Below are 211407 nucleotides of genomic sequence, written 5' to 3'. Positions count from 1 at the left end.
CCTTGCGTTCCTGCCCTCTTCCTCCCTCTATCCGCCCCTCATTTCCCCCTCTTCCCCCTCGTCCCCCACATCCCCCCCTCTTCCCCCCTCTTCCCCCCTCTTCCCTCCTCTTCCTCCTCTTCCTCCCTCTTCTCCCTCTTCCTCCCTCTTCCTCCCTCTTCCTCCCTCTTCCTCCCCTTCCTCCCCTTCCTCCCTCTTCCTCCCCTTCCTCCCTCTTCCTCCCCTTCCTCCCTCTTCCTCCCTTCCTCCCTCTTCCTCCCCTTCCCCCTCTTCCTCCCCTTCCCCCTCTTCCTCCCCTTCCCCCTCTTCCTCCCCTTCCCCCTCTTCCTCCCCTTCCCCCTCTTCCTCCCCTTCCCCCTCTTCCTCCCCCTTCCCCCTCTTCCTCCCTCTTCCTCCCTCTTCCTCCCTCTTCCTCCCTCTTCCTCCCTCTTCCTCTCTCTTCCTCTCTCTTCCTCCCTCTTCCTCCTCTTCCTCCCCTTCCTCCCCTTCCTCCCCTTCCTCCCTCTTCCTCCCCTTCCTCCCTCTTCCTCCCTCTTCCTCCCTCTTCCTCCCTCTTCCTCCCTCTTCCTCCCTCTTCCTCCCTCTTCCTCCCTCTTCCTCCCTTCCTCCCTCTTCCTCCCCCTTCCCCCTCTTCCTCCCCTTCCCCACTTCCCCCTCTTCCTCCACTTCCCCCTCTTCCTCCCCTTCCCCTCTTCCTCCCCTTCCCCCTCTTCCTCCCCTTCCCCCTCTTCCTCCCCTTCCCCCTCTTCCTCCCCTTCCCCCTCTTCCTCCCCTTCCCCCCCTTCCTCCCCTTCCCCCTCTTCCTCCCCTTCCCCCCTTCCTCCCCTTCCCCCTTCCTCCCTTCCCCTCTCCCCCTCTTCCCCCTCTTCCCCCCCCCCTCTTCCCCCCTCTTCCCCCCTCTTTCCCCCTCTTCCTCCCTCTTCCCTCCCTCTTCCCCCTCTTCCCCCCTCTTCCTCCCTCTTCCTCCCTCTTCCTCCCTCTTCCTCCCTCTTCCCTCCCTCTTCCTCCCTCTTCCTCCCTCTTCCTCCCTCTTCCTCCCTCTTCCCTCCCCCTCCCCTCCCTCCTTCCTCCCCTTCCCCCTCTTCCTCCCCTTCCTCCACTTCCCCCTCTTCCTCCACTTCCCCTCTTCCTCCCCTTCCCCTCTTCCTCCCCTTCCCCCTCTTCCTCCCTTCCCCCTCTTCCTCCCCTTCCCCCTCTTCCTCCCTTCCCCCTCTTCCTCCCCTTCCCCCCTTCCTCCCCTTCCCCCTCTTCCTCCCCTTCCCCCCCTTCCTCCCCTTCCCCCCTTCCTCCCTCCCCCTCTTCCCCCGCTTCCCCCCTCTTCCCCCCTCTTCCCCCCTCTTCCCCCCCTCTTCCCCCCTCTTCCCCCCCTCTTCCTCCCTCTTCCCCCCTCTTCCCCCCTCTTCCTCCCTCTTCCTCCCTCTTCTCCCTCTTCCTCCCTCTTCCTCCCTCTTCCTCCCTCTTCCTCCCTCTTCCTCCCTCTTCCTCCCTCTTCCTCCCTCTTCCTCCCTCTTCCTCCCTCTTCCTCCCTCTTCCTCCCTCTTCCTCCCCTTCCTCCCTCTTCCTCCCTTCCTCCCTCTTCCTCCCCTTCCTCCCTCTTCCTCCCCTTCCTCCCTCTTCCTCCCCTTCCCCCTCTTCCTCCCCTTCCCCCTCTTCCTCCCCTTCCCCCTCTTCCTCCCCTTCCCCCTCTTCCTCCCCTTCCCCCTCTTCCTCCTCCCCCTTCCCCCCCTTCCCCCCTTCCCCCCCTTCCCCCCCTTCCCCCCTTCCCCCTCTTCCCCCCTCTTCCCCCCTCTTCCCCCCTCTTCCCCCTCTTCCCCCCTCTCCCCCTCTTCCCCCCTCTTCCCCCCTCTTCCTCCCTCTTCCTCCCTCTTCCTCCCTCTTCCTCCCTCTTCCTCCCTCTTCCTCCCCTTCCCCCCCTTCCCCCCTTCCTCCCCTTCCCCCCCTTCCTCCCCTTCCCCCCTTCCTCCCCTTCCCCCCCTTCCTCCCCTTCCCCCCCTTCCTCCCCTTCCCCCCCTTCCTCCCCTTCCCCTTCCTCCCCTTCCCCCTTCCTCCTTCCTCCCCTTCCCCCCTCCTCCCCTTCCCCCCCTTCCCCCTTCTCCCCTTCCTCCCCTTCCCCCTTCCTCCCCTTCCTTCTCTTCCCCCTTCCTCCCCTTCCTTCTCTTCCCCCTTCCTCCCCTTCCTTCTCTTCCCTCTTCCTCCCCTTCTCTTCCCCTCTTCCCTCCTCGTCCCCTTCCTCCTCCTCCTCGTCCCCTTCCTCCTCCTCCTCGTCCCCTTCCTCCTCCTCCTCGTCCCCTTCCTCCTCCTCGTCCCCTTCCTCCTCCTCGTCCCCTTCCTCGTCCTCGTCCCCTTCCTCGTCCTCGTCCCCTTCCTCCTCCTCGTCCCCTTCCTCCTCCTCGTCCTCGTCCCCTTCCTCCTCCTCGTCCTCGTCCCCTTCCTCCTCCTCGTCCTCGTCCCCTTCCTCCTCCTCGTCCTCGTCCCCTTCCTCCTCCTCCTCTTCCTCCTCCGGTGTTTGCGGTCACTGCTGTGCTATTACATCGGTCAGGATCGCACATTCTGGTGAATTTCCACTTTTGTGGCTTTGGCTTTGCCGCGTCCTTGTGATGGGGGTCCTGTTGACCCCTGGTCCTCCTTCTTGGCGCCTCCTTCACTAACAGCTTCGTCTCCCCTTGTTTCTCCAGGGTCGTGGCTCTGTCCATGTCTCCCGTAGATGACGCCTTTATTTCTGGATCTTTGGATAAAACCATCCGGTTATGGGATCTCCGCTCTCCCAACTGTCAGGTCGGTGTGGTCTCCCCGGCTCTGACGTTCCATGACATCTCCCAGAACCTTCCTGCTGACGGGCTCCTTCTCTTTCCCTTACACAGGGTCTGATGCACCTGCTGGGGAAGCCGGTGTGCTCCTTCGACCCTGAGGGTCTTATTTTTGCGGCGGGGGTGAATTCTGAGATGGTGAAGCTTTATGACCTGCGCTCCTTTGACAAGGTACATGAGGCTGTGATTGGGAACTCTTGTCCTGTGGATTTAGGGCGGCGCTGAGGAGCATCTGGATATTTGGGCAGTTGCTCATCCAGGGCTCATGATGTGCTATTTTCCATTTCTTTTTTTTTTCTCAGGGTCCATTCGCCACCTTTAAGATGAATCCTGACCGAACCTGTGAGTGGACATCACTCAAATTCAGCAACGATGGCAAATTAATACTTCTGGCGACCAATGGCGGCTTCCTGCGGTTGGTGGATGCGTTTAAAGGGGCGGTGCTGCACACGTTCGGGGTAAGCGGTTGGAGCGAATTGAGAGTGAGGATGTGCCCGATGGGAGCGATGGTCAGAATATCGATTGTGTCTTCCCTGCAGGGGTATAACAACAGTAAAGGCGTCACCCTGGAGGCCTCCTTCACTCCGGATTCTCAGTTCATCATGATCGGTAAGATGATGGCCGACCCCCTTCCTCCTCCCGTCTCTTCTCCGCAGGACGCTGACGTCTTCGTGTCTGTACAGGGTCAGAAGATGGGAAGATCACGTGTGGAATGGAGAGAGCGGCATGAAGGTGGCCGTGCTGGACGGGAAGCACACCGGACCCATCACCTGCCTGCAGTTCAACCCCAAATTCATGACCTTCGCCAGCGCCTGCTCCAACATGGTGAGGACCCGGGTAGTTATACAGCCCACCATGGACCCGGCGCGTTATAGTGAAGGTCCAAGACGATCAACTGGAACATTTCCCAAAACTTTGAAGAACTATTTACATGTTTATTGTTATGAAAAGCAGATCTGTGCCCCCCCCCCGGACTAGAGCCCTATCGTGCTAAAAGTGCATGTGAGACCCCCGGAACTAGGTGCTTACAGCGAACGTTAGACCCCCTAGGCTGGGTGACTAACGTCTGGGGGAGACACCAGCCTAAAGCGAATGTGAGACCCCCAGGCATAAGTGTATGCAAGACCCCTTTGGGTGCCTCTTATTTGCTCCCTGCCCCGCGGCACGGAGATGCACGCCATTTTCACATTAATCAGTGCTACTACCTGTTGCCCCAGGCCCTGGCACTGCTCTTGCAATGGGGGGGGGTCCGGGCCGTTGTGGGGTCCGGACTGTGGTTCGCCAGTTGAGAGCCCTTCTCTGTGGTACGTCCAGAGGATGGGGGCAGGGAATCTTCCATGACTGTCCTGTATGGTAATTTTTCTTTCCTTCTGCTCCAGGCTTTCTGGCTGCCGACCATTGATGACTAAAGATCGCCCATCCTCCTCCCCGGCCGCCCTCCATGGTGACATTTCCAATCCTTCATCCCTGCGCTTTCCATCGTTACCGCTGCCCCTGGTGGGATGTGTTGCAGCGTTCACTTCCAGCATCTGAACCTCGTCCTTTACAGATGGAGGATTTTCCCTTTTTTTTTTTTTTTTTAATTCCTGCTCTGACCTTCTCTTTGAGCCCCGTTATTTCCCGTTGTTGGGGGGTCTCCGTGTTGCTGCGGCCGGCGCTCTGCAGTTTTTTTATATATATGTATATTTTTGGTGGGCACATTGAGTGATCCTGGCCCTCACAGGGGGGGGGGGGTGAAGACTTAAATTTACAATCCCTTCCCAGCCGCCTTTGGTGCCGGGGTGCGAGGACTCTTTGGGGGGTGATTGATTATAGACTTTTACCTTGTGACTGATGGACAGGTAAAGCTGATGAGGGGCACCTGTGCCCTCCGTCCTAGTATTTCCTCTCCAGTGGAGGGGCTCTGCTTCTGTTTTTGGAGGGGCTGGTTCACGTTTCTCGCTCTGTAAATCTTCTGCTTTGTCTCGGGCCCCCGCAGCCGCTCATACTGGTCCTGGATATGGGGTTCTGTATTTCAGAGGGTAGACGTATCAGGCCAAGAGCCCCCCCTGGAAAGACTTGTGGTACCTGATACAGAAGACGTCTGCCTCGCTTGTGCTGCGCCCCTTTAAGGGTATGGTAGCTGCAGACCCCCGATGCAGTTGTCCATAGAAGCAGATCCATTGGATATTGGATGTGACTGGAGCAGAAGATAAAGCACAGGATTTGCAGATTACTTCCCGATGAAATGTTGTTTCCCGTTATCGGATCTTTCTGATTTTTGCAGACATCAAATTTTACCGCGAGACATTTTGTTATTTTTTATTTTCCAGAAATTAATCTGATTTATAACGGCGAGTATTGGAGGCATTACATGTGTATTCTCTCTTTAAAGGGGTCGTCCGGTGATAAGATGCTCGTTACCTGGAGTAAAAATAGAATAAACCCTACTCTGCCCCTGGATCCAACACTGGCCATTATCGTCACCAAGGGACCGCTGCGGCTTGTGATAGACTGCAGCGGTCAAGTGACTTGAACCTCACACCAATGATGTTTTTTTTTTTCCTAGTTACACCTGGAGCAGATCACCGGACCGCTGCTGTCTATCACAAGCCGCAGCGTTCGGATGAATGGTGACGTTGTTTCCGATGTCGGTGCAGACCCCGGATGCTGCTCCTTATGTAGCGAGCGCCTCTTACCCGGACCACCTTTTCAATAAGCCCAGGACCCTTATCGATTGGGGTTTATGAAAGGAGGCGATGGCCGTTACTGTTTCTAGAGGTTCTTGGAGCAGCAGCCGATATCGGCACTGGGGATGGGGGGATAAGTGGGGGGCACGTCCCATCAACTCATCCCATAGAGGAATACCACTCTCATCCTGAGACGGCTGATAGGAGAAAGCAGTAGCATACATGGAGCTGCGCTGTCAGTGCGGAGCCGACAGATGAGGGGCCCTTTTACTTGCTGGGCATGCGGGCTCTCCGCGACCTCGCAGGACCCCAGTCCTGATGTATTGTATCTTCCAGTATTAGATCGGCTCAGAGGGGGGCCGTGCCTTGCCGTGTTCTCAGTGACTGGTCCCGCATGTATTCAGTCTGGTGTGGACAGTGATGTGGATGTTCCCGCAGTAACCGTCCCCTCATATTCCTTGTATATATGTTTTTACACAAATAAAACAATGGTTACATGTAGTCATGTGTCTGGGGTGTGATCACTGGAGGGGGGGTATGATGGAGGCTGGTGGGTTTCCTGGGGTCCGGACTCTTCTTACCCAGGTGTTTCCAATCTTATGAATGGATTTTCAGTTTGGTGTAAAAAGCAGTGGAGAACCTGTAAGATGCCGACAGTGCAGACTTGAGTGTGGGAACCTGGGGGGGAGGAGTTATGGAGACAAGCCCCGCCCCCCGATGAGCCTCCACTATGCTTCACGTATGCTGCTGGCGCTCTGCTCCTCATCATCCATCTGTAACAGCGGGTGCTTACAACTACTCTTGTGTCTGTGAAGTGACCGTAAGCAGAGGAGGACGTGCGGGCTGGATCTCATGTATACCTAAGGCCTACATTAGCATTGTGAGAAAAAAAGCTAAAGGCCATGGGAAAGCCATACAGCGAACAAATACTATTGAGAGCTCTGCTACTAGATGTGTAACCGAAGAACAAAGACAAAAAAATCAGAATAATAAAAAAATATCGGAGAAAGAAACCGATCACAAACTAAGATGTTTCTATACAAATGCACAGAGCCTGGGCAACAAACCAGGAGAATTGGAAAAGAAATGTCATTGGCATCACTGAAACTTGGTGGGACGATATACATGATTTGTTTCTTGCAAATAAGTTGTATCCTTCTTGCCTTGTATTCCAGATTGAATAAACGGGGAGGAGGTGTCGCAGAAAAGCTTATATCTGACAACTTTATCTTCCAAAAGGTAGAAGAGAGAACAAGGGGATCTGCTGCTTTGGATCTAATTCTTACCAACATTGGGGAAATGGTTGAGGAAGCAATGGTGGCTGGGACCCCAGGAGGTAGCGATCATGCCATCATTAGAGTTTTGGATAACTAGAGGAGGAAGACCTGTGAAGAGTCAGACTTCAAGGTTGGGTTTCAGAAAGGCAGATTTTATGGGACTCTGAAAAAGGATAGGAGGGATCCAATGGCTGGATGTCCTTAAGGACAGAAATGCTCAGGAAGGATGGGTAACTTTGAAAAATGAAATTCTGAAAGCACAATAGTTTACAATCCCTAAAAAAGGGAAGAATAGGAAGCATTTAAGGAAACCAGGATGGATGAACACAGAACTTTAAACACATGCTAAAAAGGAAGAAAGAAATGTTTATCAAATGGAAAGAGGGAGGCCTATCTGAAGAAGAATATACTGCTGTCTGCAGAACCTGTAGGGCACGCATCCGATTAGCTAAAGCTGAGAATGAATTAAGGCTTGCCAGAGATGTCAAAGATGCCATAGGATTTTTACAGGATGAAAATGGTGAACTGGTAAAAAAAAAAAATTAATGCTGAGAAGACCGAACTTTTAAATTCCTATATTGCTTCTGTGTTCGCTAAGAAGGTAAATGTAACATCAACTGATCGTCACTGTACTATTGAAGGAATAGAAGAATCTATAAACAGAGAGTGTGGGAACACTTAGCTAACATAAATGAATTCAAGTCTCCAGGTCCAGATGAATTACATCCTAGGGTTCTGAAAGAGATAGTAGAGGAAATTACTGAACCATTCTTTATAATCTTTGAACATTTCTTGGAGAACAGGAGAGGTCCCAGAAGACTGGAGAAGAGCGAATATTGTCCCTATCTTCAAAAAGGGGAAGAAGGTGGACCCAGGGAACTATAGGCCGGTGAGCCTTACTTCTATACCAGGAAAGAACTTTGAACAAATGATTAACATGTATGCAAGTACCTTTATGAGAATGAAGAGAGTAACCCGAGCCAGAATGGGTTTGTAACTAATAAGTCATGTCAGACTAACTTAATCTCCTATGACCGAATCACTGCCTGGGTGGATCAGGGAAACGCAGTAGCTATAGTATATCTTGACTTCAGCAAAGCATTTGACAAAGTATCTCATATCCTCCTTATTGAAAAAATAACCAAATATATAATGGAGAAGGCAACTGTTAGGTGGATTCATAACTGGCTTAGTGATCGGACCTAAAGAGTGGTCATAAATGGCTTCACATCCAGCTGGATGAATGTCTCAAGTGGGGTACCACAGGGCTCTGTCCTGGGCCCTGTGTTGTTCAACATCTTTATCAATGATTTAGATGATGGAATTGAGGGTAAAGTGATAACATTTGCTGATGGCACAAAGCTAGGAGGGATAGCTAATACTAGAGAAGAGAGAGGACTCAAAAGCATCTAAGCAAACTGGAGACTTGGGCTGTAACCAACAGAATGGTTTACAACAGGGAGAAATGCAAAGTCCTACATCTGGACAAGAGAAATGAAAAAAAGCATACAGAGAATAGGAAGAATAGGGCTAAGCAACAGCACGTGTGAAAAAGACTTGTGTATACTTATAGATCACAGGCTGCACATGAGTCAACAGTGTGATGCAGCAGCAAAAAAAGGCAAATACAATTCTGGGATGTATTAACAGCAGCATACAGTCTAGATCACGTGAAGTCATTATCCCCCTCTCCTCCTCTTTGGTCAGACCTCATCTGGAATATTGTGTTCAGTTCTGGGCGCCACAGTTTAAAAAAAAAGACATTGAAAAACTGAAGCAAGTTCAGAGAAGAGCGACCAGGATGGTGAGCAGACTGCAAAGTATGTCTTATGAGGAACTGTTAGAGGATCTGGGAATGTTTAACTGCAAAAAAAGACTGAGAGGAGACTTAATAGCTGTCTACAAATATCTGAAGGGCTGTCAAATTGTAGAGGGACCAGCTTTATTCTCATTTGCACAAAGACGAGAAGCAATGGATTGAAACTGAAAGGGAGGAGATAGATATTAGATATTAGAAAAAACTTTGCCAGGGTGATCAATAAGTGGAACAGGCGGCCACGGGAGGTGGTGAGTTCTCCTTCAATGGACGTCTTCAAACCGAGGCTGGACAGACATCTGTCTGAGATGGTTTAGTGACTCCTGCAGGGAGTTGGACGCTGACCCTGGGGTTCCCTTCCAACTATAGCATTCTATGGTTTCTGTCCTGCATCTGGTGGGGGCATGTGTGTCTTTGTTCCTCTCTGCAGGGGCATCCCTAGTGCACAGCCCTACGGACAAGCTGGAGACTCGGCTTCTGGAACATTCTTCATTCTTTAAGCTAAAAGCAAATGTTTAAGGGGAGGGTGTGAACACTTCTGTTCATCCAGGGGCTGAGCCAAGGAGAGGGAGAACAATAAGCCACACATTTATTGAGGCAGTTGGTGCAGTGACGTCGAGGGAAGAAGATATTTTGCTGGTGTCCAGGTATGGATGGCCCATGGAGAGTGGAGATCGGTTGCTGGCTGGAGCTGGTTTCACGTGCTACGGTCGTGGGATCTGTCGTCTGGATTTGAGGAACTATCCTAAGGACTGTTATTGCTGGCTGGAGTGGGATACATGTGCTACGGTCGTGATATCTGTCGTCTGGAGGAACATAGGCTGTGACTGCAGACTATACCGGCCGGAGATGCCAATAGCTGTGCGCCAACCAAAAGTTGGGAGACTGTATCACCTGGTACTTGTCTTCACCGAATACAGATTTTGCACAGGAATTGAGAATTTTGCGAATGATCGATCGGTCCTGCAGGAGAAATAAGCAGAGTTCCCTGATAAGATATAATACAAAGTTTCTTATTTTTTATTACTATTGATTTATGAAATAAGAATTAAATTGATGCTTATGTTTCCAATTGAATAATGGGGGACTAATGATTAACATTAGCAAATAATAGAATAATGTAGATGCACGGCAGGATAAGAAAGTAACAAGGAGCGGCCATGGAAAGGGACCAATATTAATGAAAGAAACGAGGCAAAGCAACACAAACAGGAGCACGCCTAGAAAGACAAAATCCACATTCTTAATGGACACAGCGAGAATATCAATATAGACCAGTATGCACATGTGGAATACACATATATACAATAATAAGCACTAAAGGTATCAGTATCAAAAAAACATCTTCAGTGGCATGTAAAAGTTTGTGCACCCCTGGTCAAAAATTCCTGTTATTGTGAATAGTTAAGTAAGTTGAAGATGAAATGATCTAAAAGGACTGAAAGTTACAGATGACACATTTCATTTTTATTTTAGGCAAAAATACATTTTTTTTTTCATTTTTTACATTTTAAAAATTTCACAAAGGAAAATGGGCTGATGTAAAAGTTTAGGCACCCTTGGAGATTTGTGTGCCCAGATAATTTTGACCTAGGTGTCAGACCTTAATTAGCCTGTTAGGGTTATCGCTTGTTCACTATCATCGTTAGGAAAGGCCGGTGATGCAAATTTCCAGCTTTATAAAAACCTCCTCTAACCTTCTGCCAAAACCAGCAGCCGAGGGGTCTTCTAAGCAGCTGCCGAGCTCTGACAATGGTGGAGGCCACAAAGCAGGAGAAGCTAGAAGGAGAGAGCAAAGGGTTTCCAAGTTGCCCTTTCCTCAGTTCCAAATGTAATTAAGAAATGTCAGTTACCAGGAACAGTGGAGGTCAAGATAAGGTCTGGAAGACCAAGCAAAATTTCAGTGAGAGCTGCTCGTAGGATTGCTAGAGAGGCAAATCAGAACCCCCGCTTGACTGCAAAAGACCTTCAGAAAGATGTAGCAGACTCTGGAGTTGTGGTACGTTGTTCTACTGTTCAGAGACACCTTCACAAATATGGCCTTCATATAAGAGTCATCAAAAGAAAACCTCTCCTGCTTCCTGCCATAATACAAATTCTAACAGTCTATTCAGTAGGACTATCAGCTGTGTATCCACCAGACTTCTGCACAACACAACGGATGGTCCTGACCCCATTTATAAGGCAAGAAATCCCACTTATTAAACCTGACAGGGCACACCTGTGAAGTGAAGACCATTTCCGGTGACTACCTCTTGAAGTTCATCAAGAGAATGCCAAGAGTGTGCAAAGCCGTCATCAAAGCAAAAGGTGGCTACTGTGAAGACCCTAGAATATAAGACATATTTTCCGTTGTTTCACACTTTTTTGTTAAGTATATAATTCCACATGTGGTAATTCATAGTTTTGATGCCTTCAGTGTGAATGTACAATTTTCATAGTCATGAAAATACAGAAAAATCTATAAATGAGAAGGTGTGTCCAAACTTTTGTTCTGTACTGTACATCATTGGGGACCGTAATAATACCAATATTATCATATCGCTCTATACCTTATTGTACAGTGGCATGTAAAAGTCTGGGCACCCCTGGTCAAAATTCCTGTTATTGTGAACAGTGAAGCAAGTTGAAGATGAAATGATCTAAAAGGCCTAAAGTTACAGATGACGCATCTCCTTTGTACTTACAAGAAGGAAAATGGGCCGATGCAAAAGTTTGGGCACCCTGCATGGTTAGTACCTACGGTAGTAGAACCCCATTTTGCAGGTATCACAGCTTGTAAACGCTTTTTGTAGCCGGACAAGAGTCTTTAAGTCCTTATTTGAGGGACACACACTAAAAAGGGGAGAACCCCCACTAAATAACCCTCAGTAACAGGACCTAAAACTTCACTTTTATTAAATATATATAAAGAAGGGTGTAGAAATAAACCAATTAAAATTGCTTTGCCCCCACTTTGCTAATTTGACACTTTATATTGAGCAAAATGTGCTGCTATTCCTACATCAATGGCATCCCGGGTGTCATAGTTTATGGGCAAACAGGGCATGAATAAATTCTTTAAATTTGGTCCCCTTTTAAAAGTAATTGTAGGATAAGGGGAGATAACCCCTTTTAAATCCTTGTCCGCTTGTAACATATGCCAGTGGTTTGACATGATATTCTTATAATCATCATCCCTTTGGTATATTCTTTTACAGAGTAGAAGCCGATTCCTCTGCATATGTGATGCCCGATGGGGGGCTTTTTGAGGGGTTTAGAGGGATAGCCTCGTTCCATAAAACGATTGTATAGTTCTGAGCACTTAGCTAAAATCTGCATCTCTGAAGCCGTTGTGCCAGGCGCTCAGACATGGGCCACTTTTTAATGGGATGGGATGTGACGGTCCCGGTGGAGAAGATTATTCGTCGAGGTTTCCTTTCGGAATGTCTTCCTTTGAATATCTCCGCAGTCATCTATCCATATGGTCAAATCCAGAAAATTAATTTGTCTCATATTAATTTCATGAGTAAATTTTAGACCAATTGTGTTGTCATTAAGAATATGGACAAAATCAGAAAAAGTGTTGCAGACCCATAGGCGATATATAGAAGGCATTCGTGGCCTGCCGTCATTAGTGTTTGTGTCCCTTCCCCTGATGACGCCGTGTAAACAGTGAAACATGGAGGGGGCACTTATTTTAACAGTTTGCCCTGTTTTGCTTATAAACTATCACACCCGGGATGCCATTGATGTAGGAATAGCAGCACATTTTGCTCAATATAAAGTGTTAAATTAGTAAAGTGGGGGCAAAGCAATTTTAATTGGTTTATTTCTACACCCTTCTTTATATATATTTAATAAAAGTGAAGTTTTAGGTCCTGTTACTGAGGGTTATTTAGTGGGGGTTCTCCCCTTTTGGTATGTATTGTAGAATCCCTCCCAGGACTGTATGTACCCCACTGGTTTTTCTTATTTGAGGGATTTTCCTCCATTCTTCCTTGGAGAATTCCTCCAGTTCTGTGAGATCCCTGGGGCGTCTTGCATCCTCTGCTATTTTGAGGTCTAGCCACAGATTTTCAATGATGATCAGATCAGGGGACTGTGAGGGCCATTGTAAAACCTTCTGCTTGCACCTTTTCAGGTTGTCTATTGTGGATTTTGATGTGTGTTTAGGATCATTATCCGTTTTGTAGGATCATCCTCTTTTCAGCTTCAGCTTTTTTACAGATGGTGTTATGTTTCCATCAAGAATTTGTTGAAATTTTATTGAATCCATTCTTCCCTCTACTAGTGAAATGTTCCCCGTGCCATTGGCTGCAACACAACCCCAAAACACGATTGATCCACCCCCATGCTTAATGGTTGGCGAGCTGTTCTGTTCCTGAAATCTTGTGCCCTTTGTTCTCCACACATAACTTTGATCATTGTGGCCACAGACTTCTATTTTACCTCATCGGTCCACAGGACTTGTTTCCACAATACATCACGCTTGTTTAGATGCTCTTTTACATTTCTGATGCTGAATTTTATGGTGATGACGCAGGAGACGTTTTCTTCTGATGACTCTTCCATGAAGGCCATATTTGTGCAGGTGTCTCTGAACAGTAGAACAATGTACCACAACTCCAGAGTCTGCTAAATCTTTCTGAAGGTCTTTTGCAGTCAAGCGGGGGTCCTGATTTGCCTCTCTAGCAATCCTACGAGCAGCTCTCACTGAAATTGAGACAAGCTCCACAGGCAAAAGGATCCCTGGGGGATACGGACGGAGCGGCACACGTCACCTGTATTTCTTACTCTGGCCTAGTCAGAGGGATTCCTGCTGCAAGAGGGGTGACCGGCCCCCGATATCTGACTCTGTTACTTCACGTCTCAGTCAGAAAAGCCCAGAGGCTTAGTGGATCCCAGGAGGGGTACAGACGGAGCGGAGTCGCCACCTGTACCTCTCTACCTGCGTTTATCCAGTGGGACCCGGCCTTACACCTAGTTCTAACCACACATACAGTCAGGCGAAGACTTAGTGGGAGAACTCACCAAGGAGAGGAACACACACCAGAGGGGTCTCGACAGGAGCTCCTGATCTACCTGGAAAGTGCTGGACCCCCCTTCCTGGTGGCCGCAGTACGCCGCGAGGAGCAGAGGGAAGCTTTGCGGCTAAAGTTCATCTTAATGTGAGTAAAAACCCTGGATGACTTCACACCCCGCTTCAGCCTGTTATTTCCTGCGCGGCACTGCACCCACCATCTTCGCTCACACTGCCCTGAGGCCTGCTCCGCCTACGGGGAGCCGTCCCATCTTAGCTGCCTGTACTACCGGCCTCAGTGGACTGAAGCAGCGCTGGTGTCCATCACCGGAAACCGTAGGTGGCGTAGTCGGAAAATTACCACTCAACCCTGAAAGCCCATTAAATCTTTTATGTGACCGCCCTGGGCACGGACCGGGTCCGGGCCACGACTTCAACCCCGAGACATCTACACTGACCCGGCTCCGAGTAACCCCATTTCTCAAGGTGGGCCTCAAAACTTGGCGTAGTCGGCAGGATTGCTTGCCCGCAGCAACGGAAAAGAAGATCTCCATTGCCGCCAGGTACTGTGCGCCTTTACAATAAAAAAGACTGTCGTTTTACATTTAGCGTGGCGCCGCCCATGAAGAGCAGACGCCATTATGTGCCAAAACGACAGCTACCAAAGTCCTCCCATCAAGGGCCTGGCTCCCTGATGGCGCCAAAAGTGCAGACCGCCCCCTCCAGCAGAGACAGTCCGCGCAGTGGTGTCCGTCAAAACGGATGGGACGTCCCTGGGAGTGCCCGTCAGCCAGCCACCATCGGGCCGCCCAAAAAGCGGAGGAGACAAAAAAACGCACCTTGCAGCCAAGATGGACGCAGCAGAAGAGAAGTCCTCCGATGCTGTTCCACAAGCTGCCACCCTCCTCGGCATGAAGGGTATACGCCTGACCCCGGAGGAGGCCGAGTTCCTCCGAGGAGAAACCCAGGACCTGACCCGGAGGGTCGAAGAGGCCCTGAGATTGGTCGCCGCGGAGTGGAGAGAGGCGGTGCTGCAGAGGATCCGGGCCCGCCGCCAGAGCTCGTCATGTCGGTCCATGGAGGCCGCAGCCCAGAGAGAGGAAGCCCAGGAGGCCGTGCACAACCCAGGAGCGGGTAAGGCGGAAACCCTTATCCCGAGCGCGGGACGCACTGTACCGCTCCTAAGCATCCTGCCGGCACCCCTGTCCCCAGGCACCATCATATGGGAGCAGCTATCAGCTCTGGAGGCTGAGGCCCAAGCCACCGCCATCACCGGAGACCTGTTATGCCTCCCGGCTCCTGGCCCAATGAGTCCTGCGTTTTATGGGGAATCCACCTGCCCCAACCCGGACTGGTCCACATTAGTAGAGGGTCCGCAGCAGCTTCCGCTCTTGCCGCTCCCTGCACCTCCAGTCACCTGCCCGCTGGCAGACGACTATGTCTGGGACAACCAGGGGGGCGACCTGATGGGCTTTCCCCGGGAGACTCGGGCTGAAGCGCGGAGGAGGGAGGAGACGTGTCGTGAGCAACTCCTCCAATTTGACAAGGAGCGACATCAGAAGGAGGTCCGCTGCGAGCGCCTTGAGGTGCGAACCAAGGCCGCAAAGTCCCGGGCCTGCCAGGCAGAGGCCGCCCGTCCAAGCCCCCGGGAGGAAGGCCTGATTGTCCGATTCCACCAGGAGGCCGGATGGGGCTTCATTCGCAGCCCCCAGTTCCACCAAGATGTCTTTGTGAATCGGCGGGACGTCGAGCCGTGGCTGGAGCAAGGCCACCTTTACCGGAACCTCTACCCGGGCGACTTGGTATCCTACACCCGCCACCACGGGGAGCATGGGTGGTACGCCCTGGACGTCCACAGGGTGTTCAAAGGGGATGCCCCCACTCACCTGCCCACAGAGGACCGGTCAGGCTCAGTCGGCAAAAATGATCCTTTTCCCCAGTGGGGATACCGCTTCTAAGCAGCCCCGGGAGATGCATCTCCCTGTTGTGTGAACAGTTGAGTGAACTGTTTTTGGTTTTCTTTTTTTTATACACCCGGATTTAAGTTGGAAGAGACATTTGTCCCTGCGGACACTGGCAGTAGACAGACTCCTTATTGTATATAGTGTAATGCAGCGGCTTGTGGCATTACGGTAATGGTCCAGGATGTGTTTTGGCTGACCATGTACCTCCCCCTCAGGTGACTGGTCACATGACTGTGACATAGCACAGGTCCTGTGCACACAGAATGTCTGATCACATGACTGTGACATCAGCACAGGTCCTGTGTGCATTGGAAGATATATAAACCCTGTTGGTTTTGAGACAGGTGTGTAAGGCGTGAGGCCTGTTCCCGTGTGGGACACCGCTAGAGTGTGAGGCCTAGTGAGGCCTACTGAAGCCTGGTGAAGCCTGAAAGGCGGAGGCTGGATCCTTAGGTGTAAGTGATCCCAGTAGCCTTGGAGGGCCAGAGACTTGGAAGGCAAGAGTCCTGGAAGGCAAAGGATGGATGTGAGGTGAGACTACATACCAGTAGCCTTTGAAGGAACGAGGGCTGGAGACCCCAATCTGGGAAGCTGTAAAGCCACAGTGGTGGCAGAATAAGTCTGAAGCAGCTAAAACCCGGCGATGGTAAAAACACTGATTGATGTGGACATTTCTATAAGTGACTTTGCCCGGGGCTGCAACTGGAGCCAAATGGGCCTGTCTGCCACTTGAAAGGCTCCTGCACATTATATGTAATATGTCGGTGAGCCACTGAGTTGGACTCGGTTATAGCAGTTATGATGTATAATAAACTGCTGGAGTGTGAAAACTGGAAAACATGGCTGGTGTGCTTTAATTGACCCGGTGCAGCGAGTATCCCCCAATATGATGTCTAGCGCTGCCTTACATGTGGTTGGAGAATGCGGGCAACTGCAGCCCCGTTGCTAGGGGCAACTGCAGCCCGGTTGCTAGGGGCAACGGCACAGGACGACGGGTGTGGATACAAGCATCTTGCTGTGACTCGGCGGGGTCACGAAAATTAAAGCATCTTGCTGTAACTCGGCGGGGTTACGAAAATTGTCTTCGCACTCAAACCTGGTTTGCTGTGGCTCGGTGGGGGTCACAAAAATTAAAGCATCTTGCTGTAACTCGGCGGGGTTACGAAAATTGTCCTCGTACTCAAACCTGGTTTGCTGTGGCTCGGCGGGGCCACGAAAATTTTTCCGGGGAAAGCGATCAAAGTGTCTAGTGTGAATAGTGTACTGCGATGGCTGTGAACGGAGCAGCAAAAGAAAATGAAGCTATTGAGCGATTAAAGTGCCGGTTAAAACCGCAGCAGGTATTTGAGAAACTTCTACTGGACATGGTGCTGGAACCGCAGGAGCTGTGGGCACCGTATAGAGTGGCGGCAGTGGACCATTCTGTGAACTCTCTGGGGGCGCCAGTATTGTCCCAGAGTGCCCGGGGAGGTGGTAAGAGATGTTGTGAACTGAGTCTTAAGACTATTGCTGATTTTTTTTTGTAAAAATCCCCCTACAGGTGTGGGTGTCCAAAAGGGGGCGGAGTATCAAAAGGGGGCGGATTTTCACAAGAGCATGGAGTATAGAAAACCAAAATTTGTTACTGGTCTGGTTGTGGGTTGGTACCGCCTAAAAATTACGATTTGACCGTTGATAACGGGGTAGCTCCAGTAGAAGGGGTTGACGTCAAAGTGGGAGGTGACCTGTTACTCCACAAAACTATGGGGAGTAGACAGACCCCGTAGCTGACGGTGACACTATGAAAGTAGAAAGAGAGGTCAGTCAGGAGGGGCTAGACGAGGGGAGAGGGTCCCCCTCTCGTCGTCGACGGCGCAAGGGTCACAAAAAGGTTGCTCCTGGAGTCTGTGCTGAAAGTGAAAATAAAGAAAATGTAGTGTTGTGCGCCTTTGTTCCAAGTGTGGATTCTCCTTTAGAGGCAGAAGAGGAGGTGACGTTGCCTGTAGCAACCTCCGGTACAGTACTGAGACAGAAGGATCAGGATCTGACAGCCCTGAAAGGGGAGGCGGCCAGTCGTGACCATGAGCTGGAGCCTATCAGGCAGCAGTGTCAGAGTGATGTACAGCAACGAAGGGAAAACCTGGAGAATGTGTCCTCAGACCAGCGGAGCCTGGAGTCTGAACGGCAGAAAATATACCAGGTTGTGAGGAACTTACAGCGAGAACTGGAGGGAAGCAGCGAGGAAGTTAACCAATGGAAGGAAATGTTCCAGGAAATTAAGGAGGACCGCCGCAAAACCAAGGAGGAGGTTTTGCAGTTGAAGCTTGAGAAGGAGGCGCTGCAGGATGAAGTTTCTGGGTGTGAACAAAACCTAGAACGACTGCGCGAACAGTTCAGCCGGGAGCTGTGTGAATCCAAGAAGGAATATGGTGAACACAGTGGGGAACTGCAACAAATTAAGAGAGACAATGAGGATCTCCTCAGGGTTAAAGAAAAACTAGAGGAGGATAAGGCGGATGCAGAGCACATGCGCCAAGTGGTTGAGACCACTCAGCAGGGCACCCGTGATGAAAATGGTGATCTCCGCAGAAAGACCCTAGATCTGGAAGCTCAGGTGAAGGAGCTACAGACGTTCTGTGATAATCTCCAGAGGGCAGAGTCGTGCCTTAAGGAAAGAATCAGCAAGATGGAAGCTGAGCGGAAAAAGATGGAGGAGTCTATCGGAGAAGCCACAGACCAGGGCCAGGAGTTGGCCACTGGAGATGGGAGGTATAAAAAAATACCTACTCGAATAATGCGAGCTCGGATGATTCGGTGGAAGTAGGAGCCGAGATCAAGGAGCTCAAGGAGACGCTACAAGCCTATTTGAAGCAAGAGAAGCTTGAGAGACTGGCTGTTGAGAGCCGAGTGGGCGCATTGGAGACAGAGAGGTCTGAGAGAACTCTACTGTTAAAGGAACAGTTGAAGCAGGAAGAGCTTCAGAGACGGGCCGCTGAGAGGCGAGTAGCTGAGCTAGAGGAAGAAGTTTTCAAGCTCAAAAGTCGCCTGGCAAAGTATCACTCAGTGAACGAGGCCTCCTTGGAGAAGAAAAAGGGCAAACAAGTTGCACTCACTCCCTTATACCATGAGAAGGTGAACCTGAGGAGAGCTAAGAGAGTGTTAACAGAAGACAAATATGAATTGGAAGTGGTCAAGACGGAAATTCTTGAATTTATAGCTGTGAGTCAACTCAGGGGAAGCATACAGGATGAAGAAGCTGAAAATCAGTTGTCCCTGAAACCTGAGCTGGTTGATCGTCTGGAAACCACTGGTGAGACAGAAACCTCTCGGTACTAGTGCCTCATAGATGTACCCGAGGATTTGAGAGAAGAATGCACCAGTGAGTCCGTGCATGAAGAGTTTAAGAAGGCCGTGGGAGCCTGTAAGGTGTACTCGACCTCAGAAGCTAAACAGCTGGTGGTCTTGTCCACTACCGAAGTCACAGTGAAGAGGGCGGCTATCCTAAGTGACATGCACTGGCGATGTATTCGCACGAAGCGGTTTCTCCGGTTGAAGACGGAACAAGCCGTTAGACAACTGGAGCTTATGAGAAAAGCTCACAGTCTGCGGGAAGAGGTCATCCGGGTGCCTCGTGTTCTGGTAAGAAAGCTCATTGGGAGAAATGGTCGAAACATGCAGGTGATGGTAAAGAAGTCTGGTGTGATGAAAGTAAGCAGTCCACGTGATCATCAGGACTGGATACCAGATGAAGACGGCATGGTGTCATTCTCCGCTGTAGGAACGGAAGAAAGTCTTGCATACAGTGGTGGCCAAAAGTATTGGCACCCCTGCAATTCTGTCAGATAATACTCAGTTTCTTCCTTAAAATGATTGCAATCACAAATTCTTTGGTCTTATTATCTTCATTTAATTTGCTTGCAAGGAAAAAACACAAAAGAGAATGAAGCAAAAATCAAATCATTGATCATTTCACACAAAACTCCAAAAAAAGGGCCGGACAAAAGTATTGGCACCCTCAGCCTAATACTTGGTTGCACAACCTTTAGCCAAAATAACTGCGAACAACCGCTTTTGGTAACCATCAATGAGTTTCTTACAATGCTCTGCTGGAATTGTAGACCATTCTTCTTTGGCAAACTGCTCCAGGTCCCTGATATTTGAAGGGTGCCTTCTCCAAACTGACATTTTGAGATCTCTCCACGGGTGTTCTATGGGATTCAGGTCTGGACTCATTGCTGGCCACCTTAGAAGTCTCCAGTGCTTTCTCTCAAACCATTTTATAGTGCTTTTGGAAGTGTGTTTTGGGTCATTGACCTGCTGGAAGACCCACTACCTCTGATGGAGACCTAGCTTTCTCACACTGGGCCCTACATTATGCTGCAAAATTTGTTGGTAGTCTTCAGACTTCATAATGCCATGCACACGGTCAAGCAGTCCAGTGCCAGAGGCAGCAAAGCAACCCCAAAACATCAGGGAACCTCCACCATGTTTGACTGTAGGGACCGTGTTCTTTTCTTTGAATGCCTCTTTTTTTTCCCTGTACACTCTATGTTGATGCTTTTTCCCAAAAAGCTCTACTTTTGTCTCATCTGACCAGAGAACATTCTTCCAAAACGTTTTAGGCTTTCTCAGGTAAGTTTTGGCAAACTCCAGCCTGGCTTTTTTATGTCTCGGGGTAAGAAGTGGGGTCTTCCTGGGTATCCTACCATACATTTCATTCAGACGCCGACGGATAGTACGGGTTGACACTGTTGTACCCTCGGACTGCAGGGCAGCTTGAACTTGTTTGGATGTTAGTCGAGGTTCTTTATCCACCATCCGCACAATCTTGCGTTGAAATCTCTCGTCAGTTTTTCTTTTCCGTCCACATCTAGGGAGGTTAGTCACAGTGCCATGGGCTTTACACTTCTTGCTGACACTGCGCACGGAAGACACAGGAACATTCAGGTCTTTGGAGATGGACTTGTAGCCTTGAGATTGCTCATGCTTCCTCACAATTTGGTTTCTGAAGTCCTCAGACAGTTCTTTGGTCTTCTTTCTTTTCTCCATGCTCAATGTGGTACACACAAGGACACAGGACAGAGGTTGAGGCAACTTTAATCCATGTTAACTGTCTGCAAGTGTGATTTAGTTATTGCCAACACCTGTTAGGTGCCACAGGTAAGTTACAGGTGCTGTTAATTACACCAATTACAGAAGCATCACATGATTTTTCAAAGGGTGCCAATACTTTTGTCCACCCCCTTTTTTAGGTTTGGTGTGGAATTATATCCAATTTGGCTTTAGGACAATTCTTTTTGTGTTTTTTCATTGAAGACAAATTAAATGAAGATAATAAGACCAAAGAATTTGTGATTGCAATCATTTTCAGGAAGAAACTGAGTATTATCTGACAGAATTGCAGGGGTGCCAATACTTTTGGCCACCACTGTATATACGCATGCTGATGGAGTACCGAGTGACCTACCTGCGAGAGGTAGGACAGTTGAATCTCGCTAGACTGCGAGTGGAAAGACAGAATCGCCTGAGCGGCAGAAGGTGGCAGCCGTCTAGAAATTGTGAGACCAGACAGAGAAAGGGCCCTTCAGATAATAGAATGGCTACAGTAGAAGTTAGGGACCTTTTCAAGATGTCCTGAGGGTAGTGGGCGTGGGTTTAGAGGTAGTGAGAACACCAGAAACTCAGATTTGAGTGGCCCATACAAACGACCGAATAGAGGACGGGACAATACGGAGTCGAACCGGACCTTAGATACCGGGGTATGTGAGTCACACTGCTGTATTGACCGCTGGGAGCGGGGGGGGTCTGACAAGGTTACAACCCGGAAATGTGACTTGACGAAGTCAGTGACAATGACTGATGGTAGGTTCCTAAGGAATGGGTTAATGTCGATGACTAAGGGGCTGAGCAGCACAATTGTCAAGTATATGGTCTCTGTGTGAACTGGGGGTTATAATGTGATTGTGTATATTATGTGTTCAACCGCACAAGTTTGAACAGAGGGGGGGATATGTAATGCAGCGGCTTGTGGCATTACGGTAATGGTCCAGGATGTGTTTTGGCTGACCATGTACCTCCCCCTCAGGTGACTGGTCACATGACTGTGACATAGCACAGGTCCTGTGCACACAGAATGTCTGATCACATGACTGTGACATCAGCACAGGTCCTGTGTGCATTGGAAGATATATAAACCCTGTAAGTTTTGAGACAGGTGTGTAAGGCATGAGGCCTGTTCCCGTGTGGGACACAGCGGTATAGTGTGAGGCCTAGTGAGGCCTAGTGAGGCCTATTGAAGCCTGGTGAAGCCTGAAAGGTGGAGGCTGGATCCTTAGGTATAAGTGATCCCAGTAGCCTTGGAGGGCCAGAGGCTTGGAAGGCAAGAGTTCTGGAAGGCAAAGGATGGATGTGAGGTGAGACCACATACCAGTAGCCTTTGAAGGAACGAGGGCTGGGGACCCCCATCTGGGAAGCCGTAAAGCCACAGTGGTGGCAGAATAAGTCTGAAGCAGCTAAAACCCGGCGAAGGTAAAAACACTGATTGATGTGGACATTTCTATAAGTGACTTTGCCCGGGGCTGCAACTGGAGCCAAGTGGGCCTGTCTGCCACTTGAAAGGCTCCTGGACATTATATGTAATATGTCGGCGAGCCACTGAGTTGGACTCGGTTATAGCAGTTATGATGTATAATAAACTGCTGGAGTGTGAAAACTGGAAAACGTGGCTGGTGTGCTTTAATTGACCCGGTGCAGCGAGTATCCCCCAATATGATGTCTAGCGCTGCCTTACAATAGTTTTGCATCTATTTAGGTGCTCCCTATTGGTTTTATGCAAAACCGCTTCTACTTCTACCTCAGACCTCAGAAGCAAAACCTGTCTGGAGTGGCTCTCCTGGAGGTCCAACTCGGGATCTTCATGCCCTGCAACCACCCCAGGGCCTACGTTGAGGGTTTGGGACAGGTCCCTCATGCTGCTGAACTGATACTTTTCTACACTATTTTCTATTGATCTGTCTACATGCATAATGTCTCTTTACTGTTTTTCTACATTTATACTATATTATATTTATATATATATATCATGCAACGTTAAAGTGTCCTTACCTCCCATAAAGGGAAGATTGCTATTGTTATACAAAAATTTGAAATGTCTGTACCACTTTTTACTGTTTTGCAGCCCGCGAACGTGCTGTGTTTCACCAGGGGGGAATGTGGCGCCCCTGAGGGTTCAGTCGCCACAGGGGTACTGCACCTCAGCCCGAGGTGTGGTATCTCCTCTTCCAGGTAAGGATGGAGCACTTCTCAGGACCCTACTTCACCATTCAACACTATACCACTCCTGTCCTGAAGGGGGCCTAAATGCACCAGGGTGCTGCCCCGGGATATAGGAGATGGGGGGGAACCAAAGTTAGGGGGAACCATGTAGTGGGTGAGGGTGGAGAACACACTTTTAGGTTACACTTATTCATTCATATTTAATCTACAACCATCTTAGGTTCAAGGTCTTTGATTGTGATCTTCATCGCTGATTGTGGCCTTCTGCTAGAACCTGCAGCCTATTGAAGATACACGGTCCTCGTTCTCTGGCCTTGAGACGAGGAGCGGGTCAGAGTTAACCACTGCCTCTACCCGGTCAAGGTCCTGACCTAAGAAGGCCTGGAGGGGAGTGGAGGAGACAAGCTCCACAGGCAAAAGGATCCCTGGGGGATACGGACGGAGCGGCATACGCCACCTGTATTTCTTACTCTGGCCTAGTCAGAGGGACTCCTGCTGCAAGAGGGGTGACCGGCCCCCGATATCTGACTCTGTTACTTCATGTCTCAGTCAGAAAAGCCCGGAGGCTTAGTGGATCCCAGGAGGGGTACAGACGGAACGGAGTCGCCACCTGTACCTCTCTACCTGCGTTTATCCAGTGGGACCCGGCCTTACACCACGTTCATTCCACACACAGTCAGGAGAAGACTTAGTGGGAGAACTCACCAAGGAGAGGAACACACGCCAGAGGGGTCTCGACAGGTGCTCCTGATCTACCTGGAAAGTGCTGGACCCCCTTCCCGGTGGCCGCTGTTATGTTCTGCTACCAAAGCTAAGGAAAGAGAGGAGATCTGTCCCTACTATAAGACTCAGCTGAATCCCTACGATGTAACAGGGAACCTGATCCTGCGATCAGACCTGCTAAAGTCCTAATCTAGTCTGTACGAAGACCTATAGATGTGGGGAGGAAATCCCTACAGGTACTAAGGACTGGGAGGAATATGGGACACCTCCTAACAGAAATAGTAGCAGACAGACGAACAAACAAAATAGATAGAACATAGAGGTCCGTAGACCAAGCAAACTAACAGAGTTAGATACAGAGCACAGGCTAGCCAGAAAGTAGATATACAATAAAGTCCAGCAAAGCCAGAAGGGCGGAGCAGGATTAAATAGGCCAACAAGGTCATGTGACCAGCAAAGGAAAAAAAACCTAACAGCAAGGTTCTAACAGTACCCCCCCTTCTAAGAGGATCCTCCGGATCCCCTAGGACCAGGCTTATCAGGAAATCTCCTGTGAAACGCTCTGATAAGTCTGGACGCGGAAACATCATCTGACCTCACCCAAGAGTTATCCTCGGGTCCGAAACCTTTCCAGGCCACAAGATACTGCAAACTACCTCTATACCGTCTAGAGTCAAGGATGCGAGAAATTTCATATTCCCCGTCCTCCACCACCGGAGGAACAGAGGCAGAGGCGTCACCATCCGACACGACAGCTTTTTTTAACAGAGAGACATGAAAGACCGGATTAATTCTCCAGGAGGTAGGAACCTCCAACCTAACAGCAGATTGGTTGACAACCTGAAGCACCTTAAAGGGCCCTACAAACTTGGGACCCAATTTCTTAGAAGGAATCCTCAACCGCAGATTCCTAGAGGACAACCAAACCATGTCACCAACAGCGAACAAAACCTCCTGTCGTTTCCTATCAAAGTAGTCTTTAGATTTTCTGTTGGCCTCCTGAAGATTACCACGCACATCCGTCCAAACTCTTTCCAAATCACCGGAAAAATTCTCCTCCTCAGGCACGGCAGATCCCAACTTGGAGAACGACCCAAACGACGGATGTCTCCCAGAACAACAAAAAAAAGGCGAACAACCAGCAGAAGAAGATGTATGATTGTTCAGAGCAAATTCGGCAAGTGGCAGAAACTCAGACCACCCCTCTTGATTGTCTGCCACAAAACAACGCAAGAACTGCTCAACATCCTGGTTTTTCCTTTCTGTTTGGCCATTAGATTCAGGATGGTATCCGGACGAAAACGACAAATGAATTCCCAACCTGTCACAAAAGGCACGCCAAAAACGAGCCACGAACTGAGGACCCCTATCAGAAACAATGTCAGTAGGAACACCATGAAGTCTGACAATTTCCTTGACAAAGGCCTTAGCGAGAGTTTTAGCGCAGGGCAGTTTGACGAAGGGAACCAAGTGACACATCTTGCTAAAACGGTCCACGACCACCCAGATGACAGTAAAACCCTCAGAGGGGGGAAGGTCAGTTATAAAGTCCATAGCCAAATGTGTCCAAGGAGCACTGGGGACCTCCAAAGGACAAAGCAACCCCGCAGCAGGAGTATGTGAGGACTTGGATCTAGCACATATAGTACATTGGCGCACCCACTTAATGACTTCCTTCTGCCATCCAGGCCACCAAAAACTGCGACCCACCAGTCTCTTGGTCTCAGAGATTCCGGGATGACCTGCCAACCGAGATTCGTGACACTCAACAAACAAATCTCTCCTAAAGGTCCCAGGCACAAACAACCTCCCATGAGGAGTGTTAGATGGGGCATTCTCCTGTGCTTTAAGAATCTCATCTTCCAAAACGGAGTCTAAAGCAGCTATCACAACACCTTCTTGTAAAATGTTTTCCTCTTTCTCAGCACCGACTATGGGAGAAAAACTGCGAGACAAGGCATCCGCCTTAACATTCTTAGTACCAGGGATGTAAGTAACGGAGAAATTAAACCGCGAGAAAAACAGTGCCCACCTAGCCTGACGGGCATTCAGGCGCTTGGCAGCATCAAGATATATCAGATTTTTATGATCCGTAAGAACCTGAACGGGAAATTCCGCACCTTCCAAGAAGTGGCGCCAGTGTTCAAATGCGAGTTTAATAGCCAATAATTCCCGATTACCAATATCGTAATTCAATTCAGTCTCCGAAAATTTTTTGGAAAAAAAGGCACAAGGATGTAATCCATCCCCGTTATCCTGAGACAATACTGCGCCAACCCCCACAGAGGAAGCATCAACCTCAACCAAAAACGGCCTAGTAACATCAGGCTGCATAAGGATGGGAGCAGAGGTGAACCTCTCCTTGAGATACACAAAAGCTTCAATGGCCTCAGAAGACCACTGAACAGCATCAGCACCTTTCCTGGTGAGATCAGTCAGAGGTTTGACAATACTAGAAAAATTTTTTATGAATTTTCTATAGTAATTGGCGAAACCCAAAAACCTCTGTATCGATTTCAAACCAATAGGCCTAGGCCATTCCTGCACAGCCTGAACCTTAACCGGATCCATCTCAAAACCTTTGCTGGAGATAATGTAGCCCAAAAAACTAATTCTCTGTACAGCGAACTCACATTTCTCCAGCTTAGCAAAAAGCGAATTGTCCATTAATAACTGTAATACCTCACGCACGCTCCGCCAATGAGACTCCAGATCTGGCGAATAAATCAAAATGTCATCCAAATACACAACCACATTTTTACCAATCAAAGGTCTAAGGATGTCATTAATCAGATTCTGAAAAAATGCAGGAGCATTAGTAAGACCAAAAGGCATAACCAGATTCTCAAAATGACCCACAGGAGTGTTAAAAGCAGTCTTCCATTCATCACCCTCCTTCATGCGCAACAGATTGTATGCCCCCTTAAGGTCAATTTTAGAGAACCACTTGGCCCCCAATAACTGGTTAAACAGATCAGGAATCAATGGCAGTGGGTAAGGATTGCGTACCGTAATTTTGTTAATCTCACGGAAATCCAGACAAGGACGTAAACCACCGTCCTTTTTTTTTACAAAAAAAAATCCAACCGCCACAGGAGACTTAGAGGGCCTAATGTGACCGGCGGCCAAACTTGTCTGTATGTATTCCTCCAAAGCCTTCCTCTCAGGAATAGTAAGGTTAAATAAACGACTTTTAGGAAGAGTCGCTCCAGGGACAAATTCAATAGAACAATCATAGTCTCTATGGGGAGGCAAAACCTGCGATTCCTTCTCAGAAAAAACTCTCCAAAAATCCTGAATAGGAACAGGCAATTCTCCCCTATCCAAAGCTGCAATACGCCCGTTACAACACTTGTCATAACATTTATGGCTCCAGGATTTAATTTCACTGGTAGACCAATCCAGTACAGGATTGTGAAATTTTAACCAGGGCAAACCCAATATTACTGGAGAAGGCAAGTTATTCAACACTACCAAATCCAATTTCTCATGGTGAACACCATTAATAGTGAGAGGAAATTCACTGACCTTGAGAGTAATATTCTTCAAAGGGGAGCCATCCACAGAAACCACAGCAATGGGGGATGATAAAGGTTCAGGTTTTAAATTGAGTTTTTCCACGAATCCCCCATCAATTACATTCAATGTAGACCCGCAATCAACAAACACCCGAAATTCCATTAATTTTTCCTGAGCAATCGTGGAAGCAGCTAAAAATATACCCTTGGAATTTAAACAGGCAATACGGGCGTGACTGACCATTTTTTTTTCTTTCTTCATACGAAGCTCACAGCCTTTAATCAAATGACCAGATTTTCCGCAATAGTAACACAAGCCTTCTGAAAAACGACGATCTTTTTCTTGAGAGCGAGGTGCCACCGATCCAATCTCCATCGGTTCACCACTGTTAGTACACACATTATCATAACCAGAAACTGACATAGCAGAGGATTTGCTCTCATTAACCCTAGCACGCAGTCTCCTATCCACCCGTATAGCTAATTGCATAGCCTGTTGTAAATCCTCAGGTGTAGGATAAGCAATTAGCAGGTCTTTAACCCTTTCACTGAGCCCAGCAAGAAATAGACTTTTCAGAGCAGAATCGTTCCACCCTGTTTGAGTAGACCAACGACGAAAATGTGTACAATATTTTTCTACAGTACCAGATCCTTGTTTTAGACGTCTCAACTCAGTCTCAGCTGATGCGACACGGTCAGGATCATCATATAATAGTCCTAAAGCAGAAAAAAAACTATCCACTGATCTGAAGCATGTATCACTAGGTTGCAAAGAAAAGGCCCACTCCTGAGGCTCTTTGCGCAAAAGTGACATTATGAACCCTACGCGCTGGGATTCATCCCCAGAGGACTTGGGTCTCAAACGAAAATACAATAAGCAAGCATTTTTAAATGAAAAAAATTCTCGATGTTCACCAAAAAATAAATCCGGCAAACATACCTTAGGCTCCAAGAAATATGCTCCAGGACAGTTACTCACGTGCTGACGGAGCTCGGCCACTTCCAGAGAGAGTCCCTGCAGGTGTTTAGCCAAATCCTGAACCGACACCATGATGGAACAAAAAAAAAAAAAATCTTTCCTTAGAGAATTTGCAGGCTGGACTTACTGTTATGTTCTGCTACCAAAGCTAAGGAAAGAGAGGAGATCTGTCCCTACTATAAGACTCAGCTGAATCCCTACGATGTAACAGGGAACCTGATCCTGCGATCAGACCTGCTAAAGTCCTAATCTAGTCTGTACGAAGACCTATAGATGTGGGGAGGAAATCCCTACAGGTACTAAGGACTGGGAGGAATATGGGACACCTCCTAACAGAAATAGTAGCAGACAGACGAACAAACAAAATAGATAGAACATAGAGGTCCGTAGACCAAGCAAACTAACAGAGTTAGATACAGAGCACAGGCTAGCCAGAAAGTAGATATACAATAAAGTCCAGCAAAGCCAGAAGGGCGGAGCAGGATTAAATAGGCCAACAAGGTCATGTGACCAGCAAAGGAAAAAAAACCTAACAGCAAGGTTCTAACAGCCGCAGTACGCCGCGAGGAGCAGAGGGAAGCTTTGCGGCTAAAGTTCATCTTAATGTGAGTAAAAACCCTGGATGACTTCACACCCCGCTTCAGCCTGTTATTTCCTGCGCGGCACTGCACCCACCATTCCTTCTCACACTGCCCTGAGGCCTGCTCCACCTGCGGGGAGCCGTCCCATCTTAGCTGCCTGTACTACCGGCCTCAGTGGACTGAAGCAGCGCTGGTGTCCATCACCGGAAACCGTAGGTGGCGTAGTCGGAAAATACCACTCAACCCTGAAAGCCCATTAAATCTTTTATGTGACCGCCCTGGGCACGGACCGGGTCCGGGCCACGAATGCAACCCCGAGACGCCTACACTGACCCGGCTCCGAGTAACCCCATTTCTCAGGGAGGGCCTCACAGTTGGAAGACCATTTCCGGTGACTACCTCTTGAAGCTCGTCAAGAGAATGCCAAGAGTGTGCAAAGCAGTCATCAAAGCAAAAGGTGGCTACTTTGAAGAACCTAGAATATAAGACATATTTTCAGTTGTTTCACACTTTTTTGTTAAGTATATAATTCCACATGTGGTAATTCATAGTTTTGATGCCTTCAGTGTGAATGTACAATTTTCATAGTCAAGAAAATACAGAAAAATCTTTAAATGAGAAGGTGTGTCCAAACTTTTGGTCTGTACTGTATAAGTGAGTAATTATGACCAGATCTGAATGTGTGTAACAATAACCTCATATTATAAACCAAAGCCAGTTGGACATCCAAACTATAAGCCGTAAGTGTTATGATCTGCTCCAGAGACTAAGGAAAGACAGGAGAACTGTCCCTACAATAGAACTAAACTGGATCCTTACGATGTAACGGGGAACCTGATCCTGCGATCAGACCCGCTAAAGTCCTCGGCTAGTCTTTACGAAGACCTATAGATGTGAGGGAGGGATCCCTACAAGAACTAGGGACTGGGATAAGTTGGACACCTCCTAGCAGAAATAGTAGCAGTCAAAGACAAACACACAACAAAAAGCATAGAGGTCAGAAGACCTAGCAAAACTAACAGAGAACGGCAACAGAGCACCAAGCTAGCTCAAGAGTAGTAAATACAATGAAGTCCAGCAAGACCAGGAGGGCGGAGCCGGATTAAATAGGCAAAAATGGTCATGTGACCAGCAAACTAAAAAAAAACTAACAGGAGAGTTCTAACAGTACCCCCTCTTCTAAGAGGATCCTCCGGATCCCCTAGGCCCAGGCTTACCAGGAAACCTCCTGTGAAATGCTCTGACAAGTCTGGAAGCAGAAACATCATCCACCCTCACCCATGAGTTATCCTCAGGTCCGAAACCCTTCCAAGCGACGAGATACTGCAAACTCCCTCTATACCGTCTAGAATTTAGGATGCGGGAAATTTCATATTCCCCGTCCTCCACCACCGGAGGAACAGTGGCAGAGGCGTCACCATCCGACACATCAGCTTTTTTCAACAGAGAAACATGAAACACCGGGTTAATCTTCCAGGACATAGGAACCTCCAACCTAACAGCAGATTGGTTAACTATCTGAAGCACCTTAAAGGGCCCTACGAACTTGAGACCCAATTTTTTAGAAGGAATCCTCAATCGCAGATTCTTAGAGGACAGCCAAACCATGTCACCAACAGCAAACAAAACCTCTTGCCGTTTCCTATCAAAGTACCTCTTAGATTTTTTGTTAGCCTCCTGAAGATTACCACGCACATCCGTCCAAACTCTCTCCAAATCACCGGAAAAACTCTCCTCCTCAGGCACAGCCGAAACCAATTTGGAGAATGACCCAAAAGACGGATGTCTCCCAGAACAACAAAAAAAAGGCGAACACCCAGCAGAAGAGGATGTATGGTTGTTAAGAGCAAATTCAGCAAGTGGCAGAAACTCAGACCACCCCTCTTGATTGTCTGCCACAAAACAACGCAAGAACTGCTCAACATCCTGGTTCTTCCTTTCTGTCTGGCCATTAGACTCAGGATGAAATCCAGATGAAAACGACAAATGAACTCCCAACCTGTCACAAAAGGCACGCCAAAAACGAGCCACGAACTGAGGTCCCCTATCAGAAACAATGTCAGTAGGAACGCCATGAAGTCTGACAATTTCCTTGAGAAAGGCCTTAGCGAGTGTCTTAGCGCAAGGCAGTTTGATGAAGGGAACCAAGTGACACATCTTGCTAAAACGGTCCACGACCACCCAGATGACCGTGAAACCTTCAGAGGGGGGAAGGTCAGTAATAAAGTCCATAGCCAGATGTGTGCAAGGTGCACTAGGAACCTCCAGAGGGCAAAGCAACCCCGCAGCAGGAGCATGCGAAGACTTGGATCTAGCACAAATAGTACATTGACGTACCCACTTAATGACTTCCTTCTGCCATCCAGGCCACCAAAAACTGCGACCCACAAGTCTCTTGGTCTCAGAAATTCCTGGATGACCTGCCAACCGAGACTCATGACACTCAACAAACAAATCTCTCCTAAAAGTCCTAGGCACAAACAACCTCCCATGGGGAGTGTTAGATGGGGCATTCTCCTGAGCTTTAAGAATCTCATCTTCCAAAACGGAGTCCAAAGCAGCAATCACAACACCTTCTTGTAAAATGGTCTCCTCTTCCTCCACAACACCGACCATGGGAGAAAAGCTGCGAGACAAAGCATCCGCTTTAACATTCTTGGTACCCGGGATGTAAGTAACGGAAAAATTAAACCGCGAGAAAAAAAGTGCCCACCTAGCCTGACGGGCATTCAAGCGCTTGGCAGCATCAAGATAGATCAGATTTTTATGATCAGTGAAAACCTGAACGGGAAATTCCGCACCTTCCAAGAGGTGACGCCAGTGTTCAAATGCGAGTTTAATAGCCAATAATTCCCGATTACCAATATCGTAATTAAGTTCAGTCTCAGAAAATTTTTTTGAAAAAAAGGCACAGGGATGTAATCCATCCCCGTTATCCTGAGACAATACTGCGCCAACCCCCACAGAGGAAGCATCAACCTCAACCAAAAACGGCCTAGTAACATCAGGCTGCATAAGGATGGGAGCAGAGGTGAACCTCTCCTTGAGATACACAAAAGCTTCAATGGCCTCAGAAGACCACTGAACCGCATCAGCACCTTTCCTGGTGAGATCAGTCAGAGGTTTGACAAAAATAGAAACATTTTTTATGAATTTTCTATAGTAATTGGCGAAACCCAAAAACCTCTGTATCGATTTCAAACCAATAGGCCTAGGCCATTCCTGTACAGCCTGAACCTTAACCGGATCCATCTCAAAACCTTCACTGGAGATAATGTAACCCAAAAAACTAATTCTCTGTACAGCGAACTCACATTTCTCCAGCTTAGCAAAAAGCGAATTGTCCATTAATAACTGTAATACCTCACGTACGCTCCGCCAATGAGACTCCAGATCCGGCGAATAAATCAAAATGTCATCCAAATACACAACCACATTTTTACCGATTAAAGGTCTAAGGATGTCATTAATCAGATTCTGAAAAAATGCAGGAGCATTAGTAAGACCAAAAGGCATAACCAGATTCTCAAAATGACCCACAGGAGTGTTAAAAGCAGTCTTCCATTCATCACCCTCCTTCATGCGCAACAGATTGTATGCCCCCTTAAGGTCAATTTTACAGAACCACTTGGCCCCCACTAACTGGTTAAATAAATCAGGAATCAATGGCAGTGGGTAAGGATTGCGTACAGTAATTTTATTAATCTCACGAAAGTCCAGACAAGGACGTAAACCGCCATCTTTTTTTTTACAAAAAAAAATCCAACCGCCACAGGAGACTTAGAGGGCCTAATGTGACCGGCGGCCAAGCTTGTCTGTATGTATTCCTCCAAAGCCTTTCTCTCAGGAATAGTAAGATTAAATAAACGACTTTTAGGAAGAGTCGCTCCAGGGACAAATTCAATGGTACAATCATAGTCTCTATGGCGAGGCAAAACCTGCGACTCCTCCTCAGAAAAAACTCTCCAAAAATCCTGAATAGGAACAGGCAATTCCCCTCTATCCACAGCAGCAATGCGCCCGTTACAACACTTGTCATAACACTTAGGACTCCAGGACTTAATTTCATTGGTAGACCAATCCAGTACAGGATTGTGCAATTTTAACCAGGGTAACCCCAATATTACTGGAGAAGGCAAATTATCCAATACCACCAAATCCAAATTTTCTTGGTGAATACCATTAATAGTGAGGGGAAATTCACAGACCTTATGAGTAACACTCTTCAAGGGAGAGCCATCAACAGAAACCACAGCAATAGGGGATGACAAAGTTTTAGGTTCTAATCTAAGTTTTTCCAAGAATCCCCCATCAATCACATTCAGAGTAGAACCACAATCCACAAATACCCGAAATTCAATTAATTCATCCTGAGCAGCAGTAGTGGCAGATAGGAATACTCCCTTAGAATTTAAACAGGCAATACGGGCATAACTGACCATTTTTTTTTTCTTTCTTCATACGAAGCACATAGTTCTTAATAAAATGACCAGAATTTCCGCAATAGAAGCACAAGCCTTCAGAAAGTCGGCGGTCTTTTTCCTGAGAGCGGGGTGTCATCGCCCCAATCTCCATCAGCTCTCCATTGTCAGCACAGACCCTCTCAGGACTCGGAGCTGACATAGCAGAGGATTTTCTCTCATTAACCCTTGCACGCAGTCTCCTGTCCACCCGTATAGCTAATTGTATTGCCTCCTGCAAGTTTCCAGGTGTGGGATAAGCAATCAGTAAATCCTTAATCCTTTCACCTAGCCCAGCAAGAAACAAGCTTTTCAAAGCTGAATCGTTCCACCCCACCTGGGCAGACCACCGACGGAAGTGAGAACAATATTTTTCCACATTACCTGATCCCTGCCTCAAACGTCTCAATTCAGACTCAGCAGATGAGACACGATCAAGATCATCATACAACAAACCCAAAGCAGAAAAAAAAAATCTAAAGCACGGATCACTAGGTTGGAGAGAGAAGGCCCATCCCTGAGGATCTTTGCGCAAAAGTGACATTATGAACCCTATGCGCTGTGATTCATCACCAGAGGATCCGGGTCTCAAACGAAAATACAATAAACAAGCATTTTTAAAAGAAAAAAAATCTTGTTGTTCGCCAAAAAATAGATCAGGCAGATGTACCTTTGGTTCCACAAAATGCGCTCCAGAACAGCTACTCACGTGTTGTTGGAGCTCGGCCACCTCCAGAGAGAGTCCCTGCAAGCGTTGAGCCAAATCTTGAACCGAGACCATGATGGAAAACTGGAGGTCTTTCCTTAGAGAAAATTTTTTTTTTTCTTTTAGGGCTGGACTTACTGTTATGATCTGCTACAGGGACTAAGGAAAGACAGGAGAACTGTCCCTACAATAGAACTAAACTGGATCCCTACGATGTAACGGGAAACCTGATCCTGCGATCAGACCCGCTAAATTCCTCGGCTAGTCTGAACGAAGACCTATAGATGTGAGGGAGGGATCCCTACAAGAACTAGGGACTGGGATAAGTTGGACACCTCCTAGCAGAAATAGTAGCAGTCAAAGACAAACACACAACAAGAAGCATAGAGGTCAGAAGACCTAGCAAAACTAACAGAGAACGGCAACAGAGCACCAAGCTAGCTCAAGAGTAGTAAATACAATGAAGTCCAGAAAGACCAGGAGGGCGGAGCCGGATTAAATAGGCAAAAATGGTCATGTGACCAGCAAACTAAAAAAAACCTAACAGGAGAGTTCTAACAGTAAGTCCAAACAACAATATTGTGCAAAGCCGATAGACCTGGATATGGGGACGAGATAATCCTAAGAAAAGAAAGTCAAATAGAGACAAAAATAAGAAGCACCAGAAAGCGCAAATAACTTGTCAGAGCCAAGAAATCAAAAAAAAAAAAAATGTGTGACAATCAGAAAACGTAAAATCCAAAAGGACGAAGGCAGGTACAGGAACCTTATACAAGGAAGGTCTCTCCCCACTGATCTCTCCAGGGTGCACTACAAGTCTTGGCCTCCATAATATGGATCCCTTCTTCATTACCCTTGTATAAGGTCAATGCCCCCCCAGTGTATAATCTCCTCCTGAATCTCCCCCCATCACCTGTGAGTGATATTACTGAGAAGTGGAAGGAACCGCAGCAACTCAGCCACGAAGTGGAGACCCCGTAACATTACAGAGCGGGGGGGGGGGGGGGGAGTGCTGAGGAGCAGAAAAGTCACCACCACTCTGCTGACCCCATAACCACAACAGGGTCCAGACCTCCTCTGGTATCAGCACAAACACTGCGACCCTGCCGAGACCTTCAAGGCCGAGCAGCTGCCTGCAGCCGTACATCACCAAGCACAATGCTGAGCGTTGGATGGAGTGGTGTAAAGCCACCACCACTGGACTCTGGAGGAGACGTGTCCTGTGCAGTGACGGATCGCACTTCTCTATCTGATGGAGGGGTCTGGTGATTCCAGGAGGACGTTACCCCCCGACTGCATTGTGCCGCTGTACAGATGGTGGAGGATAATGCTCTGTGCTGTTATCAGGGGGCGGCCGCAGACCCTCAGCTCCAGTGATGGGGAATCTTAATCTTCAGCACAAGACAGCCCCATCCTATAATGAAGACTGTAATCCAATATCAGGGTCTGACCCCACTAATGATTGACTTCGTAATAATGTCTATGGAGGACAGAGAAGCCCCCAGAGGTGGATGTGGGGGGCACATACTTTCCTCCATATTAATGTCTATAAATATAGATGAGGACAGAGAAGCCCCTAGAGGTGGATGTGGGGGGCACATACTTTTCTCCATATTAATGTCTATGGATGTAGATGAGGACAGAGAAGTCCCTGGAGGTGGATGTGGGGGGCACATACTTTCTCCATATTAATGTCTATGGATGTAGATGAGGACAGAGAAGCCCCTGGAGGTGGATGTGGGGGGCACATACTTTTCTCCATATTAATGTCTATGGATGTAGATGAGGACAGAGAAGTCCCTGGAGGTGGATGTGGGGGGCACATACTTTCCTACATATATACTGTATATACCCATGTATTCTGTTTCGGCGCCGTCTTCAGCTTACAGAGACCCCATAACCCCGGGGGCGGCTGCCTCTACATTGCTGCGTGTCGGGACGTCACTTTGTGTCAGTAACTTTGTAGCTTTGGGCTTTTACCCCCGGTCCTGACCCTGCAAACAAATGGCCGCAGGACAAGTATTGATCGGGGTCCGTGGTGGGAGGAGATGAGATTTGGACGCCACGTGACCCACAAGCTGCAGAATCTTCTTTTAGGACACAAATGTTTGACTTTCCTGTTTGTTTCTACCCAAACTTCCACTACTGAGAGAGTTACCCATTAATCCAGAAAGTGAGTGCGATCCGACCGAGCCATGGGAACCCTCCGCCGCTGGCGCCTGCTGGTACCGGCCCTTGTCGCCCTGTGTCTTCTGCCCCCGTGTCCTGGAGGAACGGTCAGTGGTCATCATAGTCACCCTGAGGCTAATAATGGGGGATGTGCCGTATTATCAGATACCTGGGGGATATTATCTGCTGATTTCTCAACATCTCTGCTTGCTGTCAGGGAATAGGAACATTCTAGAGCTGAAGGTTTGCTACAATCGTGTCCAGTCTAGAAAATTGCCAGTAAGGAAATCAGGGTAGACCCTGGACTGATACATTGTAACAAACTGCTCTGCAAGGAGAAGGAGACTGCTTCCGCTTATGCTGGGGGCGATGGAAGCAGCGGTCGTGGTAATGATTTCATGGCACCGATCTCAATCTATAACTTAATTAGTTGTGGAACTACAACTCCCATCGTGCTCTGACATGTTTCTCTCTCCGTCCAGAAGATGGAGATCCGCAGCATGCACGTTCACAGTCGCGTCTCGTCCCGCTTCGCTCGAACCTTCGTCACCAGCGTCATCCAAAACGTATTAAATTCCTCCCAAGAGGCCGTTTTTGAAATGGAGTTGCCGAAGACGGCGTTCATCACCAACTTCAGCATGTGAGTGACGGCTGGAGCCGGCGGCGGATGTCGTGTATATGGGTCCATCGGGGGAGGCGGTGTTACATCGGGGGGTCATTGCGTTCCCAGCACGGTTAGCGGATGTCGTGTATATGGGTCCATCGGGGGAGGCGGTGTTACATCAGGGGGTCATTGCATTCCCAGCACGGTCAGAGGATGTCGTGTATACGGGTCCATCGTGGGAGGCGGTGTCACATCGGGGGGTCATTGCGTTCCCAGCACAGTCGGCTGATGTCATGTATATGGGTCCATCGGGGAGGCGGTGTTACATCAGGGGATCATTGGGTTCCCAGCACAGTCAGAGGATGTCGTGTATATGGATCTATTGGGGGAGGCGGTGTTACATCAGGGGGTCATTGTGTTCCCAGCACGGTCAGAGGATGTCGTGTATATGGATCTATTGGGGGAGGCGGTGTTACATCAGGGGGTCATTGCGTTCCCAGCACGGTCAGAGGATGTCGTGTATATGGGTCCATCGGGGGAGGCGGTGTTACATCGGGGGGTCATTGTGTTCCCAGCACGGTCGGCTGATGTCGTGTATATGGGTCCATTGGGGGAGGCGGTGTTACATCGAGGGGTCATTGTGTTCCCAGCACGGTCAGCGGATGTCATGTATACGGGTCCATCGGGGGAGGCGGTGTTACATCGGGGGTCATTGTGTTCCCAGCACGGTCGGCTGATGTCGTGTATATGGGTCCATCGGGGGAGGCGGTGTTACATCGGGGGTCATTGTGTTCCCAGCACGGTCGGCTGATGCCGTGTATATGGGTCCATCGGGGGAGGCGGTGTTACATCGGGGGGTCATTGTGTTCCCAGCACAGTTGGCGTATGTCGTGTATATGGGTCCATCGGGGGAGGCGGTGTTACATCGGGGGGTCATTGTGTTCCCAGCACAGTTGGCGTATGTCGTGTATATGGGTCCATCGGGGGAGGCGGTGTTACATCGGGGGTCATTGTGTTCCCAGCACGGTCGGCTGATGTCGTGTATATGGGTCCATCGGGGGAGGCGGTGTTACATCGGGGGTCATTGTGTTCCCAGCATAGTTGGCGGATGTCGTGTATATGGGTCCATCGGGGGAGGCGGTGTTACATCGGTGGTCATTGTGTTCCCAGCACAGTCGGTGGATGTCGTGTATACGGGTCTATCGGGGAAGGCGGTTGTACATGGGGGGGTCATTGTGCTCCTAGCACGGTCGGCTGATGTCGTGTATATGGGTCCATCGGGGGAGGCGGTGTTACATCGGGGGTCATTGTGTTCCCAGCATAGTTGACTGATGTCGTGTATATGGGTCCATCGGGGGAGGCGGTGTTACATCGGGGGTCATTGTGTTCCCAGCATAGTTGGCGGATGTCGTGTATATGGGTCCATCGGGGGAGGCGGTGTTACATCGGGGGTCATTGTGTTCCCAGCATAGTTGACTGATGTCGTGTATATGGGTCCATCGGGGGAGGCGGTGTTACATCGGGGGTCATTGTGTTCCCAGCATAGTTGGCGGATGTCGTGTATATGGGTCCATCGGGGGAGGCGGTGTTACATCGGGGGTCATTGTGTTCCCAGCACGGTCGGCTGATGTCGTGTATATGGGTCCATCGGGGGAGGCGGTGTTACATCGGGGGTCATTGTGTTCCCAGCATAGTTGACTGATGTCGTGTATATGGGTCCATCGGGGGAGGCGGTGTTACATCGGGGGTCATTGTGTTCCCAGCATAGTTGGCGGATGTCGTGTATATGGGTCCATCGGGGGAGGCGGTGTTACATCGGTGGTCATTGTGTTCCCAGCACAGTCGGCGGATGTCGTGTATATGGGTCCATCGGGGGAGGCGGTGTTACATCGGTGGTCATTGTGTTCCCAGCACAGTCGGCGGATGTCGTGTATATGGGTCTATCGGGGAAGGCGGTGTTACATGGGGGGGTCATTGTGCTCCCAGCATAGTTGGCGGATGTCGTGTATATGGGTCCATCGGGGGAGGCGGTGTTACATCGGGGGTCATTGTGTTCCCAGCACAGTCGGTGGATGCCGTGTATACGGGTCTATCGGGGGAGGCGGTGTTACATCGGGGGTCATTGTGTTTCCAGCATAGTTGGCGGATGTCGTGTATATGGGTCCATCGGGGGAGGCGGTGTTACATCGGGGGGTCATTGTGTTCCCAGCATAGTTGACTGATGTCGTGTATATGGGTCCATCGGGGGAGGCGGTGTTACATCGGGGGGTCATTGTGTTCCCAGCATAGTTGGCGGATGTCGTGTATATGGGTCCATCGGGGGAGGCGGTGTTACATCGGGGGTCATTGTGTTCCCAGCACAGTCGGCGGATGTCGTGTATACGGGTCTATCGGGGAAGGCGGTTGTACATGGGGGGGTCATTGTGCTCCTAGCACGGTCGGCTGATGTCGTGTATATGGGTCCATCGGGGGAGGCGGTGTTACATCGGGGGTCATTGTGTTCCCAGCATAGTTGACTGATGTCGTGTATATGGGTCCATCGGGGGAGGCGGTGTTACATCGGGGGTCATTGTGTTCCCAGCATAGTTGGCGGATGTCGTGTATATGGGTCCATCGGGGGAGGCGGTGTTACATCGGGGGTCATTGTGTTCCCAGCACGGTCGGCTGATGTCGTGTATATGGGTCCATCGGGGGAGGCGGTGTTACATCGGGGGTCATTGTGTTCCCAGCATAGTTGACTGATGTCGTGTATATGGGTCCATCGGGGGAGGCGGTGTTACATCGGGGGTCATTGTGTTCCCAGCATAGTTGGCGGATGTCGTGTATATGGGTCCATCGGGGGAGGCGGTGTTACATCGGTGGTCATTGTGTTCCCAGCACAGTCGGCGGATGTCGTGTATATGGGTCCATCGGGGGAGGCGGTGTTACATCGGTGGTCATTGTGTTCCCAGCACAGTCGGCGGATGTCGTGTATATGGGTCTATCGGGGAAGGCGGTGTTACATGGGTGGGTCATTGTGCTCCCAGCATAGTTGGCGGATGTCGTGTATATGGGTCCATCGGGGGAGGCGGTGTTACATCGGGGGTCATTGTGTTCCCAGCACAGTCGGTGGATGCCGTGTATACGGGTCTATCGGGGGAGGCGGTGTTACATCGGGGGTCATTGTGTTTCCAGCATAGTTGGCGGATGTCGTGTATATGGGTCCATCGGGGGAGGCGGTGTTACATCGGGGGGTCATTGTGTTCCCAGCATAGTTGACTGATGTCGTGTATATGGGTCCATCGGGGGAGGCGGTGTTACATCGGGGGGTCATTGTGTTCCCAGCATAGTTGGCGGATGTCGTGTATATGGGTCCATCGGGGGAGGCGGTGTTACATCGGGGGTCATTGTGTTCCCAGCACAGTCGGCGGATGTCGTGTATACGGGTCTATCGGGGAAGGCGGTGTTACATGGGGGGGTCATTGTGCTCCTAGCACGGTCGGCTGATGTCGCTCGTGATACTTTGTTTCTAATGATGTGTTCTGTGTCTACAAGGATCATCGACAATATTACAAACGTCGGGATCGTTAAGGAGAAAGCCGAGGCGAAGAAACAGTATCAAACGGCCGTATCCAAGGGTCAGAGCGCCGGGCTGGTCCAGTACGTATCACCTGCCATGTCCTGTGTATGGAGGAAGGGCCCGCGCTTCGTCTCTATAGGATCCACGCCCTTACGGCGGCATCACACCAGCGTATGGCATCCGATGCGATATTCTAATTCCTTCTCTGCTACTGTTCCGCGATTCTCTTGAATGAGAAGATCACAGCTGAGCTGTGGAGGAGACTGAGAAAGTAATTTCTCCATATCCTCCATGGCGTGACTCGGCGTATGTCGGACTGCACTGGGATGGCATCCGTGTGCAGCCCGATGCTTCACTCGCACCCATAGACTTGTATGGGTGCAAGTGAATCGAGTCTCTCTGCAAATCGCAGCCTGCTGCCGAATCGGCATGAGAAAATAATGGCAGCCCCATAGAATAACATTGGGCCGAGTGCTATGTGATGTTTTATTGCATAGCACTCGGCCGTGTTATAGGGTAATGTGACTCCGGCCTTAGTGGGATTCTAAGATATAAGAATCAGTGTCATCCTTGTGCACCCACGGCCGGTCTGCGCCACGGCGCTCGCACCCCACACACATGACATATCTCCCATCCTTTCCTGCGTCTGACATATAATAACCTACGTCTCTTGGGATTTCTTTTTGCAGATCTACTGGACGTAAATTAGAGAATTTTAAAATCTCGGTGAATGTGGGTCCTCTGTCTACAGCAACGTTCAGACTGGTCTATGAGGAGTTACTAAAGCGGCAGCTCGGAAGCTACGAGTTGTACTTGAAGATTAGACCCAAAGAACTTGTGGAAAACTTTCAGGTGAGAAAACTCTCCCTACTGTGATAAACCTCAAGCTCTGTTCATCCTGAGCCTCCTGGTTCATGTATAGGGTACAAGGACCGTTGGAGCAACGAGCATTTATGTAGTAATAGTTTATATGGATGTTTTGCAGATTAACGTCGACATCATTGAACCACAAGGAATCAGCTTCCTGAAAGCCGTTGGGACGTTTATGATAAATGAACTCTCTGATGTGGTCAAAATAAATCGCACAGAAAGTAAGGTAAAGTGATCTATTGCCGGGATCGTGTTGGGAAAAGATGAGTAATCACGAGGCTCTGGTACTTAAAAACCACCCAGACGTTGCATAACAATGCAGGAGGAGTGGTGCTGGAAGAACTGTGCAGGAGGAGTGGTGCTGGAAGAACTGTGCAGGAGGAGTGGTGCTGGAAGAACTGTGCAGGAGGAGTGGTGCTGGAAGAACTGTGCAGGAGGAGTGGTGCAGGAAGAACTGTGCCGGAGGAGTGGTGCAGGAAGGTCTGTGCAGGAGGAGTGGTGCAGGAAGTACTGTGCAGGAGGAGTGGTGCTGGAAGAACTGTGCAGGAGGAGTGGTGCAGGAAGTTCTGTGCAGGAGGAGTGGTGCAGGAAGTTCTGTGCAGGAGGAGTGGTGCAGGAAGTACTGTGCAGGAGGAGTGGTGCAGGAAGAACTGTGCAGGAGGAGTGGTGCAGGAAGTTCTGTGCAGGAGGGGAGGTGCAGGGAGGACTGTGCAGGAGGTGTGGTGCAGGAAGGACTGTGCAGGAGGTGTGGTGCAGGAAGGACTGTGCAGGAGGTGTGGTGCAGGAAGGACTGTGCAGGATTGGTGGTGCAGGAAGGACTGTGCATTAGGGGTGGGGCAGGAAGGACTATGGAGGATGGGTGGTGCAGGAAGGACTGTGCAGGAGGGACGGGTTCAGGAAGGAGTGTGCAGGAGGGGTGGTGCAGGAAGGACAGTGCAGGAGGAGTGGTGCTGGAAGAACTGTGCAGGAGGAGTGGTGCTGGAAGAACTGTGCAGGAGGAGTGGTGCTGGAAGAACTGTGCAGGAGGAGTGGTGCTGGAAGAACTGTGCAGGAGGAGTGGTGCTGGAAGAACTGTGCAGGAGGAGTGGTGCAGGAAGAACTGTGCCGGAGGAGTGGTGCAGGAAGGTCTGTGCAGGAGGAGTGGTGCAGGAAGTACTGTGCAGGAGGAGTGGTGCTGGAAGAACTGTGCAGGAGGAGTGGTGCAGGAAGTTCTGTGCAGGAGGAGTGGTGCAGGAAGTTCTGTGCAGGAGGAGTGGTGCAGGAAGTACTGTGCAGGAGGAGTGGTGCAGGAAGAACTGTGCAGGAGGAGTGGTGCAGGAAGTTCTGTGCAGGAGGGGAGGTGCAGGGAGGACTGTGCAGGAGGAGTGGTGCAGGAAGTTCTGTGCAGGAGGGGAGGTGCAGGGAGGACTATGGAGGATGGGTGGTGCAGGAAGGACTGTGCAGGAGGTGTGGTGCAGGAAGGACTGTGCAGGATTGGTGGTGCAGGAAGGACTGTGCATTAGGGGTGGGGCAGGAAGGACTATGGAGGATGGGTGGTGCAGGAAGGACTGTGCAGGAGGGACGGGTTCAGGAAGGAGTGTGCAGGAGGGGTGGTGCAGGAAGGACAGTGCAGGAGGTGCGGGGCAGGAAGGACTATGGAGGATGGGTGGTGCAGGAAGGACGGTGTAGGAGGGGCGGGGCAGGAAGGACTATGCAGGAGGGACGGGGCAGGAAGGACTATTGAGGATGGGTGGTGCAGGAAGGACGGTGCAGGAGGGGCGGGGCAGTAAGGACTGTGCAGGAGGGACGGGGCAGGAAGGACTATGGAGGATGGGTGGTACAGGAAGGACTGTGCAGGAGGGGCGGGGCAGGAAGGACGGTGCAGGAGGGGTGGGGCAGGAAGGACTATGGAGGAGGGTTGGTGCAGGAAGGACGGTGCAGGAGGGGTGGGGCAGGAAGGACTATGGAGGAGGGGTGGTGCAGGAAGGACGGTGCAGGAGGGGCGGGGCAGGAAGGACTATGGAGGATGGGTGGTACAGGAAGGATGGCACAGGAGGGGCGGGGCAGGAAGGACTGTGCAGGAGGGGCGGGGCAGGAGGAGAGGTATAGGAAGGACTGTGCATTTTAGGAGCTCACATTGTAAAATAGAGAGCTATTTCCTTATTGGCTGCACTTTTCCTCCTATTTTCAGGCCCATATAGAATTTAAGCCGACCCTCCAGCAGCAGCGCTGCTGTTCAGACTGCGGGGCGACTCTTCTGGACGGGGATCTCAGGATAACGTATGATGTGAAGAGGGAATCTGCTGCTGGGAAAGTGCAGGTGACTGCTGACTGCTTTCCGTTACATCGGATCGTTACGTTGTTACATTTCCCTTTCTTTCTTGCAGATCATCAATGGATACTTTGTTCATTACTTTGCACCAGCTAACCTGAAACGTTTACCGAAAAATGTGCTGTTTGTCATTGATCACAGCGGGTCAATGTACGGACACAAGATCAAACAGGTAAGGACTTGGCCCCCCCCCCCCCGCTCTGTATTCGGGGATCGCCAGACATGTCCCCCGCCCCAATGAAACTACAGGACATGACCGCCCTTCTGCCATTGCTGCCTGTAGACCTACGAAGCCTTCACCAGGATCCTGGAGGAGATGCCGCAGGAGGATTATATAGGAATTCTCATATTTGATGATAAAATCGAAAAATGGAAGGAAAGTCTCGTCAGAGCCACCGCGGAAAACATCAAACTGGCAAAGGAGTTTGTGGAGAAGATGACGGCAAGAGGAGGTGAGCCGGGGGTCCGAGGCATGGGCAGCGTTACTAGGAGCGGCAGATCTCATTGATGGGGGTCCGGTAGATGTGACCCCCACTACCCTCATAGTGAATAATAATTCTGGAGCTGCTTTTCTGATAATTCCTCAAGTATTTGAAGAAAACATATGGGTCAGGAAACCCGGCGGATCCTTTGTACATGAAGGGCCCAGGCAACAGGGACTCTCATATTTTAGGGGGTCACAGTTTACCATTAACCCTTTATGTTGCTCTGCAGGGACGGACATCAATAAGGCACTGCTGACTGCAGCAAAGATGCTGACTAACGCCACCATTAACAACGCGCTGCCCCCAATGAGCGCCTCCATGATATTATTCCTCTCTGATGGAGAACCCACATCCGGTGAGTGAGTCCTGCCTGGAAGGATCCCCGTCAGGTCCACTTTGGTCTATCATGAATTGTCCCTGTCATGTCCTCTGCACCCCTCCGTCCTGCCTGGAATGACCCCCGTCATATCCTCTGCAGCCCTCGGTCCTGCCTGGAATGACCCCCGTCATATCCTCTGCACCCCTCGGTCCTGCCTGGAATGACCCCCGTCATATCCTCTGCACCCCTCGGTCCTGCCTGGAATGACCCCCATTATATCCTCTGCACCACTTGGTCCTGCCTGGAATGATCCCCATCGTGTCCTCTGCACCCCTCAATCCTGCCTGGAATGACCCCCATTATATCCTCTGCACCACTTGGTCCTGCCTGGAATGACCCCCGTCATATCCTCTGCACCCCTCGGTCCTGCCTGGAATGACCGCCGTCATACCCTCTGCAGCCCTCGGTCCTGCCTGGAATGACCCCCGTCATATCCTCTGCACCCCTCGGTCCTGCCTGGAATGACCCCCGTCATATCCTCTGCACCCCTCGGTCCTGCCTGGAATGATCCCCATCATGTCCTCTGCATCCCTCGATCCTGCCTGCAATGACCCCCATTATATCCTCTGCACCACTTGGTCCTGCCTGGAATGACCCCTGTCATGTCCTCTGCACCCCTCGGTCCTGCCTGCAATGACCCCCATTATATCCTCTGCACCCCTCGGTCCTGCCTGGAATGACCCCCGTCATATCCTCTGCACCCCTCGGTCCTGCCTGGAATGACCCCCGTCATATCCTCTGCACCCCTCGGTCCTGCCTGGAATGATCCCCATCATGTCCTCTGCACCCCTCGATCCTGCCTGGAATGACCCCCATTATATCCTCTGCACCCCTCGGTCCTGCCTGGAATGACCCCCATTATATCCTCTGCACCCCTCGGTCCTGCCTGGAATGATCCCCATCATGTCCTCCGCACCCCTCGATCCTGCCTGGAATGACCCCCATTATATCCTCTGCACCCCTCGGTCCTGCCTGGAATGACCCCCGTCATATCCTCTGCACCCCTCGGTCCTGCCTGGAATGATCCCCATCATGTCCTCTGCACCCCTCGATCCTGCCTGGAATGACCCCCATTATATCCTCTGCACCCCTCGGTCCTGCCTGGAATGACCCCCATTATATCCTCTGCACCCCTCGATCCTGCCTGGAATGACCCCCATTATATCCTCTGCACCCCTCGATCCTGCCTGGAATGACCCCCATGATTTAATTTGCACCTCTGGGTCCTTCCTAGAATAACCCCCATCATGTCCTCTGCACCCTTCGGTCCATCTGTCGTTCTGGTGTTTGTCGGATATAAGGTGGTGGCCATGTTGTTCGGGGGTCCGGTTGTCGCCCTGATTGTCATCCTTGTTACTTTACAGGAACCACCGACCACAAGAAGATCATAGACAACGTGCGGCGCTCTCTGGACGGCCGCGCCTCGCTCTACTGCTTGGGATTTGGCAGCAGCGTTGACTTCAACTTTTTGGAGAAATTGGCTTTAGAAAACGGAGGTTTGTCACGTCGCATCTACGAGGATTCAGACTCCGCTCTGCAGCTCCAGGTGACCGGCCCGATCCTAGGGTCCTCGCTTCTTAAAGGGGACGTTCATTCTAACAGTCCCTGAGGTGTTAACATTTCTCCATTTGTGAACTTGGCCCCGAAAGCGGATGTCAGTGGCAGGGCCCCATAACACCCAGCATAATCCCAGCACGTCACCAGGACTACAACCCCCACTCTCCCTCTTCTTCCAGGGCTTCTACAATGAAGTGGCGAACCCCATGCTGCTGGACATCGAGCTGCAGTATCTGGATAATTCCGCGGATCATGTGACCAGGAGCAGCTTCAGACATTATTATCAGGGGTCGGAAATCATCGTAGCCGGACGGATATCCAACAGCAGCGCCGAGACCCTGACAGCCGAAGTGAAAGCCCAGGGTGTGAGTCCGACATCTGCCGCTGCCAGGAGTCTCTGGGACGGCACTGATGTCCATTAATGTATTGTAAATCTGAAGAAATCGCCTGTTGTGACGCCATATTGTGCTGCCTCTATATACAGTGCAGGGTCTGCGACAGAAACATGTCTGTAGGCAAATACTGGTACTCTGCTGACCCTGCCCCTGAGAATAATGAGACGACACTGACCCTGCCCCTGAGGATGAGATGACACTGACCCCGCCCCTGAGGATAATGAGATAACACTGACCCCACCCCTGAGGATAATGAGATAACACTGACCCCGCCCCTGAGGATAATGAGATAACACTGACCCCACCCCTGAGGATAATGAGATAACACTGACCACGCCCCTGAGGATAATGAGATATCACTGACCCCACCCCTGAGGATAATGAGATAACACTGAACACGCCCCTGAGGATAATGAGATAACACTGACCCCACCCCTGAGGATAATGAGATAACACCGACCCCGCCCCTGAGGATAATGAGATAACACTGACCCCGCCCCTGAGGATAATGAGATAACACTGACCACGCCCCTGAGGATAATGAGATAACACTGACCCCGCCCCTGAGGATAATGAGGCGACACTGACCCGCCCCTGAGGATAATGATATAACACTGACCCCGCCCCTGAGGATAATGAGGCGACACTGACCCCGCCCCTGAGGATACTGAGATAACACTGACCCCGCCCCTGAGGATAATGAGATAACACTGACCCCGCCCCTGATGATAATGAGATGACACTGACCCCGCCCCTGAGGATAATGAGATAACACTGATCCCGCCCCTGAGGATAATGAGATAACACTGACCCCGCCCCTGAGGACAATGAGATGACACTGACCCCGCCCCTGAGAATAATGAGACGACACTGACCCTGCCCCTGAGGATGACACAACGCTGACCCCGCCCCTGAGGATAATGAGATAACACTGACCCCACCCCTGAGGATAATGAAGCGACACTGACCCCACCCCTGAGGATAATGAGATAACACTGACCCCGCCCCTGAGGATAATGGGATAGCACTGCCCCCGTCCCTGAGGATAATGAGATAACACTGACCCCGCCCATGAGGATAATGAGATAACACTGACCCCGCCCCTGAGGATAATGAGATAACACTGACCCCACCCCTGAGGATAATGAGATAACACTGACCTCGATCCTGAGAATAATGAGATAACACTGACCCCACCCCTGAGGATAATGAGAGGACACTGACCCGCCCCTGAGGATAATGAGATAACACTGACCCCGCCCCTGAGGATAATGAGATAACACTGACCCCGCCCCTGAGGATAATGAGATAACACTGCCCCTGAGGATAATGAGATAACACTGACCCCGCCCCTGAGGATAATGAGATAACACTGGCCTCGCCCCTGAGGATAATGAGATAACACTGACCCCGCCCCTGAGGATAATGAGATAACACTGACCCCGCCCCTGAGGATAATGAGATAACACTGACCCCGCCCCTGAGGATAATGAGATAACACTGACCCCGCCCCTGAGGATAATGAGATAACACTGACCCCTGCCCCTGAGGATAGAGATAACACTGACCCCGCCCCTGAGGATAATGAGATAACACTGACCCCTGCCCCTGAGGATAGAGATAACACTGGCCTCGCCTCTGAGGATAATGAGATAACACTGGCCTCGCCCCTGAGGTTAATGAGATAACACTGACCCCACCCCTGAGGATAGAGATAACACTGGCCTCGCCCCTGAGGATAGAGATAACACTGGCCTCGCCCCTGAGGATAATGAGATAACACTGGCCTCGCCCCTGAGGTTAATGAGATAACACTGACCCCACCCCTGAGGATAGAGATAACACTGGCCTCGCCCCTGAGGATAGAGATAACACTGGCCTCGCCCCTGAGGATAATGAGATAACACTGACCCTGCCTCTGAGGATAGAGATAACACTGACCCCTGCCCCTGAGGATAGAGATAACACTGACCCCACCCCTGAGGATAATGAGATAACACTGAGTTTGAGCACCCCTGGTAAAAATGATTGTTATTGTGAACAGTTAAGCAAGTTGAATATGAAATGATCTATAAAAGGCCTAAAGTTACATATAACACATTCCCTTTGTATTTTAGGCAAAAAAATTGTTGTCATCTTTTACACTTTTAAAATATCAAAAAGGAAAACCGTGCATGGTTAGTACCTAGTAGCGCCCCCTTTTGCAAGTATCACAGCTTGTAAACGCTTTTTGTAGCCGGACAAGAGTCTTTCAGTTCTTGTTTGAGGGATTTTCCTCCATTCTTCCTTGGAGAATTCCTCCAGAGCTGTGAGATTCCTGGGGCATCTTGCATCCTCTGCTATTTTGAGGTCTAGCCACAGATTTTCAATGATGATCAGATCAGAGGACTGTGAGGGCCATTGTAAAACCTTCAGCTTGTGCCTTTAGAGGTCGTCTATTGTGGATTGTGACCTGTGTTTAGGATCATTATCCATTTGTAGAATCTTCCTCTTTTCACCTTCAGCTTTTTTACAGATGGTGTTATGTTTGCATCAAGAATTTGTTGTAATTTAATTGAATCCATTCTTCCCTCTACCCGTGAAATGTTCCCCTTGCCATTGGCTGCAAGACAACCCCAAAACATTATTGATCCTCCCCCATGCTTAATGGTTGGGGAGATGTTCTTTTCCAGACATTCTGTGCCCTTTTTTCTCCACACATACCTCTGATCATTGTGGCCAAAGACTTCTATTTTACCTCATCGTTCCACAGGACTTGTTTCCACAATACATCACGCTTGTTTAGATGTTCTTTTGCACTTCTGACGCTGAATTTTATGGTGAGGACGCAGGAGAGATTTTCTTCTGATGACTCTTCCATGAAGGCCATATTTGTGCAGGTGTCTCTGAACAGTAGAACAATGTACCACAACTCCAGCATCTCCTAAATCTTTCTGAAGGTCATTTTCAGTCAAGCATGGGTTCTGATTTGCCTCTCCAGCAATCCTACAGCAGCTCTCACTGACATTTTGATTGATCTTCCAGACCTTATCTTGACCTCCACTGTTCCTGGTAACTGCCATTTCTTAATTACATTTTGAACTGAGGAAAGGGCGACTTGAAAACGCTTTGCTATCTTCTTGTAGCTTCTCCTGCTTTGTGGCCTCCACCATTGTCAGAGTTCGGCAGCTGCTTAGAAGACCCCACTGCTGCTCGTTTTTGGCACAAGGTTAGAGGAGGCTGGGTTTTATGAAGCTGGGAAATTTGCATCACCGACCTTATCTAACGATCACAATCAACAAGCGATAACCCTAACAGGCTAATTAAGATCTTGGTCAAAGTTATCTGAGCACACAAATCTCCAAGGGTGCACAAACTTTTGCATTGACCCATTTCCCTTTTTGTAATTTTTAAAATGTAAAAAATGACTAAATATATATATATTTTTTTGCCTAAAATAAAAATGAAATGTGTCATCTGTTAACTTTAGGCCTTTTAGATCATTTCATCTTCAACTTTCTTAACTGTTCACAATAACAGGAATTTTGACCAGGGGTGCACAAACTTTTATATGCCACTGTACTTGACAACGCACTGGACGTTGTAACAGTCGCATCAATAAATATCTAACCAGATGATTTCTCCTTCTCATGAAGCTTTCCGAGCCGTTCTCTGTGACTGTGGAGGCGTCGATACAGGAGGAGGACGAGGAGTCCGGAGAGCTGCGATATATCTACGGAGACTTCACCGAGAGACTCTGGGCTTATCTGACCATAGAGCAGCTGCTGAGCGCACAGTACGAGCCGTCCGCACCTCTGTATACACTCTCATTGTCTAAGTATATTGTCTACACCCCCAGACTGAGTGCCCTCCGAGGGACCCGGCTCCTTTGGACACTGACAGACCATTGATTTCAATGAGAACGGTGTAATTCATGTCATAGCCTGTGGTGGCGCTGCAGGAGAACAGAAGACCTGCAGCTGATCATTGGGCATCTCCTCATCATGGAGCCTTATAATGAAACAAACATCATGATTCTTCTTTGCAGAATTGCCGCTGAAGGTGAAGATAAAAGGAAGATAACGGAGAAGGCACTGGACTTATCACTCAAGTATAATTTTGTGACACCATTAACATCGATGGTGGTGACCCCAGCAGAGGAGGAGAAGTCAGATCAGCTGGTTGCAAATAAACCAAAAGAACAAGGTGGGTGCAATTATGGATCCGGCCTCGTTTCCATGTTTCCCCAACATTCAGGAGTAATGGCACCACTGCCAACCTACCGCCCCTCCTTCACCTTCTCTTTCATTCTCGTTATTTCCACTTTATCCACTCCCTTCTTTGGGCCTTCACACAGACAAATAAACATGCTGAGAGCCACCACTAGGGGGAGCTCCCTGTATACCGAGATACATGATAAGATCCTGTCTGCAGCCACCACTAGGGGCAGCTCCCTGTATACAGAGATACATGATTAGATTCTGTCTGCAGCCACCACTAGGGGGAGCTCCCTGTATACAGAGATACATGATAACATTCTGTCTGCAGCCACCACTAGGGGGAGCTCCCTGTATACAAAGATACATGATAAGATTCTGTTTGCAGCCACCACTAGGGGGAGCTCCCTGTATACAGAGATACATGATAAGATCCTGTCTGCAGCCACCACTAGGGGGAGCTCCCTGTATACAGAGATACATGATAAGATCCTGTCTGCAGCCACCACTAGGGGGAGCTCCCTGTATACAGAGATACATGATAAGATCCTGTCTGCAGCCACCACTAGGGGGAGCTCCCTGTATACAGAGATACATGATAAGATCCTGTCTGCAGCCACCACTAGGGGGATCTCCCTGTATACAGAGATACATGGTAAGATCCTGTCTGCAGTCACCACTAGGGGGAGCTCCCTGTATACAGAGATACATGATAAGATCCTGTCTGCAACCACCACTAGGGGGATCTCCCTGTATACAGAGATACATGGTAAGATCCTGTCTGCAGTCACCACTAGGGGGAGCTCCCTGTATACAGAGATACATGATAAGATCATGTCTGCAACCACCACTAAGGGGAGCTTTATACATGGTGGATCCTGTTGCCCTTTATTGCCATTACCTTTATATAATGTGTATAATGTTCACTAGCACCTGCTTCCTATTCATGATTTGTGTTTTGCATTTCAGGACTGGATGCGTCTGAATGTACGTCTGGTGCTTCTACATCACTAAACTCATACAGTAGATGTGTGACCTCCGCATGTGATTGGCAGTGTCTCTGGCTTGTGCGGCAGCTCACAGCAGTTCAGCCACATTGAAGCGAAGGGGATTCAGTTGCAGGACTAAACATACGACTCTCTGTCTCGACTGCAGTGCTGGGCTTTAGCTGATCAGCCTGTTTTTTTATGTAATTCAGCTGGTTCCTTCATTCAGTGCCTGAGTGTCAGTTCTGTGTCTCCAGCCAGTTTTATTCCTGTTTGATGACCTGTATGTTTCTGAACTCTCTTCCGAACTCTGTCTCTTCTGGACTCTGTCTCTTCTGGACTCTGTCTCTTCTGAACTCTGTCTCTTCTGGACTTTGTCTCTTTCACAGCCATTTGGATCTCATTTCTGGTCTCCTGCATTATTTCTCCTTCTGGTCTTATCTGCAGCAAGGGCTCACACTGCAAATGATGCATTACATGATATACAAGATTTAAAAAATGTTCATGGGTGCAAAGATTTAGCAAATTCCCTTTTTTTTCCTCAGATGCATTTTATGACTATGATACACCTCATTATGGTAAGTAATAATATTTATATTGGGTGTGTGACTGGTTTATAGCACAATAATGGGAAAGGGGTTCAATGCAGTAACACAGTGGGCATCACAAGGAGCGGTTGAGTCAAGGTAAAGAGGGCAGAATCAGTGGGCATGAATGGAACAAGATGCATGAGCATGAATAGAGCAGGATCAGTGGGCATGAATAGAGCAGGATCAGTGGGTATGAATATCTCCACAGCAAAGGAACAGACTAGCAAGCAATGGGTCACAGGTTCAAATCCTAACAATACTCCCCTCTTAATGGCGGCGTCTGGACGCAATTTGCCCAGGCTTTGCAGGATACCACTGATGAAATTGTCTAATCAAACAGGGAGCATTGACGTTGCTTACTGGTTCCCATGAATTTTCTTCCGTGTCGTAGCCCTGTCATTTGATTAAGTATTGTAATAGTGATTATTAATTAATTATTAATATTAGTGTATTAGTGATAGTTAATTAATCCAGGGATTTAATCTGACTGCCAGATTGGTGTCGGGAAGTGAATTTTTCCTCAATGATGTAAATTGGCCTATACCGCATGGTTTTTTTTTTGCCTTCCCCTGGATCAACGCTGCGGAATAGCTGCAGTGCACAAGAAATAGGCTGAACTGGATGGACGCTTGTCTATTTTCGGCCTTTTAAACTATGTAACTATGTAAACAATTTCTGTGTATTCGGGAATCCAAGATCTTTTCCACCACAAACTGCTCCTGTCCGTCCACTTCAATTGCATCGGGAGGCGGAGGGGATCGTTCTGGAAATGGATTGGCAGCGGCGGCTTTCAACAAAGACACGTGAAACACGGGATGAATCCTCATTGATGTTGGTAGCTGTAGACGTACGGCCAATGGACTCACTGTAACATACCTGGCGGCGTTCTTGCATGGTGGTCCATCTCCCACTGTGCAAGAGCGCGCACTTGATCTCCAGTCCAGAATGTCTCTCTGGCTTCCCTCCTTGCTGTCTGTTTGTCTGTTTCTGCTGCTTAAGGGCGGCGCCCGATCACTTCCTGCTTTTTGTACCTGCTGTGGGTCACACCCCTTGTGCGTCCTCAGCCTATTGCTGTCTGTCACCTGGTATATAGCTCAGCTGCTCCCATCTATCCCTGCCTGAGCATAGTGTTTCATTCAGTGTGTGCTTGCACTCTGAAGGTGCCAGGTCCCGTTCTTTGTCTCCTGCCTTGCGGTATCAGTTCCCGTGTCTGAACTGAGTCCTGTCTGTGTACTCTTGCCTGCTGCCTCTCCTGGAGGCTGTATTTCCAGGCCTGTCTGAACACGCTCCTTGCCTGTTCCTCCCGCCTTCTAGGGGCCGATTACCTAGACCCGCTCCTGTATCTTGTCTGTCCTGTCTGAACACGCTCCTTGCCTGTTCGTCCCGCCTCTCTGGGGGCCGTATTCCCAGACCCGCTCCTGTATCCCGCTGCAGTGTCGGTCTCCTCCGTACACTCAGTTCCAGTCTGAACTCTCTCCTATCCTTTACCTGTTTTGCCTCTATGTCCGTTCCCTTCCTTTCTCTGCAGAGTCTGAACTCGTGCCTAACTCCTGCTTGTTGTCTCTGTACTCCTGTTTGTGAGTTTGTGGTCCACTCGCTACTTCACTGCTAGTACCCTGTGGGTATCTGGCTCTGCCTTTCTCTTCCTGTCTGTTCCGTGTGAACAGAGCCCTGTCCCCCCTGCTCCTGCCTTCCTTGCCGCTCCGGCGGTTTCCGCTCTGCTCCTGCCTTGTTTGCCGCTCTGCGGTTTCCGCTCGGCTCCTGCCTTGTTTGCCGCTCTGCGGTTTCCGCTCTGCTCCTGCCTTCTTAGCCGCTCTGCGGTTTCCGCTCTGCTCCTGCCTTGTTTACCGCTCTGCGGTTTCCGCTCTGCTCCTGCTTAGCTTGCCGCTCTCGCGGTTTCTGCTCTGCTCCTGCCTTGCTTGCCGCTCCTGCGGGTTTCTGCTCTGCTCCTGCCTTGCTTGACGCTCCTGCGGTTTCTGCTCTGCTCCTGCATTGTTTGCCGCTCTGCGGTTTCCGCTCTGCTCCTGCCTTGTTTGCCGCTCTGCGGTTTCCGCTCTGCTCCTGCCTTCTTAGCCGCTCTGCGGTTTCCGCTCTGCTCCTGCCTTGTTTACCGCTCTGCGGTTTCCGCTCTGCTCCTGTCTTGTTTACCGCTCTGCGGTTTCCGCTCTGCTCCTGCCTTGTTTACCGCTCTGCGGTTTCCGCTCTGCTCCTGCCTTGTTTACCGCTCTGCAGTTTCCGCTCTGCTCCTGCTTAGCTTGCCGCTCTTGCGGTTTCCACTCTGCTCTTGCCTTGCTTGCCGCTCCTGCGGTTTCAGCTCTGCATCTGCTCGCTGCTCCGGCAGTCCTGTCCTGCTCTGCTTCTGCTCACTGCTCCGGCAGCCCCGTCCTGCTCTGCATCTGCTCGCTGCTCCGGCAGTCCTGTCCTGCTCTGCTTGTGCTCGCTGCTCCGGCAGTCCCGTCCTGTTCTGCTCTTGCCCACCGCTTCGGGCGTTCCCTCTCTGCTGTGTTTGGCTACCGCATCTGCGGTTCTGTTTCTGTGACCCTGTCTGTACTGGGTCTTGTCCTCTCTGTGCTCCAGCCCGTCCTTTCGGCCAGTACCTCCCTGCCTGCATACTCGCCTGTATCCACCCGTCTGCATACCTGCCGTGTTCGCTTATATCCACCAGTCTGTGCCAGCCTAACCTGCCTGTTCCAGTAATCCCTGTGTGGGTCAACCCCCGTGTCCGGAGTTTGACCTGGAGTAGCACCTGGTCCCTCTGCCCGGTTTCTCCCTGGTGCACTGGCGTCGTATGCCGTCGTGCCACCTTGGTCGGATCGGCCAGATACTTAGTCACGCCCCTCCAGGCACTCTCCGGTTCATGGTCTAGTGGAACCACTACTCCCGCACACGCCAGTCAGTCCGGGCGTGTGCATAACACTCACAATCTTACTGATTTTGTATGGTCCCACAAACTTTTGTCCTAATTTAGGAGAAGGAATCTTCAATTTCAAATTTTTAGTGGATAACCACACTCGATCTCCAATCCTAAACGTGGGAGTGGGTCTACGATACTTGTCGGCAGCTTTTTTATATTTCTCCTGAGCTTCCTTTAATGTGTCCTTCAGAACATTCAGATTTTGCTGTAGAAGAGAGATTCTTTCTGCGACTGCTGGCATTAATGGTGCCACAGGATTCTTGGGAAGGATGTTTGGGTGATATCCAAGATTTGCAAAAAATGGCGTCTGTTTCGTAGAGGCATTCTGTGAATTGTTATACGAAAATTCCGCAAATGGCAGCAGATCTACCCAGTCGTTTTGCAGATGGCAAATATAATGTCGTCACTGCTTTCTGGTTCTTCTATCCTCTAGTATACAGGCCCGGAGAGAATAAGACACAAGACAGGTAGTATGCGTCAACAGACTCCAACTTTATTACAAAGCATAGGGTTTATATACACCCAGGAGGCAGAAACGGATTTACCATATATGGTCTGATCATACAATTTAGCTGTGCAAACAAAAACTGGTTTCTGTTCTCGTGATGCCTATGCTTGTGTTGAAACATTTAATCAGACACATTCTGATGACTAGCAAGGACACGTTAGTTTCTATTGATACAAGGAAGGAACATTTAATTGTTGTTTTTGACCTAAGGTAACCGTCAGACTTATACAGCATAGATGGGGTCTTTGAACGTGAGGGACCTCATCTTCTGCTATAACATTAGCAACGAAGATACTGCTCCAGCGTCTGATTCGTACGTTCTGTCTGACCGTTAGATTGCGGATGGTAAGCGGTTGACAATCGTACCTTGATGTCTAGCGCTGAGCATAGACTGCGCCAACATTTAGATGTAAATTGCACACCTCGATCTGAGACGACTTCATCCGGCACTCCGTGGAGGCGAAAAACATTGCAAATTATCAGATCAGCTGTATCTTTTGCTGAAGGCAGACCTGAACACGGGATAAAATGCGCTGCTTTCGTAAGTCGATCCACTACTACCAGAATGGATGTTTTTCCCTTGGAATCTGGTAGGTCTACTATAAAGTCCATTGAAATCGATCCCCATGGTCGTGTTGGGATGGCGAGAGGCTGCAATAGTCCCATAGGGGATGCACGTGGAGTCTTATATCTGGCACAGATGTCACAGGAATTAACGTACTTCTTCACGTCTTCTTGAAAGTTCGGCCACCAAAAGAAACGTGACAAAAACTCCCGCGTTTTCTGTACCCCTTTGTGCCCTGCAACTTTAGAATCGTGCACTAGTTGTAGAACTTTTAACCGAGCTGCTTCTGGCACATATAGTCGTCGACCATCGGTCCATACTTGATTTTTCAAAAAAAACAGATGCACGTCCCCTGATGGACGTGATAGAAACGAGTCTGTTTCGTATGCTGCTTTCAAATCTTCCAGCAAATCTCCATCATGTATTACTCCCAAGATCTTAGTATCTGCCACAATGGGTTTGGGTGTTGTCACGAGGTTAGCCTCACTTGAAAACATTCGGGATAATGCGTCTGCTTTCTTGTTACGGAAGCCTGGTCGGTATGAAATTACAAAATTGAATTGATTCAAAAACATACTCCAACGGGGTCTGCCGAGGAGAGAGGCATTTTGCAGACCTGATAAACTCTAGATTGCGATGATCGGTCAACACCAGAATTTGTTGTGCCGCCCCTTGGAGATGATGTCTCCACTCTTTGAATGCTGATATGATGGCGAGCAATTCTTTATTTCCCACGTCATAGTTCTTTTCGGCTAAAGACATACGTTGTGAGAAAAATGCGCAGGGATGCAGCAACTTCTTTTCCCCTGTCCTCTGAGAGAGGATAGCACCGACCGCACAGTCTGAAGCATCCACCTCGACGTTAAAAGCCAATTCAGGGTCAGGATGGCGTAATATGGGAGCCGTCGTGAATTTCATTTTTAAACGAGAGAATATTTCTTGCGCTTGGGGGGTCCATATGAATTTTGCTCCTTTTTTTGTTAGTTGCGTGATGGGTGCCACGATTTCTGAAAAATTCTTGATAAAAGTTGGCGAACCCCACAAAACGCTGAACTTCTTTCACATTTTTAGGGATAGGCCACTCGGCGATAGCTTGCGTTTTCTTAGCATCCATCCGTAATCCTTGAGGTGAAATGACGTATCCCAAGAACTGGATCTCTTCTTGATGGAATTCACATTTTTCTAATTTAATATATAACGAATTCTCCCTTAACCGTTGTAGCACTCGTCTTACGTGCGTCTGATGTTCCTCCACAGAGTTTGAAAAGATCAGGATGTCATCTAGATAAACGACCATGAACTGGTCCAACAGGTCTCGGAAAATATAATTTGCCAGGTGCTGGAAAGTAGCTGGAGCATTGCAAAGTCCGAAGGGCATCACTAGACTCTCAAAGTGTCCGTATCGGGTACGAAAAGCTGTCTTCCATTCATCCCCAGGTTTTATACGTACTAAATTATATGCCCCACGTAAATCTAACTTAGTGAAGATCTTCGCACTTTGTACTTTTTTTAGGAGTTCCGGGATAACGATTTTTGACCGTGACTTTATTAAGCTCCCTGTAGTCCACTACTGGCCGTAGTACTCCATCCTTCTTTTTAAAGAAGAATATAGGGGCTCCAGCGGGCGAGGACGATGGACGGGTGAATTTTTTGCTTAGATTTTCATCAATAAATTCTTTGAGAGCCTTCAGTTCAGGACCCGCTAGAGGGTAGATAGTTCCAAACGGTATAGCCGCCCCCGGGAGTAGCTCTATTGGGCAGTCGTACGGTCGATGCGGGGGAAGTGTATCCGCTCCCCTCTTGTCACAGACATCTAGGAAATCTTCATACACCACTGGCAGCTGACGCAATTCTGGATTCTGAGCTGCTTCTAATGAGGACTCACTTGGAACCTCCGCCTGAACTTCCTTTTCGGGGAAACTGATCTTTTTCATCTCCCAATCGATGATAGGGTTTTGCTTCTGCAACCAGGGCAGACCTAAAATGATGGTAAAATGTGGAGAAGAAATAATTAGGAATGTCAACATCTCGCGATGCTGCGGCTCAATATAGATCTCCAAAAGTCCTGTCTCATGATCCACTGGCCCCGAATTCAGTGGAGATCCATCTACCGTCTCCATCACAATAGGTGAACGTCTTTTCTGCACATCTATGCCATGTTTTTGAGCAAATGCAGAATCCATGAAAGTCCCACTGGCCCCAGAGTCGATCATGGCTGATGCGGTGATCCACTGGGAGTTAATCTTCAGTTTGATAGTTACAAAATAATGGGATTCTCGGCTCTCCTTCCTGGTATGCGGAGCTATGGATGATATGGACTGGATCTCATCTTTAGCGTAATCAGTCTCTGAGATGAAAGACTCCTCGTCGGAAGAATCAGGATCCATTATGGCCGCCACCATTTTCCTTGGACGGTTTGTGGGACGACTTGGACAGTTAATGAGAAAATGTCCTGCTTCCCCGCAGTACAAACATAGATTCTCTTTAAATCTCTGTTCTCTTCGTTCTGCACTCGCTCGTCTCTGGATCGCATCCACTTGCATTTTGGATCTCGGAAATTCCGGCTAGGCACTTCTTTAGTGACCGATGGCAGTGAGGAGTTATAAGAGTTAGTTGAACGATTCATGGAGGTCCACTTCTCTTGTCGTCGTTCAGACAGACGGGTGTCAACCCGGATGCAATGCTTGATGAAATCATCCAGATCCGAAGGGGTCTCTCCACGGGCAAGTTCGTCCTTTACTGGACTAGAAAGTCCTCTTTTAAAGAAAGTTACCTTTCCTGCATTATTCCATTCGGTGTCGACGGCCCTTGTCGTAATGCCAGCAACGTTGATTCAGCTGTAGCTGCACGATTTGGGTCATCAAACATCTGCTGCATCGCTCGAATAAACTCGTTCAAATTGTCTAAACGTGCGTCCCGAGTCTCAATCAGAGGGTTAGCCCAAGCGATCGCTTTGTGGGTTAACAGCATAATGATGCATAACACCTTTGACCTATCGGTCGGGAACTGATTAGCATGTGTATCGAAGAACGGGTAGCATTGATTCAAAAATCCACGAAATTTATCTCGATCACCGCCAAAACGAAAAGGTGGTAGCTTGGGGGGCCATGGCAAACGCCGAGACGGAAGCTTGTCCTTCTAGCTGTGTAATTCGAGCAGTCAACACTTGTACCGCATTCTGCAGATCTTGGATAGCTTGTTGGTGATTCTGGACATTATGATCGTTTTGTACAATAAATGCGTCCACCCGTGACTGTCCATTCATCTGTTCGGCGTGCAGACTGGATATTGCACCCTGCAGTTTTCTGACACGTGTCTCCATAGTTTCTGCCCCAGCGGCCTCCATTTTTGGGAGGCTGAGTATTCTGTTACGTTACTGGCGATACTGGACTGGAGGTCAGTGGCCGGAGCAGATGTGTACAGGTGACCTGACCGTGGGAAGACTTCTGGAGATGCAGTATATGGCGGTGGTAGTTCACTATGTTGGCAGATGCAGGGGCCCGCCCGAGCAAGGGCCGGCCGGGATCACACACGAGCACCAGGTTCGTTTAGGCAATCAAAGTTCGAGGTAGGAACGGCAGAGTTTTCACAAGAAGCCGGAAGGCGCCAGCAGAACACCTTCCAAATCAGGAGCTCAGATAATGCTTCACTCAGACGGAGCACCACAATACTCAGCAACAGGAAGCTGCACAGGGCCAGGTATATATAGCAGGTCCAATCAATCTCCATCAGCAGGGCAGGTGATGATCTCTATCCCAGACGAAGTTCCTATGGCAGTGGTCCCCAACCTTTTTTGCACCAGGGACCGGCTTGAAGCAAGATCATTTTTCCATGGCCCAGCAAGGAGGGGGTGGGGTGGGCGGGGCTTTGGTCATATGGGGGCGGGGTAATGGAGGGATTTGGAGTTTAGTGCATACTTATCATATAGTGTAGACCAGGTCCCCGCCAGGAGCTATGCCAGGAGCCCCACATAATGTGCTGTGCCAGGAGCCGCATCACTGAGGCCCCATCACGCCCTGCAGCAGGACAGGGCAGCTGCATTTACTTCATCCCAGGGGCGGACACAGACTGTAGTGGGCCCCTGTGCAAGAAATTTTTGGGGGCCCCCCCCGCCCATCATAAGGCAACAAAGTTATGTAAACATAACCCCCCCATGTGCATCTCTCACCCCCCCATGTGCAGCTCACCCCCGTGCATCTCTCATCCCCCTCCGTGCATCTCTCATCCCCCTCCGTGCATCTCTCATCCACCCCCCGTGCATCTCTCATCCCCTCCGTGCATCTCTCATCCCCTCCGTGCATCTCTCATCCACCCTCCGTGCTTCTCTCATCCCCCCCGTGCATCTCTCATCCCCCTCCGTGCATCTCTCATCCACCCCCCGTGCATCTCTCATCCCCCCCGTGCATCTCTCATCCCCTCCGTGCATCTCTCATCCACCCCCCGTGCATCTCTCATCCTCCCCGTGCATCTCTCATCCCCCTCCGTGCATCTCTCATCCACCCCCCGTGCATCTCTCATCCTCCCCGTGCATCTCTCATCCCCCTCCGTGCATCTCTCATCCCCTCCGTGCATCTCTCATCCCCTCCGTGCATCTCTCATCCCCTCCGTGCATCTCTCATCCCCCCCGTGCATCTCTCATCCCCCCCGTGCATCTCTCACCCCCCCGTGCATCTCTCATCCCCTCCGTGCATCTCTCATCCCCCCCGTGCATCTCTCATCCCCCCCGTGCATCTCTCACCCCCCCGTGCATCTCTCATCCACCCCCGTGCATCTCTCACCCCCCCGTGCATCTCTCATCCCCTCCGTGCATCTCTCATCCACCCCCCGTGCATCTCTCATCCTCCCCGTGCATCTCTCATCCCCCTCCGTGCATCTCTCATCCCCCCCGTGCATCTCTCATCCCCTCCGTGCATCTCTCATCCCCTCCGTGCATCTCTCATCCCCTCCGTGCATCTCTCATCCCCTCCGTGCATCTCTCATCCCCCCCGTGCATCTCTCATCCCCCCCGTGCATCTCTCACCCCCCCGTGCATCTCTCATCCCCTCCGTGCATCTCTCATCCCCCCCGTGCATCTCTCATCCCCCCCGTGCATCTCTCACCCCCCCGTGCATCTCTCATCCACCCCCGTGCATCTCTCACCCCCCCGTGCATCTCTCATCCCCTCCGTGCATCTCTCATCCACCCCCCGTGCATCTCTCATCCTCCCCGTGCATCTCTCATCCCCCTCCGTGCATCTCTCATCCCCCCCGTGCATCTCTCATCCCCTCCGTGCATCTCTCATCCCCTCCGTGCATCTCTCATCCCCTCCGTGCATCTCTCATCCCCTCCGTGCATCTCTCATCCCCCCCGTGCATCTCTCATCCCCCCCGTGCATCTCTCACCCCCCCGTGCATCTCTCATCCCCTCCGTGCATCTCTCATCCCCCCCGTGCATCTCTCATCCCCCCCGTGCATCTCTCACCCCCCCGTGCATCTCTCATCTCTCCCCTCCCTCCCATGTGCATCTCTCACCCCCCCATGTGCATCTCTCACCCCCCCGTGCATCTCTCATCCCCCCCGTGCATCTCTCACCCCCCCCGTGCATCTCTCATCCCCCCCGTGCATCTCTCACCCCCCCGTGCATCTCTCATCTCTCCCCTCCCTCCCATGTGCATCTCTCATCTCTCCCCTCCCCCCATGTGCATCTCTCATCTCTCCCCTCCCTCCCATGTGCATCTCTCATCTCTCCCCTCCCTCCCATGTGCATCTCTCATCTCTCCCCTCCCCCCATGTGCATCTCTCATCTCTCCCCTCCCCCCCATGTGGATCTCTCATCTCTCCCCTCCCCCATGTGCATCTCTCATCTCTCCCCTCCCCCCCATGTGGATCTCTCATCTCTCCCCTCCCCCATGTGCATCTCTCATCTCTCCCCTCCCCCCCATGTGGATCTCTCATCTCTCCCCTCCCCCATGTGCATCTCTCATCTCTCCCCTCCCCCCATGTGCATCTCCCATTCCCCCCACTCCTAGTTAATTGTATTTAAAAAAAAATAAAACTTGTTATACTTACCCCCATGCGATCCCTGCAGAATCCTGGCGCTCGTCCAAATCGCTGACACCAGGTTCTCCTGACTTCCGGCCATGTGACGGCGCCGTCACATGACCGGAAGTCAGGGGAATCATGAAGGTGCTGCCGCAGCAGCGCAGCGCTAAGATGTCCTGGACCCGGCGCTTAGCATGGGGCCGGGGGCCCCATGAGGAGAGAGACGCACAAGAGGGGGGCTCCGAGGGGGCTCCTACCGGCCGGGCCCCATACTGGAGTCAGGGCAGTCATGCCCTGATGGCGGCCCTGCTGGAGGCTGGAGGGGCCCCCTCTCCCCGCGGACCGGCTGAAAAACCCCAACGGCCCGGTCCTGGTCCGCGGACCGGCGGTTGGGGACCTCTGTCCTATGGTTTCAGGCAGGAGTTACACAAGTTCCGAATAGCTCCACAGCAAAGGAACAGACTAGCAAGCAATGGGTCACAGGTTCAAATCCTAACAGCAGGATCCATGGGCATGAATAAAGCAGGATCCGTGGGCATGAATAGAGCAGGATCAGTGGGCATGAATAGGGCAGGATCAGGATCCGTGGGCATGAATAGAGCAGGATCCGTGGGCATGAATAGAGCAGAATCCGTGGGCATGAATAGAGCAGGATCCGTGGGCATGAATAGAGCAGGATCCATGGGCATGAATAGAGCAGGATCCGTGGGCATGAATAGAGCAGGATCAGTGGGCATGAATTGAGCAGGATCCGTGGGCATGAATAGAGCAGGATCCATGGGCATGAATAGAGCAGGATCCGTGGGCATGAATAGAGCATGATCCGTGGGCATGAATAGAGCAGGATCCGTGGGCATGAATAGGGCAGGATCCATGGGCATGAATAGAGCAGGATCAGTGGGCATGAATAGAGCAGGATCAGTGGGCATGAATAGAGCAGGATCAGTGGGTATGAATAGGGCAGGATCCATGGGCATGAATAGGGCAGGATCTGTGGGCATGCATAGAGCAGGATCCATGGGCATGAATAGAGCAGGATCCATGGGCATGAATAGAGCAGGATTCATGGGCATGAATAGAGCAGGATCAGTGGGCATGAATAGAGCAGGATCAGTGGGCATGAATAGAGCAGGATCCGTGGGCATAAATAGAGCAGGATCCGTGGGCACGAATAGGGCAGGATCCATGGTCAGGTCACAAACTTACAGATGTTTTACCAATGTATTGTATACTGTATATTTCTGTATATAGTTATTAGTATGACACCGTCCTGCTCCTCTCCTACCTGCAGGCTGTAGTTGCTCCTCTCTTCCTATGGGGGTCTGTGCTCACAACCCTCCTCAGTCACCACAGACAGAAGACAGGAGGAGGGGAGAGGAGGGAGATGCAGCTGCAGCTTTATATGTGTGAAACTTCGTACAGTTAGAGGGAAAGCAGCAGATGGAGGAAATGTGTAAGGAGATCGAGCACAACAATGGGGTCACACCAGGAAGAGCCCACCCTCTACGTCAGGCAGCGCTTTTCCACTGTGTGGAGCAGAGTTACATTGCAGAGCAGTCATTTCCCATCTTACATTTCCCGTGTTCGGAGTCAGTCAGCGCGGCCACTAGTAGCCAATCGCATAAAGACACAAAGGCAGACGGACACATTCCCCCAGACTCCCGCTACTGCTAACATGGGGGGGGGGGGGCAGTGGGTGTGGCAGGGGAGGAGCACAGGTGATAGTAATGTATTATGCTATATGATACTTTGTGACAGACACACATTTTATTCTCTCTAATTTACATTTCATTGTATTTTTACTAATTTGACCATCTTTGTTGCAGCAGCTCATAGCGACCATGTGTGTGCATACAGATAGTGGCTGGAGCCGGCAATGTTTCATCAGATCTCTGTGCATACAGATAGTGTCTGGAGCCGGCGATGTTTCATCAGATCTCTGTGCATACAGATAGTGTCTGGAGCCGGCGATGTTTCATCAGATCTCTGTGCATACAGATAGTAGCTGGAGCCGGCGATGTTTCATCAGATCTCTGTGCATACAGATAGTGGCTGGAGCCGGCGATGTTTCATCAGATCTCTGTGCATACAGATGGTGGCTGGAGCCGGCGATGTTTCATCAGATCTCTGTGCATACAGATAGTGGCTGGAGCCGGTGATGTTTCATCAGATCTCTGTGCATACAGATAATGGCTGGAGCCGGCGATGTTTCATCAGATCTCTGTGCATACAGATAGTGGCTGGAGCTGGCGATGTTTCATCAGATCTGTGTGCATACAGATAGTGGCTGGAGCCGGCGATGTTTCATCAGATCTCTGTGCATACAGATAGTGGCTGGAGCCGGTGATGTTTCATCAGATCTCTGTGCATACAGATAGTGGCTGGAGCCGGCGATGTTTCATCAGATCTCTGTGCATACAGATGGTGGCTGGAGCCGGCGATGTTTCATCAGATCTCTGTGCATACAGATAGTGGCTGGAGCCGGCGATGTTTCATCAGATCTCTGTGCATACAGATGGTGGCTGGAGCCGGCGATGTTTCATCAGATCTCTGTGCATACAGATAGTGGCTGGAGCCGGCGATGTTTCATCAGATCTCTGTGCATACAGATAGTGGCTGGAGCCGGCGATGTTTCATCAGATCTCTGTGCATACAGATAGTGGCTGGAGCCGGTGATGTTTCATCAGATCTCTGTGCATACAGATAGTGGCTGGAGCCGGCGATGTTTCATCAGATCTCTGTGCATACAGATAGTGGCTGGAGCCGGTGATGTTTCATCAGATCTCTGTGCATACAGATAGTGGCTGGAGCTGGCGATGTTTCATCAGATCTGTGTGCATACAGATAGTGGCTGGAGCCGGTGATGTTTCATCAGATCTCTGTGCATACAGATAGTGGCTGGAGCCGGCGATGTTTCATCAGATCTCTGTGCATACAGATAGTGGCTGGAGCCGGCGATGTTTCATCAGATCTCTGTGCATACAGATGGTGGCTGGAGCCGGCGATGTTTCATCAGATCTCTGTGCATACAGATAGTGGCTGGAGCCGGCGATGTTTCATCAGATCTCTGTGCATACAGATGGTGGCTGGAGCCGGCGATGTTTCATCAGATCTCTGTGCATACAGATAGTGGCTGGATCAGTGGGCATGAATAGAGCAAGATCAGTGGGCATGAATAGAGCAGGATCAGTGGGCATGAATAGAGCAGGATCAGTGGGCATGAATAGGGCAGGATCCATGGGCATGAATAGGGCAGGATCTGTGGGCATGAATAGAGCAGGATCTGTGGGCATGAATAGAGCAGGATCCATGGGCATGAATAGAGCAGGATCAGTGGGCATGAATAGAGCAGGATCAGTGGGCATGAATAGAGCAGGATCCGTGGGCATAAATAGAGCAGGATCCGTGGGCACGAATAGGGCAGGATCCATGGTCAGGTCACAAACTTACAGATGTTTTACCAATGTATTGTATACTGTATATTTCTGTATATAGTTATTAGTATGACACCGTCCTGCTCCTCTCCTACCTGCAGGCTGTTGTTGCTCCTCTCTTCCTATGGGGGGTCTGTGCTCACAACCCTCCTCAGTCACCACAGACAGAAGACAGGGAGGAGGGGAGAGGAGGGAGATGCAGCTGCAGCTTTATATGTGTGAAACTTCGTACTGTTAGAGGGAAAGCAGCAGATGGAAGAAATGTGTAAGGAGATATAGCACAACAATGGGGTCACACCAGGAAGAGCCCACCCTCTACGTCAGGCAGCGCTTTTCCGCTGTGTGGAGCAGAGTTACTTTGCAGAGCAGTCATTTCCCATCTTACATTTCCCATGTTCGGAGTCAGTCAGTGCGGCCACTAGTAGCCAATCGCATAAAGACACAAAGGCAGACGGACACATTCCCCCAGACTCCCGCTACTGCTAACATGGGGGGGGGGGCAGTGGGTGTGGCAGGGGAGGAGCACAGGTGATAGTAATGTATTATGCTATATGATACTTTGTGACAGACACACATTTTATTCTCTCTAATTTACATTTCATTGTATTTTTACTAATTTGACCATCTTTGTGGCAGCAGCTCATAGCGACCATGTGTGTGCATACAGATAGTGTCTGGAGCCGGCGATGTTTCATCAGATCTCTGTGCATACAGATAGTGGCTGGAGCCGGTGATGTTTCATCAGATCTCTGTGCATACAGATAGTGGCTGGAGCCGGCGATGTTTCATCAGATCTCTGTGCATACAGATAGTGGCTGGAGCCGGTGATGTTTCATCAGATCTCTGTGCATACAGATAGTGTCTGGAGCCGGCGATGTTTCATCAGATCTCTGTGCATACAGATAGTGTCTGGAGCCGGCGATGTTTCATCAGATCTCTGTGCATACAGATAGTGGCTGGAGCCGGCGATGTTTCATCAGATCTCTGTGCATACAGATGGTGGCTGGAGCCGGCGATGTTTCATCAGATCTCTGTGCATACAGATAGTGTCTGGAGCCGGCGATGTTTCATCAGATCTCTGTGCATACAGATAGTGGCTGGAGCCGGCGATGTTTCATCAGATCTCTGTGCATACAGATAGTGGCTGGAGCCGGCGATGTTTCATCAGATCTCTGTGCATACAGATAGTGGCTGGAGCCGGCGATGTTTCATCAGATCTCTGTGCATACAGATAGTGGCTGGAGCCGGCGATGTTTCATCAGATCTCTGTGCATACAGATAGTGGCTGGAGCCGGCGATGTTTCATCAGATCTCTGTGCATACAGATGGTGGCTGGAGCCGGCGATGTTTCATCAGATCTCTGTGCATACAGATAGTGGCTGGAGCCGGCGATGTTTCATCAGATCTCTGTGCATACAGATAGTGGCTGGAGCCGGCGATGTTTCATCAGATCTCTGTGCATACAGATAGTGGCTGGAGCCGGCGATGTTTCATCAGATCTCTGTGCATACAGATAGTGGCTGGAGCCGGCGATGTTTCATCAGATCTCTGTGCATACAGATAGTGGCTGGAGCCGGCGATGTTTCATCAGATCTCTGTGCATACAGATGGTGGCTGGAGCCGGCGATGTTTCATCAGATCTCTGTGCATACAGATAGTGGCTGGAGCCGGCGATGTTTCATCAGATCTCTGTGCATACAGATAGTGGCTGGAGCTGGCGATGTTTCATCAGATCTGTGTGCATACAGATAGTGGCTGGAGCCGGCGATGTTTCATCAGATCTCTGTGCATACAGATAGTGGCTGGAGCCGGTGATGTTTCATCAGATCTCTGTGCATACAGATGGTGGCTGGAGCCGGTGATGTTTCATCAGATCTCTGTGCATACAGATGGTGGCTGGAGCCGGCGATGTTTCATCAGATCTCTGTGCATACAGATAGTGGCTGGAGCCGGCGATGTTTCATCAGATCTCTGTGCATACAGATAGTGGCTGGAGCCGGCGATGTTTCATCAGATCTCTGTGCATACAGATAGTGGCTGGAGCCGGCGATGTTTCATCAGATCTCTGTGCATACAGATAGTGGCTGGAGCTGGCGATGTTTCATCAGATCTCTGTGCATACAGATAGTGGCTGGAGCTGGCGATGTTTCATCAGATCTCTGTGCATACAGATAGTGGCTGGAGCTGGCGATGTTTCATCAGATCTCTGTGCATACAGATAGTGGCTGGAGCTGGCGATGTTTCATCAGATCTCTATCTAACACTGTATATTTATTTATAGAACAGGAGTCCCACTATTACGGTAAGATCTGGAGCTTTTTATTCTCCTTTTTTTATAGAATGTAAATAATGCCGCCATACTGTGCCACATAATAGTGTTCTGTAAAGCCCATATACTGCCACATACAGAGTGACCAATAAGCTCAGTATGCAGAGCCTAAATAACACCGCCACCCACAGCCAGATTTCACAGCCACGCGGTCATGATTCATTATTGCGTTTGCATCTTTTTTTGTCCGTTTTTTCGGTGTTTTTCATCCGTTTTCCATTTATGTCTATATTGTTCTTTTACTCTGCTCCTTTTTTAAGTCTATTTTCTATGTGTTCACTTGTTTTTTTTTCCTTTATTTTTGCCATTTTGAGGGCAGAGTTAAGATTTTCTAGATGTTTTCACAAAATTCATCAATTGCAAATTTTTAAAAAAAAATCACAAAGTGTGCTACAAATGTTCTCCAGCCCCTCCATGTTATGTAAGCCAGATATGTTGGCATAATTTTTGTATCATTTTAAAAAACATGTGACTTTATGTGATAAAAAGACGCAAAAATGGATAAAAACAAAGAGCATCTTCTTTACATTTGCACAAATTTCATGAATCAGAGCCCATGTTATACCGCCATATAGTGTCCGAACCCATGTAATACTGCCATATAAAGTCAGAGCCCATGTTATACTGCCATATAGTGTCCAAGCCCTTGTTGTACCGCCATATAGTGTCCAAGCCCATGTTATACTGTCGTATAAAGTCAGAGCCCATGTTATACCGCCATATAGTGTCCGAACCCATGTAATACTGCCATATAAAGTCAGAGCCCATGTTATGCTGCCATATGTCCTGATTCTTCCAGATGAAATGTCATCTGATTTTCCAAACGTTTATGTGATTCTGTGTCTTCCTTTCTTTCCCTATAGGACACCATGACATGGCGGAGGGTAGGTACTGCACGCTCCCCCCTCCCCATCACTGTAATATTCTCCTGTGCAATTTATTTTTTCAATGTTTTGCACAAATTTGTATCTAATTTACATTTTATGTCTATTTCAGATTTAGACCAGGACCACAGTGCGTACCCTTTACGGTCCCTTTATATAATTATTACAATGTAATCGTGTCTGATATTGGGTGGTAATTTAGTCCCAGAATTAGGGGTGGGTGGTCCCGGTACTGAGAGGAAGGGTCTGTAGTTTTGCGCGGAGTGTGGCTGAAGTCATTCCTGTCTTCTCTCTTCTTGATATTTAGGTGTCTCCAGGATAACAATGCGGACAGATGTAGCGCGGACGCGTAAGTTGTTTCTGTTGGGGAAGTAGGATGTTGATTATGGGGCCCATGTCATCCGTTGACCCCAAACACAAACTCTAGGAACTAGCCATCACCATATAATGTACGAGCCCATGTTATACCGGCATATAGTGTCTGGGCCCATGTTATACTGCCATATAGTGTCCGAGCCTATGTTATTCTGCCATATAGTGTCTAAGCCCATGTTATACCACTATATAGTGTCTGAACCCATGTTACACTGCCATATAGTGTCAGAGCCCATGTTATTCAGCCATATAGTGTCCAAGCCCATGTTATTCAGCCATATAGTGTCGGAGCCCATGTTATACCGCCTTGTCAAGAATTATCACAGGCCGGAAAGGTCAGGCAGAACCACCCGCTGTGATATTTTGGTCGAACAGCTCTCTGCTGCCCCCTATCGTCCGGACAATTACACGATTGGCCGACGATCAACAGAGGAGGCCGCAGGCTGTTCCCGCTAATAGGCCGGTTATTAGGAAACTAACAGTGAGTGTATGGTATATACACCTCCAGATTCCAATGCATGGAATATATGTATATACTGCTGTACGATCTCTGCTAATTCCACGATAACCCCAGATAGATTATTAGCTGCTACCACCAGTCGTTTTTAATCAGACTTACTGGAGGCCTGGTTCTGGTTCTGGTAGCGTTTGGCTTCGGGTTGTGGTTTACAAAACAAAAGGAACAGAATATTACATTTTATATTTAATCCAAAACGAGGCAGTGTTTATAAAAATATACAAAACATTTTACAAAGGGAACAAAACACTACAGCATATGCAATTACAGAAAATAAAAGGGATTAACAAGAGACCTCACTACACCGATCGTAGAGACGATTCAGTTTAGCCGAAGGAGAGCGCTTCGCATGGGGCCGTTCAGCAAATGGGATTCTTGGATACATGATGTGTATCTCTCTACACGGATACAGATCATAATTCGGCTTGATCTTTTATCAGTCCTGAGTTCCACCCACACACCGCAGTGATGACCTCACGTGGGCTGGGTTGTGAGATGTCCTCAGCCCTTTAGAATTTTATAAAATCCCCAACTTATTCGATAACTCCTCTCTGGATGATCGCAGAAGTTCGAGATCACCGCCATATTTTTCATCAGAATTTTATCTTTACTTAGAGATCAAACATGGCATAGCTGTTGTCAGTTATCTGGTCACGATGGATTTGTGGCTCATAGGCAGGGGTTACAGTTATGAGAAAACATATGGATTGTTCCCTGGTTCGCCCTGAAATTGAAGATGTATATCCCATTCCTATCGGATTTATACAAACTCCAATATTCCATATTTTCTTTCAGAGACATCCTGTCTGTTTGACTTATTGTAACATTTCCCCTGAAGGAATTCACAGTGTTACTTGAATCCAACATGAGTCTCCTGTGGACAAAAGGGCTTCCACTGCTCTGTTTATGTATAAACACATGTACCCTTTTGTTGCCCAACTCTTTGAAAAGACTTCTCCTGTCTCCATTACCTGTCTATTGTAAATCTCAGTCTTTCTTACAAAAGACATCTTTTTTTTCAGTCCTCTGAGGTTCAAAAGGACCTCCTGCATTTTAATTAGGATTGTCGTTTCTCTTTGTCTCTAATTTATACATTGCATAATCCTACATGTAAGAGACTAGACTGTCAGCTCTTGCATGTTAATTAAGCTGGTTCACTATTGTCTAAGTCTAGGAGTTTGCTTACTGGAAATTGGTTTGAGAGGAAAAAGGAGGGGAGGAGGGAGAGGGATGAGAGGGGTTTCAGAGATATTAATATTTTCTATGACACTGCCATATAGTGTTCGAGCCCATGTTATATCACCATATAGTGTCCAAGCTCATGTTATACCGCCATATAGTGTCTGAGCCCATATTATACAGCCATATAGTGTCCACGCCCATGTTATACTGCCATATAGTGTCCGAGCCCATGTTATCTACCGTATAGTGTCTGAGCTCATGTTATACTGCTATTAAGTGTCCGGGCCCATGTTATACCATTATATAGTTTCCAAGTCCATGTTATACCGCTATATAGTGTACAAGCTCATGTTATACCGCCATATTGTGTCTGAGCCCATATTATACAGCCATATAGTGTCCACGCCCATGTTATACTGCCATATAGTGTCCGAGCCCATGTTATCTACCGTATAGTGTCTGAGCTCATGTTATACTGCTATTAAGTGTCCGGGCCCATGTTATACCATTATATAGTTTCCAAGTCCATGTTATACCGCTATATAGTGTACAAGCTCATGTTATACCGCCATATTGTGTCTGAGCCCATATTATACAGCCATATAGTGTCCACGCCCATGTTATACTGCCATATAGTGTCCGAGCCCATGTTATCTACCGTATAGTGTCTGAGCTCATGTTATACTGCTATTAAGTGTCCGGGCCCATGTTATACCATTATATAGTTTCCAAGTCCATGTTATACCGCTATATAGTGTACAAGCTCATGTTATACCGCCATATTGTGTCTAAACCAATGTAATACTGACATATAGTGTCTGAGCCCATGTTTTACCGCCATATAGTGCCCGAGCCCATGTTATGCCGCCATATGTCCAGATTCTTCCAGATGAAATGTCATCTGATTTTCTTTTACAAACGTTTATGTGATTCTGTGTCTTCCTTTCTTTCCCTATAGGACACAACGACATTGTGGCAGGTAGTGCAGGTACTGCACGCTCCCCCCCTTCCCATCACTGTAATATTCTCCCGTGCATTTTATTTTTTTCAATGTTTTGCACAAATTTGTATGTAGCTCACGTTTTATGTCTATTTCAGATTTAGACCAGGCCCATGGTGCGTACCCTTTACGGTCCCTTTATATAATTGTTACAATGTAACCGTGTCCAATATCAGGTGCTAATTTAGCCCCAGAATTAGGGTTGGGTGGTCCCGGTACAGAGAGGAAGGGTCTGTAGTTTTGTGCGGAGTGTGGCTGAAGTCGCTGCCGTCTTCTCTCTTCTCGATATTTAGGTGTCTCCAGGATAACAATGCGGACAGAAGTAGCGCGGACGCGTAAGTTGTTTCGGTTGGGGAAGTTGTCCTATGATGTCCTAACCATCACATTTTTTCACCCTATTTTACCACTTTTTGTTTTTTTTCAGCATCGTGTGAGACGTTTCATGTCGTATTAGAAAATCCAGGCGGATCGGAAAGAGTCTGCGTCAGAATCACGGAGGCGGATGATGCTGCTGTCAGCTTATTTCATGATGGTAGGGCAGGTAGGTGACATCTACGTGTTTAAAGGGCACAATCGTCCCTGTCGCCGCTTATCTCCGGTGCCTGAATCCAGCGCGACATTCTCTCTCTCCAGGTGTCACAGTGAACGGTAAACTGAGCGGTGACGGCGGCGGCTTTGTAAGATTTGGTCTGCAGAATAAGAACTTGCATCTGAAGATTGATGTGAATGCAAATAATATCACCATAATCCGGGAGGAACACGTCGCTGTCTATGACTGGACAGCGGCCATCGAAAGTCCGGGGTCAGTGAGGCTTCTATATAATACAATGCGGTGCATGTGGGGGAGGGGTGACCTCATGGATCAGTGCTGGGTCCACAAGCTTCAGAGCACACCTCACATCAGGATTTGGGATCTGATGAGGGCTCATTCGTTCATTTTCATTCATTCACAATCAGGCGCTGAAGGATCAGTTCATCACTGTTTACTTTCAACATTCATTCATTCATTCATTCATACTTTTCTATTGTTAGCTCATTCCTTTACATTTGTGCACTTGGGTCTATTTGCTATTTCCTTTATTTATTTGCTCTCTCGTGTATTTTTCACAGTCGATCCTCCTTGCACTCGTTTGTTTTCTCATTCATTTATTTCAGCGCTCATTCCTCATTCATTTTGTATTCGTCTTCATTCATATTATTCTGACTTGCATTTTGATTCATTATTTGTTTGTTTTTTTCATTCCGTTACTTCTTCTTCTTCACACACTTCAGTTCTTGCTCATTCATTCATTTCTTCACCCCTTTATTTATATTATTTGTTCCTTCTTCTATAATAAGGGGAGAAGCTACAATAAGATACGACCCTGGGGTAGTAGCAAGCAAGATAAAAATAAGCACAAATAAGACGTAAAAGAACCTGTGATACATATTAGAAACGTGATTAAAAGAGGCGAAAAATGGGGTGTGGCGATGGGAAGGAGAGGCGACATCTCCAGGTATATGAAAAATGATGAAGACGTGGAGACGCGCGTCGCGGTCGGCGCCATCTCAGAGGTTAAATGGGGTGAGGCGATGGGAAGGAGAGGCGACATCTCCAGGTATATGAAAAGTGATGAAGACGTAGAGACGTGCGTCGCGGTCGGCGCCATCTCAGAGGTTAAATGGGGTGAGGCGATGGGAAGGAGAGGCGACATCTCCAGGTATATAAAAAGTGATGAAGACGTGGAGACACGCGTCTCGGTCAGCGCCATCTCAGAAGTTAAATGGGGTGAGGCGATGGGAAGGAGAGGCGACATCTCCAGGTATATGAAAAGTGATGAAGACGCGGAGACGCGCGTCGCGGTCGGCGCCATCTCAGAGGTTAAATGGGGTGAGGCGATGGGAAGGAGAGGCGACATCTCCAGGTATATGAAAAGTGATGAAGACGTGGAGACGCGCGTCGCGGTCAGCACCATCTCAGAGGTTAAATGGGGTGAGGCGATGGAAAGGAGAGGCGACATCTCCAGGTATATGAAAAGTGATGAAGACGTGAAGACGCGCGTCGCGGTCGGTGCCATCTCAGAGGTTAAGCTCAGTTTTTGTTGGGGTTTTTATGATATATTTGACTATAGAGAGGAGTTCCTGTCAGTTTTCATCTATCAGGACATACGATTTCATTCATATTTTTGGATTGATTCATTACTTTCCAAATAAGTTATTTTCTCATTCACCTACATATTCATTTCATTTGAGCTTTTCTGATCATTCATTAATATTATTTGTTCCTTCTTCTATTTTGGTTCTCCTGCTTTCAATGTATTTGTTTTCATCTGTTTATTCAATTCTCTATTTTTCACAATCATTCCTGCATTCATTTATTTTCTCATTCATTTATTTGTTTTCTGCTCTGTTGTTTTATTCATTCATCTTTTTGTTGTTACTTGCGATCTTTCCTGAATTCATTTATCTTCTCCTTCTTCTGCATTCATGTATTTGTTTACTACTTTATTTGTATTCATTCATCTTCATTCACATCTGCACATTTCTCCCGGATTCCAGTGATTTCTGTCTGAGAATTTGTGATTTTGTTTTGTAGATTTTTTAAATTAAATAGTAAACAAATGACTTTTCCTCTCGACATCGGAGCCAATTTCACCATCACCCTCAGCGGACACTCGCTGCACCAGTCCTTTTATGTGGACGGCAGATACTCCACTGTGAATAGCACCAGCGGGGTAATCGGTAGGTCGTGAAAACAAAATATTGGCGAAAAATGGTAACAGATGGATGAAGAAAGCATGGAGGAGGCAGAGGGGAAGGGAGAGGAAGGAGAAAGACAAAGGGAAAGGAGAGGAAGGGAGAAGAGAAGAATGGGGGAACTAAAAGAGAAGAGAGAGGAGAGGAATGGGGGAACTAAAAGAGAAGAGAGAGGAGAGGAATGGGGGAACTAAAAGAAAAAGGAGAGGAATGGGGGAACTAAAAGAAGAAAGAGGAGAGGAATGGGGGAACTAAAAGAAAAAGGAGAGGAATGAGGGAACTAAAAGAAAAAGGAGAGGAATGGGGGAACTAAAAGAAAATGGAGAGGAATGGGGGAACTAAAAGAGAAGAGAGAGGAATGGGGGAACTAAAAGAGAAGAGAGAGGAATGGGGGAACTAAAAGAGAAGAGAGAGGAATGGGGGAACTAAAAGAGAAGAGAGAGGAATGGGGGAACTTAAAGAGAAGAGAGAGGAATGGGGGAACTTAAAGAGAAGAGAGAGGAATGGGGGAACTAAAAGAGAAGAGAGAGGAATGGGGGAACTTAAAGAGAAGAGAGAGGAATGGGGAAACTTAAAGAGAAGAGAGAGGAATGGGGGAACTAAAAGAGAAGAGAGCGGAATGGGGGAACTAAATGAGAAGGGAGAGGAATGGGAGAACTAAAAGAGAAGGGAGAGGAATGGGGGAACTAAAAGAGAAGGGAGAGGAATGGGGGAACTAAAAGAGAAGGGAGAGGAATGGGGGAACTAAAAGAGAAGGGAGAGGAATGGGGGAACTAAAAGAGAAGGGAGAGGAATGGGGGAACTAAAAGAGAAGGGAGAGGAATGGGGGAACTAAAAGAGAAGGGAGAGGAATGGGGGAACTAAAAGAGAAGGGAGAGGAATAGGGGAACTAAAAGAGAAGGGAGAGGAATGGGGGAACTAAAAGAGAAGGGAGAGGAATGGGGGAACTAAAAGAGAAGGGAGAGGAATGGGGGAACTAAAAGAGAAGGGAGAGGAATAGGGGAACTGAAAGAGAAGGGAGAGGAATGGGGGAACTAAAAGAGAAGGGAGAGGAATGGGGGAACTAAAAGAGAAAGGAGAGGAATGGAAAAATAAAAGAGAAAGGAGAGGAATGGAGAAATAAAAGAGAAAGGAGAGGAATGGAGAAATAAAAGAGAAAGGAGAGGAATGGGGGAACTAAAAGGGAAGGGAGAGGACAATAATTGGCGAGAAAAAGGGGTAGAGGATTAGGGGAAGGGAAGGGATAGGTGAGCAGAATGGCAGTGAGAAGGCAACAGGAAAATGGGAGTAAGGGAGTGGATGGGAGAGGAGAGGTTTGTCAAAGTCTAAATGGGAGGGTAGGAATGAGGTAGCAAAATTCATAGGGAAGAGGAAAGGGGAGGAGGGAAATAAGCAACAAAAGGGGTAGAGGATGAATGTTGGAGCAAAGGCAGAGTGAATGAATGGGTAACAAAGGGAGGAGAAGGTTTGGGCACATATGAGGGTGGAGGATGCCCGTAATGATATTGGACAGATTCACTCTTCACTTTGTATCATCTCTTGAATTTCAGGTCAGATCGTTAACAGTGATGTAAGATTATCCGCAGATTCGTTCCATGTTGGCGCGAAGGTCGTCCCCGTTCACAGGTAGAACATTATTATATCCTGGCGTCACCTCTGTTCTTACCCCCGACCTGCGGAGACCTCAGAGGAAACCAGCGGCCACATAACTGCTTTTTTTCTATTTAGGGCCCTAGATTGTGATTTCACAGCACATGGGGAGCACCGCCGGGGCCACTGTCAGCACATCGGCCTCAGCCCAGACAACGCCCTCGGGGGAGCCGGATACATTGTATCAGATGTCTTCACAATCCCGCAGTAATGAGGAGGATAAAAGTCACGTGAAAATACAAAGTGGCAAATAATCTGTGACCGGATATTAAACTGTTTCCCTCATTCGTTGTCAGTCATCATCCTTGTACGGACCGAGGGATCAGCGAACCTTCGGGACTGCACTGATACATTGTAACATTCGCTGCAAATGTGCTCTCATAGAGACCCATGGATCGGTTCTGCCCAGGCTTCCTGTCTCATGAAGTAAATGGCGGAGCTACAGTGAAGACTGACACTTCTATAGATAGTGCAGTGTGAGGAAGGAGCAAGAGACGCATAGAAAGCTGGGTGACAACCTCCATAGCAGGTGTCATGGTGGTCACCAGTGGTTGTCAGAGTGCTGCCCCCTTGTCACATGAGTTCATTACTTCTCGTACATTTATTAGTGAAAGTTATAGGTGCAGAAACTTCTACACAAACGTCTCATACAATATAAATAACTTCAGGGGGAAAGAAAACCTAAAAGAATAAAAAGCAAAAGATAACAATGTAACAAATAATTATTAGTAAATATAACAGGAGCCCCGGGATGCAGAGACCCCGGAGCCGTCCATGAACCTCACACTTATTGCCCGTGTCTGACACCAGCGACTCGTGGACAAGAGGATGAGGAGAAGGAAGAAAGTGAGAGATGAAGCATGACAGTCAGATGGAGCACAAAACAGGACAGTGAGAACATGCGCTTTGTGGACAAGTTGTGAACGGTGCGGAGAATCACAGCCTCCAAGGTTCCGGCCTCATCTACCCCGAGGGCCTTCAATATCACTACACTAGAACATGATGTAACAGAGGAATAGTGAGTGCAGCTCTGGAGGTGACTGGAGAATAAGACATGATGTAACAGCAGAATAGTGACTGCAGCTCTGGAGATGACTGGAGGATAAGACATGATGTAACAGCAGAATAGTGACCGCAGCTCTGGAAGTGACTGGAGGATAAGACATGATGTAACAGCAGAGTAGTTACTGCAGCTATGGAGGTGACTGGAGGATAAGATCTTATGTAACAGCAGAATAGTGACTGCAGCTCTGGAGGTGACTGGAGGATAAGACCTGATGTAACAGCAGAATAGTGAGTGCAGCTCTGGAGGTGACTGGAGGATAAGACCTGATGTAACAGCAGAATAATGAGTGCAGCTCTGGAGGTGACTGGAGGATAAGACCTGATGTGATGGCAGAATAGTGAGTGCAGCTCTGGAGGATAAGACCTGATGTAATGGCAGAATAGTGAGTGCAGCTCTGGAGGTGACTGGAGGATAAGACCTGATGTAACAGCAGAATAGTGAGTGCAGCTCTGGAGGTGACTTGAGGATAAGACCTGATGTAACAGCAGAATAGTGACTGCAGCTCTGGAGGTGACTGGAGGATAGGACATGATGTAACCACATAACCGTGACTGCAGCTATGGAGGTGACTGGAGGATAAGACATGATGTAACAGCAGAATAGTGACCGCAGCTCTGGAGGTGACTGGAGGATAGGACATGATGTTACCAGATAACCGTGACTGCAGCTCTGGAGGTGACTGGAGGATAAGACCTGATGTAACAGCAGAATAGTGAGTGCAGCTCTGGAGGTGACTGGAGGATAAGACCTGATGTAACAGCAGAATAGTGACTGCAGCTCTGGAGGTGACTGGAGGATAGGACATGATGTTACCAGATAACCGTGACTGCAGCTCTGGAGGTGACTGGAGGATAAGACTTGATGTAACAGCAGAATAGTGAGTGCAGCTCTGGAGGATAAGACCCGATGTAACGGCAGAATAGTGAGTGCAGCTCTGGAGGATAAGACCTGATGTAACTTTCAGAAGATGCTGCTCATTCTGCCGTTTTTCTCCTGCAGCGCGTTGGGCCGTATTAGTAATTTCCGCAGCGCTCCTTGCACCTCCTTGTTCCTCAGAGTGTATATCAGGGGGTTCAGCAGGGGCGTTATGACCGCGTAGAACACAGTGATGAAGCGATTTGCTGACGTGTACACTGACATGGGCTGCACATACACAATGATGCCGGTGCCATAGAATATGGACACCACCAGTAAGTGTGCCGCACACGTGGAGAACGTCTTCTGCCGCCCCTGCCTGGAGCTTATTCTCAGGATGCTCCTCACAATCCGGTTGTAAGATATAAGAACTAACGTAAAACACGATGGCCCCAGGATCGCCGGCGTGACGATGAGCAGGATCTCGTCCACTGCGGTATCGGAACACGAGAGTTTAATAAGTGGCGTCGCGTCACAAAAGAAGTTGTCGAGCTCGTTGGGTCCACAGAAGGAAAGTCTCAGGAGGAAGCAGGTGTGGAACGTGGAGTGGGCAAAGCCACCGAACCAGGCACAGCCAGCCAGGGGGACGCAGACCGCCCTCCGCATCACAACGGGGTACCGGAGCGGGTTACAGATGGCTACAAAGCGGTCATAAGCCATGACGGCCAGAAGGAACATCTCCGAGCTGCCCAGGACATGGAAGAAATACATCTGAGCCAAGCAGCCCGAGAACGAGATCCTCCTGTTATCGGAGGAGATGACAGCGAGAAGTTTAGGGACGGTCACGGAGGAGTAACAAATATCTAGGAAGGACAGGTGGCTCAGGAAGAGATACATGGGGGTGTGAAGGCGAAAGTCAAGCTGTACCACCAGGAGGATCAGCGCATTGCCCAGAACCGTGAGGACATAGACTATCATAAAACTGAGGAAGAGGAGAATCTGGAGGTCAGAGGCCGCGGACGAGAGGCCGGAGAGGACGAACTCCCTCACCAAGCTCTGGTTACCATGTAAAGACGATTCAATAATGTTCATCTGAGAAAAGACAAAATAAATCAGCAATAAATAACAAGAAATGCAAAAATAACAAACGGGCAAATTATTATTATTCAGAAATGTCAGCAAAAAGGCAGAGCTGACAACCTCCGAGACACAGGATAAAGGCTGGCAGTCAGCAGTAATAGAGAATGAGCTGGAACTGTAAAAAAAACACACGATCTGTGCAAAGTGTTAGGCAGGTTGGAAAAAATGCTGCAGAATAGGAAGCTTCATGCATAGAAGGGTTAATACTACTTTTATCTATTAACAAAATGCAAAGTGACTGAAGAAAAGAGAAATGTAAATCTTTTGCAGCACACCATGGAAGCCCCGTCTTCTGTGAAATCTTTGTCTAGGAGAGACCTTGCTGATGCAGTATAACTACCTAGTAACTTGTTGCTGCACTTGGTTTTGCCATGGTGATTGACCTGTTCCACAACCTCACCTTTGTAGCAGAGTTTGACTGTTCCAAACTGTATAAACTGGGGACAGATACAGGTGGCTTGGTCAGTGTGAAGCCCAGTGCGGTGAAACGCGCGTCAAGGTGCTTCTGCGCTCCTCACCTGTATCTCTCCTCAGTTTATACTTTGGCCTAACTATATATATAGGTAATGATTTATCCTTATAATTATCTTGCTATAGCACATTATGCACTTTATTATTCTATATGGAATCTGTTTAGCATACAGGGCAGTATATTCTATATGCGATTTCTGCTTTGTACTCTATATTTTGAGCTATTAGCACTATGTATATACATTATGCACAATCCTATAGAATCTGCCACAGATGATCCATGTCACCTATGCAAGTTTACACTCAGATATGTCTAAACCCAGCTCTGATACAAAAGTACAGTAATAGACACATAATGCTCTGATATTTACTGACAGATGCAACCTCTGTGTTTTGAGTAAATGTATCTTGGTAATGCATTTCTATATTATCAGTGTTTAGCCAAGGTTCTTTAACCGCTTTACAACCCAAGGTGGTTTGCACATTAATGACCGGGCCAATTTTTACAATTCTGACCACTGTCACTTTATGAGATAATTACTCTGGAAGACTTCAACGGATCCCCCTGATTGTGAGATTGTTTTTTCATGACATATTGTACTTCATGATTGTGGTAAAATTTCTTCGATATCACTTGCGTTTATTTGTGAAAAAAATGGAAATTTGGCAAAAATTTTGAAAATTTTGCAATTTTCAAAATTTTAATTTTCATGCCCTTAAATCAGAGAGATATGTCACACAAAAGAGTTAATAAATAACATTTGTCACATGTCTACTTTACATCAGCACAATTTTGGAACCAAATTTTTTTTTTATTTGGGAGCTATAAGGGTTAAAAGTTGACCAGCGATTTCTCATTTTTCCAACAAAATTTACAAAACCATTTTTTTAGGGACCACATCACATTTGAAGTCACTTTGAGGGGTCTTTATGACAGAAAATACCCAAAAGTGACACCATTCTAAAAACTGCACCCCTCAAGGTGCTCAAAACCACATTCAAGAAGTTTATTAACCCTTCAGGTGCTTCACAGGAATTTTTGTAATGTGGAAGAAAAAAATTAACATTTAAGTTTTTTCACAAAAATGTTACTTTAGACCCAATTTTTTTTATTTTCGCAGGGGTAACAAGAAAAAATGGACCCCAAAATTTGTTGTGCAATTTCCCCTGAGCACGCGGATACCCCATATGTGGGAAAAAACACTGTTTGGGCGCACGGCAGGGCTCGGAAGGGAAGGAGCGCCATTTGACTTTTTGAATGTAAAATTTGCTTGAATAATTAGCGGACGCCATGCTGCGTTCGGAGAGCCCCTGATGTGCCTAAACAGTGGAAACCCCCCACAAGTGACCCCATTGTGGAAACTACACCCCTCAGGGAACTTATCTAGATGTGTGGTGAGCACCTTGAACCCCCAGGTGCTTCACAGAAGTTTAGAACATTGAGCCGTAAAAATAAAATTTTCAAATTTCTCCCACAAAAATGTTTTTCAGCCCCCAATTTTGCATTTTCATTGGTGTAACAGGAGAAATTGCACCCTGCAGTTGGTTGTGCAATTTCTCCTGAGTATGCAGATACCCCATATGTGGGGGAAAACCACTGTTTGGGCGCACACCAGGGTTCGGAAGGGAAGGAGCGCCATTTGAGTTTTTAATGTAAAATTTGCTTGAATAATTAGCGGATGTGCCCCTGATGTGCCTAAACAGTGGAAACCCCCCACAAGTGATACCATTTTGGAAATTATACCCCTCAGGGAACTTATCTAGATGTGTGGTGAGCACCCTGAACCCCCAACTGCTTTACAGAAGTTTATAACATGGAGCCGTGAAAATAAAAAAATCAAACTTTTTCCACAAAAATGAAGTTTTAGCCCCAATTTTTTTATTTTCACAAGGGTAAGAGGAGAAAATGGACCCCAAAAACTTTTGTGCAATTTCTCCTGAGTACGCCGATACCCCATATGTGGGGAAAGTACAGTGTTTGGGCGCACGGCAGAGTTCAGAAGGGAAAGAACACTGTGTGACTTTTTGAACACAAAATTGGCTGGAATTGAGAGCGGACGCCATGTCGCGTTTGGAGAGCCCCTGATGTGCCTAAATAGTGGAAACCCCCCACAAGTGACACCATTTTGGAAGCTATACCCCTCAAAGATTTTATTAAGGGGTATAGTGAACATTTTGAACCCAGAGGTACGACAGAATTTGATAACATTAGGTCTTCATATTGAATAAGTTGTCATTAGTCTTGAGCACAAGTGCTCGCTACTTCAGTTTGCATCGGGTACTCAGGTATGCACCATGTATTGCGCATGCTCGAGTGACATGCTCGAGTCCCCGCCCGCATGTTTCACTGTTATTAGACACCCAAAAAAAAACATGCGGGATCGCTCGTGCATGGCAGACAATCCCCACGAGTTTTTTTTGGGCGCTAAGCATATGGGGCGGAGACTCGAGCACCCGCAATACTCAGTGCATACCCGAGCACTTAATGCAAACTCAAGTAGCGAGCACTTGCGCTCAACACTGGTCGCCATATCGTCATCATTTTTTTTTTTTACTTTTGAAAAAAATCCCAATCCTAACCCCAACCCTAACCCTAACCCCAACCCTAACCCTAACACAACCCTAACCGTAGCACAACCCTAACCCTAACCCCAACCCTAGCCCAACCCTAACCCCAACCCTAACCCTAGCCCAACCCTAACCCCAACCCCAACCCTAGCCCAACCCTAACCTCAACCCTAACTCCGACCCTAACCCCAACCCTAGCACAGCCCTAACCCCAACCCCAGCCCTAGCGTTTATTTTTTACGCCGTTCCTCGTGCGGTATAAGTGATTAGACGACTTTATTCTTCGGGTCGGTGCGATTACAGCGATACCAGAATCATATGGGGTTTTTATGATTGACAGCTGTCACACACTAAAAGACACATTTTTTTGTAAAATCTAGTTTTTGCATCGCCATATTTTGAGAGCTATAATTTTTCCATATTTTGGCCGACAGAGTCATGTGACGTCTTGTTTTTTGCGGGATGAGTTGACGTTTTTATTGGTGCCATTTTCAGGCACGTGACATTTCTTGGTCGCTTTCTATTCTGATTTTTGGGAGGCAGAATAAACAAAAACCAACAATTCAGGAATTGTTTTTTTTTTTACATTTTTTTATGCCGCTCCTCGTGTGGTAAAACTGATAATGCAGCTTTATTCTTCGGATCAGTAAGTTTACAGCGGTACCACATTTATATCATTTTCTATGTTTGGCGCTTTTGCACAATAAAAGCAATTTTATAGAAAAAAAATATTTTTTTGCATCGCTTTATTCTGAGAGCTATAACTTTTTTATTATTCGGCTGATGAAGCTGTATGGCAGCTTGTTTTTTGCAGGACGAGATGGCGTTTTCAGCAGTACCATTATTATTTATATTTGTCTTTTTGATCGCGTGTTATTCCATTTTTTGTTTGGCGGTATGGTGATAAAGCACTGTTTTTTGCTTCGTTTTTTATTGATTTTTTTACCGTGTTCACTGAAGGGGTTTACTAGTGGGACAGTTTTATAGGTCAGGTCGTTCCGGATGCAGTGATACCAAATATGTGCACTTTTATTGTTTTTTTGTTTTTTTTTCCATAGCAATATTTATTGATGGGTACATTATATTTTTATTTTTAGTGGATTATTATTATTTTTTTATATTTTTACAAATTTATTTATTTATTTTTCATTTTTTAACACTTTTTTTACTTTTATACTTTGTCCCACTATGGGACTTTCACTTTTTTTTTACTCTGATCGCCTGTATAGCACAGGAATGGAGCACCATCCCTGTGCGATACAGACTGTCAGTGCTGCAGAGGGAGAAGATACTTTGGTCATGCACTGCACATGACCAAAGTATCTTCCTGCTGTCTGGTGACCAGGATGTTGTCATGATGACATCAGGTCGTCATGGCAACATCCAGGAAGCCGCGGCAGACAGCGTTGGAAGCCGGCAGTAGAGGTGAGTATCGCGATCACCTCCCCTTGCCCCCGCAATGCTGTGATCGACTTCGATCGCAGCATTGTGGGGGTTAATGTGCCGGGAGCAGTGCGGGACCGCTCCCTGCACATAGCACCGGATGTCAGCTGACACCCGGCAGCGATTGCGCCCGCACAGCCTGTGTGCAGGCAAAATCAACAGGGTGTACTAATATGTATCATGCTCTTAAAGCCCAGGGCGCAGGTACGTATTAGTACGTCTTGGGCTTTTAAGGGGTTAATATCATCATATATTACTGGGAGGGTATTGTTCTGGGGGACAAGTGGTCTCTATCAGGAAATTTTTTTTTGCAAATTGGCTTTTCGTAGAGGAAGAGGACTAGAACTCTATAGCGCCACCTATTGGAAGCAGTGATCCTACAAGTCACCATCGACCCTTTAACGAGCCTTGCAATAGAACTTAAGATAAAAGCCAAATCAGAATCTCAGTTTGCAGACACAGTGTTTCGAGGTATTGCCCCTCATCGGTGCAAAGTATGAGGTCTGATTTGGCTAGGTGAGAGGTAGATGAGAGGCTCTGGACTGAGGTCTAAGGGGTAATGTTTCTCCTTCTGGAGAGTGACATGCCGGTCCTGGCATGCCAAGGTAAGGAGGCTTATTGATCGCGCAATGAGTTAGACTTTTTCTTGTTTTTTGGTTATATTGTCAGCATTAATTGTTAAGTTTTATGAAATGGATACAAAAGTATAGACTTATAAAGTAGAGGAATATATGGGGGGGGGGGGAATTATTTTTTCCAAATTTTCCTACGATTTTTGTCTGGTAGAGCAGCTGTATATGACGCGCCCCCTGGGCCAGTGTTGTTTGGGGGATACCCGGAGCCGGATCAGATGGGGGTTGTAGTCTCCGAGTGGCGGTGACCCGGTCCGTGCCCAGGGTGTCAAGCTCAGTGTGTGGCAGTCCTACAGATGTTACTGGATGTTCTTTAGTGTCGACTACGCCACCCGTTGATTTGCGGTCACTACGGCCGCCGCTGCAGCAGGGTCCGCTGAGGCTGGTGGTGTGTGTGCAGCTCAGGTAGTATAACCCCCAACGGGAGGGGTATAGCCTCAGGGGGTCAGTTGCAGAGGATGGTGGTTGTGGAGGTGCAGTGAGGATGGTAATGAAACTCAGAGTCGGGCTGTGCAGTTCAGGGTTTTTACTTACTGCTTTTGTGTTGGTCACTCCGGCCTTGAGTGACCACCCGAGCCGTGCTGCGTCCACCAGGTCCTGGACTCGGCCAACCCCCAGGTGATTCTGGAGCGTGTTCCTGAGCTCCCTTTCTGACTTGTCCTTCTCTCTGGCCTTCCCCACCAGGGATCCACCTAAGTCCGGCTCCCTCGGGCCTCTTGTTGGTAAAACCCTTGTCTCTGGGTTCCCTGACCCTATTCTTGGTTTGCCTTCTGGGTGGATTTAGTGGGTGGTCGTGGCAGATCCTGCCCACGACCTCCGGTCTCTGGCTAAGGATTAGTGCCCTCCACCAGCTTGGGATCCGGTACCCTTGTGCCAACTCTTCACCCTCTGGTCTAATTTTGGGTTCTTGGAGTTCCCTCTTCTCCCTCTCTGGGTCCTTCTTTTCTCCTCTCTCTCACTCTCTTGGCCTTGGAGCTGGCTGAGCTGCTCTGCTTGTCTGACCAAACCTCTACAAAAGACCCTGTTCTAAGATGGTTCCCACCTTATATACTCCCTCTATGTGTGAGCTCAGGTGACCAGCACCCAATGAGCTCCTAGCATTACCCAGACTGCTCCCCCTATCTGCCCCTACACTACTGGGATGTTCCACCCCCCTCCCACTCCAGCCAGGGACAGACGCTGTCGTACCTGCACATTTCTCTAGTGGGAGTACCATTGGTCTGTCCCCCGGAAATGGGATGTATGTAGTGCATGCAGCCTACTGAGCTCAGTTCCACACTCCATCCTTACCCGGGAGTGGAATATCACACCTCTGGCTTGAGGTGTAATACCCCTGTAGCAGCCGAATCCTCAGGGTGCTACATTCCCCCCTGGTAAATCACAGCACGTCCTCGGGCTGTAAGATATAAAAAACATCCAAAACATACAATTTTTTTTTCATAAACATAAACATATAAAACATCACATATATTATCAGCAATAAAACTTTTCATATAAAACTTTTCATAAATAACATAATGGGAATAGGGACACACGGGTTAACAGTTCACTCTTGTCCCAACGGGGACATATTTAAAGCAGCAACAGTTCACTGTACCCCGATGGGTAACTATTTACAGTCTCTTTACCGTACTTTAACGACGGCGTCCTCCTGCTCCTTCTTTGGATTCAGACCCGTCCGGGTCCTCCTGCTCCTCCTCACACCGCAGCTCCTCCTCCGTCAGGCGATGTACATGGAGGGCGTAGGGTCCTTTGGCACACTTGTGCCGGGTGAAGGTGACCTCGTCCCCTACATACAGGTCACGACCTCTGTGTCCCTCCGGCAGATGGCTTTCTACGTCTCTGCGGGTGACAAAGACGTCGCCGGGGGTATGATGGTCTCTTATGAAGCCCCACCCATGCTGCAGGTTGAATTTAATCACAGTCCCGGTGGTACGGGGACCATGAGCTGCACGGGGATCTCTCCTGGTCCGGCTCTTCTGCTCCGCGCTCCTTATCTGTGCTTGCTGTTCCTGGACCCGCCTCTCTCTCCGCTCCTTCTCGAAGACCTCGAGCTGCTGGCGGCAGCACTCTGCACGCCCCGCTGCGGCCGCCCGAGTCTCCTGAGTGAACCCCATGAGGTCTCCTCCGGTGGGGTCCCACTCAAACTGTGCCTCCTCTAGCGGGGGCTGGGTCCTCCTGACGGGCTTCGGAGCCGGAATCAGGGGCTCACACAGGGGCCTCGCCCTTTGGAGTTCCAGTTGGTAGTACTCCTGGGGCCATATGAAGGGCTGCCCATCCGGGCACGTATGCTGGGCGAACAGGTCCTCACCCAGGTGCGGTACTTTGGGTGTTATGGGCGCTGTGGTGGTAGCGGCGCCCGGGTTGACCAGGCCTTGCGACCAGGCTGGTGGCTCCGCGGAGGTAGGGGGCGCTGTTGGAATGGCGGCGCCCGGGTGTACTAGGCCTTGCGACCAGGCCGATGGTATTTCCTGCTTTGCCGCGCTCAGGGTCGAAGCGCGTGACGTCACAGGGGTCGCGGCCGCGGTTTCCGGTTGAGGCCTAGTCTGCGGCGGTGACGATGCAGCGACGGGCACGGCAGGGGGAATTTCGGGCTCTGCGACGGGGAGCTGGGGCAGGCACGCGGTTTCCCGGCTCGGGGTAGAGACGTCCCCTTTACCTGCCTCCATTCGTTCAGCTCCCTTCTCGGCGCCGTCTCCGGCCTTGAGTCCTCCTCCACCATCCTCAGAGGCGGTCTGTCTCCTCGTCTCGGGTGGCGTGCTCCGCTGACGGGTTTCGGTCCGCTGGGCCATCTCTCGGCTCCACTCCGCCAACGTCTCTCGCTGCACCCGGGCCATCCTCCGTGCGAGGCCCTCCAGCGCAGTCTGTGCACACTCCCGGTCTCGGGGGAGCTGTGCCAGGACCTCCACTAGGCCTAGTGGGGTTGTGGCTTGTAGCAGGCTCCTGACCACTGGGTCGGTGCTGCCTGACTCTCCCTCCATCTCCGGGTAGGCTCTCTCTGGACTCCTCTCCGGACTTCTTGTCTCCAGGTGCGCTCTCTCCAGACTGCTCCAGGCGACACCCATCTTCGTTCTCTTGTTCTGTCTCCGCCCACATTGAAGGTGGTCCCGGGGCAACTTTGTGATTGTCAGTTCCAGGGGCAGTTCTCTCACGCTGATGGACACTTCCAGCATCACAGTCTCTGTTGGTGGGCGCGGTTTCCGCTTTTGGCGCCATTCTTCGACCTGGCCCACGATGGGAGGTGGCCTTTTGCCACCCTCTGGCACGCCCATAATGGCGTCCGCTCTTCCAAGGCGGGAAATCTTTGGAAATGGCGGGAAAAAGCTGCAAATGGCGGACAACCGGCGGGAAACGACCTGTGATGGGGTCCGTTGGCGGGGACCCTCCGGAACCGGCGGGAGACTTCTTTTTAAGGTAACGGTGAACTTTTCTTCAGGCACGCAGTACCCGGTTGTTGCGGGCACGTTATCCTGCCGACTACGCCAAAGTTGACGCGCCCCCTGGGCCAGTGTTGTTTGGGGGATACCCGGAGCCGGATCAGATGGGGGTTGTAGTCTCCGAGTGGCGGTGACCCGGTCCGTGCCCAGGTTGTCAAGCTCAGTGTGTGGCAGTCCTACAGATGTTACTGGATGTTCTTTAGTGTCGACTACGCCACCCGTTGATTTGCGGTCACTACGGCCGCCGCTGCAGCAGGGTCCGCTGAGGCTGGTGGTGTGTGTGCAGCTCAGGTAGTATAACCCCCAACGGGAGGGGTATAGCCTCAGGGGGTCAGTTGCAGAGGATGGTGGTTGTGGAGGTGCAGTGAGGATGGTAATGAAACTCAGAGTCGGGCTGTGCAGTTCAGGGTTTTTACTTACTGCTTTTGTGTTGGTCACTCCGGCCTTGAGTGACCACCCGAGCCGTGCTGCGTCCACCAGGTCCTGGACTCGGCCAACCCCCAGGTGATTCTGGAGCGTGTTCCTGAGCTCCCTTTTTGACTTGTCCTTCTCTCTGGCCTTCCCCACCAGGGATCCACCTAAGTCCGGCTCCCTCGGGCCTCTTGTTGGTAAAACCCTTGTCTCTGGGTTCCCTGACCCTATTCTTGGTTTGCCTTCCGGGTGGATTTAGTGGGTGGTCGTGGCAGATCCTGCCCACGACCTCCGGTCTCTGGCTAAGGATTAGTGCCCTCCACCAGCTTGGGATCCGGTACCCTTGTGCCAACTCTTCACCCTCTGGTCTAATTTTGGGTTCTTGGAGTTCTCTCTTCTCCCCCTCTGGGTCCTTCTTTTCTCCTCTCTCTCACTCTCTTGGCCTTGGAGCTGGCTGAGCTGCTCTGCTTGTCTGACCAAACCTCTACAAAAGACCCTGTTCTAAGATGGTTCCCACCTTATATACTCCCTCTATGTGTGAGCTCAGGTGACCAGCACCCAATGAGCTCCTAGCATTACCCAGACTGCTCCCCCTATCTGCCCCTACACTACTGGGATGTTCCACCCCCCTCCCACTCCAGCCAGGGACAGACGCTGTCGTACCTGCACATTTCTCTAGTGGGAGTACCATTGGTCTGTCCCCCGGAAATGGGATGTATGTAGTGTATGCAGCCTACTGAGCTCAGTCCCACACTCCATCCTTACCCGGGAGTGGAATATCACACCTCAGGGTTGAGGTGTAATACCCCTGTAGCAGCCGAATCCTCAGGGTGCTACATATATATATAAAGGGTCCGCAGCACAGACAGATTATTACGATCCTTGTGAATGTTCCATCCTCTGCACAATTCCTAGAAATATGATAAAGACGTTACAATTCTTCCTGTCTCCGGTGGATCTGTCGATGCTTCACTTCTTCCTTGACTTCTGTCAATAACATCTGCATGAGAATTACATTGTATAATGGCAGAACAACACAAACCGATAATACTATGGATTCAGCAGAAAGATACAAGTCTGAACACTGCACTAGCCCATAGTGTACAAGTGTGTATCAGGAGAGTTAGAGAACATGCTGCCTAAAGGTAACTAGAAAAAATGCCATAAGTAACGCGTTACCTGGGGCAATAAGTGCCGCAATGCGATGTCCATATAATTAGTGAATATACACTGGGGAAAATAAGTATTTGATTCTCTGCCGATATTGCACGTTTTCCCACCTACAAAGAATCAGAAAATCACATTGTATGATTTTTACATAATTAATTTGCATTTTATTACATGAAATAAGTATTTGATCACCAACCAACCAGCAAGAATTCTGTCTCTCACAGACCTGTTAGTTTTTCTGTAAGAAGTCCTCCTACTCTGCACTCATTACCTGTATTCATCGCACCTGTTTGAACTTGTTACCTGTATAAAAGACACCTGTCTACACACTCAATCAATCACACTCCAACCTCTCCACCATGGCCAAGACCAAAGAGCTGTCTAAGGACACCAGGGACAAAATTGTAGAACTGCACAAGGCTGGGATGGGCTACAGGACAATAGGCAGCAGCTTGGTGAGAAAGCAACAACTGTTGTCACAATTATTAGAAAATTGAAGAAACACAAGATGACTGTCAATGTTCCTCGGTCTGGGGCTCCATGCAAGATCTCGCAACGTGGGGTAAGCATGATTCTGAGAAAGGTCGGGAATCATCCCAGAACTACATGGGAGGACCTGGTCAATGACCTAAAGAGAGCTGGGACTACAGTCTCACACATTACCATTAGTAACACACTACGCCGTCATGGATTAAAATTCTGAAGGTCCCCCTGCTCACACCAGCACATGTACAGACTCGTTTGAAGTTCTCCAATGACCATCTGGATGATCCAGAGGAGGCATGGGAGAAGGTCATGTGGTCAGATGAGACCAAAATAGAACTTTTTGGCATCAACTCCACTCGCCATGTTTGGAGGAAGAAAAAGAATGAGTACAACCCCAAGAACACCATCCCAATCGTGAAGCATGGTGGGGGAAACATCATACTTTGGGGGAGCTTTTCTGCAAAGGGGACAGAACGACTGCATCATATTGAAAGGAGGATGGATGGGGTCATGTATGGTGATATTTTGCCCAACAACCTTCTCCCCTCAGTAAGAACATTGAAGATGGGTCGTGGCTGGGTCTTCCGGCATGATAATGACCAGAAACACACAGCCAGGGCAACTAAAGAGTGGCTCTATGAGAAGCATTTCAGGGTCCTGGAGTGGCCTAGCCAGTCTCCAGGCCTGAACCCAATAGGAAATCTTTGGAGGGAGCTGAAACTCAATGTTATCCAGTGACCACCCCGAAACCTGAAAGATCTGGGGAAGATCTGTAAGGAGGAGGGGGCCAAAATCCCTGCCGCAGTGTGTGCAAACCTGGAGAAGATCTGTATGGAGGAGGGGGCCAAAATCCCTGCTGCAGTGTGTGCAAACCTGGAGAAGATCTGTATGGAGGAGGGGGCCAAAATCCCTGCTGCAGTGTGTGCAAACCTGGAGAAGATCTGTATTAAGGAGGGGGCCAAAATCCCTGCTGCAGTGTGTGCAAACCTGGTCAAGAACTACAGGAAACGTCCGACCTCTGTGATTGTAACAAAGGTTTCTGGACCAAATATTAAGTTCTGTTTTTCTATTGTATCAAATACTTATTTCATAGAATAAAATGTAAATTAATTATGTAACAATCCTACAATGGGATTTTCTGGTTGTTATTTTTACATTCTGTCTCTCACAGGTGAAGTGACCGACGATAACAATTACAGATCTCTTGATTCTTTGGCAGTGTATCCAATACTTATTTTCCCCACTACATAGTAATCTCCCGCTTCCCCGTACCCAGATGACTCATATTTGTTGGTAAAAATAAAGATTACGCGGCACCAGAACGATATCAGGGGGCGCAGACTGCAGGGAAAAAAAGTGATTCGAAATATAAGCAGAGAAAAGAGTAAACTATGGGAAGAATAAAAACATCACTTTTATTGAAAATGCATAAAATAATATGCACAGAGGACACCAAGCAAATCGTCTGGATGTGGTGATGGTGAAGGTTTGCACGTGGTCAGGACGCACAGCAGCCGCAGTCTCGGCTCGTGTTCCTGCCGTGCTCCCCTGTTACCTCCTAGAAGGATTGATCTTTCTCTCTCAATTCATAGATCATATCTGAATTCAGTGCCGACAGATTTTCCCATTACTGAGAGTTGGTGCTTTTAAAATTCTATGGAGAGAGGAGGAGGAGCCGGGGGGAAGACACAGAGATTCTGCTGCAAGTTCTCCCCACAGGAGTTGACAGTTGCACTTCTCCATAAAACTTTATGAGCACCAACTGTCACCTCCTATCTCATTAACGGGAGACTTTTTATTCACTGTACTGCAGAGAGATTTTCCCGATGAATTGAGAATTTTGAAAATGAATGATCAGAAGAGAAGATTTCTCTGATATATTACAAAGTTTCTTATTTTTCATGTGTACAATTGATTTCTGAAATAAAGATTAAAACAATGGTTACTCTATAAAGAGGATCGCTCACGTGTAACAAATATGTCCCTTTGTTACCTGATGGAAATGCCGCTGCTCTACTGAATCTGAAGATGTTTTTCTTTTGTCCCTGTGTCTCTCCCTTCCTGAGATATGACTTTTCTCTTCTCGGTATGTAAATCTTGTCTTTTTAGCCAACTAGGCGTTGACCTAGTGGAGCCGCCTACACAGAGATTTTACCTTTTGATCAGTGATCGCGGATTGAAAATGTAAGTACCTGGACGATTCTTCTTGCCATCGGTCAGTCAGACAGAGCGGCGTCCATCTAAACGAGCGTAATAGCTTTATAAGCATATATATATATACCTGTAGAAATCAGCTGGGATTGTATCTCTGAGGCATTTTACTAATGAGCTAAAGTTAATAATAAAAGCAGAGTAAACAGCAATTATTCACAGAGGTGACATCTTAATTTAATGACACAGGTGACAAAAGCCAATTAGTTATTATTGTTCTCACTCCATTGTGAGTATACATTGTATCATATTCATCCGACCAGCCAATCACAGCCCAAAGAAAGTGAGAAGGACAGCAATTTACTAATGAATGACATGTATTATTATTATTATTATTATTATTTATTATAGCGCCAACTTAAGTTTGCAAAGAAAATCCACTGACCCAATGGTGAATAATGAGCTCAGTCCTCAACTGATAAATATTGGAAATTGCAGATCTATCACCTCACTTTGTAGAATTTGGGATAACCTCTTTACCTTGTTATTCTCCCTGGCAGCCTAGTGTATTTTCTACAGCTTTCTGATACTTTCATGTTCTATACATTCTTGTTTTCCTAGTAGTTCAGTGTCCCATCCAATAGTAGTTCAGTAATTAACCAGAGCCAGCTTGGGTTTGTAACTAATAAGTCATGTCAGACTAATCTAATTCCCTTCTATGATGGAATCACTGACTGGGTGGACCCTGGAGGTCCCCTCCAACTCTACCATACTACTATGATCCTTGGTTATGTAGATGGTTAGCAGATTATGTACTTCTTTTATAATCCTGTTTTCTCCCTGGTGGACTGGAGATGTATGTATCCGGATATCTTAATATACCTTCTTCTGCATCTTATTGGTATTCTTGGTAAACCAGAGCTTTTATCTTCAGTTTATTCTTTGATTAACTTGTAAAATGGACTGCAGTTCAGCATTTTGTCCTTGGTGATATAATAAATAGACTGTAAACTCTAGAGATTATTTTTCAGAATTTCTTCTTCTTGGTATTTTGTGCCTGGTAGCCCAGTGTTTTTTTTTCATCAGTGACCTTACATTCTGTTTCATTGTCACATCTTTGGTTATTTAGTAGATTATTCGCAGGTGCACAGAATCTTTCCTTCATTTGTCTACACTAGTGATGAGCGAGCACTAAAATGCTCGGGTGCTCGTTGCTCGGGTCGAGCACATTGGAATACTCGGGTGTTCGACCTGAGCAACGAGCCCAATGTAAGTCTATGGGAAACTCGAGCATTTTTCAGGCGGCTCCCCCCGGCGGTCTGCAGAGCGCCTAAAAATTGCCCAAATCGATGGGAGCAGTGCTCAAATGACATGGGGACAGCATGGGGAAGACCCCTGGAAGCATTTCTGACTCCCAGGTCACTGCTGTGAACAACGTGGTCAGAGAATTGCGCCACTTTTACGGACTCACAATGAAACATACAAAAACGAAACCAAAATGCATTTTCCTGGGAAATATGTTAAGGAACATACTTTCCAGTGTAATGACTTGTATATAAGGCAAAATAAATAACCAAAAACAAAAATACCCCTACTCACATCTTGGGCTATGTTCACACGTAGCGTTTTTGATGCGTTTTTGCACTTCTGCATTGCTTTCAACAAAGACAAATGCATTCACTGGGAAATGTAATTTTAACATTTTACAACCTTATCTGGCCATGTGATGTGTAACACATCATCAGACACATGCATACAGTGCTGAAAAGACATGGGAACAGCATGGGGAAGACCTCTGGAAGCATCTCTGACTCCCAGATCACTGCCTTAAAGTGTACCCATCATAAGTGATCCTTGGCGCATGTGAAGATGCCTCCCGCCATGCACCTGTCATTGCAGACTTGCAACAATCACCGTCCACGTCCTTGTCCCAGTGCAGCGTTCAGTTGTCCCTACCCCATTCCTTGGAATGCAAGCACAAGTATGCAGCCACCCACCCACCCACAGGCTGCAATACTATACTGCCAAATTTTTGACAGCTGCTTGCACTTGAAATGTGGCCTTTTAGGCTGGTGGAGGCGGAAGCTTTTCATAACCTCATGCCTGCGGCGGCCGGGTGTCCATACTCGGTCCCCAGCCACCACTATTTCTCCCGGTGTTGTCTCCGCCTTCCATAAGCACGGGTCCCACAACATTACCCGTGCCCTCCCCAGTGCACTTACTGGGAAGGACCGCCTAAAGACAAACACGTGGACAGGTGAATGTGGCCAGGGACGGTACGGAGCCAATTCACAGCTTTTTTTGCTGAGAGTTGTATTTCACCACAGCCATATTCTTTAGCTCAGTGAAAGGACTGGCATAGAGGGAAACCATATCTACCCTGGGTGTCATTTCTCCCAGGAAGTCCTCTAAAGCAGCTTTTGCAGAATCAATGGCAGCCTGTCCAACATCAGCTCGCACTTCTCGGTGGTGCTTTGACACACAAACATCTTTCGTTGCGCATTTAATTTCATGACTACAGAGTTGGGCAATGGCCTGATCTGTAATGCGGTTTGAGAAATAACATGCATAAGCATGTCCGATCCACATTAAAAAAACAGCCATAGAGTGTCCCGGAACCTTCCGCCACACTTTTCTTAGCCAGGGCTGCTTCTCGGCAGTGTTGGACGGACCCACCAGAAAACCGGAGACTCCTCCGGCGGGCCCTGGCTTCTCCTTCAGGAGAGTTCACAGTGCCGAGGTGAGGCCATGATGATGATAGAGGCCACCATCTGCTTAGTTTTCTGTTACTTGGAATGTAAGCGCAAGTATGCAGCCAGCCACCCACCCACCAACAGACCGCAATACTAAACTGCCAGATTTCTGGACAGCCGCTTGCACTTGAAATGTGGCCTTTTAGGCTCGTGGAGGCGGAAGCTTTTCACAACCTCATGCCTCGTGTCCATACTCGGTCCCCAGCCGCCACTATTTCTCCCGGTGTTGTCTCCGCCTTCTACAAGCGCAGGTCCCTGAAAATTACTGCTGGTACTTTTCTGTGGGAATTTCCTTGCCTCCTACCAGCCTGGAATATTTCCAGTAAACTATGGTACGACGCCATGGTATTAGCACTGCCCCCAGTACCAGTAGCGAAGGCATCCCCAATTTCCTTCTCAGGAATTTTATTTGGTAGACTGAGTGGCCGCCCAAATACATTAGTTTCTCACAAAGGAGCTGAAGATAGAGTGGCAGTAGGTGCAAGTTTTTCCATCCTGTTAGATATTAGAGGGTGAACGGCAGCACATTGGATCAGTGGTTAGCACTGAAGCCTTGCAGCGCTGGGATCCTGGGTTCAAATCCCAGCAAGGACAACATCTGCAAGGACTTTGTATGTTCTACCCGTGTTTGCGTGGGTTTCCACCTCAGTAAAAAAGCCACCATAGAGTGTCCGGGAACCTTCCCACACACTTTTCTTAGCCAGGACTGCTTCTTGGCAGGGTTGGACGGTCCCACCGGAGAATCCTCTGGTGTGCCTTGGCCTCTACCTCAGGAGAGTTCATGATAGCGCTAACTTTGCAGCTGCTATTGGGCTCTTGAGCGGGTGAGAAAGGTTAGCCCTCAGAATCAAATCCTCTGGTGGGCACAATGTTTTTCAATCTGAAACAGCTTCTCAGTGGGAGTTGTATTTCACCACAGCCATATTCTTTAGCTCGGTGAAAGGACTAGTATAGAGGGAAACCGTATCTACCCCGGCTGTCATTTCTCCGTCACCAGGTTCCGCCCATTGTCACACATGACCATGCCTGGCTGTATGTTCAGCGGTGAGAGCCACAGATCAGGCTGCTGTGTTACAGCTTTCAACAACTCTGCAGCGCTGGGCGGTTTGTCACCTAAGCATTAAGCATGTTATCTTCAGCACAGCCTGTTGCCACTTGGCCAAGGCAGTGCTGCAGTGCTGTCAGCTTGTGACTGATGTGGTCATTTCGGAGATGGTGGAGGAGGTGCAGGAGCTGAACAATGTGATTACATTGAGGTTACATTGACGACTCTGTTTTTATACTAAAGATAGATCCTACTGTTTTTTTTTTCCACGTTATTTTTAAAGGCAAATGCATTCACCGGGAAATGTCATTTTAACATTTTACAACCTTATCTGGCAATGTGGTGTGTGACACATCATCAGACACATCCTGTTTCATTGATGATGGAGGGACTCTGAAAGACACATAGAGCAGGGCCACAGTAACGAGTACGACATGTTCCCATTAGAAAGGAGAGGGTCTGCTATTCAGTTATAGGGTATGCAGTGAGTCCAACGGCTGACCAAATTTAGGAAAAACCCCACTAAGAAATTAAAGACACATAGAGCAGGGCCACAGTAACGAGTACGACATGTTCCCATTAGAAAGGAGAGGGTCTGCTATTCAGTTATAGGGTATGCAGTGAGTCCAACGGCTGACCAAATTTAGGAAAAACCCCACTAAGAAATTAAAGACACACAGAGCAGGGCCACAGTAACGACAAATTCCTATTAGAAAGGAGAGAGTCTCCCATAGTGTTGGCCTATGCAGTGAATGCAAGGGCTGCCAAAAATTTGGAGGCACTTCAATACCCCTTGGAAGAGACGTGGAGGAGAGCCTCATAAAAAAATGTTCCCATTAAAAAGGAGCAGGCCTCCTATACTTGTAATGCCCATGCACAAGTGTATGGGATGACAAACATTTACCCATGGGGGGTATACATGGACATACTGTATAAAAATTTTTTTTTACGGGCATCATAAACACCCTTTAAAAAAATTATGTGGGTGTTGCATCACGGACCACGGTCACCCTTGTGATATGGTGGTGGAGCATGAGGAGAAGGAGGAGGACAAGAGCAAATAGCAAAAATCAGGAAGCATATACCCATGTCTGGGTGTGAAAAGGTGCATGCGAATACACCTCCCAAGAAAAGACACTGGATTGGAGTTTATGTTACGCTGCTATTGACGCGCCCCCTGGGCCAGTGTTGTTGGGGATACCCGGAGCCGGATCAGATGGGGGTTGTAGTCTCCGAGTGGCTTTGACCCGGTCCGTGCCCAGGGTGTCAAACTCAGTGTGTGGCAGTCCTTACTGATGTTACTAAAGTTCTTTATGTCGACTACGCCACCCGTTGGATTGCGGTCACTACGGCCGCCGCTGCAGCAGGGTCCGCTGAGGCTGATGGTGTTGGTTCAGCTTTAGATAGTATAACCCCCAACGGGAGGGGTATGGCCTCAGGGGGGTCAGGTGCAGAGGATGGGGGTTGTGGTGGTGCAGCGTCGATGATAATTAAAGACAGAGTCGGGTTGTGCAGTTCAGGGTGTTTACTTACTGCAGATATTCCGGTCACTCCGGCCTTCAGTGACCACCCGAGCCGTGCTGCGTCCACCAGGTCCTGGATTCAGCCAACCCCCAAGCAAGTCTGGAGCGTGTCCCTGAGCCCTCCTTCTTGTCCTTTCTTCTGGCCGTCCCCACCAGGGATCCACCTAGGTCCAGCTCCCTCGGGCCTTCTGTTGGGATACCCTTGGCCTTGGGTTCCCTGACCCTACACGTGGTTTGCCTTCAGGGTGGATGTGGTGGGTGGCCGTGGCAGATCCTGCCCACGGCCTCCGGTCTCTGGCTGAGGTATGCTTTAGCCCCCACCAGTTTGGGATCCGGTACCCTATTGCCAACTCTTCACCCTGGGGTTGTACTTGGGTTCTCAGAGTTCCTTTCTGTCTCCCCCTCTGGGTCTTTCTGGCTCTCCTCTCTCACTCTCTCTGGGCCTGGGGCTGCTCTGCTCCTCTTCCTCTGGCTTCTCTGCAAAGACTGGCTGACTGACTCCTCACAGACTGACCCTGATCTTAGATGGTGCCCACCTTAAATACTCCCTCTATGTGTGAGCTCAGGTGACCAGCACCCAATGAGCTCCTAACTTTACCCAGGCTGCTCCCCCTATCTGCCCCTACACTACTGGGATGTACCACCCCCCTCCCACTCCAGCCAGGAACAGACTCGGTCGTACCTGCACATTTCTAAGTGGGAGTACCGTTGGTCTGTTCCTCGGAAATGGGATGTGTGTAGTGCATGCAGCTTACTGAGCTCAGCTCCACACTCCATCCTTACCCGGGAGTGGAATATCACACCTCTGGGTTGAGGTGCAATACCCCTGTAGCAGCCGAATCCTCAGGGTGCTACACTATCATCCGGTGGTGTTGAGAAGTCTGGCCCAATCCAGCCCTTGTTCATTTTTATAAGAGTCAGCCTCTCAGCATTTTTAGTTGACAGGCGGATGCGCTTATCAGTTATAATTCCACCAGCGGCACTAAAAACCCGCTCTGATAAAACGCTGGTGGCAGGGCAGGCCAGGACCTCCAAGGTGTAGAGAGCCAGTTCATTCCACGTATCCAGCTTGGATACCCAATAATTATAAGGCACAGAGGAATCACAGAGGACATTGGTACAGTCGGCAAGGTACTCCCTCAGCATCTTCCCAAACTTTACACTCCTTGTGAGAGTACTCCGCGCCTCAGGGCCTGTGCGATGGGAGGGTCTGAGAAAACTCTCCCAGAACTTTGACAGTGTTCCCCTGCCTCTGCTGGATTGAAGTTGTGTCTCTCTCGCCTGTACTCCTTGGTTGTCCAACGAAGTGTGACCTCTGCCGCCAGCATTTTCAGATGGGAATTTCTTTAATAGTTCCGCAACAAGGGCATTCTGGTACTGCCCCATTTTTGTAGACCTGTCCTCCTCAGGAATAAGAGATATAAAGTTCTCCTCGTAGCGTGGGTCTAGAAGTGTCACCAACCAGTAATGACTGTCACCCAAAATTTTGAGAACGCGAGGGTCATGGGAAAAGCAGCGTAACATAAACTCAGCCATGCGTGCCAGACTACTAACAGGCAAGACTTCTGTGTCCTCACCAAGAGGATGACTGACCATGCTCTCCTCTTCCTCCTCCTCCTCCTCTCTGTCCTCTGGCCATCCACGCTGAACAGACCGTATGACAGCTGTGCAGGTAGTACCGTCTATAGTGCATGAAACTAGCTCCTGTCCTTCCTCCTCCTCCTCTTCCTCATTGTCACCCAATCCACGTTTGGATGAGATGATGCTGGGCTGTGTGTAATCACCCTGTATGGTTCCTTGCTCCATCTCATCGTGCTCCGCCTGCAATGCATCCTCTTTGATTGTGAGCAGAAAGCGTTTCAGAAGACAGAGAAGTGGGATGGTGACGCTAATTATGGCATCATCGCCGCTCACCCTCTTGGTGGAGTCCTCAAAGTTTTGGAGGATGGTACATATGTCTGACATCCATGTCCACTTCTGACGTCTTATGTGTGGAGTCTGAACTGAATACCGACGGCCTTGTTGATGCTGGTACTCAACAACTGCCCTCTTCTTCTCACAAATCCTTCCCAACATCTGCAGTGTAGAGTTCCAATGCGTGGGGACATCACACACCAGTCTGTGAGCCGGAAGCTGCAAACGCTGCTGCAAAACTAAAAGGGCGGCGGAAGCTGTAGCTGACTTTCTAAAATGGGCACACAGGTGGTATACTTTAACAAGCAGATCTGGCAGCTCTGTGTAGGATTTGAGAAACCACTGAACCACGAGGTTAAGCACATGGGCCAGGCATGGTATGTGTGTGAGCTCGCCTTGCCTCAGAGCCGCCACCAGGTTCCGGCCATTGTCACACACGACCATGCCTGGCTGTAGGTTCAGTGGTGTGAGCCACAGATCTGCCTGCTCTTTCAGAGCTGTCCACAACTCTTCAGCATTGTGCGGTTTTTCACCTAAGCATATTAACTTCAGCACAGCCTGTTGCCGCTTGGCCGAGGCAGTGCTGCAGTGCTTCCAGCTTGTGACTGATGTGGCCATTTCAGAGATGCAGGCTGAAGAGAAGGAGGAGGCTGATGAGGATGGGGTGCAGGAGCTGTAGACCGTAGGGGCAACCCTGATTGACCTAGGGCCCGCAATCCTTGGCGTCGGGAGGACGTGTTCGGTCCCAAGGTCCGACTGGGTCCCGGCTTCCACTATGTTAACCCAGTGTGCCATCAGCGAGATGTACCGTCCCTGCCCACAAGCACTTGTCCACATGTCCGTGGTTAGGTGGACTTTCCCGGTAACTGCGTTGTTGAGGGTACGGCTAATGTTTTGGGAAACTTGCTTGTGTAATGCGGGGACGGCACACCGGGAGAAATAGTGGCGGCTGGGGACCGAGTACCGAGGGACGGCCGCCGCCATCAGGTTGTGGAATGCTTCCGTCTCCACGAGCCTAAAAGGCAACATTTCGAGCGCAAGCAGTCGTGAAATGTGAGAATTTAGTAGTGTGGCCTGTGGGGCGTTGGCTGCATATTTGCGCTTGCGTTCCAAGGACTGGGGTATGGACAACTGAATGCTGCGCTGGGACAAGGACATGGAGGTGCTTCCTGATGCTGCTACTTGAGAGTGTGCAACGACAGGTGCAGGGCAGGAGGCATCTTCACATGCACCATGGACAGGGGATTGGCTTGCATGCACAACAGCGGAAGAAGCAGTTGTGCCACCTGCAGACACTGTTCCTGGACCCTGGGGTTCGGCCAACAAAGTCGGGTGCTTTGCTGCCATGTGCCTGATCATGCTGGTGGTGGTCAGGCTGGTCGTTTTGCCACCCCTGCTGATGCTGGCCTGGCAGGTGGTGCAAATGGCCTTTTTGGGGTTATCGGCAGAGTCTTTAAAAAACAACCAGACTTGGGAAGACCTAACAGTTGTACTGGAAACTTTCGTCATGTTGGTGTTACGGGGAACGGTTGCCCGCCTTCTGTCTGCGGCCACCACACTGCTTCTTCCTGCCTGTTGGGGTGCTCTTCCTCCCTCCCCCCTGTGTGCTGCTGTCCTCGCTCTGCATGTCCTCCTGCCAGGTTGCGTCAGTTACTATATCATCCACCACCTCGTCTTCCACTTCCGCACTCTGGTCCTCCTCCTGACTTTCTGGCAATTGTGTCTCATCATCGTCCACCTCTTGTGACTCTTTCCCACCGTCACCTTCGTGTGACCGTGGATGCTCAAATATTTGGGCATCGCTACAAGCGATCTCCTCTTGCCCCGCTTCAAGTGGACCGGGCGAGAGGCCCGAATCTATAAATGGAAAAGTGAACAGCTCTTCAGAGTGTCCAAGTGTGGGACCAGTTGTCTCCAGGCACTCGGCAGGGTGGGAGGAAGGAGGATCAGGGTGAGGAATATGCGGTCCAGACTCACGGCTACTGAGACTTGACCGTGTGGAAGACAGGGTGGTGGTAGTGGTGGCTAAGTGACTGGAAGCATTATCCGCTATCCAACCAACAACCTTTTGACACTGCTCTGGGTTCAATAGTGGTGTGCTGCGGTCCCCTAGAAATTGGGACAGGAAGGTCAGGCGAGAAGATGTGGGTGATTGTTGTGGCACAATTTCAGATTGCCCACAGCCTTGTCCTCGGCCTCTGCATGCACCATCACATCACGTCCAGTTCCCCGTCCATTGCCACGTGCCTTGCCTACGTGCCTTGCCCTTGCCCACGCTCACTACAAATGACTGAGATTGGAGCGAACTTATATGTGATCCGTGTGACGGAGAAAACAGAGTTTTAAATACCTAGCCTGTAGGTAAGTAGTTTGAACAGCAAACTGCTGTGAATTGCTTCACTGACACACTGAAAGAAATTTTTAATGGAGGCCAGAAATGGCAGTATTTTCTGACAACGTATATGTGATCCGTGTGATGGAGAAAATAGAGTTTTAAACAGCTGGATTTCTAGCGCTGTAATATGGAAAGGACCTGGCTGTATTCTGCAGTGCCAATGTGGCACCCTGCTACCACAGGTACCACAGGACCCAAAAGGGTGCATGGACGGACTTCTCCACCAGAGGCCCTCACTACATAACAGACACCTCCACCCTTCCAACTGATACCACCAGAGGGAGCCCTGTTAGGAATATATATATAGGAGGGTGGAGTTAGGTAGAGAGAGTGTGTTGACACTTTAGATCAGTGAAGGAGCAGCACGTCTGCTGCTGTGTTGAGGGCCCCGAGTGTGGCCGAGGCAAGGAGAGAGGAGAGAGGAGTTAAGGGGGCAGAGGAGCATCTGAAGCTCACCCCAGGACACAAGCCGGACACCTGGTCCGCGCCTACAGGGTCCTCTACACCCAGTAGGGACAACCGGCATACCAGGAGGATTCCAGATCCCTGGTCAACCTGAAGCTACCATCATTTTACAGAACTAGGAACCACGAAGGCCCCAGCATCCAGAGATAGTGGTAGCCAAAGAAAAGTTCTACTGCAAGCAGACAGGTGAGAGAGTGAAACAACATAAAAGCTAGGCCTAGTTCCAGGCTGGCCAAAAGCTTTAGAGAAAGGAAGAAACGGAGCAGGAGGCCTACTACCCGCTCACTGGGGAGAGTCCAGAAGTGCACCCTCCTAATAGGTACTCTGGACCATACCTACCGTTACACCAGTAAAGGTACTGAAGCGAATTCCCTGTGTGCGTGTCCGTCATTCCCCCTGACCCGACCGGGCCACCTCTCACCTGCATCCCTTCCATCAACTCTGCCCCGGGGGCCCGCTCCACCTGTGGGGAGCAGAAACATCCCAGCTGCCATCCCATCACCCCCTGGAGGTCTACAGCAGCGCCGGTATTCATTACCGGGAACCACAGGTGGCGTCACGAGACAAAACTGTTAACAATCCCCTTTTTAAAGAGTGACCCCAGGGTACGGGCCCGGGAGCCGACTGCCGTGATACCCCATAGAAGGCCAAGGCCCGGGTACCGAGTTTCTCCCCATACCTCCCCCTGGGCGAGTCACCAACAAGCAAAACGGTGTTCTCTGGATTGCTTTTTAAGCAAATAATGAGGATTAAGATCCAAAAAAAATTATTCCTGGCCCCTGAGACCTGGGCCTTTGTATAGAAATATCTAACAGCAGCAGAAGGCAGAACTGGAATGGAACCTCTTGTCCTATGTGCACTGCAGTCTGCTATATACTCTGCCTGCCTATATATACTGCCTGCCTGATATCTCTGCAGGTGGATTAGTCCTCAGAAGGACTGTTTGTTAAGATGGATATATGTAATGTACGGTTTTTCTCCCTACACTACCTAATACACAAGCAAATCTCTCCCTAGCTCAGCAGCAGCTCTCCCTACACTGTCTGATCCGGAGTGACTGTGACGAGCATGGCGGCGCCAGGTCTGATATACACCTGATGACGCTGTGCGGCCAGCCAATCACTGTAATGAAGCAGACATTCCTCACATGTATCAAAGCTGTCAAAAAGTCAGGAGTGATTGAAACATATCACCGAGCACGCTATAAATACTCGGTGCTCGGCCGAGCATAATTGGCGAAAGGGTTAACAAAACATACTCGCTCATCACTACTAGGGATGTCTTAGGATAACTTCTTCCTGTTGTCATTATTGGTATTGGGTCCCTGGTGGCCCTGAGGTTTTATCTACAGTTTCCTCTTTGATAAGTTCCAAAAAAAAGATGAAGACATGTCTCTAATTCCACGCTCCTCCGTGTGCCGAATTAAAACAGCGTATTAATAAAATAAGTAAATTAATAACTTATTTATTCAAACATGATAAGGCTAAAAACAACGTGTTTCATGGATGTTCTGTCCACTTCATCAGGTACATAGCCAATGATCGCCATCGCCATAGCCTGGCGAACAGGCAATCTCTGCATGTGTCACAGTTGTCTAACAGCCGTGACACTTGCAGGCACGGCGACAGTGAATGAAACGCCGAGCACGCCAAAATACTCGGCGAGCACCTGAGCGTGCTCGCCGAAAGAGTTAATGATACATGCTCGTTCAACACTAATTCCTAGATGTAAACTGTCATGTAGACGACAGAAGGGAAGACTCGTATCATTGGAGGACTTATGGCTCCTTCCTGGTGGTCTGAAAGTGAATGTTTAGTGTTTAGAAATCTCTTCCTTGACATCCACTAATACCTTTCCTTGGGAGACAGTCTCATCGATGGGGGTTTAGAGAGTTAAGATTTGAGAGTCCTCAGTGGTTGATACCTTTTAATGGCGAACTGAAAAGATGGGAACAAATTGCAGCTTTCGAAATTCCTCAGGTTTCTTCTTCAGCCATCGAATAACACGAAATCTGAAGAGTCACATATTTATACACAGCAAGACAGAAATAATGCAATAGATGAGACAAGTGACGTAAAGCAGAGCTATCATTATGGGAGAGGGATAAACAGTTGTGGCCGTAAATATTGGAGCAGTTCATAGATAAGGACTGTGAAAGTTTTATTGTCCGGTGATTGAGGGCTGGTCAAGGGTTATGATAACCCCAAAGCTCTGAGGAGCACATTCCTTAGTTGATGTAGAATGACATAAATCCATGCGACACATCCATTCCTCATCTAAAGGTGTCAAAGGTCACCATCAGTTTATATTCCCAAACTTTTCTGTCTCCCTGAGATTTGAAGTTACCTTTTAATATCAATAATTTCATGTCTGTGATGCTGTGATCAAGGAAACAAAAATGCTTGGCCACAGGTAGATCTATTTTTTCTTCTTTTATCATGTGGCGATGACGATTCATCCTTGTCCTAAGTTTTTGCCCCATCTCCCCTACATACAGACCCCCAGCTGGACATTTGGTACATATAATTAAGTACACCCCATTAGATTTGATGCAGCTGAAAGTACCTGGGATCTTATAGTCCTGATGTGAATTGGGGATCTTTATCTTGTCTGTGGTCATTATAAATGGACAGGTTTTACATTGTTTCTGGTTGCAGGGAAAGGTTCCTGTAGCTCAGGGGTCTCAAACTCAGCTGGGCATATGGGCCGCACACGGAAAAACATTTAATTTGGGGGGCCGCATTATTTGTATGACAAAGTGACATTTTTAGTGATACCATTTTATTTTCTATACACCTTTTGAACTGGTCCTCATCTTGCAGACATGGTTGCCCCTCCACGTCCCCCATATTGCAGACATGGTCCCGCATATTGCAGACATGGTCTCCCCTCCAGGTCCCCCATATTGCAGACATGGTCTCCCCTCCAGGTCCCCCATATTGCAGACATGGTCTCCCCTCCAGGTCCCCCATATTGCAGACATGGTCTCCCCTCCAGGTCCCCCATATTGCAGACATGGCCTCCCCTCCAGGTCCCCCATATTTGCAGACATGGTCTCCCCTCCAGGTCCCCCATATTGCAGACATGGTCTCCCATCCAGGTCCCCCATATTGCAGACAGGGTCTCCATTCCAGGTCCCCCATATTGCAGACATGGTCTCCCCTCCAGGTCCCCCATATTGCAGACATGGCCTCCCATCCAGGTCCCCCATATTTGCAGACATGGTCTCCCATCCAGGTCCCCCATATTGCAGACAGGGTCTCCCATCCAGGTCCCCCATATTGCAGACATGGTCTCCCCTCCAGGTCCCCCATATTGCAGACATGGCCTCCCATCCAGGTCCCCCATATTTGCAGACATGGTCTCCCATCCAGGTCCCCCATATTGCAGACAGGGTCTCCCATCCAGGTCCCCCATATTGCAGACATGGTCTCCCATCCAGGTCCCCCATATTGCAGACAGGGTCTCCCATCCAGGTCCCCCATATTGCAGACATGGTCTCCCCTCCAGGTCCCCCATATTGCAGACATGGCCTCCCATCCAGGTCCCCCATATTTGCAGACATGGTCTCCCATCCAGGTCCCCCATATTGCAGACAGGGTCTCCCATCCAGGTCCCCCATATTGCAGACATGGTCTCCCCTCCAGGTCCCCCATATTGCAGACATGGCCTCCCATCCAGGTCCCCCATATTTGCAGACATGGTCTTCCATCCAGGTGCCCCATATTTGGGGGGGACCTGTCTCATCTATTACATTATTTCTGTATCTTATTGTGTATAAATATGCGATTCTTCAGATTTTGTGCTACACTATGCCTGATGAAGAAACCTGAGTAGTCTCGAAAGCTTGCAATTTGTTACCATCTTTTCAGTTCGCCATTAAAAGTTATCAACCACTGAGGACTCTCACATTTTTAGAATCAAAGCAGTGACTTTAGTTTCCAGAAATGTAAATCGAACATTGTAAAATCTAAAAGTTTTTGTTGCCAATGTCTGATGTCTCTTTGCATTTACTTTTAATAAACGTAACTGTTAATTTTTTTTAGCATTGTTACACTAATGTAAATAATTATTGGAATGAATTAATTCAGATTTTGTTGATGAATGTCAACCTGTCCCTTATATCCTATAACTTATAATTATTTTTCAGACCTTTCTAGATCATTTCTATTGGGGATTAGGAGTAGATCCAGGTATAATTACCTCCCATATAATCATCATCCTCATCATCTTCACCTTTGCACCTTGTTATTAGCGGAGCCTAGCATTATATTGATTGCAGTGATTTTAAAAGCTCAGATGGGCAAAAATTAAATTACTGAAATTATAGGGTCAACTTATGTCCTGGAGGAAAATCAAAACCTATAAATGGTGAGGAGACGTCTGATGTTCTGCAATAGATGGAGTGATGACCGCATGGAAGCGCTGCCCGTCGCGTCACATGGTGAGACTGACATTGCCGGATGACAGCTCCTTATATTAGATTATATATCTCATAAAATATACATTTCCTTTTATTATTAACAGTATATTTACCTGGTTATTGAAGGTAATTTTCCAAAATCTCAAGACAGAATATTAAACTGTGTTAATTTTGCAAATTATAATCTTCATCATTACAAATGGTAAATGACTAAAGGTAAATTTTTGACATTTTTGACCCTTAATTTTCCCAACTTAAAATTTACTAATGAATAATATTTAAAACTTATATTTTATATGTAAAAAATTCCAATCTAAAATCATACTTTTCCCCATGATTCTGAATAATTTTCATTTTAATTTTATTTTACATTTCCAATATTTAATAAAAAAAAAATCAGTGCAAGTAAATGATGTCTGTTTTAATATGGATTGTATGGAAATACACTGTGAAAAACAGATACAGTACATTGTGAAAGTATTTGGCCCCATTGAACTTTTCTACCTTTTGCCACATTTCTGGCTTCAAACATAAAGATATAAAATTCTAATTTTTTGGGGAAGAATCAACAACAAGTGGGACACAATCGTGAAGTGGAATGAAATTTATTGGATATTTTAAACTTTTTTTTAACAAATTCAAAACCGAAAAGTGGGGGGTGCAATATTATTCGACCCCTTTACTTTCAGTGCAGAAGTTCAGTGCAGATCTCTGAAGGATCCAATGTTGTCCTAAATGACTGGTAATGATACATAGAATCCACCTGTGTGTAATCAAGTCTCCGTATAAATGCACCTGCTCTGTGATAGTCTCAGGGGTCTCTGCTCTGTGATAGTCTCAGGGGTCTCTGCTCTGTGATAGTCTCAGGGGTCTCTGCACTGTGATAGGCTCAGGGGTCTCTGCTCTGTGATAGTCTCAGGGGTCTCTGCTCTGTGATAGTCTCAGGGGTCTCTGCACTGTGATAGTCTCAGGGGTCTTTGCTCTGTGATAGTCTCAGGGGTCTCTGACGCTACAAAATATCAACTCAAGGGGGCCGGATAATATTGCACGCCCCACTTTTCAGTTTTTAATTTGTTAAGAAAGTTTAAAATATCCAATAAATTTCATTCCACTTCACGATTGTGTCCCACTTGTTGTTGATTCTTCCCCAAAAAATTAGAATTTTATATCTTTATGTTTGAAGCCAGAAATGTGGCAAAAGGTAGAAAAGTTCAAGGGGGCCAAATACTTTCACTATGCACAGTATATAATATTCAGATGAAGAGACTGGAAATAATATTGAACTTTCTCTGTATGTTTGACCTTTTGACATCAATCAAAACAAGAAAAAATTGTGAGACTGTAATATAGAAAATGAAGAAAGGAAAATAAAAGAAAAAGTTGCTGAATTTTCATTTATTGTAGTTGAATATTTTATTTTTACTTTTATTTTAAGCAAAATATGAACTTTCCAAAATATCCAATTATGTTATCTATCATCTATCTATTATCTATCTATCATCTATCTATTATCTATCATCTATCTATTATCTATTATCTATCATCTATCTATTATCTATCTATCATCTATCATCTATCTATTATCTATCTATTATCTATCTATTATCTATTATCTATCATCTATCATTTATCTATCATCTATCTATTATCTATCATCTATCTATTATCTATTATCTATCTATCATTTATCTATCATCTATCTATTATCTATCTATTATCTATCTATCTATTATCTATCATCTATCTATTATCTATCTATCTATTATCTATCTATTATCTATCTATCTATCTATCTATCTATCTATCTATCTATCTATCTATCTATCTATCTCTCTATCGTTCTCTCCCGTCTCTCATTCCACTATCTTCCGCTCAGACGATGCGTCTCTTTATCCGGATCTCTATGTTCCTCCTGGTTCCGGTCCGTGGTGAAGCTTCTCCATCCTGTCGATTATCAGAGACGCCGCTACCGACTTATAAACATGGCGGGCAGATCATTGTCGCCGGTCTGATTCCTGTGCACGAAAAAACTGTCAAACGAGCATTAAAATTCACAGAAAAACCTCCGTCACGCACGTGCGAAAAGTAAGTGAACCCTGTATTTTATTTGTCTTAATGTTACGGAGGCGGCGATGATGTCAGGATTTAGCTTGTAAATCGCAGGATGAGGATAGAAAACTGCGCAAGAAATGAGGTTACAGGTCCGAAATAAGTGTAAAACTTCTGCCGGAGACGTCTCGCTGCGCCCCCCGATGCCCCTTAGTCTGTACATAGGGTAGAAGATACCGTTGTGTCTATACAACGAAAGAACATCAGAAAGTTCTAGAACTTCCGCAGTATTTGGGATTTCTTCTCATAGGACCCCACTTTAGGTTTGTGGGTTTGGGCTGCTCGGCGCTCAGGGTTCAGGTCCGTGGCGCGAGGCTCGTGGCTGCTTATATGATACCTTCTGAATGGCTCCATCTGTCCCTGATTTTCCCATAAATTATATTAAAAAAATAATAATATAATGAATAAACTCCAGGCAGCCTCCATGCTGACGGTTTCCAAGTGGTAATGATTAAAGTAAAGTGTTAATAAAGGCAGCACAGATGTAGCAGAGCTGAGTCTGTCATACAGCAGAGACGATCTGTCACTGCAATCTAGGGGGTCTCCTGGTCATCGCCCACAACCGTTTCTAACATTTGGGGGTCTCACATCGGAACATAGAAGTCCTGAGATTTCTCTTTTCACTTCTTCTTCTTCGTTAGGTTTTACATGGAGAAATACCAGTACGTCCTCGCAATGTTATTCGCAGTAGAGGAAATCAAGGCCAGCCCTGTGCTGCTGCCGAACGTCACGCTGGGCTACGAGGTTTATGACACTTGTTATTCGGACTTGGCCGCCACAGATAGCGTCATGTATTATCTGTCCGGAAACCGATCCAAGGTGCCAAATTACTGCTGCCGCTCAGCGCCCCCCAAGCTGTCCGCCGTGGTGGGAGATTCACCGTCGTCTGGATCGGTGGCAATCGCACGAATATTGGGGCTCACATATTTCCCACAGGTAAAGAGGTGAAAAGACAGAGGTCTGGGGTCTACACAGGTAATATACTGTATACCTGTCATGCTTCTGAATTCGAACCCTTGGTCCTGTGTTCTGTGGTTGGCGTCTCGTTCCGCTGAGCAACAGCAGATTCACCTTTTCTTTGTGTGTTTTAATTCTCTTATCTTTGTTTCTGTCGGTTTTATGTAACAGGTGTTTTTCATTTACTCTGTCTGTCCTATCACCTTTCAGGTGCAGCTTTAAATACCCTCCCCTATTGGTGTTTCCTGCTGGTGATAGACTTTGTTGGATTCATTCACCTCGCTTTAGTTTGTGTTTGTTGCAGTTGCTTTGTGTGTGATTCCTTTATTCCTTAGGGAACTGCTATTCTAGTGATCCTACGAGCTGCTAAGGACATTCAGGGTAAGCCGCCGCCGAGTGGGGGCGCCATTGCTTTATCTTAAGGTGCCAACCTCTGCAGTCAGGTAGGGACAGAGCAGGCTCAGAGTAGGGCTTTACTTAGTCTGAACAGGGATCTGTCAGCTTCAGGTATTTGTCTTCCTGGTTTGTACGTTACCCATGTGAATGGGCTTTAGCAGTCATAAGAATGCCCAATCCAACTGCTGCAGGTGGACAACTAGATTACAACCAGTCAACTGTCAGACTGATCCAGATTGGTAATTAGATTGATCCAGGCAGGAAACTAGATAATATTGGTGGGCAGTTATATGGAAATAAATGGATAAGCGAGATTGTTCCAGAGGAGCAACTATACTCATATGTCAGTCACTGTTAGCCACGTCTATACCTGTACATCAGTCACTGTTAGCCACGTCTATACCTGTACATCAGTCACTGTTAGCCACGTCTATACCTGTACATCAGTCACTGTTAGCCACGTCTAAACCTGTGCATCAGTCACTGTTAGCCAAGTCTATACCTGTACGTCAGTCACTGTTAGCCACGTCTATACCTGTACGTCAGTCACTGTTAGCCAAGTCTATACCTGTACATCAGTCACTGTTAGCCTATTCCATACCTGTACATCAGTCACTGTTAGCCACGTCTATACCTGTACATCAGTCACTGTTAGCCAAGTCTACACCTGTACATCAGTCACTGTTAGCCACGTCTATACCTGTACATCAGTCACTGTTAGCCAAGTCTATACCTGTGCATCAGTCACTGTTTGCCAAGTCTATACCTGTACATCAGTCACTGTTAGCCAAGTCTATACCTGTACATCAGTCACTGTTAGCCACGTCTATACCTGTACATCAGTCACTGTTAGCCACGTCTATACCTGTGCATCAGTCACTGTTAGCCACGTCTATACCTGTACATCAGTCACTGTTAGCCACGTCTATACCTGTACATCAGTCACTGTTAGCCACGTCTATACCTGTACATCAGTCACTGTTAGCCACGTCTATAACTGTGCATCAGTCACTGTTAGCCACGTCTATAACTGTGCATCAGTCACTGTTAGCCACGTCTATACCTGTGCATCAGTCACTGTTAGCCACGTCTATACCTGTACATCAGTCACTGTTAGCCACGTCTATACCTGTACATCAGTCACTGTTAGCCTATTCCATACCTGTGCATCAGTCACTGTTAGCCAAGTCTATACCTGTACATCAGTCACTGTTAGCCAAGTCTACACCTGTACATCAGTCACTGTTAGCCACGTCTATACCTGTACATCAGTCACTGTTAGCCACGTCTATACCTGTACATCAGTCACTGTTAGCCACGTCTATACCTGTACATCAGTCACTGTTAGCCACGTCTATAACTGTGCATCAGTCACTGTTAGCCACGTCTATACCTGTGCATCAGTCACTGTTAGCCACGTCTATACCTGTACATCAGTCACTGTTAGCCACGTCTATACCTGTACATCAGTCACTGTTAGCCTATTCCATACCTGTGCATCAGTCACTGTTAGCCAAGTCTATACCTGTACATCAGTCACTGTTAGCCAAGTCTACACCTGTACATCAGTCACTGTTAGCCACGTCTATACCTGTACATCAGTCACTGTTAGCCAAGTCTATACCTGTGCATCAGACACTGTTTGCCAAGTCTATACCTGTACATCAGTCACTGTTAGCCACGTCTATACCTGTACATCAGTCACTGTTAGCCACGTCTATACCTGTGCATCAGTCACTGTTAGCCACGTCTATACCTGTACATCAGTCACTGTTAGCCACGTCTATACCTGTACATCAGTCACTGTTAGCCACGTCTATACCTGTACATCAGTCACTGTTAGCCACGTCTATAACTGTGCATCAGTCACTGTTAGCCACGTCTATACCTGTGCATCAGTCACTGTTAGCCACGTCTATACCTGTACATCAGTCACTGTTAGCCACGTCTATACCTGTACATCAGTCACTGTTAGCCACGTCTATACCTGTACATCAGTCACTGTTAGCCACGTCTATACCTGTACATCAGTCACTGTTAGCCACGTCCATACCTGTACATCAGTCACTGTTAGCCACGTCTATACCTGTACATCAGTCACTGTTAGCCACGTCTATACCTGTACATCAGTCACTGTTAGCCACGTCTATACCTGTACATCAGTCACTGTTAGCCACGTCCATACCTGTACATCAGTCACTGTTAGCCAAGTCTATACCTGTACATCAGTCACTGTTATCCACGTCTATACCTGTACATCAGTCACTGTTAGCCACGTCCATACCTGTACATCAGTCACTGTTAGCCAAGTCTATACCTGTACATCAGTCACTGTTAGCCACGTCTATACCTGTACATCAGTCACTCTTAGCCACGTCTATACCTGTACATCAGTCACTGTTAGCCACGTCTATACCTGTACATCAGTCACTGTTAGCCACGTCTATACCTGTACATCAGTCACTGTTAGCCACGTCTATACCTGTACATCAGTCACTGTTAGCCACGTCCATATCTGTACATCAGTCACTGTTAGCCAAGTCTATACCTGTACATTAGTCACTGTTATCCACGTCTATACCTGTACATCAGTCACTGTTAGCCACGTCTATACCTGTGCATCAGTCACTGTTAGCCAAGTCCATACCTGTACATCAGTCACTGTTAGCCACGTCCATACCTGTACATCAGTCACTGTTAGCCACGTCTATACCTGTACATCAGTCACTGTTAGCCACGTCTATACCTGTACATCAGTCACTGTTAGCCACGTCTATACCTGTACATCAGTCACTGTTAGCCACGTCTATACCTGTACATCAGTCACTGTTAGCCAAGTCTATACCTGTACATCAGTCACTGTTAGCCACGTCTATACCTGTACATCAGTCACTGTTAGCCACGTCTATACCTGTACATCAGTCACTGTTAGCCACGTCCATACCTGTACATCAGTCACTGTTAGCCACGTCTATACCTGTACATCAGTCACTGTTAGCCACGTCTATACCTGTACATCAGTCACTGTTAGCCATGTCTATACCTGTACATCAGTCACTGTTAGCCACGTCTATACCTGTACATCAGTCACTGTTAGCCACGTCTATACCTGTACATCAGTCACTGTTAGCCACGTCTATACCTGTACATCAGTCACTGTTAGCCACGTCTATACCTGTACGTCAGTCACTGTTAGCCACGTCTATACCTGTACGTCAGTCACTGTTAGCCACGTCTATACCTGTATGTCAGTCACTGTTAGCCAAGTCTATACCTGTACATCAGTCACTGTTAGCCAAGTCTATACCTGTACGTCAGTCACTGTTAGCCACGTCTATACCTGTACGTCAGTCACTGTTAGCCACGTCTATACCTGTACATCAGTCACTGTTAGCCAAGTCTATACCTGTACATCAGTCACTGTTAGCCAAGTCTATACCTGTACATCAGTCACTGTTAGCCACGTCTATACCTGTACATCAGTCACTGTTAGCCACGTCTATACCTGTACATCAGTCACTGTTAGCCACGTCTATACCTGTACATCAGTCACTGTTAGCCACGTCTATACCTGTACATCAGTCACTGTTAGCCACGTCCATATCTGTACATCAGTCACTGTTAGCCAAGTCTATACCTGTACATCAGTCACTGTTATCCACGTCTATACCTGTACATCAGTCACTGTTAGCCACGTCTATACCTGTGCATCAGTCACTGTTAGCCAAGTCCATACCTGTACATCAGTCACTGTTAGCCACGTCTATACCTGTATGTCAGTCACTGTTAGCCAAGTCTATACCTGTACATCAGTCACTGTTAGCCAAGTCTATACCTGTACGTCAGTCACTGTTAGCCACGTCTATACCTGTACATCAGTCACTGTTAGCCACGTCTATACCTGTACATCAGTCACTGTTAGCCACGTCTATACCTGTACGTCAGTCACTGTTAGCCAAGTCTATACCTGTACATCAGTCACTGTTAGCCACGTCTATACCTGTACGTCAGTCACTGTTAGCCAAGTCTATACCTGTACATCAGTCACTGTTAGCCACGTCTATACCTGTACATCAGTCACTGTTAGCCACGTCTATACCTGTACGTCAGTCACTGTTAGCCACGTCTATACCTGTACATCAGTCACTGTTAGCCACGTCTAAACCTTTGCATCAGTCACTGTTAGCCACGTCTAAACCTGTGCATCAGTCACTGTTAGCCACGTCTATATCTGTACGTCAGTCACTGTTAGCCACGTCTAAACCTGTGCATCAGTCACTGTTAGCCACGTCTATACCTGTACATCAGTCACTGTTAGCCACGTCTAAACCTTTGCATCAGTCACTGTTAGCCACGTCTATACCTGTACATCAGTCACTGTTAGCCACGTCTATATCTGTACGTCAGTCACTGTTAGCCACGTCTAAACCTGTGCATCAGTCACTGTTAGCCACGTCTATACCTGTACGTCAGTCACTGTTAGCCACGTCTATACCTGTACGTCAGTCACTGTTAGCCACGTCTATACCTGTACATCAGTCACTGTTAGCCACGTCTAAACCTGTGCATCAGTCACTGTTAGCCAAGTCTATACCTGTACGTCAGTCACTGTTAGCCACGTCTATACCTGTACGTCAGTCACTGTTAGCCACGTCTATACCTGTACGTCAGTCACTGTTAGCCACGTCTATACCTGTACATCAGTCACTGTTAGCCACGTCTATACCTGTACATCAGTCACTGTTAGCCACGTCTATACCTGTACGTCAGTCACTGTTAGCCAAGTCTATACCTGTACATCAGTCACTGTTAGCCACGTCTATACCTGTACATCAGTCACTGTTAGCCACGTCTATACCTGTACGTCAGTCACTGTTAGCCACGTCTATACCTGTACATCAGTCACTGTTAGCCACGTCTAAACCTGTGCATCAGTCACTGTTAGCCAAGTCTATACCTGTACATCAGTCACTGTTAGCCACGTCTATATCTGTACGTCAGTCACTGTTAGCCAAGTCTAAACCTGTGCATCAGTCACTGTTAGCCACGTCTATACCTGTACGTCAGTCACTGTTAGCCACGTCTATACCTGTACATCAGTCACTGTTAGCCACGTCTAAACCTGTGCATCAGTCACTGTTAGCCAAGTCTATACCTGTACATCAGTCACTGTTAGCCAAGTCTATACCTGTACATCAGTCACTGTTAGCCAAGTCTGTACCTGTACATCAGTCACTGTTAGCCACGTCTATACCTGTACATCAGTCACTGTTAGCCACGTCTATACCTGTACATCAGTCACTATTAGCCAAGTCTATACCTGTACATCAGTCACTGTTAGCCACGTCTAAACCTGTGCATCAGTCACTGTTAGCCACGTCTATACCTGTACGTCAGTCACTGTTAGCCAAGTCTGTACCTGTACATCAGTCACTGTTAGCCACGTCTATACCTGTACATCAGTCACTGTTAGCCACGTCTATACCTGTACATCAGTCACTGTTAGCCACGTCTATACCTGTACATCAGTCACTGTTAGCCACGTCTAAACCTGTGCATCAGTCACTGTTAGCCACGTCTATACCTGTACGTCAGTCACTGTTAGCCACGTCTATACCTGTACATCAGTCACTGTTAGCCACGTCTATACCTGTACATCAGTCACTGTTAGCCAAGTCTATACCTGTACATCAGTCACTGTTAGCCAAGTCTATACCTGTACATCAGTCACTGTTAGCCAAGTCTGTACCTGTACATCAGTCACTGTTAGCCACGTCTATACCTGTACATCAGTCACTGTTAGCCACGTCTATACCTGTACATCAGTCACTATTAGCCAAGTCTATACCTGTACATCAGTCACTGTTAGCCACGTCCATACCTGTACATCAGTCACTGTTAGCCAAGTCTGTACCTGTACATCAGTCACTGTTAGCCAAGTCTATACCTGTACATCAGTCACTGTTAGCCACGTCTATACCTGTACATCAGTCACTGTTAGCCACGTCTATACCTGTACATCAGTCACTGTTAGCCAAGTCTATACCTGTGCATCAGTCACTGTTAGCCACGTCTATACCTGTATATCAGTCACTGTTAGCCACGTCTATACCTGTACGTCAGTCACTGTTAGCCACGTCTAAACCTGTGCATCAGTCACTGTTAGCCAAGTCTATACCTGTACATCAGTTACTGTTAGCCACGTCTATACCTGTACATCAGTCACTGTTAGCCACGTCTAAACCTGTGCATCAGTCACGGTTAGCCAAGTCTATACCTGTACGTCAATCACTGTTAGCCACGTCTATACCTGTACATCAGTCACTGTTAGCCACGTCTATACCTGTACGTCAATCACTGTTAGCCACGTCTATACCTGTGCATCAGTCACTGTTAGCCACGTCTATACCTGTACGTCAGTCACTGTTAGCCAAGTCTGTACCTGTACATCAGTCACTGTTAGCCAAGTCTATACCTGTACATCAGTCACTGTTAGCCAAGTCTATACCTGTACATCAGTCACTGTTAGCCAAGTCTATACCTGTACATCAGTCACTGTTAGCCAAGTCTATACCTGTACATCAGTCACTGTTAGCCAAGTCTATACCTGTACATCAGTCACTGTTAGCCAAGTCTATACCTGTACATCAGTCACTGTTAGCCAAGTCTATACCTGTACATCAGTCACTGTTAGCCACGTCTATACCTGTACGTCAATCACTGTTAGCCACGTCTATACCTGTACATCAGTCACTGTTAGCCACGTCTATACCTGTACGTCAGTCACTGTTAGCCAAGTCTATACCTGTACATCAGTCACTGTTAGCCAAGTCTATACCTGTACGTCAATCACTGTTAGCCACGACTATACCTGTACATCAGTCACTGTTAGCCACGTCTATACCTGTACGTCAGTCACTGTTAGCCAAGTCTATACCTGTACATCAGTCACTGTTAGCCAAGTCTATACCTGTACATCAGTCACTGTTAGCCAAGTCTATACCTGTACATCAGTCACTGTTAGCCAAGTGTATACCTGTACATCAGTCACTGTTAGCCACGTCTATACCTGTACGTCAATCACTGTTAGCCACGTCTATACCTGTACATCAGTCACTGTTAGCCACGTCTAAACCTGTGCATCAGTCACTGTTAGCCACGTCTATACCTGTACGTCAGTCACTGTTAGCCACGTCTATACCTGTACGTCAGTCACTGTTAGCCACGTCTATACCTGTACGACAGTCACTGTTAGCCACGTCTATACCTGTACGTCAGTCACTGTTAGCCAAGTCTATACCTGTACGTCAGTCACTGTTAGCCAAGTCTATACCTGTGCATCAGTTACTGTTAGCCACGTCTAAACCTGTGCATCAGTCACTGTTAGCCACGTCTATACCTGTACGTCAGTCACTGTTAGCCACGTCTATACCTGTACGTCAGTCACTGTTAGCCAAGTCTATACCTGTACATCAGTCACTGTTAGCCACGTCTATACCTGTACGTCAGTCACTGTTAGCCACATCTATACCTGTACGTCAGTCACTGTTAGCCACGTCTATACCTGTACATCAGTCACTGTTAGCCACATCTATACCTGTACGTCAGTCACTGTTAGCCACGTCTAAACCTGTGCATCAGTCACTGTTAGCCAAGTCTATACCTGTACATCAGTCGCTGTTAGCCACGTCTATACCTGTACGTCAGTCACTGTTAGCCACGTCTAAACCTGTGCATCAGTCACTGTTAGCCACGTCTATACCTGTACATCAGTCACTGTTAGCCACGTCTATACCTGTACATCAGTCACTGTTAGCCACGTCTATACCTGTACATCAGTCACTGTTAGCCACGTCTATACCTGTACATCAGTCACTGTTAGCCACGTCTATACCTGTACATCAGTCACTGTTAGGCAAGTCTATACCTGTACATCAGTCACTGTTAGCCAAGTCTATACCTGTACATCAGTCACTGTTAGCCAAGTCTATACCTGTACGTCAGTCACTGTTAGCCACGTCTAAACCTGTACGTCAGTCACTGTTAGCCACGTCTATACCTGTATGTCAGTCACTGTTAGCCAAGTCTATACCTGTACATCAGTCACTGTTAGCCACGTCTATACCTGTACATCAGTCCCTGTTAGCCACGTCTATACCTGTACATCAGTCACTGTTAGCCACGTCTATACCTGTACGTCAGTCACTGTTAGCCAAGTCTATACCTGTACATCAGTCACTGTTAGCCACGTCTATACCTGTACATCAGTCACTGTTAGCCACGTCTATACCTGTACGTCAGTCACTGTTAGCCACGTCTATACCTGTACATCAGTCACTGTTAGCCACGTCTAAACCTTTGCATCAGTCACTGTTAGCCACGTCTAAACCTGTGCATCAGTCACTGTTAGCCAAGTCTATACCCGTACATCAGTCACTGTTAGCCACGTCTATATCTGTACGTCAGTCACTGTTAGCCACGTCTAAACCTGTGCATCAGTCACTGTTAGCCACGTCTATACCTGTACATCAGTCACTGTTAGCCACGTCTATACCTGTACGTCAGTCACTGTTAGCCACGTCTATACCTGTACGTCAGTCACTGTTAGCCACGTCTATACCTGTACATCAGTCACTGTTAGCCACGTCTATACCTGTACATCAGTCACTGTTAGCCACGTCTATACCTGTACGTCAGTCACTGTTAGCCAAGTCTATACCTGTACATCAGTCACTGTTAGCCACGTCTATACCTGTACATCAGTCACTGTTAGCCACGTCTATACCTGTACGTCAGTCACTGTTAGCCACGTCTATACCTGTACATCAGTCACTGTTAGCCACGTCTAAACCTTTGCATCAGTCACTGTTAGCCACGTCTAAACCTGTGCATCAGTCACTGTTAGCCAAGTCTATACCTGTACGTCAGTCACTGTTAGCCACGTTTAAACCTGTGCATCAGTCACTGTTAGCCACGTCTATACCTGTACGTCAGTCACTGTTAGCCACGTCTATACCTGTACGTCAGTCACTGTTAGCCACGTCTATACCTGTACATCAGTCACTGTTAGCCACGTCTAAACCTGTGCATCAGTCACTGTTAGCCAAGTCTATACCTGTACGTCAGTCACTGTTAGCCACGTCTATACCTGTACGTCAGTCACTGTTAGCCACGTCTATACCTGTACGTCAGTCACTGTTAGCCACGTCTATACCTGTACATCAGTCACTGTTAGCCACGTCTAAACCTGTGCATCAGTCACTGTTAGCCAAGTCTATACCTGTGCATCAGTCACTGTTAGCCAAGTCTATACCTGTACATCAGTCACTGTTAGCCACGTCTATACCTGTACATCAGTCACTGTTAGCCACGTCTATACCTGTACGTCAGTCACTGTTAGCCACGTCTATACCTGTACGTCAGTCACTGTTAGCCACGTCTATACCTGTACGTCAGTCACTGTTAGCCACGTCTATACCTGTACATCAGTCACTGTTAGCCACGTCTAAACCTGTGCATCAGTCACTGTTAGCCAAGTCTATACCTGTACATCAGTCACTGTTAGCCACGTCTATACCTGTACATCAGTCACTGTTAGCCACGTCTATACCTGTACATCAGTCACTGTTAGCCAAGTCTATACCTGTACATCAGTCACTGTTAGCCACGTCTATACCTGTACATCAGTCACTGTTAGCCACGTCTAAACCTGTGCATCAGTCACTGTTAGCCAAGTCTATACCTGTGCATCAGTCACTGTTAGCCAAGTCTATACCTGTACATCAGTCACTGTTAGCCACGTCTATACCTGTACGTCAGTCACTGTTAGCCACGTCTATACCTGTACATCAGTCACTGTTAGCCAAGTCTATACCTGTACATCAGTCACTGTTAGCCAAGTCTATACCTGTACATCAGTCACTGTTAGCCACGTCTATACCTGTACATCAGTCACTGTTAGCCACGTCTATACCTGTACGTCAGTCACTGTTAGCCACGTCTATGCCTGTACGTCAGTCACTGTTAGCCACGTCTATACCTGTACGTCAGTCACTGTTAGCCACGTCTATACCTGTGCATCAGTCACTGTTAGCCACGTCTATACCTGTACATCAGTCACTGTTAGCCACGTCTAAACCTGTGCATCAGTCACTGTTAGCCACGTCTATACCTGTACATCAGTCACTGTTAGCCAAGTCTATACCTGTACATCAGTCACTGTTAGCCACGTCTATACCTGTACATCAGTCACTGTTAGCCAAGTCCATACCTGTACATCAGTCACTGTTAGCCACGTCTATACCTGTACATCAGTCACTGTTAGCCACGTCTATACCTGTACATCAGTCACTGTTAGCCACGTCTATACCTGTACATCAGTCACTGTTAGCCACGTCCATACCTGTACATCAGTCACTGTTAGCCACGTCTATACCTGTACATCAGTCACTGTTAGCCACGTCCATACCTGTACATCAGTCACTGTTAGCCAAGTCTATACCTGTGCATCAGTCACTGTTAGCCACGTCTATACCTGTACATCAGTCACTGTTAGCCAAGTCCATACCTGTACATCAGTCACTGTTAGCCACGTCTATACCTGTACATCAGTCACTGTTAGCCACGTCCATACCTGTGCATCAGTCACTGTTAGCCACGTCTATACCTGTACATCAGTCACTGTTAGCCACGTCCATACCTGTGCATCAGTCACTGTTAGCCACGTCTATACCTGTACATCAGTCACTGTTAGCCACGTCTATACCTGTACATCAGTCACTGTTAGCCAAGTCCATACCTGTACATCAGTCACTGTTAGCCACGTCTATACCTGTACATCAGTCACTGTTAGCCACGTCTATACCTGTACATCAGTCACTGTTGGCCACGTCTATACCTGTGCATCAGTCACTGTTAGCCACGTCTATACCTGTACATCAGTCACTGTTAGCCACGTCTATACCTGTACATCAGTCACTGTTAGCCACGTCTATACCTGTACATCAGTCACTGTTAGCCACGTCTATACCTGTACATCAGTCACTGTTAGCCAAGTCTATACCTGTGCATCAGTCACTGTTAGCCACGTCTATACCTGTGCATCAGTCACTGTTAGCCACGTCTATACCTGTACATCAGTCACTGTTAGCCAAGTCTGTACCTGTACATCAGTCACTGTTAGCCACGTTTATACCTGTACATCAGTCACTGTTAGCCAAGTCCATACCTGTACATCAGTCACTGTTAGCCACGTCTATACCTGTACATCAGTCACTGTTAGCCACGTCCATACCTGTACATCAGTCACTGTTAGCCACGTCTATACCTGTACATCAGTCACTGTTAGCCACGTCTATACCTGTACATCAGTCACTGTTAGCCACGTCTATACCTCTACATCAGTCACTGTGTAATGCACACGCACGGGCTGAGCGGCGTGTGCGTGTGATTGTAGTGATTCCACTGGACCGTGCCGGAGAGTGAATGCCTGGAGGGGCGTAACTAGGTATTCACCCGATCCGACCAGGGTCGCACGACGGCATACGACGCCAGTGCACCAAGGAGGAACCGAGCAGAGGGACCAGGTGCTACTCCAGGACAGACCCCGGACACGGCTGTTGACCCACACAGGGGAATACAGGAACAGACTGGTAGGCTGGCACACAGACTGGTGGGTATAGGCAGGCACGACTGGTATGCAGGCAGGCGGGTATGCAGGCGGGGGGGGTACAGGCAAGCACAGCTAGAGTGCAGACAGGGAGGCACTAGCAGGTAGGAACACAGGCGGGATAGGACCCAGTACACACTGGGACTCAGGAACAATACAGGCAGAGGGGTACAGGCAAGCACAGCTAGAGTGCAGACAGGGAGGCACTAGCAGGTAGGGACACTGGCGGGATAGGACCCAGTACACACTGGGACTCAGGAACAGAACCACAGATGTGGCGGACAAACACAGCAGAGTGAGGCCGCCCAGAGAGGTGAGCGAGAACATGGCAGGACAAGGCCGCCTGGAGCGGTGAGCAAGAGTAGAGCAGGACAAGGCCGCCAGGAGCGGTGAACAAAGGATCAGAGCTGAGCGAGACTGCTGGAGCAGTGAGCAAGAGTAAAGCAGGACGAGGCCGCCTGGAGCGGTGAGTAAGAGTGGAGCGAGACTGCTGGAGCAGCGAGCAAAAGGGTCAGAGCGGAGCAAGGCTGCCGGAGCAGCGAGCAAAGGAGTCAGAGCAGGCTAGAACCGCCGGAGCGGTAAGCAAAGGAGTCAGAGCAGACTAGAACCGCCGGAGCGGTGAGCAAAGGAGTCAGAGCAGGCTAGAACCGCCGGAGCGGTGAGCAAAGGAGTCAGAGCAGACTAGAACCGCCGGAGCGGTGAGCAAAGGAGTCAGAGCAGGCTAGAACCGCCGGAGCGGTGAGCAAAGGAGTCAGAGCAGGCTAGAACCGCCGGAGCAGTGAGCAAAGGAGTCAGAGCAGGCAAGGCTGAGTAGGGGGGACAGGGCTCTGTTCACACGGAACAGACAGGAAGGGAAAGGCAGAGCCAGACACCCACAGGGTACTTGCAGTGAAGTAGCGAGTGGACCACAAACTCACAAACGGGAGTACAGAGACAACAGGCAGGAGTTAGGTACGAGTTCAGACTCTGCAGAAAAAGGAAAGGAACGGACATAGAGAAAAGACAGATGAAAGATAGGAGAGAGTACAGACTGGAACTGAGTGTACGGACGAGACCGACACAGGAGCGGGTCTGGGAATACAGCCCCCAGAGAGGCAGGACGAACAGGCAAGGAGCGTGTTCAGACAGGACAGACAAGATACGGGAGCAGGTCTGGGTAATCGGCCCCCAGAGAGGCGGGACGAACAGGCAAGGAGCGTGTTCAGACAGGACAGACAAGATACAGGAACGGATCTAGGTAATCGGCCCCTAGAAGGCGGGAGGAACAGGCTAGGAGCGTGTTCAGACAGGCCTGGAAATACAGCCTCCAGGAAAGGCAGCAGGCAAGAGTACACAGACAGGACTCAGTACAGACACGGGAACTGATACCACAAGGCAGGAGACATAGACAGGACTCAGCTCAGACAAGGGAACTGATACCGCAAGGCAGGAGACATAGACAGGACTCAGTTCAGACACGGGAACTGATACCGCAAGGCAGGAGACATAGACAGGACTCAGTTCAGACACGGGAACTGATACCGCAAAGCAGGAGACAAAGAACGGGACCTGGCACCTTCAGAGTGCAAGCACACACTGAATGAAACACTATGCTCAGGCAGGGATAGATGGGAGCAGCTGAGCTATATACCAGGTGACAGACAGCAATAGGCTGAGGACGCACAAGGGGTGTGACCCACAGCAGGTACAAAAAGCAGGAAGTGATCGGGCGCCGCCCTTAAGCAGCAGAAACAGACACAAACAGACAGCATGGAGGGAAGCCAGAGAGACATTCTGGACTGGGATCAAGTGCGCGCTCTTGCACAGTGGGAGATGGACCACCATGCAAGGACGCCGCCAGGTATGTTACAGTACCCCCCCCCTTACGCCCCCTCTTCTTCAGGCCTGCCAGAATCTTCCGCAGGGAATTCGAGGACCAGTCGTTCACTTCAAGGAGATCACTTCCACTGTCCACAGGAAAAACTGATCTCATCTGGTTAGCTAGGATGCTACCTCCTATCCAGCCATCCTCAGCAACAGACAAAACGGGTGGAGTACCAGGAACAGCACACAAGGAAGTCTCTCTCCACATATTTTCAGGTGGCACCCCAGAGGGTACAGGAGACAACTGGAAGTCCTTCACCGGGTTGGAGGGGGACAGAGACTTGGGGGTAATCTCTGCTTGGAGGTACATCTTGTCAAGCTCACAGGAAGAAATAGACGGGTTATCAGGTACATAATGAGGAAAAGTCACTGTCTCTTTGTTATCTGGTGGTACCCCGGAGGATTCAGGAAACAACTGGAGGTCCTCCGCCGGGTCAGAAGAGTGCAGAGGCTCAGAGAAAACATCTGCTTCAGAGTACACTAGGTCGGACTCACTGGACGAAGCAGGCGAGGTATCGGGTACCGAGTATAGGAAAGTCTCTGTCCATTCACCACCAGGTGGCACCCCGAAGGGTTCTGGAGACAACTGGCGGTCCTCCGCCTGGTCAGAGGGGTGTAGAGACTCACGGGTAACCTCTGCTTCAGAGTACACTAGGTCGGACTCACTGGACGAAGCAAGCGAGGTATCAGATCCAAGATATAGGAAAGTCTCTGTCCATTCACCACCAGGTGGCACCCAGAAGGGTTCTGGAGACAACTGGAGGTCCTCCGCCTGGTCGGAGGGGTGTAGAGACTCTGGAGTAACCACTGCTTCGGAGTACACTAGGTTGGACTCAGTGGACGAAGCGAGCGAGGTATCAGGTACAGAGTATAGGAGAGTCTCTGTCCTTTCGCTACCAGGTAGCACCCCGAAGGGTTCTGGGGACAACTGGAGGTCCTCCGCCTGGTCGGAGGGGTGTAGAGACTCGGGGGTAACTACCACTTTGGGGTACCCATTGTTAGGCTCACAGGACGAAGCGGACAAAGTATCGAGTACCGGGTGTAGAGAAGTCTCTCTCCATTTGTCATCGAGTGGTATCCCGGAGGATTCAGGAGGCAACAGGGGGTCCTCCACCAGGTAGTAGAGGTGCACAGACTCTGAGGTAACCACAGCTTTGGAGCATCCTTGGACATGCACACCGGTTAAAGTGGGTGAAGCATCTGATGCCGGGTGCAGGAAGTTCTCCTGTGTGGAGTCTGGATGGGCAGAAGTCTCTTCGGGCAGGAGAACTGGTGCACTACCCACGCACATTACCCGTTGGGGCTTCTCTGGGATACAGGGAGATGAAGCTTCAGTAGGGACTTCAAGGTTGGGGTCAGGAGGTCTCAGGGAGGACAGACCCTGGCGTGACGGCTTGCCTCTACGTCTAGCACGTCTGGACTGCCTCTTGAGGTTGGGAGAAGTATTCTGGAAAGCGTAGTCACCCTGTGAGGATTCTGGGTGGGCAGTAGTCTCATTGGGCTGGAGGACTATTGCGCTACCCACACACATTACCCGTCGGGGCTGCTCCGGGATATTGGGAAGTGAAGCTTCAGCAGGGGCTTCAGGGTTAGGGTCCTCGAAGACCATACGAAAGGCCACCAGGAAGGCCTGCAGGTCAAGGACGACAGGATCCCATGCTTCCCATAGGGGGGTGACCCATTTCAAGGCATCACCCGCTAGGTAGTCAATCATAAAGGCCACTTTAGCCCAATCGGAAGGAAAATAGAAAGGGTAGGCCTTAAAGTGTAGCATGCATTGCTCCACAAATGCACGACACTGTCTTGGATCCCCATAGTAACGTGGTGGATCCGCAGGAACGAGAGCTGATAGATCCTTCTGGACGGTGCGTAATTCGCCTGGAACTCAGCTAAGGAAAAAAAAATTTATTTATTTATTTTAATGCATGTATTCGCTGGAAAACTTCTCAGAGAGCGAAGGCCGTGGGGCTCAACGGGAACCATGGCCTGAGCATGCTGTAATGCACACGCCCGGGCTGAGCGGCGTGTGCGTGTGATTGTAGTGATTCCACTGGACCGTGCCGGAGAGTGAATGCCTGGAGGGGCGTAACTAGGTATTCACCCGATCCGACCAGGGTCGCACGACGGCATACGACGCCAGTGCACCAAGGAGGAACCGAGCAGAGGGACCAGGTGCTACTCCAGGACAGACCCCGGACACGGCTGTTGACCCACACAGGGGAATACAGGAACAGACTGGTAGGCTGGCACACAGACTGGTGGGTATAGGCAGGCACGACTGGTATGCAGGCAGGCGGGTATGCAGGCAGGGGGGGGTACAGGCAAGCACAGCTAGAGTGCAGACAGGGAGGCACTAGCAGGTAGGAACACAGGCGGGATAGGACCCAGTACACACTGGGACTCAGGAACAATACAGGCAGAGGGGTACAGGCAAGCACAGCTAGAGTGCAGACAGGGAGGCACTAGCAGGTAGGGACACTGGCGGGATAGGACCCAGTACACACTGGGACTCAGGAACAGAACCACAGATGTGGCGGACAAACACAGCAGAGTGAGGCCGCCCAGAGAGGTGAGTGAGAACAGGGCAGGACAAGGCCGCCTGGAGCGGTGAGCAAGAGTAGAGCAGGACAAGGCCGCCAGGAGCGGTGAACAAAGGATCAGAGCTGAGCGAGACTGCTGGAGCAGTGAGCAAGAGTAAAGCAGGACGAGGCCGCCTGGAGCGGTGAGCAAGAGTGGAGCGAGACTGCCGGAGCAGCGAGCAAAAGGGTCAGAGCGGAGCAAGGCTGCCGGAGCAGCGAGCAAAGGAGTCAGAGCAGGCTAGAACCGCCGGAGCGGTAAGCAAAGGAGTCAGAGCAGACTAGAACCGCCGGAGCGGTGAGCAAAGGAGTCAGAGCAGGCTAGAACCGCCGGAGCGGTGAGCAAAGGAGTCAGAGCAGGCTAGAACCGCCGGAGCAATGAGCAAAGGAGTCAGAGCAGGCAAGGCTGAGTAGGGGGGACAGGGCTCTGTTCACACGGAACAGACAGGAAGGGAAAGGCAGAGCCAGACACCCACAGGGTACTTGCAGTGAAGTAGCGAGTGGACCACAAACTCACAAACGGGAGTACAGAGACAACAGGCAGGAGTTAGGTACGAGTTCAGACTCTGCAGAAAAAGGAAAGGAACGGACATAGAGAAAAGACAGATGAAAGATAGGAGAGAGTACAGACTGGAACTGAGTGTACGGACGAGACCGACACAGGAGCGGGACACAGGAGCGGGTCTGGGAATACAGCCCCCAGAGAGGCAGGACGAACAGGCAAGGAGCGTGTTCAGACAGGACAGACAAGATACAGGAGCAGGTCTGGGTAATCGGCCCCCAGAGAGGCGGGACGAACAGGCAAGGAGCGTGTTCAGACAGGACAGACAAGATACAGGAACGGATCTAGGTAATCGGCCCCTAGAAGGCGGGAGGAACAGGCTAGGAGCGTGTTCAGACAGGCCTGGAAATACAGCCTCCAGGAAAGGCAGCAGGCAAGAGTACACAGACAGGACTCAGTACAGACACGGGAACTGATACCACAAGGCAGGAGACATAGACAGGACTCAGCTCAGACAAGGGAACTGATACCGCAAGGCAGGAGACATAGACAGGACTCAGTTCAGACACGGGAACTGATACCGCAAGGCAGGAGACATAGACAGGACTCAGTTCAGACACGGGAACTGATACCGCAAAGCAGGAGACAAAGAACGGGACCTGGCACCTTCAGAGTGCAAGCACACACTGAATGAAACACTATGCTCAGGCAGGGATAGATGGGAGCAGCTGAGCTATATACCAGGTGACAGACAGCAATAGGCTGAGGACGCACAAGGGGTGTGACCCACAGCAGGTACAAAAAGCAGGAAGTGATCGGGCGCCGCCCTTAAGCAGCAGAAACAGACACAAACAGACAGCATGGAGGGAAGCCAGAGAGACATTCTGGACAACCAGCAGAAGAAGATGTATGAATGTTCAGAGCAAATTCAGCAAGTGGCAGAAACTCAGACCACCCCTCTTGATTGTCTGCCACAAAACAACGCAAGAACTGCTCAACATCCTGGTTTTTCCTTTCTGTCTGGCCATTAGATTCAGGATGATATCCGGACGAGAACGACAAATGAACTCCCAAACTATCACAAAAGGCACGCCAAAAACGAGCCACGAACTGAGGACCCCTATCAGAAACAATGTCAGTAGGAACGCCATGAAGTCTGACAATTTCCTTGACAAAGGCCTTAGCGAGAGTTTTAGCGCAGGGCAGTTTGACGAAAGGAACCAAGTGACACATCTTGCTAAAACGGTCCACGACCACCCAGATGACAGTAAAACCCTCAGAGGGGGGAAGGTCAGTTATAAAGTCCATAGCCAAATGTGTCCAAGGAGCACTGGGAACCTCCAAAGGACAAAGCAACCCCGCAGCAGGAGTATGTGAGGACTTAGATCTAGCACATATAGTACATTGACGCACCCACTTAATGACTTCCTTCTGCCATCCAGGCCACCAAAAACTGCGACCCACCAGTCTCTTGGTCTCAGAGATTCCGGGATGACCTGCCAACCGAGATTCGTGACACTCAACAAACAAATCTCTCCTAAAGGTCCCAGGCACAAACAACCTCCCATGAGGAGTGTTAGATGGGGCATTCTCCTGTGCTTTAAGAATCTCATTTTCCAAAACGGAGTCCAAAGCAGCTATCACAACACCTTCTTGTAAAATGTTCTCCTCTTTCTCAGCACCGACTATGGGAGAAAAACTGCGAGACAAGGCATCCGCCTTAACATTCTTAGTACCAGGGATGTAAGTAACGGAGAAATTAAACCGCGAGAAAAACAGTGCCCACCTAGCCTGACGGGCATTCAGGTGCTTGGCAGCATCAAGATATATCAGATTTTTATGATCCGTAAGAACCTGAACGGGAAATTCCGCACCTTCCAAGAAGTGGCGCCAGTGTTCAAATGCGAGTTTAATAGCCAATAATTCCCGATTACCAATATCGTAATTCAGTTCAGTCTCCGAAAATTTTTTTGAAAAAAAGGCACAGGGATGTAATCCATCCCCGTTATCCTGAGACAATACTGCGCCAACCCCCACAGAGGAAGCATCAACCTCAACCAAAAACGGCCTAGTAACATCAGGCTGCATAAGGATGGGAGCAGAGGTGAACCTCTCCTTGAGATACACAAAAGCTTCAATGGCTTCAGAAGACCACTGAACCGCATCAGCACCTTTCCTGGTGAGATCAGTCAGAGGTTTGACAATACTAGAAAAATTTTTTATGAATTTTCTGTAGTAATTGGCGAAACCCAAAAACCTCTGTATCGATTTCAAACCAATAGGCCTAGGCCATTCCTGCACAGCCTGAACCTTAACCGGATCCATCTCAAAACCTTTGCTGGAGATAATGTAGCCCAAAAAACTAATTCTCTGTACAGCGAACTCACATTTCTCCAGCTTAGCAAAAAGCGAATTGTCCATTAATAACTGTAATACCTCACGCACGCTCCGCCAATGAGACTCCAGATCCGGCGAATAAATCAAAATGTCATCCAAATACACAACCACATTTTTGCCGATCAAAGGTCTAAGGATGTCATTAATAAGATTCTGAAAAAATGCAGGAGCATTAGTAAGACCAAAAGGCATCACCAGATTCTCAAAATGACCTACAGGAGTGTTAAAAGCAGTCTTCCATTCGTCACCCTCCTTCATGCGCAACAGATTGTATGCCCCCTTAAGGTCAATTTTAGAGAACCACTTGGCCCCCATTAACTGGTTAAACAGATCAGGAATCAATGGCAGTGGGTAAGGATTGCGTACAGTAATTTTATTAATCTCACGAAAATCCAGACAAGGACGTAAACCGCCGTCCTTTTTTTTTACAAAAAAAAATCCAACCGCCACAGGAGACTTAGAGGGCCTAATGTGACCGGCGGCCAAACTTGTCTGTATGTATTCCTCCAAAGCCTTCCTCTCAGGAATAGTAAGGTTAAATAAACGACTCTTAGGAAGAGTCGCTCCAGGGACAAATTCAATAGAACAATCATAGTCTCTATGGGGAGGCAAAACCTGCGATTCCTTCTCAGAAAAAACTCTCCAAAAATCCTGAATAGGAACAGGCAATTCTCCCCTATCCAAAGCTGCAATACGCCCGTTACAACACTTGTCATAACATTTATGGCTCCAGGATTTAATTTCACTGGTAGACCAATCCAGTACAGGATTGTGAAATTTTAACCAGGGCAATCCCAATATTACTGGAGAAGGCAAGTTATTCAACACTACCAAATCCAATTTCTCATGGTGAACACCATTAATAGTGAGAGGAAATTCACTGACCTTGAGAGTAATATTCTTCAAAGGGGAACCATCCACAGAAACCACAGCAATGGGGGATGATAAAGGTTCAGGTTTTAAATTGAGTCTTTCCACGAATCCCCCATCAATTACATTCAAAGTAGACCCGCAATCAACAAACACCCGAAATTCCATTAATTTTTCCTGAGCAATCGTGGAAGCAGCTAAAAATACACCCTTGGAATTTAAACAGGCAATACGGGCATGACTGACCATTTTTTTTTCTTTCTTCATACGAAGCTCACAGCCTTTAATCAAATGACCAGATTTTCCGCAATAGAAACACAAGCCTTCAGAAAATCGACGGTCTTTTTCTTGAGAGCGAGGTGCCACCGATCCAATCTCCATCGGTTCACCACTGTTAGTACACACATTCTCATAACCAGAAACTGACATAGCAGAGGATTTGCTCTCATTAACCCTTGCACGCAGTCTTCTATCCACCCGTATAGCTAATTGCATAGCCTGTTGCAAATCTTCAGGTGTAGGATAAGCAATTAGCAGGTCTTTAACCCTTTCACTGAGCCCAGCAAGAAATAGACTTTTCAGAGCAGAATCGTTCCACCCTGTTTGAGTAGACCAACGACGGAAATGAGTACAATATTTTTCCACATTACCTGATCCCTGTTTTAAACATCTCAACTCAGTCTCAGCTGATGCGACACGGTCAGGATCATCATATAATAGTCCCAAAGCAGAAAAAAAACTATCCACTGATCTGAAGCATGTATCACTAGGTTGCAAAGAAAAGGCCCACTCCTGAGGCTCTTTGCGCAAAAGTGACATTATGAACCCTACACGCTGGGATTCATCCCCAGAGGACATAGGTCTCAAACGAAAATACAATAAGCAAGCATTTTTAAATGAAAAAAATTCTCGGTGTTCACCAAAAAATAAATCCGGCAAACATACCTTAGGCTCCAAGAAATGTGCTCCAGGACAGTTACTCACGTGCTGACGGAGCTCGGCCACCTCCAGAGAGAGTCCCTGCAGGCGATGAACCAAATCCTGAACCGACACCATGATGGAACAGAAAAATCTTTCCTTAGAGAATTTGCTGGCTGGACTTACTGTTATGTTCTGCTACCAGAGCTAAGGAAAGAGAGGAGATCTGTCCCTACGATAGAACTCAGCTTAATCCCTACGATGTAACAGGGGACCTGATCCTGCGATCAGACCTGCTAAAGTCCTAAGCTAGTCTGTACGGAGACCTATAGATGTGGGGAAGGAATCCCTACAAGTACTAAGGACTGGGAGGAATATGGGACACCTCCTAACAGAAATAGTAGCAGACAGACGAACAAACAAAATATATAGAACATAGAGGTCAGTAGACCAAGCAAACTAACAGAGCTAGATACAGAGCACAGGCTAGCTAGAAAGTAGATATACAATGAAGTCCAGCAAAGCCAGAAGGGCGGAGCAGGATTAAATAGGCCAACAAGGTCATGTGACCAGCAAAGGAAAAAAAACCTAACAGCAAGGTTCTAACACCAAGTCTATACCTGTACATCAGTCACTGTTAGCCATGTCTATACCTGTACATCAGTCACTGTTAGCCCCGTCTATACCTGTGCATCAGTCACTGTTAGCCACGTCCATACCTGTACATCAGTCACTGTTAGCCACGTCTATACCTGTACATCAGTCACTGTTAGCCACGTCTTTACCTGTACATCAGTCACTGTTAGCCAAGTCTATACCTGTACATCAGTCACTGTTAGCCAAGTCTATACCTGTACATCAGTCACTGTTAGCCACGTCTATACCTGTACATCAGTCACTGTTAGCCAAGTCTGTACCTGTACATCAGTCACTGTTAGCCAAGTCTGTACCTGTACATCAGTCACTGTTAGCCAAGTCTATACCTGTACATCAGTCACTGTTAGCCAAGTCCATACCTGTACATCAGTCACTGTTAGCCCTGTCTATACCTGTACATCAGTCACTGTTAGCCACGTCTATACCTGTGCATCAGTCACTGTTAGCCAAGTCTATACCTGTGCATCAGTCACTGTTAGCCAAGTCCATACCTGTACATCAGTCACTGTTAGCCAAGTCTATACCTGTACATCAGTCACTGTTAGCCAAGTCCATACCTGTACATCAGTCACTGTTAGCCCCGTCTATACCTGTACATCAGTCACTGTTAGCCACGTCCATACCTGTACATCAGTCACTGTTAGCCACGTCTATACCTGTACATCAGTCACTGTTAGCCACGTCCATACCTGTACATCAGTCACTGTTAGCCAAGTCCATACCTGTACATCAGTCACTGTTAGCCACGTCTATACCTGTACATCAGTCACTGTTAGCCAAGTCTACACCTGTACATCAGTCACTGTTAGCCACGTCTATACCTGTACATCAGTCACTGTTAGCCAAGTCTATACCTGTACATCAGTCACTGTTAGCCACGTCTATACCTGTACATCAGTCACTGTTAGCCACGTCTATACCTGTGCATCAGTCACTGTTTGCCAAGTCTATACCTGTACATCAGTCACTGTTAGCCACGTCTATACCTGTACATCAGTCACTGTTAGCCACGTCTATACCTGTACATCAGTCACTGTTAGCCAAGTCTATACCTGTACATCAGTCACTGTTAGCCACGTCTATACCTGTACATCAGTCACTGTTAGCCACGTCTATACCTGTACATCAGTCACTGTTAGCCACGTCCATACCTGTACATCAGTCACTGTTAGCCACGTCTATACCTGTGCATCAGTCACTGTTAGCCAAGTCTATACCTGTACATCAGTCACTGTTAGCCACGTCTATGCCTGTACATCAGTCACTGTTAGCCACGTCCATACCTGTACATCAGTCACTGTTAGCCACGTCTATACCTGTACATCAGTCACTGTTAGCCACGTCCATACCTGTACATCAGTCACTGTTAGCCACGTCTATACCTGTACATCAGTCACTGTTAGCCACGTCTATACCTGTACATCAGTCACTGTTAGCCACGTCTATACCTGTACATCAGTCACTGTTAGCCACATCTATACCTGTACATCAGTCACTGTTAGCCAAGTCTATACCTGTACATCAGTCACTGTTAGCCACGTCTATACCTGTACATCAGTCACTGTTAGCCACGTCTATACCTGTACATCAGTCACTGTTAGCCACGTCTATACCTGTACATCAGTCACTGTTAGCCACGTCTATACCTGTACATCAGTCACTGTTAGCCACGTCTATACCTGTACATCAGTCACTGTTAGCCACGTCTATACCTGTACATCAGTCACTGTTAGCCACGTCTATACCTGTACATCAGTCACTGTTAGCCACGTCTATACCTGTACATCAGTCACTGTTAGCCAAGTCTATACCTGTGCATCAGTCACTGTTAGCCAAGTCTATACCTGTACATCAGTCACTGTTAGCCACGTCTATACCTGTACATCAGTCACTGTTAGCCAAGTCTATACCTGTACATCAGTCACTGTTAGCCAAGTCTATACCTGTACATCAGTCACTGTTAGCCAAGTCTATACCTGTGCATCAGTCACTGTTAGCCAAGTCTATACCTGTACATCAGTCACTGTTAGCCAAGTCTATACCTGTGCATCAGTCACTGTTAGCCAAGTCTATACCTGTGCATCAGTCACTGTTAGCCACGTCTATACCTGTACATCAGTCACTGTTAGCCAAGTCTATACCTGTACATCAGTCACTGTTAGCCAAGTCTATACCTGTACATCAGTCACTGTTAGCCAAGTCTATACCTGTGCATCAGTCACTGTTAGCCAAGTCTATACCTGTACATCAGTCACTGTTAGCCAAGTCTATACCTGTACATCAGTCACTGTTAGCCACGTCTATACCTGTACATCAGTCACTGTTAGCCACGTCTATACCTGTACATCAGTCACTGTTAGCCACGTCTATACCTGTACATCAGTCACTGTTAGCCAAGTCTATACCTGTACATCAGTCACTGTTAGCCACGTCTATACCTGTACATCAGTCACTGTTAGCCACGTCTATACCTGTACATCAGTCACTGTTAGCCAAGTCTATACCTGTGCATCAGTCACTGTTAGCCAAGTCTATACCTGTACATCAGTCACTGTTAGCCACGTCTATACCTGTACATCAGTCACTGTTAGCCACGTCTATACCTGTACATCAGTCACTGTTAGCCAAGTCTATACCTGTGCATCAGTCACTGTTAGCCAAGTCTATACCTGTACATCAGTCACTGTTAGCCAAGTCTATACCTGTACATCAGTCACTGTTAGCCAAGTCTATACCTGTACATCAGTCACTGTTAGCCACGTCTATACCTGTACATCAGTCACTGTTAGCCAAGTCTATACCTGTACATCAGTCACTGTTAGCCAAGTCTATACCTGTACATCAGTCACTGTTAGCCACGTCTATACCTGTACATCAGTCACTGTTAGCCAAGTCTATACCTGTACATCAGTCACTGTTAGCCAAGTCTATACCTGTACATCAGTCACTGTTAGCCAAGTCTATACCTGTACATCAGTCACTGTTAGCCAAGTCTATACCTGTACATCAGTCACTGTTAGCCAAGTCTATACCTGTACATCAGTCACTGTTAGCCAAGTCTATACCTGTACATCAGTCACTGTTAGCCAAGTCTATACCTGTACATCAGTCACTGTTAGCCACGTCTATACCTGTACATCAGTCACTGTTAGCCAAGTCTATACCTGTACATCAGTCACTGTTAGCCACGTCTATACCTGTACATCAGTCACTGTTAGCCAAGTCTATACCTGTACATCAGTCACTGTTAGCCACGTCTATACCTGTACATCAGTCACTGTTAGCCAAGTCTATACCTGTACATCAGTCACTGTTAGCCAAGTCTATACCTGTACATCAGTCACTGTTAGCCAAGTCTATACCTGTACATCAGTCACTGTTAGCCAAGTCTACACCTGTACATCAGTCACTGTTAGCCACGTCTATACCTGTACATCAGTCACTGTTAGCCACGTCTAAACCTGTACATCAGTCACTGTTAGCCCCGTCTATACCTGTACATCAGTCACTGTTAGCCAAGTCTATACCTGTACATCAGTCACTGTTAGCCAAGTCCATACCTGTACATCAGTCACTGTTAGCCCCGTCTATACCTGTACATCAGTCACTGTTAGCCCCGTCTATACCTGTACATCAGTCACTGTTAGCCAAGTCCATACCTGTACATCAGTCACTGTTAGCCACGTCTATACCTGTACATCAGTCACTGTTAGCCAAGTCTACACCTGTACATCAGTCACTGTTAGCCACGTCTATACCTGTACATCAGTCACTGTTAGCCAAGTCTATACCTGTACATCAGTCACTGTTAGCCACGTCTATACCTGTACATCAGTCACTGTTAGCCACGTCTATACCTGTACATCAGTCACTGGTAGCCAAGTCTATACCTGTACATCAGTCACTGTTAGCCACGTCTATACCTGTACATCAGTCACTGTTAGCCACGTCTATACCTGTACATCAGTCACTGTTAGCCACGTCTATACCTGTACATCAGTCACTGTTAGCCACGTCCATACCTGTACATCAGTCACTGTTAGCCACGTCTATAAATGTGCATCAGTCACTGTTAGCCAAGTCTATACCTGTACATCAGTCACTGTTAGCTACGTCCATACCTGTACATCAGTCACTGTTAGCCACGTCTATACCTGTACATCAGTCACTGTTAGTCACGTCTATACCTGAACATCAGTCACTGTTATCCACGTCTATACCTGTACATCAGTCACTGTTAGCCACGTCTATACCTGTACATCAGTCACTGTTAGCCAAGTCTATACCTGTACATCAGTCACTGTTAGCCAAGTCTATACCTGTACATCAGTCACTGTTAGCCACGTCTATACCTGTACATCAGTCACTGTTAGCCAAGTCTATACCTGTACATCAGTCACTGTTAGCCAAGTCTATACCTGTACATCAGTCACTGTTAGCCACGTCTATAAATGTGCATCAGTCACTGTTAGCCAAGTCTATACCTGTACATCAGTCACTGTTAGCCAAGTCTATACCTGTACATCAGTCACTGTTAGCCACGTCTATAAATGTGCATCAGTCACTGTTAGCCACGTCTATACCTGTACATCAGTCACTGTTAGCCACGTCTATAAATGTGCATCAGTCACTGTTAGCCAAGTCTATACCTGTACATCAGTCACTGTTAGCCACGTCTATACCTGTACATCAGTCACTGTTAGCCACGTCTATACCTGTACATCAGTCACTGTTAGCCACGTCTATACCTGTACATCAGTCACTGTTAGCCAAGTCTATACCTGTACATCAGTCACTGTTAGCCACGTCTATACCTGTACATCAGTCACTGTTAGCCACGTCTATACCTGTACATCAGTCACTGTTAGCCAAGTCTATACCTGTGCATCAGTCACTGTTAGCCAAGTCTATACCTGTACATCAGTCACTGTTAGCCACGTCTATACCTGTACATCAGTCACTGTTAGCCACGTCTATACCTGTACATCAGTCACTGTTAGCCAAGTCTATACCTGTACATCAGTCACTGTTAGCCACGTCTATACCTGTACATCAGTCACTGTTAGCCAAGTCTATACCTGTACATCAGTCACTGTTAGCCAAGTCTATACCTGTACATCAGTCACTGTTAGCCACGTCTATACCTGTACATCAGTCACTGTTAGCCAAGTCTATACCTGTACATCAGTCACTGTTAGCCAAGTCTATACCTGTACATCAGTCACTGTTAGCCAAGTCTATACCTGTACATCAGTCACTGTTAGCCAAGTCTATACCTGTACATCAGTCACTGTTAGCCACGTCTATACCTGTACATCAGTCACTGTTAGCCAAGTCTATACCTGTACATCAGTCACTGTTAGCCAAGTCTATACCTGTACATCAGTCACTGTTAGCCACGTCTATACCTGTACATCAGTCACTGTTAGCCAAGTCTATACCTGTACATCAGTCACTGTTAGCCACGTCTATACCTGTACATCAGTCACTGTTAGCCAAGTCTATACCTGTACATCAGTCACTGTTAGCCACGTCTATACCTGTACATCAGTCACTGTTAGCCAAGTCTATACCTGTACATCAGTCACTGTTAGCCAAGTCTATACCTGTACATCAGTCACTGTTAGCCAAGTCTATACCTGTACATCAGTCACTGTTAGCCAAGTCTATACCTGTACATCAGTCACTGTTAGCCAAGTCTACACCTGTACATCAGTCACTGTTAGCCACGTCTATACCTGTACATCAGTCACTGTTAGCCACGTCTAAACCTGTACATCAGTCACTGTTAGCCCCGTCTATACCTGTACATCAGTCACTGTTAGCCAAGTCTATACCTGTACATCAGTCACTGTTAGCCAAGTCCATACCTGTACATCAGTCACTGTTAGCCCCGTCTATACCTGTACATCAGTCACTGTTAGCCCCGTCTATACCTGTACATCAGTCACTGTTAGCCAAGTCCATACCTGTACATCAGTCACTGTTAGCCACGTCTATACCTGTACATCAGTCACTGTTAGCCAAGTCTACACCTGTACATCAGTCACTGTTAGCCACGTCTATACCTGTACATCAGTCACTGTTAGCCACGTCTATACCTGTACATCAGTCACTGTTAGCCAAGTCTATACCTGTACATCAGTCACTGTTAGCCAAGTCTATACCTGTACATCAGTCACTGTTAGCCAAGTCTACACCTGTACATCAGTCACTGTTAGCCACGTCTATACCTGTACATCAGTCACTGTTAGCCACGTCTAAACCTGTACATCAGTCACTGTTAGCCCCGTCTATACCTGTACATCAGTCACTGTTAGCCAAGTCTATACCTGTACATCAGTCACTGTTAGCCAAGTCCATACCTGTACATCAGTCACTGTTAGCCCCGTCTATACCTGTACATCAGTCACTGTTAGCCCCGTCTATACCTGTACATCAGTCACTGTTAGCCAAGTCCATACCTGTACATCAGTCACTGTTAGCCACGTCTATACCTGTACATCAGTCACTGTTAGCCAAGTCTACACCTGTACATCAGTCACTGTTAGCCACGTCTATACCTGTACATCAGTCACTGTTAGCCAAGTCTATACCTGTACATCAGTCACTGTTAGCCACGTCTATACCTGTACATCAGTCACTGTTAGCCACGTCTATACCTGTACATCAGTCACTGTTAGCCAAGTCTATACCTGTACATCAGTCACTGTTAGCCACGTCTATACCTGTACATCAGTCACTGTTAGCCACGTCTATACCTGTACATCAGTCACTGTTAGCCACGTCCATACCTGTACATCAGTCACTGTTAGCCACGTCTATAAATGTGCATCAGTCACTGTTAGCCAAGTCTATACCTGTACATCAGTCACTGTTAGCCACGTCCATACCTGTACATCAGTCACTGTTAGCCACGTCTATACCTGTACATCAGTCACTGTTAGTCACGTCTATACCTGAACATCAGTCACTGTTATCCACGTCTATACCTGTACATCAGTCACTGTTATCCACGTCTATACCTGTACATCAGTCACTGTTAGCCAAGTCTATACCTGTACATCAGTCACTGTTAGCCAAGTCTATACCTGTACATCAGTCACTGTTAGCCACGTCTATACCTGTACATCAGTCACTGTTAGCCAAGTCTATACCTGTACATCAGTCACTGTTAGCCAAGTCTATACCTGTACATCAGTCACTGTTAGCCACGTCTATAAATGTGCATCAGTCACTGTTAGCCAAGTCTATACCTGTACATCAGTCACTGTTAGCCAAGTCTATACCTGTACATCAGTCACTGTTAGCCACGTCTATAAATGTGCATCAGTCACTGTTAGCCACGTCTATACCTGTACATCAGTCACTGTTAGCCACGTCTATAAATGTGCATCAGTCACTGTTAGCCAAGTCTATACCTGTACATCAGTCACTGTTAGCCAAGTCTATACCTGTACATCAGTCACTGTTAGCCACGTCTATACCTGTACATCAGTCACTGTTAGCCAAGTCTATACCTGTACATCAGTCACTGTTAGCCAAGTCTATACCTGTACATCAGTCACTGTTAGCCACGTCTATACCTGTACATCAGTCACTGTTAGCCAAGTCTATACCTGTACATCAGTCACTGTTAGCCACGTCTATACCTGTACATCAGTCACTGTTAGCCAAGTCTATACCTGTACATCAGTCACTGTTAGCCAAGTCTATACCTGTACATCAGTCACTGTTAGCCAAGTCTATACCTGTACATCAGTCACTGTTAGCCAAGTCTATACCTGTACATCAGTCACTGTTAGCCAAGTCCATACCTGTACATCAGTCACTGTTAGCCACGTCTATACCTGTACATCAGTCACTGTTAGCCAAGTCTATACCTGTACATCAGTCACTGTTAGCCACGTCTATACCTGTACTTCAGTCACTGTTAGCCAAGTCTATACCTGTACATCAGTCACTGTTAGCCAAGTCTATACCTGTACATCAGTCACTGTTAGCCAAGTCCATACCTGTACATCAGTCACTGTTAGCCACGTCTATACCTGTACATCAGTCACTGTTAGCCAAGTCTATACCTGTACATCAGTCACTGTTAGCCACGTCTATACCTGTACATCAGTCACTGTTAGCCAAGTCTATACCTGTACATCAGTCACTGTTAGCCAAGTCTATACCTGTACATCAGTCACTGTTAGCCACGTCTATACCTGTACATCAGTCACTGTTAGCCAAGTCTATACCTGTACATCAGTCACTGTTAGCCACGTCTATACCTGTACATCAGTCACTGTTAGCCACGTCCATACCTGTACATCAGTCACTGTTAGCCACGTCTATACCTGTACATCAGTCACTGTTAGCCACGTCCATACCTGTACATCAGTCACTGTTAGCCACGTCTATACCTGTACATCAGTCACTGTTAGCCACGTCTATACCTGTACATCAGTCACTGTTAGCCACGTCTATACCTGTACATCAGTCACTATTAGCCACGTCTATACCTGTACATCAGTCACTGTTAGCCAAGTCTATACCTGTACATCAGTCACTGTTAGCCACGTCTATACCTGTACATCAGTCACTGTTAGCCACGTCTATACCTGTACATCAGTCACTGTTAGCCACGTCTATACCTGTACATCAGTCACTGTTAGCCACGTCTATACCTGTACATCAGTCACTGTTAGCCACGTCTATACCTGTACATCAGTCACTGTTAGCCACGTCTATACCTGTACATCAGTCACTGTTATCCACGTCTATACCTGTACATCAGTCACTGTTAGCCACGTCTATACCTGTGCATCAGTCACTGTTAGCCAAGTCTATACCTGTACATCAGTCACTGTTAGCCAAGTCTATACCTGTGCATCAGTCACTGTTAGCCAAGTCTATACCTGTACATCAGTCACTGTTAGCCACGTCTATACCTGTACATCAGTCACTGTTAGCCAAGTCTATACCTGTACATCAGTCACTGTTAGCCAAGTCTATACCTGTGCATCAGTCACTGTTAGCCAAGTCTATACCTGTGCATCAGTCACTGTTAGCCAAGTCTATACCTGTGCATCAGTCACTGTTAGCCAAGTCTATACCTGTGCATCAGTCACTGTTAGCCACGTCTATACCTGTACATCAGTCACTGTTAGCCAAGTCTATACCTGTACATCAGTCACTGTTAGCCACGTCTATACCTGTACATCAGTCACTGTTAGCCACGTCTATACCTGTACATCAGTCACTGTTAGCCACGTCTATACCTGTGCATCAGTCACTGTTAGCCAAGTCTATACCTGTACATCAGTCACTGTTAGCCAAGTCTATACCTGTACATCAGTCACTGTTAGCCAAGTCTATACCTGTACATCAGTCACTGTTAGCCACGTCTATACCTGTACATCAGTCACTGTTAGCCAAGTCTATACCTGTACATCAGTCACTGTTAGCCAAGTCTATACCTGTACATCCGTCACTGTTAGCCACGTCTATACCTGTACATCAGTCACTGTTAGCCAAGTCTATACCTGTACATCAGTCACTGTTAGCCAAGTCTATACCTGTACATCAGTCACTGTTAGCCAAGTCTATACCTGTACATCAGTCACTGTTAGCCAAGTCTATACCTGTACATCAGTCACTGTTAGCCAAGTCTATACCTGTACATCAGTCACTGTTAGCCACGTCTATACCTGTACATCAGTCACTGTTAGCCAAGTCTATACCTGTACATCAGTCACTGTTAGCCAAGTCTATACCTGTACATCAGTCACTGTTAGCCACGTCTATACCTGTACATCAGTCACTGTCAGCCAAGTCTATACCTGTACATCAGTCACTGTTAGCCAAGTCTATACCTGTACATCAGTTACTGTTAGCCAAGTCTATACCTGTACATCAGTCACTGTTAGCCAAGTCTATACCTGTACATCAGTCACTGTTAGCCACGTCTATACCTGTACATCAGTCACTGTTAGCCAAGTCTATACCTGTACATCAGTCACTGTTAGCCAAGTCTATACCTGTACATCAGTCACTGTTAGCCAAGTCTATACCTGTACATCAGTCACTGTTAGCCACGTCTATACCTGTACATCAGTCACTGTTAGCCAAGTCTATACCTGTACATCAGTCACTGTTAGCCAAGTCTATACCTGTACATCAGTCACTGTTAGCCACGTCTATACCTGTACATCAGTCACTGTTAGCCACGTCTATACCTGTACATCAGTCACTGTTAGCCAAGTCTATACCTGTGCATCAGTCACTGTTAGGCAAGTCTATACCTGTACATCAGTCACTGTTAGCCACGTCTATACCTGTACATCAGTCACTGTTAGCCACGTCTATACCTGTACATCAGTCACTGTTAGCCACGTCTATACCTGTACATCAGTCACTGTTAGCCAAGTCTATACCTGTACATCAGTCACTGTTAGCCACGTCTATACCTGTACATCAGTCACTGTTAGCCACGTCTATACCTGTACATCAGTCACTGTTAGCCAAGTCTATACCTGTACATCAGTCACTGTTAGCCAAGTCTATACCTGTACATCAGTCACTGTTAGCCACGTCTATACCTGTACATCAGTCACTGTTAGCCAAGTCTATACCTGTACATCAGTCACTGTTAGCCACGTCTATACCTGTACATCAGTCACTGTTAGCCACGTCTATACCTGTACATCAGTCACTGTTAGCCAAGTCTATACCTGTACATCAGTCACTGTTAGCCAAGTCTATACCTGTACATCAGTCACTGTTAGCCACGTCTATACCTGTACATCAGTCACTGTTAGCCACGTCTATACCTGTACATCAGTCACTGTTAGCCAAGTCTATACCTGTACATCAGTCACTGTTAGCCAAGTCTATACCTGTACATCAGTCACTGTTAGCCACGTCTATACCTGTACATCAGTCACTGTTAGCCAAGTCTATACCTGTACATCAGTCACTGTTAGCCAAGTCTATACCTGTACATCAGTCACTGTTAGCCACGTCTATACCTGTACATCAGTCACTGTTAGCCACGTCTATACCTGTACATCAGTCACTGTTAGCCAAGTCTATACCTGTACATCAGTCACTGTTAGCCAAGTCCATACCTGTACATCAGTCACTGTTAGCCCCGTCTATACCTGTACATCAGTCACTGTTAGCCAAGTCTATACCTGTACATCAGTCACTGTTAGCCACGTCTATACCTGTACATCAGTCACTGTTAGCCACGTCCATACCTGTACATCAGTCACTGTTAGCCAAGTCTATACCTGTACATCAGTCACTGTTAGCCCCGTCTATACCTGTACATCAGTCACTGTTAGCCAAGTCTATACCTGTACATCAGTCACTGTTAGCCAAGTCTATACCTGTACATCAGTCACTGTTAGCCACGTCCATACCTGTACATCAGTCACTGTTAGCCAAGTCCATACCTGTACATCAGTCACTGTTAGCCAAGTCTATACCTGTACATCAGTCACTGTTAGCCCCGTCTATACCTGTACATCAGTCACTGCTAGCCAAGTCTATACCTGTACATCAGTCACTGTTAGCCAAGTCTATACCTGTACATCAGTCACTGTTAGCCAAGTCTATACCTGTACATCAGTCACTGTTAGCCCCGTCTATACCTGTACATCAGTCACTGTTAGCCAAGTCTATACCTGTACATCAGTCACTGTTAGCCAAGTCTATACCTGTACATCAGTCACTGTTAGCCAAGTCTATACCTGTACATCAGTCACTGTTAGCCACGTCTATACCTGTACATCAGTCACTGTTAGCCACGTCTATACCTGTACATCAGTCACTGTTAGCCAAGTCTATACCTGTACATCAGTCACTGTTAGCCAAGTCTATACCTGTACATCAGTCACTGTTAGCCAAGTCTATACCTGTACATCAGTCACTGTTAGCCAAGTCTATACCTGTACATCAGTCACTGTTAGCCACGTCTATATCTGTACATCAGTCACTGTTAGCCAAGTCTATACCTGTACATCAGTCACTGTTAGCCACGTCTATACCTGTACATCAGTCACTGTTAGCCAAGTCTATACCTGTACATCAGTCACTGTTAGCCACGTCTATATCTGTACATCAGTCACTGTTAGCCAAGTCCATACCTGTACATCAGTCACTGTTAGCCAAGTCTATACCTGTACATCAGTCACTGTTAGCCACGTCTATACCTGTACATCAGTCACTGTTAGCCAAGTCTATACCTGTACATCAGTCACTGTTAGCCACGTCTATACCTGTACATCAGTCACTGTTAGCCACGTCTATACCTGTGCATCAGTCACTGTTAGCCAAGTCCATACCTGTACATCAGTCACTGTTAGCCCCGTCTATACCTGTACATCAGTCACTGTTAGCCAAGTCTATACCTGTACATCAGTCACTGTTAGCCAAGTCTATACCTGTACATCAGTCACTGTTAGCCAAGTCTATACCTGTACATCAGTCACTGTTAGCCACGTCTATACCTGTACATCAGTCACTGTTAGCCACGTCTAAACCTGTACATCAGTCACTGTTAGCCACGTCTATACCTGTACATCAGTCACTGTTAGCCAAGGTTATACCTGTACATCAGTCACTGTTAGCCACGTCTAAACCTGTACATCAGTCACTGTTATCCACGTCTATACCTGTACATCAGTCACTGTTATCCACGTCTATACCTGTACATCAGTCACTGTTAGCCACGTCTATACCTGTACATCAGTCCCTGTTAGCCACGTCTATACCTGTACATCAGTCACTGTTAGCCAAGTCTATACCTGTACATCAGTCACTGTTATCCACGTCTATACCTGTACATCAGTCACTGTTAGCCCCGTCTATACCTGTACATCAGTCAATGTTAGCCAAGTCCATACCTGTACATCAGTCACTGTTAGCCACGTCTATACCTGTACATCAGTCACTGTTAGCCAAGTCTACACCTCTACATCAGTCACTGTTAGCCACGTCTATACCTGTACATCAGTCACTGTTAGCCAAGTCTATACCTGTACATCAGTCACTGTTAGCCAAGTCTATACCTGTACATCAGTCACTGTTAGCCACGTCTATACCTGTACATCAGTCACTGTTAGCCACGTCTATACCTGTGCATCAGTCACTGATTGCCAAGTCTATACCTGTACATCAGTCACTGTTAGCCACGTCTATACCTGTACATCAGTCACTGTTAGCCACGTCTATACCTGTACATCAGTCACTGTTAGCCAAGTCTATACCTGTACATCAGTCACTGTTAGCCACGTCTATACCTGTACATCAGTCACTGTTAGCCACGTCTATACCTGTACATCAGTCACTGTTAGCCACGTCCATACCTGTACATCAGTCACTGTTAGCCAAGTCTATACCTGTACATCAGTCACTGTTAGCCACGTCCATACCTGTACATCAGTCACTGTTAGCCACGTCTATACCTGTACATCAGTCACTGTTATCCACGTCTATACCTGTACATCAGTCACTGTTAGCCACGTCTATACCTGTACATCAGTCACTGTTAGCCAAGTCTATACCTGTAAATCAGTCACTGTTAGCCACGTCTATACCTGTACATCAGTCACTGTTAGCCAAGTCTATACCTGTGCATCAGTCACTGTTAGCCAAGTCTATACCTGTAAATCAGTCACTGTTAGCCACGTCTATACCTGTACATCAGTCACTGTTAGCCAAGTCTATACCTGTAAATCAGTCACTGTTAGCCACGTCTATACCTGTACATCAGTCACTGTTAGCCAAGTCTATACCTGTAAATCAGTCACTGTTAGCCACGTCTATACCTGTACATCAGTCACTGTTAGCCACGTCTATACCTGTACATCAGTCACTGTTAGCCAAGTCTATACCTGTAAATCAGTCACTGTTAGCCACGTCTATACCTGTACATCAGTCACTGTTAGCCAAGTCTATACCTGTACATCAGTCACTGTTAGCCAAGTCTATACCTGTGCATCAGTCACTGTTAGCCAAGTCTATACCTGTACATCAGTCACTGTTAGCCAAGTCTATACCTGTACATCAGTCACTGTTAGCCAAGTCTATACCTGTACATCAGTCACTGTTAGCCAAGTCTATACCTGTGCATCAGTCACTGTTAGCCAAGTCTATACCTGTACATCAGTCACTGTTAGCCAAGTCTATACCTGTACATCAGTCACTGTTAGCCACGTCTATACCTGTACATCAGTCACTGTTAGCCAAGTCTATACCTGTACATCAGTCACTGTTAGCCACGTCTATACCTGTACATCAGTCACTGTTAGCCAAGTCTATACCTGTACATCAGTCACTGTTAGCCACGTCTATACCTGTACATCAGTCACTGTTAGCCAAGTCTATACCTGTACATCAGTCACTGTTAGCCAAGTCTATACCTGTACATCAGTCACTGTTAGCCACGTCTATACCTGTACATCAGTCACTGTTAGCCACGTCCATACCTGTACATCAGTCACTGTTAGCCAAGTCTATACCTGTACATCAGTCACTGTTATCCACGTCTATACCTGTGCATCAGTCACTGTTAGCCACGTCTATACCTGTACATCAGTCACTGTTATCCACGTCTATACCTGTGCATCAGTCACTGTTAGCCAAGTCTATACCTGTACATCAGTCACTGTTAGCCAAGTCTATACCTGTACATCAGTCACTGTTAGCCACGTCTATACCTGTACATCAGTCACTGTTAGCCAAGTCTATACCTGTACATCAGTCACTGTTAGCCAAGTCTATACCTGTACATCAGTCACTGTTAGCCACGTCTATACCTGTACATCAGTCACTGTTAGCCACGTCCATACCTGTACATCAGTCACTGTTAGCCAAGTCTATACCTGTACATCAGTCACTGTTAGCCACGTCTATACCTGTACATCAGTCACTGTTAGCCACGTCTATACCTGTACATCAGTCACTGTTAGCCACGTCTATACCTGTACATCAGTCACTGTTAGCCACGTCCATACCTGTACATCAGTCACTGTTAGCCACGTCTATACCTGTGCATCAGTCACTGTTAGCCAAGTCTATACCTTTACATCAGTCACTGTTAGCCAAGTCTAAACCTGTACATCAGTCACTGTTAGCCAATTCTATACCTGTACATCAGTCACTGTTAGCCAAGTCTATACCTGTAAATCAGTCACTGTTAGCCAAGTCTATACCTGTACATCAGTCACTGTTAGCCAAGTCTATACCTGTGCATCAGTCACTGTTAGCCAAGTCTATACCTATACATCAGTCACTGTTAGCCAAGTCTATACCTGTACATCAGTCACTGTTAGCCAAGTCTATACCTGTACATCAGTCACTGTTAGCCAAGTCCATACCTGTAAATCAGTCACTGTTAGCCAAGTCTATACCTGTACATCAGTCACTGTTAGCCAAGTCTATACCTGTGCATCAGTCACTGTTAGCCAAGTCTATACCTATACATCAGTCACTGTTAGCCAAGTCTATACCTGTACATCAGTCACTGTTAGCCACGTCTATACCTGTACATCAGTCACTGTTAGCCAAGTCTATACCTGTACATCAGTCACTGTTAGCCACGTCTATACCTGTACATCAGTCACTGTTAGCCAAGTCTATACCTGTACATCAGTCACTGTTAGCCAAGTCTATACCTGTACATCAGTCACTGTTAGCCACGTCTATACCTGTACATCAGTCACTGTTAGCCAAGTCTATACCTGTACATCAGTCACTGTTAGCCACGTCTATACCTGTACATCAGTCACTGTTAGCCAAGTCTATACCTGTACATCAGTCACTGTTAGCCAAGTCTATACCTGTACATCAGTCACTGTTAGCCACGTCTATACCTGTACATCAGTCACTGTTAGCCACGTCCATACCTGTACATCAGTCACTGTTAGCCAAGTCTATACCTGTACATCAGTCACTGTTATCCACGTCTATACCTGTGCATCAGTCACTGTTAGCCAAGTCTATACCTGTGCATCAGTCACTGTTAGCCACGTCTATACCTGTACATCAGTCACTGTTAGCCAAGTCTATACCTGTACATCAGTCACTGTTAGCCACGTCTATACCTGTACATCAGTCACTGTTAGCCACGTCCATACCTGTACATCAGTCACTGTTAGCCAAGTCTATACCTGTACATCAGTCACTGTTAGCCAAGTCTATACCTGTACATCAGTCACTGTTAGCCACGTCTATACCTGTACATCAGTCACTGTTAGCCACGTCTATACCTGTACATCAGTCACTGTTAGCCACGTCTATACCTGTGCATCAGTCACTGTTAGCCACGTCTATACCTGTACATCAGTCACTGTTATCCACGTCTATACCTGTGCATCAGTCACTGTTAGCCACGTCTATACCTGTACATCAGTCACTGTTAGCCACGTCTATACCTGTACATCAGTCACTGTTATCCACGTCTATACCTGTACATCAGTCTCTGTTAGCCACGTCTATACCTGTACATCAGTCACTGTTATCCACGTCTATACCTGTGCATCAGTCACTGTTAGCCACGTCTATACCTGTACATCAGTCACTGTTAGCCAAGTCTATACCTGTACATCAGTCACTGTTAGCCAAGTCTATACCTGTACATCAGTCACTGTTAGCCACGTCTATACCTGTACATCAGTCACTGTTAGCCACGTCCATACCTGTACATCAGTCACTGTTAGCCAAGTCTATACCTGTACATCAGTCACTGTTAGCCAAGTCTATACCTGTACATCAGTCACTGTTAGCCACGTCTATACCTGTACATCAGTCACTGTTAGCCACGTCTATACCTGTACATCAGTCACTCTTAGCCACGTCCATACCTGTACATCAGTCACTGTTAGCCACGTCTATACCTGTGCATCAGTCACTGTTAGCCAAGTCTATACCTGTACATCAGTCACTGTTAGCCAAGTCTAAACCTGTACATCAGTCACTGTTAGCCAAGTCTATACCTGTACATCAGTCACTGTTAGCCAAGTCTATACCTGTACATCAGTCACTGTTAGCCAAGTCTAAACCTGTACATCAGTCACTGTTAGCCACGTCTATACCTGTACATCAGTCACTGTTAGCCACGTCTATACCTGTGCATCAGTCACTGTTAGCCAAGTCTATACCTGTACATCAGTCACTGTTAGCCACGTCTATACCTGTACATCAGTCACTGTTAGCCACGTCTAAACCTGTACATCAGTCACTGTTAGCCCCGTCTATACCTGTACATCAGTCACTGTTAGCCAAGTCTATACCTGTACATCAGTCACTGTTAGCCAAGTCCATACCTGTACATCAGTCACTGTTAGCCCCGTCTATACCTGTACATCAGTCACTGTTAGCCAAGTCCATACCTGTACATCAGTCACTGTTAGCCAAGTCTATACCTGTGCATCAGTCACTGTTAGCCACGTCTACACCTGTACATCAGTCACTGTTAGCCACCTCTATACCTGTACATCAGTCACTGTTAGCCAAGTCTACACCTGTACATCAGTCACTGTTAGCCACGTCTATACCTGTACATCAGTCACTGTTAGCCAAGTCTATACCTGTACATCAGTCACTGTTAGCCAGGTCTATACCTGTACATCAGTCACTGTTAGCCACGTCTATACCTGTACATCAGTCACTGTTAGCCAAGTCTATACCTGTACATCAGTCACTGTTAGCCACGTCTATACCTGTACATCAGTCACTGTTAGCCACGTCTATACCTGTACATCAGTCACTGTTAGCCACATCCATACCTGTACATCAGTCACTGTTAGCCACGTCTATAAATGTGCATCAGTCACTGTTAGCCAAGTCTATACCTGTACATCAGTCACTGTTAGCCACGTCCATACCTGTACATCAGTCACTGTTAGCCACGTCTATACCTGTACATCAGTCACTGTTAGCCACGTCTATACCTGTACATCAGTCACTGTTAGTCACGTCTATACCTGTACATCAGTCACTGTTATCCACGTCTATACCTGTACATCAGTCACTGTTAGCCACGTCTATACCTGTACATCAGTCACTGTTAGCCAAGTCTATACCTGTAAATCAGTCACTGTTAGCCAAGTCTATACCTGTACATCAGTCACTGTTAGCCAAGTCTATACCTGTACATCAGTCACTGTTAGCCAAGTCTATACCTGTACATCAGTCACTGTTAGCCAAGTCTATACCTGTACATCAGTCACTGTTAGCCAAGTCTATACCTGTACATCAGTCACTGTTAGCCAAGTCTATACCTGTACATCAGTCACTGTTAGCCAAGTCTATACCTGTACATCAGTCACTGTTAGCCAAGTCTATACCTGTACATCAGTCACTGTTAGCCAAGTCTATACCTGTACATCAGTCACTGTTAGCCACGTCTATACCTGTACATCAGTCACTGTTAGCCAAGTCTATACCTGTACATCAGTCACTGTTAGCCAAGTCTATACCTGTACATCAGTCACTGTTAGCCACGTCTATACCTGTACATCAGTCACTGTTAGCCAAGTCTATACCTGTACATCAGTCACTGTTAGCCACGTCTATACCTGTACATCAGTCACTGTTAGCCACGTCTATACCTGTACATCAGTCACTGTTAGCCACGTCTATACCTGTACATCAGTCACTGTTAGCCAAGTCTATACCTGTACATCAGTCACTGTTAGCCAAGTCTATACCTGTACATCAGTCACTGTTAGCCACGTCTATACCTGTACATCAGTCACTGTTAGCCAAGTCTATACCTGTACATCAGTCACTGTTAGCCACGTCTATACCTGTACATCAGTCACTGTTAGCCAAGTCTATACCTGTACATCAGTCACTGTTAGCCAAGTCTATACCTGTACATCAGTCACTGTTAGCCACGTCTATACCTGTACATCAGTCACTGTTAGCCAAGTCTATACCTGTACATCAGTCACTGTTAGCCACGTCTATACCTGTACATCAGTCACTGTTAGCCCCGTCTATACCTGTACATCAGTCACTGTTAGCCAAGTCTATACCTTTACATCAGTCACTTTTAACCAAGTCTATACCTGTACATCAGTCACTGTTAGCCACGTCTATATCTGTACATCAGTCACTGTTAGCCACGTCTATACCTGTACATCAGTCACTGTTAGCCAAGTCTATACCTGTACATCAGTCACTGTTAGCCAAGTCCATACCTGTACATCAGTCACTGTTAGCCACGTCTATACCTGTACATCAGTCACTGTTAGCCACGTCTATACCTGTACATCAGTCACTGTTAGCCACGTCTATATCTGTACATCAGTCACTGTTAGCCAAGTCTATACCTGTACATCAGTCACTGTTAGCCAAGTCTATACCTGTACATCAGTCACTGTTAGCCACGTCTATACCTGTACATCAGTCACTGTTAGCCACGTCTATACCTGTACATCAGTCACTGTTAGCCACGTCTATATCTGTACATCAGTCACTGTTAGCCAAGTCTATACCTGTACATCAGTCACTGTTAGCCAAGTCTATACCTGTACATCAGTCACTGTTAGCCAAGTCTATACCTGTACATCAGTCACTGTTAGCCAAGTCCATACCTGTACATCAGTCACTGTTAGCCACGTCTATACCTGTACATCAGTCACTGTTAGCCACGTCTATACCTGTACATCAGTCACTGTTAGCCACGTCTATATCTGTACATCAGTCACTGTTAGCCAAGTCTATACCTGTACATCAGTCACTGTTAGCCAAGTCTATACCTGTACATCAGTCACTGTTAGCCACGTCTATACCTGTACATCAGTCACTGTTAGCCACGTCTATATCTGTACATCAGTCACTGTTAGCCAAGTCTATACCTGTACATCAGTCACTGTTAGCCACGTCTATACCTGTACATCAGTCACTGTTAGCCACGTCTATATCTGTACATCAGTCACTGTTAGCCAAGTCTATACCTGTACATCAGTCACTGTTAGCCAAGTCCATACCTGTACATCAGTCACTGTTAGCCACGTCTATACCTGTACATCAGTCACTGTTAGCCACGTCTATACCTGTACATCAGTCACTGTTAGCCACGTCTATACCTGTACATCAGTCACTGTTAGCCACGTCTATACCTGTACATCAGTCACTGTTAGCCACGTCCATACCTGTACATCAGTCACTGTTAGCCACGTCTATAAATGTGCATCAGTCACTGTTAGCCAAGTCTATACCTGTACATCAGTCACTGTTAGCCACGTCCATACCTGTACATCAGTCACTGTTAGCCACGTCTATACCTGTACATCAGTCACTGTTAGTCACGTCTATTCCTGTACATCAGTCACTGTTATCCACGTCTATACCTGTACATCAGTCACTGTTAGCCACGTCTATACCTGTACATCAGTCACTGTTAGCCAAGTCTATACCTGTACATCAGTCACTGTTAGCCAAGTCTATACCTGTGCATCAGTCACTGTTAGCCAAGTCTATACCTGTACATCAGTCACTGTTAGCCAAGTCTATACCTGTACATCAGTCACTGTTAGCCAAGTCTATACCTGTACATCAGTCACTGTTAGCCAAGTCTATACCTGTACATCAGTCACTGTTAGCCAAGTCTATACCTGTACATCAGTCACTGTTAGCCACGTCTATACCTGTACATCAGTCACTGTTAGCCACGTCTATACCTGTACATCAGTCACTGTTAGCCACGTCTATACCTGTACATCAGTCACTGTTAGCCAAGTCTATACCTGTGCATCAGTCACTGTTAGCCAAGTCTATACCTGTACATCAGTCACTGTTAGCCAAGTCTATACCTGTACATCAGTCACTGTTAGCCACGTCTATACCTGTACATCAGTCACTGTTAGCCAAGTCTATACCTGTACATCAGTCACTGTTAGCCAAGTCTATATCTGTACATCAGTCACTGTTAGCCACGTCTATACCTGTACATCAGTCACTGTTAGCCAAGTCTATACCTGTACATCAGTCACTGTTAGCCACGTCTATACCTGTACATCAGTCAATGTTAGCCAAGTCTATACCTGTACATCAGTCACTGTTAGCCAAGTCTATACCTGTACATCAGTCACTGTTAGCCACGTCTATACCTGTACATCAGTCACTGTTAGCCACGTCCATACCTGTACATCAGTCACTGTTAGCCACGTCTATACCTGTACATCAGTCACTGTTATCCACGTCCATACCTGTACATCAGTCACTGTTAGCCACGTCCATACCTGTACATCAGTCACTGTTAGCCACGTCTATACCTGTACATCAGTCACTGTTAGCCACGTCCATACCTGTACATCAGTCACTGTTAGCCACGTCCATACCTGTACATCAGTCACTGTTAGCCAAGTCTATACCTGTACATCAGTCACGGTTATCCACGTCTATACCTGTGCATCAGTCACTGTTAGCCACGTCTATACCTGTACATCAGTCACTGTTATCCACGTCTATACCTGTGCATCAGTCACTGTTAGCCACGTCTATACCTGTGCATCAGTCACTGTTAGCCAAGTCTATACCTGTACATCAGTCACTGTTAGCCAAGTCTATACCTGTACATCAGTCACTGTTAGCCACGTCTATACCTGTACATCAGTCACTGTTAGCCACGTCTATACCTGTACATCAGTCACTGTTAGCCAAGTCTATACCTGTACATCAGTCACTGTTAGCCAAGTCTATACCTGTACATCAGTCACTGTTAGCTACGTCTATACCTGTACATCAGTCACTGTTAGCCACGTCCATACCTGTACATCAGTCACTGTTAGCCAAGTCTATACCTGTACATCAGTCACTGTTAGCCACGTCTATACCTGTACATCAGTCACTGTTAGCCACGTCTATACCTGTACATCAGTCACTGTTAGCCACGTCTATACCTGTACATCAGTCACTGTTAGCCACGTCCATACCTGTACATCAGTCACTGTTAGCCACGTCTATACCTGTGCATCAGTCACTGTTAGCCAAGTCTATACCTGTACATCAGTCACTGTTAGCCAAGTCTAAACCTGTACATCAGTCACTGTTAGCCAAGTCTATACCTGTACATCAGTCACTGTTAGCCAAGTCTATACCTGTACATCAGTCACTGTTAGCCAAGTCTAAACCTGTACATCAGTCACTGTTAGCCACGTCTATACCTGTACATCAGTCACTGTTAGCCACGTCTATACCTGTACATCAGTCACTGTTAGCCAAGTCCATACCTGTACATCAGTCACTGTTAGCCCCGTCTATACCTGTACATCAGTCACTGTTAGCCCCGTCTATACCTGTACATCAGTCACTGTTAGCCAAGTCCATACCTGTACATCAGTCACTGTTAGCCATGTCTATACCTGTACATCAGTCACTGTTAGCCAAGTCTACACCTGTACATCAGTCACTGTTAGCCACGTCTATACCTGTACATCAGTCACTGTTAGCCAAGTCTATACCTGTACATCAGTCACTGTTAGCCACGTCTATACCTGTACATCAGTCACTGTTAGCCACGTCTATACCTGTACATCAGTCACTGTTAGCCAAGTCTATACCTGTACATCAGTCACTGTTAGCCACGTCTATACCTGTACATCAGTCACTGTTAGCCACGTCTATACCTGTACATCAGTCACTGTTAGCCACGTCTATACCTGTACATCAGTCACTGTTAGTCACGTCTATACCTGTACATCAGTCACTGTTATCCACGTCTATACCTGTACATCAGTCACTGTTAGCCACGTCTATACCTGTACATCAGTCACTGTTAGCCAAGTCTATGCCTGTAAATCAGTCACTGTTAGCCAAGTCTATACCTGTACATCAGTCACTGTTAGCCAAGTCTATACCTGTGCATCAGTCACTGTTAGCCAAGTCTATACCTGTACATCAGTCACTGTTAGCCAAGTCTTTACCTGTACATCAGTCACTGTTAGCCACGTCTATACCTGTACATCAGTCACTGTTAGCCAAGTCTATACCTGTACATCAGTCACTGTTAGCCAAGTCTATACCTGTACATCAGTCACTGTTAGCCAAGTCCATACCTGTACATCAGTCACTGTTAGCCACGTCTATACCTGTACATCAGTCACTGTTAGCCACGTCTATACCTGTACATCAGTCACTGTTAGCCAAGTCTATACCTGTACATCAGTCACTGTTAGCCACGTCTATACCTGTACATCAGTCACTGTTAGCCACGTCTATACCTGTACATCAGTCACTGTTAGCCAAGTCTATACCTGTACATCAGTCACTGTTAGCCACGTCTATACCTGTACATCAGTCACTGTTAGCCAAGTCTATACCTGTACATCAGTCACTGTTAGCCAAGTCTATACCTGTACATCAGTCACTGTTAGCCACGTCTATACCTGTACATCAGTCACTGTTAGCCACGTCTATACCTGTACATCAGTCACTGTTAGCCAAGTCTATACCTGTACATCAGTCACTGTTAGCCAAGTCTATACCTGTACATCAGTCACTGTTAGCCAAGTCCATACCTGTACATCAGTCACTGTTAGCCAAGTCTATACCTGTACATCAGTCACTGTTAGCCAAGTCTATACCTGTACATCAGTCACTGTTAGCCACGTCTATACCTGTACATCAGTCACTGTTAGCCAAGTCTATACCTGTACATCAGTCACTGTTAGCCAAGTCTATACCTGTACATCAGTCACTGTTAGCCACGTCTATACCTGTACATCAGTCACTGTTAGCCACGTCTATACCTGTACATCAGTCACTGTTAGCCAAGTCTATACCTGTACATCAGTCACTGTTAGCCAAGTCTATACCTGTACATCAGTCACTGTTAGCCAAGTCTATACCTGTACATCAGTCACTGTTAGCCACGTCTATACCTGTACATCAGTCACTGTTAGTCACGTCTATACCTGTACATCAGTCACTGTTATCCACGTCTATACCTGTACATCAGTCACTGTTAGCCAAGTCTATACCTGTACATCAGTCACTGTTAGCCAAGTCTATACCTGTGCATCAGTCACTGTTAGCCAAGTCTATACCTGTACATCAGTCACTGTTAGCCAAGTCTATACCTGTACATCAGTCACTGTTAGCCACGTCTATACCTGTACATCAGTCACTGTTAGCCAAGTCTATACCTGTACATCAGTCACTGTTAGCCAAGTCTATACCTGTACATCAGTCACTGTTAGCCACGTCTATACCTGTACATCAGTCACTGTTAGCCAAGTCTATACCTGTACATCAGTCACTGTTAGCCAAGTCTATACCTGTACATCAGTCACTGTTAGCCAAGTCCATACCTGTACATCAGTCACTGTTAGCCACGTCTATACCTGTACATCAGTCACTGTTAGCCACGTCTATACCTGTACATCAGTCACTGTTAGCCACGTCTATACCTGTACATCAGTCACTGTTAGCCACGTCTATACCTGTACATCAGTCACTGTTAGCCACGTCCATACCTGTACATCAGTCACTGTTAGCCACGTCTATAAATGTGCATCAGTCACTGTTAGCCAAGTCTATACCTGTACATCAGTCACTGTTAGCCACGTCCATACCTGTACATCAGTCACTGTTAGCCACGTCTATACCTGTACATCAGTCACTGTTAGTCACGTCTATACCTGTACATCAGTCACTGTTATCCACGTCTATACCTGTACATCAGTCACTGTTAGCCACGTCTATACCTGTACATCAGTCACTGTTAGCCAAGTCTATACCTGTACATCAGTCACTGTTAGCCAAGTCTATACCTGTGCATCAGTCACTGTTAGCCAAGTCTATACCTGTACATCAGTCACTGTTAGCCAAGTCTATACCTGTACATCAGTCACTGTTAGCCAAGTCTATACCTGTACATCAGTCACTGTTAGCCAAGTCTATACCTGTACATCAGTCACTGTTAGCCAAGTCTATACCTGTACATCAGTCACTGTTAGCCACGTCTATACCTGTACATCAGTCACTGTTAGCCACGTCTATACCTGTACATCAGTCACTGTTAGCCACGTCTATACCTGTACATCAGTCACTGTTAGCCAAGTCTATACCTGTGCATCAGTCACTGTTAGCCAAGTCTATACCTGTACATCAGTCACTGTTAGCCAAGTCTATACCTGTACATCAGTCACTGTTAGCCACGTCTATACCTGTACATCAGTCACTGTTAGCCAAGTCTATACCTGTACATCAGTCACTGTTAGCCAAGTCTATATCTGTACATCAGTCACTGTTAGCCACGTCTATACCTGTACATCAGTCACTGTTAGCCAAGTCTATACCTGTACATCAGTCACTGTTAGCCACGTCTATACCTGTACATCAGTCACTGTTAGCCAAGTCTATACCTGTACATCAGTCACTGTTAGCCACGTCTATACCTGTACATCAGTCACTGTTAGCCACGTCCATACCTGTACATCAGTCACTGTTAGCCAAGTCTATACCTGTACATCAGTCACGGTTATCCACGTCTATACCTGTGCATCAGTCACTGTTAGCCACGTCTATACCTGTACATCAGTCACTGTTATCCACGTCTATACCTGTGCATCAGTCACTGTTAGCCACGTCTATACCTGTGCATCAGTCACTGTTAGCCAAGTCTATACCTGTACATCAGTCACTGTTAGCCAAGTCTATACCTGTACATCAGTCACTGTTAGCCACGTCTATACCTGTACATCAGTCACTGTTAGCCACGTCTATACCTGTACATCAGTCACTGTTAGCCAAGTCTATACCTGTACATCAGTCACTGTTAGCCAAGTCTATACCTGTACATCAGTCACTGTTAGCTACGTCTATACCTGTACATCAGTCACTGTTAGCCACGTCCATACCTGTACATCAGTCACTGTTAGCCAAGTCTATACCTGTACATCAGTCACTGTTAGCCACGTCTATACCTGTACATCAGTCACTGTTAGCCACGTCTATACCTGTACATCAGTCACTGTTAGCCACGTCTATACCTGTACATCAGTCACTGTTAGCCACGTCCATACCTGTACATCAGTCACTGTTAGCCACGTCTATACCTGTGCATCAGTCACTGTTAGCCAAGTCTATACCTGTACATCAGTCACTGTTAGCCAAGTCTAAACCTGTACATCAGTCACTGTTAGCCAAGTCTATACCTGTACATCAGTCACTGTTAGCCAAGTCTATACCTGTACATCAGTCACTGTTAGCCAAGTCTAAACCTGTACATCAGTCACTGTTAGCCACGTCTATACCTGTACATCAGTCACTGTTAGCCACGTCTATACCTGTACATCAGTCACTGTTAGCCAAGTCCATACCTGTACATCAGTCACTGTTAGCCCCGTCTATACCTGTACATCAGTCACTGTTAGCCCCGTCTATACCTGTACATCAGTCACTGTTAGCCAAGTCCATACCTGTACATCAGTCACTGTTAGCCATGTCTATACCTGTACATCAGTCACTGTTAGCCAAGTCTACACCTGTACATCAGTCACTGTTAGCCACGTCTATACCTGTACATCAGTCACTGTTAGCCAAGTCTATACCTGTACATCAGTCACTGTTAGCCACGTCTATACCTGTACATCAGTCACTGTTAGCCACGTCTATACCTGTACATCAGTCACTGTTAGCCAAGTCTATACCTGTACATCAGTCACTGTTAGCCACGTCTATACCTGTACATCAGTCACTGTTAGCCACGTCTATACCTGTACATCAGTCACTGTTAGCCACGTCTATACCTGTACATCAGTCACTGTTAGTCACGTCTATACCTGTACATCAGTCACTGTTATCCACGTCTATACCTGTACATCAGTCACTGTTAGCCACGTCTATACCTGTACATCAGTCACTGTTAGCCAAGTCTATGCCTGTAAATCAGTCACTGTTAGCCAAGTCTATACCTGTACATCAGTCACTGTTAGCCAAGTCTATACCTGTGCATCAGTCACTGTTAGCCAAGTCTATACCTGTACATCAGTCACTGTTAGCCAAGTCTTTACCTGTACATCAGTCACTGTTAGCCACGTCTATACCTGTACATCAGTCACTGTTAGCCAAGTCTATACCTGTACATCAGTCACTGTTAGCCAAGTCTATACCTGTACATCAGTCACTGTTAGCCAAGTCCATACCTGTACATCAGTCACTGTTAGCCACGTCTATACCTGTACATCAGTCACTGTTAGCCACGTCTATACCTGTACATCAGTCACTGTTAGCCAAGTCTATACCTGTACATCAGTCACTGTTAGCCACGTCTATACCTGTACATCAGTCACTGTTAGCCACGTCTATACCTGTACATCAGTCACTGTTAGCCAAGTCTATACCTGTACATCAGTCACTGTTAGCCACGTCTATACCTGTACATCAGTCACTGTTAGCCAAGTCTATACCTGTACATCAGTCACTGTTAGCCAAGTCTATACCTGTACATCAGTCACTGTTAGCCACGTCTATACCTGTACATCAGTCACTGTTAGCCACGTCTATACCTGTACATCAGTCACTGTTAGCCAAGTCTATACCTGTACATCAGTCACTGTTAGCCAAGTCTATACCTGTACATCAGTCACTGTTAGCCAAGTCCATACCTGTACATCAGTCACTGTTAGCCAAGTCTATACCTGTACATCAGTCACTGTTAGCCAAGTCTATACCTGTACATCAGTCACTGTTAGCCACGTCTATACCTGTACATCAGTCACTGTTAGCCAAGTCTATACCTGTACATCAGTCACTGTTAGCCAAGTCTATACCTGTACATCAGTCACTGTTAGCCACGTCTATACCTGTACATCAGTCACTGTTAGCCACGTCTATACCTGTACATCAGTCACTGTTAGCCAAGTCTATACCTGTACATCAGTCACTGTTAGCCAAGTCTATACCTGTACATCAGTCACTGTTAGCCAAGTCTATACCTGTACATCAGTCACTGTTAGCCACGTCTATACCTGTACATCAGTCACTGTTAGTCACGTCTATACCTGTACATCAGTCACTGTTATCCACGTCTATACCTGTACATCAGTCACTGTTAGCCAAGTCTATACCTGTACATCAGTCACTGTTAGCCAAGTCTATACCTGTGCATCAGTCACTGTTAGCCAAGTCTATACCTGTACATCAGTCACTGTTAGCCAAGTCTATACCTGTACATCAGTCACTGTTAGCCACGTCTATACCTGTACATCAGTCACTGTTAGCCAAGTCTATACCTGTACATCAGTCACTGTTAGCCAAGTCTATACCTGTACATCAGTCACTGTTAGCCACGTCTATACCTGTACATCAGTCACTGTTAGCCAAGTCTATACCTGTACATCAGTCACTGTTAGCCACGTCTATACCTGTACATCAGTCACTGTTAGCCAAGTCTATACCTGTACATCAGTCACTGTTAGCCAAGTCTATACCTGTACATCAGTCACTGTTAGCCACGTCTATACCTGTACATCAGTCACTGTTAGCCACGTCTATACCTGTACATCAGTCACTGTTAGCCAAGTCTATACCTGTACATCAGTCACTGTTAGCCAAGTCTATACCTGTACATCAGTCACTGTTAGCCAAGTCCATACCTGTACATCAGTCACTGTTAGCCACGTCTATACCTGTACATCAGTCACTGTTAGCCAAGTCTATACCTGTACATCAGTCACTGTTAGCCACGTCTATACCTGTACATCAGTCACTGTTAGCCAAGTCTTTACCTGTACATCAGTCACTGTTAGCCACGTCTATACCTGTACATCAGTCACTGTTAGCCAAGTCTATACCTGTACATCAGTCACTGTTAGCCAAGTCTATACCTGTACATCAGTCACTGTTAGCCAAGTCCATACCTGTACATCAGTCACTGTTAGCCACGTCTATACCTGTACATCAGTCACTGTTAGCCACGTCTATACCTGTACATCAGTCACTGTTAGCCAAGTCTATACCTGTACATCAGTCACTGTTAGCCACGTCTATACCTGTACATCAGTCACTGTTAGCCACGTCTATACCTGTACATCAGTCACTGTTAGCCAAGTCTATACCTGTACATCAGTCACTGTTAGCCACGTCTATACCTGTACATCAGTCACTGTTAGCCAAGTCTATACCTGTACATCAGTCACTGTTAGCCAAGTCTATACCTGTACATCAGTCACTGTTAGCCACGTCTATACCTGTACATCAGTCACTGTTAGCCACGTCTATACCTGTACATCAGTCACTGTTAGCCAAGTCTATACCTGTACATCAGTCACTGTTAGCCAAGTCTATACCTGTACATCAGTCACTGTTAGCCAAGTCCATACCTGTACATCAGTCACTGTTAGCCAAGTCTATACCTGTACATCAGTCACTGTTAGCCAAGTCTATACCTGTACATCAGTCACTGTTAGCCACGTCTATACCTGTACATCAGTCACTGTTAGCCAAGTCTATACCTGTACATCAGTCACTGTTAGCCAAGTCTATACCTGTACATCAGTCACTGTTAGCCACGTCTATACCTGTACATCAGTCACTGTTAGCCACGTCTATACCTGTACATCAGTCACTGTTAGCCAAGTCTATACCTGTACATCAGTCACTGTTAGCCAAGTCTATACCTGTACATCAGTCACTGTTAGCCAAGTCTATACCTGTACATCAGTCACTGTTAGCCACGTCTATACCTGTACATCAGTCACTGTTAGCCAAGTCTATACCTGTACATCAGTCACTGTTAGCCAAGTCTATACCTGTACATCAGTCACTGTTAGCCAAGTCTATACCTGTACATCAGTCACTGTTAGCCAAGTCTATACCTGTACATCAGTCACTGTTAGCCACGTCTATACCTGTACATCAGTCACTGTTAGCCAAGTCTATACCTGTACATCAGTCACTGTTAGCCAAGTCTATACCTGTACATCAGTCACTGTTAGCCACGTCTATACCTGTACATCAGTCACTGTTAGCCACGTCTATACCTGTACATCAGTCACTGTTAGCCAAGTCTATACCTGTACATCAGTCACTGTTAGCCACGTCTATACCTGTACATCAGTCACTGTTAGCCAAGTCTATAAATGTACATCAGTCACTGTTAGCCACGTCTATACCTGTACATCAGTCACTGTTAGCCACGTCTATACCTGTACATCAGTCACTGTTAGCCAAGTCTATACCTGTACATCAGTCACTGTTAGCCAAGTCTATACCTGTACATCTGTCACTGTTAGCCACTTCTATACCTGTACATCAGTCACTGTTAGCCACGTCCATACCTGTACATCAGTCACTGTTAGCCAAGTCTATACCTGTACATCAGTCACTGTTAGCCCCGTCTATACCTGTACATCAGTCACTGTTAGCCCCGTCTATACCTGTACATCAGTCACTGTTAGCCAAGTCTATACCTGTACATCAGTCACTTTTAGCCAAGTCTATACCTGTACATCAGTCACTGTTAGCCAAGTCTATACCTGTACATCAGTCACTGTTAGCCCCGTCTATACCTGTACATCAGTCACTGTTAGCCCCGTCTATACCTGTACATCAGTCACTTTTAGCCACGTCTATACCTGTACATCAGTCACTGTTAGCCAAGTCTATACCTGTACATCAGTCACTGTTAGCCCCGTCTATACCTGTACATCAGTCACTTTTAGCCACGTCTATACCTGTACATCAGTCACTTTTAGCCACGTCTATACCTGTACATCAGTCACTGTTAGCCAAGTCTATACCTGTACATCAGTCACTGTTAGCCCCGTCTATACCTGTACATCAGTCACTGTTAGCCCCGTCTATACCTGTACATCAGTCACTTTTAGCCACGTCTATACCTGTACATCAGTCACTGTTAGCCCCGTCTATACCTGTACATCAGTCACTGTTAGCCCCGTCTATACCTGTACATCAGTCACTGTTAGCCCCGTCTATACCTGTACATCAGTCACTGTTAGCCAAGTCTACGCCTGTACATCAGTCACTGTTAGCCAAGTCTATGCCTGTACATCAGTCACTGTTAGCCAAGTCTATACCTGTACATCAGTCACTGTTAGCCACGTCTATACCTGTACATCAGTCACTGTTAGCCAAGTCTATACCTGTACATCAGTCACTGTTAGCCAAGTCTATACCTGTACATCAGTCACTGTTATCCACGTCTATACCTGTACATCAGTCACTGTTATCCACGTCTATACCTGTACATCAGTCACTGTTATCCACGTCTATACCTGTACATCAGTCACTGTTAGCCACGTCTATACCTGTGCATCAGTCACTGTTAACCAAGTCTATACCTGTACATCAGTCACTGTTAGCCACGTCTATACCTGTACATCAGTCACTGTTAGCCACGTCTATACCTGTACATCAGTCACTGTTAGCCACGTCTATACCTGTACATCAGTCACTGTTAGCCACGTCTATACCTGTACATCAGTCACTGTTAGCCACGTCTATACCTGTACATCAGTCACTGTTAGCCAAGTCTATACCTGTACATCAGTCACTGTTAGCCACGTCTATACCTGTACATCAGTCACTGTTAGCCACGTCTATACCTGTACATCAGTCACTGTTAGCCACGTCCATACCTGTACATCAGTCACTGTTAGCCACGTCTATACCTGTGCATCAGTCACTGTTAGCCACGTCTATACCTGTGCATCAGTCACTGTTAGCCAAGTCTATACCTGTACATCAGTCACTGTTAGCCACGTCTATACCTGTACATCAGTCACTGTTATCCACGTCTATACCTGTGCATCAGTCACTGTTAGCCACGTCTATACCTGTGCATCAGTCACTGTTAGCCACGTCTATACCTGTACATCAGTCACTGTTAGCCACGTCTATACCTGTACATCAGTCACTGTTAGCCACGTCTATACCTGTACATCAGTCACTGTTAGCCAAGTCTATACCTGTACATCAGTCACTGTTAGCCAAGTCTATACCTGTACATCAGTCACTGTTATCCACGTCTATACCTGTGCATCAGTCACTGTTAGCCACGTCTATACCTGTACATCAGTCACTGTTAGCCACGTCTATACCTGTACATCAGTCACTGTTAGCCACGTCTATACCTGTACATCAGTCACTGTTAGCCACGTCTATAACTGTACATCAGTCACTGTTAGCCAAGTCTATACCTGTACATCAGTCACTGTTAGCCACGTCTATACCTGTACATCAGTCACTGTTAGCCACGTCTATACCTGTACATCAGTCACTGTTAGACACGTCTATACCTGTACATCAGTCACTGTTAGCCACGTCTATACCTGTACATCAGTCACTGTTAGACAAGTCTATACCTGTACATCAGTCACTGTTAGCCACGTCTATACCTGTACATCAGTCACTGTTAGCCACGTCTATACCTCTACATCAGTCACTGTTAGCCACGTCTATACCTGTACATCAGTCACTGTTAGCCAAGTCTGTACCTGTACATCAGTCACTGTTAGCCAAGTCTATACCTGTACATCAGTCACTGTTAGCCAAGTCTATACCTGTACATCAGTCACTGTTAGCCAAGTCTATACCTGTACATCAGTCACTGTTAGCCAAGTCTATACCTGTACATCAGTCACTGTTAGCCAAGTCTATACCTGTACATCAGTCACTGTTAGCCAAGTCTATACCTGTACATCAGTCACTGTTAGCCAAGTCTATACCTGTACATCAGTCACTGTTAGCCAAGTCTATACCTGTACATCAGTCACTGTTAGCCACGTCTATACCTGTACATCAGTCACTGTTAGCCAAGTCTATACCTGTACATCAGTCACTGTTAGCCACGTCTATACCTGTACATCAGTCACTGTTAGCCAAGTCTATACCTGTACATCAGTCACTGTTAGCCCCGTCTATACCTGTACATCAGTCACTGTTAGCCAAGTCTATACCTGTACATCAGTCACTGTTAGCCAAGTCTATACCTGTACATCAGTCACTGTTAGCCCCGTCTATACCTGTACATCAGTCACAGTTAGCCAAGTCTATACCTGTACATCAGTCACTGTTAGCCACATCTATACCTGTACATCAGTCACTGTTAGCCACGTCTATACCTGTACATCAGTCACTGTTAGCCAAGTCTATACCTGTACATCAGTCACTGTTAGCCACGTCTATACCTGTACATCAGTCACTGTTAGCCTATTCCATACCTGTACATCAGTCACTGTTAGCCACGTCTATACCTGTACATCAGTCACTGTTAGCCACGTCCATACCTGTACATCAGTCACTGTTAGCCACGTCTATACCTGTACATCAGTCACTGTTAGCCACGTCTATACCTGTACATCAGTCACTGTTAGCCACGTCTATACCTGTACATCAGTCACTGTTAGCCACGTCTATACCTGTACATCAGTCACAGTTAGCCACGTCTATACCTGTACATCAGTCACTGTTAGCCACGTCTATACCTGTACATCAGTCACTGTTAGCCACGTCCATACCTGTACATCAGTCACTGTTAGCCCCGTCTATACCTGTACATCAGTCACAGTTAGCCAAGTCTATACCTGTACATCAGTCACTGTTAGCCACATCTATACCTGTACATCAGTCACTGTTAGCCACGTCTATACCTGTACATCAGTCACTGTTAGCCAAGTCTATACCTGTACATCAGTCACTGTTAGCCACGTCTATACCTGTACATCAGTCACTGTTAGCCTATTCCATACCTGTACATCAGTCACTGTTAGCCACGTCTATACCTGTACATCAGTCACTGTTAGCCACGTCCATACCTGTACATCAGTCACAGTTAGCCACGTCTATACCTGTACATCAGTCACTGTTAGCCACGTCTATACCTGTACATCAGTCACTGTTAGCCACGTCTATACCTGTACATCAGTCACTGTTAGCCACGTCTATACCTGTACATCAGTCACTGTTAGCCACGTCCATACCTGTACATCAGTCACTGTTAGCCACGTCTATACCTGTACATCAGTCACTGTTAGCTAAGTCTATACCTGTACATCAGTCACTGTTAGCCATGTCTATATCTGTACATCAGTCACTGTTAGCCACGTCCATACCTGTACATCAGTCACTGTTAGCCACGTCTATACCTGTACATCAGTCACTGTTAGCCACGTCTATACCTGTACATCAGTCACTGTTAGCCACGTCTATACCTGTACATCAGTCACTGTTAGCTAAGTCTATACCTGTACATCAGTCACTGTTAGCCACGTCTATACCTGTACATCAGTCACTGTTAGCTAAGTCTATACCTGTACATCAGTCACTGTTAGCCACGTCTATACCTGTACATCAGTCACTGTTAGCCAAGTCTATAACTGTACATCAGTCACTGTTAGCCACGTCTATACCTGTACATCAGTCACTGTTAGCCACGTCTATACCTGTACATCAGTCACTGTTAGCCACGTCTATACCTGTACATCAGTCACTGTTAGCCACGTCTATACCTGTACATCAGTCACTGTTAGCCAAGTCTATACCTGTACATCAGTCCCTGTTAGCCACGTCTATACCTGTACATCAGTCACTGTTAGCCACGTCTATACCTGTACATCAGTCCCTGTTAGCCACGTCTATACCTGTACATCAGTCACTGTTAGCCACGTCTATACCTGTACATCAGTCTCTGTTAGCCACGTCTATACCTGTACATCAGTCACTGTTAGCCACGACTATACCTGTATATCAGTCACTGTTAGCCAAGTCTATACCTGTACATCAGTCACTGTTAGTCACGTCTATACCTGTACATCAGTCACTGTTAGCCACGACTATACCTGTATATCAGTCACTGTTAGCCAAGTCTATACCTGTACATCAGTCACTGTTAGCCAAGTCTATACCTGTACATCAGTCACTGTTGGCCACGTCTATACCTGTACATCAGTCACTGTTAGTCACGTCTATACCTGTACATCAGTCACTGTTAGCCAAGTCTATACCTGTACATCAGTCACTGTTAGCCACGTCCATACCTGTACATCAGTCACTGTTAGCCAAGTCTATACCTGTACATCAGTCACTGTTAGCCAAGTCTATACCTGTACATCAGTCACTGTTAGCCACGTCCATACCTGTACATCAGTCACTGTTAGCCAAGTCTATACCTGTACATCAGTCACTGTTAGCCACGACTATACCTGTATATCAGTCACTGTTAGCCACGTCTATACCTGTACATCAGTCACTGTTAGTCACGTCTATACCTGTACATCAGTCACTGTTAGCCAAGTCTATACCTGTACATCAGTCACTGTTAGCCACGTCTATACCTGTACATCAGTCACTGTTAGCCACGTCTATACCTGTACATCAGTCACTGTTAGCCACGTCTATACCTGTACATCAGTCACTGTTAGCCACGTCTATACCTGTACATCAGTCACTGTTAGCCAAGTCTATACCTGTACATCAGTCACTGTCAGCCAAGTCTATACCTGTACATCAGTCACTGTTAGTCACGTCTATACCTGTACATCAGTCACTGTTAGCCAAGTCTATACCTGTACATCAGTCACTGTTAGCCACGTCTATACCTGTACATCAGTCACTGTTAGCCAAGTCTATACCTGTGCATCAGTCACTGTTAGCCACGTCCATACCTGTACATCAGTCACTGTTAGCCAAGTCTATACCTGTACATCAGTCACTGTTAGCCACGACTATACCTGTACATCAGTCACTGTTAGCCACGTCTATACCTGTACATCAGTCACTGTTAGCCACGTCTATACCTGTACATCAGTCACTGTTAGCCATGTCTATACCTGTACATCAGTCACTGTTAGCCACGTCTATACCTGAACATCAGTCACTGTTAGCCACGTCTATACCTGTACATCAGTCACTGTTAGCCACGTCTATACCTGTACATCAGTCACTGTTAGCCACGTCCATACCTGTACATCAGTCACTGTTAGCCAAGTCTATACCTGTACATCAGTCACTGTTAGCCACGACTATACCTGTATATCAGTCACTGTTAGCCACGTCTATACCTGTACATCAGTCACTGTTAGCCACGTCTATACCTGTACATCAGTCACTGTTAGCCAAGTCTATACCTGTACATCAGTCACTGTTCGCAAAATCTATACCTGTACATCAGTCACTGTTAGCCAAGTCTATACCTGTACATCAGTGACTGTTAGCCACGTCTATACCTGTACATCAGTCACTGTTAGCCAAGTCTATACCTGTGCATCAGTCACTGTTAGCCACGTCTATACCTGTACATCAGTCACTGTTAGTCAAGTCTATACCTGTACATCAGTCACTGTTAGCCACGTCTATACCTGTACATCAGTCACTGTTAGCCACGTCTATACCTGTACATCAGTCACTGTTAGCCAAGTCTATACCTGTACATAAGTCACTGTTAGCCAAGTCTATACCTGTACATCAGTCACTGTTAGCCAAGTCTATACCTGTACATCAGTCACTGTTAGTCAAGTCTATACCTGTACATCAGTCACTGTTAGCCACGTCTATACCTGTACATCAGTCACTGTTAGCCACGTCTATACCTGTACATCAGTCACTGTTAGCCACGTCTATACCTGTACATCAGTCACTGTTAGCCACGTCTATACCTGTACATCAGTCACTGTTAGCCACGTCTATACCTGTACATCAGTCACTGTTAGCCACGTCCATACCTGTACATCAGTCACTGTTAGCCAAGTCTATACCTGTACATCAGTCACTGTTAGCCACGTCTATACCTGTACATCAGTCACTGTTAGCCACGTCTATACCTGTACATCAGTCACTGTTAGCCACGTCTATACCTGTACATCAGTCACTGTTAGCCACGTCTATACCTGTACATCAGTCACTGTTAGCCAAGTCTATACCTGTACATCAGTCACTGTTAGCCACGTCCAAACCTGTACATCAGTCACTGTTAGTCAAGTCTATACCTGTACATCAGTCACTGTTAGCCAAGTCTATACCTGTACATCAGTCACTGTTAGCCACGTCTATACCTGTACATCAGTCACAGTTAGCCACGTCTATACCTGTACATCAGTCACTGTTAGCCACGTCTATACCTGTACATCAGTCACTGTTAGCCACGTCCAAACCTGTACATCAGTCACTGTTAGTCAAGTCTATACCTGTACATCAGTCACTGTTAGTCAAGTCTATACCTGTACATCAGTCACTGTTAGCCACGTCTATACCTGTACATCAGTCACAGTTAGCCACGTCTATACCTGTACATCAGTCACTGTTAGCCACGTCTATACCTGTACATCAGTCACTGTTAGCCACGTCCATACCTGTACATCAGTCACTGTTAGCCGCGTCTATACCTGTACATCAGTCACTGTTAGCCACGTCTATACCTGTACATCAGTCACTGTTAGCTAAGTCTATACCTGTACATCAGTCACTGTTAGCCATGTCTATACCTGTACATCAGTCACTGTTAGCCACGTCCATACCTGTACATCAGTCACTGTTAGCCAATTCTATACCTGTACATCAGTCACTGTTAGCCAAGTCTATACCTGTACATCAGTCACTGTTAGCCAAGTCTATACCTGTGCATCAGTCACTGTTAGCCAAGTCTATACCTATACATCAGTCACTGTTAGCCAAGTCTATACCTGTACATCAGTCACTGTTAGCCAAGTCTATACCTGTACATCAGTCACTGTTAGCCAAGTCCATACCTGTAAATCAGTCACTGTTAGCCAAGTCTATACCTGTACATCAGTCACTGTTAGCCAAGTCTATACCTGTGCATCAGTCACTGTTAGCCAAGTCTATACCTATACATCAGTCACTGTTAGCCAAGTCTATACCTGTACATCAGTCACTGTTAGCCACGTCTATACCTGTACATCAGTCACTGTTAGCCAAGTCTATACCTGTACATCAGTCACTGTTAGCCACGTCTATACCTGTACATCAGTCACTGTTAGCCAAGTCTATACCTGTACATCAGTCACTGTTAGCCAAGTCTATACCTGTACATCAGTCACTGTTAGCCACGTCTATACCTGTACATCAGTCACTGTTAGCCAAGTCTATACCTGTACATCAGTCACTGTTAGCCACGTCTATACCTGTACATCAGTCACTGTTAGCCAAGTCTATACCTGTACATCAGTCACTGTTAGCCAAGTCTATACCTGTACATCAGTCACTGTTAGCCACGTCTATACCTGTACATCAGTCACTGTTAGCCACGTCCATACCTGTACATCAGTCACTGTTAGCCAAGTCTATACCTGTGCATCAGTCACTGTTAGCCACGTCTATACCTGTACATCAGTCACTGTTATCCACGTCTATACCTGTGCATCAGTCACTGTTAGCCAAGTCTATACCTGTGCATCAGTCACTGTTAGCCACGTCTATACCTGTACATCAGTCACTGTTAGCCAAGTCTATACCTGTACATCAGTCACTGTTAGCCACGTCTATACCTGTACATCAGTCACTGTTAGCCACGTCCATACCTGTACATCAGTCACTGTTAGCCAAGTCTATACCTGTACATCAGTCACTGTTAGCCAAGTCTATACCTGTACATCAGTCACTGTTAGCCACGTCTATACCTGTACATCAGTCACTGTTAGCCACGTCTATACCTGTACATCAGTCACTGTTAGCCACGTCTATACCTGTGCATCAGTCACTGTTAGCCACGTCTATACCTGTACATCAGTCACTGTTATCCACGTCTATACCTGTGCATCAGTCACTGTTAGCCACGTCTATACCTGTACATCAGTCACTGTTAGCCACGTCTATACCTGTACATCAGTCACTGTTATCCACGTCTATACCTGTACATCAGTCACTGTTAGCCACGTCTATACCTGTACATCAGTCACTGTTATCCACGTCTATACCTGTGCATCAGTCACTGTTAGCCACGTCTATACCTGTACATCAGTCACTGTTAGCCAAGTCTATACCTGTACATCAGTCACTGTTAGCCAAGTCTATACCTGTACATCAGTCACTGTTAGCCACGTCTATACCTGTACATCAGTCACTGTTAGCCACGTCCATACCTGTACATCAGTCACTGTTAGCCAAGTCTATACCTGTACATCAGTCACTGTTAGCCAAGTCTATACCTGTACATCAGTCACTGTTAGCCACGTCTATACCTGTACATCAGTCACTGTTAGCCACGTCTATACCTGTACATCAGTCACTCTTAGCCACGTCCATACCTGTACATCAGTCACTGTTAGCCACGTCTATACCTGTGCATCAGTCACTGTTAGCCAAGTCTATACCTGTACATCAGTCACTGTTAGCCAAGTCTAAACCTGTACATCAGTCACTGTTAGCCAAGTCTATACCTGTACATCAGTCACTGTTAGCCAAGTCTATACCTGTACATCAGTCACTGTTAGCCAAGTCTAAACCTGTACATCAGTCACTGTTAGCCACGTCTATACCTGTACATCAGTCACTGTTAGCCACGTCTATACCTGTGCATCAGTCACTGTTAGCCAAGTCTATACCTGTACATCAGTCACTGTTAGCCACGTCTATACCTGTACATCAGTCACTGTTAGCCACGTCTAAACCTGTACATCAGTCACTGTTAGCCCCGTCTATACCTGTACATCAGTCACTGTTAGCCAAGTCTATACCTGTACATCAGTCACTGTTAGCCAAGTCCATACCTGTACATCAGTCACTGTTAGCCCCGTCTATACCTGTACATCAGTCACTGTTAGCCAAGTCCATACCTGTACATCAGTCACTGTTAGCCAAGTCTATACCTGTGCATCAGTCACTGTTAGCCACGTCTACACCTGTACATCAGTCACTGTTAGCCACCTCTATACCTGTACATCAGTCACTGTTAGCCCCGTCTATACCTGTACATCAGTCACTGTTAGCCAAGTCTATACCTGTACATCAGTCACTGTTAGCCAAGTCCATACCTGTACATCAGTCACTGTTAGCCCCGTCTATACCTGTACATCAGTCACTGTTAGCCAAGTCCATACCTGTACATCAGTCACTGTTAGCCAAGTCTATACCTGTGCATCAGTCACTGTTAGCCACGTCTACACCTGTACATCAGTCACTGTTAGCCACCTCTATACCTGTACATCAGTCACTGTTAGCCAAGTCTACACCTGTACATCAGTCACTGTTAGCCACGTCTATACCTGTACATCAGTCACTGTTAGCCAAGTCTATACCTGTACATCAGTCACTGTTAGCCAGGTCTATACCTGTACATCAGTCACTGTTAGCCACGTCTATACCTGTACATCAGTCACTGTTAGCCAAGTCTATACCTGTACATCAGTCACTGTTAGCCACGTCTATACCTGTACATCAGTCACTGTTAGCCACGTCTATACCTGTACATCAGTCACTGTTAGCCACATCCATACCTGTACATCAGTCACTGTTAGCCACGTCTATAAATGTGCATCAGTCACTGTTAGCCAAGTCTATACCTGTACATCAGTCACTGTTAGCCACGTCCATACCTGTACATCAGTCACTGTTAGCCACGTCTATACCTGTACATCAGTCACTGTTAGCCACGTCTATACCTGTACATCAGTCACTGTTAGTCACGTCTATACCTGTACATCAGTCACTGTTATCCACGTCTATACCTGTACATCAGTCACTGTTAGCCACGTCTATACCTGTACATCAGTCACTGTTAGCCAAGTCTATACCTGTAAATCAGTCACTGTTAGCCAAGTCTATACCTGTACATCAGTCACTGTTAGCCAAGTCTATACCTGTACATCAGTCACTGTTAGCCAAGTCTATACCTGTACATCAGTCACTGTTAGCCAAGTCTATACCTGTACATCAGTCACTGTTAGCCAAGTCTATACCTGTACATCAGTCACTGTTAGCCAAGTCTATACCTGTACATCAGTCACTGTTAGCCAAGTCTATACCTGTACATCAGTCACTGTTAGCCAAGTCTATACCTGTACATCAGTCACTGTTAGCCAAGTCTATACCTGTACATCAGTCACTGTTAGCCACGTCTATACCTGTACATCAGTCACTGTTAGCCAAGTCTATACCTGTACATCAGTCACTGTTAGCCAAGTCTATACCTGTACATCAGTCACTGTTAGCCACGTCTATACCTGTACATCAGTCACTGTTAGCCAAGTCTATACCTGTACATCAGTCACTGTTAGCCACGTCTATACCTGTACATCAGTCACTGTTAGCCACGTCTATACCTGTACATCAGTCACTGTTAGCCACGTCTATACCTGTACATCAGTCACTGTTAGCCAAGTCTATACCTGTACATCAGTCACTGTTAGCCAAGTCTATACCTGTACATCAGTCACTGTTAGCCACGTCTATACCTGTACATCAGTCACTGTTAGCCAAGTCTATACCTGTACATCAGTCACTGTTAGCCACGTCTATACCTGTACATCAGTCACTGTTAGCCAAGTCTATACCTGTACATCAGTCACTGTTAGCCAAGTCTATACCTGTACATCAGTCACTGTTAGCCACGTCTATACCTGTACATCAGTCACTGTTAGCCAAGTCTATACCTGTACATCAGTCACTGTTAGCCAAGTCTATACCTGGACATCAGTCACTGTTAGCCCCGTCTATACCTGTACATCAGTCACTGTTAGCCAAGTCTATACCTTTACATCAGTCACTTTTAACCAAGTCTATACCTGTACATCAGTCACTGTTAGCCACGTCTATATCTGTACATCAGTCACTGTTAGCCACGTCTATACCTGTACATCAGTCACTGTTAGCCAAGTCTATACCTGTACATCAGTCACTGTTAGCCAAGTCCATACCTGTACATCAGTCACTGTTAGCCACGTCTATACCTGTACATCAGTCACTGTTAGCCACGTCTATACCTGTACATCAGTCACTGTTAGCCACGTCTATATCTGTACATCAGTCACTGTTAGCCAAGTCTATACCTGTACATCAGTCACTGTTAGCCAAGTCTATACCTGTACATCAGTCACTGTTAGCCACGTCTATACCTGTACATCAGTCACTGTTAGCCACGTCTATACCTGTACATCAGTCACTGTTAGCCACGTCTATATCTGTACATCAGTCACTGTTAGCCAAGTCTATACCTGTACATCAGTCACTGTTAGCCAAGTCTATACCTGTACATCAGTCACTGTTAGCCAAGTCTATACCTGTACATCAGTCACTGTTAGCCAAGTCCATACCTGTACATCAGTCACTGTTAGCCACGTCTATACCTGTACATCAGTCACTGTTAGCCACGTCTATACCTGTACATCAGTCACTGTTAGCCACGTCTATATCTGTACATCAGTCACTGTTAGCCAAGTCTATACCTGTACATCAGTCACTGTTAGCCAAGTCTATACCTGTACATCAGTCACTGTTAGCCACGTCTATACCTGTACATCAGTCACTGTTAGCCACGTCTATATCTGTACATCAGTCACTGTTAGCCAAGTCTATACCTGTACATCAGTCACTGTTAGCCACGTCTATACCTGTACATCAGTCACTGTTAGCCACGTCTATATCTGTACATCAGTCACTGTTAGCCAAGTCTATACCTGTACATCAGTCACTGTTAGCCAAGTCCATACCTGTACATCAGTCACTGTTAGCCACGTCTATACCTGTACATCAGTCACTGTTAGCCACGTCTATACCTGTACATCAGTCACTGTTAGCCACGTCTATACCTGTACATCAGTCACTGTTAGCCACGTCTATACCTGTACATCAGTCACTGTTAGCCACGTCCATACCTGTACATCAGTCACTGTTAGCCACGTCTATAAATGTGCATCAGTCACTGTTAGCCAAGTCTATACCTGTACATCAGTCACTGTTAGCCACGTCCATACCTGTACATCAGTCACTGTTAGCCACGTCTATACCTGTACATCAGTCACTGTTAGTCACGTCTATACCTGTACATCAGTCACTGTTATCCACGTCTATACCTGTACATCAGTCACTGTTAGCCACGTCTATACCTGTACATCAGTCACTGTTAGCCAAGTCTATACCTGTACATCAGTCACTGTTAGCCAAGTCTATACCTGTGCATCAGTCACTGTTAGCCAAGTCTATACCTGTACATCAGTCACTGTTAGCCAAGTCTATACCTGTACATCAGTCACTGTTAGCCAAGTCTATACCTGTACATCAGTCACTGTTAGCCAAGTCTATACCTGTACATCAGTCACTGTTAGCCAAGTCTATACCTGTACATCAGTCACTGTTAGCCACGTCTATACCTGTACATCAGTCACTGTTAGCCACGTCTATACCTGTACATCAGTCACTGTTAGCCACGTCTATACCTGTACATCAGTCACTGTTAGCCAAGTCTATACCTGTGCATCAGTCACTGTTAGCCAAGTCTATACCTGTACATCAGTCACTGTTAGCCAAGTCTATACCTGTACATCAGTCACTGTTAGCCACGTCTATACCTGTACATCAGTCACTGTTAGCCAAGTCTATATCTGTACATCAGTCACTGTTAGCCACGTCTATACCTGTACATCAGTCACTGTTAGCCAAGTCTATACCTGTACATCAGTCACTGTTAGCCACGTCTATACCTGTACATCAGTCACTGTTAGCCAAGTCTATACCTGTACATCAGTCACTGTTAGCCACGTCTATACCTGTACATCAGTCACTGTTAGCCACGTCCATACCTGTACATCAGTCACTGTTAGCCAAGTCTATACCTGTACATCAGTCACGGTTATCCACGTCTATACCTGTGCATCAGTCACTGTTAGCCACGTCTATACCTGTACATCAGTCACTGTTATCCACGTCTATACCTGTGCATCAGTCACTGTTAGCCACGTCTATACCTGTGCATCAGTCACTGTTAGCCAAGTCTATACCTGTACATCAGTCACTGTTAGCCAAGTCTATACCTGTACATCAGTCACTGTTAGCCACGTCTATACCTGTACATCAGTCACTGTTAGCCACGTCTATACCTGTACATCAGTCACTGTTAGCCAAGTCTATACCTGTACATCAGTCACTGTTAGCCAAGTCTATACCTGTACATCAGTCACTGTTAGCTACGTCTATACCTGTACATCAGTCACTGTTAGCCACGTCCATACCTGTACATCAGTCACTGTTAGCCAAGTCTATACCTGTACATAAGTCACTGTTAGCCACGTCTATACCTGTACATCAGTCACTGTTAGCCACGTCTATACCTGTACATCAGTCACTGTTAGCCACGTCTATACCTGTACATCAGTCACTGTTAGCCACGTCCATACCTGTACATCAGTCACTGTTAGCCACGTCTATACCTGTGCATCAGTCACTGTTAGCCAAGTCTATACCTGTACATCAGTCACTGTTAGCCAAGTCTAAACCTGTACATCAGTCACTGTTAGCCAAGTCTATACCTGTACATCAGTCACTGTTAGCCAAGTCTATACCTGTACATCAGTCACTGTTAGCCAAGTCTAAACCTGTACATCAGTCACTGTTAGCCACGTCTATACCTGTACATCAGTCACTGTTAGCCACGTCTATACCTGTACATCAGTCACTGTTAGCCAAGTCCATACCTGTACATCAGTCACTGTTAGCCCCGTCTATACCTGTACATCAGTCACTGTTAGCCCCGTCTATACCTGTACATCAGTCACTGTTAGCCAAGTCCATACCTGTACATCAGTCACTGTTAGCCATGTCTATACCTGTACATCAGTCACTGTTAGCCAAGTCTACACCTGTACATCAGTCACTGTTAGCCACGTCTATACCTGTACATCAGTCACTGTTAGCCAAGTCTATACCTGTACATCAGTCACTGTTAGCCACGTCTATACCTGTACATCAGTCACTGTTAGCCACGTCTATACCTGTACATCAGTCACTGTTAGCCAAGTCTATACCTGTACATCAGTCACTGTTAGCCACGTCTATACCTGTACATCAGTCACTGTTAGCCACGTCTATACCTGTACATCAGTCACTGTTAGCCACGTCTATACCTGTACATCAGTCACTGTTAGTCACGTCTATACCTGTACATCAGTCACTGTTATCCACGTCTATACCTGTACATCAGTCACTGTTAGCCACGTCTATACCTGTACATCAGTCACTGTTAGCCAAGTCTATGCCTGTAAATCAGTCACTGTTAGCCAAGTCTATACCTGTACATCAGTCACTGTTAGCCAAGTCTATACCTGTGCATCAGTCACTGTTAGCCAAGTCTATACCTGTACATCAGTCACTGTTAGCCAAGTCTTTACCTGTACATCAGTCACTGTTAGCCACGTCTATACCTGTACATCAGTCACTGTTAGCCAAGTCTATACCTGTACATCAGTCACTGTTAGCCAAGTCTATACCTGTACATCAGTCACTGTTAGCCAAGTCCATACCTGTACATCAGTCACTGTTAGCCACGTCTATACCTGTACATCAGTCACTGTTAGCCACGTCTATACCTGTACATCAGTCACTGTTAGCCAAGTCTATACCTGTACATCAGTCACTGTTAGCCACGTCTATACCTGTACATCAGTCACTGTTAGCCACGTCTATACCTGTACATCAGTCACTGTTAGCCAAGTCTATACCTGTACATCAGTCACTGTTAGCCACGTCTATACCTGTACATCAGTCACTGTTAGCCAAGTCTATACCTGTACATCAGTCACTGTTAGCCAAGTCTATACCTGTACATCAGTCACTGTTAGCCACGTCTATACCTGTACATCAGTCACTGTTAGCCACGTCTATACCTGTACATCAGTCACTGTTAGCCAAGTCTATACCTGTACATCAGTCACTGTTAGCCAAGTCTATACCTGTACATCAGTCACTGTTAGCCAAGTCCATACCTGTACATCAGTCACTGTTAGCCAAGTCTATACCTGTACATCAGTCACTGTTAGCCAAGTCTATACCTGTACATCAGTCACTGTTAGCCACGTCTATACCTGTACATCAGTCACTGTTAGCCAAGTCTATACCTGTACATCAGTCACTGTTAGCCAAGTCTATACCTGTACATCAGTCACTGTTAGCCACGTCTATACCTGTACATCAGTCACTGTTAGCCACGTCTATACCTGTACATCAGTCACTGTTAGCCAAGTCTATACCTGTACATCAGTCACTGTTAGCCAAGTCTATACCTGTACATCAGTCACTGTTAGCCAAGTCTATACCTGTACATCAGTCACTGTTAGCCACGTCTATACCTGTACATCAGTCACTGTTAGTCACGTCTATACCTGTACATCAGTCACTGTTATCCACGTCTATACCTGTACATCAGTCACTGTTAGCCAAGTCTATACCTGTACATCAGTCACTGTTAGCCAAGTCTATACCTGTGCATCAGTCACTGTTAGCCAAGTCTATACCTGTACATCAGTCACTGTTAGCCAAGTCTATACCTGTACATCAGTCACTGTTAGCCACGTCTATACCTGTACATCAGTCACTGTTAGCCAAGTCTATACCTGTACATCAGTCACTGTTAGCCAAGTCTATACCTGTACATCAGTCACTGTTAGCCACGTCTATACCTGTACATCAGTCACTGTTAGCCAAGTCTATACCTGTACATCAGTCACTGTTAGCCACGTCTATACCTGTACATCAGTCACTGTTAGCCAAGTCTATACCTGTACATCAGTCACTGTTAGCCAAGTCTATACCTGTACATCAGTCACTGTTAGCCACGTCTATACCTGTACATCAGTCACTGTTAGCCACGTCTATACCTGTACATCAGTCACTGTTAGCCAAGTCTATACCTGTACATCAGTCACTGTTAGCCAAGTCTATACCTGTACATCAGTCACTGTTAGCCAAGTCCATACCTGTACATCAGTCACTGTTAGCCACGTCTATACCTGTACATCAGTCACTGTTAGCCAAGTCTATACCTGTACATCAGTCACTGTTAGCCACGTCTATACCTGTACATCAGTCACTGTTAGCCAAGTCTTTACCTGTACATCAGTCACTGTTAGCCACGTCTATACCTGTACATCAGTCACTGTTAGCCAAGTCTATACCTGTACATCAGTCACTGTTAGCCACGTCTATACCTGTACATCAGTCACTGTTAGCCACGTCTATACCTGTACATCAGTCACTGTTAGCCAAGTCTATACCTGTACATCAGTCACTGTTAGCCACGTCTATACCTGTACATCAGTCACTGTTAGCCAAGTCTATACCTGTACATCAGTCACTGTTAGCCAAGTCTATACCTGTACATCAGTCACTGTTAGCCACGTCTATACCTGTACATCAGTCACTGTTAGCCACGTCTATACCTGTACATCAGTCACTGTTAGCCAAGTCTATACCTGTACATCAGTCACTGTTAGCCAAGTCTATACCTGTACATCAGTCACTGTTAGCCAAGTCCATACCTGTACATCAGTCACTGTTAGCCAAGTCTATACCTGTACATCAGTCACTGTTAGCCAAGTCTATACCTGTACATCAGTCACTGTTAGCCACGTCTATACCTGTACATCAGTCACTGTTAGCCAAGTCTATACCTGTACATCAGTCACTGTTAGCCAAGTCTATACCTGTACATCAGTCACTGTTAGCCACGTCTATACCTGTACATCAGTCACTGTTAGCCACGTCTATACCTGTACATCAGTCACTGTTAGCCAAGTCTATACCTGTACATCAGTCACTGTTAGCCAAGTCTATACCTGTATATCAGTCACTGTTAGCCAAGTCTATACCTGTACATCAGTCACTGTTAGCCACGTCTATACCTGTACATCAGTCACTGTTAGCCAAGTCTATACCTGTACATCAGTCACTGTTAGCCAAGTCTATACCTGTACATCAGTCACTGTTAGCCAAGTCTATACCTGTACATCAGTCACTGTTAGCCAAGTCTATACCTGTACATCAGTCACTGTTAGCCACGTCTATACCTGTACATCAGTCACTGTTAGCCAAGTCTATACCTGTACATCAGTCACTGTTAGCCAAGTCTATACCTGTACATCAGTCACTGTTAGCCACGTCTATACCTGTACATCAGTCACTGTTAGCCACGTCTATACCTGTACATCAGTCACTGTTAGCCAAGTCTATACCTGTACATCAGTCACTGTTAGCCACGTCTATACCTGTACATCAGTCACTGTTAGCCAAGTCTATAAATGTACATCAGTCACTGTTAGCCACGTCTATACCTGTACATCAGTCACTGTTAGCCACGTCTATACCTGTACATCAGTCACTGTTAGCCAAGTCTATACCTGTACATCAGTCACTGTTAGCCAAGTCTATACCTGTACATCTGTCACTGTTAGCCACGTCTATACCTGTACATCAGTCACTGTTAGCCACGTCCATACCTGTACATCAGTCACTGTTAGCCAAGTCTATACCTGTACATCAGTCACTGTTAGCCCCGTCTATACCTGTACATCAGTCACTGTTAGCCCCGTCTATACCTGTACATCAGTCACTGTTAGCCAAGTCTATACCTGTACATCAGTCACTTTTAGCCAAGTCTATACCTGTACATCAGTCACTGTTAGCCAAGTCTATACCTGTACATCAGTCACTGTTAGCCCCGTCTATACCTGTACATCAGTCACTGTTAGCCCCGTCTATACCTGTACATCAGTCACTTTTAGCCACGTCTATACCTGTACATCAGTCACTGTTAGCCAAGTCTATACCTGTACATCAGTCACTGTTAGCCCCGTCTATACCTGTACATCAGTCACTTTTAGCCACGTCTATACCTGTACATCAGTCACTTTTAGCCACGTCTATACCTGTACATCAGTCACTGTTAGCCAAGTCTATACCTGTACATCAGTCACTGTTAGCCCCGTCTATACCTGTACATCAGTCACTGTTAGCCCCGTCTATACCTGTACATCAGTCACTGTTAGCCCCGTCTATACCTGTACATCAGTCACTGTTAGCCAAGTCTACGCCTGTACATCAGTCACTGTTAGCCAAGTCTATGCCTGTACATCAGTCACTGTTAGCCAAGTCTATACCTGTACATCAGTCACTGTTAGCCACGTCTATACCTGTACATCAGTCACTGTTAGCCAAGTCTATACCTGTACATCAGTCACTGTTAGCCAAGTCTATACCTGTACATCAGTCACTGTTAGCCACGTCTATACCTGTACATCAGTCACTGTTAGCCACGTCTATACCTGTACATCAGTCACTGTTAGCCACGTCCATACCTGTACATCAGTCACTGTTAGCCAAGTCTATACCTGTACATCAGTCACTGTTATCCACGTCTATACCTGTACATCAGTCACTGTTAGCCACGTCTATACCTGTACATCAGTCACTGTTATCCACGTCTATACCTGTACATCAGTCACTGTTATCCACGTCTATACCTGTACATCAGTCACTGTTATCCACGTCTATACCTGTACATCAGTCACTGTTATCCACGTCTATACCTGTACATCAGTCACTGTTAGCCACGTCTATACCTGTGCATCAGTCACTGTTAGCCAAGTCTATACCTGTACATCAGTCACTGTTAGCCACGTCTATACCTGTACATCAGTCACTGTTAGCCACGTCTATACCTGTACATCAGTCACTGTTAGCCACGTCTATACCTGTACATCAGTCACTGTTAGCCACGTCTATACCTGTACATCAGTCACTGTTAGCCACGTCTATACCTGTACATCAGTCACTGTTAGCCAAGTCTATACCTGTACAACAGTCACTGTTAGCCACGTCTATACCTGTACATCAGTCACTGTTAGCCACGTCTATACCTGTACATCAGTCACTGTTAGCCACGTCCATACCTGTACATCAGTCACTGTTAGCCACGTCTATACCTGTGCATCAGTCACTGTTAGCCACGTCTATACCTGTGCATCAGTCACTGTTAGCCAAGTCTATACCTGTACATCAGTCACTGTTAGCCACGTCTATACCTGTACATCAGTCACTGTTATCCACGTCTATACCTGTGCATCAGTCACTGTTAGCCACGTCTATACCTGTGCATCAGTCACTGTTAGCCAAGTCTATACCTGTACATCAGTCACTGTTAGCCAAGTCTATACCTGTACATCAGTCACTGTTATCCACGTCTATACCTGTGCATCAGTCACTGTTATCCACGTCTATACCTGTGCATCAGTCACTGTTAGCCACGTCTATACCTGTACATCAGTCACTGTTAGCCACGTCTATACCTGTACATCAGTCACTGTTAGCCACGTCTATACCTGTACATCAGTCACTGTTAGCCACGTCTATAACTGTACATCAGTCACTGTTAGCCAAGTCTATACCTGTACATCAGTCACTGTTAGCCACGTCTATACCTGTACATCAGTCACTGTTAGCCACGTCTATACCTGTACATCAGTCACTGTTAGACACGTCTATACCTGTACATCAGTCACTGTTAGCCACGTCTATACCTGTACATCAGTCACTGTTAGACAAGTCTATACCTGTACATCAGTCACTGTTAGCCACGTCTATACCTGTACATCAGTCACTGTTAGCCACGTCTATACCTCTACATCAGTCACTGTTAGCCACGTCTATACCTGTACATCAGTCACTGTTAGCCAAGTCTGTACCTGTACATCAGTCACTGTTAGCCAAGTCTATACCTGTACATCAGTCACTGTTAGCCAAGTCTATACCTGTACATCAGTCACTGTTAGCCAAGTCTATACCTGTACATCAGTCACTGTTAGCCAAGTCTATACCTGTACATCAGTCACTGTTAGCCAAGTCTATACCTGTACATCAGTCACTGTTAGCCAAGTCTATACCTGTACATCAGTCACTGTTAGCCAAGTCTATACCTGTACATCAGTCACTGTTAGCCACGTCTATACCTGTACATCAGTCACTGTTAGCCAAGTCTATACCTGTACATCAGTCACTGTTAGCCACGTCTATACCTGTACATCAGTCACTGTTAGCCAAGTCTATACCTGTACATCAGTCACTGTTAGCCCCGTCTATACCTGTACATCAGTCACTGTTAGCCAAGTCTATACCTGTACATCAGTCACTGTTAGCCAAGTCTATACCTGTACATCAGTCACTGTTAGCCCCGTCTATACCTGTACATCAGTCACAGTTAGCCAAGTCTATACCTGTACATCAGTCACTGTTAGCCACATCTATACCTGTACATCAGTCACTGTTAGCCACGTCTATACCTGTACATCAGTCACTGTTAGCCAAGTCTATACCTGTACATCAGTCACTGTTAGCCACGTCTATACCTGTACATCAGTCACTGTTAGCCTATTCCATACCTGTACATCAGTCACTGTTAGCCACGTCTATACCTGTACATCAGTCACTGTTAGCCACGTCCATACCTGTACATCAGTCACTGTTAGCCACGTCTATACCTGTACATCAGTCACTGTTAGCCACGTCTATACCTGTACATCAGTCACTGTTAGCCACGTCTATACCTGTACATCAGTCACTGTTAGCCACGTCTATACCTGTACATCAGTCACAGTTAGCCACGTCTATACCTGTACATCAGTCACTGTTAGCCACGTCTATACCTGTACATCAGTCACTGTTAGCCACGTCCATACCTGTACATCAGTCACTGTTAGCCCCGTCTATACCTGTACATCAGTCACAGTTAGCCAAGTCTATACCTGTACATCAGTCACTGTTAGCCACATCTATACCTGTACATCAGTCACTGTTAGCCACGTCTATACCTGTACATCAGTCACTGTTAGCCAAGTCTATACCTGTACATCAGTCACTGTTAGCCACGTCTATACCTGTACATCAGTCACTGTTAGCCTATTCCATACCTGTACATCAGTCACTGTTAGCCACGTCTATACCTGTACATCAGTCACTGTTAGCCACGTCCATACCTGTACATCAGTCACAGTTAGCCACGTCTATACCTGTACATCAGTCACTGTTAGCCACGTCTATACCTGTACATCAGTCACTGTTAGCCACGTCTATACCTGTACATCAGTCACTGTTAGCCACGTCTATACCTGTACATCAGTCACTGTTAGCCACGTCCATACCTGTACATCAGTCACTGTTAGCCACGTCTATACCTGTACATCAGTCACTGTTAGCTAAGTCTATACCTGTACATCAGTCACTGTTAGCCATGTCTATATCTGTACATCAGTCACTGTTAGCCACGTCCATACCTGTACATCAGTCACTGTTAGCCACGTCTATACCTGTACATCAGTCACTGTTAGCCACGTCTATACCTGTACATCAGTCACTGTTAGCCACGTCTATACCTGTACATCAGTCACTGTTAGCTAAGTCTATACCTGTACATCAGTCACTGTTAGCCACGTCTATACCTGTACATCAGTCACTGTTAGCTAAGTCTATACCTGTACATCAGTCACTGTTAGCCACGTCTATACCTGTACATCAGTCACTGTTAGCCAAGTCTATAACTGTACATCAGTCACTGTTAGCCACGTCTATACCTGTACATCAGTCACTGTTAGCCACGTCTATACCTGTACATCAGTCACTGTTAGCCACGTCTATACCTGTACATCAGTCACTGTTAGCCACGTCTATACCTGTACATCAGTCACTGTTAGCCAAGTCTATACCTGTACATCAGTCCCTGTTAGCCACGTCTATACCTGTACATCAGTCACTGTTAGCCACGTCTATACCTGTACATCAGTCACTGTTAGCCACGTCTATACCTGTACATCAGTCACTGTTAGCCACGTCTATACCTGTACATCAGTCACTGTTAGCCACGACTATACCTGTATATCAGTCACTGTTAGCCAAGTCTATACCTGTACATCAGTCACTGTTAGTCACGTCTATACCTGTACATCAGTCACTGTTAGCCACGACTATACCTGTATATCAGTCACTGTTAGCCAAGTCTATACCTGTACATCAGTCACTGTTAGCCAAGTCTATACCTGTACATCAGTCACTGTTGGCCACGTCTATACCTGTACATCAGTCACTGTTAGTCACGTCTATACCTGTACATCAGTCACTGTTAGCCAAGTCTATACCTGTACATCAGTCACTGTTAGCCACGTCCATACCTGTACATCAGTCACTGTTAGCCAAGTCTATACCTGTACATCAGTCACTGTTAGCCAAGTCTATACCTGTACATCAGTCACTGTTAGCCACGTCCATACCTGTACATCAGTCACTGTTAGCCAAGTCTATACCTGTACATCAGTCACTGTTAGCCACGACTATACCTGTATATCAGTCACTGTTAGCCACGTCTATACCTGTACATCAGTCACTGTTAGTCACGTCTATACCTGTACATCAGTCACTGTTAGCCAAGTCTATACCTGTACATCAGTCACTGTTAGCCACGTCTATACCTGTACATCAGTCACTGTTAGCCACGTCTATACCTGTACATCAGTCACTGTTAGCCACGTCTATACCTGTACATCAGTCACTGTTAGCCACGTCTATACCTGTACATCAGTCACTGTTAGCCAAGTCTATACCTGTACATCAGTCACTGTCAGCCAAGTCTATACCTGTACATCAGTCACTGTTAGTCACGTCTATACCTGTACATCAGTCACTGTTAGCCAAGTCTATACCTGTACATCAGTCACTGTTAGCCACGTCTATACCTGTACATCAGTCACTGTTAGCCAAGTCTATACCTGTGCATCAGTCACTGTTAGCCACGTCCATACCTGTACATCAGTCACTGTTAGCCAAGTCTATACCTGTACATCAGTCACTGTTAGCCACGACTATACCTGTACATCAGTCACTGTTAGCCACGTCTATACCTGTACATCAGTCACTGTTAGCCACGTCTATACCTGTACATCAGTCACTGTTAGCCATGTCTATACCTGTACATCAGTCACTGTTAGCCACGTCTATACCTGAACATCAGTCACTGTTAGCCACGTCTATACCTGTACATCAGTCACTGTTAGCCACGTCTATACCTGTACATCAGTCACTGTTAGCCACGTCCATACCTGTACATCAGTCACTGTTAGCCAAGTCTATACCTGTACATCAGTCACTGTTAGCCACGACTATACCTGTATATCAGTCACTGTTAGCCACGTCTATACCTGTACATCAGTCACTGTTAGCCACGTCTATACCTGTACATCAGTCACTGTTAGCCAAGTCTATACCTGTACATCAGTCACTGTTCGCAAAATCTATACCTGTACATCAGTCACTGTTAGCCAAGTCTATACCTGTACATCAGTGACTGTTAGCCACGTCTATACCTGTACATCAGTCACTGTTAGCCAAGTCTATACCTGTGCATCAGTCACTGTTAGCCACGTCTATACCTGTACATCAGTCACTGTTAGTCAAGTCTATACCTGTACATCAGTCACTGTTAGCCACGTCTATACCTGTACATCAGTCACTGTTAGCCACGTCTATACCTGTACATCAGTCACTGTTAGCCAAGTCTATACCTGTACATAAGTCACTGTTAGCCAAGTCTATACCTGTACATCAGTCACTGTTAGCCAAGTCTATACCTGTACATCAGTCACTGTTAGTCAAGTCTATACCTGTACATCAGTCACTGTTAGCCACGTCTATACCTGTACATCAGTCACTGTTAGCCACGTCTATACCTGTACATCAGTCACTGTTAGCCACGTCTATACCTGTACATCAGTCACTGTTAGCCACGTCTATACCTGTACATCAGTCACTGTTAGCCACGTCTATACCTGTACATCAGTCACTGTTAGCCACGTCCATACCTGTACATCAGTCACTGTTAGCCAAGTCTATACCTGTACATCAGTCACTGTTAGCCACGTCTATACCTGTACATCAGTCACTGTTAGCCACGTCTATACCTGTACATCAGTCACTGTTAGCCACGTCTATACCTGTACATCAGTCACTGTTAGCCACGTCTATACCTGTACATCAGTCACTGTTAGCCAAGTCTATACCTGTACATCAGTCACTGTTAGCCACGTCCAAACCTGTACATCAGTCACTGTTAGTCAAGTCTATACCTGTACATCAGTCACTGTTAGCCAAGTCTATACCTGTACATCAGTCACTGTTAGCCACGTCTATACCTGTACATCAGTCACAGTTAGCCACGTCTATACCTGTACATCAGTCACTGTTAGCCACGTCTATACCTGTACATCAGTCACTGTTAGCCACGTCCAAACCTGTACATCAGTCACTGTTAGTCAAGTCTATACCTGTACATCAGTCACTGTTAGTCAAGTCTATACCTGTACATCAGTCACTGTTAGCCACGTCTATACCTGTACATCAGTCACAGTTAGCCACGTCTATACCTGTACATCAGTCACTGTTAGCCACGTCTATACCTGTACATCAGTCACTGTTAGCCACGTCCATACCTGTACATCAGTCACTGTTAGCCGCGTCTATACCTGTACATCAGTCACTGTTAGCCACGTCTATACCTGTACATCAGTCACTGTTAGCTAAGTCTATACCTGTACATCAGTCACTGTTAGCCATGTCTATACCTGTACATCAGTCACTGTTAGCCACGTCCATACCTGTACATCAGTCACTGTTAGCCACGTCTATACCTGTACATCAGTCACTGTTAGCCACGTCTATACCTGTACATCAGTCACTGTTAGCCACGTCTATACCTGTACATCAGTCACTGTTAGCTAAGTCTATACCTGTACATCAGTCACTGTTAGCCACGTCTATACCTGTACATCAGTCACTGTTAGCCACGTCTATACCTGTACATCAGTCACTGTTAGCCAAGTCTATAACTGTACATCAGTCACTGTTAGCCACGTCTATACCTGTACATCAGTCACTGTTAGCCAAGTCTATACCTGTACATCAGTCACTGTTAGCCACGTCTATACCTGTGCATCAGTCACTGTTAGCCAAGTCTATACCTGTTCATCAGTCACTGTTAGCCACGTCTATACCTGTACATCAGTCACTGTTAGCCACGTCTATACCTGAACATCAGTCACTGTTAGCCACGTCTATACCTGTGCATCAGTCACTGTTAGCCAGGTCTATACCTGTACATCAGTAACTGTTAGCCACGTCTATACCTGTACATCAGTCACTGTTAGCCACGTCTATACCTGTACATCAGTCACTGTTAGCCACGTCTATACCTGTACATCAGTCACTGTTAGCCACGTCTATACCTGTACATCAGTCACTGTTAGCCACGTCTATACCTGTACATCAGTCACTGTTAGCCACGTCTATACCTGTACATCAGTCATTGTTAGCCACGTCTATACCTGTACATCAGTCACTGTTAGCCAAGTCTATACCTGTACATCAGTCACTGTTAGCCACGTCTATACCTGTACATCAGTCAATGTTAGCCACGTCTATACCTGTGCATCAGTCACTGTTAGCCACGTCTATACCTGTACATCAGTAACTGTTAGCCACGTCTATACCTGTACATCAGTCACTGTTAGCCACGTCTATACCTGTACATCAGTCACTGTTAGCCACGTCTATACCTGTACATCAGTCACTGTTAGCCAAGTCTATACCTGTACATCAGTCACTGTTAGCCAAGTCTATACCTGTACATCAGTCACTTTTAGCCCCGTCCATACCTGTACATCAGTCACTGTTAGCCAAGTCTATACCTGTACATCAGTCACTGTTAGCCAAGTCTATACCTGTACATCAGTCACTGTTAGCCACGTCTATACCTGTACATCAGTCACTGTTAGCCAAGTCTATACCTGTACATCAGTCACTGTTAGCCACGTCTATACCTGTACATCAGTCACTGTTAGCCACGTCTATACCTGTACATCAGTCACTGTTTTCCACGTCTATACCTGTACATCAGTCACTGTTAGCCACGTCTATACCTGTACATCAGTCACTGTTAGCCAAGTCTATACCTGTACATCAGTCACTGTTAGCCAAGTCTATACCTGTACATCAGTCACTGTTAGCCACGTCCATACCTGTACATCAGTCACTGTTAGCCACGTCTATACCTGTACATCAGTCACTGTTAGCCACGTCCATACCTGTACATCAGTCACTGTTAGCCACGTCTATACCTGTACATCAGTCACTGTTAGCCAAGTCTATACCTGTACATCAGTCACTATTAGCCAAGTCTATACCTGTACATCAGTCACTGTTAGCCAAGTCTATACCTGTACATCAGTCACTGTTAGCCACGTCTATACCTGTACATCAGTCACTGTTAGCCAAGTCTATACCTGTACATCAGTCACTGTTAGCCACGTCTATACCTGTACATCAGTCACTGTTAGCCACGTCCATACCTGTACATCAGTCACTGTTAGCCACGTCTATACCTGTACATCAGTCACTGTTAGCCAAGTCTATACCTGTACATCAGTCACTGTTAGCCACGTCCATACCTGTACATCAGTCACTGTTAGCCAAGTCTATACCTGTACATCAGTCACTGTTAGCCACGTCCATACCTGTACATCAGTCACTGTTAGCCACGTCCATACTTGTACATCAGTCACTGTTAGCCACGTCTATACCTGTACATCAGTCACTGTTAGCCACGTCTATACCTGTACATCAGTCACTGTTAGCCAAGTCTATACCTGTTCATCAGTCACTGTTAGCCACGTCTATACCTGTACATCAGTCACTGTTAGCCACGTCCATACCTGCACATCAGTCACTGTTAGCCAAGTCTATACCTGTACATCAGTCACTGTTAGCCACGTCTATACCTGTACATCAGTCACTGTTAGCCAAGTCTATACCTGTACATCAGTCACTGTTAGCCACGTCTATACCTGTACATCAGTCACTGTTAGCCAAGTCTGTACCTGTACATCAGTCACTGTTAGCCACGTCTATACCTGTACATCAGTCACTGTTAGCCAAGTCTATAACTGTACATCAGTCACTGTTAGCCAAGTCTATACCTGTACATCAGTCACTGTTATCCACGTCTATACCTGTACATCAGTCACTGTTAGCCACGTCTATACCTGTACATCAGTCACTGTTAGCCACGTCTATACCTGTACATCAGTCACTGTTAGCCACGTCTATACCTGTTCATTAGTCACTGTTAGCCACGTCCATACCTGTACATCAGTCACTGTTAGCCAAGTCCATACCTGTACATCAGTCACTGTTAGCCAAGTCTATACCTGTACATCAGTCACTGTTAGCCACGTCCATACCTGTACATCAGTCACTGTTAGCCAAGTCTATACCTGTACATCAGTCACTGTTAGCCACGTCTATACCTGTACATCAGTCACTGTTAGCCACGTCTATACCTGTACATCAGTCACTGTTAGTCAAGTCTATACCTGTACATCAGTCACTGTTAGTCAAGTCTATACCTGTACATCAGTCACTGTTAGCCACGTCCATACCTGTACATCAGTCACTGTTAGCCACGTCTATACCTGTACATCAGTCACTGTTAGCCACGTCTATACCTGTACATCAGTCACTGTTAGCCACGTCCATACCTGTGCATCAGTCACTGTTAGCCACGTCCATACCTGTACATCAGTCACTGTTAGCCACGTCTATACCTGTACATCAGTCACTGTTAGCCAAGTCTATACCTGTACATCAGTCACTGTTAGCCACGTCTATACCTGTACATCAGTCACTGTTAGCCACGTCCATACCTGTGCATCAGTCACTGTTAGCCACGTCCATACCTGTACATCAGTCACTGTTAGCCACGTCTATACCTGTATATCAGTCACTGTTAGCCACGTCCATACCTGTACATCAGTCACTGTTAGCCACGTCTATACCTGTACATCAGTCACTGTTAGCCACGTCTATACCTGTACATCAGTCACTGTTAGCCAAGTCTATACCTGTACATCAGTCACTGTTAGCCACGTCTATACCTGTACATCAGTCACTGTTAGCCAAGTCTATACCTGTACATCAGTCACTGTTAGCCACGTCTATACCTGTACATCAGTCACTGTTAGCCACGTCCATACCTGTACATCAGTCACTGTTAGCCAAGTCTATACCTGTACATCAGTCACTGTTAGCCACGTCTATACCTGTACATCAGTCACTGTTAGCCACGTCTATACCTGTATATCAGTCACTGTTAGCCACGTCTATACCTGTGCATCAGTCACTGTTAGCCAAGTCTATACCTGTACATCAGTCACTGTTAGCCACGTCTATACCTGTATATCAGTCACTGTTAGCCACGTCCATACTTGTACATCAGTCACTGTTAGCCACGTCTATACCTGTACATCAGTCACTGTTAGCCACGTCTATACCTGTACATCAGTCACTGTTAGCCAAGTCTATACCTGTACATCAGTCACTGTTAGCCACGTCTATACCTGTACATCAGTCACTGTTAGCCAAGTCTATACCTGTACATCAGTCACTGTTAGCCACGTCTATACCTGTACATCAGTCACTGTTAGCCACGTCCATACCTGTACATCAGTCACTGTTAGCCACGTCTATACCTGTACATCAGTCACTGTTAGCCAAGTCTGTACCTGTACATCAGTCACTGTTAGCCAAGTCTATACCTGTACATCAGTCACTGTTAGCCACGTCCATACCTGTACATCAGTCACTGTTAGCCAAGTCTATACCTGTACATCAGTCACTGTTAGCCACGTCCATACCTGTACATCAGTCACTGTTAGCCACGTCTATACCTGTACATCAGTCACTGTTAGCCACGTCTATACCTGTACATCAGTCACTGTTAGCCACGTCCATACCTGTACATCAGTTACTGTTAGCCAAATCTATACCTGTACATCAGTCACTGTTAGCCACGTCTATACCTGTGCATCAGTTACTGTTAGGCAAGTCTATACCTGTACATCAGTCACTGTTAGCCAAGTCTATACCTGTGCATCAGTCACTGTTAGCCAAGTCTATACCTGTGCATCAGTCACTGTTAGCCACTTCTGTACCTGTACATCAGTCACTGTTAGCCACGTCTATACCTGTGCATCAGTTACTGTTAGGCAAGTCTATACCTGTACATCAGTCACTGTTAGCCAAGTCTATACCTGTGCATCAGTCACTGTTAGCCAAGTCTATACCTGTGCATCAGTCACTGTTAGCCACGTCTATACCTGTGCATCAGTCACTGTTAGCCAAGTCTATACCTGTGCATCAGTCACTGTTAGCCACGTCTATACCTGTGCATCAGTCACTGTTAGGCAAGTCTATACCTGTACATCAGTCACTGTTAGCCAAGTCTATACCTGTGCATCAGTCACTGTTAGCCAAGTCTATACCTGTGCATCAGTCACTGTTAGCCACTTCTGTACCTGTACATCAGTCACTGTTAGCCACGTCTATACCTGTACATCAGTCACTGTTAGCCACGTCTATACCTGTACATCAGTCACTGTTAGCCACAACTATACCTGTACATCAGTCACTGTTAGCCAAGTCTATACCTGTACATCAGTCTCTGTTAGCCACGTCTATACCTGTACATCAGTCACTGTTAGCCACGTCTATACCTGTACATCAGTCACTGTTAGCCACGTCTATACCTGTACATCAGTCACTGTTAGCCACGTCTATACCTGTACATCAGTCACTGTTAGCCACGTCTATACCTGTACATCAGTCACTGTTAGCCAAGTCTATACCTGTACATCAGTCACTGTTAGCCAAGTCTATACCTGTACATCAGTCACTGTTAGCCAAGTCTATACCTGTACATCAGTCACTGTTAGCCAAGTCTATACCTGTACATCAGTCACTGTTAGCCAAGTCTATACCTGTACATCAGTCACTGTTAGCCAAGTCTATACCTGTACATCAGTCACTGTTAGCCACGTCTATACCTGTACATCAGTCACTGTTAGCCACGTCTATACCTGTACATCAGTCACTGTTAGCCACGTCTATACCTGTACATCAGTCACTGTTAGCCACGTCTATACCTGTACATCAGTCACTGTTAGCCACGTCTATACCTGTACATCAGTCACTGTTAGCCAAGTCTATACCTGTACATCAGTCACTGTTAGCCAAGTCTATACCTGTACATCAGTCACTGTTAGCCAAGTCTGTACCTGTACATCAGTCACTGTTAGCCAAGTCTATACCTGTACATCAGTCACTGTTAGCCAAGTCTATACCTGTACATCAGTCACTGTTAGCCACTTCTTTACCTGTACATCAGTCACTGTTAGCCACGTCTATACCTGTACATCAGTCACTGTTAGCCACGTCTATACCTGTACATCAGTCACTGTTAGCCACGTCCATACCTGTACATCAGTCACTGTTAGTCAAGTCTATACCTGTACATCAGTCACTGTTAGTCAAGTCTATACCTGTACATCAGTCACTGTTAGCCACGTCTATACCTGTACATCAGTCACTGTTAGCCACGTCTATACCTGTACATCAGTCACTGTTAGCCACGTCCATACCTGTACATCAGTCACTGTTAGTCAAGTCTATACCTGTACATCAGTCACTGTTAGTCAAGTCTATACCTGTACATCAGTCACTGTTAGCCACGTCCATACCTGTACATCAGTCACTGTTAGCCACGTCTATACCTGTACATCAGTCACTGTTAGCCACGTCTATACCTGTACATCAGTCACTGTTAGCCAAGTCTATACCTGTACATCAGTCACTGTTTGCCACGTCTATACCTGTACATCAGTCACTGTTAGCCAAGTCTATACCTGTACATCAGTCACTGTTAGCCAAGTCTATACCTGTACATCAGTCACTGTTAGCCACGTCTATACCTGTACATCAGTCACTGTTAGCCACGTCTATACCTGTACATCAGTCACTGTTAGCCACGTCTATACCTGTACATCAGTCACTGTTAGCCACGTCTATACCTGTACATCAGTCACTGTTAGCCAAGTCTATACCTGTACATCAGTCACTGTTTGCCACGTCTATACCTGTACATCAGTCACTGTTAGCCACGTCTATACCTGTACATCAGTCACTGTTAGCCACGTCTATACCTGTACATCAGTCACTGTTAGCCACGTCTATACCTGTACATCAGTCACTGTTAGCCACGTCTATACCTGTACATCAGTCACTGTTAGCCACGTCTATACCTGTACATCAGTCACTGTTAGCCACGTCTATACCTGTACATCAGTCACTGTTAGCCACGTCTATACCTGTACATCAGTCACTGTTAGCCACGTCCATACCTGTACATCAGTCACTGTTTGCCACGTCTATACCTGTACATCAGTCACTGTTGGCCAAGTCTATACCTGTACATCAGTCACTGTTAGTCAAGTCTATACCTGTACATCAGTCACTGTTAGCCACGTCCATACCTGTACATCAGTCACTGTTAGCCACGTCTATACCTGTACATCAGTCACTGTTGGCCAAGTCTATACCTGTACATCAGTCACTGTTAGCCACGTCTATACCTGTACATCAGTCACTGTTAGCCACGTCCATACCTGTACATCAGTCACTGTTAGCCACGTCTATACCTGTACATCAGTCACTGTTGGCCAAGTCTATACCTGTAAATCAGTCACTGTTAGTCAAGTCTATACCTGTACATCAGTCACTGTTAGCCACGTCCATACCTGTACATCAGTCACTGTTAGCCAAGTCTATACCTGTACATCAGTCACTGTTAGCCACGTCCATACCTGTACATCAGTCACTGTTAGTCAAGTCTATACCTGTACATCAGTCACTGTTAGCCACGTCTATACCTGTACATCAGTCACTGTTAGCCAAGTCTATACCTGTACATCAGTTACTGTTAGCCACGTCTATACCTGTACATCAGTCACTGTTGGCCAAGTCTATACCTGTACATCAGTCACTGTTAGCCAAGTCTATACCTGTACATCAGTCACTGTTAGCCACGTCTATACCTGTACATCAGTCACTGTTAGCCAAGTCTATACCTGTACATCAGTCACTGTTAGCCACGTCTATACCTGTACATCAGTCACTGTTAGCCAAGTCTATACCTGTACATCAGTCACTGTTAGCCACGTCCATACCTGTACATCAGTCACTGTTAGCCAAGTCTATACCTGTACATCAGTCACTGTTAGCCACGTCCATACCTGTTCATCAGTCACTGTTAGCCACGTCTGTACCTGTACATCAGTCACTGTTAGCCACGTCTATACCTGTACATCAGTCACTGTTAGCCACGTCTATACCTGTACATCAGTCACTGTTAGCCACGTCCATACCTGTACATCAGTCACTGTTAGCCACGTCCGTACCTGTACATCAGTCACTGTTAGCCACGTCTATACCTGTGCATCAGTTACTGTTAGGCAAGTCTATACCTGTGCATCAGTCACTGTTAGCCAAGTCTATACCTGTGCATCAGTCACTGTTAGCCACGTCTATACCTGTGCATCAGTCACTGTTAGCCAAGTCTATACCTGTGCATCAGTCACTGTTAGCCACGTTTATACCTGTGCATCAGTCACTGTTAGCCACGTCTATACCTGTACATCAGTCACTGTTAGCCACGTCTGTACCTGTACATCAGTCACTGTTAGCCACGTCTATACCTGTGCATCAGTTACTGTTAGGCAAGTCTATACCTGTACATCAGTCACTGTTAGCCAAGTCTATACCTGTACATCAGTCACTGTTAGCCACGTCTATACCTGTACATCAGTCACTGTTAGCCAAGTCTATACCTGTACATCAGTCACTGTTAGCCACGTCTATACCTGTACATCAGTCACTGTTAGCCACGTCTATACCTGTACATCAGTCACTGTTAGCCAAGTCTATACCTGTACATCAGTCACTGTTAGCCACGTCCATACCTGTACATCAGTCACTGTTAGCCACGTCTATACCTGTACATCAGTCACTGTTGGCCAAGTCTATACCTGTACATCAGTCACTGTTGGCCAAGTCTATACCTGTACATCAGTCACTGTTAGCCACGTCTATACCTGTACATCAGTCACTGTTAGCCACGTCTATACCTGTACATCAGTCACTGTTAGCCAAGTCTATACCTGTACATCAGTCACTGTTAGCCACGTCTATACCTGTACATCAGTCACTGTTAGCCACGTCTATACCTGTACATCAGTCACTGTTAGCCACGTCTATACCTGTACATCAGTCACTGTTAGCCACGTCTATACCTGTACATCAGTCACTGTTAGCCAAGTCTATACCTGTACCTCAGTCACTGTTAGCCACGTCTATACCTGTACATCAGTCACTGTTAGCCACGTCTATACCTGTACATCAGTCACTGTTAGCCACGTCTATACCTGTACATCAGTCACTGTTAGCCACGTCTATACCTGTACATCAGTCACTGTTAGCCACGTCTATACCTGTACATCAGTCACTGTTAGCCACGTCTATACCTGTACATCAGTCACTGTTAGCCACGTCTATACCTGTACATCAGTCACTGTTAGCCACGTCTATACCTGTACATCAGTCACTGTTAGCCACGTCCATACCTGTACATCAGTCACTGTTAGCCACGTCTATACCTGTACATCAGTCACTGTTGGCCAAGTCTATACCTGTACATCAGTCACTGTTAGTCAAGTCTATACCTGTACATCAGTCACTGTTAGCCACGTCCATACCTGTACATCAGTCACTGTTAGCCACGTCTATACCTGTACATCAGTCACTGTTGGCCAAGTCTATACCTGTACATCAGTCACTGTTAGCCACGTCTATACCTGTACATCAGTCACTGTTAGCCACGTCCATACCTGTACATCAGTCACTGTTAGCCACGTCTATACCTGTACATCAGTCACTGTTGGCCAAGTCTATACCTGTACATCAGTCACTGTTAGTCAAGTCTATACCTGTACATCAGTCACTGTTAGCCACGTCCATACCTGTACATCAGTCACTGTTAGCCAAGTCTATACCTGTACATCAGTCACTGTTAGCCACGTCCATACCTGTACATCAGTCACTGTTAGTCAAGTCTATACCTGTACATCAGTCACTGTTAGCCACGTCTATACCTGTACATCAGTCACTGTTAGCCAAGTCTATACCTGTACATCAGTTACTGTTAGCCACGTCTATACCTGTACATCAGTCACTGTTGGCCAAGTCTATACCTGTACATCAGTCACTGTTAGCCAAGTCTATACCTGTACATCAGTCACTGTTAGCCACGTCTATACCTGTACATCAGTCACTGTTAGCCAAGTCTATACCTGTACATCAGTCACTGTTAGCCACGTCTATACCTGTACATCAGTCACTGTTAGCCAAGTCTATACCTGTACATCAGTCACTGTTAGCCACGTCCATACCTGTACATCAGTCACTGTTAGCCAAGTCTATACCTGTACATCAGTCACTGTTAGCCAAGTCTATACCTGTACATCAGTCACTGTTAGCCACGTCCATACCTGTACATCAGTCACTGTTAGTCAAGTCTATACCTGTACATCAGTCACTGTTAGCCACGTCTGTACCTGTACATCAGTCACTGTTAGCCACGTCTATACCTGTACATCAGTCACTGTTAGCCACGTCTATACCTGTACATCAGTCACTGTTAGCCACGTCCATACCTGTACATCAGTCACTGTTAGCCACGTCTGTACCTGTACATCAGTCACTGTTAGCCACGTCTATACCTGTGCATCAGTTACTGTTAGGCAAGTCTATACCTGTGCATCAGTCACTGTTAGCCAAGTCTATACCTGTGCATCAGTCACTGTTAGCCACGTCTATACCTGTGCATCAGTCACTGTTAGCCAAGTCTATACCTGTGCATCAGTCACTGTTAGCCACGTTTATACCTGTGCATCAGTCACTGTTAGCCTCGTCTATACCTGTGCATCAGTCACTGTTAGCCCAGTCTATACCTGTGCATCAGTCACTGTTAGCCACGTTTATACCTGTACATCAGTCACTGTTAGCCACGTCCATACCTGTACATCAGTCACTGTTAGCCACGTCTGTACCTGTACATCAGTCACTGTTAGCCAAGTCTATACCTGTGCATCAGTCACTGTTAGCCACGTTTATACCTGTACATCAGTCACTGTTAGCCACGTCCATACCTGTACATCAGTCACTGTTAGCCACGTCTATACCTGTACATCAGTCACTGTTAGTCAAGTCTATACCTGTACATCAGTCACTGTTAGCCAAGTCTATACCTGTACATCAGTCACTGTTAGCCACGTCTATACCTGTACATCAGTCACTGTTAGTCAAGTCTATACCTGTACATCAGTCACTGTTAGCCACGTCTATACCTGTACATCAGTCACTGTTAGCCACGTCTATACCTGTACATCAGTCACTGTTAGCCAAGTCTATACCTGTACATCAGTCACTGTTAGTCAAGTCTATACCTGTACATCAGTCACTGTTAGCCACGTCTATACCTGTACATCAGTCACTGTTAGTCAAGTCTATACCTGTACATCAGTCACTGTTAGACAAGTCTATACCTGTACATCAGTCACTGTTAGACAAGTCTATACCTGTACATCAGTCACTGTTAGCCACGTCTATACCTGTACATCAGTCACTGTTAGTCAAGTCTATATCTGTACATCAGTCACTGTTAGCCACGTCTATACCTGTACATCAGTCACTGTTAGCCACGTCTATACCTGTACATCAGTCACTGTTAGCCACGTCTATACCTGTACATCAGTCACTGTTAGCCACGTCTATACCTGTACATCAGTCACTGTTAGCCACGTCTATACCTGTACATCAGTCACTGTTAGCCACGTCTATACCTGTACATCAGTCACTGTTAGCCACGTCTATACCTGTACATCAGTCACTGTTAGCCACGTCCATACCTGTACATCAGTCACTGTTAGCCAAGTCTATACCTGTACATCAGTCACTGTTAGCCACGACTATACCTGTATATCAGTCACTGTTAGCCACGTCTATACCTGTACATCAGTCACTGTTAGCCACGTCTATACCTGTACATCAGTCACTGTTAGCCACGTCTATACCTGTACATCACTCACTGTTAGCCAAGTCTATACCTGTACATCAGTCACTGTTAGCCACGTCTATACCTGTACATCAGTCACTGTTAGCCAAGTCTATACCTGTACATCAGTCACTGTTAGCCACGTCTATACCTGTACATCAGTCACTGTTAGCCACGTCTATACCTGTACATCAGTCACTGTTAGCCACGTCTATACCTGTACATCAGTCACTGTTAGCCACGACTATACCTGTATATCAGTCACTGTTAGCCACGTCTATACCTGTACATCAGTCACTGTTAGCCACGTCTATACCTGTACATCAGTCACTGTTAGCCAAGTCTATACCTGTACATCAGTCACTGTTAGCCAAATCTATACCTGTACATCAGTCACTGTTAGCCAAGTCTATACCTGTACATCAGTCACTGTTAGCCACGTCTATACCTGTACATCAGTCACTGTTAGCCAAGTCTATACCTGTACAACAGTCACTGTTAGCCACGTCTATACCTGTACATCAGTCACTGTTAGCCACGTCTATACCTGTACATCAGTCACTGTTAGCCACGTCTATACCTGTACATCAGTCACTGTTAGCCACGTCCATACCTGTACATCAGTCACTGTTAGCCAAGTCTATACCTGTACATCAGTCACTGTTAGCCACGACTATACCTGTATATCAGTCACTGTTAGCCACGTCTATACCTGTACATCAGTCACTGTTAGCCACGTCTATACCTGTACATCAGTCACTGTTAGCCAAGTCTATACCTGTACATCAGTCACTGTTAGCCAAATCTATACCTGTACATCAGTCACTGTTAGCCAAGTCTATACCTGTACATCAGTCACTGTTAGCCACGTCTATACCTGTACATCAGTCACTGTTAGCCACGTCTATACCTGTACATCAGTCACTGTTAGCCACGTCCATACCTGTACATCAGTCACTGTTAGCCACGTCTATACCTGTACATCAGTCACTGTTAGCCACGTCTATACCTGTACATCAGTCACTGTTAGACAAGTCTATACCTGTACATCAGTCACTGTTAGCCACGTCTATACCTGTACATCAGTCACTGTTAGTCAAGTCTATACCTGTACATCAGTCACTGTTAGCCACGTCTATACCTGTACATCAGTCACTGTTAGACAAGTCTATACCTGTACATCAGTCACTGTTAGCCACGTCTATACCTGTACATCAGTCACTGTTAGCCACGTCTATACCTGTACATCAGTCACTGTTAGCCACGTCTATACCTGTACATCAGTCACTGTTAGCCACGTCTATACCTGTACATCAGTCACTGTTAGCCACGTCTATACCTGTACATCAGTCACTGTTAGCCACGTCCATACCTGTACATCAGTCACTGTTAGCCAAGTCTATACCTGTACATCAGTCACTGTTAGCCACGACTATACCTGTATATCAGTCACTGTTAGCCACGTCTATACCTGTACATCAGTCACTGTTAGCCACGTCTATACCTGTACATCAGTCACTGTTAGCCAAGTCTATACCTGTACATCAGTCACTGTTAGCCACGTCTATACCTGTACATCAGTCACTGTTAGCCAAGTCTATACCTGTACATCAGTCACTGTTAGCCACGTCTATACCTGTACATCAGTCACTGTTAGCCAAGTCTATACCTGTACATCAGTCACTGTTCGCCACGTCTATACCTGTACATCAGTCACTGTTAGCCATGTCTATACCTGTACATCAGTCACTGTTAGCCAAGTCTATACCTGTACATCAGTCACTGTTAGCCACGTCTATACCTGTACATCAGTCACTGTTAGCCAAGTATATACCTGTACATCAGTCACTGTTAGCCACGTCTATACCTGTACATCAGTCACTGTTAGCCACGTCTATACCTGTACATCAGTCACTGTTAGCCACGTCTATACCTGTACATCAGTCACTGTTAGTCAAGTCTATACCTGTACATCAGTCACTCTTAGCCACGTCTATACCTGTACATCAGTCACTGTTAGCCAAGTCTATACCTGTACATCAGTCACTGTTAGCCACGTCTATACCTGTACATCAGTCACTGTTAGCCACGTCTATACCTGTACATCAGTCACTGTTAGCCAAATCTATACCTGTACATCAGTCACTGTTAGCCAAGTCTATACCTGTACATCAGTCACTGTTAGCCACGTCTATACCTGTACATCAGTCACTGTTAGCCACGTCTATACCTGTACATCAGTCACTGTTAGCCACGTCCATACCTGTACATCAGTCACTGTTAGTCAAGTCTATACCTGTACATCAGTCACTGTTAGCCACGTCTATACCTGTACATCAGTCACTGTTAGTCAAGTCTATACCTGTACATCAGTCACTGTTAGCCAAGTCTATACCTGTACATCAGTCACTGTTAGCCAAGTCTATACCTGTACATCAGTCACTGTTAGCCACGTCTATACCTGTACATCAGTCACTGTTAGCCAAGTCTATACCTGTACATCAGTCACTGTTAGCCACGTCTATACCTGTACATCAGTCACTGTTAGACAAGTCTATACCTGTACATCAGTCACTGTTAGCCACGTCTATACCTGTACATCAGTCACTGTTAGCCACGTCTATACCTGTACATCAGTCACTGTTAGCCAAGTCTATACCTGTACATCAGTCACTGTTAGTCAAGTCTATACCTGTACATCAGTCACTGTTAGCCACGTCTATACCTGTACATCAGTCACTGTTAGCCAAGTCTATACCTGTACATCAGTCACTGTTAGCCACGTCTATACCTGTACATCAGTCACTGTTAGACAAGTCTATACCTGTACATCAGTCACTGTTAGCCACGTCTATACCTGTACATCAGTCACTGTTAGACAAGTCTATACCTGTACATCAGTCACTGTTAGCCACGTCTATACCTGTACATCAGTCACTGTTAGCCACGTCTATACCTGTACATCAGTCACTGTTAGTCAAGTCTATACCTGTACATCAGTCACTGTTAGCCACGTCTATACCTGTACATCAGTCACTGTTAGCCAAGTCTATACCTGTACATCAGTCACTGTTAGCCACGTCTATACCTGTACATCAGTCACTGTTAGCCAAGTCTATACCTGTACATCAGTCACTGTTAGCCAAGTCCATACCTGTACATCAGTCACTGTTAGCCACGTCTATACCTGTACATCAGTCACTGTTAGACAAGTCTATACCTGTACATCAGTCACTGTTAGCCACGTCTATACCTGTACATCAGTCACTGTTAGACAAGTCTATACCTGTACATCAGTCACTGTTAGCCACGTCTATACCTGTACATCAGTCACTGTTAGCCACGTCTATACCTGTACATCAGTCACTGTTAGCCAAGTCTATACCTGTACATCAGTCACTGTTAGCCACGTCCATACCTGTACATCAGTCACTGTTAGCCAAGTCTATACCTGTACATCAGTCACTGTTAGCCACGTCTATACCTGTACATCAGTCACTGTTAGCCACGTCTATACCTGTACATCAGTCACTGTTAGCCACGTCTATACCTGTACATCAGTCACTGTTAGCCAAGTCTATACCTGTACATCAGTCACTGTTAGCCACGTCCATACCTGTACATCAGTCACTGTTAGTCAAGTCTATACCTGTACATCAGTCACTGTTAGTCAAGTCTATACCTGTACATCAGTCACTGTTAGCCACGTCTATACCTGTACATCAGTCACTGTTAGCCACGTCTATACCTGTACATCAGTCACTGTTAGCCACGACTATACCTGTATATCAGTCACTGTTAGCCACGTCTATACCTGTACATCAGTCACTGTTAGCCACGTCTATACCTGTACATCAGTCACTGTTAGCCACGTCCATACCTGTACATCAGTCACTGTTAGCCACGTCCATACCTGTACATCAGTCACTGTTAGCCAAGTCTATACCTGTACATCAGTCACTGTTAGCCACGACTATACCTGTATATCAGTCACTGTTAGCCAAGTCTATACCTGTACATCAGTCACTGTTAGCCACGTCTATACCTGTACATCAGTCACTGTTAGCCAAGTCTATACCTGTACATCAGTCACTGTTAGCCAAGTCTATACCTGTACATCAGTCACTGTTAGCCAAATCTATACCTGTACATCAGTCACTGTTAGCCAAGTCTATACCTGTACATCAGTCACTGTTAGCCACGTCTATACCTGTACATCAGTCACTGTTAGCCAAGTCTATACCTGTACATCAGTCACTGTTAGCCAAATCTATACCTGTACATCAGTCACTGTTAGCCAAGTCTATACCTGTACATCAGTCACTGTTAGCCACGTCTATACCTGTACATCAGTCACTGTTAGCCACGTCTATACCTGTACATCAGTCACTGTTAGCCACGTCCATACCTGTACATCAGTCACTGTTAGCCACGTCTATACCTGTACATCAGTCACTGTTAGCCACGTCTATACCTGTACATCAGTCACTGTTAGTCAAGTCTATACCTGTACATCAGTCACTGTTAGCCACGTCTATACCTGTACATCAGTCACTGTTAGCCACGTCTATACCTGTACATCAGTCACTGTTAGCCACGTCTATACCTGTACGTCAGTCACTGTTAGCCACGTCTATTCCTGTACATCAGTCACTGTTAGCCACGTCTATACCTGTACATCAGTCACTGTTAGTCAAGTCTATACCTGTACATCAGTCACTGTTAGCCACGTCTATACCTGTACATCAGTCACTGTTAGCCACGTCTATACCTGTACATCAGTCACTGTTAGCCAAGTCTATGCCTGTACTTCAGTCACTGTTGGCCTTGTTTATACCTGTACGATAGTCACTGTTGGCCACGTCCATACCTGTACAGTGGTGGCCAAAAGTATTGGCACCCCTGCAAGTCTATCAGATAATACTCAGTTTCTTGCAATCACAAATTCTTTGGTCTTATTCTCTTCATTTAATTTGCTTGCAAGGAAAAATCACAAAAGAGAATGAAGCAAAAATCAAATCATTGATCATTTCACACAAAATTCCAAAAATGGGCCGGACAAAAGTATTGGCACCCTCAGCCTAATACTTGGTTGCACAACCTTTAGCCAAAATAACTGTGAACAACCGCTTCCGGTAACCATCAATGAGTTTCTTACAATGGCCTGCTGGAATTGTAGACCATTCTTCTTTGGCAAACTGCTCCAGGTCCCTGATATTTGAAGGGTGCCTTCTCCAAACTGCCATTTTGAGATCTCTCCACAGGTGTTCTATGGGATTCAGGTCTGGACTCATCGCTGGCCACCTTAGAAGTCTCCAGTGCTTTCTCTCAAACCATTTTATAGTGCTTTTGGAAGTGTGTTTTGGGTCATTGTCCTGCTGGAAGACCCATGACCTCTGAGGGAGACCCAGCTTTCTCACACTGGGCCCTACATTATGCTGCAAAATTTGTTGGTAGTCTTCAGACTTCATAATGCCATGCACACGGTCAAGCAGTCCAGTGCCAGAGGCAGCAAAGCAACCCCAAATTATCAGGGAACCTCCACCATGTTTGACTGTAGGGACCGTGTTCTTTTCTTTGAATGCCTCTTTTTTTTCCTGTACACTCTATGTTGATGCTTTTTCCCATCTACTTTTGTCTCATCTGACCAGAGAACATTCTTCCAAAACGTTTTAGGCTTTCTCAGGTAAGTTTTGGCAAACTCCAGCCTGGCTTTTTTATGTCTCGGGGTAAGAAGTGGGGTCTTCCTGGGTATCCTACCGTACAGTCCCTTTTCATTCAGACACCGACGGATAGTACGGGTTGACACTGTTGTACCCTCGGACTGCAGGGCAGCTTCAACTTGTTTGGATGTTAGTCGAGGTTCTTTATCCACCATCCGCACAATCTTGCGTTGAAATCTCTCGTTAATTTTTCTTTTCCGTCCACATCTAGGGAGGTTAGCCACAGTGCCATGGGCTTTACACTTCTTGATGACACTGTGCACGGAAGACACAGGAACATTCAGGTGTTTGGAGATGGACTTGTAGCCTTGAGATTGCTCATGCTTCCTCACAATTTGGTTTCTCAAGTCCTCAGACAGTTCTTTGGTCTTCTTTCTTTTCTCCATGCTCAATGTGGTCACACAAGGACACAGGACAGAGGTTGAGTCAACTTTAATCCATGTTAACTGGCTGCAAGTGTGATTTAGTTATTGCCAACACCTGTTAGGTGCCACAGGTAAGTTACAGGTGCTGCTAATTACACCAATTACAGAAGCAGCACAGGATTTTTCAAACAGTGCCAATACTTTTGTCCACCCCCTTTTTTAGGTTTGGTGTGGAATTATATCCAATTTGGCTTTAGGACAATTCTTTTTGTGTTTTTTTCATTGAAGATAAATTAAATGAAGAGAATAAGACCAAAGAATTTGTGATTGCAATCATTTTCAGGAAGAAACTGAGTATTATCTGACAGAATTGCAGGGGTGCCAATACTTTTGGCCACCACTGTATGGCAGTCACTGTTGACCACGTCTATAACTGTACGTCAGTCACTGTTGGCCAAGTGTCGACCACGTCTATACCTGTACGTCAGTCACTGTTGGCCACGTGTTGGCCACATCTATACCTGTACGTCAGTCACTGTTGGCCACGTGTCGGCCATGTCTATACCTGTGCATCAGTCACTGTTGGCCACGTCTATAACTGTACGTCAGTCACTGTTGGCCACATCTATACCTGTACTTCAGTCACTGTTGGCCACATGTCGGCCACGTCTGTACCTGTACGTCAGTCACTGTTGGGCACATCTATACCTTCACTTCAGTCACTGTTGGCCACGTGTCGGCCACGTCTATAACTGTACGTCAGTCACTGTTGGCCACATCTATACCTTCACTTCAGTCACTGTTGGCCACGTGTCGGCCACGTCTATACCTGTACGTCAGTCACTGTTGGGCACATCTATACCTTCACTTCAGTCACTGGTGGCCACGTCTATACCTGTACGTCAGTCACTGTTGGGCACATCTATACCTTCACTTCAGTCACTGTTGGGCACATCTATACCTTCACTTCAGTCACTGTTGGCCACATCTATACCTTCACTTCAGTCACTGTTGGGCACATCTATACCTTCACTTCAGTCACTGTTGGCCACGTGTCGGCCACGTCTATAACTGTACGTCAGTCACTGTTGGCCACATCTATACCTGTACTTCAGTCACTGTTGGCCACGTGTCGGCCACGTCTATACCTGTACGTCAGTCACTGTTGGGCACATCTATACCTTCACTTCAGTCACTGGTGGCCACGTGTCGGCCACGTCTATAACTGTACGTCAGTCACTGTTGGCCACATCTATACCTGTACTTCAGTCACTGTTGGCCACGTGTCGGCCACGTCTATACCTGTACGTCAGTCACTGTTGGGCACATCTATACCTTCACTTCAGTCACTGGTGACCTGTGCTTATGTGATTGATGTATTGTTACCTCTTATGGGGTCTTTTGAATCACTATTTCCCTGGTTTTCTTTCCAGATCAGCTACGCCTCAGCTCTTCCCTCCTTGGCGGATAAGACCCAGTTCCCTTCCTTTGTCCGCACAGTCGGTACAGTGGACTCTCAGCCTGTCGCTGTGGTCCAGATGATCAAGCACTTTAATTGGTCCTGGGTTGGCATCTTGTCTTCCAATAATGACTATGGAGACCAAGGAAGCCAGAAGCTGAAGGTGGAGATGGCAAAGAACGGCATCTGTGTGGCTTTCGCCAAAACCCTCTCCACCGCACCGAGCAAAGAAAGTCTCGATAACATCATCACCTCCATCCAAAAAACCAAGACCAATGTCATTGTCCTGTACGCGTACGCCACCGAGCTGATTGCTTTCTTCCAGGCCATCATTGCAGGCAAGATCACCGGGAAAGTCTGGATTGCGGTGGGGAGTTGGCTGCCCTCAGCCGTCTTTACACAGAAAGATCTATGGGCCGTTCTTAATGGGACTCTTGGACTGGCCAAATACAGCTCTAACATCCCAGGTTTCCGGGACTTCCTCTATAGCGTAGAACCAGCAAAGTACCCCAATGATATCTTCATCAGGGAGTTTTGGGAACAGGTGTTTCCTTGTAAGTGGAAGGAGAATTATGTGGGCAACATATCCAGTGCCACCAATGTCACGTGGTGCACCGGCAAAGAAAACCTTACCAAAGTGGACAATTCAGTGTACGACACTACAAACTTCAGATTATCCGTGTCTGTGTACAATGCTGTGTATGCCGTGGCACACGCTATACATAACATGCTGTCCTGCCAGGGGGGAACCGGGCCCTTCAGCAACGGCACGTGTGCAAACGTCAAGGATTTCCAACCATGGCAGGTATGAAGCGAATGAGAATGTATAGAATCATAAGCAAAATTATAAACTGGATGCACTGTAGATACAATGTAATATCCTCTGATACTTTGTATCCTCTGCTCTGGACTCACTATTCAGATAGCTCCAGAAATATTTGGATAGTGAGACAAGTTTTGGCATTTTAGCCGTTTACCAAAACATATTCCAGATCCAGTTTTACAATCAATATGGGCTTAAAGTGCCGACTCTCAGCTTTAATTTGAGCAGATTCACATCCTAATTGGAAAAAGGGTTTAGGGATTACAACTCTTTAATATGAAGCCGCCTCTTTATCAAGGGACCAAAGCTAATTGGACAATTATCTCCCAAGCTCTTTAATGGGCGGCATGGGCTTTTTCCTCCTTAATCCATCATCAATTAAGCAGGTAAAAGGTCTGGAGCTGATTCCAGGTATGGCATTTGCATTTGGAAGCTGTTGCTGTTAACCCAAAACATGCGGACAAAGTAACTATCAATGAAAGAGAAACAGACCATTATTAGGCTGAAAGAAAACTAGAAATCCATCAGAGAAAGCAGAAATGTTAGGAGGGGCCAAATCAACAGTTTGGTACATTCTGCAAAAAAGAGAGTGCCCTGGTGAGCTCGGGAACTGAAAAAGGCCTGGACGCCCACGTAAGACAACAGTGGTGGATCATTGCAGAACCCTTTCCATGGTGAAGAAAAACCCCTTTACAACATCCACCCAAGTGAAGAACACTCACCAGGTAGTACATCTGAGACCCTGAAATGAGGAGGCTTTGTAGAAAAAGGGCTACAATTCCTAAACATTTCACAGAATAGTTTTGTTCAACCCCTTTAATTAAACCTGAAAGTCTCCACTTCAATTGCATCTCAGCTGTTTCATTTTTCATCCAAAATAGCGGCCTGCAGAGCTGAAATCACGAGGATTTGTCACTGGTCAAAGATTTCAGGACCTCACTGTATGTGATACTTTGTATCCTCTGCTCTGGACTCACTGTAGATACAATGTAACCATTTTCTGTCTCTTCTTTTAAGCTTTTCCATTACATTAAACGTGTGCTCTTCCTGAACTCGGCCGGGGAGAGAGTCGCCTTTGATGAAAAGGGAGAATTGAAAGGACTTTATGATGTTCTGAACTGGCAAATGTCTCAGGATCTGAAGGGAGAACTTGTCAATGTCGGGATCTTTGATGATTGGGGTCCCAATGGTAAAAAGCTGATCCTGAATGAAAAAGGGATCATATGGGGAGAGAAGTACAAGGAGGTGAATGATCCTGATTCTTGGTTCTTGTTACATTAATGATGTTCTGCAGCAGCTGTCTCTGACCTGTCATTCCCTAGAAACTACAACTCCCAGCATGCTCTACCAGCTGCCTGCTCACTTGGATTTCACATTGCCAATTGTTGTTTTCCATTATTACTACAATATTATCAGGTTACATCCCTTGTCTTGTTTCAGGTCCCCCCATCTGTGTGTTGTGATAGTTGCCCCCCAGGATTCTGGAAGGCTCCCAGAGAGGGGCAGCCCTTTTGCTGCTATGATTGTCTTCCTTGTTCAGATGGAGAAATTTCCAACCAGACAGGTGCGTTCCTAGTTTATAAAAATGCCAACATTTTCTTTTCTTGCTCTGGATCTATGGCAAAGTTCAGAGTTTATTAGTTCAGTTATTACTGTGATATCAATATAGAGGAGACATCAGCAGATTGCTGCACATTATAAAGAAGTTAATACAACCACTACTATTATTACTACTATTATTATCATCATCACTATTGTTACTATTATTACTGTTACTATTATTACTACTATTATCACCACTATTGTTACTATTATTACTGTTACTATTATTACTACTATCATCATCACTATTGTTACTATTATTACTGTTACTATTATTACTGTTACTGTTATTACTATTATTATCACCACTATTGTTACTATTATTACTGTTACTATTATTACTGTTACTATTATTACTGTTACTGTTATTACTATTATTATCACTATTGTTACTATTATTACTGTTACTATTATTACTACTATTATTATCACCACTATTGTTACTATTATTACTGTTACTATTATTACTACTATTATCACCACTATTGTTACTATTATTACTGTTACTATTATTACTATTATCACCACTATTATTACTATTATTACTGTTACTATTATTACTATTATCACCACTATTATTACTATTATTACTGTTACTATTATTACTATTATCACCACTATTATTACTATTATTACTGTTACTATTACTACTATTATCACCACTATTGTTACTATTATTACTGTTACTGTTATTACTATTATTATCACTACTGTTACTATTATTACTGTTACTATTATTACTACTATTATTATCATCATCACTATTGTTACTATTATTACTGTTACTATTATTACTACTATTATTATCATCATCACTATTGTTACTATTATTACTGTTACTATTATTACTACTATTATTATCACCACTATTGTTACTATTATTACTGTTACTATTATTACTACTATTATCACCACTATTGTTACTATTATTACTGTTACTATTATTATCACTACTGTTACTATTATTACGGTTACTATTATTACTACCATTATTACTATTACTGCCCCTCTCTATTGACTTTAGCCTTAATAAGTATCTATGAATGACAGTTACTATATGTTACATTTTAGAGCTGAAATAGACTTGATACATTGTATCTAAGCATTGTTCACTCTTTATTCAGATACCACTGACTGCATGAGATGCCCAGAGGATCAGTGGTCCAATGAGGACCGAGTCAAATGTATCCCAAAGGTGGTTGAATTTCTCTCCTATGGAGAACCCTTGGGCATAGCATTGTCCACTATCACCAGCGCCTTCTCGCTCGTCACCATCTCAGTTCTCTGTATCTTCATCCGGTTCCGGGATACTCCACTGGTGAAGGCCAATAACAGGAGCCTGAGCTATCTTCTGCTGGTGGCCCTGCTCTTGTGCTTCCTCTGCTCCTTCTTGTTCATCGGCCGCCCTTCCATCATTACGTGCTTCATCCGACAGGCCGTGTTTGGGACCATATTTTCCCTTTGTGTCTCTTGTATCTTTGCCAAAACTATTACTGTTGTTATTGCCTTTAATGCCACCAAACCAAACAGCTCCCTCAGGAAATGGGTGGGATCCTCAATTCCCAACTCCATGGTCCTCACTGGCTCAAGCATCCAAAGTGTGATCTGCGTGTCGTGGGTCATCATGTATCCGTCATCTCCAGAACTCAACATGAAGGCAACAAAAGGTGTCATCACCGTAGAGTGCAGGGACGGGTCCATCACCTTCTTCTACATCATGTTGGGATTCCTGGGATGTTTGGCTCTTTTGACCCTGGTGATTGCCTTTCTGGCTCGAAATCTCCCTGATGGATTCAATGAGACCAAGTTCATTACATTCAGCATGTTGGTTTTCACCAGTGTCTGGATCTCTTTCATCCCTGCCTATATCAGCACCAAGGGCAAGTACATGGTGGCCGTGGAGATATTTGCTATCCTCTCCTCCAGCCTTGGTCTGATTTGCTGTATTTTTGCCCCGAAATGTCACATTATTATCCTGAAACCTCATATGAACACTAAAGAGTATTTAATATCAAAGAGTCAGATCGGAAAGAAAACATAGAAATCATCTGAGTGACGGCAGACTGGTGACCAGACTAAAGAATTAACCTTTATAACTTTCACCCTCAGCATTTGGCTTTTCTCTACTTATCAAAATGTGATATTTTATGTGACAATCAATGTCAAAAATGTTCAGCTCACATCTGGGCCGTTAGAGCCAAATCACTAGGCTTACATTTTCTGCTTTTCCCATCCCACTGGTTAACTTTACTGTGTAGTCTGAGACGTGGTCAGCAGAGTCATCTCATGATCACTAGAGGGCAGGGATCTATTGGATAATACAGGATGGTAACACCATACACCAAACCTCCATTATTTCTGTCTGTACTCCATCCAGAAAGTGGACGGTTTTCTGTCTCCCATTCATTGCAGCTGCCATAAAGTGCACTCCCCCTGCTGCACCGTATATACAGACTGTACAATGTATCTCCTACATGCGGAAATATATAAAAGTGAGAAATAAATATCTAACAACAGTAGAAACGACATAGACGACACATCCGCTGATTTCTTAGGCCTTTACACCTTTGTTTGAAGCTGGATAATAAATTCACAATTTTCACAATGTTCTTGTCATCTTTTCATTCTTTTAATACTTTATGGATATTTGTAGTGATTTTTGCATAAGCAAATTTCTAATCCCCTCCTGGGTTCATGGTGGTCAGCAGATACCAGGTATCAACGACCATGAGGGCGGCCAACTCTGTCCTCCTCCTGCGTCTTTCATCATTTCGCTCCTCTGTGGCCTCGAAAATCTCACCGAAAACAAATCTGTGGCTTTACTACAAATCCCCAGGTGTCTGGCTATAACGAGTCTCCCGAGCAGCCGCTACCGAGACTTCTTACATAATCACTGCCCAAAATTGTCCTGGAGGACCAGAGAATTGGACGTTTCACGGGAGGTTTCGCCAGATCCACCAGGAATAGAATAGTTGATTGGAAACTGACACAGAATAATTTAATCAATTTTCCACAATTATCCCATTAGAACATCTCAATTATCTTGTCACACGGCGGGTAATCAGGTAATCATGGAGGAAGAGATATAATGTAGGCGCCGCTGCTCGATGTGGATGGAGGCGCCGCTCCTCCCGGTGGTCACACACATGACTCTGGTCCTCCACTGTCACGTCTCTGACCTCCCCATGAGGTTATCGAAGATT

The 211407-nt window shown here is 46.8% G+C and overlaps 4 protein-coding genes across 10 annotated transcripts in view; 3 read left to right on the top strand and 1 right to left on the bottom strand.

The window, feature by feature from the left end:
* Window positions 1–5977, top strand: part of WDR82 (WD repeat domain 82) — a 10405-nt gene extending 4428 nt beyond the window's left edge. The window contains 7 exon segments of the mRNA XM_073645103.1: window positions 2652–2775; window positions 2862–2978; window positions 3110–3265; window positions 3347–3416; window positions 3491–3505; window positions 3508–3632; window positions 4187–5977. Coding sequence (XP_073501204.1) covers window positions 2652–2775; window positions 2862–2978; window positions 3110–3265; window positions 3347–3416; window positions 3491–3505; window positions 3508–3632; window positions 4187–4216 — 637 coding nt within the window. The 3' untranslated portion in view covers window positions 4217–5977.
* A 29832-nt stretch (window positions 5978–35809) lies between these two features.
* On the top strand, window positions 35810–76256 carry LOC141157613 (inter-alpha-trypsin inhibitor heavy chain H3-like). 7 transcript variants are annotated; one of them, XM_073645096.1, is made up of 27 exons: window positions 35811–36032; window positions 36411–36565; window positions 40064–40168; window positions 40778–40940; window positions 41074–41184; window positions 43129–43257; window positions 43325–43441; window positions 43553–43721; window positions 43984–44109; window positions 45498–45679; window positions 45870–46055; window positions 49721–49860; window positions 50113–50270; window positions 51251–51268; window positions 51813–51845; window positions 67580–67600; window positions 68491–68511; window positions 68624–68641; window positions 68819–68860; window positions 71544–71573; window positions 71684–71701; window positions 71879–71920; window positions 72010–72126; window positions 72219–72387; window positions 74161–74306; window positions 75872–75947; window positions 76050–76256. In XM_073645096.1, the coding sequence occupies exons 1-27, from the start codon at window positions 35952–35954 to the stop codon at window positions 76180–76182; spliced, it is 2706 nt and encodes a 901-aa protein (XP_073501197.1). In that variant the 5' UTR covers window positions 35811–35951; the 3' UTR covers window positions 76183–76256. The 7 variants fall into 7 exon arrangements, with proteins under 7 accessions (XP_073501199.1, XP_073501202.1, XP_073501197.1 ...); XM_073645095.1 differs by having other exon boundaries at window positions 36408–36565; XM_073645098.1 differs by lacking the exon at window positions 68624–68641 and having other exon boundaries at window positions 35810–36032; window positions 36408–36565.
* Window positions 76257–77997: 1741 nt separating this feature from the next.
* On the bottom strand, window positions 77998–92966 carry LOC141157778 (olfactory receptor 1f45-like). Its single transcript, XM_073645308.1, has 3 exons — window positions 92897–92966; window positions 89174–89274; window positions 77998–78984 (listed from the first exon to the last, which is right to left on the bottom strand). Exons 1-3 carry the CDS (start codon window positions 92964–92966, stop codon window positions 77998–78000), a joined length of 1158 nt encoding a protein of 385 aa, XP_073501409.1.
* A 16137-nt stretch (window positions 92967–109103) lies between these two features.
* LOC141157777 (extracellular calcium-sensing receptor-like) lies at window positions 109104–210245 on the top strand. Its single transcript, XM_073645307.1, has 5 exons — window positions 109104–109364; window positions 205754–206584; window positions 207620–207847; window positions 208043–208166; window positions 209329–210245. Exons 1-5 carry the CDS (start codon window positions 109104–109106, stop codon window positions 210243–210245), a joined length of 2361 nt encoding a protein of 786 aa, XP_073501408.1.
* Window positions 210246–211407: the final 1162 nt, after the last annotated feature.

The sequence above is a fragment of the Phyllobates terribilis genome, unplaced genomic scaffold (assembly GCF_046119375.1).
Source record: "Phyllobates terribilis strain yellow unplaced genomic scaffold, ASM4611937v1 Scaffold_8__6_contigs__length_399053987, whole genome shotgun sequence".
NCBI classification, from domain to species: Eukaryota; Metazoa; Chordata; class Amphibia; order Anura; family Dendrobatidae; genus Phyllobates; species Phyllobates terribilis.
The sequence above is the reverse complement of the archived record's forward strand: the minus strand, read 5'-3'. Positions and strand labels throughout refer to the sequence as shown.

Bases quoted from the DNA above. Each gene is read 5' to 3' on its own strand.
- LOC141157613 (XM_073645095.1), top strand. From the start codon at position 35,952: ATGGGAACCCTCCGCCGCTGGCGCCTGCTGGTACCGGCCCTTGTCGCC. The intron at 67,601-68,490 runs GTAAGATCTGGA...CTTTCCCTATAG, and splicing joins ACAGGAGTCCCACTATTACG to GACACCATGACATGGCGGAG. The intron at 74,307-75,871 runs GTAGGTCGTGAA...CTTGAATTTCAG, and splicing joins TAGCACCAGCGGGGTAATCG to GTCAGATCGTTAACAGTGAT.
- LOC141157777 (XM_073645307.1), top strand. From the start codon at position 109,104: ATGTTATTCGCAGTAGAGGAAATCAAGGCCAGCCCTGTGCTGCTGCCG. The intron at 109,365-205,753 runs GTAAAGAGGTGA...TTTTCTTTCCAG, and splicing joins GGCTCACATATTTCCCACAG to ATCAGCTACGCCTCAGCTCT. The intron at 207,848-208,042 runs GTGAATGATCCT...GTCTTGTTTCAG, and splicing joins GGGGAGAGAAGTACAAGGAG to GTCCCCCCATCTGTGTGTTG.
- LOC141157778 (XM_073645308.1), bottom strand. From the start codon at position 92,966: ATGAAGGAAAGATTCTGTGCACCTGCGAATAATCTACTAAATAACCAA. The intron at 89,275-92,896 runs GTAAGGTCACTG...GATTCTTTGTAG, and splicing joins ATGTGACAATGAAACAGAAT to GTGGGAAAACGTGCAATATC. The intron at 78,985-89,173 runs GTAACGCGTTAC...GTCTTTTCTCAG, and splicing joins TGCGGCACTTATTGCCCCAG to ATGAACATTATTGAATCGTC.